We start from the raw sequence: 225,146 nt of genomic DNA, 5'->3' as shown, positions 1-225,146 counted from the left end.
CAAGAGCACAAAGAGCAAGAGTCTATGCCCTCTGAGAAACCTCTAGGAAGGAGCACGCAGGCAAAGGTTGTGAATTATTTCCAGCGTAAATCAAACAGAAGATTCATGGAAACAAACAGGCTACACAGCAGAGCTGAGTGAACTTACTAAGCACTTATTATAAGTTGTTGTCTCGAGGGAATTTCCTATGTTACTTACAGAAACCCTCTCACCAACAGATGATTTTTTTAAGGCCTTGTAGAACAACAAACCACAGGCTAAATGTGGCCAAAGATTTGTGTTGTATGCTTACAGAGCAACATTTCTGCTGGTAATGATCTCATGGCAACTTGGGGATAGGCAGACAATGTATTGTTTTTTTTGTTGTTGTTTTGACTGAGGATGATGTTATTTAAAGTGTGCATGGGCCTGCTTCAAACATACTCTGAACGGATCAGCAACAATGGTGGAAAATGCAAGGCCACATGTGTTAACACTTTGGGTCACATGTTTGAGGGGCACCATCTAAAATACTTGTGAGTTATTTGCGGACATTCTTCACTCGCCTTGCTCTGTCACAATCTGAGAATTCAAATCCTATCAGAGGAAATGTCTTTAAATTCACACAGACAGAATGAATGAATCATACACCTGATTCTTGAAGGAGCCCATTTTTCAGTTGGTGACTTTGTTTTGTTGCAGAGCAATGTTTTAACCCACACAACCACTGAGAGGCTTTTCCAAGGATTCAAAGAACATTTGTCGGTCTTAATGTTCCCCAGACACAAAGTGACATCTGCCTCCCTCCCTGCATGCCTGCTGCTCTTTGTTCAGATGAGCACTGAGGGGAGAGCACATTGAAGGCAGAGATGATGTCACCATTGTGATCATTACTGTGCTGTGTGGTGCCCTATTTTTGACCAGGCGTCACTGAGGGTAGGCCAGAATGTCTGCCTGCACACTGCCAGGAGCAACAGTGGCCTGCCAGTATTAATTAACACAGGGCCTGTTTTCATCAGGCCTAAAATCGTCTTAAGACCACCCCCCTTCGGCCCACCTAAGTCTATGTTCAGATGCTCTTCAACAAATAGATTATTTGAGCAGTTTAAAGGTTTGTGGGTGTTTTCTTAACCTCACTGTCCTGACTCTTTTGGCTTCTTTAGTGATAAAGCACTACAACAGAAAATGTAATCAATACTTTTTGTATACCCTTATATTCTTTGTCAAACATGCCTTTATCGACTCCAAACATGCATAGATTTCCTGCTTGACTTCAAACCTTCTGTGTCCCATATTGTAAAAAGTACGATTTCAGTTTTGTTTTTAAAATTAAGCAGATAGAGGTTACTAAATCAAAACTATGAAAGTATCAAAACACTCACTCCACAGAGAAATTCACACAGACTAAATTCAGAGACTGTGCCTTTAAACAAGCCGTCAGGACATCTGTGAAACTGTGATGTCACAAATATACTTTAGACTGAATCACCGTGATGTAGCACTAACAGCAACAATCAATTGTTTTAAATTGCGGAGATCTATAAAACCAGCTAACTTGTACATTTCTGTCATTTTCAGCCCTAAGCGTAACGTTTAAAGATATAGTGAACCGACCTATGTGACGTTGCTGCTGTGCATATTTTAGGTAGTTTGCTTTTCTGTCATCTTTGATAAACCAAATCTGCCTGGCACACAAGACAAACAATGCACTGCTGTGGACAGGGCCACAGCTAAATGTATTTTAGCTATCTGAAAAATCAATATCAGTATAAGTGTACACTGTATTTGAATATTTGCTCCGCTTTACCTTATTGAGTAACTGATCAATGCCGCGGTAGACCAGCAACTCAGTGCTCTGTGGAGTAAAATGACTGTGTTTGTCAATGAAGTGGTGATTTTGAGATAACAGCTTCAGTTCCCAGTTTGAAAAGGCTGTCTGACAGCAAGGTAAAGTAGTGAAAATATTCTAAACCTAGCATACAATTAAATTGAGGGATATGAACAGCTTTTTTTTTTTTTTGATGGGTTATGTTCAGCTGGCTAAAAATTGAGGGAACCTCTACCCAGCTCAATTTATGTGCAAGACGCTGGAAGTTGTTGTAGTATTGGTATTTGCTCTAACTTGAAACATAAACATTGAAAATAGGTCCTGTCATAATCTGTTGCAGTGTATGTAAATGACATCAGCTGATAGGAAATAACAATGGACTCTAGCGGTTGTCTCCCAATACAGTTCCAGCAAAAAGATGAATTGGTCCATAAAATTATTAGTGCTGCTGCTGTTACAGTCATTTTCCCCGCTGCAATAACTGTAGAGACACCGACATATGGAAGACCCAGAAACACATACCAATCAAATCTCACTGGGCTTTTTCAAGAGGCGGACTTAAAGAGTCAGGTGCTAAAACAGAGCATTTCAGACAGAGGTGAATACAGGTATTATAAGGCAGACAGTGTGAGAAAAATAATGTGTTTTTTACATCAAAGCATGTAAGCATGTAGTCGTGAAAATAAAAGTATGAACCTGAAAATGAGCACAATCTGGAACCTTTAATGCTTCATTTATTATTATTCAGAAACTAGTCCTGCCCAGCCATATTAACACTCCAGTACAATGTGAACTGTGAACTGTGTCTGTTGAATAATTTATTTTGCCAATCAAAGAAATTAATATAGACACTTCATTATTAAATTAATACAAATACACACAGGCACACTAATAGAAATGCACACATTTAAAGTCATTTTTAAATTAATTTGCTTCCGGGAATAAATGTGGATTTATTTTAAATTCTACTAATAGTAATCCTAAAGGCTCATTTGGCATATAAAGAATTGTATTGCTGTAAATTAGATCATTATTTCACACTGAACCTCCATTTCATTTCCCAGAGATGATGTTCTCACCATACTTAAAGGGTTCATTTATTATTCATAATGAAACTTTCAAACATGCAGGTGTGAGGGGCTGACTGACAGATGTTACCACCTTTTGACTTCAGTACTTCAGATCTTTGTCACTCGAGGCACGTAGAACAACATACTCTATATTTGTCTCATAGTTCTTATACAGTTAGAGCTTATACAGAGCTTAATTGCTGTTCCAGTGCACGTCTCTTATTAAGAATTCACCCCTATGAGGATCTGACAGGTTGCCAGTTAATAGGTCAGTGAAGGTGCTCTCCCTGACATTGTTATTGTGACCAAAAACACTTTTTAAGTTCTCAAATTCCTCCCCGCTCTGCTGATGTTCTCAGTTTCTAAATATCCACAGTGAGCTGAAGGAAAGCTGGGGATTTGAGTGTGCTGTTGGGTGCAGCAATAAGGAAGTTTATCTTTAAACACAAAGTTTTTCTTTTATTTATTTATTTATTTATTTTGGATGAAGCACTCTAAAACACTAAGCAATCAGGCTCAGAGGCAAATGTCAGTGCATGATGCAGATAAACCAAGCTGTTATTACTCTGAGGGATTAAAGATTGCCTTGCAGAGAAATTGCCAAAAATCTTAAAGTATCTTTGAACACTCTAGCCTAATGTGTGTTCAAGATGTGTGAAGAATCCAAAAAGGTCTGTTTCATTTGTTGTATTTGAAAAACAAAAAAACAAATAGACAAATGTACAGGTTTATGTAAATGACTTAAAATGAACCAAAATTGACAACAACATTTCTGATGAGATAGTTATTCGTAAAGTTCTAGTGTGTGAGACTTGGTGATGTCATGGAGTGAGGTTGGAAATTGCAACCAAGTGAAACTTCAAATGTTTAAAGTTAAGGTTAACTATGGTGGCTGATGCAAAGTGCAAAACTATAAAAACAGGAATGGCCCTATCCAGAGTCAGTGTTTGGTTTGTCCACTCTGGGCTACTGTAGAACAACATGGTGGACTCAATGGAAGAAGACTTTGCTCCGTATGTAAATATAAATGGCTCATTGTAAGGTAACGAAAACACAACAATTCTTATTTTCACATGATTAGAAACTAATGAAAAAAGTCGTGAATATTATTTTCCATTTGTGCTACAACGGATCTTTAAAGCAACAACGAGGAACTTTAAATTTGATTTGGCGGCCCCTGTGGACAAAAGCAGTATTGTTTCCGTAAGTGGAACTGGCTATTTTTGCAAAGATCTTGATCTCGCTTGCATCTGTTTTAGAAGTGAGTAAAATTAAGACACAACTTGATTTTAATATTAATTTTTTTAAAAACACAACTGTTTGCAGGATGCATAGCAATGGTATAATGTAAGGCAAGTTAAGATCAATAATTGCAATAGGAAGATGGCGGAACAAAGTAAACACTTGTTTTAGCCACCAACGTAAAATTATGTATTGATGAAAAAATCATCTTTCGCGTTGCATTTCATAAATAAAATAGACATTTTACATACCTACCAAAGAGGAAAAGAACACATTCAGGATTACTTTTGAATCCTTTCTAATACTGTTTTAGTTCTCTCCTTCTGTTGAATGTCCAACCAAGTGTGACTTAGCTTTTTTTCCCCATAAACACAAAATATAACATCAAAACTTAAAGTCTTTTGAAAACAATCACCTCCTTTTTTCTTTTTAACTGGCTTATGTAGGCTACTTCTCACTGCAAAACTTTGCAGGCTCCTCCGGTCTGCATGCTGTGAATCATTTGTCTGATTTGTCAGGGAATCGGACTCGAGATCAGGCATTAAGAATAACTTTATGGAAATAGCTAATCATCTCGCGGATGGTCTTGTTTGCTTATAGGTCATAAAGGTCATAAAGGCATCAGTATTAAATTGCGACTGTTTCACCAGTTAAAAACTCCTTGTGGTCGCTTTAGCTGAATAAAAGGACGTGAATATTTCACTTATATATTTTTTATATTTTCTTATTTTTGTTTGAAATAAATTTGAAATTCTACAAGATTTAATCAGTGCTGGGAAAGGACGGGGAAGGTTGTTCATATGGTTTCTTTAATCTCAGACTTTGCATATCAAACACTATATTTTGGTGGGATAGTCACACCTTTTTCTCACTGTACAGTGAACTTTAATAAAAACATGTGTCCTCACATGTTGAGCTACAGGAATACACACACACACACACACACACACACACACACACACACACAACCTCACTATCACAAACATTTTGTCTCATTTTATGCATTTGCTGATTAAAAAGAATATAGATGCCAGGCGGCTCTTTTATGTATGTGGACTTTTGGGGGGATGTGATTGCGAAGGCTACAAGAGGGGGGGGGGGGGGGGGGGGGTCGTCTTTTCTCATACATTTTAGAACAGCTCTTCAGCTTTATACGCAGTTCAAACACACCTCCAGAATGGATATGAAAGCTTGTTCAATAGATGGATTTTTGATGGCCTTGACGCACTCTCTCTGAAAATAGCTCATATGGTATGCATGGACATTTTCTCCGCATTTAAATGAGACTTTAAGGTCTATAATTAGACCATAGGTAGCATGTTGATACATTGTATTAGCATCAGTTTTACTTTGGATTTTTGTTTTCTGCTTTTATTTCTATGTAGATAAGGTAACAGATGGAATCAACATGGAGGGCAAACCACAGCATTCTTCTCCTTGCATACAGATATATGTTTTCAATTTGTCTTATGGTATCCACATCAAAATCTACACAGGTACTTTGTGTTCAGTAAGATCTGCTTCACTTGTGTTCATGTGTGGGTGTTGAAACCACTCATGTTTCTGGCAGCACTTACAATTATTTAGGCATGAAACACGTGTCAAATCAGACTGGTAATTATTTCAGATTTGCTGAATTGCCACAGTATGGATGTATGTGACAGCAATGGTAATTTATATATAGTAGCAGTACATTATCTTGACATGTGTTCAGAATATAGTTGAACACAGACATTTAAAGGGAGTGAATTTTCTGTGGTTTTCCTACTTTCCCTGTGCAAAGCTGAACCTTTCAGATACACAATTTAATTGAATTATTCTTTTTTGTGTGTTGTCAAAACACTAATCCTTACACACAAACACTTATACTGCAATGTCCTTTGGCTCTTTTCGATTTCACTAAATTCAGTTTCAAAATAAGTTTCTGCCTTCATGAATGCACGTCGATTTCTTCACCAGACAAATGATGACTGATTCATTTCACAATTTTAGAAAAAAAAAAAAACATCTTTGAACGCCTGTTCACAGTCTCAATAACCCTCTTGTAATTCTGTATATCCGGGGTTTTTAAGTAACTAATACCTTTCCAAATTGGTTAGCTATATCAATGATTGTATTTTTTTTTCATATCAAATGATTTACTTTGTATAGTTGCCTGGTATTGCTACATAATTGGAGCTGATGTCCTTCCATTAAAGATGCCAAATTCAGACATGAGTTTGGTGTGTCCTAAAAAAAGTTGATGTTCACACTAAATGCTGGTGATGTAACACAAAGCATGGCTAATTTGAGATTAGTTGTAAGTTCCACTTCCAGCATGCTGCAGTGTAAATGACGGTATTCATTTTCATTGCTTTGATCCAGATTTTCTAGGAATTCTCTGCCAAATCAAACTGGTCAAAGTAACTGCTTAAAAACAACAAGGAAGCTCTCTGCCTGCAGATACTAAACACTGTTTAAATCTCTGATGACTGATTCAACCAACAATGATGTCTGTCAATACGAGTTGAGAGCCCTCTGTATGGATTAGCATTTCGGAGGAATCCCATAAAAGGTAGCTTACCTTTGCATTACAAATCACTTGTGGGTGATTTAATAGAAGTATGTGTGGTCTTGGTGGAATTACAATAATGTTGCTTATTTTCCAGGTAATTTAACAGTTGTAAATAGCACGTAGCTTGTCTTTCAAAATATACTATGTGGACTGCCAAACAATTGAATAATCATGCATGATAACTATCAAACAATTTGTAGATAAGCACCAAGCATAGACTGTATAAAATAATGGACGTTGCTGCCATGATGTCAACCATTTGTTTGTGTACTGCCGTTTTGAAGCCTAGAGAGGGCAGAGCTGTGGAGGAGCATGGTGGATCTGACTTTTATATCCCTTTCCCACCATAACTTGTGAGTGCACGCAGCTTTTTCACACACAGGTAAACCCACTAAATACTGCATTCCCACTGCACACACTGCTGCAGCACACAAATCTGCCTTTCTGTCAGCTTTTGTGTGTGTGTTGTTGGTGTTTTAGCGCTGTTTAGGAGGAGATGGATGGTAATTAGTGACAACGCCATTGGCGCGTCATTGTATCTCGCCATTGAAGGAGCTGAAATTACAGTGTTCACCTGGGTGTGATTGCCGATTGTATGCCTTGTCATTGCAATAAAAAGTCAAATGTCAGCAGGGGTTTTTAGTGCAGTGGAAATGAGGCTATAGACTGTAGTGACGCCTTGCAGACAGCCTGTCACTTAAGTGGCCCTGTCCTTAAATATGCATAACTTTTGGCCTCAATAAAATGTAAACGGTGAGTTATAAGAAAAATTCACACCTGTAAAGTTGTCTTGGATTTTGAAATGAGCTATAGAGGTCAAACCATGTTTTGTACCAGGCTGTAAACGTGTTTTCTCTGCTGTAAAGTTTGGCGTTTAACAAGGTGATTTATGGGGATTGACTCAGCCTCTAGTGGCCATTCAATGAACTGCAGTTTTTTGTAACTTCCGCATTAGCTTCAGTTTTCAGCCTCGTAGGTTGCCATTTGGCACCAAGTAAGAATGACATGGGGGGAACTAATGTGACTGCATAAGCAGATGGTAAACAAGCAAACAAACAGCGGACATTTCCTGCTAGGTAGCAGACATGGCTATAGTGTAAAGCTGACAGTGAGGGCCGCTGCTTTCAGGAGCAGTGGGAATACTTTTTCATTGAAATATGAAACAGTTGTGTTTGTCTCATTTGCATGTGATATTTTTTCCTTTTAATAACCTGTATTATGCATAAAGAAGCAACTGGCCCTTCCACATTATCTAATTTTGCCACCACTCAGATGAGTTTGGACACCCTTGGCATAGGTGTAGATTTCAGGGCAAGGATGCAGGGAGCACGTCTCTTTCAATATTTAGAACATGTGCATTTGTCGCCCCCAATAAAAACATTAAAGCAGTAGACGACTTTTATTTTCACAAAATTAAAGACATTTAGTCATAACGTATGGAGAACAAAACCTAAAGTCTGCAAAATATCATAATGTCCATGTCCACACAATCGAAAATTCTAGTGTCATTAGACATTTAAAATATTGTCAACATGATTTAAATTTTTAAAAAAATTTAACTTCTGTCTAAGTAAGAATCCAGTGTCTGTCTGGCATCATATTGACGTGCGAGCTGAGTTCATGCCCCCCCCCCCACCTCCAATGTTGAAACAAAACCTACGCCCTTGCACTACAGTAATAACTATCATCGTTGTTTTGTGGGTCAGAGTAGAGAGAGGAAAACAGCAGTACCTCAGTGATGAGAAAAGTAAAACAGATGCTTATCTATCAAAGTATATTCCACTGTCAAGGATTTATGCTAGTTCCTGTGGACAAAAACCAAAGATAGTTTTATGTAAACTATGATAAAGTAATGCACTGAAGCGTGAAAGTCATTTCCCTTGAAAAGTCCCCTCTGTTTCATCTGTCTCAAAAAGCAGTATAAGAGAAATCACAGTCACTGAATGTAACTAATGTCAGTTTTTATGTGTGTGTGCACCTGTTTTCCTTCTTCTGTCTTTTTTCCCCATCAGTATTGGCACTATGAGTAAGGGAAATTTCATGCCACTTTATTTTAAGTTGATTAAATTATAAGTAAGTAACAGTAGTTAACTGTGTTTAACAGCAGGGTTCCTCCAGGGTGAGATTCACATGGACTTGGAGGAAAATACTAGGTTGATTACCTTAGCTAAACCCCTGCACTTAGGCGCAGATTTAGCAAATGGAAAATCTGCTGACATTCTGTGTGGCGTGTGTACACACTGATGTGGGTAAAGATGTGTTTTTATTTGATTCAAGGTCATTTGGCTTTGCTCAGGTTGGTGTGACATTTGCTTGTGATCTAATTCTTCATGGAGAGATGCATCACTGTGGGGCCGGGACTTGTTTCTCCACTTTCCTGGCACAAATGACTCCTCATTCCCAGAAAAGGAACATACTAATGCTCTCTCTCTCTCTCTCCATCTCTCTTCGTCTCTCTGTCTCTCTCTCTGTCGGTCACACACTCACAACATGTGCACACAGACTGCATCTCCTCATTGAATGACAGTGTGAATGTACCTCATCAACGAATGAGTCACTCTACTACTCTGCTATTATGATGATTTCTCCCTTCTGTGTATTACATCATGCAACAGAGGGTTCTGCTCAGTTGCATTTACCACAATAAACACTCTCTGAGTGCGCTCATTTCAACTGCGCAGGAGTTTATTAGTCAACCTTGCATGGAAAACATTATGAGGTCGATCTTCCAAATCACTTTTTATCTAGTTAATTTTGCATGCATTTACTGAAAAGCATGTATTTACAAGCCAGAAGTGAATCATATGGCGGATGTTCGGATGGCTAAAAACAACACTTGTGACATCCCTGCTTCCTGTAGATGTCTCTGGGGTTAAAGGTCAATGATTAATGCATATTTCACTGTCACATTGATTCCCTACACCATTAGGTATAGATGGGAGTTCAGAATATCTGTGATTCGAAGCCATTGCATTTATTGCAAACCTTTTTCAGTGAGGGAGATGGTAGGAAACCAATCAATAACGCCGTTCATCTGGCATAATTGCTGAATTTCACGTCAGCGAGAGAATATGAGTGCTACTTGAGGCACACCAATATTCTACATATAGCAGCTGCAAATTGGTCCCTTGTGCTTTAATCACACAGGCAGTTCAAATCATTGACTTTGCAAATCATTACATCTCACAAGGCATTGTGTCCAAGACTACTGATGTAGTAAAAGGATGCTACAAAGAGAAGATACTACATGGATGGGGAGAATAATTATAGTCCGGTTGCGGGGTTCTTACATTAATCCAAAACAAAAGATTAAATTAAACTATTATGGCAGTGTAAGATGTTGCAGGGACAATGGCGCTTGACTTATTCTATACAGCAGAACATTGTCTTAATTTAATTTATTGGGTGTTTATTTAATAGTTATTATGTAGGACACAACAATAAGTGAGCCGTAATTCAATTGCATAAAAAGACATCCTTAGGCCACTTTTCTTGCGTGTGAACACTATTTTAAGCTCCATTTATGGTGTTCAAATTAAACATCTCAGAGTTGCTGGAAGCTTCTTGTGTTAATGGAATCCCACATAGCGGATTGTGTGGGGAGGAGAGCAGATGAATCTGTATTCCCTGAATGTGTCTGGGCAAAAATCAATAAATGCAAGCACAGCTCCTCGCTTCTGACGGCTGTCCCTGTCTTTGCATGGTGGACTAATAGAAAAATAATAATTAAATCCAAATCACCACATTAATTTGTTTTCCATCAGTCTCAGGAGAGATCTTTTTTTTTTCCCTGTTTCTTTAGTGGCTCATTATACTTTCTAATCAAGACAAAAAAAAGTCCCTCTTTTAGACAGACATGCTGTCTCCCTTCCCCCTTCTCTTCCCTGTGGTGTGCTTTCTCGCATTGCAGTCATTGTGCTGGCACTTATTATGTTACAAATGACCGAGGTACGGCAGGCATTCTCAGTGTGCATGCAAAGAGGGCCCACCCTTCTATGCTACTAGTGCCTTCTCCTAATGACGATGCTCAGAGTGCCCCCCGACGCCGCCCCATGCAGCCCTCTCCCCCATTCCCGCCCCCATGTGCTCTCTTTAATGAAGATTCTCCAATGCAATTAAAAATCCTTGCTTCTTGCTGCTACTGTATGACAAACAGAGCCACTGTCATTCCTCATGGCCTGTCATTCCTGCTACAAGAGGCGGAGGAGATGGAGAAATACACCAGGGTGCCAGTGGCTAGAGAGACAGATAGAGAGGATTGTGTGTGTGTGTGTGTGTGTTTGTGTGTTTGAAGAGGAGCAAAACCCCCCCATCTCAACAGGTAATGGAAAGGGGCAGAGAAAAAAAATCAATGACCAAAGAACATGGAGAGCAAGCTTATAAAATAGCTTTAACTGCACGCCACGAGCTGAATAAGGGGTTCTGTGTCCATCCTCCAAACTCGGGTGATCATGAATGTTTTATCAGACCCCCACCACCACCTCCGCCACCACCACCTTTTCCCGTTTTTCTTTCTTTTTATACATAAAAAATGATTTCTGAGTAACATCTTTGCAATTCTTGCAATAACGTCAGGGTGACACTTTTGGAGGTTGTGACATAACAGCAGAGAGAGAAGAGAGAGAGTGGGAAGAAAAAAAAAACAGGATACATTTATGGTCATTTATAATGTTTATGAAGCATTAATATGAATGTGCCTGTAAACCAACACTCCATCACGCCGCTAACAATGAGTTCATTGTTTGCGTATGATTTATGAGGTGTCTATAAACTAACAGTGAACAGTTTGTTAATCCAGTATAATACCTGTTAAAATGGATACAACCAGGGGTGATGTGACATGAAGGGAGACACACACCAGTTGGCTCCGGCTCTGTGACCCATCCTTGTCTCATCAGGGTGGGGCAAATAAGAACAGTTGCCCACTCCATCTGCAAAAAAAAAAAAAAAAAAACCCCCCACCACCCCACCCCCTTGTTGTTTTCCAGTTGAATGAAATAATCTTCCCCCGTCTGGAAACCCAGTCTGGGTCAGAGGGCCTGCGTTCAGCCTGTTGCTTATTGTGTGTTCAGAAGAGGAGGTAAAGCATACAATTAGGCACAGATGGCTGTCTTTGCCAGGCAATGTATTGATCCCATCCCGGGGAAGATCTGTCCCATTTCTGTTTTTGTTTGCCTTCTAATTTAAAGCTTCTGTGAAACTCATTTGTATTTGTTTGATCATGTATCATCATCTTCTGATGGATCATCGTTTGGTCAGTTAACAGCAAGACACATGAGGAATATTAGAAAGTCAGTATTGAGAAATGACTATAGATAGATAGATAAAGTGTCCTGTAACTCACTAAATATATAATTACCATGCCCATTGTAGCTTATGATCCACATTTAAAAACATACATTAAACATTACTTCATTAACTCTATCAATATAGTTTGCAGCAAAACTACAAATGTATGGATAATAATACAGTAGCAGTCAACCTTTTAAATCAATTTGATCACCGATGATTCCATCATACACATCACCTGCGCTTTCTCTAATATAATGCCAATTTCAGCTGAACTGATTGGTCGATTAATCACTATTTTGAAGATGCTTAATCAATCAGGGTGAATTTAGAAAGTTAGTTTGATAATTTATACCTTCTGCGTCATTTTTAATTATAATTCAAATTTCTACGCCCTATTTTAAATCATTCAACAAGCAAAAATGCCAAATATCCATGGTTCTGGGTTATAGTTATGTACATAACTCTATTTATATGCCATCTTTCGTAATAAATCTACAAAGAAAAATAACTAAAAGTTTGTCTCAAGTATAAAGAGGATAGCACAACTTTTCTTTCTTCTGCGACCTGCAAAATGTTGTAATGATGAATTTTTAATTATGATCCAAATGCCTTTAACATGATACCATTTTATATTTTCTTTAAGTCATTTGACAAACAAAATCACCAAATATTATTCAAGTTACTAATAATGCTTTGTCTGAAATATGAAGAGGACTGTGCAACTTTTAGTTCCTCTACATCCTCTTTATGAAAATCTTAACCCACTCAAACCCACCCTTTAAAGCTTGATGTAAATTGATTATGTATTTTTTAATTATGACCCTAATGCCCTCCATATGATGCTATTTATGTCTACTTGAAGTCATTTAACAAGCAAAAATGCCAAATATTATCGGTCTCAAGCTGATATAATGAACATAACTCTATTCATACAGCACCTTTAAAATTAAATCCATAAAGATGATACGCTCGAGCATCTTTGTCTGAAATATGAAGCGGATTACACAACTTTTCTTTCCTCTGCAACCTGAAAAACAATTGGTGTTTTTCAATTATGATCCAATTGGCCTTTCATATGATACCATTTTATCTCTACTTTAAGTAATTTAACCAGTAAAAATGAGTATAACTCATGCCCATAAATATGGCCATGGGTTATACTTATAATGCACATAACTCTTTTCACATCATATATCTTTTAAAATAAATGATTTGCAAAATCCATAAAGATAATAAAGATGATTTCAGAGCTCATACGATTTCAAGTCATTTCAAGTCATTTAACAAGCAAAAATGCTCAGTATTATCCAAGTTGTACTAATAATGCACATGACTCTATCCACATTGCACCTTTCAAAACAATATAAATCCAGGAATGTAAAACTTTTCTTGCATCTGCAACCAACAAAACATTTGCTGTTCTTCTAATTGTGGTCCAAATGTCTTTCATATGATACCATTTTATGTCTGCTTTAAGTAATTTAACCAGTAAGCATGCCCAATGTGATATGGTTACAGGTTGTACTAATAATGCACATAACTCTGTTGATACAGCATATCATACATATTTTAAAATAAATGATTTGCAAAATTCATGCAGGTAAATAAGATGACTGCAGAACTCATGTCTATTTTAAGTCATTTGACAAGCAAAAATGCCAAATATTATCACTAATAATGCACAAAACTCTAATCTTTTAGCATCTTACAAAACAATATAAAGCTAGGATTGTAAAACTTTTCTTTCCTCTGTAATCTGCAACATCTTTCATATATAGTCCACTCTCTGAAAAATCACGTTTTAAGGCGTAAATTTAAACCATAATTAACAACGTAATAATAAATCAAACTGATCAAACTAAAACGAAAGTTGTGCCTTTAACGCCGAAAACATGAATTAATGTTCTATTTATTTTTTTAAACGCAGCCTGTTATTTGTTTACACCAGTGGCCGACGATCGCCATATAGGTCCGTGTTGTTAAAGATCATAAATAAAGTTAGCGCTGCCAACTGCTGCTTGAGGCTTTAATGACAATGTCGCATTTAAAGTAATAACGGTCAATAACTGTATAACCTCCGCTTTACTACGGCCGCTGCACAAATAATAAGTTTTCTTTGTGTGGCAGTAGTGAGCTGACGTCAGGTCGGTTCCTTGAAGTGGAGCTGAATAAACCTTGAGAAGAGTCTCCTTCAATCTGCTGTTAGTAACTAACACACACACTCACACACCGAGACTCAATTACTGCCCAATTCCCTTCTTTATCATTCGTCCCCGACCTCTCTTTCATAACCAAAACCGACCAAGGAAAAAAGAGGCGAGAAGAAGACCGACCAAGTGTTAGTTGAACTAAAAACCCACGTTGGAAATAAGTAAAGTGTCGAAACTAAAAAAAGGTAAGTGTTTTATTTCACTGACGCTGTTTTCCCCCTCATCACAGAACAAGCGATGAGCTGCGTAGAGCTGGCTTCGTTTCTACTTTCTTTGCTTTTTGTGTGTATATGTGTGTGTGTGTAAACTGGTTAAATAGATAGTTTCGTTGTAATTCGTCCAGTTTTGTTTTCGGTTGCGGTACATTTAGCGAAATGTGTAAAGTTTTTTCTTCTTTAGCGTTTAAAAACGAAGTGTTTTTCCTCTCTCTCCTCCTGAGTGGTGACCTGATAGTGGGAATCGTCTTTGTGTCCCTCTCTCCTTTTTCTCTCGTTCACTCCGTCTATTTGATAACTTGTTTAATCGATGAGAAATGAAACTTTTTTAAGGTTTAATGGTGTTTGGCTTTTTATCAACCGTGTGATTGTCGGGTTTTGGTGGCGTATTTCGTGCTGGATAACCGTTAAAGAGAAGAAGAGAGGGGGGGTGATAACTACGAGGACTGCCGTTGGTCCTCGCTGGCTGTCCGTTAAAATTCATCCAGTTTAACAGTCCCTCGACGCGAAAATAAAACAATTAGCGACAAATACATAAATATCCCCCTCGCTTCGGATTAACTTGGACGTGTTATATTCATTTCTTTTTCCACAGCTGGTCGGAGTTTTTGAGCTTTTCGTGTTTGCTTGTCGTGTGGCTGCCCGGCCAGTCTGCCGGGGAGCTGCTATCGCGGTCGCTTCCTCAAACCGAGAAGCATGCAAGCAAGCTAGCAGCCGCTTGGCCGAGTTGTTGAAATTTATCCCTTTGTGTATATTACAATATCCTCCATTTTTTCTGCCCCTTCCAAAACAACAAGCCTCTCGCCATCTTGGTTATTTTAAATTCGTCCCCCAAGCACCCCTACCTTTTCTCCCCCCCCCCCCCCTCCCTTAACTATCTCTCTCACACAAACACACTTTAAAAGGAAATGGATCCACGTTTTTTTTTAAAGTCGCAAGTTTTACCAAAGTTTTAGACTTGGTAGAAAAAAATGAGACGGAAGATCGCGTCCCGGTTGTGGTTTTGAGAGAGAAAATGAAGGTTGTTGATAGATTGTCAGCGATGATTTGAAGGCAGTTTTATGTGAAAGAGGAGACGGTTTGTGTTTGTGGTCGAGACGTTTGCTTTAAAAAGCAAATAAAGTGACGTAATGTTATATGTAAGGATCCAGATTTTTTCTTGTAAAGAGAGACAGGTGCTTGTATTTTGTTACAGCATCCATTAAACGAAAGTATTTCTGATACCTTTAAGATAATATGATGTTAAATGGTATTTGAAAGTTTATGTTTATCTTCGCAACTGAACACGAATGAATGAATGAATGGAGGAAGGAGGGAGGGAAGAAAGAAAAGAAGGAAGGAGGGATGTTAATTAACAAGAATCCTATTAAGGGGAGAACAGTGAAATTTAACAGGATGTCATTGCCAAACAACAAGACATCCTTTGATTCAGTTGTTTGAAATAATTATGTGATTAAAGGGGTATTTATTGCTCTTTAAAGGGACGTTTACAGCTGTTTGCACAAAGTTTGATGTATGATAATAGATTTGCCTGATTGACAAGTCTGAGATGTGCACACTCACACGTGCACCCACACACCCCCAGACACACAGACGCACACACATACAGACACACGCACTGAGTTTGAATATCCCCTGACTGCTGGTTTTGCAACACTTTAGGCAGGAGACTCTTGGAAAATGGTGACCTTATTTAATTTCTGTCATCCATCTAACTAAAGGTGTTATTTCAGCCCATGCGTTTGCCCTGTCCTTCACAGTAAAAACTTGAATCCCACTTTCTTCCACCCCATGTCCTGTGAGCAGTTCAAGAAAGAGGAGGGGGAAAGAAAACAAACCGAACAAAATGCTTTGAAATGGAAAATCTGATCATTTCACCTCCCACCTCTTTTGTTTGCCCGTTTATTGCTGCAAAGCTGGAGTGCAGAGGAGCAGATGTTTAGCCAAACATGAAGGCGCGGTGCCTCTGTCCTTATGGGGATGGCTCTCCCTCCTCTCACTGCTGATGCATCGACATGACAGCTGCTTGATTTCATGGAGCTGCTAAGAAGCCATTAGTGGTATCAGTGAATTGAAACGGAACAGTGTCTCGCAGTTTTCTAGCACTATTAGAACTATCTGTTGTTGGCGTCATTTTGTGCGGATTTGTTTTGAAAATGCCTTCGTGTGTGTGCGTGTGTGTGTGTGTGCAAGTGATGCAGCTGAACATACAAACCAACAAGAAGTGCTCATATATTTGTGCAGCGTGTTTTCCCATAATTTGAGAGAGAGAGAGTGAGCAAGAGCAAAAGTGAAAAAAGGGGAACAAATCTGTCAGAGTTTGTTTGCCATGTTGGTTTGAAATGAAAGCACACTGTGCTACCTCAAGCACACTCAAATCAGAGATGTCTCTCCTTGCCAGGCCAAGAAAAAAAAACTCGGCTGGAGTTTTATTCTCTCTCTCTCTCTCTCTTCCTCTCTCTCAAATTGGAACTGTTGTTTTTGAAGAGATAAAGGAGGACTTCCGCTTGACTTGAACATTCAGGAATTAAGGATAGACATAGTTAAGCCCTATTTGCATGTCTACCAAAGTCACAGCAAACGGTTGCTATTGACTAAGCTGATTAGGTGAAATTAGGTTCACGAGCTCTGTGTCTGGGGGTGCTGAATCTGACAGAACTTGGACAGCTTTTGAGAAGGCAATCCCATGTGCACACATGGCTGTATTCTCTATAATCCTTTACTATTGAATATTGGGCTATCTTTTTTCTGTGAAGGAAACCCATAGTTTGTGTTCTTTTGAAAATGGAGTGAAGAGGGATTTATTAGGTGTGCATGATATATCGATTAAGTCACTGGTATGAGGCAGTACTTGCTTAAAAATATGTTACAGTATCACTTCGTACTGGGAGTGATGTTAAAATGAACATATCTGGCATGTGAACAATTCATCTGCCAAGTGCGTAAGTGTTCACTTGAATTTATTTCTGCCACAACACACCATCTCTGTGAAATGTGACAACCTGTTCTGACAATCATCAACTTTTGTGATGCTTAAGTGGAGCTCAGTTTCACATTTTGATATTATCTAATACTTGTTTTTACTTGTGGCATCAGTGTGACTAAAGGGTTCACCTGCCGCATTAAAGAAAACAAGAGTCACCAAAAAATGTGCTCATCTCCTTGACTGATTTCAGAAAAATGCAGTCATTCAAGTCACACTTATAGTACAGGTAAATACAAATATTTAATACAAGGTGTCAGTTGTGGCAAAAATGATCATAGAAATGACCAGTTACTAAACATTTTAGTAGATATAAGGCTCAACAATAAGGTTTGCTCAGCTGCCTGAGGTGAGTAAAATGCGACATGGAGCTAGTAAATCTAGTAACTCACTTGTCTGATTACGCAGAGGTGAAAAATAATTAAAAACATCTTTTTTTTTTGCGGAGCTGAAGATGGTAGAAGCTAAAAAGTGAGCCATCTGGCTGTCACCTCTGTTGAGAGTTGCACAGATTAGTCTTTTTTGTTATACAATAACCACAAATATATAAAAGCATTTAGTGGCAATTAAAATGACTTTGGGCTATTAGATTTCTGATCAACTGGCCTGACTGGGCAAGTGGAAAAAAACCTAAATGTTGAAAATATTTCAATTGCACATCTCAAAAAGTGAGTTTGTTGCTGATTAAATATATCACTGACTCTACCCTTGGCTACCAACAATACTGATCTGGATCAATATATCAAGTAAATGATCAACAATCTAATGTTACCAATGCACAGTAAAAAATACATCTATGTGTATCGTCAACTTTAAGATAGGACTTTATTTTGAAATTTCCACGGCATGTCTTTGTCACCTTTGCTGTCCAAGCACACATCCGTCTTAAACATTCAAACAATGCTAGCAGCCTAGTGCCAGGCAGATAATGGTTAGCAGCAAAGAAAAATGGTATTGTCTCATATCGATTGAACTTAATCATATCAAAATCGTATTGTGGCATACTTTGTAATATCAGCAAATATTGTATTGTTGTCCAAAGAATTGATATTTATTGATATATAGTATCTTGAGGACATGTGTGATTAATATCCACATTGGCTACTGTGTTTTCTATGAAACAAGATATATCATAATGTAAACAATGTATACTTCAGGCATGACAGTGAAAAAAAATTGACAGTTAGAGAACTTCATCACTTTTGCATTACAGTGCTAGTGCAAACCTATCTAACTAGGATGCTTTCTAATGGTCTATATAAAGTGTAATAGAAAGTCTGTGTTTAACACTTCCATGCCATTGTTATCAGGACTTTATATTTAGACAGAGATTAAACAGACCTACAAGCTTTGTTGTCCTTGCTGTTTGTCTGTTTATGTACATTGAGAGCAACAAGAAAAAACAGAATCAAATTCCTCATATGTGCACACATACTTGAAATACATATGAGCTGATTCAGAAACAATCTATTGATAACAATGGCCATCTGGGAGCCCTGTCAAATCTCTGCATGTTAGTGCTGACACAGAGCTGTGAAATTTTGGGAGGAATGAGAGGTCTGCTCTGTGTTAACCAAATGATTCAAGAACTTATGTTAGACAGACTCCTGATCATGTTTCCTCATCCCGACCATCCGTCAGCCATTTACATGTAAATGTGCGTGCAGACACACACACAGAAAACAAAAACGACAAATGAAATAATGTTCCAAGAAACTGAGGACTTTTAAACAGATGTTTTTGAAGTAGACATTAATCCTATAAGGGCTAATGGTCCTCTGAGAAGAAGCTGCATTTTAGCGAAAGCCCTAAAAGCTTCTAGGCATTAGATTGATAATGCCTCTTATTGTTACAGATCAGATTGGTGCTGCTGCTGCTGCTGCTGCTGCTGTGTCTGTCTTGGCCTACTGTTTTGTGGCTGTGTGCTACAGGCCCATGCAGGCAGCTCACGTATTGATATGTGTTTACATGGCCTCGCAGGTTAATGTCCTCTCAGCTGGAAAGTTGGTTAGCGTTCAGATGATCTACCTAACCTTATGTTACCTTGCTATTTTGGTAACACTGCATGTTCACTGGATGTCCCGATAATCATCAGGGTACACAAGTAATTGTCTAAAGTGCACGCTCAGTGACGGCCACTTTTAACGCGAGCCTTTTCAAATATTCTGGCTTTTATTTGAGCAGATATCGCTGCCCGCGTCTGTATAATGAGAAATGCATCTGTGTTTTGAAAGCCAAGCTAATGAGATAGGGCACATGTGCCTCCTGTTGTTGAAACAAATGAACAATCCCAACTGTTAATTAAGACTAAACAAATCAACACCCGTTTTGGTTTTCTCTACATTTCTGTGTGGATTACATACGGTGGATTAATTATCAAACAATAAGCAGTGTAAAGTGCAAGTGGGTCACCCCGCGTTGACTTTCAGGAGACAGAAGACAGAGCGGCCAAATTTGGGAGGGAAAGGCGATAAGCTGCTTCTTTGCTGTTCGTCCCCTGGGCCTCTATTTATCATTCAATGTGAGAATTTCCTTGATGAAAGTCAAGGTTGTTTGTGCTTGCTCTGTCTCGTTGGGATGCCTGTTTTTCCACCAGCAAGGTGAAAAGGTTGATTTTCCCCTCCAAAGAGATGCCTTGTTTGGAAAGTCCAGGCTAGTTTCTTTTAATGAAGTCTCAAAAGGTCCTGATGATTTTTCCACTTCAGGGCTGTTTTTGTTTTCTACATTAGCAAGGAGGCGAAAATACAGATGCACTTTCTTGTTTTGCGGAGCCACAGAACAGCATGCATACAAGTCCTCATAATTCACTGTTTGTCTCCATCACATATTCATGTGGTAAAGACACAGCAAAGAAGGTTATCACTTTATGGGAGCTGAAAGCATCCATTTAATGTGGTCTTTAGTGAGAAGAAACAAAAAAATATGGCAACATTATGAATGCTTTTCTTCTCTTAAAAAGAAATCATGTAAGTGTTATTTGGCTTCATGAAACAGAAACATTCAGGGTCTCTTAACATTAGCGAAGCCAGGCTCAGATCGGAACAGCATAAAAATGATGTTGTTTTCCTGAGAGAAACAAACAGTATGTTTTGTGTTGTTTTTCTCCCCTCCCTGTCCGTCTCGTCGAGGTGCCCATCATTTTGTTTCAGCAGGAACTTGATTATGGAAATGTCGACGAGGTCTGGAAAACCTGCTATTTAGTTTGATGTTTTCCACACCTCGACATTCTCAATCTGTAGCAGGGGGCCTGTATTTACACTTTTCTCTGTAAAATCAACCATGCTGGCTGCGCTCAGATGGGAAAAGGATACTGGAAATGGAAAAGAAATAGGAAGAAGGTTTCGGATGTGGGAATGGGAATGATATTAGTTTCTCTATTGGTGTGCCTCCTGGGTCAGTGGGGTTCTTGATGATACTATAGAATAGCTTGTAGCAGGCAAGGGAGCTGTGAGCCTTGGTGGGTGTTAAGACGCACGTAGACACACACACAAGCACACACACTTGCTGTCAGAACACAGGCATTTACGCATAGGGACAGGACACACACACAGACACACACACACACACACACACAGACACACACACACACACACACACACAAATGCATGAGATTGCGCCTCGACAGCCCCCATTTATTGATCTTCTTCAGCATTTAAAATCTGGTCACTGCTGCCACAAAGGCTTTTTATTTTAGCTGTGCTGGCAAAGCCTGCTCCCAGCAAAGCCAGAATTTTAAATATTTAACTCCTACGGAACGCCATGAGAAATGACAAGGATAGAGGAAAAACAAATAGGAAAGCAGTTTTGAGCTGTGCAATTGCTATATGTGTATTTGTTCAGGGCCATGTTTTATGTAAACCGCACTGGTACAATCAGCTCTCGCTGTGTCGGCTGTGTAAGCGCTACAGTTTGGAGTGAAAATCTGCATATACAGCAACCTTTCCATCTTTTGTTTCTCTCCAGAAAAAGTTACCGAAAGAAATAAGCATTCACTCTAAATTTAACTTAACTCAGTACTGACCTACATGGCCTCACCTTGTTAGCAGCGCATGCTGAAATGCTAGCAGTCATTGGATTAGTCATTGTTGGACGTGGGACAAGCTGCTGTTTTTAGCTTTTTAAGGTTAAAAATGGATACTCATGTGCAAAGAGGCGACTCAACGATGTCTAATCCACAGAAATCCTATAGCACGCATTCTCACAGCCATTACCATCTCTTGCTCTGGGTATAGTGTGTTTCTCTGCTCTCACTGGACTCAAAACAAGGTATTTAAACATTTATTCCCCTCTTTTCTTCTAAGGAAGTGTTCAGTTAGTCGCAGGTGGTGTGGAGGAAATGATCTGCTGAGCCCTGTTCACACCACATTTCGAAATAATTTGTCTCGAAAAGGTCAAAGCACATTTCAGTGATTTCAAAACGCTTCCACATTGTCGTGAAAATTTATGTTGCATTAACTTTACATATTAAGAAAAGCCACCAGGCAGCCAAACCTGCCAGTTGAACCTGCTGCTGTTGTTGTTTTTCTCTTGTCCAGCTATGAAAGCCTGGCCCTGCTCTGTCTTTGGCATTGTCCCGCTTTCCCCCTCTCTCTCTCTGTCCGTCTGTCTCTCTCACACTCTGTCTGTCTCTCTCGCGCTCCCTTTCGCTTGTGCTCTCTCATTCTGAACGATGACACTGAGAGACAGCTGTAACGTGAGACGCCTCTCGATCCTGGCAGGGGCTTCGAAAGCCGAGGCAGAAGGGAGGGAGAGGGCCTTTATCTGAGACTGGGGGCGCTGACCTCCCTCGTTCCCCTTCTCTTTTTCCTCCTCCTTTCTCTCCCCGTCTCCACGTCTGCTAGCATATTCTATCCTCCCCCCACAAACAGAAGCCAAGACTGCACTCTTAAAAAAAGTGGAAACATTGTCCCCCTCATCGCAAAAACCTGCTGAATGAATTGTTGCTGCGTGTTGCCTTTAAAAATCAAGCATTCCCCATCTTTTGTCTGAGTAAGATGCATGCAGCTCTTGTTATGTTGTCAAGGGTTCACAGAATATAGCGAGCGATAATTGAGTGACATATGCATGTGATCCGTATAAGGACACTTATTGTGTGCGTGCATGTGCGTGTGTGTTTGGATGTAGATGGAAACATCCACACCATCCCCCGGACTCCAGGCTATGGCTGCTAAATCCTCTGTGAGAGCTCCCGTGTGTAATCCAAACATTTAGAGCTAATTTAAGCATGCAGACAGGAGCAGCATCCTTTAGGAAACAACAGCTCTCTCTTGCTCTCTCTCTCTCTCTCTCTCTCTCTCTCTCTCTCTCTCTCTCGCTCTCTCCCTCCCTCTCTGTTGCTCTCTCCATCCTCAACTGTGTGTACATGCAGTGTACTACTCTGTGTGTGTTTGTGTGCACATGTCTTGTTGTCGCTGGAGGGAAATGAAAGCACTCAATCACTCACCTGTCAGAGTACTTCAAATTCTGACCATAACACACACACACACACACACACACACACACACACACACACAGAGAGAGAGAGACACATATGTGCATACACTCTTACCCCTGAGGGTTTGACAGGACTGGCCCTTTATTGACTCCCTTGATCAAGGAGACAGCAGATCCATTTAATAGAAGCTCCACACTCACACACACACACACACACACACACACACACACAGGCATTGAAATCAAAGTGGATTCACATCTGCTCTCCACTCAGCTCCACTGTGGCATTTTACCCTCTTACAGCAGAACTGGTAGTCATTTAAAATTGAGGCTGTATTGGTTGTTAAATCTCAAAAGCCAATGCTAATACATCGGGATGTCATCAGTTATGTGGTTTGTGTCACCATTAGTAACGCCACCCTGAATCAGCAGTATTGCTTTGACTGGAGGGTGGCCACCATGTTCCCGTTGCAAAGCTGTACCACCACAGGGGTTATATTACCAGCAGTAATCACAGAATGAGCAACGCTCTTACGTGACTCAGGTGGTGTGCAGTAGGGGTCGATCGATATTGGTTTTTCAGGGCCAATACCAATACTGATTGTTTGTAGTTAATGAGACTGATGACTGATATTTGGAACTGATATCCATTTACAATAAAAATCAGCTGTCAAAATTTTGAACATGGAATATAAGAAACTCCAACATAAACCTTTATTTAAATGCTTTATTAAAACTTTTAAAGTACAAGTTCCTCCCATGCTGACAGTTTCTTTACACGTTTTGATAAACTAATTTTTTGGGTGATCATTGAAATAAATACTGATACAGATAATCATCAAAATGCCAAGTAACAGCCCCAATTATCATCCAGGTCGATAATCTTGTCGACCGCTACTGCACAGTGCAGAGGGGCCCAGGCTGACATTAGCTAACCAGTTAAAACTGGAGGAACGGCAGCATTAATTTGATTCTTATTTCATATGTTCATATTTGATTCGTATATAAACTTACCTGGATGATCTGGGGATGATTGGCACTACTTCCACACTGTGTGGCCCAAAGAGTAAGTTTAGTTTAGTTTCACTTTCGACTTGCGTGGCTGAACTTCAGGTTTAGTGCTCTGCTTACCTCAGTAGGGATACAGTTTTTTAATTGTGCAGCTCTTCTAGACTTCAGAAATGTTTTTGGACCGAAAAGATCAAATCCTGTGTACGAAAGGTGATACTCAAAATAGTTATCCATGTATTTACAGGCATCTCTTTGTCTTTTAAGTCAATAGAACAAAGTCATTTTGGGCCGCAAGGCATCACATGACGGTGTAAATACACTGTTCAACCACTACTGAGATTGGCCTCAAAACCCGGCGCACTTCCTGGGGACGTCGTGGACAGTGGGCACTATGTTTCCATCATAGATGTATTATAGGACCCAGTTCATTTCTATGAGAGCTGCTCATTGGTGTATGAGGCCAAAAAAGCTCTTTTTTTGGGTACATAATACAATCTAATACCCAATCTAATATGGCCCATAAGGCATGTGCTCTAGAGACTTGCGGCGGCCGAGCACGGCCAAGTGTGCCTGTGCGGGTAACTTCCGCCCGTAAAGCGACTAACTTCCGGTTTTGTGCTTCGCTAGCATGCATGGCGATCTACAAAATTAGTCTTGCGGCTCTTTTAGACTTTCCAAATGTTATCAAACTGAATTTCTTAAATCGAGATAGTAAAATGATATGTTTCGTAGGGATTTTTGATGCACACAAAAATTTATTTACTGATTTACAGACGTCTCTTTCCCGATGTAAGTCAATGGGAAAAAGTCTTTCTGGGCCGCAGGGCATCACTTGGCTGACTCGGACTGTGTAATTCCACAGCAAAGTCACCAGAAGAAAAAGACATTTACCTCACAAAACATTTAAATTTAAATGGATAACACCGAAATGAAAGGAAAGGACTTCAGTGCTTATGTCATTTTATGTGTTTATTTCCTCCTGTATCTGTTAGTCACTGGTTAATGGTTGTCGGGTTATCGTGAGCAAAATTAACTGTAACTGACATCCCTACTAAAACATGTTTATCATTGCAGGGAAGGTCAACACCTTCCTTGTCACAGTTGCAGCGTCATCACATCAAAACAACCCTGATTTGCCTCTTCACCACATGTTGAATTGTTGTATGGAGGGGGCAATCATGTCATGATACAAGCCCAGCCCAGGCATGCTCACTTGGCCTTGGCCCCTGCGCTGCCCACTTGGCCGTGTTTAGTGCTGAGTGTTTTGGAAGGCCAGTTAGCCAAGAGGGTGCTGGGAGGAGATGTGACAGCTGTGTTGGTCACGGCTACTCTGACCTTCACACGTCATCTTGATGGATCATCAGGCCTGTAACGATACACCGAACCTGTTGTGTGGGCCTGATTATCCACTGGTGATGATCTGGTCACATACTGTACTGATATCATTGTTCCAGAGTGCAACTGTGTGAACAGTCACCAGCGAGGCCTGGTTGTGACTGCATGTGAATGAGATTTATCTTTGCAGAGAAAAGCAAGAGAAGGAAGTGGATTGGCTAATGCAGCAACAGGCTCTCTGCCATTAGGAGAAGAATTATCATGGCAACACAAAAACATGCGTGCATACACAGACAAAAAAGACTGACGTTCACATTCAAGCCTACTATTTCATATATATATATATACATGTACAATCATATAGTTACATATATATTCTACCTCTTACAAATGGATTGCGCTAATGTTCTGAGCTTTTCGCCGGTCTCAAAGCGCTTTACCATGTGTGTGTGTGTGGCGTGACCCGTTCCCTTGAGATGGCACTTGCTCCATCAAGTCAAGGAAGAAACCATTTAGTGGAATGACAAACACACACAGCACCGGGAGGCTGGGAAGATTTGAATTGCACTTAGACAAACGTTTCTCACACAAGTTCTTTATTCCTCCGCCCGCTCCCTACTTTGCCCCGAACATACACTTACTCACATACAAAGGTAGCTGCACAGAGATTCCATTTTGTCAGCTTTCAGCCCCAGATCATGTAACAATAAAAGATGCTGCCCTGCAGTTAAACACTGCCAGTAAATCACAGGGCAAAGAAAGCTGGGAGAAGCACTTATTTTTAAGCAGCATGAGAGACCACACTGGGGGTGTGTGTGGGGAGGGTGGGGGGAGGGGGGGGGGGGACAGATAGGGTAAGACAGAGAGAGAGAGAGAGAGAGAGAGAGAGAGAGAGAGAGAGGAAGGAGAGCTTCTTTGTGCACTGTGTACTGGCATTGTGTGTGATGAAGAGATGAATCACTGCTATTTAGGGATTGGTTTCCTGCAACTGATTGTGTGACGACTCGGTGGCGGACAGACTGTCAAGACTTGCCTGTTTTGTTCTGGGGGCTTCAGGAAAATGTCTGCGGCCAAGTCTCGCTATAGCTCACTCCCACAGGGGCCGGTGTGCCAGAGATCAACAGAGACAACAGAGACAAACACCTCACCAGTGTCGCTCCTCTAACAAGGCATCAAATATTAAAAAGCAAAGGATTTTAGGCCAATCTCAATATGTGTATTTTCAGAGTACACTTGTTTTCCATGCTCAAATAGTTTTTTGGCTTTTTTTTTTGTAAAGGAGGCTCATATAAAACATGGTGACCTTTCTTTTTCTTCTTTTTTTTCTTTTTCTTTGTCTTTCTCTGCTTTCTGTGGCTGCCACAAAAGTCCGACCCTTGTATTTAACCCTGCGCGGATGCTTGAGAGCCGCTGTATGAATCTTAAAGTAAAGTCAACATCTGTGTGGCTGAAGCAAAGGAGGGGGGGGGGGGGAGATTAGGGAAACCAAACAAGACAATTCAGAGAGACGTCATAACAGCTCTGTTATACACTGTCCATGTGCAAGCATGCCTGGAGTGTAAATGCAGGTAATTATAACTTTGCAGTTAGTTCCTGTTTTTTTCTGTTTGTGTTTCGCCTTTCAAGTTAATTAGATGGAAATGACTAAGTAATGATGCCTATAATAAAACTGACATTTTGATTATTTCTCAAAAAGTAAAAAGTTCACTAACATAACTTAGGGCAGTAATTTGTTGTATCATTTTGGCTGTTACAGGTTTGAACAAATAGCTTTGTGCTACTTAAAAAAACATGATTGCATGTGTTTTCTCATTGAATGATTATTTAGGTAAACCTTTTTGCATTTAGATAAAATCATATTATTCTGACTATTTCACCCATAACAGTATGTTTATTCTATTATGTGGTGGTTAACTTCCTTTTGACATTTTTAAAAAGTTTTTTTTATATCACATAAAGCTGAAACAATTAGTTGACAATTCATTATTTGGCTAAAGAAAGCTGTAACTTTTTTTTTTTTTTTTTAGATTATTTTTAGGCTTTTCCTTGCCTTTATTATAGTGCAGTTACAGAGTGACAGGAAAGGGGGAGAGCGATGGGGATGACATGCAGCAAAGGGCCACAAGCTGGAATCGAACCCAGGCTGCTACCAAGGACTCCTGCCCCTTCTACATAGGGAAGACGCTGTACTCACTAAGCTAGAGGCTACCTCAAGCTGCAACTATTTTGCCAAATAAAGTAATTGTTGAAGTAGTTTTTCAAGCAAAAAAGTTCCCTTGTTTCTGCTTTTCAGTTGTGGTGATCTTTTTTTGTCTTACGTGGTAGAAAACAAAATATCTTTACAAATTATGCAATTTGGTGGCTTCATTTTTAGCTTTTTAAAGATTTTAAGACACACATTTTTACTGCTTTTTGGCATTTTTTGCCAAACGATTAATTGAATATAATCTGCACATTAATTGATAATGAAAATAATTGTTACCTCCAGCCCTTACTTTGTATATTGACATGATTTATGAGGAAATAGCAGTTGAAGAAGGGTACAGGCGTTCAGTCTTAGGAAGAAAAGTGTGTGTTTTGTGATATTTTATCCATCTGGCATTGATGTAAAACTGGTAAGATCTTACAGTAAAATGAGGTTAATAGACTAACAGCCTGATTCTCAGTCAGGCAAATGATGGCAGACAGCACTGGCTTTCTTATCCAGTGTAATTCACCTGCCTCGTGGCTGGCAAATCATTTTCTGTGCTGAAGCCCTATGAGCAGAGATCCTTTAATCATCCACTAATAGGCTTTTATGAAAAAGCTGAAGATGAATTCAGCCTACCTGGCTCTCTGTTATCATTATCACTGCGATGAGTTATCAAAGTATTTGTGTGTGTGTGTGTCTGTGCATGCGTGCGTGTGTTTGTCAGTCTGTCTGTGTGTGGATAATGAAGGGAAACGTTGCAGTTCGATCAGCGTGGTTATTATCAACACAGCCACTGTAGGTGATTTCTTTTCAATGATAAATTGAGCTGTAATGACAGATGTGTGTCGCATGATGTGCCATAGACTTTGACATGACTGTAGGGCATCTAGAAAGACAAAACCACTTAGGCTCATTATTTGCAAAACACTTATTTTGTTATTTTACCGTGGCAGCCATTCAAACATGTGACTTTTACAGGAATTACTGAAAAAAGTCACCTCTTTTAAACTGTGTGCAAGATTTGGTCACTGAATTAAAAAAGTAGAAATTATATTTGTAATAGTTAACCACATTTGAGCTCCACCAGACTTGATTCTGTTGCTGGTGACCAGATGGATGTGTTTACTGTCAACACAACCTTGTTAGATAGCTACCCACACATGCTATAACACTGTTGGTGTGTCTGGAAATGTCTATCAGAGCCTGGCTCCTTGTGTCTGTGTGCATGTGTTATGAAGACAAGTTTGTACGTACTGTTTTTGACATGATCTAACCATACTGACAAACTGCTGAGAACTCCTCGGCAGAGCATCAGTCAGATGTTATTCACATCCAAGAATAAGTGTATTAGTCAAAATAAATGTAAAATCTGCCTGTGTTTGCTCTCTGTGGTATGATATGCATAGCAGGGTGGCGTCTGTTATGGTGAGCTGCTCAGATTAGGCTGTAAGAGCACAGGAGGGCCTTCGAGACAATGCATGAGAGATGGGCGTGAGAACACGGGTAAGGCTTGGTTCTCTGCAAGAACTGTCTTGTGTTTGGGGAAAATATCCTCACACTCAAAGCTCCAGTGTCTGGATCCATTTCTAACAAACAGGTTTTGCAAGAAAGGGCTCGGGGAGAAAGAGACTTTTTGTGTATGTGTGAATATCTTTCCGTGCGTGTTTGTAAGTGCGCCGCCACAGCTGTGTTTCAGACGTCACTGTAGTTTTTGTTTGATGTGTCTAAAAAGCAAAAAGCTGTGTGACTGTAACTTTGATATCCAGGGGTAGTTTTAGGGGCTTCATCCCCTTCAGGCTTTCAAACAGAAAAACTTATCATAATACAGCATATAATCTAGCATAATATAAATTAAAGCATGCTGGAAAAACATTTTGCTTCCATAAGTCAGGCTTTATTTTTAACCTGAACCACATTGATCTTTTGTTTCTGCTTTTTCTCCAGGTGTTACAGCAGTTATGTCAAAGAGCTGAAGACATCTCTAACAGTGAGTACACAGTATACTAAACCCATCTCCTCTTCTTCCCCCTGTGCCGCTGGTATATGTATTTTTTGTGTGTTACAAAGTAGTCGATGCGTGACTTTTTAAAATATATATTGTCACACACTTCTGCTTTTACAGTTTTGTTTTTTTTTTTTTCACGGCACGCCAGAACAAACTTGCAGACTCCTCCAGTTTCAGGCCTAATTTGATTTTCATTCATTCAGTGAAAGAGGATGTTTTTTTTCTCCCCCAATTAAATTTAACAAGAGCCCCTTGAAAAGCAGTTGTTATGATTACATTACAAATTCGGGGTTCATTCAGTGAATCAAGCAATTAATTAGATTTCTCCCATTCTAATCAGAATATTTGTCTGAAACGTACGCGCCTAATAAACATCCTTTGACTTTGCTATCTGTTCAGAGCCAACGCTGAATGTAAATGGTTGTTAACTGTGCCCTACAGTGCTTCTAGGTTAGGATCTTGAATTGTGTTTAGCTGTTTATGTGTGTTACTATGTGCGGCGTTAATCCCCTCCTCTCTCCGTCCTTTTCTTTCTCTTTCTCTCTCTTTCTCTCTGTTGTCTCACTGTGTGAGAGTGAGCAGTGCTCAGGGGCGCGGCTGCGTCCTCAAGGCTTCACTTCACGCACACCAAGGTGGCAGTTTGTTGTTCCATGCACAGACAATGACTTGCACTTTTCTCTCCTGCCTGACTTGATGGCCTTGTGCCTGCTAGTGTGTGTCACCAGATCAAATGGGATCTTTTTATGAGAGGGTTTTTACTGAATGCAGAGCTCAGGGAAATACTTGTTTTCGCCGTGACTGGCTCTTTAGCCTTGTATGTTACCAGACCTGATTCTATCTGCTGCTTCTTCGCCGGCTGTGAATGATACATTATATCCCCCGCAGCTTGGTGCGAGTCGGTTGTATCATTTGTGATAAGTATTGATGAGTCCTCTCTTGGGGAATCAATTTCTAAGGGGTGGGGGGTGGGGGGGTGTTGTAGATCAACCCCCACCACTGGCTGTTTCTAACTGGTGTCTTGGCTGCCTGACTTTTCCTGCAGCCCCACAGAGAACAAGCACAGCAGAGCGCAGGGAAAGATGGAGCTCATCCAAACAGCTATGGTGTAATTAGCTGACATTTGTTGCTTGGAAGACAAGAGAAGGAAAAAGGAAAGAGCTGCTCAACTCAAACACCCAAAGGAATATGCAAATGTTGAGAGAAAATGAAAGAAAGACAGGGAAATGTGTCTAATAGCATGGAGATATAATTATATTACATTCACGTAAGTGAGTGTGCATGTGTGTGTTTGTGTGTGTGTGAGTGTGAGTGTGTGAACCCATTGAACTCTATGTGAGTGTATTTGTCTGTGTTTTGCCACTAGAAGGCACGAACCGCTGGTCTCCAGAAAGGACTAATAAATATATTAGCGCTCTCTCTGCTTGTGAGATGAACCTTTGTCTGCTGTTTAGCGTTCTTGTTTTGTGGAGCATGTCTTCAGGTATTCAGCCACATCAGCGAGGCATTACACAACCCGAGCTACACACAGTACCCATGTGAAGCAGCCATCCACAACTGGGATGATTCTTTCGTTCCAGGAAGGTTGTGCGTGTGCATGTTGGCGTGTGTGTCTGTGTTGCGTGCATGCATTTAGGGGAGCGAAGTGCTGTAATGCATGTGGACTGTCTGTGCTTAAGCCAAGGTGCTGCGTGAAGGAGCAGCAATGCTTACGCAGCCCCATCTGCTTGATCCAAGCTTGAAATGCAATGCCTTTTAATGACAAAATACTGAGGAGAGGCTGGGAGGTGTGCAGAAAAAAGGAGGAGTGTGTGTACAAGTGTGTGTGAATGAGTGAGTGAGGGTGCGTGTGTGTTGTGTGAGTGTGAAATAGAGAGGAATAAAGGGAGAGGGAGAAGGAGAGAGAAAAACATCTCGAAGGTCAGGAGCAGCGGGCGGCCGTAGGGGAGAGACACGTGAGACAGAGATAGTCTTGCGTCAGCCCCACAGCAGTCCGCTCTTTATGTGTGTGTGTGTGTGTGTGTGTGTGTGTGTGTGTGCGTGTGTGTCCTGTGGGGCCAGCATTTCCATCCGCATCCCACCGTGTGTTACAACGGAGCAGCATGCCAGTGTTTCTATTCTGAGAGTCCTGATATGCAAGGATAGATAGATAGATAGATAGATAGATAGATAGATAGATAGATAGATAGATAGATAGATAGATAGATAGATAGATAAGGCCTTTTACACAGAGATCATGCTATAGAGCATCTACAAAGTCCCTTCTTAATGCCTCCATTGCATTTTTACACAGAATCAATCAAACAACGGCGGCATCATTTCGCTCCAGTGTGTGATTATACATCGCATTGCGGCTTTGCGGAATCAAAAAAGGTGTGACGGCCATGACTTGCAGCACAACAGCGCCAGCCTCTTGTGTGACATATGACATACGCGCTGGAAGCACTTTTTAAGCAATAACAATAGAAAAACATATCAATCACAATCATGTACCCTCTCAGTTACATGGCAGCTGATCTCGTCCTCTGCTCGGAGGGTAAGGAATAGGGGTCGACAGATTATCGGGGCCGATATTTGGCATTTTGTTAATTATCTGTATCAGCATTAATTAAAAAGTGCAAATAAAGTGTCAGCATGGGGTGAGCTTGCACTTTGTAAAACCTCAAGGAGCTATTTTTAGTTTTAGTTTTGATTAAACATTTGCCAAAGGCATTGAAGCAAAGTTTTGTGTTGGAGTTTGTTATATTGCAAATTCTAAATATTGACTTTTTTTTTTTTTTTTTACTGTAAATGCATATGGATTCCAAATATCAGTTATCTGTCTCATTAGGTAATAATAAACAGTATCGGTATCGGCCCTGAAAAACCAATATCAGTCGCCCCTAGTAAGAAATCTCATCCTTTTCACATTTAAGGCCCCTGTTCTTCTTCTTCTTTGGATTAGCTGCTAATTGTTTAGAGATCCTTTTTAAATCTCATGCAATGTGGTCATCATCAAAACATCAGACTCGCCCTAACCACAGCCACATTTTTCTGGCTTTTACACAGACCTCATTTTGGCGCTGTTACTACCTCTGTTCCCGGCTCAGAGGCAAGACAACTCTGTCCCTCCTTTCCGCGATTGTACGCTATATATAGAACGGCGAGGTGGCATAATGCCGTGATATTCCCGCTTTGAACAGGCAATGTAAAAGCACCTATAGATGGATAGATGGATAGATAGATAGATAGATAGATAGATAGACAGATAGATAGATAGATAGATAGATAGATAGATAGATAGATAGATAGATAAAAGATAGAAAGATAGAAAGATAGATAGATATTTGTGCAGACATGTTGTACATTACAAATTACTTGGAGGCAGTCAGTCACTGAACTACAGATAATTTTTTACATGGCTCTTGTGACAGTGGAAGGGGAAATTACACCTTCTAGCCTGAGGGGAAAGAATTTGTGTGTCTCGCTGCCTGTCACAAGACCTGAATAGGGTTTCATCAATCCTAGCAACTACTATCATTTTTCAGCTCTTATTCATGAGCCCTCTTTGTTTCTCACAGTGCCTTTTTTCCCCTTCCCAGTGCCCTTTAAACTGGTGCTCTGTTAGATTGGGCAAGTGTTAGAGATAACGCCTAAACATTTAGTACTTTGCACTTGCCTCGGAGCTAAGATTGTTAAAAAGCTGCTGCGAGATTGTCCTCGGGATAGGGAGCAGCATGGATTCAACGAGACACACTCGCAGCATTAGTTTGGGCTTACCCATTCATGCCTCTCTGTCTCTTTCACTCTCTCCGCATAAGACAACACCGACCATTTCCCCCTCTACCTCCCTCGGTCCAGGGGTCTCAACAGGGTTCAGTCCTCTAGCCAGACTTTTCATTCACCCCCTTTGCCAAACAGCCTCTGCTCTCCTTGTCCCCATGAAGGGCTGCAGCGTGGGGCGAGGCTGCTCTTTTACAGACCCTTGTGCCATGAATCACTGCTCGCACCCGGGGAGCCTCAGTCCACTCGGGGGCTGCCTGCCCGCACGATAATGTGCGTGGTCATGAGGGGGCCATTTTGAATGGAGGGCCAGACAAAACAGGAGCTAAAGAACCCAAGCTGTGAGCTTTCCCAGAGAGGGCAACAATGGGAGTGGGTCTCTGTGTGCATGTGTGTGCTAATGTGTTTGTTGTTGTAGAGGGGAGATGTTGGACACACAATGCAGAGTTTTGGGTGTCATAATGTAACATAATTGCATGCCGGTAATTCATGAAACATTAGCAGTAGACCTTTAAACCCCCATACATCACAAACCTTTTAGCCCCACGCAAACGGGATTGCAATATGAGCTCCTTGGACTCGGCACTTATGCCTGTTTTGCAGTTAGGTTTGAAAACAAGAGATGGTCAAGCCTTTGCCACCACCCACACTCATCTACCAACCTTCCAATCACATCATGTTCACTTTATATCAACTTTAATTGCTGGATCATTAATTGAAAAATTGGTGATGTCTAGATGGGTGTCATTTTAGAATATTTACATACTGTAGCGTGACAATTTTTGCTGTTTAATGGAGCAGTGTGTAAGATTTAGGGGGATTTCAGTGTTTCCCACAGAATTGGGATCTATGGGTGACGGTTGCTGATGACAGCAGGGCAGGTGTCAGCAAACTTTCTGTTATTTTAAATCTTGTGTTGTGTGCCTTTTTTTTTTATCATTCTGTGATCCCTCTCTCAGTTCAGACATTTTTATAAGTCAGTGAACGCAGTGCAGGCAGGACTCATGAGTTCTTTTTTTTCCTCACCATCACTTTGTGAAGTTTGAGTTGTGGGGTCAAAGTCGATCCGGTTAAAGCTGATCAGATCAGATCGATGTACGAGAGGAGGAGGCGAGGTAATCTAAGTTTTTAGATTCAGTGTAATCCAGAGTAAACTCTGCACTCAGGTCAGTCAGGCAGGAGTGTGGTGCAATGAATAACCGAACGGTATACCACCAAAAATGTAAAATCAATACACGGCGGTAGATTTTTTCATTATAAATGAATGTGAGGGAAACCCTGGTTTAAGTGACACCCAGCAGTGAGGATTGCAGATTGCAACCAGTTGAAACTCCTGATTAGACCTTTTTCAGTATCTATTGTCAAGGAGGTTCTGAGTGGGAGCCATATTATCTGCAGAGATCTCTTCCTTTCCATAACAAAAAAGACCCGATGATATAAACCAGTAAAAACAATAAATAAAGCAATTTCACTTTCCTTCACTCACTTTAATTTCACATTAAAGAATCTATGTTTTACCAATGCTGCTCGTCATGAAGGGGCTGCTAAGCACAGGGGCTAATGCGAAAACACAAAAGGCCCTATCTCATTTTTTGCATTCTCTGTTCTGGCTAATGTCTGTACAACATCACGATCCCCGAAGACCAATGTCAATGTAGATATATAAATGACTCTTTTTAAGGTAATGAAAACACAACAGTTCTTTTTTTCAGGTGATTATACACTAAGTAAAACATACTTATTATATTAAATTCCATCTGTCAATATATCTTCTAAGTCCTACACATTGGACCTTTAAAAATGCATTGTTTTAAAGGTCCTTAGCCACACAATGGAAGTTTGCTATAATGAATTTGTCATATGGTTTATTGGGTTTAAAGGTTAAAATCTGCTTGTATTCAATAACATTTTACATTTAATGTTTGTTATCCTCGCTGGTTTTACTGTTGTGTGTACTGAAAATACACATTTTGCTTAAATGTTTAAAAGCATAATCAAATTTGTTAATATGACTATTAGTAGCAGACCACACACACTCTCACAAGCTCTCTCTGTCTCTCTTAAACACACACGCGCACACACACACACACACACACGCACACGCACACACACACACACACACACAAACCACTCTCGCTCTCACCCGACGCCAGCTGTTGCCCTATGAGAGCCTCCAGCTTTATTGGGTCTATCTGCTGCGTTTATGGCCAAACCACATCTCTTCAACTGTCTCTATTCCTTGGCCCCTGCCTCTACCATGGCCCCTTGTCTCTTGACATCCTCCACAGCTTCCTGCCCCCCTCTAACCCCCTCCCCAGATCTTCTTTCCTCTTTCCCTACTTCAAACACCCACACACCAAACACATAGTCCACTATGGACCTGGTTTTCTGACTTCAGTGTGTGCCTGTGGCTGAGAATCGTTTGTCTCTACCGGGCCTGTGTGTCCCAGGGCCTGTCGGCCAGGCCAGGTTGTAACCTGGATACAGCTGCAGTCCAGAGGAGCCATTAGCAGTGCCAGGAGGCCCCCAGCTCCCAGTGAGGGCTCATTACTGTATTTGTGCAGTCACACTTCTCCTATGAAACACAGCAGTGTGCCTGGTGAAACTAGCCAGGACATAGAGCCTCGGGGAAACCATTACTGCTCCATTTGGAGTTCTGAGAGAGACAGAGAGAGAGGAAGAGACAGAGAGAGAGAGCGAGAGCAAGGTTTCATCGAAAGAGAAGAACAAATACTAAGAACGATATTAATCATTAAACACATCCAGCTTTTCCTGTACTTAACTGTGAGAGTGTGAGCACTGTGTTTATTGGATTTTATTTGCTCTTTGTTCAGTGTGTGTGTATGTGTGTGCATGTGTGTGTTTGTGTGCTCTCAGAGGCCCAGTTCAGCTGTCTGGTCTGGTGTGCAGATGGCCGAATTGGGGCCTGCTGAATGAGATACCCCCTTTTTCTCTGTCCCTTTATCTCTCCTCTCCTCTCCTCTCCTCTCCTGTCCTCTCCACTCCGTCTTCCTCTCCTTTCCTCTCCGTCCTCCTCTTCTCCTCTCCTCTACTTTAGAGGTTTCCACCATCATGGAAAACTCATTGAAATGTCACAAACATTTTTTTCCAGGCCTAAAAAGTCATGGAATTAGTAAAAATCATTGAAGTTTGAGTTTGGGAAAAATCATGGAAATTTGTAGGGTTTAATAAATTAAACTACATTAACGTAACATAACTGTGAATTTATTTTCTGTAGCTGACGACATAACGTAGCTTTAATAAGCGTCAGTGACATGTTTTTGTTTATTTGTTTATCACAAAAGTTTCTTCATTTGTTCTCTGCTTTCCATCTCTCCCTTCATGTATGCCCACTACGCATGTCAAATATGTTTTGAAACACATTTGGCTTTATGGGAGGGGCATACAACTTAAAATGGCTGTATTTTGTATTTATATAAATCAGATATTTTAAAGGATTCTTTTTTCTTTTTAAAGAAACTTATTTCTTTTTTTTAATGTTGGTGATTTTTTTCCCTTAAAATTTTTAGCATTTGTCTTATAATTTTTGGTGATTTTTATAGGAAACTTGGAAGTCATGGAAAAGTTAAGAAATTTTGTCCATAAAATGTGTAGGAACCCTGCTCCTCTCCTCTCCTCTCCTCTCCTCGCCTCTCCTCTCCGTCTCCTCTCCGTCTTCGTCTCCAGTGTTTTCTGCTGGGTTTCATTTACCAGTTACATCCCTGGCTGCCTCCTCTCTTTCATCACTGCATCTGCTGAGGGCCATCTTGGGCAGAGGAGAGTTTTCCACCGCTCTATTTTCTCTCTCCCTCCTTCTTTATGCGCCTCTCAGGGCTCAGTGCGGCAGCTATACGCAGTGGCTTTGGAATGAAATGTCTCTTAACCGAGCCATGTGCCCCGGAGCTACGGTAATTGCAGGTGAAATTCAGCTTCCTCTTTAAAATGCCATCTCTCATTTCCAGTTACCGGCCCCCTCCGTATCTCTCTCTCCTTCCCCTGCCTCCCTCCCCTCCTGCCTCTCTCCCTGTCTCTCCCTCTGGCTGTCTTTGAGAGGCGTGTGAATCCCTCAGCCCCTGTCGCGTCTCTCTGCCCCAACAGACACTCCCACAATGCACAGCGCTGATGGTTGCACAGTGATATCAGCCATGCAGAGGAGAGGGAGGGCCACTGCTTAGGCACATACACACAATATATGTGTGTGTCAGTGTGCAAAGACAGTGTGTATGACAGAAACTGAAAGCGTGTGTTTGTTTGTGAGTGGGAGACAATGAGCATATACGTTATAAGAGAGGAAAAGAAATGTGTTATTTTGTGTGTGTGTGTGTGTGTGTGTGAGAGTGTGAGAGAGTGTGAGTGTACAGCGTCAGCAAGGCGTGAGCTGTGTAGAGGTGACATCAAGGTGAACACGGCGTGCGGAATGCTCTGCCGACTCGAGAGGCAGCAAATGGCTCTGTGGCAGATGGAGTCTTTGTCAGGGAAGAAAAATGGCAGCTCAAGAGCGTCAGAGAGATACCCCCCCACACACACACACACACACACACACACACACACACACACACACACCTACACACACACACACACACTCTCACACACACACACACTCTCACACACATACACACACCACTTTTTATCTGTCTCTACCTCTGTGTCTTTTTTTTGCACAGTTGGTCACATGCACAGAACGCAACACATGCACACACACACTAAGACAAATGCACATACACATATTGACACACATACATCTCCCCCCTCCCCTCCTCCTCCTCCTCCTCCTCCTCCTCCTCGTCCCCTCCTTAGTGAGCTGGGCTGGCGGGCGGTGACCTTCCCCTGCTCGGAGGGTTCCCTGGCTGTTTGATCAATTATCCCTCTCCCATTGTTTACCAGGAAGCTGGAGTAGAGAGGAGAGGAGAGAAGGCTCAAAATGGCCACTGTCAGGTGGAGGGATCCATTTCCCTGCCAGCGTGGGGGTGGGGGTTAGGGAGAGAGGGAGAGACAGAGAGACCAGAGCTGTGAAGCATGCTTAGAGGGAAGGGAGGAGCGTCTCTCCCTGGCAGCTGGGATGATATGACATTATACTGAAGGTACAGCTCTGACAGCGGTTACCATTTGTGATGCTGATCTGTTTAAAGGTGGCAATTAGACTTCCAAACTTTGAGAAATCAAACATTAGTTGTATTTAAATCTGTGCACAAATCAATCCCGCACAAAGTGTATTGTCATGTCCGCGCAGTGCTGCAAACACACATGTTATGCATAATGCCACAGTACTGCAGGTACACGCTCCTATTTTTAGAGTGGAGAAGTGAGCGGGGGGGTTGGGGGGGTACATACTCTAAAGGTCAGGTGGCAGAGAGAAAAAACCGAGTGGGAACAAATGATGCACTAAGCGAATGACACTCTGAGGTCCTGCTTTAATATGTATGTATCGCAGGTTGATGGCTGATTTCATTAGCGCCTCTCATTGTTATGCATAGATTGTCCTCCTGCAGCAAAATGAATATTGTATTCACACACGCCCGCGCGCACACACACACATACACACACACACACACACATTTACACTCATATACAACAAAACCGCGTTTTCCAGGGAATACTGTATGTTTGGATCTTGCGGAGGGTTTGAAGAAAAGGTTGATGTTTCCACAGGCTATTATCTGTGTCGGCTATAATTAAAACAATTTACAGCGCTGTCATTTTAACACAGGTTTTTGGCGCTGCTGTGAACAATTCCTGTCAGGAAGTTGGTGTGATTATTTAGGGGGGTCCTTGTTGATATTAGAGTGAATTATTTTCAATGCGGCAAAGGAAGGCTATCTTTGTTTAAATGACTTGAGCAGACTAAGGCATGTCGTGTCTGAGGGTTCAGATTACGTCACTTCAATTTACCTAAATCTGTGTGTGTGTGTGTGTGTGTGTGTGTGTGTGTGTGTGTGAGAAAGAGAGAGAGAGAAAGAGAGAGCAGAATATGTTGAGTGCGTACCCTTTTGGTCTATGTGTTTATGCTCATCCTTGCACACGTAGAATACATATGGCGAGTGCGTGAAAATGCCTGACCGCCTCTTTCTAATCCTCCAAGATGACTGTGTTTCAGCAGGAATTCCAGTCCTTAGTGGGACATGAGCAAATGTTCTGTGCAAGATATTAATAGCTATTGTGGGCGGAAAAGGAAAGGAAAAAAAAAAAACCTTCTGCATTTTTCCATATGTTTTGTAAGGAAACAGTCCAGATGGATTATCTCTTGGTCTGGAGCTTTCTCTTACGCTCACCCAGCTCAAGTCCAAGTGCTGTTGAACTTGCCAGAGACACACACACACGCAACTATGCTCACACTCCTCCCGTCTGAAGTACAACAGGCTATTACTGATTAACATGTCTAAACTCAGCCGGTTCAGAAAGCCACTCTAATTCCTTTTCCATCTCGCTCTCATATGAATCATGGCTGATGTGACGGTCTTTCTTCCCTAACATACCTCACGTTCCTCACAGTCACAGAGATATGTTTGTCGCCTTTCTATTTGTTGCCTGAGAAACCATGTTGGCTTGTCTTCTCACATTTCACACTTGGTTTCATCCCCTTAACCCCTAATGCTCGGCCTGGATGGGCTGCCTGACCTCTTGAGTCGTGGATGTTAGACTCATCGGCATCACAAGGGCCAGTTGGGCTTTATTTTGCAGACAGGAGCAAACTTTCTTGGAACGCATTGTCATGTTTCTGCTCCAAATTTAATTTCAAAACAGTTTATTTGCTGTTTTTTTTATTCATACTTTGGATTTCTCTAACAACATTATTTCATAGGCCATGTGAGCCACGTGGTCAGATGTTTGAACAGAATTAAGACCTAGACATTCACACTTGGCCTTGTGCCTTTAATGCGGAAACACAAAGCGAAACACCCACACGCACTCCTTTCCTGAGTTGGCACACATGTACACACATAGAAACATTATGTGGTGTGACAGGACGTCACATATTCGGAGTTTCACAGCAGGCTGGCATTCCAGGACAGCAAAGAAGAGATAATGTCAGTGCGCTGCTGGTTAACTCACTGTTTTATCCTGTTTCTGGGCTGCAAAGCGTGAAGGGTGTCTGTTTATGACAGACATGCCACACATGCATACCATGCACACACAGACCACTTTGCCTCTCCCAGCCTGTTTGACGACAAAGGCTAAAAAAAAACCCACAAGCGACAAAAGATGTCCACAGACTTCGCTGCCAGCATAGACAAAAGCTCTTCTTTGGATGCATCTGAGTTTTCTTCTTTTTTTTTTTTTTTTTTTTTTTTTTTTGACACATGACTTCTGGAACCAGGAAGTGTGCCACACTGACTGACAGGATGTAGGATATGTTGTGTTGGTGTTTGATTTATGATTTAAGAGGTCACAGTCCCCTAAAATAGCTGTTTTCAGTATATTCTTGTGCAACACTTGAAAGGGCAGGCTTCGTGAGCGTGTTGATTCTTTATAACCCAGTGGTGCTATATTTAAATGAAGAAATCATGAAATTCACCTAGTCAGCAGCGGAAAAAAAGAGAGCTTCCTCTCCAAACCGCCCACACTGCTTTCAGCCTTGTTGTGACTTGTTTGTCTGTCGTTGGAGGATTTCGGCTTCTTCCAGAACAATTGCTCTTAAAAACCCTCAGCTCCAGAGGATGGGGAGCTGGTTACACAGCAACAGAACAAAAAAAAAAAAACTAAAAAAAACAAAAACACAAGTGGAGCCTGTGAGACGGAAACTGGAAAACACTCTTTCTCCCACCACGGGTGCAGCCTCTCTCTGTATGCGTGTCAGGTGCACGCATGCTATTGTTACTTTCATCACTGGTGTGTGTTATCATGTGCAGCTGTTTGCTCTCCAGTTAGTGTACTGTGTAGTGAGTTAGTGGAGTTAACGGCAGTGTGGAGCTTCTCTTCACTCTGAGCTTCTCTCTGATTTATTCTTAACATCTGTCTTTGGCAGGTGTGTGGAACCACAAGGTCCTCTCTCTGAGCCTGTGATGTAGCTATGATTGCGGGCAGTGTGTGTATGTGTGTGTGTGTGTGTGTGTGTGCGTGTGTGTGCATTTGTGCAAAACAACAGACAGGGCCTTCCTCCACCCCCTCCTTGGGATGAGTCATATTTGAGCCCTGTGTAATCCAAGCCTGTGTTTCATGTGTGTGAACAGACAGACCCTGAGCAGTGGTCTTGGTCCTGACTCCCTCTGGGGCAGTGAGTGGGTGAGACACGGCTATCAACAACAGGCCCAGGCAGCTTCAGTTTCAGCCTTGCCAAACTAGGAATCTGCTCGTTGTGACAGAGGTGCAGAAACACACACCAAACACAAGCATACATTCATGTAAAGCCACAGCTATTATTCCTTTCCCTCTTTAGCCCCACCTTAAATAATATCAGGTAACAAAAAGGAGGCTTTGTGATTGGTTCAAGTATGAGAGGACGGGCCTGTGGATATAGTTTCGCATGAAAAAATAGAAATGTTGAGGCTCAGTAACACAGGTAACTCTGTGTGTCGGTGTGTGTATTTATAGTCACGTGTGTATCCACCTGTGGGAGTGTGATTGCAGCGCAGTAATGTCAAGGCTAGGTTTGACACAGTCAACAATGGAGGCTCAAATATTTTGACTTTTTGTATGAAATCACACAGAGGAAGTGTGGTGACACAGGAAATAGGGCCATGTCACAGGGAAAAAAGGAGCTGTATTTTGTGGATATTCTGCAAAGCATTTCAAAGCACCCCATGGCTGGTGTGACAAAACTCTTTTAAAGGCACAGCTGGACTTTTTAAAAGGGTCTTCTACATTTGCCCCCAGGGGGGAGAAAAATTGTCCTGGAAAGAGCAGCAGAAAGGTGATACTTGAAAAATGGTAGAGTGAAGCCGTTTTCTATTATGACGCTCATTTATTATCTTTTTATTCTGCGTGTAAGGGCAAAAGTATCATATTTTATCACACATTGAACTGCAGAGAATAAAAAAAGTGTTCCTTATTTGTGTAAAATATTCAGTTGAAATTTAAGTTTCTTTTGACTGTGAAGACAAAAAAAAGTTCTGTATGTGTTGCCAGATATATCTTGCCCTGATTTTGTCTTTTGACAGTGATGAAAAGGTAGGCAGGGCCACAAAAACAAGGACACAAGGATCGGACAATGACATCTTTACTTTGCGTTCACGGAATCTTTTGGGAGTAGAACTAGTTTGAATCAGATGTCACAATAACAGAGCAGCAAGAGAGAAAGAAAGAACAAACCGCGTGAAAGTAACATTATGCATGCCTCGAGGCAACTGCGGTGACCACCATGTTGTACAGCTCTGGTCTTAATCTCAGCTCACTGAATTTCCTTGACTTGATGTCATTTTAAGCCTTGTCAGAGACTTCTTACAGACACACAGTGGTACTTTATTTGTGCCACACAGTTAAGTTTCTTGGTAATTTTGTAGCACTTTAAATTTTACAGTTAGTTTTGTGTGAATGGCAAAAAAGGTCCCAAGTCAACACTTCACTACCTTCTTTATCAGCACTATAAAAGTTCAAAAAGCATTTTAATATAATCATAGATCAGTGGAGCTCATAGTTAAACTGATTAATTAGTGGCCAGTTTATTGTTCCTGATGCTGAATTGATTGGCGTCCTTTAATTTATCACCTAAACATTTGGAAACAAGTGAAAGTGGCTTTGCTGTAGTTGCACTCTCGCCAGCTGTGAGCATTTTGGCAAGTTACGCAACAATTGCGACAAATTCCCTTCACTGTCATAAAAACAGAAAACACTAATCCATCAGAAACGGATTTTAGTAATGCAACTACATTGGAAAAATATGTTGCATTTGGGGTGTCCTGATGCATGTTTTATAAATAAGGTTCTGCATTATGGGAACAAAAGAATATTCAAATGTTTTTTTTTGTTTTTTTTACCAAATTCCCTGATAAGGTATAGTCACAAAATATTTATTCAATGACACTTTTGGTAAATACTCATCAGTAATATGGATATAATGACTAAGTGGATAAAGGCAAATAGTAGAACAGCTAGAGCAGTCTGGTAAGTTCAGAAAATCACTTTACTGTAATGCAGCCTTTAAAACCAGGAAAAGACAACATTTATGATATCACAATATCCCAAATCAATCTAGTCTCATATCACCTTATCGATACAATGTTTATATATTGCCCCGTCCTACTTGCAAATCCAGGAAAGGCAGCTTTCACTCTGTGATTATAGACCACTTTCATTATTGGGGGCAGCAAACGTCATTACAAGGTTTCGTGTCACTGAAGTCAGTCAGTGTCTCAGTGCTTTGCAAGAAAATTAGTCTAATGGAGAAATCTTTTGGATACAAACCAAACTCAAAGGCATTCAAGCATTTAGTTGTCTGCTATAATATGGTACTGGGACATGCTGGCTCTTCTATAAATGCACCAGTTTTAATAAACTAACAGAACGACTCTTTGCTCCTGGTCCTTGTTTAAAATATGCAAAAAAAAAAAAGACATTCCTGCATGGCAGAAAGATGCAAAGCAGCAGGATTAATGTTACATTTTTGAGTTATTTTTTGACAAATTCAGATGTAAACCCTTTGTAATCACCAAATTTTGCATATTTATTTTACCCAGTCACTGTAACAGATTACAGTTACATTTATCTTGTGATTTATTATGTAGCTCCATTACATAGTTAGTCCCAACACTGCCCATAGTTGTAATGCATAATTTTCTTTTTTGTCAGAACTGCTATTGATTCTCCTATCAGCCCCACCACCACCACTACTCCATGTTTTATTTTTAATGTGTTCAAATATGAAAATGTGTCTTCATGTCTTCTAAGGGAGCAGAAAGGGAAAGATAAGATATTCAAGTGTTCTCATAACCATGTTTGCATTCCCCACATACCAACCCCAAACTATTCACAATTTCTTCAATACTCTCTGTACACGATAATAATTTAGATCAGAACATCAGTGACATTGAAAAAAGATAATTTCTGTCATATTTTATCATGAAATCACACATAAAATTGTTTCACACAAAAAATGACAGAACTGATGTATTTATCAACTTAACACGCTTACCTCCATAGCAACATGGAAGCAGCACATTCTTATTTGGTGTTATCTCACTGTCAACTTTCAGCTTTATCTTAAGGTCAGTAGGTCCTGACGTCACTCGCTCACACAAACAACAGTTCAACTAATCACACAGGGCCATTGGTCAGGCCCTGAAGCTATTTTGGTCAATTTGTAAACGTGCAGCTTAATATAGACTAAATGAAAACCTTACAGTCACTTACACAACAAATCGTCATGTAGATGTTTGCCAGCTCTGCTACTGTGGAGTCTGGAAAGGTACAGAATGAGTTAATGTGGGCAAGTTTTTTGTGGAAGAAGAGACTAGGGGTGTCATCACACACCACGCAAAGCGCCAAGTCGGGGAGTACCGCAGACGTGTACTGGCAAGTTTAAAATAAAAATGATGAGATCATTGAAGATATGCCCTTGACACTGTCTTCCTCCCATACTTTCTGTCTGGAGCGGCAGAGTGGGAGTGAATGCCAGGCTTTATTTGTCTGGAATTATCAGCTCAGTTCATCAGAAAAGGTTGAACAGATTTACTAACTGTCACAGTTAGTTTACAGAGACTAAGCTGTGATATTTCATTATAAAACCTCAGCAAATACATTTCCTCTCTTCTGTGCTTTGGCTGCATCTTCTGATTCTTGTGTAATATGGATGTAAATTAGTGTCTGATATTGCAGCTTATGTGTTTGTGTCTGTTTATGTCTATGTGCGTGGGCATGCATGTGTGTGTGCAGTTTTGGTGACAGAACAAAGATGTCCCAAGGGGTTTTTCCCCCTTTTCTCATTACAAATGCTAATGTCACATTAATGAAATCGGCTTAGTTTAAGGTTTATAGCGTAGCCTACACTCAGAGATTTGGCCTCGACACTTCCCACATATTTCAAGTTGAATCACATTTTGTTTTCCTGTGGGCATACTATTCTGAGTTACTCTAAAATGTTCTGGCCCTGAGTGAAACTTTGGGGAAAGTTAAGAGCACGGTTGCCAAGCTTTGTCATCGTTGTAAATTGTCGGGGCCACAGGCTGCCGGCTGTCCAGCTTCCGAAGACGACTGTTAGCTTAGCCACGGCGGTAATGGCTTCAATGAGGGACTGGCTAATCTAAACATTGTGATAATGTGCTAGCAGCGGTTTGTAGAGTCACTCACTGTTAATCATTGCTCAACAGGGAGCTTGTCAGGCACAACAACATGCCAGAGAGTTAATCATGGTTATAGATCCCTGTTTTTATGCAGAGGACATATTTAACAGCTGGGTTTTCTAATCACAAGGCCTTTCCAGTAAGCACGTATGGTAATATCCATGATTCCAAGAGTGGAGAAAACAACAAATGTATACACGTCTAAACCATCTCATAGAAAAGCATAGGGGCATTTACTAGACTGATAATTCATAATGTCAAAACGGCTAGAAAATATTTTCTCAGGAAAAACCTGCAATTCAAAGATGGACCCAATGATCTGTGTTTTTTTTTTCCTGACTTTATATCCACTAATTTCTCCTGCTGCTGCTGTTTTACTTCTTGCCTTAGTTTGCCTTTAAAAAAATACTAAAGACATTTAAAGCTTTTTTAAAACAGAGAGTAAGAAGAAGAGATTGTTCTTTGTAATTAAAAGCCAATTTTGTAAAATTGATTAGATTATGCTAATCACAGGAGATAATATCTTAAAAGCAGTGTGTGAGGAAGGGAGAGAGAGGGAGTGTGAAGAGTGGAAAGGAGTGACAGTCCAGCCGCCATTACAAGCTGCTGATTTCTGCAGAGTGCTTCATAAAATGTCAGAGCGCTTCTCCCTGAGCAAGACACTGAAAAATGGCAGCGCTGTGATGTGCTGGCACCTCACCTGCTGCACTGTGTGTGTGTGTGTGTGTGTGTGTGTGTGTGAGAGTGTGTGAGAGAGCGCGAGAGGAAGAGAGAGTATCAGTGTGTGTGCATTTGTGCAAGTGTGCATGCCTGTATGTGTGAGTGTGTGTTTTTACATCTGCGTGTCTGTGTGTGTGTGTGTGTGTGTGTGTGTGCGCGTGTGTGTGTGTGTGTGTGTGTGTGTGTGTGTGTGTCCATGCTGGCCTCCCTCCCATGTTGCAGTGAAGCAGAACAGAGTGGCTGACTGCCCGCTGCTTTGCCTCCCTCTCTGTCAATACAACACTATTCTCTTCCAGCCAGTCATTTTCACATGTTTAGCATTAAGTAAAGCACCCGTTTGAACAGAGGAATACAAGTGATTGACATATTGAGTTTAATGCTGGTGGATTTTTCTCTCATCGCAGCTTATGTTGCCAGCTTGTTGTTGTGAAACTGCTCAATAGCTTTTAAGACCTTCATCTGATTTCGGCGCCGGAACAGTGTGGATTGTATGCCACTGTAAACACCTAACATGTTTACTTCCTCATGTTAAGTGCGTGTTTACCTTGGTCTTACCATTTAGCATTTGTCTGTTTATGTCGAACGGAAAAGTCAGGTCCCTTTAATGAAGTTGTTACGTGCAGGTGTTGTTAATGTTAATTTAGACAAAAGCGGGAAAGGATGAAAAGCAGAGTGAGAGAGAAGAGACTGGGCCGGAGAAAGGTGTGAAGGTGGGGGATGTCAGGAGAGATAATAAAGACAGCATCAAGCTGGAGAAGTGAGCATCCTTTTCATAATGTAAAATGAAAATAGTAAGTTGAAGGAACCAGGGAACTCAAACTCCCCAACTGATAGTAACACACATAATTATGCATTTTGTTTATCTTTAACACCACTTGAAAGAGCAGAACCATTTGAGTACAAGTGTTGTTGAAATGATCAAAATATTTGTTGATTTAAAGATAGGTTGTTTACCAATTAATTTACCAAAGCTAGGCTTTTCAAGAAAAAAAAGGATAAAAAAAATAGGGGCCCTTATTAAAAAAGAAATGTCATCCATCACCTGCAACCATGTTCAGTAGTGGTTGACCAATATTGTTTTTTCAGGGCTGATACTGATACTGATTATTAGTAGTTAATGAGACTGATAACTGATATTTGGAATCGATATATACATTTGTAGAATTTCGAATAAAACAAACTCTTTCACAAAAACTTAAACGTTGAACATCATAGACAAGTTCCCAGCAACTTTTTTTTTTTCCTGAAGAATGACATAAAAATAGTTCCTCCAAAGCGGACACTTTCCTTGCACTTTTTAATTAATTAATTTTATTGTCAATCATTAAAATAAAATGCCAATACAGATTATCAGCAAAATGCCAAATATGGGCCCCAATAATCGGCCAGGCCCATAATCTGTCGACCCCTAATGTGCAGATGTTTTGGCATTGTACATTGCTGCATAACTACTAGACGATTATTTTCAGTGCTTTGTTACTGTGACACTTATGCATCTATCCCATTGCACCAACCACCATCTGGCTTTTTTATTTAATGGGACAGGTTACAATCCCCATTCAATTCCAGGTCAAATGACTGCATTAGTCACGGGTATTTATCAGCTCTAGCTCCGAATGGCTTCCGTCAGCATTTGTTGAAATACAACAAGGTGCTATTTTTAACCCTTTAACCAGCACAATGCAATGATGGCTGCTAGAAAATACCGTCCATCTCCATCCAAGCAGCACTTGAACATCATTTAAATTAGTCAGCACAGAAAGGCATAATGTCTGCAGCAGAGCTGTGTACACCTTTCTGGTCTACTGACAATTTGAAAGGAGTCTGTCGCCCTTGTTAGCGGGGTTTCCAGTGTTTTAAAAACCCATGTACACACACTGATTTCGGTGGGAAAATGGTAATATGGAGCCCAATGCCATTGTGGCTCTATTTGGCAACCCTAGCAGATCTATAGCTAATATAACATCACTGGCTTGGTGTTTAAACCTAATGAGATGGAAGTCAACAACACCACCTTCCGATACTTAATGGTTAAAAGAGATTCTCAGTAATGGAACAATCTTGTGTACAATAAATGGCTGTTTCAGGAAATTTAAAAATATGTGGGGCTGTTCTTTGACTATGTAGAAAAATATAATAATTTTACTGTCTCTGTCTTTGACAGTTGATGTCAAACTGAGGTTCATTATGGGTCTAATCAACATTTTTGAAGTATTTTGCATTTTTGTTTGGTTTTAATAACTGTGGATGCTGAAGTAATATTGCAAGAAAAGTGATTTCACAGATACCTTTGGACAGTTCGGTCAGTGAATAAGGAATGTGGCTACTGGAGCTTTATGTGGCTGAAGGGAGCTGTTAAGATCTGTGTCTGTGACTGTGCATGTACTACTCGCCCTGTTCTGTTGAACGCCACATTATGTGCGTTGGGCTCAGAATAAAACTGGGCTTTTCTAACTGGCAGTCATGAATAAGCTATTTCTGCCATCACACCACTTATCTGAATTCTGTCACATTTGCACAGTGATATCAGTTATCTCCTGCAAAGTAAAGTTTCAGTTGAACAGAACAGGCTCTGAATGGTTTCTTCCCATAGAAATGGACAGACGGCGCTCCAACGACTGCTCAGACTCGCTGCTCTCTGGCTATTCCATTGTTCTGTCACTGTCAGTTTGTTTTGCCATTTGACATGCATGTCATTTGCATTATGCATATCTGGAGTACTGCGTTCCCCCCCCCCCCCCCCTTTCTCTCCCTCTCTCTCTCTCTGCCTCGCTCTATCTCTCTACTTCTTTACTTGATACTCCCTCATAAGTGATGCTATTTCCTGTTATTCCATTTTATGTATTTTTGTTTTTCCTGCATTTATTTATATATGTGGAGTTTGTGGAATGTGGGATATCTTATTTGGATTAAGACAGGAAGTCACACTCAGCAATTGTAATCCACAGTTTCAGGGTGGGGTGGGGGTGTCGATACAGCATATATCGCAATATTTTGCTTGGCAATATTGTATTGATATATGGATGCCAAGTTCTTTTTTATTATAATGTAAATTGGTAATATTTCAAATAGAAATTATATTTCTGGTACCCTTGGTCTCTTGTGATTTCCAACCCTAGTTTATGTTAAAACATTTCTGTATTTTGATACCTGATATGGGCTCAAAATCACACTCCATAAACAAATACAGCTGCATCATTTAAAGTATTTAGTTATATAGCGAAGAACTATCTTTTGCTGTTCATGTGTGGTCATTTCGGCAATTGTACAATTGATTTCTTTAAAATAACATCAACATTTCCGTTATTACCTTTGGATATGTTTTATTTCTGGTCACTGTAACTTAATCTGAGGAATATTGCACAAGGAAAAAAATGATATACATATAGTACGTGTGCATCTTAAGAGAAGCAAGAAAGACTTGTGATGTCAAAAGCAAAATGTTTACAGCTGAAACACATCAAGTGATTGTTGCTTCAAAGCATCAGTTCACTGCAGCTTGCCTGTTCTGCATCAGTCGTACTGCAAATGGTTTTTTTTCTAGACTTAATACAAAAAATACTAGATACTGCAGTTAGTATGACAGCAGTTGCAGTATTAGTGCTACTAACCTGGGCAATGTCACTGGAAGTAATATGGCATGTTTTAAATGTATTTTCAGTATGCTGATGAATTTTGCAAACGTCTGCAAATGTCTTGTTAAATACTGGAAAGTTTAAAGGACTGTATTTAATATGTGGGATGTATTTTGTGAAGCGAGCTGTGTGCCTAGTATCTAAGCTTAATGTTTAAGGCCTCAGGGTACATTTTTTTGCAAATCATCAGTTTGGCTCTTTGCATTGAGTTTCATACAGTGAAGCTCTGTTGTGAGCAAATGTGAAATACTACAGTTTGTAATCTAAATGATAATTAACCTTAACAGGCATTGGCTTACGACTCACTGTGCCTCCAATGCATCTGGTGTGTGCACGTGTTCATGAATGTATGTGCTATTCTTCGAAACATCAAGACGCCTATATTCTGTGCTTCCAAACTGCTCCAAAGTCATTATGGACTCTTGTAGACACATGCAGCCAGTGGCGAGCAGATCTGGTTCAGTCTGCAGAAAAACCGTAATGAGCAGTGAGACTGGCAGATGAGTGTGAGTGGCTAGCAGAGGGAGAAGGGCAGATTCATCAGGGATGATTGCCTGATGCACACTTCTGGTTTTTTGATGTGAAGACCCTGCTAGGTTACCATGGGGAGAATAATTAGCTCTGGCTGGATGCAGATGCGAATGAGCATCAGAGATGGGAATTTTCTTATTGAGCTTACTTTATGATACTTAGAGTCATACATATGGGTGCACACAACGGCACATGCACACAGATACTCTTTTTCACAACCGCATAGACACACACTCACTACCGGCTCATACTCTTCTATTTATGGCCAGGAAATGGGAGTAGTGCTATGTCTGGTTGAGCTGAGTAACACTATTCTGTCACACATAGGTTTGACATCAAACACAAGTGACAAGCCTATCCTATTCCTCTCCACCGAGTCATCACCATGTCCCAAAATCACATTATTGTCACTGGGAACCCAGCAGAGACGGATGGTGAGTAGGGGTGTTGATTCCAGCCTTTGGCATCTACAGTATGCTTGAAAAGGCAAATAAAGCCATTTGGCAAGAGCTGATTTCTTGTCATTTTCGAAAATATACAGAAAGCGTGCAGCATGCCATTTGGTTTTATATTTTATCTAAAGCCTCTTACAGCGACATGGATACGCATGTGTTTGTGTTTTACGACTGGAATACTGAAGCTGGAAACTCTTCCGTGCTAACTCCACGCTCTGCCATTTGCGACACACAGGACCATATCATTACCTTTTTGCCCTGGCAGGCAGTAAGCAGCTCTAGCATGGTAAGCTCCAGTGTTACATGGAGACAGGCAGGCAGGCAGGCAGTGGTGTGGTGTGGCTGTAATAAGACCTGTGGCCAGCACCACTGCCAAGGCTAGCTGAGGCGGGGTGAGAGATGGTGCCCATCCCCTACATGCCCTGCTCTGCCATCTGTCACTGGGCAGGAGCAGAGCCGAGGGAGGGGTCTGAGTCACTCTAGTTGTTGTCACCTAGACAGGCCACACTGGGGCATGCTGTCTCTTTGTACTCCTTTCAGGCCTTGGCTCAATCCACCGTCAGTTCATGAGGCACTCACGCAGTATTGCAAATGTCCAATCCGCTATCACGATTCAGTGATTTTTTTTATTAGGTAAGGTAAAATTTATTGCACTAAGGCTGTCTTTCCAAAGTGTCAAAGCACCCTGAGTTAAACACCACTCTTATCATTAGCCATTTAATGAAGTCATTTTTAATTAAAAATACAAAACTCTTAGGGGGACCTCTAGCATACCAGGTAGAGCTTGCGCCCCATTTAGGCTTAGGACTTAGCAGAGATCGGGGTTCGATTACAGCCTGTAGCCCCTTGCTTTGAATTATCCCCATTCTCTGATCCCTTTTCCTATCACCTCTAGCTGTTCTGTAAAAAAGGCAGAAGCTGAAATTTCTCATGTGATACAGAGCTGCAACAATTAATCAGTTAATTGATTAGTTTTCAACTATTAAATTAATTGCCAAGTTATTTGATAATCAATCAATCATTTAAATATTTTTTTTAGAAAAAGAAAAAGTTTGAATCCAGGTTTTTACATGTGAATATATCCCTTTTCTTTTTACGCTATCATTAGGTTGTGGGCAACATTTAAGGCATTTAAAGACATGATCTCTAGCTTTTGGAAACACTTATCAACATTTTCCCCCATTTTCTGACATTTTGTAAACCAAAGAAATAATCACTGAATCAAGAAAATAATCAGCAGATGAATTGCCCATAAAAGTAATTGTCAATTGCAGTCCAAATGTGAGTTAACTGAATACCATTGGGCTCTGGACTGTTAATTGGTAAAAAAAAAAAACCATCAACTTGAGCTTTAACAAATTGTGATGGAATATTTCATTAATTTTGGACATTTTATAGATCAAACAACTAATCAATTGATCAACAATGGAGATAAAAGTTAGTTGCAGTCTTATTGGCAGATTCTGCAACCAGTGGTGTGGCGTGATATCACACAGTACTGTCTCTTTAAATGTTCTCTGAGTTGATGTTTGACTCTGGACAAAGGTTGTCACTTAATTTTTGCCAAGATGCCTGGTTATGTCATTTCCTGGCTGACGGTGTGAGTGTGTGAGTGAGTGTGTGCGTGTGTGTGCAGGGAAGGGAGGGATGAGGGTGAGGCGAAAAGGGGTCAAGCAAGCTTGTGCGTGCACGCCGCTGTAAGCAAGATGATCTTGCTCAGTTAGTGTTCATTGCCAACAAGCATGCAAAGTACAAACATCCACATCCATATGCACATGTCGTGTCTACAAAAGCACACCCACCCACACGAACATATACAAACAGAGAGAAAGAGAGATGGGAAGTTCAAACAGTGTGCCTCAGCAGCAGCAATACAAGGTCAGAAATAAAAGATGTTCTTGCTGATTCAGAGTCAGTTTCACAAACACAACAAAAGGTACCCTTCTGTGTATATGTGCATGTGCCTTTTGGTAATATTATTTGCATGCCAACTGAGTAAAAATTTGTCACCTGGTAACCAGAGGAGCTCCATGATACCAGACAAGTATTGTCAGTTCTCAGAAAGATGCTTATTACTTACTGGAAGTGTTAATATAAAAACAAGTCAATATTTTTTTGTTTGGAGCAAAAAAAGAAAGAAAAGTAATAATAAAAAAAGCAACGACTCCCTGATTAAACAAGAAGTGCTAATGGTGGATTACTCATTCCAATCCTCTTCTTCACCAGCAACCTTCAACATGACACACTTGCCATGTTGACATTTCTCTTGTTTGCTGCTCGGAGCAGGACACAGATAAATAGAGGTCTGTGTTTGACACACTTGCAGATCACAATAAAAGGCAGGGAGTAAGAGATCCAGAGGAGAGAGCAGACGTTTGCGGAAGCAGCGACGATATAGTCTTTGTCGGCTGCGGTAAGGAGAGAAAAAAGAGAGAGAGCTGGGAGCCACCGTGTGTCTTTGAATGGGGTCAGGGCATCATGGGGAATAATGCATTTCCCTTCTCTTGCGCCAGGCGCTCCTTCCATTACGGCTGGAGAAGAGACATTGTGTCCACACTCTGATTACCACTGATCCATGCTGATGACTCTGTTGGCGGATTATCTCAGTTAGTATCAGCCATCTGTTACTGTGTGTACGTGTGTGTGTGTGTGTGTGTGTGTGTGTGTGTGTGTGTGTGTGTTAAAGGGGCGAGGAGGAAAGGGGCAGGAGTGAGACACACACAGGGGGCTGAATTGTTTGAGGCTGTGACACACACACACACACACACACACATCTATAGGCGCATGTATTGGCAGTCTTTTGTAAAAAAAAAAAAAAAAAATCGCTTCACGCATTACACACATGCAACACAACTGCATGATGTAAGGCCACAGCAGCACAGGCCATTACACCACCACCAAACGCACGCACTCTATCTCTCCTTTATACAATTCTGCCCTCCTTTCAGATGATACTGACATGTGAAGGCTCCTATATGAAGGCCACACATGCAATCATAAAACCGCAGAGCTGTTTATAGCTACACTATCTCCTGAAGGGCCGTTGCATCCAGCCACTATTAGCTGCATGCGTTGACAGCTGGGTGCTGTGGTGTATTTGTGGACGTGACTCTGACTCTGGCGCTGGAACACATCTTATAAATCATAGTTCATCCATTAGCATAAATTCTCCCTCTCCTTGCATCTGCGAGACCTGCTGTTTCTGGTAGCACCGCTCCGTGTTGATTGGTCGGTGTTGTTCAAGTCAAATTGATTTAGCCGTTCACGGAGATTATAACGCTCGCCTTATACCACCACTGTGGTGTGCTGTTAATTACCTATAAAATCAAGCTAATTCTGATGCTAAATCCATTTTAATTTCTCATAATTAAGTCAGGATTGGATCCTTAAATACCTTGGCGCTCCATTATTGTTGCGATGATTGTTGTGGCTGTGCATTTGGTGGTACATTGCTGAGCTCAATCTTATTATTGTTATTAGATTTAATTGCACTAAGTGATCAGTTTGTAGTTGTCGGAGGAAGATGGACTTGCCACGCAGTGTTTTTTTCCCCCCGCTGTCCTTTCTCTCTCCATCTCTCATCCCAGAAAGAGGCCTTTTGAGAGATTGTGAGAGATGAGAGAAGATGAGGGGGAGGGTAGCTCTGCTTTACACCTCTGCAAAGGAGGGATTGCTTTTTTGTTGTTTGTTAGGGGGGAAATCAATTCTGTTCACATCATCACGTTTTGACAAGGCGAGACATTAAGTGCAGATATTGAGAAACGACAGGAACGGTTTACAGCCTGTCCTTCATCTTCTCCACTCTTTTCCTTTCTTTTGTCATTTTTTTCCACAACAAAATCAGAGAGTATTGTCTTGCTTATCCTTTCCCCCCCTTCAATCTTTCTGTTTCTTTCTCTGTTTTTCGCCTCCCCGTGAAAAGGTAGGGAATGATCCGCTTCACTTACCAGCTGACACCACATAAGCTTGCTCGTCCTCTGAGACACAAGCCTTTTGTTTTCATGTGCATTATGATAATTATAAAGGGCCACAGCTCCTCTACATTTTTCTTCACACTTCTAATGATACTTACGTTTTTTTGTCAGGATCAACCATGGAAAAAAAGCAACACTTTTTTTGTTTGTATAAGACTTTTTTTTTCACCCTAACCTGACATTTAAAGGGTGACAGCCGAAGTGAAGGAGCACAGAAGTGTGACAGCCATTCATGCAACAAAATATGGCAGAGAGGTAGCAGTTTTTGGTTACAATAAAACACTTCATCTTCACTCGGCCAGAAATTTATTATGGCAACTAATATGTAACGTTCATTTATTTGCCGTTTGGGCTGATAATTTGGCTCTTTAACCCACATCCTGTCACGTCGCATGAGAGGCCACTCCGAAGACCTTTGACCTTGCTCATAATTACACAACCACCATCTTTTCACTGCAGCAATGGCAGTCATGGCTGCCCAAGTCCGATGGCACACCAGCCTCCTCCCCGTGGACTGCAGCAGGTTTTCTTGTCATCCGCGCCTCTCGCTCTCCCTCTCTCCCTCTCCCACTCTCCCTCTCTCTTGTCAGTGTTGCTCCTGGCGAAAGGCTGATACTTGATATTCAGAGGATAGCAGCTTTTGTCTCAGAGATTTAATCAGTGGCTCTGCTCCCACTGCAGAGGAGAGAGGGAGGGAGGGTGGCGGAGGGGTGGCAGGAGAGAGGGAAGGAAAGAGAGATGGAGGCAGAGACTGTTTATGTGTAATGACACAATAACAAAGCCTGCCTGTAAAACACAATCTGCAAACTGTGCTTTTGAAGGGGATTTTCAGTCCTGGATTAGTGTCAGGCAGAGGGATATGGAAAAGGAGAAGAGAGAAAAGGAGTCAGGTTGATGTGATAGACAGGGGAGGTTATTTGGTGTGTGTCTGTCTGCAGCGGGGGTTGAAATGTGTGAGTCCGCGTTCACGTGTGTGTGTGTGTGTGTGTGTGTGTGTGTGTGTGTGTGTGTGTGCGCCTGTGCAAAGTCGTGTGTTTTTGAAAACGTTTTGTATTTATTTGGCTGCACAAGTTAGCGGCTGTGTGGGCACAGCCACATTGTGTTCTCAGTTGTAAGCGAAAGGGGATTAAAGTTGAATAATGTTAAGTAAAATATTTGGATGCAGAATGGCCAAATGTTTCTTGTGAGGGTTTATGTTGTTGGTTGGTTGATAATGGCTGGCACGGTGACTCTGTGAGACTGATAATGGAAAGCTACCGTGTTGGTTAATGCATCCGTCATCTAAAAGCCTCTCCATTTAGTTCTAGTTGAAACTGAAAGGACTCAGGGAGCAATGTTGTCTTTAAAGGCCTCCAAGAGCTCTTAAATTTAAATGTCATTCTTTTTCATCAAGGCGATGTAAAGGGATCCTGTTTGAAAAACACAAATGTTAGTGTGAGTTTGTTTGCACATTTGTCTCTGTGTGTCTGAGAGAGAATGACTAAAAATTGAACAATTTGTTTATTTTCTGTTTGAGTCTCTCCAAACACCTTCAACCTCAGCTGAGAAGGTAAAAGTGGCCGTCTTATTGCAGAACACATTCTCATCACTTTCATTTTCTCGCATCAAAATATAAAAGTTGCTTTGTTGTCCAGCATTAGAGTCCTTAAAGGCGTCATCATCCTTCCTACCCCATATACAATCAATGGAGGCTGGGAGCCAGTGAGCATGGCTAAATAGAAATATTGTTCAGGGGAAGTGAGATGTGAAAGGAAAAGTGTCAGGAGATGTGTGTGTGTGTGCGTGCGCTGGCCAGAACATGTTGTGTAGGTGTGACAATATGCATTTGTGTGTATGTGTTTAAGTGCGCGTGTTTGCGAGTGTGCTTTGCTATTGTAACCCTGCTGATTGGATTGTGTTTGACAGATATGGAGTCTGGAGAGCGGCTGGCCTCCCCTGCGCCCACCCTGTCTGCTGCTCGCACCTCCTCCCCTGCGGCCTCTTCCTCCTCCTCCTCTTCTTCCTCTTCATCATCCCCTGCTCCCCACTCTAAGAGCAGCCTGGCCCCGAGCCCCTCAGCACTGGGATCCACCCTCAGCACCTCTGGTAAGAAGCACTTTTTCTCTCTACTTTGTCGAAAAACCATGTGTGCACAGAAGAAGAAAAAACACCAGCACACGTTGCAAAACAGTTTCCATGTAACAATAAAAACACGCCAAATATGGTCACCTTCATGTCTTCGATAGCATTCAGAATCCTCTTCATTTCTTTACCATGAAAAATGAGTTTCCCCCAGTATTAATTATACAGTTATTTTGCTGCCTGTGTGAATACACCTCTCTCCCAGCTACAAGGATTTTTTTTTCCTGACAGCTTGGGTTGCAATTGAAAAGCTGCTGCATTAATGAATCCCAAACAATTAGGGGGCTCTTTTGTGTGAGAAACACACACATGCTTCGCCATGTCTCCTGACAACCTTCAGCTCTCTGGCTCCAGCTGCCTCAGAGTCAGGCTCAGCACGACACTGTGCATGCGTGTGTGTGTGTGTGTGTGTGTGTGTGTGTGTGTGTGTGTGTGTGTGTGTGTGTGAGAGAGAGAGAGAGAGAGAGAGAGAAAGAGAGAGAGAAAGAGAGACAGAGACCCTCTGCCTGCATGATTTAACATTTGTCAGCCACTCAGTGTCTAGTCAGCCCTGTCCGGCATCCAGCCTCTTTTCTATGTATTGGTCAAAGCCATTAGGCAAAGAGGAGTGTGTATCTATGTGTGTGTGTGTGTGTGTGTGTGTGTGTGTGTGTGTGTGTGTGTGTGTGTGTGTGTGTGTGTGTGTGTGTTTGTATCTCTGCGCGCTTTTCAAATATCCCTTGTGAGAGCGAGTGAATCATTTGCTCATACTCTCTTTCTCCTCATTTCTTTATGTCTTGCTGCTTTTTTTCATAAGCGCACTATACGCACACACACAGAGACATACACTCGCATAAACCAAGATTGCACTGAGCAGGGGATAGCATGCTTTCTCTGATTGTTGTGTTTTCTGTCTGTTAAGAGAAGAGGAAGAAGGAGAGAGCAAAATAAAGCCCCATGTTTTGTCCTCCATCTCCTCAGTGTTGCCCCAAAGAAGAAGCCATTAGGAGCATCTCCTCCTTATGCATTATACATCCCTCTTATCCCTCTGTGCCATTACGTGTGCTCAGATTTTCTAGATAAGCGATTTTGGACTGAGCGTCAAATGAAATGCTGAGAGGCAGGCTGTTAGCTCAGAACTTCTGCTGCGCCTTGTGGGTATTAAGCAAGCCAGTTCTTTTCTGTTTCTTGTTCATTGTAAAGCAAACATACGAATAATCCAAAAGAGTTTAAGTCCTCTCCTTCACTTTCCTAAGTATCATAATTAAAAGGAAAAACATTCTCAATCAGAACAACAAGAATGTGTCAAGTGTATTGTGTAAGCAGGTAACATCAGTAATTACGTATTGCAGAGATAGTTTCATCACAGACTGCATTGATTCAAGGTCCTTTGCCAGTTTGCCAATAACACTTAAGAAAAAAAAATCTGAAGAACATATAAATGAGCACGCACTTGGCATATGTATGTGTTAGTGTGTGCGCGTGTGTGTCATTGATGAGGATATCACTTGGAGAATAAAAGCTGATCGGCGCTTGTAGCGCTCTCTTCTTCTGGGATCAACTCACGGATGCAATTAACTTAAATCTGTCTGTGGAAATTTGATTGACTGCAACAAACAACAAATTAATCCCCCTTCGGCAGCATCCAAACATGAAAAAAGCAGGCGGTGCAGTTTGTCAGAGTGGAGGAAGGATTGAAACAGAATGAGAAAGAGGGCGAGGGAGCGGGAGAGAGACAGGGAGTGAGGAAGAGAGAGTAGGTAATCCTAGGTATGTCTTTCCCCGTGCTTCTTTCTCGCTTCAAATTTTTAGATTTAATTATTCGCCTTCTGGAAGCATTAATATTGAAAAGGCATTTGCAGATGCCTAGAAAGGAAAAGGGGTGTGTGTGCTGAGGGGGAGAGGTGGGCACCCCAGGCATAAGTGAATGCTGTGGCTGGCCTTTCTGGGGGTTGCAATGCAGTCGTTTATCTTTGTATCCGCTAGCTGACGCTGGCAAGGCGGGCTCTACATATTCAGCATATTCTAATGACATTCAAAAGGCAGATTTTGCTGTCTTGTGGCGGAGAGGGGCCTTGAAGCCAACACAAAGAGCTACACTCTCATACGTCACACTGCCGGCACCTCGCCAGAGAGGCTTTGTTTCTCACCACATAACCACAAACAGTTTGATTCTCACTTAAAAATAGTCTGTGAGATGCATCTGTAGAGTCATGTTCATTAACGGTCTTCCTCAGTGTTTTAGTACAGAGCATACATAACTGGCCCTACTGTGTAAAGTCTCCCTCTGGATAATTAGATCCCAGACTGCATCAGTTCAGAAAACACCATGCTCCGGTGTCACTCTGTTTTACATTTCTGTGGTGTGTGTGCAAGTGTATAGTAGTTTGACATTTTCATCTACACTGTGCACAACACTTTCCTTTTCTTCAGTCATCACTTTTTTTTGCATGTGTATTAACTGGCTTACGCAGAGGCATCAAGCAGGCCTGCTCTCCCTTTTCTGGAATAGAAATTGAATTTGCATGAAATATGCTCACACCAAATTGCATCTGACTCTGGGAGGAGGTAATACGTGGCAGTCGCCCCTGCCAGAAATGATTGTGCTCAGGAAAACGCTAGACGATGATGATGTTGATGAAGTATTCTTCTGTGCTGAAATTGAATGCCAGAAAGGATAGAAGGAGGTTAGCTTTTTACACCTTATACATACACTTCTTTTTCTTGCCGACAATATCCAGTCTTTGCCAAGGCGCAGCATATTCTGACACAGTCTAAACTGAAGAAACATTAGGTACTGTACACAAGGAGTTGTGTGCTGACACTGGATTATGATCTATAATTTAAATGTGACTGTTTGCTGTATAGACATAAGCATCACGCTGCAGCGATAGTCAGTCTGTCAGAAACAGCACAGCTGCCCTTTAAAATTAGGTGCAGTGTGCACTCAGTGAAAGCGAAATCTGAAGTTAATTCTTACACAAATAGAAGACGCTCGTTCTGTATTTAATTCTCCTATAGTCAAATGGATAAGAAGCGACACCTTCAAAAGCTGTTTAAATCTACCTTTTACACCCTGTCGGTCCTCACATGAAAAGAGCTCAGCGAGGTAATTTCAGAACAATGTTCTTGGTCTACACAAATAAATATATACAAAACTAACAGTAGGGCAACAAGTTGTGCTAAAGGTGCAGTAAACAACTGTCATAGCAGCTGTACACTAATGTCAAAACTGCTCTTAATGGAAGAGAAGATTTTTTAAGTGTGTGCAAATAGTTAAATTAAGTCAGAGAAGAGTATTTTTAGACGCTAGAGTTCAAAGCAAAATTCACCTCCTGTATGGAATTCATCTTTTTATCCCGTGATATAGGACTGTTTAGTCAGAAACAAAGTGCCATTAAATACTAACAATTATCTACAAGAAAATGTGCGTTTTCAAGAAGAAGCTCTCCGGTTAATAAATCAGCATCCTGTTTACAGTACAAAGAACCAGGTCTTTATTTTGTGTGTTTTTGAAGATTTGATGGAAACTCAAAGGCTGAAATGTCAAAATTACTACAAACAGAATCTCTTTTTACAGGATGTTTTTTTACAGAACAAAAGGTATTGTGTGTTTAATAAAACCTAATCAATCAAAAGTTGAGAACACATCTCCACTTGTTGGCAATGTGTTAATATACTAGAGTTGTCAAACGATTAATTTTTTAAATCGTGTTTTAATGCAGAATGTCTATAGTTCATTGCGATTTGTCAAATTTTTTAATCACGTTTTCATTCCATTATTTTGCATTTCTAAACAGTTTTGAATGGCCATGCCGTTTTTCCATCACCAAAATTCTGCCTAACTTTGAAACGTTGGTTGGTACCCCTGTATTCGTTAGTTCTTCTAGTTTCATATGATACTCACATCATCACTCAAGCTATAAAACTTAGCCCAATACATGAATGCATTTTTTTTTTTAAATTTAAATGCACTATTTAAGGACTAAACCACATTGCAATTAACAATTTAATACTAACGGCCCTATTTTATACACAACTTTTTTGTTATGGACTTCATCTGAAAATATTTGAACACAACCTCCTTGGTTTGGATCCATCTCAGGCCGTCTGTTTGGAGGAGCAGGAGAGCAGCCCTTCATTGGCTCCACATTGTCAAGTGCCTTCCCTCTGGTCAACCACCCAGCCTTCGGAGCCCTCTACACTGCCGGAGCAGGCAGGCCCGAGTTTGGAGGCCTGGGGTCCTTAGGCATGTCAGCTGCTCTGGCTGCACACCCCCAGCTAGGAGCACTCTCTGGTAAGATGGGGACTTTTGAAATTTTGGGCAAGAATTAGCTAAATGGGAGTGCATATTTAATCCCTGTCCTCTCCTCTCCTCTCCTCTCCTCTCCTCACCTCTCCTCTCCTCTCCTCTCCACTCATCTCCTCTCCTTCATTCCATTTTCTTTCCTTTCCTTTCCTTTCCTTTCCTTTCCTTTCCTTTCCTTTCCTTTCCCTCTCCTCCTCAACAGAGTGGTGGCGAGCTGCTGAAGCCCATGGACGGGGAGCTGCCGCCTTTCTCCCCTCCTTCATCGGCTTCCCTCCATTCTTCACCCCTCACATTCAGCCCAACCACAGCCCCAGTCCTGTTCAGATCAGGATGCCCGGCAAGAATAGCCATGCCTCACCTAAAGGTACCAGAGCACCCATTCATTGATCCTCACAGTTACATCATGATCATGAAAAATTGGTTATTATAATAGAATTACAGAATGAGAGCATCAGGAACATTTACATATATTTTAAATGAAACACCAACACATCCATATATTCCTATCATATGTGAGTGATGAAGTATGTGAATTAATTGATTACTTTTCCAAGAGGTAATGGCGTTTTCTATCTCTCCTATCCCACTATCTCCATCTGTGTGTCGTCTTCCTCCGCGACCTAAATCCACTTTGCCCTCTGATGAGATTTCTCCTTTTCAAGACAGATTTAATGACTTCCAGTCCTCACTTAGTGATTCTGTCAACCTCCCTCTCCCTCTCTTTTCCCCGTGTTCCTCCTCGTAATCTCAGTTTCTTGCACTCTTTTAATTTCACAGTATCTTTTAATTTATCTTTTATTATGTAAACCAGTCATGTTGGGCTTGTGCCTTGCGCAGCCAGCATGTTTGATGAGATACATGTATAAGTCAATGTTTTTATTAGCCTTATTCCATTCTGCAGTTAGTTCCTGATATGTTTCATTATTCCAAAGTTCCACGAAAAGCTGATTAGTAACGTGGTAGATCTGGTTTGTGTTTCCAGGGGTGAATGGGGCAGTAAATGGCGGCGGGATCTGTCCTCCCACCACACAATCAGGGAGCTTTTCATCAAGTCCGGCTCTCGTTCAGGCAACGACCAAGCCAACCAAAAATTCGAACCCCTCTAACAGTCACCGTAGCAGCCCTCAGAGCAATCCAGCAGAGCTGGTGGAAAAGCCGATCCACAAACCTAAAGAGAAGGTCAGTGTTAGATTCGATTTACTCCTCAGTTTGAAAAAGAAGTGACACATGAAAGCGTTATACAGTGAAGCTGATTCTTGCTTTTTTCCTTTCAACTCAGAAGCCACGGAAGAAGCCAGCAGACACTTGTGTTGCGAGCAACAGTGAGTCAGGCACATCCTCAGACAGCTCAAGTGACGGGTCCCTCAGCAGTGATCTAGAAGACCTAGCAGAGGATGACGAAGATGACGATGATGACGATGAGGACGACGAAGAAGAGGACAAACAGAGTGAATTATCAGACTCTGAGAAGAGGACAAAGAAGAAAACAAAGGTAAGGAAGAAAAAAACATACAGAGACACGGGGATCTGTTTTCGCAACGCATCTTCATACAACAGTTTTTATGATATAAAACAAATCAGCACCCCACAGATGATGTCACATACTTAACGTAAAGTTACATAGGTTAGGGTTAGACAAGTAACATTATGTAGGTTAGATTTAGGAAAGAAATATGGTGATGACGTGCATAAAATCTCTCAAAGTTTGCTTGGTTCTGAACACCGGTCTCCTGGGGGTAAGTCCTGTGTCTTTTGACCCATCCACCACTCCAACCACCACTCCTTATCATGAATGCAAAAGAGACCTGGATACAGCATTCCCATGAGGGTTGCTCAGTGGAGCATGAAGCCAAAATGGTTCATCTGCAACTATAAAATTAGTCAAATAGTGATCCAGGGATGATCAGCACTGACTTCTACACTGTGTGGCCCATATAGCAAATTCGCTAGAGATTTGCCATGTCAAGTAGCTGAGCGGCTAGCTTTCCTTGGCCAAACGGCTTACTTCTAGTTTAGCGCTCTGCTGACTTGAATCGGGATAAAATGATTCAATTGTGCAGCTTTTAAGACATAAGAAATGTTATTGTACTGAATGGATCAAATCTTGATAATGAAACAAATTATTTTGTTGAGTTGTGCTGCTCAAAAAAATGTATTCAGGGTTTACGAATGTCTCTTTAGCCGTTTAAGTCAATGTGAAAAAGTCTTTTTGGGCCGCAGTAATGGTGTATTTACATTGTTTGCCCACCATGAAAAATGACTTAAAAGTGCAGCGCACTTCCTGGTGGCCTGATCCTATCAGCACATTGATCATGTAATTGCAGCTTTCCTGATTATGATGGGTTCTACACAAACTTCTAGTTCATGGTTACATGATAAAAATAATTTTGGTGCATTACTTTTCAAGAACAGCATGTTTTTTTGTGAGGGTGCAAAACAGGAAACCAGTAAAATAGTGGCTAAAATGTTACCCAAATGATCACATCCTAAGGCTATGTTTTGTTCTGACAGTTTTTTACTTCATTTCCTCCCCAGGTTTTGGTACCAAGCACTGGAACTGCAAAGACTGACAGATCACTCTCTGGGGAGCCTCATGACAAGAAGGACACCCAAACCCAGAAGGTCTCCTCCAACCCCCCAACCCTCGTACCCTTACCCAACTCTTCCTCCCCTCCCGCCCTGTCCCAAACCTCACCGCTGGCCCTGCATAGCTCCAGGTCCCGCACAGAGGGGCCACAGCAACACTTCAGTGTGATTCAATCCACTGGCCTGGCTGCCAACTCAAAGCCCCTGGCACTCCTCTCTCAGCCCCGAAGGGAGTCTTCGCCATCTTCCTCCCCTATAGCCCTCACCACATCTCCAAAAGCGCTTTCCAGCACTGCCTCTCCCAAACCTCCCAAACTGCTGCCCTCCTCCTCCCCCCAGCACCTGCCTCTCTCCCTCTGCTCCTCCCCCAAGCCTCTCTCTGTCCCCTCTCCACCCCGTTCAACTCTCCCACTGTCTACCTCCCCAAAATCTTTTGGTTTGACCTCATCTGTGACAAGCTCCCAGAAGTCCTCGCTGAAGCCACCTCGGCGCTCTGTTCCTGGCTCTGCCAAAACAAGCAAGAGGAAACAGCTGGAAGCTTCACTTGCGCAGATCAATGAGTTCAGGCTGAAGCAGGTAAGTCAACCTGCTAACAGCAGCTGAACAATTACATTTTTTTGTTACCATATCCATTCATAAAATATTGTTACGATTTCAGAATTTTTGAAATTTTTCTCTATTCAATACCATTTTGAGGAAGAAATTGACCTTGAGGACATAAAATATAACAAATGTGAATGATAAATATGTAAAACATTTTGAAGGATAAATATAACAAGGGTAATCATGACAAAAGAGACCAAAAAAGCGCAATTGATGCTTCTTATTGATACAGCTGGAAATTAGCATTGAAAGCATTTATCAATATGTGTCAATAAGTCATATTTTTGACAACGCCATTATACATGATGTGAGACTTTGACGAGATAAACATGGCTGTGCAATCAGCCTTAGTGTACAATCCTAACAAATTAACAATAATGAATATATCAACTGGAGTTAAGTGTGCAGTTACATTTGCAGTTGTTTTTCTCTCTTTTTCTTAATCATTACCACATCATCATCAGCACCTCTTTTAATCTGGTAGCCATTTACCATATTTTTTCAACACAAGAGCCAAGCAGTCTGCAGAACTGCTGCTGGTGAAGCTATACACTTAATTTAAAAATGAAAACATAACATTGAATGTTGCAGTTTTTCATTCACAAGAGGTTTTGTATCAGTGAAACACGCTCCATAGGGCCTCTTTAAAATGATAACATGGCCTCGAGCAAACTCTAACAACTGCAGTTGGACATCAGAGAGAATCTTTGTTTTATATAGCTGATTCATTTTGTTTGAGTAAATTTGGACTGGACATAGAAAAACAAGGAGACATCTAAGCTTTTAGATGTTCCTATTAATACATTTGATGTGGTGATCTGTTGTCATTGTCCACTGTAGTTATAACTATATTTGACTGCACAAGGTAGTGGCATATCTTATAATTAAATTTAGTTCTTACTTAAGATAGTTTATTGCATCGGTCTATTAAATGAATGGTTGTAGCTTGTTAAGTGGCTTAAGTTAACATGTACTCCTGTGGACATTTACATGCACAAAATATTGTGTTTTTTGCCCTTATTCTGAACAAATTATTATTATTATTTTTTTAATGATTTCTAATAATCCATCACAGCTAAAAAAAAAAACATTTTTTGCGGGACATTTCTTGCCAAGCTGCTCATTATGTTTTTGAAAGAAATCAAACCAATTATGATCTTTATATTGCCGTGGCTTTCATGAGTTTTCTTACAGATTTTGGCTTATTTACAGTGGTGACACAGTGATTTCTGTGCTGCTGCAAATTCTAGCCTGTTGATAAAATGATTAATGATTTTTAGTTTCAGTGCCATCCTGAAGCACTCTTTGTGTCTACACATGTGCTACTGTATTATTTATGTTTTTCATCGGCTCAGATGAAATAGTATAAAAATTGACATCTTTCTTTGCTTTTACTACACAAATTCTCTTTCTTCAGATGAAATATGAATGCGAGTAATAATCAATAAGCTAAACCTTTTAAGATTAGCTTATTCTGTGAAAATCATTTCCTCTTTCCTGTTTTACCAGTATAGAGAAGTTTGCAACGAGCTAAATTCCCCCTGTGGTTTCAGCACTCTTACTGTATTTCATGGTCTGTGAAATTGATTTGTTTCACTTCATATCACATCCAGTTGAAAGTGCAACATTAAAGTCTAACCTGCCTTTGCTTAAACACAGATTGAACAAAACTTGTCATCAGTGTAAAATAAAAAAAGGCAAACATGCCCAGCTGCATGATGATAATGATGATGGAGCTTTTCGAATGTGCAGACGAGTAATTACAATTTTAGAGAGATACTCAGACTGTTTTTTTTTTTGCGAACTTGGCCGAGTACAATGCCTTTGGTTATTGCATTTATGTTCTTTTTGTTTCCCAGAAAGGAGCTTAGACACAGTTAACTGTACCAGTGTTCAGCATTGTAGTTTTGTCACCTGCTCAAACAATCAACAGTGATGCGAACTGACAGCTAGAGCAACTCCACTTTGTCCCATTTCTTTTCTACTTTTTTTCCCTAACCTTTCTTTGTTCCTCCCATTCTGCCTTCCCTCCTCCCTCCCTCCCTCTGACTCCCTGCCTCTCCTTGTTCTCTCCCTCTCTCCTCCTCCTCCATTCCCAGACTCTCATGTCCCAAGGGCAGACGTTCCCAGCTGAGCTAAAGAAGCAGCAGCAGGGGCCAAACAAGTCTCCCAAGAGGACGTCTCTGTCTTCATCACCATTGCCACCCGCTCCGCCTCCTCCACCCCAGAACAATCACTCCAACCTTTTCCTCTCCAGTGCCCTGCTGGGGCTCCCTGAACCCCACCATCCCAATGGAGTCATCCAAAGCATCACTCAGGACGCACCTTTGGCCCTCATCACCAAACCTCGCAAAGACTCTGCCCCTCAAGGCAAGTCCCCTCAGTGCGACTCTGATGCTGGGGCGATGCCTGTCAATCTGAGCACAGGGGCGAGCAGGACCCAAGCAACCGCCCAGGCTGCGCCTCCGTCACAGCCCTCCACTACCTCACCCCATGCCGCAGGCCATGGATCCAGAAAGAACAAGACCCCCAAGGGGAAGGGACAGACACCTGGGCTGGGACAGGGACAGGGACAGGGACAAGGACAGGGACAGGGACAGGGACAAGCCGACCCTTTAGCTGCCTGGAAGGGCTTCTCTCAGAACCATCTGGTACAGTCTCTGGTAGATTTGTTTCGTGGAGGAGAGCCCGGGATCGGGATTCCTGGAGTTAGTATCCCTGGAGTTGGAATTCCTGGAGTCGGGATCCCTGGGACGTGTAACCCCACAGCCGGACTCCCGGCTAACAAGGAATCTGACGACTCGGGAGATGATGACGATGATGAGGATGATGACCTTGAGGAGGAGGAGGAGGATGAAGAGGACTCAGATGATAGTCTGTCAGGTTTGTACCTTCATTGTAAAGTTGTGCAAGTAACAATTTACAGAAGATCTTACTACGGTGATTTTCAGGTACATGCTTGAATTTTGGATATCTACTAGAGCCTGTTTACATGCTTTAATGTTCATAAAACACCATAGTTTTCAGCATACTGTCTGTGCTGGAGAAGCTGTTCTCATCTTTGACTGATAAGGCTTTATTTTGTGCCCGCGTCTTTAAGGGCCCTGACACACCAAGCCGACATTCGGCCAATGGTCAATGTCAAACATCTGTCACCCAAATTTTTGTCTTGTGTCCCACACCATTGGTGCTAGGTGGCCCATTGGCACCATTGGCACAAGGTGGCCCTTGTCGCTTGTTTTTTGGCTCACTCAGCATATTGAATCAGCACTGGACTTGTGGAGCCCATCAGTGAGAGAAATCATTCTGATTGGCAGCACAGCTGCATGTTAGAGAAACAGAAGTGAGGAAAGCAAAGAAACGACTAAAGCCAAGAGAGTGTAAGATTTAAAAAAAAAAAAAGTTAAATTGGTTACATTTTATTTTTAACCATTGAGCTTTTCAGCAGAAATGATTTGTATTTGTTTGTTTTATTGTTCACCAGTGCACAGTGAATATCATTTTTTGTTTCAATATTGGGTTGTGTTGTCAATGTGCTAAATGTCTAACTAGCTTCTTGAATCTGTCCTGTTGATATTCCCTTTTAAAAATGACAAATTTAGTCTACTGAAGTAATTTCCTTTCATGCAAGTGCAGAACATCTGTGCTGGTTTGCAGTTGGCTGTCGTCTTTGATTCAAATACAACTATTTGGCTGAGACACAGGCATCATGAGGTCATACATTAGTTGGCCTACGTGGCCAATAGATCTTTGATGTCGGCTTGGTGTGTCTTGGCCTTAAACCCTTCCCGCAAAAACCTAGGCAGTCTGTTACAGAACGACTGTAAAAGAGAATAGCAGCACTTTCTACCATGAAATATCACCAATAATAATATTGGGGGAGAAATTAACACCAGCAACCAAGTTAACATGTTTCCCTGACATTTGCATGTTGTTGTATGAGGCAGTGTAAGGTACATAATGTAAGCACTTGCAGTAGCATGCCTGGAGCAGGAAACAATATAAAAATGATATGTAATGAAATTACTTCAGCTTGTCTTCATAGTAGGGAAAAAAAAAAACGTTGGAAAATGAGTAGTCGCCTAAAAATATTCAGTTGATAATCACATAAGACCAAGAAAAGTGGCAAGTCTTCACAACAGAGAGGCAGTGTCGTGTTTTTTTCCCTTAAAATTAACGTAATTGATCCTCATCCACTTTTTGTCCTGGACGGCCATTTCAGAGTCTGACAGCAACTCAGACAGCGACATCTCTGGGAAGAAAGTGAAGGAGTTAAAGCTGCTGCCGTCTGGATCATCTAAGAAGGAGATGACTCCCCGCAGGCTAACCAAAGGCCCAGAACTACTGAACACCTCAACCAATCACACCGCCACCAGCTGCTCCCCCCTCAACCTGCAGGTCATCAAGACTCCCACCATTGTCACCAGCTCCAGTGCCTTGGCCTATCACAGCTCTCCAGGCTCTTCCTCCTACAGCCTAGCCTCTCCATTAGGTAATGTGTTTGAAAATCAGAAAGTGTAAAAATGAGAGCTATGGGATGGTTTTAATAGGGTCTAATATGAAAAAAAGTGATGTGCAGCAGATGGATTAACTGGTTAAATATGACCTTTGCAGGGTCTCCCATCATTTTATTTTCTTATTGTGAACACCATTTTTAATATCATTACTCAGGCATTTACAGTGCTGAAAATAAGCTCTAGTATATGGCAGAGCTTGCTTTGACGCTTAGATTACCAAAGCAAAGTCGCTTCTTTTGAAAAACAGAACAGCCCATCAACCTCACATGACTGTGAGGAAGAATTGCTACTTTTAGGGCGGCAGGAAGAAGGCAGTTGGTTGTCATGGACTAACCGGCACTCTCAGGTCCTGTAGGGGCATGCCTAAGAGCCCTGACAACTTGTTTGGCAGAGCAACAAGGTTAATTTCCTCCTTCTTTCAATATGGAGAGGTTACCTAGATCGGAGGTAAAAAGAGGTGTGAAGCCAGGAATAATACAAGCAGATGTCCTAGTTTTCCCATTACTATAAGCAGTGTTGTGTGTTACTCATAGAAAGTTAATAGTTACTCTGCTACATTAGTTTTGCATTACTCTGCAACATTGCCTGAGACACATTGCCACATGATTGCAGTTTAACAATAGTATGTTAAACCTTGCATATACCCGTAAATCAGCCAAAAACAAGGCTCAGGAGAATCAAGACGGCGCTGCAAAAGGCTTTAACTGCTTCATAATGAAACTATCAATATTTTTTAAAAAGAGGTTGGCCCTCCTACTACTAATTTATATCTCTTATATTACTTACGTCATAATTTATTTAGCATATTTTATCCTTTGGTTTACTTGCAGAACTCTGTATCCTTTTATAATAGTAATAATTAGTATTAGTATTATTAGTATTAATATTGCAATGTCAGAAGAGTGTGAGGCATTTTTCAAAAACAATGAATAACTTAAAACAAACACTGCATAGTGCAAATATAGGCTCAAGTAATAGGCTCAAAATAATATATCAATAGCCTGAAATAAATTAATAGAAGAGACTAGCCTTCCTAACACCAATAGGTAATGACAGACTTAAAAAAAAACAAAACAAAAAAAGAAATACACTACATGTGGACTGCATTTAACGGGCCAAACACACTCATGCAAGTTGCTAACTCACCAAACCATGGCTTTATAGCAGACTGGTCCAGCCTATTTGATGTGTTTATCACTAAAGCAGCAGTTATATAGATGGATAGGTGTAGATAGATAGACCTTTATTGTCAGTGCACAAGTACAGTGAAATTGGGTGACTATTCTTGCCATTGCAAAGACTGAAGGAGCCACTGCATCACACCCAACTTGACTGAAAGTAATTATTTTCTCTTATGCCTTCCGCAAATGAACACTGTACATCAGACAGTGTCCATTTACACATTTGTTTATATTTTTATTATTTATTGGACTTGAGATTTTTAACATGGCAGCCAAGAGAATTGTGTGTATATTTAATTCACGTGTACCTGCCAGGTATGATCACTGCTGAGTTAGGGGCTTTGCTGTTCGTGTGTGAGGTTTCTAGTCGTTCTGTAGGTTGTGCTGTCAAATTGATGGTTGAACTCTGTCTCTCCACAGGCTTAGGGAAGAGGAAGAGGGTGATGGATGAGAAGGAGTTGATGATACCTCTGGAGTTGGGGTATGTACAAGAGGGCTGAGAGAAACGAAAGCTCTTATAAAACGGTTCACTTCAGAGCGCTCACCTCTCTGCTTGCTCACACAAATGTACGACACACGCACCATTTTTTGCTGAACCACCTTGATATTGTTTCATTCTTAAAAAAAACCCAGGTGGCGAAGAGAAACAAGAATCAAATCAGTGGCTGGGCGGCCACAAGGAGAGGTGGCCTACTACGCCCCGTGTGGCAAGAAACTAAGGCAGTACCCAGATGTGATGAAGGTACCTCGGCCTCACGGCGCTGCAGTTTAGTCTTCATCCGTGATACAGAAGCAAATTTGTTTTGATGCACGCAGATGAGCAGTTGGGGATTAAAGTGGGAATCATTGTGGGCGGCATGGTTTATTATGGAAGGATATTTTTGCTAATACAATACTGCTCATCCACAGTGCTCAAACAAATGCTTGTGTATACGGATTTGTTGTATATGATCTGTGCTGTCGCTCCAGCTGCACTCAACCCCCACCCTGCTTTCTGTGACCCTAATAGTGTGAGATGATATTCTTAGATCATTTCTTGTGCCACTTTTTTCACCTCTCCTTCCCCTAAAAAAGTGATTAATGGTTAGTGTTGGGATGCACAGCTTTGGCCTCATTTGTACTGCATATTATAGTCTATAATCTTCTGCCTTTGCTTCATCAAAAGCTGAACTACACTAATCGTCAGAACTGCCTTTGCAAAGAGAAAAATGTGTACTCAGTAGCATTCACTCGCTGCTAGTCAGTCAGTAGGCAGTAAAAAGCCTAGCATGGCCACAGATAAATAAGAAAGGGCCTGAATTGTGCACCCCAAGGTCAGAACCGTTTTTCTCTCCTGAGAGCTTTTGCTCTTTTTTTGTCCCCCTGGCTTTTATAATGATTAGTAGCACTGCACAGATGCACACTGTAATTGTAGATCCCTCCAATCTAGTGCTTCCCAGTTGCTTTTCAATGTCGCTAATTTCACAATTTTTTTTTTCTGCCTAAACCAACGCCATTATTATTTTCTCTTCTGTAGTATCTATCCAGAAATGGAATAAATGGCATCACGCGTGATAATTTTAGCTTCAGTGCAAAGATAAGGGTTGGTGACTTCTATGAAGCCAGAGAAGGACCCCAGGTGACTTGCCTTTCATCTCTCTCTCTCTATCTCTCTCTCTTCGTGATCCCTGTTCATCTTTTCATCTAGCGGCAGGCAGAGCTTCATGCAGCAGTCACTGTCAGGGCATGAATAGGAATCAACCAAAAGCCTCAGTAGTCCTAGTTCATAGACCTCTCACTGTGCATGGATAAATGTAATAATCAGCTGACATTACTTCCACAGGTGACCAGTGATATATGTCATGTTATGTGTCTGTGATACACAGAGATAAATTAGTGTGTGTATAATTGGAAGCACAATAGAGAAAAAAGACACAGTGCTGAGGGGCCAGAGGAAAACTAGATAGTGAATGACAGATCAGTAAGAGTACATCCAATTGAATTCATTACTGTTCATTATAATAAATATGATATATCTAAAGTGAAAAATCTTCTTTTACACATCCAGATTAGTCCAGCTAGTAAACAGTTATATTATTCCTTAGTCACATGGATGTATGTCAACATTTTGTTCACTGTTTCACCTCTCTGCACCCTTCCCAATCTCTCCATTGCTGCGTTTCTCTCTCTCTAGGGTTTACAGTGGAGCTTGTTGAAGGAAGAGGAGGTCATTCCTCGAATTTTGGCCATGGAAGGTCGTAGGGGTCGCCCCCCTAGTTCAGACCGCCAGTCAGCGGCCGATGGTGGCAAAGGTTCCCGGCGGAGGAAGGGGCGGCCCCCTAATGTGGGCGATCCATTGGTGCCCGAGGGCCCCAGTCCCAGTGAGGTCAAACTGCTGCGCAAACTGGAGGCTCAAGGTGAGCACAGGAAATGAGCCCTGAAATGTGTTTGTCGGAAGTGTTTGTGCCATTAATCAACCAGACATTATACAGGTAGCAGAGGTCCAGGAAGGGGATGCAGTTTTGAATGTTGTTGTTTGTTTTTTTTCATTGCATGGACAAATCTTTTTTGTTTTTTGTTTGTTTGTTTGTTTGTTTGTTTGTCTCTTATTTGTCCTAACAGCTTTGCTGACCCATGTAGAAGACATGCTTCCATTACAAAAAGATGCAAAGCAACAGAATGAATGTTATAATCTATAAATCTTTTACCGAAAAGAGTATGTTCTGATGTATCCCTTTGTATTCACCATTTTGTTCAGCAACTGTAACTTAAATAGATGCTTTTTCAGTAATTGGAACTAATTACAGTTACATTTATTTTGAAATGTAATTACCTAACACCGTCACATGTAACTAGTTAGTCCCATAGACAATTAATTTGTAGTAATGCAGATACTTTTTATGAGGAATTGGCATTATTATCTTGTCTTTTTTTTATTTTACTGGGTGTGGCTTTGATAATTACATAACTTCAGATGCTCAGCTTATAATATTTTTTATGACACCAGAGCTCTGAGTTGCACAAATACTTTAATCATGTATATTTCAGTATTTTTTTAATGTTAACTGCCAAATTTCATAAATATATCTTAATCCTTAGAAGGAACAGATTGTTTTGAGTATCTGTCCCTAATTTTGTCTAATTTCTATTACAAAAGAATTTTTCCAGTCAGATGTGCCAGGTCAGGCTACAGCAGTCTCCTAAAATTTCTCCCTGACAATGCCTCTCTTCCCGCTCTGTGCAGAAATAGCCCGACAGGCTGCCCAGATGAAACTGATGAGAAAACTGGAAAAGCAGGCACTGGCGCGTGCAGCCAAAGAAGCTCGGAAACAGCAAGGTAAACATATGTTTTTTTGTGTGTTATCAGGAGCTCAGTGCATGCTGGTGGTTTTTCTGTTGGTCAGTCTGTCACTTCAAACCACTTTATAAAGTATAAAGACCAGCAGGGCCTCTGGGAAAACTGATGCTGCTTATATAGTCTTTGTTTGTCTGTATTTGTATGTTTATTTCCATCACTGTAAAGCCTCAATCTTCTTTTGGCTCTAATCTTTATTGCTTTATTGCTTGTATGCTGGTGGTTTCAAACATTATACATTCTTTTAATTCCTATACGCAATGTCAAAGACGAAAAATCAAATCAAGATCTGTTTGCTCAGCCCTCATTTAAACTCAGAACAGACATTTCATACATATTCTGAAATATGCAATGCACCAATACATTTAAATAAGTTGCTCTCTGTGTTCTCTGATTCTGACTGTATGCTTATGGCTGGTTAAACTCATCTTTCTGGTTTCTGTTATGCACATCAGTACTTGGAAGGTCTCGTGCCTATGAGGGACTTGAAATTGTACATGCTGTAATTGTTGATTATGTTTGTTATTGTTTTAATGAGTGTGTTTTTGTTATTGTTTTGCATGACTGACTTATCCACGTTGTAATCTAGTTCTCTGAATTTCTCGGCCTCTTGTGCAAAATTCATCTTGATCTCAGTGAGACCTCTTGAATAAGTAAAGCTCAACAACTGTTATTCTGTTACAGCTGGTAGCCCAGCTTTGTAGGTCATTTTGTACACACTAACATAACACTGACTTGACTCTTGTAGCTATCATGGCAGCAGAGGAGAGAAGGAAGCAGAAGGAGCAGATCAAGATCCTCAAGCAGCAGGTGGGTCCTCTTAATGTGTGTGCTGACAAATCTTTTTTCCTCCCTTTCTCCTTATCTAAGTGTCCTGACACACGTAGTCCCCGTGTGCACCGCAGGAAATGCTGAATAGTTATTTTGTGATGCTTTAAAGCTTGCTTTTCAATTACCATCTAGTGCTAAACTTATTGTTGTGTCTCTGCAATAGAGTGGTCGGAAAGTGATTTTATCTGATGATGTTTTCCAAAAATCTTAAGAGATTATGTTTTGGTTTTTTTTTAACAGGAAAAGATCAAGCGTATTCAGCAGATTCGGATGGAGAAGGAACTCAGGGCGCAGCAAATTTTGGAGGTACAGAATCTGATCCAACAGCACCTCTTGATTAAGCAGAACATTCCTGGATAGCTACAGCCCCTCAGTCTATAGTGTTTTAATCTTCCTAAAGCTCATTACTGAACAGCAGCATGCATTGGTGGGAGTTGCGTCTTCTTAGGCATAATTCCACATGGAACTAATGCTAAATTGGTCTTGGTTGACGGCTGTTGAATATTAAAATGGCTGTTGCTGCCTCTTCAGACCTTATTTAAATTGGACAGAAAAGTCTTTTTTTCTTCAGACAACAGTAACAGTTTAGCATAAGTGGGTCGAGAGAAAAAAAGGTGCTGTTTTCCACACACACATGCAAAGATGCATGCACACACACACACACACATATGCAGGCACACACAATTATACTGTAGGAGCTTCAAAGTGTTTTAGCAGGACTAAATCAATTTTGAGTTGACACGGTTGACAAGCCACTCTTAACGGGAGGCTTCAACATTTTCACAATTAGGTGTTAAAGAGATACATTATTCATTCGCTGTGTTTTACAAATTTGACTGGCATTCAGAGGCGTAAAATCTTTGCTCAAACCAGAAAACTGCAAACAATCAGTTAAAGTGCAGCAAAGCCCTCATCCAAGACTGATTGATATATGTCGGTGAAAGTTGACCTTAATCTTTATTCACAGGCCAAACGGAAAAAGAAGGAGGAGGCCGCCAATGCCAAAATATTAGAGGCTGAAAAAAGGATAAAGGTATGTTTATAATTTAAATAAATCCCTTGAAACAGATGTAAATATTCATACATGTGTGGCATGGAACTGTTTTTGATCACACGAATTAGATTACTTCATATGTTCCACCATGTGAGGCAATAAAATTACAGCGGCCCTTTGAAATGGGCTGAAATTCCATCAGTATTGGGACAATGGAAGCATATTGATTTTTCCTTCATCTTCTCTTTCTTGCCTTCAAGGAGAAAGAGTTGAGGAGACAGCAGGCGGAGATTCTCAAACACCAGGTAGGCATCCACTACAACTTGCTCTGCCTCTTGAACGTAATAGCTACAGATGAATAAAACCTTTTACCTCAAAGTTTTTTGATTTGCCAGGCGTGTAAGTGTGTGTGTGTGAGTGTGTGAGTGTGTGCATTTAAATACAAGGCATGTATGAGTATATACAAATGTGCTTAAAGGGATAGTTGTGGTTTTTTGAAGTATGGTTGTCTGAGGTACTTATCCATAGTCTTTGTATTACATACAGTAGATATCAGTCTGCGTGGCCCCTGTTTGGAGAAGCAGTCTGGAGTTCAGCACAGAAGATTAGTAGTGTACTGCTGTGGATGGGGCCAGCAACAATATGTATTTTAGCTACCTAAAAAAATCCAAATCAGTTTAAATGTATGCTATACTGAGAGTATTTTCACCTCTTATCCTTTTGTCAGTTCTTGACAACTTAAAGACTTCAGACTTCAGTTCTCCATCTGTACTATTGAAAAAAGACATCAAACTCCCTTAAGACACTTAGTAATTCTAGTTTGATGAACACAGTTCAGTTAGTTATCAGTTAGTTAGTCTGTGTTATTTTGAGACTTATGAGATCCAAATGAACCCTTTTAAATGCTGAAGTCACGGTATAACACAAACAAGTTAACTTTTTAAGGCAGCAGTAAACCAGCAGCTCCTGTGTTCAGCAATGTTAAATCAGTGTTTTTCTCATGGAGTCTGGCTTTGAAGAGAGCAATATAATGGCTTCATTTTCTCATTGGAAATCACTGTCTGATTGAAAGGTAAAGCTGTTAAAATATTCTAAATATAGCATACACTTCAACTGTTCTTGATTTTTTTTTAGGTCATACTCTTTTTAGGTGGCTAAAATGTACTGCTATGGATGTGGGTAGGCAACAAAATGTGTTTTAGCCACCTAAAAAATGTCTCACCAAATAAAATCAATATTAGTATTTATTATATATAGAGTATTTTCACCACTTAACCTTTCTGTCTGACAGGGAAGCTGTTTTAATGTCTTCAGCTCTCCATCTATGCTCCCAGACTCCACTGACAAAAACAGTAATTTTAGCTCGCTGAAAAGCGGAGCTGGTGGTCCACCGCTGCTTCCATCAGGTCATTAATTTGTGTTATCAGCTCCTGTGTTCAGCAATACTAAATCACTGATTTTTTCAATGAGGTCTGGCTTTGAAGAGGGTGATACAACAGCTTAATTTTTCCATTGACAATTACTGTGTGACATTAAAGTAAAGCTCTCAATATAGACACTTAAAATCCGTTTTGTTGCGGACCCCATCCACAACAGTACATTGCTTGGCTGATGTTGGGCTCTAGCCTGCTTCTCCAAATTGGTTGCATGCTGACTGATATCTACTGTATGTAATATACTGACTATGGATTAATACCTCATACAACCCAACTTAAAAAAAAATCCGAACTATCCCTTTAATAGCCAAACATCTATTAAATGAAAGTCTTCAGTATTTCTCTTTATTAAACGCCATGCTTTTTTGGTATTGGATATTATTTCTGTTCCATAATATTTTGCCAACTCTTTCTGCCAGGAGTTGGAGAGGCATAGACTAGATATGGTATGGGTATGTTTATTTTTGTACATCTAACACCTGCATCGTGTAACTGGTTGTGTTATGGTTGTCATAGCAATGCATTAAGTGTAGCACTGGCTGCTGTCATACTACATTCTTCTGCATGGCTTTCCAGCAAAACCAACAAAAGAGAAAAAAAAAAGAGTCAGTATGCTGCCTCCATCTGCTCGTCCTGAGGGACAACTGACCCTGTCACGGTGGCCAGGCAGCTTCTGTCCCCCCTCCCCCCCCCCCATCCTCCCGTCTTCTACTCAGAATGCATTGCAAAGACTGCTAGCCAATCCACACTCACTGTCTCAAAGTGCACTCGAGGAGTTTCCATCCATCACATACATTGTCTAACTGTTGTATTGGAGTAGCCTGTGTTACCCATGAGTGCTTGACGATTTCGGCCCAGACATTGAGCTTGTGTCTGTTCGTCCGTGCATCTGTTCTGCAGTCCACAGAGTGCTGGACTTTAACCTGCCCCATCCCAGCCTCTCTGTCATTCACTGTTCCTGTTACTCTGCACAAAGAATGAAAACAGCTACTGAGAGTCATTTTGTCTTTATGGTGGAGACACTTCCCCTCAGTTTGGTGAGGCTCATCCTTTGCTTCAAAACAGACCAATAGAAAAACAACACAATCAGTTCCACCACAGGGACAAATATGGTTCTGCGTAGCATTTTATTTTGGCCTGGCTGTCCTGCTTGTAGCCCTTCTCACTCATACACAGTCACAGCTAAATCTAAAGGTCTGCCTATCTCTTTCACAGTGGACTCTGAGCCGATTGTTGCATTAACCCCTTGTACCTTCACTCGGAGCATGATGAAGGGAAGCAAATTGATATACATGAAATAATCCAGGTCCAATTCATTCCTCCATGCAGTTGCAATGCTTTTAAACCTCACTGTAGCCTGTTATCATAATATCCCTCAACTGTTTTTTTTGATGAATTGGAAAGCCAGAAAAAGCTGATGCTGTCCTTTTTTTTTTAACGTGTCCCTTTTGAAATTTTTTCATTTGTAGATAAATCAAACCAATAAGGACATTGAAATATTGGAGCAGAGTGCTTGGCATCTAGCCTGTTTTGTTTATCACACTGACAAAACAATCCTCACAAAGAGCCCATTTTAGTCACTGTGTGCTGGAAATGTCCTTGGCAAGCCCTAATAGTGGCAATTGTGTCTTTCTGGTGGATCACAGAGGGAGTGACAGCCTGATACGGAGGAGCGGGAAACCTAAAGAGATCAAATAAAATGATAGTCAGTCACTGGTGATTCCTGTGCCCTTTCTGCAGCAGACTGTGTATCATGCACCAAAGAACAACATAGATGTCTCATCCTCAGCAGTCGCATACTGTGCTAATACTTGCGCTGCCAAAACCACTGAAGTGGAACTGCTCTGTTTGTAGCTAGTCTTAACCATCCATTCCTATTTGCCATCCCCTCACCAAATGAGAATGACGTGTCAAAAAAGCATTAGCATTGACTCATGTAACAGAATTTATTGTTTTGATCATGCCAATGTGGCATGTCAGAGGACTTCTGGCAACCAGCATTTTGTTGCTTTTGTTGTGTCAGCTTTAGTTTAGAGGCGCCGCCACCGATTCCAGCTGCTTCTCTTTTTTGAGCCTGTCATCACATCTACTTTGTATCGCATCTTTGTGTCGCTTTTTGGTTGTCATCGTATTACTCTTCACTTTATGCTTCCACCAAACATGTGAAAGTGTATACATGTGAAGCATCGTTTTGTGTTTGTTCAAGTATGGTGCCTCTATTGAATCCAGTGCATCACAATTTTTAAATTAATGCATACTAAATTTAGTCGACCTTGAGTGCTGTATGTGCAGTGTGCGCCTGTTAATGTGCCTGTGTTTTTGCCACTCTAGGAGAGGGAGAGGAGGAGGCAACATGTAATGCTGATGAAGGCGGTTGAGGCTCGCAAGAAAGCAGAGGTAGCCCATATGCACACAAATAAATACAGACACACAGTCCACTCCATAAAAAGAGCCTAAGTCATTATTCCCTGGATGGATTCCTGCTTTCTCTCCTCTCTGTGTGCTCTTTCCCCTCCATTCATTTTTTTTTCTACACACTTACCAAGTCAAAAGATTCTGGCCCTCAAGCACTTTTCTTTTGAATGCACAGCAGCATTAGGCTGAATTCTAATACTGCTCAGCAAAGTCAAGTAAACCTTCTTGTCTGTATTCACACACGCACACACACACACACACACACACACACACACACACACACACACACACATGCATACACACTAATGCACACTCACACTTTGCTTCCTTAATGCTCTCTTGAATTTTTCGGACTCTCTAGGAGCGTGAGCGCTTGCGGCAGGAGAAAAGGGATGAGAAGCGCCTGAACAAAGAGCGTAAACTGGAGCAACGGCGGCTGGAGCTGGAGATAGCGAGGGAACTGAAGAAGCCAAATGAAGACATGTGTCTGTCTGATCACAAGGTAGTTAAGACAGTAGTTCATCTTGTCAGTGCTGAGGGTGTAAACTTGATCAACAACATAACAACAACAAGAAAAAAATCAAATACACCTGGATGTACTGTATATTTTCGGTTTTTGTCATTTAAGTACTGTTAAATACATCAACAACTTAGGGCAACATGCTATTATTATTATCATAATTATTATTAATAATTGTTATTATCATTATTACTATTATTATTATTATTATTAGTAGTAGTAGTAGTAGTAGTAGTAGTAGTAGTAGTAGTAGTAGTAGTAAAATTATCATCCTGTTGATGGTTAGTACTTTAGTACTCAGAAGACGACATGGTAGTGAGCATGTTTTTGTGTAGAGTTGTGTGCCCTCAAGTGGTCAAAATAGAATACTGCATAATATAGAAATTAAGCAGTCATTACTACAAATTGGAAAGCACCATCTTAATAACATTCAACAGATGTGAGATACAATGACAGATTTTCTCCCATTTGCTCATAGCTGTGTAAGTCATAATTTTTGTATTCCAAATTGGATTTAATGCACTTATCACTCAATAACATATACAACAATAACAAATGCAGCTAACAATCCAAACTTTACCCACTTCTCTTTGTGTAGCCTCTTCCTGAGTTCTCCCGGATTCCTGGACTCATCCTCCCAGGATGCGCCGTGTCAGATTGCCTGATGCTGATGCAGTTCCTGCGAGGCTTCGGGAAGGTTTTGGGGCTGGATTTGAACACAGATGTGCCCACCCTGGGTATGCTGCAGGAGGGTTTGCTCAATGTGGGGGATAGCATGGGCCAGGTCCAAGACCTTCTGGTCAAACTGCTCGCTCTGGCGGTCTGTGATCCTGGTTTGCCACCTGGACAAAAGGTGAGTGAATTCAAAATTCATTAAGTCATGATTGTACAACTGTACTTGTGTTAAATTTTGAGCCAGTGGAGCCAGCTTAGAAATACTTGATTGATCCCAGAGGGGAAATTGTGATATGTTACCGTTATTCTGATATACAGAGCATAGATATAGCGCATTTATCATTTTAAGAAAGTAGACATAAGATGTTTGCAAATAAGTTGATAACATACATATAAAAAAATACGAAACATCCACATTTTTATACAATGTTAAGATTTGTATATAAAGTATCAAAAATAATTTTAAAAATGTGCATCATGCTTCGGTGCACAACACTAACACAAGAGTAGTGTAAGTAAGAACAAATTAGGTTACTTAAAAGACATCGCACAATTATTGCAGCAGTTAAATAAAAATCAAAGTAAAAATATGGTACTTATTGCTGTACTTAGTAGTTTCAGTTTACAGCATTATAACACATTACATTTAGCAGTATTTTTACATTTAATGCACCTGTCATTAATTTATTCTGAGAGGGACTATTCTCCAAAATGAGTACTTTAAGCTTTGTTGCTTTGATATTATATATCTGATTTATTAAGTTTCTGTAGTATTTCTTTAGCAAATTTTGAATGATAAACTATTGGAGTGTTTATAGGATTGTTTTGTTTTTTTCATTGTGGTTTAGTTATTATTGGTCATAATGTTTGAATTTAGGGTTAAAGTACTTTTTTCTTGCATTGTGAAAAAATGCATATTCACTCTCCAAGGAGGTGTTAAAAAACCTAACTTGTTCATTGTCCTCTCCTTCTCTATCAGACAAAAACCATGCTGGGGGACCATTTGACCAATGTTGGCATCAACAGGGATAACGTGTCCGAGGTGCTACAGATGTACATGGGAGCCCATTGTGCCAACACAGAGCTGGCCCCTGTGGCCCTCAGTCTGAAGACCAAGGCCTTCCAGGCCCACACGCCTGCACAGAAGGCCTCAATCCTGGGGTTCCTGGCTAATGAGCTGGCCTGCAGCAAAGCTGTTATCAGGTAGGAGAAGCAGCTCAAACCCAAAAGTGAGACTCTGTAAGACTGTACTTGTTGTCAGTGTCACTTTGTTGGTGTTTTCAATACTTCCTCTATATCTGGAAACACAGTATTGAAAAGACAAAATTGGAAATTCAACACCAACCACTCTCTGAGAGAATATATCCATGTACCATATCCTGCATGTGCTTTTGTATTGCTTAACAGTCAAGTTATTCATTAGCCAATAATGGCATGCTTTATTGATGCAGTGGAAAGTGCTTAATAAAGCTGCAGTAGGGAGCAGTAATTTGCAGTCCTTTTGATTATAAGGAAATTATGTAGGTATTAATTTGTGCTCCGGGATACCAGCTTATTAACTTTTTACTCTGGCTGTAGATAGTTTCCAGCCTCCTTCAGCTTTTATGTGTTACTCAATATATTTGTTATTACTTTATGAGAATACCAAAAACATGTACGTATGGAGGCACAATTGTAACCAACAGGGTTTCATTTCTTCTTCCAGTGAGATTGATAAGAGCCTGGATCAGATGGCAAACATGAGGAAGGACAAGATCATCATGGAGGGAAAACTGAAGAAGTAAGTTTTCTTTAATACTAAAACAAAAAACAATGATTTAATTAAGTGTACGCCATCATGCTGAACCTGTGTCTGTTTCTGCAGGCTGAGGACCATTCATGCCAAACGTACTGGAAGGAGGGAGGCAAGTATGGGTGTGGAAGAGAACCAGTCTGTTGGCACTCCGTCCTCTGCCACCAAACACAAGAGGAAACTGGGTGGAGACAGTGACGATGATGATGAAGACGATGATGACAGTGACGACCCGGCAGAGGAGGACGACGATGAGGAGGAGGAAGATATGAAGAAGGTTAAAAAAGTGGAGACATATGATGAGGTAGAAAATAATTGATTGATTTGTGAAATCATTATCAAAACTGACCTTGGAGGGTTGCTCACAGATGTTTACTGTATTTTTTTTCTCATGTCAGGATGAAGTTGACCAAGCCACCAGTCTGGAGGAGCTGGAGAAGCAGATAGAGAAGTTAGCAAAGGTGGGTTCTTCTTTGAAATGTGCAAATGATGTAGCAAAGTTAAAGGTACAGTTCACCCCAAGAAATAACAGATATTTCTCCAAAATATAATGGCACATGGCTTGTGGTTCACAAAGCACCAAAATATACTTATAATATAATGTAATTTGAAAAACTAAAAAGCAACTTTGTGCTGTGTCATGTAGGAACTATTCTCTTTCTATCCAATTACACCCACTAACTATATCACTACGCATAAGGTGGCAGTAATCAGTATTCATCATTCAAAAAGGGAAAACGGAGGACTGTCAGGACAGATTCAAGATGCTAGTTAGCCACTTTAGCACATAAACAACTCAACCCAATGTTAAAAGAACAAATTAGATTTACCCTGAGCTAGTGAACAATAACTAGAATAACAAGTTTGTTTTGATCTGAAACCGTCTTGACTTTAACCGTTTGTGTGCTTTCCTCACTGCCATTTCTTTTCTTATGCACTAAGCTGAACTGCCAATCAGAGTGACTTCATTCACCATCAGGCTCCTCAGTCTTGTGCTGAGCTGGCCCAAAAAAGTTGACAATGGCCATAGCGCCAACTGTGCAGGATACAGTGTAACAGCTAGGGCAACAGACACTAAAGACAGCCAGACACTGACCAACAGTGGATCATCGGCTTGGTGTGTCAGGGCCCTTAATGTCCAAGTCAAGTTGCAAGTCTTCTGTGATTTTGTCGAGTCTAAAGTAATTAAATTTGTGATGCTTTAAACACTTTAATAAAGAGTGTGTATTGAAAATAACTATGTATTGTGAACATTTTATGAACATGTACACTGACATGGGGTTATTTGCTAATGAAGGCATTAATTACTGTTATAAATTACCTCATTAGCATAGCATGTAATGCTCAATATATCACGGTGATTGCAAAAGGACATGAAGAAGAACACTTCTTTTGTTTCCCGGATGGTCTGCAGATTAAAATAATGTGGAGAAATGACAGAGTATGTTTTGTATCATTGCAGCAACATCATCAGACCAGAAGAAAGCTGTTTGAAATATCCCATTCTCTGCGCTCCATGATGTACGGCCAGGACCGCTACCGGCGTCGGTACTGGGTGCTTCCCCACTGTGGAGGGGTCTTCATTGAAGCCATGGAGAGCGGAGAAGGTAGTTACAGTTCAACACACACTGAGCTTGACAAATTTTTATATCAGGTTCCTCATTTTGCTCTTTTGATTGCACAGCTCATTTTATGCACACTCAGTCTGGAAAATAAATATCATCAGATTTGATATTGCAGGAAGAGGAAGGAAGACATGTAAATATTTGTGTTTAGCTGCCTGTTCAGCTGTTTTCTGTAGTGTGAAATATGCTGATGATGTTTTACTTTATCTTAATTCTCTACAGCTAATTTTATATTACACCTGTGAACTTTAATTATTCGTAAGATGCAACATATCAATTTTATTTGTAATAAAATTGTGAAGTCATCGAATATCATAAGCAAACTAGAAAGTTTCATGTATGTTTCTTGTTTATTTACTTTATATTTTTCCATGTTCAATGGTAATATTGTTTTGGCAAACACATACCCCTCCAATCTGAAACTGAACATTCATTTAGTGTTTGACTTAAATATTTATCAGATATGTGCGTTTCAGGGGTTGGCAATCAACATTATATCAATACCATGATATAAGACTAGATATCATCTTAGATTTTTGATATCATAATACTAAGTGTTACAGAGTAATTTTAGAGATTATTTGGCTCTCAGAGTTGTAATCTCATTCACAGTAGTTTTCAGCCACATTAATAGAACACTTTCTCGTTTCAGCTCCAGAGGAGCTGGAAGAGGAGCGACAGAGGAGGAGGAGGGCAGCAGAGGAGGTCAAGGTCAAAGAGGAACCTCTTGAGATTGAGTTGCAGAAGGAGAAACCAGCCAACCTCGACGGGCAGAGCATCCGAACACAAGGCTTGGAGCAGGAGAAAGAGGAGGAGAAGGAGCATGAGGAGAAGAAAAACTCCCCCTCCCTTTTCTACCAGCAGCCGGGCTGCGTCTCCAAACTGTGTACATTCCGGGACGTCAGCAAAGACGTTGGCAAGGAAACTGTGATGGCAGAGGACAAGGAGAGTCTCCATGTGAGACAGAACGGCAGCCCTGTGGGCACCCCTATCGCCACAGCCACAGTAACATCCTCCTCCCCCACTCACAATACCTCTGAGCCAGCAGTAGCAACAACCCCCTCCATGGTGACCACTAATGACACTACAAACATCCCTCCCCCGGCCTCCACCTCTTTATCTGTCCCATGCCTGACGGCCCCACGTGAAAGCCCAGGGAACACTCCTCCGACCTCGTCCCCTGCTCCGTACGTCTCATTCCAATCCAACGACCAGCTCCTCAGAGTCCTGACAGAGAGGAGCGGACACTGGTTCAGTCTGCTCCCTCGCAACCCGTGTGACCTCTCTTCCATCACGACAACTCCTCCAGGACCGGCACGTGTGTCTCCCCAGGCGTCCTCTACCCCAGCCAGGCCAAGATCCCCACCTCAGTCCCCTGCGCTGCCTCTCACCCCCTCTGCTGCATCAGCCTCTGCCAGCCCGCACCACCCAGCTGGGCTCCTCAACTACCCGCTATCAGCCCTGCAGGTGAGGCTACTGGACCACACAAGTAGAGATAGCTGTGTTCTGTGCAGTTATTTTTCACCAAGTACCACAGCACCTAACCTGTGGCTCTTTGTTTTATTCTCCTCCACCTCCCTTACCCTTTTGTTTTTTCCTCTTTTCTCCCCAGGTAAAGCCAGGCGCCTCATTGCTAGGAGTTTCTTTCGGAAGCTGGCCCTGTGGCATGATAAGTCCCAGCCTGCCTCTGTGCAGCAGCCCCAGCCCCAGCCCCATGCTGGGTCACTCTCTGGAGGGCAACACGGCAGCAAGCGTCTCCAGCAAGAGTGAATCTCCTTTACCTCGCATTGAGAAAACCTCATCCATGCCCTCTCCTGCTCTGGAGATGCCCAAATCCCTAGACCACGCCACGCCTCGGCCAATTCCAGAGGGTGAGTGACCAAAAAGCACAGCGAGAAATTAAAGTACAAGCCATAATCAGCCCCCAGTTTTTAACTGAAAAGAATTCACCTGCCTGAAAAGATTTCACTTGCCTGAATAATCCCAGATAATTGGATTAGGGAACGTTCTGCTCTGCTGTACGCAATTTCATTTGGGTATAACAGAGCTCAATGAAAGCACCTTTTTACAGTGATGTATGTTTCGTGTCTCGTAGCTCATGTGCCTGTTTGTGCTTCTTGTCTTAGAGATGCTGACAGGGTGGTGGCGGGTGTCTGACATCGAGGAGCTGAGGGCTTTAGTCGGGGCTCTCCACAGCCGAGGCATCAGAGAGAAGGGCCTTCAGAGGCAGATACAGAAATACACAGAAATCATCCCGCAGGTCTGCGCCAAACACAGAGACGGTAAGTGTCTCAACATGTCTTCTTAGGACATCATCACTGTAGCACATATGTAGAAAGTAGATTAGTCTTATAGTGATATAGGAGATTTGGTGTGCTGAAGCATGTCCTCGATGATCCCTGAATACACAGCTAACACTGTATTATTTATGACTGAGCTACATGAATATCTGTGGATGTTTGGCTACATGGCTCACGTGTTTACCTGTGAGTGTGATTGTGTGTGTATTCACGGCTGACTGTTAAATCTCATGTCGTCTACTTAGTGGCCATGATCGAGCTGCATGAGCTGGAGGAGAGCCAGGTCAGTGTGGAGTCTGTGCGGGGCTGGTGTGTTGAGGAGCAGGCGATGGAGATGGACATCGCTGTGCTGCAGCAGGTGGAAGAGCTGGAGAGGAAGGTCACCGCGGCCAGCCTGCAGGTCAAGGTGAAACACAAGAACATATATAAACCCTTTGGCACATTTTGTTAGTAGTGTAACGCCCAGTTCAGACCAAAGATTTGTGAAGCAATGAGTTGAACCTCACAACTTATTGGAATGTCTGCAACTTCCCGAAAACCTGTCTGAGTAGATGAGATAGGGTATTGTCTACATAATAACAACTCTCTGTACTTCCTTCCTAACTTCCAACTTTTTAGGCTTATTTTGTTGATGAATATAATGTGTAGCTTCTTAAAATAAGAATAGCGATAGTGAGATAAAGATACTTGCTACAGTTGTATTTCAAATTGTAATGAAAAGGCAAAAACATAAACAAGATTATCAAAGCTTCAGAGGGACCGTTTTCATGATACAAAGTAAATATGCCACAATAATTGAAATAACTAGTGCCGTTTGCCGTTTGCCGCACACTGTATATGAAATATCACTTGTATAGTGCTTGTACTCAGTACTCAAAGCACTTTTAAACTACATGTCACGTTCACACAGACTAGTGGTTGAGGCAAGCACTGCTACTCAGCGTAAACACACTGTCACACTGTTGGGGAGCAAATTGGGATTCAGAATCCTGCCCAAGGATACTTTGACGATTGGACTAGAGGAGAAAGGGATCAAAATGCTGACTTCCTGATTAGTGGACGGCCCGTTCTACCCCCTGGCCTGTCCTGTGAGGATGGAGACAGACATACATGCCAACAAAATGCCAATATTCTACAATGATTTTGGTGGCTTGGGTTCAGGAGTAAAGAGTGTCGTCCACTAATCAGAAGAATGGTGGTTAAATCTTCGGCTTCTCCAGTCCGCATGTTGATGTATCCTCGGTCAAGATTGCTCTGGATGGTGGTTCCATTAAAGGGATCAATTATGCTTTTTGGGGTTTTTTCCTTTATTGTTTTGTGTAGCATTTTCTCTTCTTGTGAAAGGTCTCCTAAGTAATAAAGCCCCAAAGTCCAAGACACAGGGAGCTCTCTCTCCCTCAGAAGGCATTGCTCCTAAGCTGCCTGAAACAGCTTGTCTGAGTTTCAGTTTTTACTTCTGTAACAATGTGACATCACAATGTAACAAAACAAACAGAATGTGCATAGAGAGAGCCAGCTGACCAATCGGAGCAGACTAGGCTTCTGGGGAGGCGGGACATAAGCTCAGACAGACAGTTTTAGACAGAGGTGCTGCAGCAATGGGCGGTATGAGACACATGATGTGTTTTCTGAACATTAAAGCATTTAAACCTTTTCTAGTAGACCCCCAAATTACAAATATGATCTCGAAAATGAGCATGATAGGGCCCCTTTAATGTGTGAGCGTTAAGTTGAGAAGCAGGTGGCACCTTGGCCACCAGTGTGTGAATGAGTGAATGTGACATGTAGTGTTACAGCACTTCGAGTGGTCGGATGACAAGAACAGTGCGTAAAAGTGCAGGTCTATTTCATCTCATTACGAATGCTTGGTCTGAACTGAGCTTAAGAAATATTTTTTTAACACTTGGATCAGAGGCAAAAAGACTGAACAGCTGATTTCCTCTCCCAGGGCTGGACGTTTCCGGACCCTCAATCTGAGCGAGAGGACCTGGTGTATTACGAGCACAAGCCGCCCACCAAACCAACATCAGCATCTGCAGGAGACAAGGACACCAAGGACTCCAAAGACTCCAAGGAGCATCCAGAGGAGCGGGGGGAGAAGGGCGGGGTGATGCGTCACCCGGACAACCCGCTGGACATAGCAGTGACTCGTCTGGCCGATCTGGAGCGCAACATCGAGAGAAGGTACCTGAGGAGCCCCTTAGGTACCACCATTCAGATCAGGCTGGATAATGTGGGTACGGTCACTGTCCCTGCCCCCGCCCCATCCACTAGTGCTGACAGGGAAGGGTAGGTCATTTCTCCAACCAAAGCTCCCCACTCTCCCACTGAGACCCTTTCCTCTCTCTCTTTGTGTGCTTTATGTTTCCCATACTACTCAAACAGTGAGGGTCTTTGCTGCTTTCACAGCAGGTTTTTGTGGTGGCTTGTTGCATTTTTGTTTGTTTCTTTGGTCTTGTGCAGTTTCTCGGGTGGGGTAGGGGACTCCACTCAGTTTAATTTCCTGTATAGGCATATAGTTTACGGTTTACTGGCTTGTTTTTTCTGCATGGTGTTGTGCATCAGTAACCTTGGTTGTGGGCATACTCACCAGACAGTATACACACTCACAGGTTTTCACTCTTTCTGCATGAACTTCCCCTCAACATAACAAAATTGGTGTGTACCTCTCCTCAGTGCCCTACATCCCCCAAAATCCTCATGCCTGTCTCTGCACAGCTGGAGCTCTTTATGGCCTGCTGTCTTGTTGGCGGCTGGTTCAACTTATGCAGTTTATCGCTTTGCGCGCGTTAAAATATGCCCACATATTCACACGTGTGCATTTCTGTTTCTCACCATTGCTCGTTGTGTTCTCTCAGTGGTGAGGAGGAGGTGGCCCACGGTATGAAGGTATGGAGGAAGGCCCTGACTGAAGTTCGAAGTGCTGCGCAGTTGGCAATGTGTATCCAGCAACTGCAGAAGTCCATCGCCTGGGAAAGGTCCATCATGAAAGTGGTTAGCAGAATATTTCCTTCCCACTTATTAAAACAAACTCCATCCAGGAAATGTATGCTTGTTTTTAAAGGAATACTTTGCTGATTTTCAAACAACTTTGTATCATAACAATGTGTGTAGTTTGTGTAATCAAACTACCTTCAGTTTCACCAACACTCAAATCTCCCCTCTTATCTCTCAGTTCAAATCTGCTAAATGTAATAACCAGGGCTGTTGTTTCAACTACAAATTGTACCTGCACATTTTCATATGCCTTCCACCACAGACACAAAGAGCATGAAAGCCGATCAAGATATAGAGAGGCGATTATATCCCCCTCTCTCTCAAGCTCCGATCAAACTGTCAAACTGGGCAGCACTTAATATACAAAGATTCTGTTACTGCATTGCCTTTTTTCTGGCTCAAAATGTTTGTAGACATTTATTGATACACTGTTGGGTGCTAATGTGACAATTTGTGAACAGGAACTGCACATCATACTGTTAACTGTATCATAAACTTAACAGTGATGATCAAATATGAACCAAGATTCTGTTGCAGCATTGTCTGTTCATTGCCTCAAATGTTTCCAGAAACATTCTTTAGTCCAATGTTAAACTGTAACTTGAGATTGTTTATTTTTTTCTGTGGCGCAATATTTTTTCCTGTGTCAAAACAGACAAGTTTGCGTTAAGCAAGGGGGTTACAAAGACGAGAAGTCACAGCGTCATATTGCATCATATCAATGGGGTACCACCCCTGCAGAAAAATCTGGTGTGCACCTGCCAACAGGCTTGATATCAAGTGCACTATCACAGAACATGGGGGTGTTTGATTGGTTTCACTGAGGCATCCACTTCATAGTCGCCCTTGGGTCAGACTATATTTAAAAAAAAAAAAAAAGTGAAATTAATTTCAATTCTGCAATTATTAAAAAAGTCCTTAATAAAGGACCAGATCTTGGCTGCCATCCATTCCAATGCACCCAAAAACCTCTATCAGCCCGAGTGCACCCAATGAGGCTTAAAGGACATCCACACCCAAAGAGCACTGAGCGAACACCATCCCTTTATTTCTAGCATTGTCTGCTGTAGCCCTCCAACCTAGTAGCTCCAGTCACATTTCACAAGTGTAACACCCCGTAGTTCCCATGGGGTCAAAAAGTGTGTCCAAGCCTTCTTGGCATTATGTTAGCCAACAGCAGGAGCATTTATTGATCTGTTGTGGTGCAATACATTCTAGTAGTTGTTGGTTTTCTTCCTCTTGAGCAAAAGCTAATGCCATAGTCATTGTTCTCTGTTTTCTCTGCACAAATATCAAAAGTATTTGCATCTCTCTACTGCAAAGACAGCCCAGTTTTATGAAAGGACCGTTTTTCCAGCAGTATAATACTTCTTCAATGGATGCACTTGTTTTTTTCTTTCTTTTAGTACTGTCAGATGTGCAGGAAGGGAGATAACGAGGACCTCCTCCTGCTGTGTGACGGCTGTGACAAAGGCTGCCATACTTACTGTCACAAACCCAAGATCACCAGTATCCCAGAGGGAGACTGGTACTGCCCAGCCTGCATATCCAAGGTATCATTTATAATGCATTTTCATCTCTCTATGGTGGATCATAGTGAATCCTAACTATGTTACTAAGCATGTAGTCCTTTTGATTCACAACTTCATTCAAATATAAAAAGCATTTGCCAGTGTTTGTATTTGACATCCAAAACAGATTTTTTGGTATTAAAACTGGTTGGATGTCAATGGATAATATTTTGTGTCGGTACTAACTGAAAATCCAGCCATTCTCATGCTCAAAAACTGTGACAAAGTACAAGAAAGGTCCCCAGTCTTGAAAACAACTGTTAGGATATATATATTTCCTGTTTTGTTATGTTTCCACGCAACTTTTATCGTCTGGAAAATGGATTTTACATTTTTCCCATTAAGTGACAATAAAACTCTTCAATTCATATTCATAAAATTGCAAGCTAAACAGAATGATTTTATGTAGATGTGGCGAAGGAAGAAACAGAATAATAGTGGTGGTGACAAATTGAACTAATACTTTAGAAAAGGCCAATATTAGTGTGATAAATGGGTCTTAGTGGACACAGCACTATTAGTTTTAATTGTACAAGACCTCAGAGAACGCCCTGTTTACTCTGTGCAGGCGAGCGGTCCATCTCCCAAAAACAAAAAACCTCCAAGCAAACCAGTAGCAACCAGCGGAGGAGGCAGTAAGAAAAGTGGAGAGGGGAAGAAGAATGGGAAGCAGGCGGGAAACGGGGAACTGTCAGAGGACGACCCACCCAGCACCAGCAGCACGCCCAAGAAGGGAGCTAAAGACACCAACAGGAAGAGGAAAACAGATGAGGGCTCACCTGCTCCGCCAGCAGCCAATCAGGAGAGCCCTGCGAATGTGAAGCGAGCCAAGACAGCTCGAGACAACAACAGGGACCTGGGATTATGCAGGTATGTGTCCCCAGTTTGTTCATACATGTCTTTCTGTTGAATTCTTTATTTATTTATCAACCTGCTCTTCACAGTTATACAGTAGCTGCCCTCTGCTGTTTGACTGTTTCAGTTTAGATCCTGAGAGAAAAATCTGTGTCTTAATCCTCGAAAGACTAGACATGTTCCAAAAACATTGAATAACTTTGGAACTGTTCACAACAGAAACAGCTCTCCAAGGCTATTTAATTGGTACATTTACAACAACCACAGTGATTTCACGGTTCTGAGGGATAAGAAGTAGTGAAGCAGCCAGTGGCCACTCCACTTTACATCCCTGGCCTGCATTCACTTTAAGTCATGCATCAATGTATTGACTCTCGATTGATCCTATAGCAAGATGGTCTCTAGTTTTTCAGAGGCTTAGTTGATGAAACTAAACCATTTGCACCACGACTCTCCACAACCTTCATTACATGAGTTGGCCCCAAAAGTTCAGGTACAGGTTACTGTACAGTGAGTTTAAGCCTAAATTGTGAACCAAAACAATACATGTGCAGGTCATAAAACCAAAACAGTGAGCTGAAAGACTCTACTAACTGTCTGTAGGGCTTCATAATGTTTTAATAAAGGTAACATGTGTCACAATGTACCATTGTAAATAAACCATCGTGGTGCTACCGAGATGCCCCAGCCTACAATTAATATTTCAGATGTAAGAAAACACATCACAGTCTTCATAGAGTCTTCAACAAAAATCACTTAATTTTTTTCAGAGAAAATTAAATGCAAAAATGACCATTTCCTCTAAAATAGCTGCTCATATTGCAATATCTGTCAAAATTATTGCAATATATTTTGCACATGATGCAGCCCTAATTCTGTGTGGGTTTGTTACTTTGAGTGACTTGTGTTTGATCCAGTGTTAGTATATAAATATTGATTTAAAGGAGGAAGAAAATATAAACTTCTCAGTGAAAGACAGTTTCTCAAAGTGATGCCCACAGCTTTTTCTGTGTCTAACCATTGGTGTGTTTATTTGTGTGTGTGTGTGTGTGTGTGTGTGTGTGTGTGTGTGTGTGTGTGTGTGTGTGTGTGTGTGTGTGTTCTGCAGGGTACTCCTTGCTGAGTTGGAGCGGCATCAGGATGCATGGCCTTTTCTCACACCTGTCAACTTGAAATCGGTCCCCGGCTACAAGAAGGTCATCAAGAAACCGATGGACTTCTCCACCATACGTGAGAAGCTTGTGAGCAGCCAGTAAGTTCCCATCACTTCTGTTTGTTCTTTTTCTACCGAAAGCCTTTGGGGCGTTTACACAGAATTTAAAGTCAGAGGAGAGCTTTTCAGAAAATAAGTTTAAGTTACACCACTGTATGTGAAGTACTTTCTCACCTTGAGACTTTTTTTTTTTCATTGCAGGTATCAAAACCTGGAGACTTTCATAATTGATGTCAACTTGGTTTTTGATAACTGCGAAAAATTCAATGAAGACAACTCAGACATTGGTCGAGCTGGTCATAACATGAGGAAGTTCTTTGAGAAGCGCTGGACTGAGCTTCTGAAACAAACAAACTAAACTGTCTGTTCAGATTCTCCCCATAAACCCCATTTTCATATTGGAGCACCAGGTTTTACTTTTATTTTTGTTTCCTGATGGAGAATATGGCTTTGCAGGACGGAAGAAGAAGTCAAATCCTTAATAAGGAACCCACGTTGTGCTTAAGACAAGACGTCACCTTGACAAAAAAAAAAAAAAAAAAAGTCGTTACATGAGGTGCGCTGGATTTTATTACAACAGGGATAAAAGCCCCAAAGAGTCCCAGAGAAATGGGGTGTCGTAGTGCAATACCATTCCCTGTCTCAGAACACTGCACTGAATTAATCCTCAACTGTCACTGATGTGTCTGCGCTAGAATACTTTCCACTACTTGTAAATACTCTTTTGTTATTTAATCGTATTATAGTGAATGTATTTAATTTTGTAATAATTATTTATGAATCAAGGTCCACTTCATTTTCTATGAAAAGGAAGAATCAGCTGAACTGCTTTGAATTAAAAAAAAGGAATGTGTCTTTGTGTTATAATTTTTCTCCCAAATATCAAACAAAGCCAAGAAAAAAAAACTGTTTACACTGTTCAGTGCTTTGGGGCATCAGAGGACTGTATTCATTTGTTCTAACTGTAAAACTGCATTTATTTACAGGAACAGCAGAGGAACAGTCAGACAATGGTGATTCATGTGTATATACTGTTTATTAATGTCAATATTATGTCTTGTTTGGAACGATGTGTAAAAATTGTTTAAGAATATTAAGATATTGTTTATGCCTTAGAATGATTGTAGCATTCTATTTTAGTGAACGTGATGAAAACATTATCATAAATATTGTTTGTACAGTATATACATATCCTCTGCAAACACTGTGGTATCCTTAATCTTGGTAGTGCCTACCCTTCCAACAGGGGCATGTAGGGGATGTTATTGTTTTTAGTTTTCATTCTTATGACAACATTATTTTTTAATATGATTTCAATCCAACAAGGCCTCCAAAGTTGGACAGTGATACAGAAATCATTCCTCACCATAGCAGGAGAGAGAAAAAAAGGAACAACAAGCATTCAGTTATGCTTCCATGACGCATTTCCTCGTAATCTGCCACAATACAGAGGACCTAAGGCCATTTGTAACCACTGTGTTGAACCTTGCTGTGTGTTGTGGCCTGATGGAGGCAGCTAGATTTTTTTGTACCCAAGTCAAGAGTACTTGAAGTTACTTTATTTAAGATATTGTGGAATAAAAGTATCATTCTTTTGTAGGAGCTTTATTTTTCACTAGTGTGTGGCACGGACCTATTAAAAGGATGTTTTTCAACGTAACTGACTTCAGCTTGTTTTATTTCAATTCAATTGTGCCGGACGCCTTTTTGTAAAAAGTGTGGTGGTGGATGCGTGAATTAACACTTTTTGTTTCTCTCAAATTAGAAATCATGTGCGTATTTATGAACAAAGTCTGATTCAAATTCAAGGCGTAGCATATGGATGCTCAACTCACTTCACCCGGGGGCCATTTTCTCAAATTAACAGAAGGCCAGGGGCCAGTTAATGAACAAACATTAATAATATTTATAGGCTATATATTATAAATGAAGTGCCTGTTTTCAACCTTCAAACGTTTATTGTCTTCACTTATCTTTGCCAAGAAAAAATGCAGGGGTGTGTAAATTAATCTCAGGACATTTGGATGGACCTCTGTCAGGCAATATGCTGGATCTTCTAATGGCATTTTCTTTTTTTTCTTTTTTTTTTTTTTTAGATAAACAAGCTTATTTTGATGCTTTTTATGCAGTGTGCACATTATTTACATTCAAAGTAGAACAAATATCCCTTGTGTGAATCAATATATTTTTATCTGTGAATTATAAAATGATCAGCAGGTGACCCTGCATCCTATCGCTAAGCATCCCAGTTATGTTGGATAAGGGCGTGTTTTTTCAGGCTTAACAGTTGAAAGTTTGTAGAAAGTCTATCCAATATCTCATTATTTAGAAACTAAGACTGATGTCAAATACAAGAACAAAGAGACCATTTCAAGATTCTGAAAACGTGCATTAAAATTAAAAACGAAATTAAAAAAAGCCAAAAAAACCCAGAATAACCCTTTTAAATTTCTGCTTTAGTACAAATGCACCACGCTCTTTTTTCAGTTATTTTTAATTTTGTACACAACTCCAGCAGACTCAGCAATTGCTGTAAGCCAGCACTACAAGGAGACAGACCAACTAAGGTTTCAGCATATCATACGTTTAATGAGGTTCATAATTGATAAGGATGTTTGGAGTTAGTAGGAAATGAATCAGAACCACACTTACCATGTCAGAAAATTACACATTTCTATCAGATTAAATTTAAGTAATTTTTTTTTAGTGAATTAGAGAAGTAACTCACAAAAATGGGGATATTGTAGTGGAATTGTAGTGGAACAGAAGTATTAAGTAGCACAATATAAAAATGTATTCAGTAAAGTACAAGTGCATATAAAATTTGTACTTTAGGACAGCACAGGTAAATGCACTCAGTGACTTTCCTTGTCCTCATTAGTGAGACATGTCCTCAGAGACTCTTTCAGTCTCTTGACGCCAAACTAACAGTGACGTAACACGCTCACGTCGCTGTCAGCCGCTGCACGAGGAAGTAAACAACACTGAACTGAACGGACAACTCTGTGGAAACAGGTACAGTACACTGCTGTACTTAGACGTAGATCACATTACAAATACGCTTTATTTCACTCATCGTCTGAGTGTGCTGGTTAGGTTGTTTGTTGTCTCAGTTGTTCACCCGCTGCTGAATGATATCTGACTTTTTAACATGACGTGGGAAGCTGCTTCCCTGCTGCACCGTTAGCTTTAGCCTCATAGCTGCAGTCTCCACAGACACACAGTCCCTGCGGCTTTACTGGTGTTTGTCTGTTGGTTTTTCTGGTCTGTAAATAGTGTGACAACCCAAAATGTGTGTATTTTACACATTAAAAAGATGGGCGATACGTATGCATTATTCTTGTCGTCTGATCTGCCTTCTTGAATTAGACATTTATAAAATTGGAAGTGCTGTTAGACACAAACTGACAGAAAGAAAAGCAGTAACCACAGTACATTTACCCAAACAACAGTACTGTGTTACTGTATTTGTTTGCGACAATGTTGAAAAAAATCTTTAGGAATTATTAGAGAAAAAAGGTGCTTTATTGTAGCTCTATCCATCATATATCATGATATGATTCTTTTGCTACAGAAACGTCTTTATCAGAAAAGCTTCTTGCTTCAGGTCATGTGCTGCAGCGTCTCCTCTTTTCTTAAAATGTAAGGTGTTTTAGACAGGATTCATGCCTTTTTTTAATGCAACACTGGATGAAACTTAAGACCAACTTTGCAATAACCTAAACTGAAAATAAATAAATAAATAAATAAGCTCCACGTACCAACCTCTTTACACAGTAAAATAAAAATTTTGCCCAAACATTTATTTTAACATAAAACATTATATTTTTGATCAAGTGAAAAAGTCTGATCTGGGTAGAATAGGAAAAACTGATTATTGATTTTGTGTGTCTCACTCTGTATGTGGGATTTTTCTACTGCTTTAATTCATGTCATGAACAGTCCAACAGGAGGAATTCAGTAAATAATATTAAAAATCAATTATTTTGTGACTTTACAACGTCAGAAAAATGCAATTCATAACCCCGTTTCCAAAGTCTTTGTATTTTTAAGACTTTTGAAAGACTGATTTAAGACATTTTAATACCAGTTAAGACCTAATTTTTTTTAGATTCATTAATTCAGTGCCCTTTAACAGTGTTAAGGATCTGCGGGGACCCTGACTGAAGCGATTTCAGATGTCTTGTGTTAAGGAAGAGGTAGCAGCATGAACTTAATATCAGGGAGTGCTCTTTAGTTTAAATTTTCACGCCTTAAACTCTCCAAACATTTTCAATTTCACGGACGACAAGTCTCCAACAGTGAGACCAACTTCACTCACGGGGCAAAAGGTGTCCCATGACAAAAAAGCAATAATAAAACAGAAACATGTGCAAAGAACATTAACACAAAACAATACAAGAAAAGCTATGCCTGAGAACATGAACATAACATGACCATGAAGTTTGTTTGCTTTTTCACTCCCTCTCTGTGAAATTCAGGACCGGCTGTCCAAATGACGTCCCTGATTTGCACTTTACAAGACCATCGAGATGATGTCAACTGGTGCGCCTTTTCTGGCGAACTGCTCGCCACATGCTCTGGAGACAAAACTCTCAGGATATACAACACCCGAGACTTCGCAGAACTGCCCTTCTCCCCGCTGTCAGGACACGGATACAGCGTCCACTGCTGCTGCTTCAGCACCTGCGGACAGTTCCTCGCCTCGTGTTCCACTGATGCAACCACAGTGATCTGGTCCATGGTCACAGGTGAAATCGAGGCCGTCCTGGAGCATCCTGGTCGTAGTCCTGTGAGGATCTGTGCGATCTCTCCTGACTCTGTCCACCTGGTTTCTGGAGCATCGGATGGCACTTTGGCTCTGTGGGATTTTCCCTCCAAACAGCTACGCAGGTACATTTAATAACTTAGACGATCAACAGAAAATTAATTGGCATTTTTTTAAAATAATTAATTACAAGGTTGTAGATTTGGTTTTGGATTTTTCTAGTTCATCAGGTTTTACTAAATGATTGATAGATAAGAAAACTACTCAATAGATTAACCATTGGAAACCTGGATTGACATCACATTTCTTGGACTACCTTCAGATACCTTTCACAAGCATTCAAATCCTTGAACCCTGAGCAAAAATTGGTTTGATTTCTTTCAAACAGGGGAAAAATGCATTGAGCAACGTGGCAAAAAATGTCCCGCAAATTGCAAGAAATTAGTAGATTTGAAAAATTATTTTCTTTTAAACTAGGGAAAAATTTCCAGAGAACAGAATTGAAATTATCATAATTATATATTTTTTCAAATATTTTTAAAGAATTATTATTATTTTTAATCAGCATTTTTAGATAATCTCTTTTCTTTTTTTGTGTGATCATTTTCAGGTAATTTTCATGTACTTTTTACAATTTTTTTGCTCATTTCTTCAAGTTGGTCATTGCCTTCTTCACATATTTTTGAAAGAAACAAGTAAATTTGCCAAGGTTTCAAAGCGTTAACTGGTCATGAAGAGAAATTAGTCATTTGCAGTACAGCACAGCCTCTCATAGCCTGACAAAAGGAGCTGAGACCTCAGTGCAAACAGTTCTCCTCACATCACTGTTTGTAGTTACGGGATATAATATTTGCACTATCCTCACAGCATGGAGTTCGATATGTTATTATACTGATGCAGCTGCTGTTGTTGTGTTTCTAAAGGACTGGAGCAGTGAATGACACAACAATGGTGGCCTGCTCCTTCAGCCCCTGCAGTCAGGTGTTTGTGACCGGCTCCACCTACGGAGACCTGCGTCTGTGGGACCTGGACATGAACCAGCTCCATGCAGAGAAAAATGCCCATGACCTGGGGGTCACCTCCTGCACCTTTGCTCCCAGCATCCTCAGTGGTGAGAACCAGTGCTGTGTGTTTCCCGCATGCTCTGTGGCACACGCTTTAGTTAAGTGTTCTTGACAGAATAAAATCCAAATTATGTATTATTAAAGTAATTATTTTACAGCTGAAAGCGAATTATCAGATGTTAAAGCAACAGCTAATGTGTGTTAAATTAACAGAACAGTTCACCCCAAAATCAAAAATATATATTTTTCCTCTCACCTGTAGTGCTGTTTATCAATCTAGATTGTTTTGGTGAGTGCTGGAGATATCAGCCTTAAAGATGTCTGCCTTCTCTCCAATATAATGCAACCAGATGGCACTCGGCTTGTGTTACTCAAATTGCCAAAAAAATGCATTTGAAAAACTCAAAAGCAGTGTCTCTTTCCAAAAATCATGACCCGGTTACTCAAGATAATCCACAGACCTTGTTGTGAGCAGTTTCATGAAACCATTTTCTTTGTATTGAACTACACCTGCCAACTGCATCACTCTGTGCAGAAGGAAGCATCTACTCATGGACAAGATGCTCGTGCTTGTGACAGGGCAAGCATGAATGATTTCCCCCGGCTGAGCTGTAACATCAGCTAGTTCAGTGGTGCAAGGTGAGCCAGCAGTAGATGCACGCTTCCTTGTGTCATACGTTTGGTGTCTGTAATTTTGTAGAAAGAAAATAGGTCCTATGTGAAACTGCTCACAGCAAGGTCCATGGATTACTGGGTCATGATTTCTGGAAAGTGACGTTGCTGTTGATTTTTTTTCATATGTAATTTTTTGGTGCATTGAGCTAAGTGCCGTTTAGTTCCATGATGATTGGAGAGAAGACAGACATCTCTACAGCTGTCAAAACCAGGCTCTTAGTTTGGACAAAAGAGGGAGACACATGGGTAAAATTAACCAATAAAATGGTTTATTGACTAAAAGTAATCCAAACAAATTGCACAAATAGGCAGGAGAAGTTTGTAGAGTTAGTAGTGTAGGGAGTGGGTGAGTGAAAATGTGCTGTAGGGTTGTTTTATTCTGCAAAAACAAAGAAAGCAAAAGAGTGGTGAGGAGGTCTGCCAACCACAGACTTGCTGCTGCTCATATGTGCACTAAACAATCTAGATTGATAAATGGTAAGGGGAAACATTTTTGATTTGGGGGTAAACTGTCACTTTAACATTTAATTTTGATCAGCAATTTACTGGAAAGTAAATCAATTTCATTCATTCATAATTATTAGGATTAAAATATGATTAAGAAAAAGAAGGGTCACCTGTACATGTAACTTAAGCCTAAAACTTGCGCGCTGCAATTTCTGTCAGTGTGTATGCTGATAGTCACTATAATCCGCTGGTGTATCAGTTTGGTTTTACATAAAACGTGTATGTCTCCTAGTTACAGTTCATTAAACAAATACTGCCCATATCATCCCCTTTAGAGGATGAAGATAGCAGAGGGGACATTACTGTAGTATTGATCATGTCAGTCTCGATCACAGCTGATTTGTTTTGTCTTTGTCTGATTTCACTGCGAGGGGACGATAAAGTCTACCGAGTGATTGTTTTTTGTTAAATATTGAGGAGAGTCTGATATGTTTGGTACCACACAATCTAATTTTCAGGTGGTCAAGTCGTGCAGTTTCGTCTGGCGTCCTGCGGGCAAGACAGTCTCCTGAAGATCTGGGCCATTAACAAGTTCAGCCCTGGAGGTAGAGCAGAGTTATTACAGTTTTGTATTTTTCATTAGTTTTTACATTTGTATTTAATTGGATTTTTTTTCAGTTCAGTTTAATTTCAGTTAGTCTCCAGAGTGGGTTTGCTTGTTCCAGTTTTGTTTTTATTGTTCAAGAATGATACGTTTTAGTTAAGCTTTTTTTTTTTTTGTTCAGTATTAGTTTACATTTTTAAAATGATAATATTGGGGTATTTGTCAGGGGCAAATTTAAGAAATTTTGCAATAGGTATTAAAATACAAACACAACACTTTGTGAAGACACTTGACTCAAGGGCTGCACAATTAATCAAAATGTTATCCAAAGTGCAATATGGTGCTGTAATTTTTTGATTAAGTTAAAATGTGCCACACTTATCATCATAAATATATCATATGTCATATGTCCTGGAGTTTTTTTCAGTGGAAATGAAATGTAGAATTTACCTTTTTTTTTTTTTTTTTTTGGTTTTTTAGTTTAGTTTTTCTTTTTAGTACAGTTTTAGTTAACAACCTTCAGGTAAAGTAACATTTATTTACCTCTCTTTAGCTCACATGATCCTCTCCATCATAATTACAACCTCCTATGGTTATCAGCAAAGATTGTAAACATGGGTTATCCATATACACAGTTCCAGTATTGCAGACGTTTTTCATATGTAATAAGTGTTACAGTGCAGCCATTATGTTGTCGTATGTGAGGTGTCAAAGTCTGAACAGCTGATGATTTTAGGCTCTGTGTTGGAGAAACTCCACAAGAGTCTGAGGCTGAATATTGATGTGTTCAGGTTCTGTATCAACAAATGTCAGTCTGATTACAGCCCTCAGAGGCACAACCTTTCATTTGGTTGTAATATATCGGCATCATTAAATCAAGACAAATCACTGCTGCTGCCAAACAAAGCTACATCTTTTCTTTTAAAAAATTCAGAGTAGCTGCCAGTCCACGTCTGTCTGTGTTTACATGCTAATAAGTGGTTGTATGTGTGTATGTATACAATTTTCTTTAGCAAGGTCACATTAACTTTCATCACTTTCAGCACAATCCAATTTTCATAAAAAAGGTCATCCTGTAATTTGGTTTTCTGGTCAGTTTGGCATTCAGGGAATAACTGATGTGTGCGTGCGTGCGTGCGTGCGTGTGTGCGTGCGTGTGGTGCGTTTACTGTTACTACGTGTAACTACAGTTGTTGCTCTTTCTCTTGTAGGTTATAAGATGCAGCTCCTGCACACATTAACAGGCCAGTCGGCTCCGGTCCTCTCCTGTGCATACTCCTCAGATGGGCAGCTTCTTGTGTCTGGGTAAGAAATTAAACAAGGTTTTGGTGACTTAAAATGTTTTAGCGTCTAAATATAGATTGTATTCATTTGTGACAAAAATTTTCAAAGTTTATGTGAAGGTTTTCGATTGATTTTAGCCAATATTTTCTGCCCATGCCAGTGCAGACATTTTCACACTATAATAAGATAAGTGACAGAAAAAGCAGACCAAATGTTCACTGTGATGTACGGATTGTCTATTTCAGTTGAGTTCAAATGCATTTTTTCAACTAATGGCTGCCTGGAATGTAGGAAAAAATGTGGTACATTTTTGAAAAATTGTCAGCAGTGGTATAAATTATGCACAAGTTGTTTTTGATGTGCTAAAATGTGCAAAACCTGCACCTGTACCCTTCCTTGACAGACATATTTAAAAGATTTCTAAACATAGCAAATCCCAAGAAATTGTTGACTTTGCACACAATATACTAAATCTATATTTTACATCAATCTCTTGATTTCAAATAGGTCAGTATCCATGTTTGACCTATATAGGATCAAGAGATAGATGTAAAATATAGATTTTTTTGCCTGGACTTAGAAGTAGTCCACTATGAGAGTGCATTACTCCAGTTAAACCACTGGAGGGAGACATGGACTGCTTCATTCCTCTGTGAATTAGTGTGGATCTGAACATGCTGTACCAAAGAGATGGTTACTTAGAGTATTGCTCATACAGCTACAATTTTGTCTTCTGTCTCCTTCAGCTCTGTGGACAAAACTGTCACAATCTATGATGCTGTAAGTACCTCTCCTTTTTCATGATTCACTTAGAAATGATAGCTTTTAAACTATTATAATTATTTATTTATTTTGTACTATACTATTATATAGTACTCCATTCATAGCACAACACTCACATTTTGTTTTGTGCTACACTTTGTCTTCTTGCAGAACAATGCAGTTTTGCTTTACACGCTGAACCAGCACGAGAGGTAAATTCTTACTTATATTTATGTGGTTACATTTAATTTGCTGGATTTCCATTTTATGTAAAAGAAAAAAATTGTAAAAGTCCTAAAATAAATGCTTTAATTCCTCATCTTCCCAAACAGATGATCTAATATATAGTTGTCTGATGGTTATTTATTATATACTGTAAAGTTCTTTCACATGCATTTTACCAAAATTTCCAAACTGAGATATTTTCATGTCTAACAGAACAAGAACTTAAATTTGAATAAAATCGGTCACATTGTAAGATTTGAAAAGTTAAGGTATACTGTGCAGGATTGTTCGTTACTATTTGTAAACATGCTCGCTAGTGAAAGTGAAAGTAAAAACCTGCCTATATTGGAGATTCACTCTTGTCAAGGGCCAAAAACTGCAGTTCAACAAAGGGCCACTCGAGGCTGGCTCCAAAACACAAAGAATTCTCATAGACACCCATGTTAAAATGCCCAACTTTACAATATAAATAAATGTGTTTAAAGCCTCGTACAAAAAAACTGTTACGCTAATTTCAACTCCTTAATGGCCACTGTACAGGGGTTGAATTTTTATAGAAGTCACCCATTTACATTTTATTAAAGCCTGAAGTTATGCATATTAAAGGGCATGGATGTTTGAGAGACGTCGCTACAGTCAGATTCATCCTCACAGCCCCACCCTCTGCTCTAAATATGGTCACTTCTGGCTCCCAAAAAGTGAGATGGCGATGGGAAAAATGCCAAATTTGAGGCATTAAAATGACACACCACAAACTAATAGGTGACGTCACTGTAGCTACATCCATTCGTGTTTTTTCAGCATTGTGTCTCTTAGAGGCAGTATAACTTTAAAAACAGATTTTTCAAAATTATGAACATGTTCGGCTTCTTTTTTTTTGTAAAACACTCAAAAAACACTTTAACACACTTGATGTTGTTTGTGCTGAATTCCTTTAAAAGGTCTTTCACACAGTTTCTCTGGCAACTGGTGGCAACTCTTCTGTTTACAAACATACACAAGTCAGTCTGTCTTTAATAAACATATTTCTGGGGCAAACCCACTGCGAGATGCTTTGCGACAGTAACACTGGAAAAAAACACAGCTATTGGTTGTATAATCTGCATTTCTAGACCTCTTATGTGTTTGAGATGAAGAGATAATTCCTGATTAGTTTTGTAAAGTTTGATACCACAAATTGTTCTGTTATAGAAAACAAAAGTAAACGCCTGACTTCAGTATATGACCACTCATTTACAACAAGATCTGACTTGTGGGGAAGGCAGAAACACCACAAATAGTACCATGATGAACAAGTGAAATCACAAAACATGCATTTTGCGTTTTCAGAGAAAGGTTGGACTGCTGTCACGGCGTCTCTCCCCCTACACATGCACTACACATAAGCCACAGCTGAATGATCACACTTACAAGCTATTTAAGTCCATCCAGCCACCTGTGACTGAAAGGCAGAAAGCTCACTTCCTTTCAGCGGGCCAAATGAAAGTCATTTTGCAAAATCACTAACTGAAGTGGAAATGGATGAGGCAAGTTGAGAGAAAGTGGATAAATGACAACACTCGACAAAATGCCTCCAGGAAACTCATTTGACTTTAGACAAACTGATAATGTAACAGTGCGCGAGTTATCTCAAAGTCGGGTTAGTGCGTGCCTTTCTCTGAATTCTCATTGGAGGGTTTTAAAGACGTTGATTGAAGCCAACTAGCTTTTGTGGATCAACATTTCTTAGCAATCCAGCTTAGGTTTTAGAGAGATTGTCCTCATTAACGTTGCTTTGACTTCCTTGAATCTACTGAAAATTTCATTTTTAATCCTTATTTAGATCTTTAGTGCAGCCTTTGACGTGTAAAGCCATCACTGAATTGGCCCTCTGATGGAGAACATTTGCATCACTGCCACATATTTAGGTCTGGTGTTGAGCCTCTTTAACCCTGTAAGTGCCAAACTGCAGCCTCAGATCATCAGTCAGGGCTCTTACAGCTGCTATAAAACTCAGGATGAAGATTTTAGACTTTTGGCTTCAGCCTCTGAACACTTTGGATGGACCTGCTTGAGGATCTGGTGCTCAAATACTCACTATTGTCTTTTAAAAAAAAACAAAAAACATTCTGTTTATTCAACATATAACACATGCAACATGTAGTACGAAGGAGATGTTCACAAGAAATTTACATACCAAAAAGCTCTTTCTAACTCGGCCGATATTGAGTAGCGATCCAATACTGCTGCATTAAAAAACAAACCAAAAAATAAAACAAAACTACCGTGTACTACCAACACTGTATGGATGTGAAGTAATTGCTGTTGTTGTAAGGCATGGCCATACAACAACTTGCTAGTGTAGACCACATGCCAATACCCGATACAGTATTCAAGGCAGTATGAGAGGCATTTCTGATACATCCTTTTGAATGATGAATTTCAGTGTAAAGGTTTCTTTTTTTAAAACTTTTTTTTCTTTTATTGTGCAGAGAAAGAAACCAACATTCATTAGATTACTGTCCTTTGCTGCAGGTACGTGACGGCATGTGCCTTCTCTCCAACTTCACCACTAATTGCTACAGGATCTATGGATAAGACTGTAAACATCTGGAGGCTGGAGGATGGATGCAGTAACCATGGTGGGAAAACACACACACACACACACACACACACACACACACACACACACACACACACACACACACACACTGTTCAATAGAGTAACATCTATATTTCATTAATTAATTACATTTCTTTTGTTTTCTAATCTATTTTTTGTGCTTTTTTTATTGAACCTTGTGTCCAATGGAAAGTTGGAAAGTCGTTGCCTGGTTAGTTTTCTTTTTTCTTTTAAATATTGTTTCTGTTACCCTTGACACTGAAATAAAAGCTGGTTTTACAATGTCATTCATACACACTAGTTTAATCTTTAGCAGTCCTATTAGAAGAGCTGCTGGCAGCTTTTATTTCATCCGTGTTTTAAAGTGTCATGTCTTTAAACTTCATATTGTGGCCAAGGACGCAGGTGTTGCGAATCTCTTTTTCTTTGTTGCTCTTCAGTCTCACGTTTGCTGAAAGGGGAAAGATCGCCTTGCTCTGCTCATGTTTACAGATACTTATTCCTTTTTTTTTTGTGTTCTAGCACTGTCTGCTCTGACATCAAGTGAAGGTAGGAAGGAAGAAAATATGGCTAAGTCTTTAGCAGATTACACTGGGTTGCCTGCAAAAAAGTATCAATAAAAGCTTGTCCACAAAAAATCTAAAATGATTTTGTCATAATTGGGAATGATCATGTGTTTACCAGTGGGTGCACAGTCCGCGTTTGATCTGGCATTTCTGTCTGCGGCGCACAAGCTCTTTTTCACCTTTTAGTTTCATCTTGTGTCGATGAAAACGTCGATGAAACCTCCAGACATTTATTTATATCATTACACAGGCTGCGATGGCTGCAGCCCCCTAATCAATAATTAGTCAGCAGGATTCCAGGATAGTGTTGCATGGGAGAATGTTTGGCCATTTGTCAAACGGCGCTGCAGCCGACAAGGATTGAGCATCTCTCTTTGACTCATTCTCTCAGGAGGAACCTCAGCAGGCCGATCCAGGCTGCTGGTCGGTGATTGGTCGGAGGAGGATGTGTCAGTGTGGCTGGTGGAGGAAGGCCTCGGGGGATTGGTGGACACATTTGCGGCCAACAACATAGATGGGACAGAGCTGCTCAGTCTCACCAAGGAAACACTGGCGTCAGAGCTGCACATAGGTGAGGAAGACGGCGTTCACACACTGCTCAGCGGAAGCACTTCCTCAGTCTCTCATTGGAGTGTTAATGCTCGCTTTTTTCCAAAATGTGAGAATATAAATCCAGTGTTATGGGTAACTATATGCTCAGTCTTCCTTGGAGAATGAACATGGAAGTGTGTGGATTAGGATTTTTGTGCCTATTTACATGGATAAAAGGCGGTACATTAAATTAAAGTCAGGGTGAAGGAATGAGTGAACGTTGATGGGGGTTTTAGTCAGCAAGATTACATAATATTCGGCTGCAACTACAAAAGTACTCAGCTTTGGGGCTTCAGCTGGTCTGACTTTAATCTGGAGCACTTCATTAGTTACATAACCCAATACCCCCCAAAACGGTATTTCCCATAAGGTATAAAGGGGATTTACACACCTAATATAGTTAGGCCGTCTTGGTTGTTTCCAAGTCTGTTTGAAAGTGGGGAAAATTTTTTGTTCATCAGACTTCACCAAGTATATTTTCTTCAACCACAAGACTGAAGTAGGTAGGAGTTGTTGCTGATTTCAGTCTAACAGCTAGGCCAGTCTTCGTCATGTAGTTGTCAGCAAATGTTTGCTGTATTGCCATGCCGTCATTTCCATCCCACAGTGGCTGTCAATCACTCCTCAGTTTACACAGCTCCAGTGCTGTGACAGCTTGTGTTCACATTGTCTCTGTTTTTAGTAACGTCGCATGAATCCCACCTTCTTAGCAGGACTAAACTTGAGAACGGAACTGAATAGCAAAACACGTTTTATCTGCTGCTAATGAAAAAGACAGAAAAAACGGGCATATTTTACAAAGGTGATGGGGAGTGAATCAGTAAGCGTGCTTTGCTTCTAAAGAGGCAGCGTTAACAAAATAAAACAGTGGAATTATCAGGGCATCTACAAAGTACTTTGTGTTAAGCTGTAGTTAACTGTTTATTAATGATGATTTTTAATAAATGTGTTTAAAACATAGAAGTCTTAGGCAGTTAGATTCTGCAGCTCGATGTCAGTGAAACTAACATGCAGTCGAGTGCCTGCTTTGTATTTAACTTTGAATTGGACAGTCAGTCAGCAGACAAGATCAGCTCCCCACCATGTTCTCTCACCCACAGCTCACATTTGCCATCCAAGAGTGAACAGTGATAAACACATGAATAACAAATGCTCAAAACCTCGATATGATATTAGTGTATATGTAAGTGTTTGGGTCAGTTCAGTTTGTTCTCTTGTCGCACAAGTGTTTTTTTTTTTTTAATGAGAGCAAACAAAGTCTTGTTTTCTCCTCGACCAAATTTCCTTAGTCTCTTGCTTGTGTTTGTGTTTGTGTGTGTGTGTGTGTGTGTGTGTGTGTGTGTGTGTGTGTGTGTAGAGTCAGTAGGCCTGCGCAATAACTCCTGAGGAAGGTGGCAGAGCTGAAGAGTGATTCAGTGTGTTCAGGCATTCCTGATGAGTTCCTTTGTCCAATCACCAGAGAGCTTATGAGGGAACCTGTCATGCTGCTGGTAAGCAAAGATCAGATCTTTTCCACTTAAAGGTCCAGTGGTGAAAATTTAAGGGGATATATGGCAGGAATGAAATCTAACTATAAAGCAGGGAATCTGTATATGTATTTATTTATGTATATCTGTGTGTCTTTTACATATCCGAGAACCGTAAATCTAATCTACTATGATATTTGGTAGGTGTGTTGCTGGGGACCCGAGATGTGCATTGTCGAATTTGATGCGATTTGGGTGCAAGACACGTTCAATATTAACACTGATCACAAAAATCCGAAAAAAAGTCTAAAGTAGAACATGCCTTTACAAAATGCTAAAAATGTGTAGTATAGTATGTAATATAAATGTATGTATATTAAAGAAATGAAAAAGAAATGAATAGTATGTCATCAGAATGCAAAAATAGTAATTAAAAAAATCACAGTAAGAATGCAAGAACACTCTGAAAAAACAGTGTCATAAAAATGTAATAATAAAGTTGTAGTGGAAGTTGTAATGATATATCCTAAAAATGCAAAACAATGTATATGCATAGTAGGCATAATAAGTTGTCATAAAATCATGAAAAAAAATCATTGTATTGTATGTCGTCTAAAAAATCATAAAAGGGAGACAGTATAGTTTGTCGTCAAAAACCAAGAAATAATTCATGGTACAGCATGTTATCAAAATCATTAAAAGAAGTCATAGTAAAGTATGTCATCGAGTATGGTATTCAATCAAAAATCATTGAAAAAATTCATAATATAAAATCAAAAAGTACCAAAATGTCATATTATAGGATGTCAAAAAATCATTAAATAAAGTCATAGTACACTATGTAGTCCAAAATCATAAAAACGTTTCATAATATTGTGTGTCATATAAAATCATGAAAAAAGTCATATTGTAGTATGTCCTCCAAAATGATAAGAAAAAAATCGTTAGTTAGTAAGTTGTCCAAAATCATGCAAAAGATCATATTATTACTGTGCCATCCAAAATCATGTAAAAAAGTCATAGTGTAGTATTTTGTCAAAAATAATAAAAAATGTCATAGTATAGTATCTCGTCCTACTTCCTGAAAAAATGGAAAATAGTATATACTATGTCGTTCAAAATCAGGAAAAAAAAGTCATATTGCAGTATGACATAAAAAAATATAAACAACACATCAAGAAACAGCCATAGTATAGTATGTTTTTGAAAATCATGAAAGAGAAAGTCATAGTATTGTATGTTGTTCAAAATCATGGAAAAAAAAAAAATCCATACTTAAGAGCCATCATCCAAAATGATGAAAATATAGTCATGCTATATTACAAATATTCTCGGCATAGTATGTACGTTCAAAATAATATAAAAAAATGTCTTAGTATAGTACTATGTTGTTCATAAATCATGAAAAAACATCGTACTACTAGTATGTTGTTCAAACAATGCTGTAAAAAAGTCTATACAATAGTTATTGTCGTTCGATAGTATTTTTATTTTAATTTTAAAGTATTTTCAGCTCTTTTTGGGGACATATTTTGACATTTTTCTGTACCTTGCATTTTGGGTCAATTTTTAAGATGCCATTTCACAGAGGTTTTGGCAATTTTTGCATCATACTATGCCCATGGTTGTCTTGACACCCTATTTTCTGCTGTTTTGAGGTGTTTTCAGCTGTTTTTGAGACGTGTCATATTTTGACACATTTTGCAATCATTTTATGCCTTGCTTTTTCGGTCATTTTTTCAACGTGCCATATAAAATGGCATGTTTTGGGGCGTTTTTTTGCATAAAGACTATGCTGTGGCGTGTTTTGGCACGCAATGTTTTATTACTGGTTTTGAGGTTTTTTTTGCTGTTTTTTTGAGACGTGTCATATTTTGGCACATTTTTGCCATACTTAGTACACAAAAACATACTATGGTATGTTTTGGGTGGTTTATTTTGCAAAAAGACTCATGCTGTGAGCGTGTTTTGCACGCTATTTTATACTGTTGAGTTTTTTTTAGTGTTTTTTGATACGATGTCATATTTTGACATTTTTGCCAGTACTATAGCACCTTGCCTTTTCAGTCATTTTGTCACACATGCTATACAAATTGGAGTTTCTAGAGGGTTTTTTGCAAAAGAGACTATGCTATGCTGTGTTTTTGCACGCTATTATTTTATGCTGTTTTGAGGTGTTTTTAGCTGTTTTTTGAGACGTGTCATATTTTTTGACATTTTGCCATACTATACGTATGCCTTGCCTTTTCGGTCATTTTTTCTAACATGCTATATTATGGTGTTTTTTTATGCTAAATTGGGCGTTTTTGCAATTTGACATTACTATGCTATGCGCCTTTGTTTTAGGCCACGCTATTTTATGGCTGTTATTTATGAGTGTTTTTGCAGCTGTTATTTGGGGTTGTCATTTTTGACATTTTTTTTGCCATACTATAGCCTTGCCTTTTCTGGGTCATTTTTTCAACATGCTATAAGTTTTAATGGTGTTTTGGCATGTTTTTGCAAATGACTTGTATGTACGGCCTGTCATTTGCACGCTATTTTATGCTGTTTTTTGAGGCGTGTTTTCAGCTGTTTTAGGGACGTGTCATATTTTGACATTTTTGCCATACTATAGCCTTGCCTTTTCCGTCATTTTTGTCAACATACCATAAAATGGTGTTTCTAGACGTTTTTTGCAAAAGACTGTGGCTATGGTGGGTTTTTGCACGCTATTTTATTCTGTTTTGGAGGTGTTTTTCAGCTGTTTTTGGGAATGTGTCATATTTTGACATTTTGCCATACTATAGCCTTGCCTTTTGGTCATTTTTTCAACATGCTTCATTATGGTGTTTTGGGCCTGTTTTTGCAAAAGACTATGCTATGGTTGTGTTTTAGCATGCTATTTTATGCTGTTTTGAAGGTGTTTTCAGCTGTTTTTGGGTCAGTGTCATATTTTGACAATTTTTGCCATACTATAGCCCTTGCCTTTTCTTGGTCATTTTTTCAACATGCCATGAAAATGGTGTTTTTGGGCTGTTTTTGCAAAAGACTATGCTATGTTGTTTTTTGCATGCTATTTTATGCTGTTTTGAGGTGTTTTCAGCTGTTTTTGAGATGTGTCATATTTTGACATTTTTCCATACTATAGCCTTGCCTTTTCGGTCATTTTTTTTCAACATGCTATAAAATGGTTCTCTTCTTGTTTCTAGCCGTTTTTGCAAAAGACTATGCTATGTTGTGTTTTTGCACGCTATTTTATGCTGTTTATAGGTGTTTCAGCTGTTTTTTAGACGTGTCATATTTTTTTGACATTTTTGCCATACTATAGCCTTGCCTTTTCGTTCATTTTTTCAACATGCATAAAATGGTGTTTTTCTAGGCGTTTTTGCAAAAAGACTATAATGCTATGGTGTGTTTTTGCACGCTATTTTATGCCTGGTTTTGAGGTGTTTTCAGCTGTTTTTGGGACGTTTGTGTCATATTTTGACATTTTTGCCATAACTATTGCCTTGCCATTTTCGGTCATTTTTTCAACATGCTATAAAATGGTGTTCTTCTAGCCGTTTTTTGCAAAAAATGACTATGCTAGTTGTGTTTTTGCACGCTATTTTATGCTGTTTTGAGGTGTTTTCAGCTGTCTTTTTGAACGTGTCATATTTTGACATTTTTGCTACTATAGCCTTGCCTTTTCGGTCATTTTGTCAACATGCTATAAAAATGGTGATTCTACAGAGGTTTTTGCAAAAGACTATTATACTATGGAGTGTGTTTTAGGCCGTTGCTATTTTATGCTGTTTTGAGGTTGGGGGTACAGGGTTTTTAAAATGGCTGTTTTTTGAGACGTGTCATATTTTGACAATTTTTGCCATACTATAGCCTTGCCTTTTTGCTGGTCATTTTCAACATGCTTTCATAAAAATGGTGTTTTGGGTTTTTTTGCAAAAGACTATGCTATGGTTGTGTTTTTGCACGCTATTTTATGCTGATATTTTGAGGGTGTTTTTACTGTTTTTTGGACGTGTCATATTTTGACAATTTTGGCCATACTATAGCCTTGCCTTTTCGGTCATTCTTTTTCATAAACGGGCTGTTTATTTTTAATGGTGTTTTGTGGCTGTTTTTGCAAAATTCTATGCTATGGTTGTGTTTTTGCACGCTTTGACATTTTACTGCTGTCATTTGAGGCGTTTTTTCAGCTGGTTTTTTGGAGACATGGTCATATTTTGACACTATTTTTGCCATTTTACTATCAGCCTTGCGCTTTTGGCGGTCATTCTTTTCAACATGCTTCCATTAAAATGGTGTTTGGTTGTCTAGCGTTTTTGCAAAAGACTATGCTATGGTTGTGTTTTTGCACGCTATTTTATGCTGTTATTGTTTGAGGTGTTTTTTCCAGCTGTTTTTGAGACGTGTCATATTTTGACATTTTTGCCATACTATAGCCTTGCCTTTTCGCGGGCATCTTTTTCAACATGCTTCATTATGGTGTTTGGGCTGTAGGTTTTTGCAAAAGACTATGCTATGTTGTGTTGTGCTTTGCACGCTATTTTTTGCTGTGTTTTGAGGTGTTTGTCGGGAGCTTTTTTGGGTGTCATATTTTGACATTTTTGCCATACTATAGCCTTGCCTTTTTGGTCATTTTTTCAACATGCTATAAAATGGTGTTTCTAGACGTTGTTTTTGCAAAAAAGACTATGCTATGGTGTGTTTTTTTGCACGCTATTTTGGTATGCTGTTTTTGAGGTGTTTTCAGCTGTTTTTGAGACGTGTCATATTTTGACATTTTTGCCATACTATAGCCTTGCCTTTTCAGGTCATTTTGTCAACATGCTATAAAATGGTTGGTTTTCTGGGTTAGTGGGTTTTTTGCAAAAGACTATGCTGGTGGTGTGTTTTTGCATACGCTAATTTTATGCTGTTTTGGAGGTGTTTTCAGCTGTTTTTTTGAGGACGTTTCATATTTTGACAATTTGCCATACTATAGCCTTTGCCTTTTCGGTCATTTTTTTCAAACGATGCATAATAATGGTGTTTCTAGGGCGTTTTTGCAAAGACTTAACTATGGTGTCTGTGTTGTTTTGCACGCTATTTTATGCTGTTTTTGAGGTGTTTTCAGCTGTTTTTGAGACGTGTCATATTTTGACATTTTTTGCCATACTATAGCCTTGCCTTTTCGGTCATTTCAGTCAACATGCTATAAAATGGTGTTTCTAAGCCGTTTTTGCAAAAGACTATGCTATGGTGTGTTTTTGCACGCTATTTTTATGCTGCTTTTTGAGGTGTTTTCAGCTGTTTTTGAGATGTGTCATATTTTGACATTTTTGCCATACTATAAGCCTTGCCTTTTTCGGTCATTTGTCAACATGCTTCATTATGGTGTTTCAAGAGCATTTTGCAAAAGACTATGCTATGTTGTGTTTTTGCACGCTATTTTATGCTATTTTGAGGTGTTTTCAGCTGTTTTTGGGTCATGTCATATTTTGACATTTTGCCATACTATAGCCTTGCCTTTTCCGTCATTTTTTCAACATGCTATAAAATGGTGTTTCTAGCTGTTTTTGCAAAAGACTATGCTATGGTGTGTTTTTGCACGCTATTTTATGCTATTTTGATAGGTGTTTTTCAGCTGTTTTTTAGACGTGTCATATTTTGACATTTTTGCCATACTATAGCCATGCCTTTTCGGTCATTTTTTCAACATGCTTCATAGAAATGGTGTTTTTGGGAGTTTTTTGCAAAAGACTATGCTATGGTGTGTTTTTGCACGCTATTTTATGTCTGTTTTGAGGTGTTTTCAGCTGTTTTTGAGACGTGTCCATATTGTGACAATTTTGCCAATACTATAGCCTTGCCTTTTCTGTCATTTTTTCAACATGCTATAAAATGGTGTTCAAGAAAGTTTTTTGCAAAAGACTAGGCCTGTATGTTGTGTTTTTGCACGCTATTTTATGCTGTTTTGAGGTGTTTTCAGCTGTTTTTTGAGACGTGTCATATTTGACATTTTTGCCATACTATAAAGCCTTGCCTTTTCAGTCATTTTGTCAACATTGCTATAAAATGTGTTTCTAGAGGTTTTTGCAAAAGACTATGCTGTGGTGTGTTTTTGCACGCTATTTTATGCTGTTTTGAGGTGTTTTTCAGCTGTTTTTGAGACGTGTCATATTTTGAACATTTTGCCATACTATAGCCTTGCCTTTTCTGTCATATCTTCAACATGCTTCATAATTATGGTGTTTTAAAGGGCTGTTTTTGCAAAAGACTATGCTATGGTGTGTTTTTGCACACTATTTTATGCTGTTTTGGGGTGTTTTTCAGCTGTTTTGAGACGTGTCATATTTTGACATTTTTTGCCATACTATAGCCTTGCCTTTTTCGGGTCATTTTGTCAACATGCTATAAAATGGTGTTTCTAGAGGTTTTTGCAAAAGACTATGCTATGGTGTGTTTTTGCACGCTGTTTTTATGCTGTTTTGAGGTGTTTTCAGCTGTTTTTGAGACGTGTCATATTTTGACATTTTTGCCATACTATAAGCCTTGCCTTTCTGTCATTTTCACATGCTATCATTATGGTGTTTCTGGGCGTCTTTTGCAATAGACTATGCTATGGTGTGTTTTTGCACGCTATTTTATGCTATTTTGAGGTGTTTTCAGCTGATTTTTTGATACGTGTCATATTTTGACATTTTTGCCATACTATTAGCCTTGCCTTTTCAGTCATTTTTTCAACATGCTATAAAATGGTGTTTCTGGCTGTATTTGCAAAAGACTATACTGTGGTGTGTTTTTGCACGCTATTTTATATGCTATTTGGAGGTGTTTTCAGCTGTTTTTGAGATCCTGTCATATTTGACCATTTTTGCCATACTATAGCCTTGCCTTTTCGGTCATTTTTTCAACATGCTTCATTGATGGTTTTTCTAGAGGTTTTTGCAAAAGACTATGGCTATGTTGTGTTTTTGCACAGCTATTTTATGGTGTTTTGAGGTGTTTTCAGCTGTTTTTGAGACGTGTCATATTTTGACATTTTTGCCATACTATAGCCTTGCCTTTTCAGGTCATTTTGTCAACATGCTATAAAATGGTGTTTCTAGAGGTTTTTGCAAAAGACTATACTGTGGTGTGTTTTTGCACGCTATTTTATGCTATTTTGAGGTGTTTTCAGCTGTTTTTGAGACGTGTCATATTTTGACATTTTGCCATACTATAGCCTTGCCTTTTCTGTCATTTCTTCAACATGCTTCATTATGGTGTTTTGGGCTGTTTTTGCAAAAGACTATACTATGGTGTGTTTTTGCACACTATTTTATGCTAATTTTGGGGTGTTTTCAGCTGTTTTTGAGACGTGTCATATTTTGACATTTTTGCCATACTATAGCCTTGCCTTTTCAGTCATTTTGTCAACATGCTATAAAATGGTGTTTCTAGAGGTTTTTGCAAAAGACTATGCTATGGTGTGTTTTTGCACGCTGTTTTATGCTGTTTTGAGGTATTTTCAGCTGTTTTTGAGACGTGTCATATTTTGACATTTTTGCCATACTATAGCCTTGCCTTTTCCGTCATTTTTTCAACATGCTATAAAATGGTGTTTCTAGACGTTTTTGCAAAAGACTATGCTATGGTGTGTTTTTGCACGCTATTTTATGCTATTTTGAGGTGTTTTCAGCTGTTTTTGAGACGTGTCATATTTTGACATTTTTGCCATACTATAGCCTTGCCTTTTCCGTCATTTTTTCAACATGCCATTTCATGGAGGTTTTGGCCATTTTTCCAACATGCTATTTCATTGCATGTCATGGCACGCTATTTTATGCTTATGCTCATGCTCATTTTATGCTGTTGTGAGGTATTTTCAGCTTTTTTGGGGACATGTCATACTTTTTTAGCCATGCTATAGCCTTGTCTTTTCAGTCCGTTTTTCAACATCCTATAATTTGGTATTTTTGGCTTATTTGTCAATATTCTATGCTATGTCTCGGCACACTATTTTATGCAGTTTTCAGCAGTTTTTTTACACACTGCTTGTTTTAACACAGTTTACATACAATGATACAACAAGTATTATATCCCCGGACTGTGCACATTTCCCAACAGATGGATACTCATATGAAAGGGAGGCCATTGAGAGCTGGATCAACACTAAGAACCGCTCTAGCCCGATGACCAACCTCCCCTTACTGACCACTCTGCTCACCCCTAATCACACCCTGAAGATGGCTATTGGCCGCTGGAAGACCAGCCACCAGCAGCTGAAAGACCTCTGACCCACAGTGCCCTAAACAGTTTCTCAAAGGTAGAAAGACAAGACATTTCAGGTATAGGCAAATCTGTACACATGCCACAAATGAAACAAAAGCACTATTTTTCTGTTAGCATTACTTTGTAAAGCTGCAATTTTTTGGCCACTGTGGAGCAAAGGGGCAAAATTGCAGCAACAGCTCTAAAAGTTGTATTCCCTCAACAGTTGGTAGAGACCAAAAAGAGCTAAAGGAAATTCAATGTAGGACTTAAATTCACCACGCAGCCACAAACAAAAGTTCAATTGAATGTTAATGTTGATCAATAACTGTTATTTGTGCAAATTAGCAACTTTTGACTGACAACATCCACATAGCAACTTAAAACATATGTGGAAGCTGTTTGTGCTGCCCGTGAGTGGCCAAAAAATCAGCAGTTGCAGCTTTAAAGGAACAGGGACATTTTGATGCAATACCACAAGTGGCCACTGGGGAAAACTGGCTGCGAGTAAACCCTGAAGGCTGCCATCTTGTCATCTGGTATCTAGTTATTGTTATACATATGATGCATACACAGAGCTATGTGGAAACAAGGCATTACTTCCTTGTGCTACAGCTAACATCCAATTCTTAATGATATTGATGACATTAATGAAGACATTTTCTGTGATATTCAGAAATTGAAATGTCAACAATTTTATACATGTATTTTATTTTGTTTGCGCGATTAAATGTCAGTTTCTATGAGCTCAGTTGTACTGTGAAACCTTTTATCCATCCATACACACTCTGAAGCTTAAAACAATTTATGGATTATACTGTTAAAGAAGAAGATGTAGAAATGTGGTCCTCCATTAATATTTTATTATACCACAGTAATAATGTGGTAACATTCTGTAATCCATAGTATGACTGAAAGGGTGTATATGACAACTATGGACATACTGCAGTGTACGAAGTCTAAAGATTTTCTATCCATGACTGCTGCTCGTGTAAACACTTCCTCTCTCTCTGTCTAAATAAACACTCCATATGAATGTGCTCTGCTATGAAAAAATAAATAACATACTGTAAGTATTGAAGCAGTCAATTCAATATCTGATTATGCCAAGTTTCCAACAATGTCATGTACAGCTCCTTTTTTTTAAACCAAATGTACCAAGAATAAGAATCTCAAGCACACAAAGTAATTTCGTTTGAAGCCTGTAATGCTGACGGATAACCACTTACAGGGAAATATATAATCTGCAAATATAGTGTACACCGTACAAATATAAATGTTTTTTAAAAGACACTTGACGATAGAAATGGTCATATCCTGCAACTAGTAGCATGAGTTGTTTTTTTTTTTAAATATTCGTGCACAAAGCTTTCTCTGACTTCTATATTTGTTATAATAAATTAAAAGTTGAGACAATATACTACTTTTTTTAAAATCCCTACTTAAGGTATGTCTGGTTTTCTTGAATACACTAGTGTAGCTGTAGACATGTAAGCAAAAGCATAGTAGCCTGAGTTGAACACTGGTTCTAGATTGTAAATGCAGTGCAGCAGCATAAATCTACAAAACAGGCTCAGGGAAGGGAGCTGCTCTCCCACCAGCCTCCCTTGCTACCTTACGTGGGTATAGTTTGTTGAAAACAGCCTGTGCTTCGATAATTCAAACGTTGGACTCTATAAACGAGCGCTTGGGTTTGATGGGAGCCATGTGCAGAGCCGGGTTGTCTCTGGTTAGGCTCGCCTGTCTGTGTCTTCCTTCAGGGAAGCGTAGCTGGGAGGACGTGGTGCCTCTGGCCTCTCGCTGTTGGAGCCGCTCTCCAAACTCCCGGCTCTGCTGCTCCTGGAATGAAGCACGTTTGAACTCATTGTTCAACCCTTGAAACTCCATTACGGACATACTGAAACTCTCCGCCCCTCCTCCCTGCCCCTGGCGGCTCAGACCAGAGGTCTGCTGGCCCTGGACTCTCACCGATTTGTCCATTACTCCCATGAAGGGCCGCGGCTTAAGCTCTGGTTTTGTCTTGAAGCTACCGCTGCTCTTGATGGGGCACGGGGCGTCCGGCACCTGCTGCCTGCCGCCGTCTGACAGGTTCCCACTGGAGGCCTGACTGGAGCTGGAGCCTCTTGAGCCTGCTGTTCCTCCTCCACCACCACCACCCTCTCTTCGAACATCCATACCAGACCCCAGAGCGAGAGCCAGGCCGTCCAGAGCCACGGAGTGCGCGGAGAGTCTGTCCGAGCCCCTGGAGAAGCTGGAGGAGCGTGGCTGGTACATCTGGAGAGGCCCAGGCGGGGAAGAGCTGTTGGGCGACATGGGGTGAAAGAGCTCGGTGGGGCTGTGTCCAGAGTGTTCATTTGCTAACCCGTGGCCGATGTCGATACCCATCACGGGAGCAGGCCTCAGTGAAGTGGAGATATGTCTGCCTGGGAGAGGACTGGAGGGGCCGCACAGAGAGAGAGGCCTGCCCCCGACTCTGCTGCCTGACTGGAGGGAGTGGCAGTGGTGGTGAGTCCTGCTCAGTCCCTGGGTCTGCCTGTTGGCTGCATGAACAGGCTCGGGCAAGTCCACAAACAGCGGGTTCTGCACGTATTCCTCTTGAGGAAAACACGGCGACTGATCTCCTAAAGCAAAGGCCGCACCCCCAGGGAGAGTCCTGTTGGGAGCGTATGGATTCAGGGGCCAAAATTCAGGACTTTTCCCACACTGCAGACTCACCTCCTCACCTTCCTCCTTGTCTTCGTCTTTCTCTGCGTCAGTCTGCTCTGCGGGGACTTGCCTCTCCAGACTTCCCTGTGAATAGGCATCTGCCTCCTCCTCTGTGGCTTGATGATGGTGGGTGTGAGGGTCCCTGTTGTAACCCTGCGCTGTGCTGTTGCTCAATGCCTTCTGATGATGTTTGCATTCCTCCTCTACCCGGACCAGCAGGCGCCGGATCTCCCGGTTGGACGGGGAGAGTCGTGCTGCTTCGTGGAGGTCTGCCAGCGCTGCAGCAAACTGCCTGGGGAGGACAGAGAGAAGGAACAAAGGAACTTTAAAAATACTTAATTTACAGAGCCACTGAGACATAGCTCTCGGAGAATTGCTGATTCTCACAAGAATGAATTTCCATTGAGCAAAATGATACTGCTTTTACAATATTATACTACACATATAATGAGTTCTACCTGCTACTCCTTTTTGCGCGTGCTCTGGCATAAAAGGCTTCGTAAGACCTGGGTTTGAGTTCCAGGGCTTTTGTTGCAAACTCCTCCGCTATGCCAAAATCCTGTTTTCAGACAGAAAAATGCATTTAGTATTTAAATTTAAACAGAAATATTTAAATATAAATTTGAATATACCATACTGTGCAAAAGTCTTTGACCACTTTGACCACTGAGGATCTATAATTATTTCCCAGTCTCTTTAAGATATAAAGAATACAGAGAACAAGAACAATGTATTAAAACACCAAAAAGTAAGAACAAAATGACTTTGTCAGACTGAGGTCAATAGTTAATGTGAAACATGGAATTATACAACCATAACAAAAGGTAGCTCAATCACTGTTGAGTTTTGGGCATGTTTTAAATGCACCTGGTGTAAATACACTAGGAAAGTAGTATTATAAATCCCATGTTGTCTGCCCAAGAGAGTTCAAGACATGTTAAGTGGAAACGGAGTCACACTAAATACATGCAACTTCACCCTGTTGAAGTTGTTTTATTCTGAAATATTTGCATTTTTGTTACTGTATACATATTTCCTGTATGTTTTGATTGTATTTTAGTTAACAGACGACTGAGATAAATATTTATGATCATTGTTACCCTGCTAAATAAAGTTTAAGGTGACCTAAGACTTTTGCACAGTACTGTAAATATATTCTTAACTCAAAGTAACTGATGAGTTGTAAACCACAGACAGAATAATATGAACTGATTTAATGTGTTAACTGTTTCTAATGACCCTGGCTTTGTTTATTTTCACTAACTGTCTATCTTCATCACACCAGATACAGAAGACAGCATAATAAAAAGCAAATTTCCACCCTGGTTGACAAAGACATTTTGTGTTCTAACGCAGCACAGAAACAAACCAACCCACTGCGCGATCAGCCCTGACTGCAAAGTGTTTGTTTTCGCAGACATAAAAAGAGTGTTTGTGTTTGCATCTTCATTATATGGATCTGAAGATCGAAGCCCGTTTAATGAAACAGAAGTCACGCTGCAATAATTTTTATTGACCAGGAGCAGAGAGAGAGGGGGAGATACAGACAGAGCTGCCTGTTGTTTTCTGCTCTCATCATCACTCTCTCAGGTGAATATTTAATGACACGAACACATTGTGATTCTGTCCTTGAGAGTGAGATCAAAATGGCAGCCTTGAATGTGGGATTGTGAACATTGCTGCTGAATGTTTAATGATGGTATCATGTAGTCTCTCTACCGACCCTCACTGCCTGCATTCTGATATAATATGTTGATTTAGCCGGCCCACTCGCACATCCACTGTAAATAACCCCCTGTTGAGACACAGAGAAAAGAGAGTGCGCTCGGTCTGCCAGGGAGAGTGACCTTATCACATCACATTATCTGCTCCATTATTCATCGGCCACAGTGACCCTAAGGATGGCATTTTTACACAGTCTGTTAGGACGTCTGTCATCACCAGGGTGGGTTCCAAAGCTGGCTGCCGGCCACGTACATCTATCTCAACACTAACAGCACACAGTTATTCATTATGTCACCACCTGCTTCCAGGTCTTACACGTACATTCTGTTTACTGCAGAGACTTGAAATTAGATCTGAAAAGCAGAGATATTTTTACAGTGAGCTATACTGGTGCTGACATTATCTTTTTATGTTTATTCGGATAAATTATATATCTTGAGGAACCATCGACTTTGCCGTGCCAGCCCTCCTGCCATCCCTCTCAGCGTCTAATAAACCTGCTGGTGCTAAATAGTGCATGAGCAGTTTGTTACAGCTATGGGCCTTACATTGGTTTTCCTGCGGCAGCGGGAGAGGTTTAGATAGAGGGAGACCCGCAGGTCTTTGAGTCCTTTCAGCTCCTCTCCTTGCCCCTCACGAGGTAGCTTCCTCAGGGCGTACTGATAACGCTGGCCTGCCTCCTTCATGCGTCCTTTCTGAAAAACACACAGGAGAAAAGGGAGTAAGAAACAGACAAAGAGGAGAAAAGAAAAGACAATTAATGGAAAGCCTAGAAAAGTCAGGGTATTTCACAATCACATTTTCCAGGCCTTGAAAAGTCATTAACAAGTAAAAGTCAATGAAAGTTTTGGATAATTTACAGAAATGTGTTGTGTGTAAAAAATTAAATTACATTAATGTAACATGTAACAAGTTTATATTTTCTGTAGCTGACGAGGTAATGTAGCTTTTAGATGCGTCGATGTGCAGCAACGTTTTTGTTTTGTTTATTTGTTCACCATGTACGTTTTTTCAATGTCTCTGCATCTGAGTTCCATTTCTCCTGTCATTTATGCCCATTAGGCATGCCAAAATATTTTTAACACATTTGGCTGAGGTGAGGGGGTATAAAACTTTAAATGGCTGTATTTTGTATTTATTTTACCAGCGATTTTTAAAGAAAACTTGTTTTAAATCATTTTTGGGGGCAATTTAAAAAAAACAAAAATTTTTTTGATTAATACTGAGACAGTTTTGGAAGGGATGTTATTTTTTTCTTTAAAAACTTTTGGCAAATCTTTTTTTTGGGGGGCTTTTTTAAAATTTTTATAGAAAACTTAAAAGTTTGGGGGCCTTCATTTAATTTTTGGAAGGAATGTTTTCTCTAAAAATTGCCAAAATGATATCATTTATCACAGCCAGAAACTATAAGAACAGAAATTATTGGATTGTCAAATTTTTGACTGTTCTTGAACACATCATGTGGGATGCTGAAATTATGTTTGAATAGAGTTTGAATCTTATATGTTTGAAAATCGCTGGGCAAGTGGGACGAGAAAAAGTTAAATATTTTTGGTCCTTGAAAAGTCATGAAAAAGTTTTGGAATTTTTGAAAAGACAATGTGTAGGATCCCTGTTAAAAAAGGCTCATAACTCATACTTAACCAAAACAGACCTTGTAAAGCATGTTCCCCTCCTCCATCAGCTTCTGCAGCAGGATGAGGAGAATGTCTGGCTTTGAGGAAGCCATAGCCCACGTAGCATGACCTGATGGAGGGGTACAAATATTTATCTTTCTATTATATGTCTTGCCTTGTCTCTTTTACTTTATGTCTTACATAAATCTTGTACCTGATCGATCATGTGGAGCCGTCCTGTAGCCTTTTGGTTGATGAAGGTGAGCGACCGAGGATGGAGAAAAGAGAGAGGTGAAGAGAGAGTTAGAGAAGTAAAACTGCAGCTGCTGCAGAATTAAGGGCAACAATATACTGGATGGAAATATAAAGTGATAAAAATGCAGAGCATGCAGATGCAGAAATATAACACATAATGCAAATCAATGTGAGACTTCATTGATTGAAATTAGATACAAATATGAATAAACTGACTTTAGCTCAAGAGGTGTTAAACTTTATGCTCATTTGAAAGGCTGCACTGCAATTACAGGAGCTGTTTAACTGTGTCGAATAACATTAATGGTTTCTGGAGCGTTTTCTCTTGACTATGAAATTCCTAGACTCGGGATTTACTGCAGGGCTGTTATGGTAAATGAGGTGTTTATACCTATCTTGGATCCTTTCTTGAGCAGCGAGGCCACCAGGGCCGGGTTCTGGCAGCCAGCCGTCCGGTCTGACCCTCTGCTGCTGCTGTTATCGGCTCTCTCCAGCACCGCTCCATGTTCCACTAGGCAGTGCACCTGGTCATGCATGAAATATAAACATTTTATATTTATATTAAAGATTACAGCAATGATTGGTAGATATTTTAGTAATTTGGTTGATTACACACACTATGCCTCACTACATTAGCAGACAATGCTGCCTGCCCCATTATTTTCTTATGCTTTTTAAAAATCTTGGTTATCTGATAACTTTAATTACACTCCTGCTGGTCAATAAATTACATGACATGGAGTTAAAAATGCTTGGATTAAAGGTTGTTTTTTTTTTTTTTACTGAAAGTGATCTGTGAGAGTAAATGAATGTCCTGTGTTGCAGAGGAAATTATTATCATCATTATTGAAGTAATTATCTAATTTGTCTAAAATAGCTGTGTTGCTATGAGTGTAGACCGGCATTTATTGTAATATACTGCTTATTATCACAATCATAGTGTTTTCCAACTTATTGTCTTCCAAATCAAGGTCAGTTAACTGCATCGCAACTGCAGGGTGAAAAGAAAATGTATCTTTTTAATTAGTAAAATTTACAATTAAATGCAAATAAAAGTATTTATAAGAGTGTTTAAGAGTATTTATAAGAGTTATTCAAGTCTGCAAAAGTTTCTATTATCATTATATTGTCATTTAAACAACAGCATGAAACCCACAATCTCAGCATCCCCGTTAAGTGCAGCGAGGTCCAGAGGAGTCCGTCCCTGTCTGTCTGGGTGGTTCAGGTCTGCACCTGCCTCCGCCAGAAGCTGCACCACACCTTTCTGCCCCTTCATACAGGCCCAGCTAAGTGCAGTCAGCCCCTCCTGATCAGTCGAGGACAGAGAGGCACCTGGGACCACAAAAAAAGCAAATATTGTTCTGCAATTTTTATACATTAAGCACACATGTTAAAGACTGAGTGTGGGGTATTTAGGTGGATATATTGGCAGAAGAGGAATAAAATTAGGGTCCAAGCACTGACTTGTGTCTCCTTATCTCCTGGATATTCATATACTGAATACTGATTTTTTTCCTTCCAAGAACTTGGAAGGTGGATCAAGTCTCATCTGAGACAGTTGATGTTTGACTTTTATGGCATAACTGAAATCAAATATCGGCTTATATATCAGCAGAGCAGACAGATATAAGTCATCGATGACATACCTTGCAACAAACACTTAAAACTGTTAAAACACACACAGTTGTCTCCTTGTCTCTGGAATTTTCATGTACTGAATACTAATTTTCCCTGCCAAAAACTTAGTTGATTATCGGCCTGACTCGTATATCAGTCAAGTTTTCGACAGACGTCACTGCCGATACTGAATTTTGCATTTCAACACCATATGATCCTTATATCAGCAGAGCATACAGATATATCAGCCAATAATAATAATATTTTTGCCATTAAAATATAATTTGGCTGTAGATTCATACAGTTTAGACACTGATTGTGATATTGCAGAAGAAATTAAGACACATAAAGTTGAATGAAATTCTGTTTTGGTCGATAAATCAGGTGAAGTGGTCCCGAAACAGGTAAAACCAGTATCGGTATATGCGTCTGTGGAAATCAAGGAATATCGGCCTGACTCATATATCAGTCCAGTTTTCAACAGACATCACTGCCGATACTGAATTTTGCGTTTTTATCACCATATGACAAATATATCAGCCAATATTTTATTTATACACTCATCCTCTACCTCCACTCAACTTCCTGTCTCCCAACTCAACTTCCTGTCTCTCAACTTAACTTGTTGTAACTTGACAGACTTTCCTGTCTCTTAACCTAACTTCTTATCTTTCCCCCAACTTCCTGTTTCTTGACTGTCCTTCCTGTCTCTCAGCCAAGCTTCATATATTCGACGTTCTGTTTAGCTTTATGGTTGCTTTGGGTTTAGGTCAGTCTTCAAAATTCACTTTCCCCACATCAGACTTGAACCACCAACCTCAGGCACACTAACCACCTGATTTATCCACTGAGCTATACCTGTGGACACTTCAACTGTTTTCAACATTCCCTTTAACTCAGTATTGGTAGTGACGTCTGTCAAAAACTCAACTGATATATGAGTCAGGCCAATAATCATCTGGAAGGGAAAATTCAGTATCTGAAAATCCAAAGGACAATTGTGTGTTTTTGATGTTCCCTTTAGCTCTGTGCTAAATCAGCAACTTTCAAAAGTCACTTGTCCCAGATAAGACTTGAACCACTAACATCAGGCACATTAACCACTTTAGTTACCCATGGAGCCAAACCTCCAGACACACTGCATATTTTCGACATTCCCTTTAGCTCAGCATTGGCAGTGACGTCTGTCAAAAACTTGACTGATATATAAGTCAGGCTGTTAATCAAGTTCTTAGCAGGGAAAAGTAGTAGTCAATATTCAGTATATGATAATTCAAGAGACAAGGATACGATTGTGTGTTTTTTAACCGATAGTGTTCATTGCAAGGTACTACATCGATGACTTGTATCAGCAGAGCAGACAGATATATCAGTCAATATTTTATTTTTTTATGCCAAAAAAGTCAAATGTCACCTGTCACCAGATAAGACTTGAACCAGCAATCTCAGGCACACTAACCACCTGATTTACCCACTGAACCAAACCTCCTGACACTTTACATGTTTTCAACATTCTGTTGAACTTGAACCTGCAATCTCATGGTTTATGAGTAAGCATTTTCACAAGCCAATTTACTGCATCTGACACTTCTCCTGTGTTTTACCTTGAACAAACCTCTTTGCTTTGGACAACTGAATTCACCTGTCCTGGGTGAGGTTTGAACTAATGAACTCATAGTCTCCTGACAAGCCCTCTTACCAACCAAGCTAAACCTTCAGACATTTCATCTGTGTTTACGTTGCGGTTCAGACTCTTCTCTTGGAAGCATCCTGTAAAACTTATCTGCCCTGGATAACGTTCAGACTCAGCATTCCAAATAGGCTTTTTGTTTAAATGTTAATTAATTTACATGAAATTTTCATGGTTTGGTCTAAAAATGACGACCACTAAAATGACAGGGAATTTATGTGCCTTTCAGCGCCATCTAGTGGGCACTGGAAGTACTAAATCATGTGAAATATCTCATTCCAGGGTCCAAACTCTCTGCATGCATTACCCAACTTTCACAGAAATGAATGGCCAGGAGGTGCGAGGTCCCTTTCATCGCTGCTTGCAGCTTTAATTTATGTATGTTTTCTTTAGTGCAACGTTTTCCAAACCTCTCCTTCAGTACTGCTAGCCCTGCATGTTTTAGATCTCTCCCTGCTGCAACACAGCTGATTGAAATCATCAGCTTGTCATCAAACAGCTTCAGGAGCTCATTATGATTTGATCATTTGAATCAGCTACACTGGAGCAGGGAGACGTCTAATGCATGCAGGACGAGTGGTACTCTGGGAGAGGTTTAGGAAACGCTGCTTTAGTGTATAATCACCTGAAAATAAGAGTTGTTGTTTCTTTAGAATGAGACATTTATATCTACATAAGGACTGGGTCCTCATATATAGAGTCTACCGTGTTGCACCACCACCGTTTCTGCAGTAACCCAGAACAGATAAACCACACACTGATTCTAGATAGGGTCTGTTGTGTTATCGCAATTTCCTGTCAGCCAGAATCAGAATCAAACTGAGGTTTTATTGCCAAGTACATTTACATATACAAGAAATTTGACTTGGTGTTTTGGTGCAAAACAATTAACATAAAGAAAGAATAAAAATAATAAATTTAAATAGAATAAGACATTTAAAAAAAATGTAGAAGTAATGAAAAACAAAATGAAAAAATAGAATAGAAAGAACACAAAATGTAAGTACAAAATGATGCACTGTAGTAAGCAGTCCCTCCATGGCAAGTAGTATAAGAAAAGGCTTTTTTCATAATAAACTGCTTTATTCACGGTTTCTACTGGTTTAAATCACTGGTGTGTTTGTCCAGGGAGGAAGAGACCTCTGAGGCGAACCCAGCTCCTGGTAAAAACCCTCTGAACGTCTGGATCTTAAGTCATCAGAGAGAAACGATGAGTACACATTAGCAGGTCATAATGAGGAGTTGGAAGTATGTTTTCAAAAACCGTCAGAAAAAAATCATAGTAAAGTATGTCATCCAAAATTATGAAAAAAGTCAATATAGTATGTCGTCAAAAATCATGAAAAAACGTCAAAGTATAGTTTTTTGTCAAAAATCATTAAAGGAAGTCATAATATAGTATGTTGGTGAAAAGCTTGGAAAAAAATCATAGTATCATCAAAATTCCTGAGTCAAAAAGTCATAGCATAGTATGTCTTTAAATATCATGGAAAAAGGCATGGTACTATATGTTATGTTGTCAAAATTTATTTTTAACCTAAATTGCTTTATTCAGTATTTTTACGGGTTCAAATCACAGAATCTGTTTTTGAGAGGACGAGACCTCGGCGCATAATTCAGTTCTCTGTAAAAACCTAAGCAAACCAAACGGTAAACACACATTTGCAGATGCTAGCCGTCTGCAATGAGCCAAATCACACTGGAGAAACAGATTGTAACTTGAAATTGCTTTATTCATTGTTTTTATCGGGTTTATCATCTAATCTGTATGTTTTGAAAGAAAGAGACATCTGCGGATAATTAAACTCCTGGTTACAAACCACGCTTAGCACATGAAGTTTCAGTTTGTTGATATTTGCAATCCTCACCACTAGATGCCACTAAATCCCACACTCTGCTCCTAAAAGATATTAGTTTGGAAATTGGGGAGTCTCACCCTTTGACAGCAGGAGTTCGACAGTGGTCATGTGGCCCTCAGAGGCAGCCAAAATCAGTGCAGTGCGACCCAGCTTCTCGCTGACATTGATGTCAATGTCTTGCTTTAGCAGCAACTCTGCAACCTGGAGAAAGAAGGAAAAATATTCATTAAAAAAAGATAGAACTGGTTACATGAAGAACGCTTTGTTCCAGACGCCAGATTCTTGCTCACCTGTGTGTGTCCATGTTTGGCGGCACTGAGCAGCGGGACCATGCCCCTGCGGTTGGCTATCTCCAGCCCTGCCCCCCTCTCCAGGAGGAATGCACACACCTCTACTCTCCCTCTTCCTGCTGCCGCGCTCAGCACTGACAGACAGAGGGTCGGCACAGAGATGAGACGACGAGGCGTAGAAGAATATGTAATTGACACATTCAGGAGAGAGGTAGAGGCAGGAGTGAGAGACAGAGAAAAACAAGGTTTGTCATTTCCATAATCTGTTTGATTCGAACACAGGTGTTGTATTCTCTGTTTCTAAACAAATCTAGACATCTGACAAGTACTAGAGATCAAAATTACTCAAAGACAGCTTCACTTTCTCAGTTTCTTTTCTTCAACAACAAATGGAAACAAAATATCCAACCTAAACTCTACACACTAGATAAACTTGCATCCTCCTTAACCAGTCATTTGAGTAACTTTGACAAACGATGAGCGTTATTTATTTTTTTATTTTTTTGTCAGTGCTGCGGTTAATTGAGCAGCCAGGGAAAGAGGCAAGTACCCCCCAAGTAAACTTGATAAATGACATCATGTTTCATGTGACCTCATGCTTCAATGAGCAAATCGATGGTATATTACCGTCTTCAAAGAGAAGTTATCGTCACATACAGGACAAAGAAAAAACAAAAACTGTTTAGTTGTTTGAGGTGACTTTGTGCAGCTGTACAAAATAGTAACAGGGTTAGTGAGGTTTTAAATGTGCAAACTGTATCAGCAAAAATTCGATTCTTATTAAAGGGAATATTCAAAAGCTGTGATACACACACTAATGTCTTAGGTAATTACAAGCCCTAAAGAAGTATAAATCAGACCTGTCTCCTTGACTGATTATTTTATCTGTGCAAATTGACTTTAATCTGATTATCCTAACATTAAACAGACATAAAACAAAGCATGGGCACTGTACATGCAAAGGTGAATGTTTCAGAGGGTGTTTCATGCTCTCACTTTTTCTCTCTCAGCACTGGAGGGGACTGTGTAATAGAATTACACTCTAATGGTGCTGTAGGCAGAGATGCAGGCTTCAGCTGACATGCTTTCAGGAAATGAACCTAACAGAATTCTGCAGGCTGCACTATTACATTTGCGATAGAGGTAAAAGTATTGTAATGCTTTTTAGATGCTACAAATGTGGCTGGACGAGATGTTCTGTGTGATAAATGTGATGCCAAAAACAAAAACATTTTACAATCAAATCAAATATTTGACATCAACAAGACCATCCTAAATTTGTAATGGTGAAATGAGTAAGAGGGGCGCTGGTACTCCTGCACCTCCAATCACAGAGCTCACTGTCAATCTGTATTCAGGTAAATTAGCTGTTTAGTATTGAGTCATTGCCCTGGATGTTAGTGTGCCTAAAATGCACCCTGAAAGCCCCTGAGTGTAGATCCACACTGATGGACAGAAAGAGGTGAGAAATCTAAATTTATCCGACTGATAGGAGAAACGCACCCGTTTCTCCCCAGAGAGAGTCGTGAGCGTCCATCTGCACTGCCAGCTGTTCATCTTTCAAGTCCAGCAAGCTCTTCACCACCTGCAGGAAAAGACAGTTTTACAGTTCTCTGCAGCACTCTCTTGCTGTGCAGAAAGAAAACCAAAAGCACTCACAGACCTTGACCACAGCCAAGCACATCTAATAAATCGTCTACGTCCAGCAAGGACAGGCAACATGCTCTACATAACAAAAATGAATTTCAGCAGAGTGTTTTGTCATGAGGACCTTGAACTGAAACGTACCTGTGTGTGTCCCACGCTGGCTGCAGCTGTGACTGCCTGCTGTGCTGCCTGTGTTTTCCCAGTCATGGTGTCATTGCTGTGGTGCTGCTGCGGGTCAGTGGGGATCTCTGTTCCCCAATCCTGGCCCAGCAAGATGTTGATGATCTCTGCATGGCCCTTCAGCCCAGCATGCACCAGCGCACACTGGCCACTCTTATCAGCGTGGCCCACCTGGCATAAAGGGGGTACACAGAAGGACTTACGACACTGGTCCTGGCTGGCCGGTGCCTGTAGTACGGTGGCCTAGATCAGGCCTGTTTATGTCATCCGTCTCCCAGAATAGATCCTGAAACTGTGGTGAATGTAAAACCAGGGCTGTTCAGGATACCACTGGTGTAAAGGTGCTCTGAATTGCTTACTCTTTCTTGTTACTATCAGTATGTACTGCAGCTGCCCTTAAAAAGTACGTACTATTGCATATGAGTTTATACAATTAGGACATATTACTTTGTAATAATGGTGCGTCTGGAACTTGAACCTCTTCTGTCGCAGTCTGTAGCACAAAATTTGAAGTAAAAAGAAAAAGTATGGAGCAGATCTTAAAGTTGTAACTTAACTTTTATATCTTGGAGAAATGACAAAACGCCATTTGTTGAGTTTGCCAGAGATGGAGATCAACTCGTAGAGCTCTGGTGTTGTAACTTTGCAATGTATGTAGTTTTAACTTTGAAACCTGGACGAATTGGCTTGATTTTGGTTTAAAAACATGAAAAGAAGGCAATGAGAAACTTAAGGAGAAACGACATAGAAATGAGTAAATAGTGCAAGAAAATAACCAGAAAATTTGAAAAAACTAAATGATAGAAATATATAGGTAAACAGAAATATATACATATGATTATCATATATATATATATATAGTTCTGTGGACATTTTTCCCTAGATTTTGAAAAAAAAAATCTAAATCTACTAATTTCTTGCAATTTTTGGGACGTTTCTTGCCAAAATGCTCAGGGTTCAAAGGTTTACTTATATTTACTTTAAATATTTACTTTACTGAATACTTTTGAAAGGTGTTGGAATGCAGCATGAGAAAAGTGACATTTATCCAGGTTTCTCAGGGTTAAGTTACAACTGCATACATTGTAGTTTGTGATTGATTGACTGATTGATTGATTATAGTCCTTGCGATGTTTGTCAGCTGTCAGGAAACTGTCATCTGTCTGCAGCTCAGTCGGGGTGTTGCATCTTCCACAAGGATTGTGGGTCAGAATAGCCAGAAAAGCATGCTGGCTTGCAAACTGCAAAATGCCAATGGATGCAGTTGAACATCCTGGTATTTTTGGCATACTGCATTTGACATACTAAATCTTTTTATGGCATGCTAAATAGTATAGTGGTTCAGGTACTGTCTCAGACTGAAGTTTGCTTTATGTATGAAAATTGCACTGGTCAGTCCCACCGAACCCACATTTGCCTCTCGTCCTATTTACACAGAAGTGACACTGACCTTGGCCCCTTTCTTGCAAAGCAGGCTGACAATGTCCACATGTCCTGCGGCGACAGCCAGGCAGAGAGGCGTCATGCCGTTGTCGGTGCTTCCATCTACAGGAGCGCCCATTTCAAGCAGCAGAGCCACCATCTCCAAGTGCCCCAGGTGGGCGTGGACGGCCAGAATGGGGGCATGTCCTACCACCTCTGTACACCAGGTCACACTGGCGCCACCTAGCATCAACAGACGACTCACCTGCAGGATGAAAAAAAATACTATTTGCATAGCATATAAGCATATTAGCATATTACACATACTAGCAAAATACGATGCTAACAACATGATTGACTTTTGGCAGCACACGAATGGACAGCGGGTTCCCGGGTGTCCGCAGTTTGTTAAACCCATCCACCCTCCCTCCCACTGATGTGAATATTCTAGCCCTTTATTCTATGGTACTCTATGGGTGTCAAAACTTGCTGCTGCCTGGTGCTTATCATACCCCCACTAAGTATGCGTCTGTGCAGCTGTGACTGCTGCTGAGGTCCACTGACAAAGCCAGTATTTGATAAGTTGGAAGTGAGGCCAGGCTGCTAGTACTTGCAACATCAACACACCAAGGTCACCGCTTTCCCAGGCTTAGGGTAAGGGCCCCCAAGGCTTAGTGATAGGGCAAAGAGGTAGTGTTCTGGGCTTGTACTAGCAAATCTCTGATATTCTCTCTCTAAGTGGTAAATTTATGAGAAAAAAATCAAACATACTGCCAGAAAGTGATGTAGTATAAAGAGCAAGACAGTTGATGAAGGGAGTAAGAAGTGGTGACTAAATGATTCAGGCACAGGATTCAGACAAAGGAGACTGGAGTTTGAGCCCCCTTGAGTCAACGTTTATTTGTTATTTGTAGATGCAGTTGACTTATTATGTTCAGTTTTGAAGATGTATTGAGCTGCTGAAAGTACACTATATACATAAACTTAAGCAGAATAGAAATACTGACCCTTTTGTGTTAGGATTACTGCCATATTTCAACATTGCTATGACACCCAGGAATATATACACCTGGGTGCAAACAACATTATTTGCTACGGACACTAATAGGGTCTGCCAAAACAAATATCAGTATATCTTTGTAAATAAGATATATTTGGGTGTATGAGTATTTTTTTAATCAGGAGCACGTGTGTCACCTTGATGTTCGGTGTATAGAGGTTCCTCAGGGAGGCCAGCGCAGCGGACAGACTGTCTGTGCTGCAGTTCACCCACATTGCCTGAAGAACGCTGGAGGACACACCTGTCTTCTTGCTCAGACCCTGTAAGTGTGCAAAAGAGTCACAGATAGATAAGAAGAGATAGCAAGAGAGACGGAGGAAGAGATTAAGCTTGCTCAGATGAGATCTGTGGTGCAGAATTTGAATTGTTTCCCTGGAGTAATGCAGTATGTGCAGAGTGCAAGCTATGCATGCAAACAGTAAAATATCTACTGTACCACAGGCACTTTATGGGTCTTAGCAGTGCTAATGTGTGTGGGTGATGGTAGGGACAGAGGTTCACTGTTATTTGAGAGTGTCTTACTGTGTTTCTATGCAATAATATACTTTAAAGTGCAGGATTTTGTTCACATGAAGCCTTCGGAGATTTGAATGATTCAGGAGACTTGAGCAGTACATTCAGTTTCAGTCAAAAACCCAGCAAGTTTTATACATAGTATCACAGTTCCTGTTACCTTGAATATGTGAGCCTTGAGGATGTGGTGCCCCAGTTCCATAGTTTGCTGCCGGTTCAGCTTGCCCTCCTGTCTGGAGAACATAAAGGCCAGGAGAGCATGTCCACTCCTATAGAAATGTGAATAGAGTTTCTTTAACAGAAATGGCCCAAGTTCTACTCCAGTATAAAAATGTCTTTTCTGACAAGAATGTACATACTACTTTCTTGGAGAATTCACAACTGAGTTAGAGTGAATGCAGGAAAATGTCAGTATTTTCCAACTTGAACAGTTCTTTCACATGTTTTTGTGTCTTAGTGGCTACTGAAGACAACAATTTTCTAAAATTGGTCTAGCACTAAGAGAGATCGCTGTAGCTGGAGCTGTAGCTGCAGCTGCAAAGCAGGCTGCAATGTATTCCCTGAGGGCAATTTTGCACTGTCAATGTACAGCCACTAACTGTGGCTATTTTTCCCATTGACAAGTTCACATTATTATTAGAAGTGTTTGACAACATTATAATTATATATGTCGCTGGTACGTATGTTATTGCGACCAGGTCTCACTCAAGGAGAAGTCTCGTTCTGAAATCTTGCAAGAGTGACTTTTTGCAGGAAAAATAATGGTGGAAACAGTGAGATTTGGAGAGAGGAGTGCCAGTAAGAGTTTGTTGTGTTGTTAATATTTGGATGTGACGGTGGAGCTGTGGAGGAGCGAGGGGTGGATCTGACTCATACACTGTAGGTACGCCTCGCAGACAGCCTGTCTCTCAAAGCGGCCCCACCCTTAAATATGCATAACTTTAAGACTTTTAAAGCCGATGGGTTAAATAAAACTTCAGTACACGTACAGTTGTCATGATTGTTGAAATTAGAGACCAAAAATATATATATATTTTTTGTTCCAGGCTCTAAACATGTTTATTTCTGCTGTAAAGTTAGGCATTTTAACATAGGTGTCTATGTCTAAGGTCTTCTTAAACCAGCCTCAAGTGGCCATTCATGAAACTACAGTTTTTGGCACTACTGCATTGGCAGACCTGATGCGGGAAAGGTAAGGAAAAACATTTAATTTCTCTGTAAGGTATTTTCCTAAATGTTATCAGACACCTGTTATACCTATCTGAGCATGTCAGTGGCAAAGCAACTACTTTTTAAGACATAAATTGACAATGCACAATTGCCCTTAGGGATTACACTGCAGCCTGTTTCGCCACTGTGACTGAAGCGGTCTCTCTCAATACCAGTTTCAAAACCTGCTGTTGCCATTAGTCACTTAGAAATAAAACATGGGAAAATAGGGTTCAGGATAAAAAATACTGATGTTTCTCTTTAATAATCTTGTGCTGTATGATGTTTGACTTTCTGTCTCACCTCGGGTCACACAGAAAGTCACTGCTCTCTCCATCTGCTCTCCAAACCAACCACTCTCTGAAGGAGGGATGACACAGCATCCGTGTGCCATCCCTGCGTCTCACCTAAAGACACAAATTGGAAAGAACATTTCTTAAAATGTAAAGGCACAGTTAATTTACAAGATTGGTTGTCCCTTATTCTCCATTCATTTACTGTGAGTCCTTTAGATAAAGACTGCCTCTAAATTCCAAACTGTAAGTGAAAATTATGAACTTCATAGCAAAACAAACATAAAAGCATGCATCGTTATGTAGCCTTCAATGCAGTCATATCAAGAGTCTTACCATGAATCCAGCCAGGCTGTCTAATCTCAGCTGGAAGTCCTTCCACTCCAGCTCCCCCCTCACGCTGCCTGCATTCAGCGCCCTGAACATTTGTTCATCAGTCAGTGGGTGCAGAGATGCCAGTGCCACATTTAGCACCGGAAGTACCCGTTCAAAGACCTCTTTATCCGGAAAGCTCACACGACACATCAGCAGGTACACCTGACAGATATTCAGAAGGTTAATGATGTTGTCAGACTGAAATTGATTTACAGTTTTCCACAAGGTGGATAGGCAAGAACATCTACTCAAGACATGTTTGTGTGTGGGTGGTCATGGGTGCATGGTGAATATAGGAAATTATCTAGACTAATGAAAATATCCACTGCAAAAGGGAAATAATAGAAGCCAGCCTGCAAATTGGCTTTCAATTTTGAATTTGAATTGAATTGGTAGGTCACATCTCATAGACTCAGGTAACATAAAACCTTGATCGCCGGAGTATTGACAATGGGATGCAGCTTATGTGCAACATCCAGAAGGTAAACAAGCCAATTATGGAAATAACAACAATAAAAAATACATTTCATAAGTCTGTAATCAGATCAATGATCCCTGTTGTACTCCTACACAAACTGTTGTTTTTAACTTTTACTGCCCACTACCTGGGCCTAAACATCTTTATCACTCCTTTATGGATGCTTTTCCACGTCCATTACCCAATCATTAAATCACCACATTTTCAGCTCTTTGTGTTTATAATAACACTTGCTCATCTGTTGTCCTATTTTGCATAGATGATTATGTAACATTAAAATGCGTCTGTCGTTTACTTCAGTCACTGTGGACTATTTTTGGCACTTTGTTTAAAGTCTTTGATCCTGTCATTTTTATCTTTTAGGGATCTGAATAGCATGTGAGTACACATCTTCTTGTTTTTTGTGAACAACATGTCTGAACGATGGCTGTCACCTGTGTACCCTATGTGGGAATTTTATGGACATTGATTGTTTCAGCCTCAGGCGCGATGCCATTTCACGGCAGACAGCTCCCCAGGATGACTGACAAGTGTTAAGTGTTAGACTGTGAACTTGACCAGATGAGGAGGAAGATGGTGGACCCAAAAATACACTCAGGTAAAATGTGCCTTTTTTTCTTAAGAGGGTTAAACACTGCAGTTTACATAGTAAATTAACTGATAATTTAATAAAACATGCAGTGCATTACTCCACATCTATGGTTTGAAACATTTTTGTAAACAATTTATCCATTAGTTTTAGCCAACAATTTAAACTGTTTATTACTGATGTTAAAGCAGGCTATTTTCATGCACTGTTCAGACGATACCTACAAATATTAATGCAGCAGAATTCTAATAAAACCAAAGTAATCTGGGAGGCTGTGTAAATAGAGGCAGGATGGGGTTATGAAAGGGTCAAACAAACACAGGACTTTTCCCCAAGTGTTTGTGTCCCATAGTGACACAGACAGAACTCTGAATTATTTTAAGGTGAGTCATTTCCATGTTTATTTTACTTTTCTTAAACCTAACTTAACGTTAAGTACATAACAAGATGATGCCATTCATGGGGGTGGGTAATTCAGTATATAGCATATGAACTGTTGTATCAAAACACTCTGCTTTAAAGTTTTATCAAAAATCTATTATTCAAGATTTCCTAAAAAAAAAATGTACCAACGTAATCTCTCTAAAATGATCATTTATGACTCACTACAAGTGTATGGTGGTGTATTTATCTGCAGAGACTCTACCCAATTTTTATTATTTTCTTCTTATTTTGCTGCGGTCAGGATGCTCCTGGGCACAGTGCATACTTGGGGTCAGGCCTTAACAAAAAGGTAGCAACAAGGTGCTAGACCGTTATCAGCATGCATCCAAGAGGACGCAAAAAAACTGCAAATATAGCAAAACGAAACGGCAAGCAGATAAATTTCATTCCAAAATAAGAGTGAGTATGGGCTGCCTTTCACTTTCGCTGGCGATCACTGAAGCAGAGGATGAAGAGCAAGGCAGATTTGGTCTGTTTTCTGTTGAACAGGTGGGTGCCAGCAGTTTGTTTAGTTACCTTGCTAAACTATTGGCCTTTCCATAGCAACAGATAGAATGTTCCTACAATATTTGCTTGCAGTGTACGTACCAGCAGTGTACTGAGGAGGGGCCAAGTTTGAAAAAAGTGTAACAATTCTTGCATAGTATACCTTTTTTGTGATATATTTCAACCACATATCTTTTATTTTAAGCTGTTTTAATGGTTTATTAATCATTTTTATCCAACTGTTTAAATTTGTCTGCTTGCTTGCTATGTCATTTTTCTGCACTCTCAATCACAACATCATAATTTATAACTTTTTAAATTAGCTGAGCTTACCAACAATATTTCCACAGACCCCTGGCAACTGCACAACTACCTCCTGGGTACAAATCATCCTTGCTTGTAGGGAATCAATACTAAATATGTCTGACCTCTGACAGGGACACAGGCACCACCAGGTAGTTTCCTCCTTTCAGAGCCAGGTGGGCCTTGTGGAACAGATCCAGGGTCAGCTGAAGGTAGAGGATGGAGCCATGGCTCCGAGTCGACAGGTGGCTGCTAAACTTGCTGAGCAGCAGCTGATCGGGGGCTGAGCCTGTAGGTGTAGTGACGTTGGCCGCGACCTGGGTGCTGCTGCTGACCCGGTGATGGATGTAGTCGCTCAGGTCGGCTCCCAGATCACTGCTGTCTGGCAGGATGTCCAGAGAGATGCCAGAGAAGGGAAGGAGGGTAGTAATTTCCTGCAAGAGAAGGAAACCAATAAATTATGTGTTCTTGTTGGTAAAAACAGAAATCACACGCAGGCACATACACCTCGTTATTTAAAGAATAGTAGGTAGCAAATCTTTGGTGCATTAGCTAAGGACAAATTAAACCAAAATCAGGACCCATTACTCAGATGCTGTTGCCTGTGACTCACGCGGAGCCATGGGATACAGTACAGTAAACAGTGTGACAATGACTCAAGCTCCAACATTGCTCACAGGCATCTCTCAGAGTCACATTTCATCTCCTCTCTTGCCATCCTCAACTGCTCAACACCGGCCAAAACCAGCTATGACTGATTTAAAAAAAGAAAAAAATCATGTTATTGCCGCTCAGTTCCTCATTAACAATGAATGACATTTTGGTTCAACGACAAGTAATTGACTTGTGGTCGTTTGCTCCACTTGACCCTTTCTCAACCATTTGTGAATATCCCATTTGTTATACGAGAGTCTCTGTGAGATGGCTGGTAAAAAAGGGAAAGACTGAATGAATGATGATCAAATCATGGCTTGGGGATACTGGGAGGGTGGGATAATTGCTGTACTCTTCATCGTTAAATTTTGGTATTTAATGCTGGCTGACTTCACATGTATCATGAAGAAAATGACCCCAAATGTGTTTTGTGTTTTCCCAAACACTAATCAAATTATGTAACCGGCTGGCTGGCTGTCAAGCTCCAGACTCCCAGCAGACTCCCAGTAGTATTACCATCCATTCAGGGCATAATCCATGCAGCATTTGGAGGCTTGGCTTTGGCATTGGACAGATGCGCCCGCTGTTTGGTGGGATTATCAACCGGATTGAGAAAGTACATCAGACTAGAGAGAGTGATGGTGCCAAAAGCCACAATGTCTATACTATGGCAGTAAAAGCACAGCTACACAGCGTGTGCAGTGAGCTAAGACAACAGGCACAGCTATTGGGATGTGATTTGGACAAAATGAGGCAAGGTTAAACTTAAAGGGTCAGTTCGCCCAAAATACAAAATCCTATTTTCTCACTTAATTTTCCTCTAGTGGTATCTAGCCATCTTTATAGTTCTACCTGCATACATTCCAATATTCTGATACTCCTAATGATCCACAGACCTTTCAACAGTATTGAGGACATTTGAAATGAAAAACATACATCCACCCATTTATTATCTACTATTATGCACTGATTGCTTGCAGGTTAGCAGGGGACTGGAGGCTATCGCAGCTTACATTGGGTCAGAGGTGGGGTCCACCCATGGATGCATTAAAAAAGAAAAAAATCTGGTGCCACCAGTTAGCCTGGCTGCCAAATTGCCTCAATGGCCAACTACAATACTACAACAAATTAGAATTACTGCCTTTTGGTTGTATGGCTCTGCCAACCAATAAACTTGCAGTTCATATCCATCTCTTTCCAGAAACATATGCAGACATGACACTAGACAATGCTTTACATATATATGTTGCTGCAAATAAGCTATACAATACAATCACCGCAGTTTCAAGGTGGGCACCCAAGATTAGCGTCCCCACTTTAGCATTGAATTATGGCCAGAATCTTTTTTTTTTTTTTTTTTGCAGAACATTATGATGTCACAGTGAAACTCACCTTTGGGATATAAAATGTCACACTTATAATTTGGCCCTTATAGACATTTGTGTGAAATTCTGTCATGTTTTAGTTATGGCCAAAAATATGTGCAGCCATAGTGACCTATGACAACCAAAATCTAATCAGTTCATCCTTGAGTCCAAGTGGACATTTGTGCCAAATTCGAGGAAATTCCCTCAAAACATAACTAAGACATTGTGTTCATGGACAGACAACACAATAACATAATGTCTGTGGTGACAGCTGTGGCTAGAATGGAGGCATAAAAAATCCCTTGCATCACCCGAAATATTTTCTACACAAAATACCATTACAAAAGAGATGTCTGTAAGTGTGCAGCGAGCATGAAATATGAAATCTCCTAATAAATTTGGGTGAACCAACCCTTTGAGGCAGGTGTACTGTGGTTTAGAGATCTCTGTAATAATAAGAAAAATGTCACTCACCACCAGGCCTGTCCTGACGGTGACCACCAACTTCAGCCAGAACGGAAATTTGGAGATTATTTTGGTAATGAAAGTGGCGATGGTGTCTCCATAGTCTGGTTTATGGAACTCTGCCTCATTAAGACTGTCCACCAATATGATGTAGTCTTCATCAGGTAGCCTACGCTCTGAATACACATGAACCAAAAGACAGAGAAAAATTATGTTGAGGCACATTGCAAGAGCAGATATATTAAATTACCCTTGCAAAGAGCACATAAAAAGGAAACAAAGACAGATGGTGTGATAGCTTTATCTGAAGCCTTTCATGGCTAAAAATGGGTGCATCTGTGATTCCCAGTACAAGATATGTTGAGAAACGCACCAACTGCTGATATTGATTATATTCTACTGAAAGGGGCCAGAGGCCATTGTTGTTTATTAGCTTGAAACAGGACATATCCATCATGTTTCACATAATCTAAGCTGTCAATGCATCCCTGCAAGCCTGTAAGAACTCACACACTCAAGCACAAGGGCTCTCCATTTTTTTTTCTAACCTGCTTAATAGTGATGGAGTGGACAAAACACTCCTCTGCTCAGACTGTGGAGGGCCCAGCCATAATAACACATCAATCTAGCTGACTGACTGTATCATGAGAAACTGAGGTGGCTAATACGCCCGTAACATTCACAGCCTCTCCAGAGTGTTTTGTGACCTTGACTTCCGGTGGGATGCTGATGATTCACCAGGGCAAAAATAACACTCATCATTTCCCTATGTAAAACGACCTAACATCTGTTTCACACTCTTCACTGGTTCAAATCATTGACCTTAACTGGGGAAAATAATCTATGGGCCCATCATGAAGTCATTAATAAGCTATTTCACACAGGAGATGGCTCCCTAATTGCATGGTGAGGGAAGCAGACAGTTTTCTACCTTAAAACAGATAATATTTTAAAATTTTAAAAGGTCTTTAAACTTGAATATCACATTTATCTTAAGTGTGTGTGCTCAAGTGTGTGTGTTTGTGTGTGCTCAAGTGTGTGTGTGTGTGTGTGTGTGTGTGTGTGTCTTTGTGTGACTGTGTGTTTGTAGACCTCATTACCCTTGCGCAGGTGGTTCATGGGCTCCAGGATACCCTTTCGGAAGGCAGCAATGGGGTCTTGAACGCAGGATCGCAGGCTGAGTGTGTTTTGTAGGTGTGGCTCTTGTACCAGCAGCTCCCTGTAGGGGGCAAGCTGTGGTGCTCTGGCCAACAGGGCAGCGACACTGTGCACAAACTCTGGTACCAGGCAGGTGTAGGTGTTGTCAGCCTGACAGAAATGATAGGCTACCACCTGAGAGAAGAAGGCAGGTAAAACCCCATGAATCGTTTGAAGGAAGTGTATAAAGCCACCATAAAATCACCATTTTGCTTTTGGACTCTGGTTTTGAAGACTTGAGTTTGGCATTTTGGCCGTCAGACTACTCCAGTGCCTTGTTTCCACCAAGCAGTCCAATTCAGTTGAGTTCAGTTTGTTGTTCATTATTAGTTCAGTGTTATTTTTGTCAAAAGTTGTGGATGGTGCCAATAGAACTGTTCCATGAATCAAGTGAGAAGTAAGGTCTTCTCTACATGTTTTTCAAAGAAATTAAACCAGTTTGCTCAGGTTTCAAAGGGTTAACAGTTATCGGTAAATATAGACATGTTTAGTGGAAACAGATCAGGGGGTTTTAACATGGGAGAATACACGTCAGAACTGCACTGGTCCATAATGCACGACTTTTTTCTTTAAAAACTGGTGAAAAGTGATGTATATAACGGGAGGAAGCCCTCATGGATGTAAAGTTGGTCTCAAGTGTCTTCGAAAAAGATGAGAAAGCAATTGAGAGAATTCTGAAAAGCCATTTTGCAGGCACTTTTCAAGACTTCAGTTAGTTTTCGTCTACTGTCAAGTCTTGCACAGTGCCACTGCTTTTTCCCCTTGAGGCCCATTTGTGATCGGGCTATATAAATAAAATTGACTTGACAGGCTTCAATATCGTCCTAGGAGGTAAACCTTGCAGAATGTATGAATATTGAACTATTTACACCCCTTCAGCCTACAGCCTGTTTGTTTATAATATGGCAAATCTGAGTTGTGAGAAAAGATGCTGCTTATTTGGCTGCAGCAGTCCCTGCATGCAAAAAACACCTGAAACACTCTGATGATTCAAAAATCTGCACAAATTCAGATACTGTTTTGTTCAGAGTGCATTTCCAGTTCATATCTCAGGAAAAAAAAAACAATATCTAGACTGGTATCACAGAATGTATAAACAATAAGGGCTACAATAAAGTAACACCACAATATAAAAAGAAATCACATTTGCAGAAATCTTATAGAGGTAGCTGAGTCATCACATGCCATTATGAAACAACAAGAGCTTCATTCAGCAGATTACTGCAGAGTCTCTTGTAAAATATTCAGTAAAAAGTTGGATTGCTTGGGGAGGCAAGCTGCATGGTAACAAAAGGTCTGATAAGGGTTAATTTAGGAGGACTAAGACTGAACCAAAACATACAATACAAAATCATTGTGATAAATGGCAACAGTTTTACTGGGAGATTATCTGTAAATTGTTCATGTAGTTTTGCAGAAAAATCTACATTTTCAACAGTATTCACTCAAAGGCCTTGACCACGAGTGGTCCACATATGATGTTTTCAGTGATTGTACTTTTGAGTCAACATCCTCATCACAAGTAGTCTGACTAGTTCCCATGGAAACTCTATAGAGGCCACGTTAGTAAATTTAGAAACTTCCATGTCATCCGTGTGATGCAATCAGCAGCATGTTCTACATGTGACCGAAAGGAAAGGAGAAAACTATGACATTAAAAATGCGTGTCCCAAATGTGCAGCCCCATAGCTCTTTAAAGAAAGACCACTGCTCATGTGTGTTTATGTCTTTGAATTGATCTTTCCTCAGTGTTTTGCAAAGGCTTTTTACAGTCAAAGCTCCCTACAGTACTGTACTGTTTATGATGCTCTATTATATTACTGTGCTTACAAATCTGGTGAGACGTGCAGGGAAACAACAACAAGATGCAATCCTATAATGTCAATATAATGCATATAATTGCTTCCTTTTGTATGTTATAACTGCAGGTGAGTCAGTAGTTTGCTCAGCAACAGCATAAACAGCAAGAACCTTATGGGAGTGCATTGTGTGGATATACGTAAATGTGTGTGTGTGTGTGTGTACTCTTGGATCTTTGTTTATTTTCATTTTATTTTATTACATTTCATGAAAGTGAGGACATTTTTGTTTAGTATTTTCCTCTTTAGAGGGCTATTTTGTTGTTAAGCTTTGATTGGGGTTAACATTAAATTTAGATTTAAGTTAAATTAAGATTTGGGATGGGAAATTAAAGGAATAGGCTGACATGTTGAAACTGTCAAGAGTTAAATAAGAAGATCTATGCCGTTCTCATATTTGTATTGTATTTAAGTATGAAGCTACAGCCAGCATCCAGTTACCTTAGCTTAGCAGAAAGACTGAAAGAGGGGGAGTCAGCGAGCCTGGCTGTCCAAAGGTAACAAAAGCTGCCTTCCAGCACCTCTAAAGCTCACTGACTTGTTGTATCTCGTTTGTTAAGAGGAGAAATATGCAAGTTTGCAACATTCAGAGCATATCTATGATCCAAAGTCTGGGGTCAGGTAGTCTGCATTGTAGACTGTTTATAAAAAGGACAACACATCTCCATTTCCTCCCACTGTTAAAAAATGAAGCCAGAATATCCCGGATCCCTGTGATGCCCACTGACTCGAGTAGCTGCACATACAGTCATCAAAACAATCACAAGCAGTGCCGTTTATGATGAGCACACCGTTTGGTATCACGCTGCAGCTGTACTGATATCAACCCTATACGACAGCCAGACCGTCAACCACAGCACACAACTGAGAGGCTCGGGTACAACACACACACAGTGGCAGCATGACTTCATTCTTTGCTCAGGACACCATTACTCCACAGTATTTTTATGGAGCAAATAGTAGATTGCTGCTCTAAATTTTGCCTTCAGTAATCTGTACAAAAACAAAAGTGCAAAAATTATTTTTTTTTGGCTTTTTGGTTTGATATTTCAGATATGTGTCGAAGTTATACCTAAAAGCGGAAACTTCTTCGAGTTTCCTTTCTTGAGAATTGTCATTTTTATACCTTGGATTTTATACCTTTGATCCTTTTTGGATTAATTAGACATATGTAATATGATCATTAGTGAAGTGTAGAGGTGTTGGTGGGTGGATTTTGAGAGAGCCAAACAAGCTGTTTCCCCCTGCTTCCAGCCTTTATGCTAAGATACGCTAACCCTCTCCTGGCTTCAGCTTCATATTTAACATACAGACATGGTGATTGATACTGATCCTCTCATCTAACTCTTAAGAAACTGAAAAGACATTCCCGAAATGTCAAATTACTGCTCTAAGATTAAAGTTGTAATTAAGGGTTCTCATATGTATAGAAATACAAATGTGTGAGTGCATGTGTGTTTCAAGGTACCTTGGCAGCGAGGCATCTGACAGCCTCCTTCCTCTGTGCTGCACTATCGCTTGTTCCTGCAACAACACTCTGGCTGGGCTGGGAGTCAGCTGGCTGTTTGGATGCTGTTTTTCCCTGTTTATCCCCACCTGAACAAAGCGCAATGCAAAAACAACAACAACAAACGCAAAGCTGCCATTTATACTCGTTAGATGAAGTCTCCGGTGTAAGCACAGGAATGCCAGGAGTGAAGCAGAAAGACAATTAGACTGCTAGAATTAATTAGTGCATCTGTAAGCAAGACTGGCAACTATGACATTAAGCCAAATCACACTAGATGGCTGCAAGAGTGTTTGTTTCAGAGAGTGCAGGATGATAAATTTTGATTCCTGCACACCTCATGCTGAACTCTCTGTTATATCTAAAACAAAACACCAAAATAAAATACATGTATCAATAAATAATGCAATGATGCTGAAAAATAAATGGCACTGTATTCTTTTTGAACACGCTTTAACTTTGCTTCCTCTGTAATGCTTTGTAATCTTAATAATACTTCTTATAACACTGCAGAAAAAGGCTGAAAGAAGATAATATAGAAAAATCTGTATTTGTGGACGTTGTTATTTTCCTAACTCCTGGTGTGTCACATTTTATGCAAAAACAGAAATTACCAGCACTTCACAGCATGCATCATGCATATATTGTGCAAAATCCATTTGTACAAGGTTTACTTTTTTCTTTTTTTGCAAATAAAAGAACATTTCCAGTGCCACTCATGATATAAAAACCCCCCAACAATTTCAGTCCCCTTACACAACTGCAATCAGCAGAGAAACCTCAGGGGAGAACTTGAAAGAAGAGTGCGTGACCCAGTTACCAACTCCTTTCCCAAAAAGTGATATTTCCTCCAATATCCTACAAGAATCTGACATTACTGCAGCATACTAGAGAATGTATGAATTACGCACAAAAACAAAGTGCTCTGAATTACGATAGGAGTCTTACATTTAGGGGAGGATCCGGGGCTGTGAGGGATGCTGGGACCTCCCTGTGGCGTGCGCATGCCATGACAGCTGAGGGTCACCAGCCGCCAAATGACAGCAGTCTTGCCTGATCCTGCGTTACCCACAATGACAGCACCGCGTCCCTCGCAGCTGCTGGTTTTTCTCAAGACCTCCTCCAGACGTGTGAAGAGCCAATCCCGGCCAACAAAAGGTGTGTCTGCGGTGATGCCGGGGACTTCGAAAAGCAGCGGTTTTAGCATGATGTCAGCTTGTTTGAATGGCACCAATCTCCCTGGACAGAGGGAGAGGAAAGAGTTAAAGCTATATACTATATGAGTATGTAATCTAAGCACTGACATTGGGAAAGTGCGCACATGCTCCACACAGATGTTTCTGCGCCAAGCTATATTTACACAGTGAATTCACCCAGAAGGTAAGCCACAAAATACCTTTGGAGTCATCATTTGCACGTCCAGCTGTGTTGTGTTTGCGGACGGAGCTCCTGTGTCCAGCAGCCCTATGGTTGTCCATATAGCTCAAATCCTCCAGTCGAGTGGAGCTAGTTGCTGTAAAAAGAGAGCGGGTGGGGAATGGATTCAGAGTGTGAGAGAGATGCAGGAAATGTGCAAAGAAACTCATGCATACCACACAAGTGTCAAATTCATTGCTCGAGTCAATTATTGTATCCATGGAGACGTGAGACATAAACAGTTGCTGCTCTAACTGCTCAATGACCTTGAGGAGAGAAGAGAGAGGAAAAGAGAGAGAAGAAGAGAAAACAACTCATCTCACGTCCTGTAATCTCAAACTAACACGACTCTGAAATGACCAAATGTTTCGTTCTGTCTCACACGTCAGGACACGGAATATGTGATGAACACTGGAAACATGTCGACGGCTGTAATGCAAAAATGTACCAGCTGTCAATCACACGATTACACGCATTCTTCTAATGACCAAGTGAGCCACATATCATAATAAAGAATAAAGAAAGAAAATGTCAAACAGGCAAAAAACAAAAAGAGTTGTTCACTCCCACATCCCCCTATCCATCCTCCCACTCACACTACAGAGTTTACAGGTCAGCCAGGCTTCTTACTTTCTGCAGTTCTAAAGACATTTAGCAGAAGCTTCAGTTCAGGCTGTTGCACAGAATAAAGAAATAGGCTTTGTGTAATCAGCTGGTTCTTAAATTTGGTCACCTGTAAAAATTAAATCAAATTCTGCTATCACAGCATAATATTATACAGCAAAACACAGAGAGTCAAAAAATAGAAGGCAATCCCACTACAATTTAATCTTTGTGAAACATTACAAATGTGTAATGTTGACACTGTGTCAGAGAGGTGCTGATTCCACTCTGTTGTCATTTTTGAGCCTGTGGTTTTTGCTGGCTTTGTGTCTGATTGTACTAAAGTGTTACTAATGTTTTGTCGAAAAAACATTTCTAATATCTTTTGGAGAAAATATGTCATAGACGAAACATTACAACTAACAGTCTAAAAACAGTCCATAGATAATTCATTGTGTAATAAGTGAAGTAATGTCATCTTGAGAAAAATGAACATTTAAAGTAAGGCTGAGTGTGTTTGCTATTTAATTGTATTGCATTGCATTATCCCCAGTATCATTTTGTTGTTGTTGTTTTTAGGTAGATTTTGTCTTTATTAAGTTGTTGCCATGATTTACCTGGGAGACAGAACAGAGATGAATATAAAATGCAACAAAAATGGGTATGATTCAAACCCCAGAGACAAATGCCAACCAAACACTAGAAGACCTTGAAAAGACTTTAAAAGTCTGACACCCTCTCACATCTAAAGACAAAGAGAGTTTTTATTCACACACTCTAAGATTTTGCAAAGACTGGGGATCTTGCAGGGTCACTATCTGCAAGTTTCCTTTTGAGATTATTCCTCATACTGCTCCTGGTGGAGAATATTGCACCAAACTCCCTTTCATAAATATGACATTAAACAATTCCTTGCATATCCACATAACTAACCAGAAGTTTAACGGCAAACATTACATTGCCTGCAAACTTTACATTTTGGATTTTGTTGCCTCAGCTCGCCACCAGCCTCCGCTGGTTAGCTTAGCTATTTTAGTGGGAGGAGACTGTGGGAATGAAAGGCGAACTGTTTCAAAAATTGAGATTTCTCACTAGGTGCTGGTTTGGTGGATCAGATACATGCCAAGTAAAACACCAACTCTTGTTCACGCCACAACTCTACCAGTTTCTCCTCCTTTTCCAAATTACTAGAAAAGACTTGTTTATGTTCTTGCTCCTCCCCTGAGTCCCCTTCATGTTCACTGTGTACCCAGTTTACTGCTTCCTGTTTGGTGCTGGAGAGAGCACATTGGCTGTTGACAATGTTCACATCATTGAACTTCAGTATTTGCATGAGTCAAGACATGACAAATGTCTGACTTAGTTAAATTGTCAAAATGAGAAAAAGACCAATTTAAGACAGTTTTATGACCACCTTACACCAAACAATCAAGATCATGGAAGCATGCACCAACTGAAGTAAAACTCTTATGATTTTATTCTGTCATTAGAAATTTGTCTATAACAATGAAATTGCCCAAGTCGTTTGATGTAAGGCCGGCATTACTAACGTGAGAATCTTTGGGAAAGTTACACATTTTCTGACATAATTGTGGTTTAATTTATAAGCATTGTCAGACTGAGGCACCTCTTAACATCCCAATCTTGGTCAGCAGCTTATCTGTCTTTGGAGTTGGCAAGAAGGTTAAGTTCTCGCCGAGTTTCAGGCTGTTCCTTGTTATGTTTCTCCTTGTAAATGAAGGGGAATCTAATCCAAATTTATGAGTCCAGGCATGGCAGAGAACCAGCTAACTGGATTACAGTCACTGCGACCGGAAGCGTCCATGTTTGTTGGGACCTCTTGGATAGTAATGATATTGGCTTTCTCAATATTTAGGTTTGCTGTTATTCATACTATATTGTGTGAAAGAAGGGATACATCTACAATTAGGTGATTATTGGTAGTATAAAAGTATGTAGTATTACGAGAGAAAAAAGTCTCAAACTACATAGAAAAATGACTGACTGAAAAAAATGTTATTTTCAGAGTTTGTTTTCAATGGAAAGTCACAGCTTGGTCTATCTCATTCATTCATTGCTTTAATATATAAAAAATCCTCTGTGAAATCTGAAAATCTGGCATTACTGCTGCCTCTAATCCCTTCAGAGTGGGATAAAAAAAAAAAAAGGTCTGAGTCACGTTGCACTTGTCTATAATAAAATACAGTAGATAGACAAGTCAAAGGGACACTAGACATGAAAAGTGGAAGCCCTGGACAGATGATGACCCCACATAACTATAATCATGTACTGTACATCTTAAACGTAGCCACTGATAATCTCAGAGCATCTCTGAGCTGTTATGAGCTTAAAGCTTTAAAACAGCAATTACAGCCACAGCCTGAAGATGCTGGCCAGCAATGTCCTTAAGCATCCTTCGTCATGACAAATCACCCCACACTCAGATGTGAGCCACACAACGTGAAATGTGTTTATGCTCTGTTAACTGACATTTCATGTTTACTACATAGTGTAATACTGGACTGTCTTTATTTAGAACTGGTAGAAAGAGACACACTGAACTTGTTTTTTCACAATGCTGCGGTACATACAGTTCCACCACCCCACACTTTGGCAGATCAGATCATAGTCTGATATGTTGCATCCCTGCGTGTGTCCATCATTTCTGCAGCAGCAGAATGAGAGAGCCGTGTTAAACTACTGAGGCCATATTGTAATTCACAGGGCTTTTAAGAGTACATGGAACCTGCTCTGTGGAGTACCCAGTGGACAATGAAAAGGCTCCATGATGCAAGACAAATTAATTAGAGTTAGCGCCGCAATTATGATAAAAGAAAAAAAAAAAGATTGGAGATGAGCAAATAATAAACCCTGCAATGCTGGAAACATGAATTCCCTTTCAACAGGTGGGGGGTGGCATTTAGGATGGGCAACATGGAAGAAATAATTGTAATTGTCAAGCAAGAGCTGAAGCGGAGAATTGAGGATTGAAAGAACATCCACAGTGAGAGGATGAAGAACAGTCGGCAGCAAAACAGTGTGAAGGAGGTGTGGAGTGGGATGAGAAAGACAGCCAGGCCAAATGGCTGAGTGGACCAAGGATACACTGAAAGAGTTAGGACGTGTTTTCAGCCGCTTTGACACAGAGACACTAGGACAGCTCATCCTTCCACCCGTGACAGTTCAGCCTGATGGGAATCTGCTCACCACAATCAGTCCCACATTCACTGGCTGCCTTTATGTTCATTGCTGATGACAGTGTGGTTGATTACCCTCCAACCTCTGTTGATCAGTCAACACTTTAAAGGTCAGCTCTACTCTGGCCCAACCCACAGCATCCCTGATAGCATCGACCCCAGAACATCAGGGACATTCATGAGCAACCCATTAAGAGCTGAACCTTTTCAACCTAAAAGGAATAGTTTGACATTTTGGAAAATGCCCTTATTCACTACAGACAGCACGTGGTTAGCTTCGGGTGTCACAAATTCTGGATACAAGGGAAAAGGGCTAGGCTGGCTCTGTCTAAAGGTAACAAAATCCTCCTATCACAACCTCTAAAGCTCACTAATTAATAAATTATATATCATTTGTTTAATCTGTACAAAAATGGAAGAATAAAATCAACAATTCAACATTGGAGCATATGTGCCCGACTAGTTCGTGGCTTGGATCAGCACGTAATTTACCATCCAAAAGCAAATTGTTGTTTTCACATTTGCACAGATTGAACAAACAAGATATGTGTTAATTGATGTGCTTTGGGGCTGCTGGTAGACTGGACTAGGGCTTGCGCAATATCAGGTTTTCATTGCACGATTATCGTGGCCAAAAGAATTCACGCAAACAATACTATCTGGGAAGTCATCTTTTACTTTGTTTATTACTTGTTTTGTCTTTTTTTGTTAAGTAATTACACTTAAAAGTGTAGGGAGGTGAAGAGGGAGACACATTTAGGAAACCCTGAAATGATTTAAGATGTGCTGAACTGTGTAATGCGGTATTATCATATGTTTATTATTAACATGCTATCAATATAATAAAAAAAACAAAAAACTATTTTTTTGTATTGTGAATACTGGTTCATCATGACACCCCTACTTTGGACAGAGAGAGTCTAATTGTTTCCCCTTGTTTTTAGTCCTTTGGCTAAGCCAGGCATGTGCAAAGTCCAGCCTGGTGGCCAATTATTGCCCGTAGACCAAATTTAAACCACCGTTCACCAAACCACCATTTTTTCCGTTCACCTCACAATGGCAAGACTATCATACGGTTTGCAGGCATGCACAAAGTAGCAACTATGCTTTTGAATTTATGTGACGGTAAACAAGCAAACAAACGGTCATCAAAAACCAGACATTTGGGCCAAGTTAAGCTAAATTTCTGCTGGCTGTAGCCTTATATTTAATGGACAGATACAAGAGTCGTTGAGAAATATGATAGTTACCCTTTAATAGGGAGCTGCTATTCTGCTAGTAAGACACTCGTTGGACTCTAGCTTATTAAAATATCAGGAAAACATACTGAAAGCACCGACAACACTAAACATGATATCTATAGTTGATGCAAGTGCTGCACATCTTCAGCCTCTGACTTGTTAACAAAGGAAAAACACAAGAGCGCTTCAGGCACTCTTTCTGTAACAACCATCATTCTGCACAATGCCTCTAGCCAAAATGGCCCCAGTCTCAGCCTACTTGGGGGCTGATGAAGCAGGTAACTTGTATTCATTCTGCAAACTGCTGTGGACTACCATTTGCATTTCTGTGCTTACAAGATTCAGCATTTACATCAGGAAACTTTGAGAGCATGAGCTACGTCTATCTTTTCCATAGATTCTGATTACAAGGCTGTTCATGAGAGCAGACAGTGAGGACCATAACTTGATGGAGCCTCCATCTATTCTCGATGTTAAATTATGCACAGACTAATTTGAAAATTAAATCTGCAATTCAGTGCACATGTATATATATGGAATATGGTATGATTTAGTTAACTTATTCTGTGATTTGTTTTCTTTTCCTGTTCTGCTGCTATGATTGTTGGTCTAATGTATATGCTACAATGGCATGATACATAATACACTCTATATTTATTTGAGATCATCTTTAAATTTTAAGCCAAGAATCATTAAATTTACATTTTACTACTGTCTCCTCATCATATTTTATACATACATCGTCACTCTATGATCTAATCTTTCATAATTGTGGAGTAAAATTCTTGCGGCTACAGTGCTATGTGGCTCGCTTCATCTTTATTCTGAATTTCATCAAGGGTGCCTAAATGAAAGCACCAGCTGACAGAAGAAACTGGCAGGCGTTACTGTGAATCCACTCCTTGGGGAATCTCTTCTTTTGCTCCCACCACAAATGAACTGACATCTAAGGGAAGAAAAAGAGCCTTGTGCACTTGCAAAGATCGTGACTGTAGAGGGAGGGGGATATTTTTATGACAACTGGAGGCCTCCCAGGACATTTAACTGGTACTGCTCACTATGTGCATCCAGCCTCGCTGGTAAGTAGAGCACCAACACACATGGTGCAGCGAAGTTAAGTTCTGCATCACAGAGATTTCACAAATTAAGCTTTCTCCGTATTTGATGAATATTTTGAAAATCTCAAGTCAAACATCAGTTCAATCAATCTGCCATTCACTCAATACTTATCAGTCTGTTAATTAATCACACGGGTCACGGCTGTCACAATCATTTGCTCATTAACCTACTTCATCCACAAAACAATTGAAGATTTAACGACTCGCTCACTAGCTCACTTATTAACACATTATGTCTCATTTGTTTAATCCGTACAAAAAAAGAAGTGTGAAAACAACATGTTGTAGTTTTCCATGGGGTTATGTGTGGAACTACTTCTTGGCTGGGAGCAGTGACTTCCTGGAGTCTCCCTTGGTTGACTGGCAACCCTCGAGGTGAGAGCAAGACTTCAGAAAATATAATTTGTTAATTAGTGAGCCTTTGAGGATTTTCTTCCCTTTGGACAGAGCCAGGAAAGCTGTTTCTCCCTGTTTCTAGTCTTAATGCTAAGCTAACCTAAAAAGCTGCTGGCTCCAGCTTTACACTGAATAGACAGGTGTGAGAGTTGTTTGGATCTTTTCATCAAACTCTCTGCAAAAAAGGTGAATACACATATTATTAGGGATGCACCGATTTTTTGGCCGAACATCAGTATCAGCCAATATTCGCCTTGTTGACTACCATTAGTCTGTCAGCAAAAAAGATGACATTCACTAGTGGCAGTGGCTGATGTTTTTCTGTTGTGTTACATCATCAACAGGCTAAAAAGCAGGGCTCTGGACTATCGGCGTCCTGCTCTCAGGACAAGAGGACGCAGTAAACTCACTATCGACACATCTGCACCTTATTGTTTACCTGGTAGTGCTAGATTGTGAACAACAAATCCGTGTTGAAATTGGTAGGAGAAGAGCTAGATAACATTTGCTGTGGCCGCAATTAACACCTCATGAAGGTTGTATTGAGTTGCATTGTGATGCATTCAAGCTCTGTTCAGAAAAAGTATTGAGTAATATAAATTTTAACGTTATAATGATGTATTTAAATGTAATCTTGTAAAATGTAGTCTTTGGTGAGAAACTTGAATTAATACCATTGTTTGAAGGAGAAATTTGTTGTTTTCAGAGCAATATAAAATAAATATGAAAGGCAATTATAATGTGTAATATATAGTAACAAGGCTTTTGAAGCTGTTATGTCTTTTTAAATGTTTTTCATGTAAAAGAAGGTTATTTTAAAGTTGCTTTAATAAATATGTATTATTGAATGTGTGCTAGTTACTGTAATGAAGGAGTAAATTTCTTTGGTTTAGGGGAAATAAATAACAACAAAAAACAAATAACAACCACACAAGAAACACAATGGTATGGGTTATCGGCCAAATCGTTATTCTAAACATCCATATCAGCCTAGAATTTCACAATCGGTGCATCCACACATATTACCCAAAAATGCAAAACTATTCATTTAATCACAGAATGACAGGTGAACGCATTTGAAAAGGTAAACGCACCTGCCACAGAATTTGGACGCGGCATCACAAGGGAGGAGGTGCTGTGTATGTGGTGTTGTGGGAGGGGTCTTTTCGGTGCTGGTGGAGTCCTGGGCTCCATAATGTCCGTTCTAGGTAAGGCCTCATCTGGTTGAGTGGTCAGATTGTCCCTGGTTGGCCCGGGATGGCGGTCCTCGCTTGCATGGCCCATTACACCAGCACCACCCCCCGGGCCTTCATCCTTAGTCAGGACCTCACTGCTTGAGGCGCTGCGTTCCTCATTCTCAGAGGAACTAGTGATGGTTGCTGTGCCGCAAGAAAATATGGGTTAAGTAAAGCAGCCAAAAAAAGAAATCATACTTCTACAGAGAAACACATGGCATGTAATTGCTTACTTGCATTTTCTTATCAGTTAAAACCAAACTAAGCATGGCCTTCCACTTCAACGAATCTCATTTACTCATTAAACAATAAAAAACACCTAACTGTTTTCATCAGCCGTAACTCATCAATCGACAGGCTTTACTGTACTCGATGCAGCCTTTGCACTTTTGTATTTAACTATAAATACAAATTCTATTTAGGGACAAAAAGTGTCCTATTTTAAGAGAATCAGACCCATAAGCAACAAAGACAGCAGTGTCCCAGTTTTGACAGGAGGGAGCTGAAGCCTTGAGGCTGAAGTGGCACAGGCGATGTAGATAAACTAGCTGTGGGGTAAGGGTACACATTTGACAAGAACTTACAACTAAGTGATGCTCCTTCATCACCATGAAGGAAGGTGTGGCACTCAGTCAGTCATATTTCTGATAAGACCAGTAGTTCCACATTGAGTTAAATAGGCCGCTGATGTTTTTTTAGCACTTTTCTTTTTTCTTTTTAACCTTCAGTAAAGTGTGGCTTGGCTTTTATATTAGATATGCTTCACCTAGTATAAAACAACCATCTGAACTCACACAATGTGGACAGAGATCATTTTAAAACTTGGCAATGACTTCCAACAGATACACAGCAGCAGCTCTCACCTATGATCCCACTATCTTTGCTCCCCAGCGTGGAGGTGGGGCTTTGAGAAGGAGGCCCAGGGCTGCTCCTGGTGGTGGCTCCAGGACACTGGGCAGGGCTGCGCACAGGGCTGGAGAGGGTTCCACTGGGACTGGAGCTGCAGTGAGGTGACGGTAAGGGTAAAGGCTGGGGCACAGGCTGGCCTCCAGCACTGGTGCTCAGGGTGGAGGAGGGGCTCTCTGAACAGGGGGAGGCAGTGCTGCAGGTGAGAGTGGAGCTGGGACTTCCCCCCTGGGCAGAGGTATCACACTGGAAAAAAGGATATAAAGATATATGATCAAGGAGGTTAAAGTGACAAAGTACAAATGTATAGAGAGACACAGCAAGAGAGTCAACCTGATCAACTCTGCACGAGGAAAGAAAAAAGGAAACACAAGTGATATTCTTCTATTATAAAAGTGTAATAAATGAACAGTGTCAGTTGCCACCCATTTCTGACAGTCCTCCACTCTGCATGACAGTGTTTGCCTTCATGCACACTGTTCTGTGTGACTGAGTATGTTTGTGTGTGCAGGCAGATGGGAAAAGAAAGGATAATTCCAGTTATTTTCATCCTGGCTGTCATTTTCCCATTTTTTCATAATGATGGCTGGCTGCGTTCAAAACTAAATCACTTGCTGTAGACATTTACAATTTACTGTAAAAATCACAGTACACACACAGTCTGCTGTTCCACATGGAGTTGATTATCACAAAGACCAAATGAAATGTGAACATTTTTCACAGGAGACAGGATGTAATATAAGTAAAAAAAAATCCAACAAACAGCCTGAATGAAGGTACTAGTGAAATTATACATTACACCTACTGCAAGGTACATGCACGTTTCAGGAAATAGGAAATCTAACATTAGATGATAATACCATTATAGCCTGTCTTTTTGTGTTAAAAGGCATTGCTTCAGTACCTTTTTTTGACTGACTGTGTGTGTGTGTGTGTGTGTGTGTTGAAGAAACTGCATGTAAATCTCTATGCTAAAGGAAGAAAGAAAGTGACTTTGCACACCACAACTCATTAAAATGAAAAAACAACAGCAATAAAAGCTAGGTTGATAAAAAAATGTCTTTTTTAAGACAGTTATCAAGGCTCCATTCTCAGTAGTATCACATCTAGTGATAGAGCTTTCTAAGTCTGCTTTTCAAGAGTGAACAGAATAAATACATGGCGTATACACAATAACAAGCACATATACACAATATATTGCAGCCTACCCTGCAAAAACAATATTTTTATTGAAGGAGCACTGTGTAGGACTTAGTGGCATCTAGGGGTAAGGATTGCAGACTGCAACGAGCTGAAACTTCTCACATGTGCCAAGCATGAACTCCCTGTTAGAATTCCCTCAGTGTTCATTTGTCAGGAGAATTTTACCAGGAGCTGAATTATCCATGGAGGTTTCTTCCTCGCCAAAACAAATGAACCAGGTGATTAGAACCAGTAAAAACAATGAATAAAGCAGTTTCATGTTCTCTGGTGCTGTTCAGCTTTAAAAAGATGGGCCTCTAGTGCAGCACCTGCTAATGTGTGCTCACTTTTTTTCTCTGATAACTTAAGATCCAGGAGGTTTTTAGCGTTAGCTGAGTTATCCGCAGGACTCTTCCTCCCCTAAACAAATGGCCCAGGTGCTTAAAACTGGTATAAACTGCTGACTAAACTAGTTTCCTGTTTAAAAAACAAAAAATCTGTGTTTTTACAGCACTGCTTGACATGGAGGGGCTGTTAACTTCAGTGGCCAACACAAAACGCAAAAATGAAAAAACATGAATGGCCCTTTTCAGAGCCAGTGTTTGGGTTGTCCTTTCTGGGCTACTGTAGGAACATACTGGTACAACATGGCTAACTCTGTGGACGAGGAACTGCTCCCTTTGCAGATATAAATGGCTCATTTTAAGGTTACAAATAACACAACAATTCTTAATTTCAGGTGACTTTACACGAAGCACACTCATTGTGTGTTGTTTGCCATTATGTTGATCTCAGAGGAAGAAAATGCCTCTTTTTCAAACATATGCTATGTATAATTTAATAAATTTGAATCCTTTGTCTATTAAAGAGGATTTTTTTTTTACTAGTTTTAATGATTTTTTAAAATCACAATTGAGATTTGTACAGCATGTATTATTGTGTGTGACCTTTACCGATAAAGACAGTGGGAAATGAGCCATGTGAACTGTTTAGAGATCAAAAACAGTTTTGTTTAGAAATTGACATGTTGTCTAAGAAAAGAAAAATTATTTTTTTTATATTCCTCATCCTTGCACACTTTGATCAGGTGCATTTCAGGTCTCCTCATTACTGATGCAACGTTTCTGCAACACAGAGACTGTTGGGAGACTAGGCAGCAGAGTTGAAACAGCTCACTGTTATTCCCTTTATACCAGAGCCTCATCTATCTTAGCCAGGACAACCCACATTCCTCATATGAGCCACGCTATCGCTGTGAAACTGACTGAATCTGGAGCTCAGGTGGTGGAATGAGGCTGAGAAAATGGGCCAAGGCTGAGCAATGCAAAGGCATAGAGCTGGAGAGGCATAAGCACATACAATAACTCTCATACAGAGAGGTTAAAGTGATAGGGCACCCAGTAGAGAAATGGAGCCCTGCGGACGCATAGCAACACCATAAATAATGTTCCAAAATACATATATCGATCCATTTTTCCAAGGGGCATTTGAGTGGTCAACTTACACGCAGCATCTAATAAAATGTTTCCTTGCACTCAACTGTACATAACATATGAATGTTTAAAGAAGAAACTAAATCCTGATGCTAATGAGAGGGCTGAAAACAAGAGGGGCGTTTCATAAACCATCCATCACCTTTTTCTATGACATGACAGCAAGGGGGCCAGTGAATCAATAAACTGCCCTACCTTCTTTTCCTTCCTGTCCTCCATAGGAGAGCTAGCAGTGCCAGGCGTTGCTTCTCCCAATAAGAAGCATAATCTGGTCATCAGTTCCTGGGTAGAAAGGGAGGAGCCCGGCTGGGGCTCCACGTGGAGGTCTGGAAAACACACACATTCAGGACACACAGATTAACAAGCAAATGGAAACATGGCGGGCCAGATGAGACCGTCATTTAGTGGACGCTCTCGTTCCAGCTCAGCTCAGCTCAGCTCAGCTCATGAGGTTCCCACCCAGGAGCATCGCTAGTGAACTGCGAGAAATGTATGCATCCACAGGTCAGCGCAGACCCAGCTGCCCTGATTATGGATGCACAGTCAGTGGCTTTCCAGTCCCCCTGGTTGAGGCAGCCGCAAGAGGTTGTGTGAGGTTGTGAGTTTGCCCGTGCACACGCCTGCCAGGTGCTCTTGGTTTAAGAGACGGGTTGTGAATTTCAATGAGCTTGGTGTTGACTCTGGAGCAGAAAGAAGGAGTGCCTTGGCTCTGCCTTCTCTGTTGCTCCAGGAGAGATTGGCTGACACAGGCCATGTGCTGCATTCATTTATCACTGTTTAAGGATCCCCTGATGCATTGACCTCCAACCCCTGCTCCTCTCAGGTCCACGCTCACCTCTGCTGCTCTCTCTGCTTCAACCAGCTGAGTTATACATTCCTCACACCTCACCTATGTAACATTAGCAGCTGAGCAACATGCATATTGAGTAGGCATATAAACAGGATGACAGGACATCACGGATTACAGGAACAGCTCACTCCTCCTCACAAACATCTTTGCGTTTAGACATTCATTTCGCACTCCCTCAACTGATTCTTTCTCATGCTGTCTTGCTGGCTCACACTCTCCTTTGAAAAGACACTGCATCACAACACTCTCACATTCAACCCAAGTGTGTTCAAACAAGAGCCTAGTCTTGAGAGGATCAAGGTCAATTCTGAGAGGCAAGCTCAGTAATTTGTGTTCCATAAAGCACCCTGATTCGAGCCTTTTGTCAATATTAATTTCACTTCACAACTTGAAAAGCTGGTGAAGACTTGGGTAGGAAGGGTGGATGTGTATTTTGGAGAGGGGGAGGAGAGAAAACTTTGCATTTAGTCAGCAGTGCGCTGATATCCAATCTGGAGTAACATGAGGACACACTGAATGTCCAGTACTATTCATCAAACCACCCAGCAGTTGCCATTGGAAACGGGAAGCTGAGAGGTGCCTGGCAACCGGGATGGAAGATGCCTCATAAAAATCTGTTAAGCCCTAAAGGTAGCCCTCTGGTCAAAGACACAAAGGAAGCCGGCTCAGATGAGGTATTTACACCATTATTGCTTTAATCTAACTATAACTGTGCAAGCAGCATGCAGGGCAAACACTCAGGACAAACTGTGATAAAACAAATCCACTCTCAATAACACACAGAGGATTACACTGACATCACGGTCCCCTTCATTCATCAGAAAAAAACTTAATGCAAAGCCTTTTAGATGTAATTAAAACACACTCACTTTCTCTGTCACCTCTACCCCATTCATTCAGCTCTCCTAATCAATGCCTGGAGAAACTGACACGATGCTAAACACACTCCCACACGCTCCCGTTCTCACCTCTGTGGTCTGTATTGCCACGGCGCGAGGCAAAGACAAGAGGTTCTCTCGCACTGGAAGAGCCATCCACATACTCCAGTTTCCTTACCCGTCCTTCGGCCACAGCAAAGAGGGAGACGGGAGAGGGAGGGAGAGCAGGCAGGGTGGAAGGGAGGGAGGGATTGAGGGTGGAGATAAGGAGGGATATGAAAGAAAGTGAGAGAGAGAGAGAGAGAGAGTGTGAGAGCGAGAGCGAGAGCGAGAGAGAAAGAGAGAAATAGAGAGAGAGAGAGAGAGAGAGAGAGAGAGAGAGAGAGAGAGAGAGATTAAGCCTCCCCAGATGAGATCTGTGGTGCAGAATTTGAATTGTGTCCCAGGAGTATAAAGCAGTATGTACAGAGTGCGAGGCAAGCATGCAAACAGTACAATATTCACTGTACCGTGGGCGTTTATCTATAATATATTAACACTGGTAATGTGTGTATGTGTGTGTAGGTGTGTGTGTGTGTGTGAGAGAGAGAGAGATGGCAGGGACAGCGGTGCACTCATATTGATGTGTGTGTGGGTGTGTCTCAATTTATGCAACAACATCTGAGGGTTCTTAGAAGCGCAGATTCTTTAGGAGTGGAGATCATTCAGAGGGATGAGATGTTTGCTTATGTGCTGAATTTTTTACATTCAAGGTTATTCATTGTTAGATTCACGCATGTGGACAGACTCGGAAACACTGTTTAACACACAGTTTAATATTTGATTTTTCATGACCACCACAGACACGAAGACCATGACAGTGCATGTTTTTACTTGATGTAATTTTCCGTGTCATGTTCGTTCAGTGTACTGATGGAAAAAAAGGCAATGCTGCATGCAATGAAAGGAAATAGCACCTTTTTTTCTGAATGGTTGTGCTTGCGGCAGGACACTGCCACCTTGTGCTTCTCTGAAGGTGAGACACACAAGGTAAAAAAAAAAAAAAGAGTTTGTGGTCTTTTCATAAAACAATTATGATAGTTTAAATTATTAAAAATGACACAGGATTTATTTTAGGTAATTCCATTTTAAAATAACATGATACTCTGAATTACATTTTCTTCAACAGAGTGTTTACAGAGTGTTTACAACTTTATATGAAATCTAAGATCAAACTTGTGATGGAAATACACATTGAAAGTGAAAATATAACTCTTTGTATTTAAAAACATTCATGTCTTTTCTAAATGAACAGTAAGGTGAAATGACACTGATGATACTCTGTGCATATTTCCCTGCAAGGCCTTAGTTTGACGATGCAGGCGTGATGTCTCATTTAATTGCATAGAGGGGTTAAAAATAGGGGCATTGTGCTCACACAGGTGTTGTGTCAAAGTCTGTGACCCTGTCAAATAGCGTTTCCCTCCCACCAACAACTGAAATTCTGGTCGTGACATGACTAAAACTTTTTAAACTTTTAACTCTAATCTAAATTTGGACGATTTAATACTTTACAAGGCCTTTTAGTAGCAAATATGTACTTAAGACATTTTAAGACTTTTTATGGACCAATGGCCACCCTGTTCACCATGCACATACTATATTTGTGTATTAGTTACCAAACTTGTTTAAACAGAAGATGCAATCTTTGTGATTTTTACTGTTATGACTTTATGAATAATTAAATAATAATGCCCTATGAATGTATTAAACATGTATTATTTTGATTTAATATACTTGGGAAGAAAAGGAAGAGAAAATGCCCCCTAACAATGGCTGCATGAAGACATCAAATTTCAGACCACAAGCTAACTCACAGCTAGACAAAAGTATCATTGCACACTTGCACGGCTACATCTGCTACCTATCGTACATGTGATGCGTATAACAGTTTTGAAAAACCTGCCACTAAAATTCAAACTTTTAACAACATTTGAAACCATTTTACCTGATTTTACAAAAAGAGAAAAGTATGGGATTTGGATGCAAAAATGCTTTTTCTGGCATATTTTTGGCATATAACAAGAGATAAATGGCCAATTAACAAGGACACAGGGTAACAAATGGGATTTTTTTTTAAATTTATTTCATGGGGACTTGTAGATTTTATTTTGCTCAAAGAGTTGTCTTTGTGACTGCATGAAATACGATATTATGTAAAAATCAAAGCTCATGTAATATCTCTAAATTGACCTACCTAATTGGGGTTCCTTGCCCTAAGTTATCTTGTTCAATCATTAACTCTGACAATCTGTCATATGTTTTTGGGGCCCTGGGGGCACCGTCTGCATGCTCATGCATTGCTGTCACATGTATGGAACAGCTGAACGCACAGAAGCTCTCTGCTAATCAAAGCAAACACATGAAACCCTTCTGCTATTTTTGCAGCTATTCCCTGATGCATAGCTTCTTGTCATGCTCAATTGTTGATATTTAGATTGTGCTTTGTTTGTATTATCATTACTTTTTCAATTTAACCCACCTGTGAACTTGACGCATGACTGGGAGGGAGCTATGTCAGCCTGGCGAGGAAGAAGAGGGGAGGACGGTAGAGAAATGGAAGCACCCTTGGTCAGTTTTCTCGGTTTTGTCGGGCTTTGAGTGCAGCCCCTGTCATGATCCTGGAAGTGTGTGGCACACCCGCCACTGTCTCTCTGCAAGGTACTGCGAGTGTACACCTCCCCACCTGCATGGAAAAGATGGGTGAGTGTAGAGAAAAGATAGAGAAGGACACAAAAAGAATCGCTTAGAAAGTTTCAATTAAAAAGGTGGAGTTGATTTAACAGGAGTGTGTCTGTGCAGCAGATTTAACATCACAGAGAGAGCAGTTTAAATTATGTCTCACATAAGGCTGCGACAGAGTGAACATATCTTGTCTTGGAGGCATATTGCTGAATGAGGTAATGGAAAGTTGGCAATGCCAGAACATCTATTTAAAGGAATGGGATCACACTAAATAAAGAGGCTACACTTATTATATTTTGATTCAATATTTAAATTCATGTCCACTCTTACTGCATCCATTGCATCTTATTTTGTGTTTTCAAATAAACATTATGCATGAGAACTCAAAAAGCCAGGTGATTTCAGAGGCCTTATTGCCACTTATACCAGACTGTTGTCATTTTCCTGGAGGTATAATTCATACATTCATTGTTCTCTTACCTTAAATGAGTCTGTTTTGCTTTTCTGAGCAAAATAAGGACTCAGAGGTCTACTCCATAATATCAAAAATTCACGATATGCTGTTGCATAATTTTTAAAAGTGTGGAGGGATCATTGCCTTGAAACGTTTCATGATCGGCTTTTCAGAAGAAGTGATATCTCTGCAAATGATCAGAGCCATCCAAATGTACTGTAAACATACTATATCATTTTTAATGAGACTGACACAGTTCTCTATCTTCCTCTCTGTTCTTGCTACCCAGAGCAGCACATTATCAAATATTAATGGGGCAACATGGTTGCTCTAATACTGAGCGCTACTTATGTTCATCTATCACCACTGCTCAGTCTGAAATCTCCCCTGAACTGCAGCAAGTTGACAAGTTCCCCCTGTGAAATATACAAACACCGTAGCTTCATTTCAACAGCAAAATGTTCCAGCGACCCTTTTTCATCTCATATTTCACTGACAATACTGCAACATGTTAAGCAGAGAAGACGTGTTTATTACAAGAACACAGAATTTTCTCATTCGGTTTAAAACTGAAGTTGAAATTCAGTATGTTTTAGTAGGTCAGGATGTTTTCCTAACCCACTCTAACTTCTCCTGACACACTTTAAATGCAAGCAGCGGGACACTGTGTGAAGGACAGAACACACTCATGAATTAGGCTAATTGAAATGGCTCTACTTAAATCACCCAAGAGAAGAGAACTTGCATATTGCCATCAAATAATGCAAGACCTTAAGTGTGTACAACACAGGATAAATCTCCTCCTACACATATTAAGCATACAACTGTGATGAAACATCATTGAGATACAAGCCCGAAGGTGCCACATTGACTTATTATTGAGCTGACATGCCACAGTTTTCTAAAAGGATGGTTGAAACGATTTTGCTCTTACCTGGATGTCTCTGGCTCTTTTTTTCTCCTCGTTTTCCTCCTCCCTCTCTCTTGTTCCCAAACACTGCTCTGAACATAGCTGGGCTGTTGCTTCACCGTCTACTGCCTGTGAAAGATTAAGCAAGATGGTAATTTCAATTAGGGAGCACATTATTTCAGGCAACATTACCCCCACAGTTATTTCCTAATTCAACCCCTGAAGAAGCAGCAGTATTAATTGGTGCTTTTTGAGGCCATGAAAACCATTCAGTCTTTATCATAGAGTTATTTCTTTACATTAATCAACAGTGCACATAAAATGATGTAGCTAATAAAAACCAAGCCTCAAGTTACCTGCTCTTATGTCTTCTTTGATGCCTGCATGTCTTCACATAAAACCCACAGGGAGCCGATGGAGGACCATTTAAACTCGCGGAGTCCAATTAAGAAGTGCTGCACCTCCTCAGTCAACTCACAGTATGTTGGAAGAGGAGTCGGGCGCGCGCGCCGAGCACGTGCGTGTTTTCCTTCTGCTCCACATTTGATGTGCCCTTAATAAATTTAATATAACCCGTTTTGCTCTTTTAACTGACAGTGTGGGGTTTTTCTCTTTGAGCTTCTTAATTCTCAGTCTGCTAACACCACGTGTAATAATAATAATAATATTAATAATACACAGAATACTAATAATAATGATAAAACTAACACGTTGTTTAACAAAGGTAAGTCGTGCCCTAAAGACACCACGATCCCTGCACTTTCCATAAATTGGTTAAAATTATTGTGTTACAGGCTATTCAATAATACAGCATCAAGCTGATATTTTAAAAAAATATAGGCTATGCATATAATTCGTCTGTGTCTGCATACCAAAGAAACATACTCAATAAAGGAAAATTCCTGTTAATTTCCCCGTCTCCAAAATATGTTTTCTTTGAAACCTGTTTGTAATTACAACACACAAGAGCCTTTTTAGAACAAATAAACTACAGATTACACCGAGGCCCTATAAAAAATTTAAATCTTAAAAATATTTTAGGCAACACTTTCGGTTAAATTACGTTGCTTGTTTTATGTTCGCTCAATGACAATTGGTTTCCTTGTTTGTTTACTTTTCTTGATTACATGACTTTTGCATTTGCTTATTGTTCTCACTGTGGTGATATTTTATAAACCCACATGAGTTTCTTAAAACTCACCTGCATGACTTGGTTTTCTTTTGTTGTTTTATTTATGTTGTTTTGCGCAGATGTATTAAATCTAAGCCTTTATTCTGTGCAGTTTGTAAATTACTGCAAAAACTGTGACCTGCAGGGGGCGACAATGTAAACTAAACTTCCCTCTTCACCCTGTAGAGGTCGACAACGAGCCATAAACGGTAAACCGGTAACCTATTTAATCTGGAGGCTACAGTATGCTCGGTCCTTTCCTCTCACCGACCACACTGAACCCTAACTACAGGAGGGAGAAATGCCATCTTCATTAATATATATAATACATAACATCAGCAGCTCCATCATATGTAAGTATATTAGCCACATGAACTGTTTATTGTTAAAAAAGTAACAGCGATCGGAGAGTTTTGCGTGACTAACGTTATAGTTTCAGTGTAAAATCTCACTCTGTGGACACGTGTGTCCCAGTCTGTATCCACGCCTGCGTCTGTTACAGTTTATATAATTCACCGTTAGCGTTTTCAGCGTCAGCCCACATTACAGTTAAATTGGTGAAATATGTAATCTTACAGGACGCAGTGTCCAGTAAACTGTACCCAGGAATGTGAGCGTTTTTCGGCAAATGGGGAACACTTTAAAACGGGCCTAGAAAACGTTAGCATAGCACCGGAAATGCCTCGATGCTGTCTTAACCGTAACGCTAACTTAATATATGTGGCTAAAACTAACGTTAAATGTCTCAATCACACGGTTTCAGATGGCTAACTAAGAAATTAATGTTTTGTAGTGTAACGATATCACCTTAACTGACGGTAAATGGTTTGGCTCCTTTCAGTTAGTCGACAACGTGCTAAGTCAGCCTGCACAGCTGGTTATTACCATTAGTTACAACGAATTTAACCCCGCATACGTAATAAGAAAATGTCAAGGATAATCTAATTTACATGTGTTATTTCTCAGTTGTTGTATTTTGTAGACCACTAACTCTAATGTTAAAACGCTTCTGGTCTTAAAAGTATTCACCAACCTGATACTCTTAATAGAGTTACAGCCAGAGCCTACAGGTCCTTAAAGTCTTAATATGTCTTAAATTCAGTTTTAAACAGAATATACATTGAAAACCATTATAAAGTCTTGAATTTAAATGTATGTGTTCTTAAGTGCCATACGTTGTTATATCTAATATTATCAATTTTGAAATTTTTTTTGTTGAAATGAAATAAGGTGTTATGCAGTCCTGATAATTTATGATATAAATCTTTAAACCTACCACTAATCCTAACACTGCCTTTTTACTTAAAACTTGCACGGAACCTGTTTGTAAAATGTTGAAAAACTTACTTTAATAACAATGTTCCTCCATAACCACCCCCATCTGCATGAGACCACTAACACATTTTTATAATCACCTGCAGTGTTTGAATAGGGAAAAGATGATTTTTTCAAAAAACAATCTGCCTTAGATTTGGTTAAATTACATTCAAAAAGGGCTTTAAATGCACTAAATAGGTATCTGATACTTGTATACACCCTGGTTACAGCAGATATTGTATTTTTAATTTATTGCATTCAGAGTTAAAAGATATTTAAGTAATCATCACTACTATGTATCTATTACTAAGTAACCATTACTGTCAATTTGTTCGACAGCCGTGTATAATTCAGATTTGCAACAATGACAGTTTCTTTTCCCAGGATCCCTTGTAATATTTGTATTTGTGTGTGTGTGTGTGTGTGTGTGGGGGGGGGGGGGGTCCTTTCTATAAATAATAGGCCGTGATGTTAGAATTGCAAATATGGCTCTATAAACCTAATATTTAAACTCCACAATGTTGACAGATTGAATTAAGATGCAGGCATTACTAGCAAATAACCCCTCTTCTGCATTTTTTCCAAGCAGATCATATGCCATTTGGTGGACACCTGTATGAGCCAGATGGAGGATGATGGCTGTGTTTGGGCTTCGGCAGACTGTCCCAGCCATGACTGTGCTGTGGCAACAATACAATCTGTCGTAGCGGTTTAATTATTTGAGAAAATGGGTCTGAGAGAGGAGCTTCAACAAGAGGACCACTGCCATCTGCATCAATTCATTTGTGAAAGGGTATGTGAAGATGTGTTCCCTTTGTGGAGAAGCTTGCTTAGGTCTAACTGTTTCACTGATCAAGCATTTTGGCCTTGTCACAAGCTGCATCTTTGACAGCCTGGGCTCTCTGGTGTGAGACATCCTGGGTTTTATTATTTCAGATGCAAGATTAAATGTCCCTGCGCTTTCTGCTCGCCTCGTTTCCATGGCGTCCCAGATTGAATAGGGGAGGATAAAACCTAAATAATGTCTGATATAAACTTGTAGCTTCTATTAATCATCTCAACTACATACTATTCTGTAGGGAGCCAGAATGAAATGTTTTTTTCTCCCTTTTCCAGTGTCGAGGTTTAAGCTTTTGAAGATAAAACCAGAGATGATGTTGCAGCTATAACAGACGCTGTTTAGCAGCTTTGGTCCAAGTTGATACACTTTCAGGTAAGCACAAGTAATGGAGCTGTTAAATTGTGGTAGACCTTAATTTGCATCCACTGATAGACCTGAAGCAGATTTCATTGGCTTCTGGGTTTGCATAGTGATGCTAAACTGATACTTCCTCGCGCTTTCTGATTGCTACATTCAATAGCAGCACAGATTGAATTGAGGAATACATTTGACAGATATTTTTCAATACTTTATTTTACCTGATAAATTCTAAAGTGGGTTATTGCACACTAATTTTGCATTCAAAATAGAAAGACATTTACAGAATTGGGAGATGAAACTAGGGTTCAGTCTCACAATCTGGAAATGTGTGGTCAAACCACTGGAATCGTTCTCTGTGGGCGTTTGCTTTTCATCATCCTCATTAAAAATGATTCAATTTGTTTAATATTAAGCAGGCAGCTTATAAGAGCATTGTGCCATTTACTTGCTGTATCTTAATACCTGTTATGGGAAGACTTTCTGTGATAGAAGGTGTTGCATCTTTTGTAATGTTTTTAATTTTTTTGCAGGTAATAAGCAAGACGTTGCAAACATCTGATGGAGATTGGGCCATAGCCCGTGGGGCACAGCACTAAGAGTCGACATGAAGCCACGACGCTGTGGCCCAGTGTGTGCCGAGCAGCAGGCAAAGTCGGGGAACTAGGTGTACTGATGCCTGGCAATATTCGTGGCCCGGCCACCAAGATGCTGGGGCTTCGACCGAAAGTCGATGGGACTTTGCCGGGCACAGCCCAAATCTACATGGAGCCTGTGGCTCAGCAGGGATGGACGTTGGGGTCGGGTGTATTGTGTGCTGAATGGCACTCAAAAGTGGGGGCCTAGGCGTGCTGACCCCTGGCATTACATAGCAGCATTTGTATTTCACATAATAAATCTGGCAGCATGCTATGTATCAAAACAATGTAAGTTTGTCTAATAAAACATATTCAACTACAACTCCTGAAGCATTTTTGTTCATTTAAACTTGACCCATGATGTTGAATCCTGTAATTAATGTTAGCGGTGTGAAAATCAATGAAGCTGTTTCAGTTAACTATCCATAACTGTCCAGTTATCCAAATGTGAAAGCAAACTATTTCCAGCTCCTCTGTCCTCATATTACACATGAAGCCATTATGATTAGACTGAAATACAGAAGACTATCTTAAAGCAGTGAAATGCTGGTGGTATTGCCATGAGTAGATATGAATTTATATATTCATAATCAAATGTAAAAGGTTTGCCAAGTACTTCTATCAATATTAATGGGCTGAAAAGTGAGCGATAAAGTGCCACAAGACAAAGTACTTGAGTTATAGAGCACTACAGGCTCAAACTGAGTATTAAGCCAGATAAATTAAACCAGGTGAGCTGTAGGGGATGAAAGGTTGTCACGACTGTGTCTTCTGTATTTCACAATTTAAATAAGTGTATTGCGTGTGTTTACTACTGCTGTTCTTAAGCCAAATGAGACTTGATGCTGTTCTATTACAAAGTTGGATTTAAAAAAAAAAAAAAGTTTTCTACTCAAACACATTTATTACATAAGTCAATCAAATGTAAAACAATTTAAAATTACAGTTTAGATGAGCTAATACGAGGTCACCTGAAGCAAGAATTAGAGAAAAAGGGACAGTCTTAAAATTAAGTCAACGCAATTTCAGGTTTAATCGGTCTTCCCAAGTCATGGCACAGAAATCTAAACCTAAAATGCATTTTTTTTTTATTAAAGGACATGTATTTAAAAAAAAGAAAAGTAAAATTAAAAAGCATCTAGTAAAAGAAACTTCAGTGGTGAGCACCATTACCTGTGTCACATCCTTAGTCTACTTACAATTTCCTTGTTACCTCATGATATATAAACATTAAAAAATAACCAGAGCTCATAGATGCATCTTTTGCTTCGGAAAATACAACGTACTGTGACTCTGACGAAATGAACGACTAATTCTGGGTTCTGTTACCTTGCGGGCGGGCTGAAGCTGTTATAGAACCACATCGGGAAGAGGCGGTGCAAACTTGAGCGTAAAACCTCCGTTAATGTCCCTTCTCGTCGTTTCCTACAAAATAACAAGAAGACGCAAAAACTTCTCCCAGTAAAATGCTACCTTTGCTTGACCTCATCATCCATTGTGTTTTGAGACCTGTTGTCAGGAAATCAGGAGAGCACTCCAACATCCAACCAAGGCTAGGTCCGGGAGAGACCCCTCACCAAATGATAAGGTTGTTTGTCGGCCGTGGAGGAGGTCAGAAACTATTCGTCAGTGTTTTCCTCGCCATGGTAATGTCGGTATTCCGGTTTGAGCTCCCAGGTATTCTTGTGTGTTCCCTTTACGTTGTAAATGCCAATGTCGCGCAGGATTTCTTTCAGGTAGATCTGGGAGGGAAAAAAATACAGGATATGAGAAAAGATTAATGTCATGCTCGCTCCGTGTGAATCAAAGCTTTAAAATACTGTGTACAGCGCATGTAATCAACAGTTTTCACTAGAAAAACCTGTACTAAAAAGGAAACATCTTTAAGTTTCACATACCTGAGTTTAAGTACAATGGGCAACTTCTTTGAATTATTCAAAAGAGCAAAACCAGCGTTTTACCACAGTTTTACTGTGCTATGGAGAAATCTTGATCCAGACCAGGGCCAAAACTACCCATGGCCTGATTGAGTCTAAATGACCCACATCTGCCTGGTCTTTCAGGGGTAAAGAGCACTGAAATCAGTCAATATAAACAGTGTGTTATAACCAAAACCCTCGTGTTGCCCTCTGGTCTTACCACAGGCTGTTTGGTGATGTCCACCAGGTCTTTGATGTTGTAGTACTGGTGCTTCTCAAAGGCAGAAAACAACATGTCCAACACTTGCTGTTTGTCTGCTCTTGCTCTCTTGCCCTCCTCCTTCTTTTTGCGCTCATACTCAAGCTGCAGCAAAACAGTGAACAGACAGAGGTCAGGTAACACATACACCTGCCCAGTGACTCTGCACGTCATAATGACTCTTAAATGTTTTCCTCCCTTTGGTTTCCATTCATTGCCATATTCTATGACCATACTGTGAATGTGGAGAGACTAGACATTTGCTTTCAGTGGTGGAATGTAACTAAGTACATTTACTCAAGTACTGTCCTTCAGTACAAATTTGAGGTAATTGTACTTTACTTGAGTATTTTCTTTAAATGTAAATTTATACTTTTACTCCACAACAGTTCAGAGGAAAATATGTTACTTTTTACTTTACATTATCTGAACACTTTAGTTACTTCACAGCTTAAGATTTTTGCATAAAAAACAAGAGTTTATAAAATCTGATGTTTTGTTATAAATTGCATTAAATTTATGCAATTGCAGCTTTAATGATTAGCTGATTAAACAATCAGTCAGTTGACGGAACATAAATTATTTTGACAAACATTTAGGTCTTTTTTATTATTTTTTAATAATTTTGAGTTTTGTGTGTTTATGTATGTTTTTTTAAATAATAAGTTTTGGGGGTGTTTGTTATTTATATAATTTAACATTTTTGGGGTGTCTTTAAAAAAATATGTTTTTGTTTAGGGTATGTTTCTTTTATTTTTAAAATAATTTTGATTTTTTTTTTTTTTTGCAGTACTTTTACCTTTAATACCTTAAGCATTTTTTCCTGAATATACTTACTTTTACTTACGTAAAATTTTCAAGGCAGGACTTTTACTTAAAACAGATTATTTTTACAGTGTGGTATTAGTACTTTAACTTAAGTAAAGGATCTAAATACTTCTTCCACCACTGTTGGCTTTACACGGGCAGTTTATCCCCCGGATCATAAACAAACAATGTACTTAGCAGCAATGTAAAATTTACAAGATTCTTAGCAATTGGTTAAAACAAGCAACAATATTTTAATGTGCTGTTTAATTTATGGTGAATATTTGTCCAGATGCATCAATTAACTTTGTTAGTATTATAGGCAACATGTTGGATGAAGCAAAAAGGTGAGTAAGAGTAATTAAACAAGACAGTCCTGTATATGATGCTTTTCTTACATTGTAAGTATGGTTGGCCACAGGTTTGTAGTTGCTGGTGACGGCTTTATCCAGCTGCTGTGACAGCCGGACTGGCTTCAACAACTCCTCAATTTGTAACCTGTTAACATAATGAGAATTACTTTGCTTGCACAAGTACAATACTAGACATATACAGTGTACACTGAGGCACCTGGGATTAAAAAACGCAACTATGTGATAAAATGCAATGCAATACAATAGCTCTGCAATTAAATCTACAATGTCTACATTTTTGCCACTAGAGGTCTCTCGATCAAAACAGTGGACGAAGCAATGCCAACATTGCAGTCAGTTTCTCCCATTTTGTATTCCTTTAGTGTTCATTGCTCAGGAGGTTTTTTACTGGAAGCTGAACAATCTTCAGAGGTGTCTTCCTCTCCAACAAATGAACCCAGTGATTTAAACCAATAATAAAACTGAATAAAGCAGTTTCACATTACAGATCAGTATTTCTCCAAACTGTTTGGCACGGCGGGGGCTGGAGCCAAGCTGCTAACCTTTGCTCAGCTTGTTTTTCATATAACTCTAGATCCAGACATCTGAGGACGAAAATCCCTCATATAGTTAAAAACAACCAAGATCTAAAAAGTGCACTGTAAAAATGTGGACTAAAACTAGTTAGAAAGCAATGGCATGCAGACAACCATAACCCTGACATCACTGACAGGCGATGGCTACCAGACAACACAAACTGTGTCCTTGATTAAAATAAGAGATTTCTCTCGTTTGAAAATTCGAATGCAGTTTCATGTTTCGTTTCGTGTGTGCACACCGATTGGAAAATACTCACCTCTTCAGCCTCATGTAGCTTTCATTAACAGCAGGTCTGCACTCTGCTCTTTGCACTACCACTCCTTCCAACGCTATTTTATCTGAAAAAAAGAGGACAGTTAATTCAAACCACAATAAAAACTTAAAGTCCACCTGTCCGAATGCATTTTTAGTGCATGTTTACTTCACAGGTGAGGAAGGGGGATTGGTTGCATATGTGTAAAAAAAAAAGTTAATAAGGAAGACACTGAATGAATGGATAATGTGTTCAAAGGAAAACATTCACTCCAGAAACAGATGTTTTTGTTTTTTATATGAACCTAGTTCAGTCCAGGCTCTCTACTGAAGTTGAGGGAAATATGTCAGAGCAAACAAGGGGTCAATTTCTGAAATGCCATAACATTTCATTTGCTTCAGTCATTAAGATTATGTAAACTAAACTCATCATAATGTGACAACAAACCACTTTAGCCATATACACCTGATTGTGCCCTCTCAGTTATTATTAATTCAGCTCACAGTTAATTCGAATTCAGTTGATGCATTTCTCTGTACTCTGCACAAAAATCTCCCAATTCTGTGTCATTTTCTGTAAACATACTTTAAAATTATAAAAACCTTGTTGTTTGCTCTTTTTGGCAATGGTAGTGAAGGACCAAGACAACTTGTCTCACATAACAGAGGTTCCAAATCTTTTTCAGCCGATGTCCCCTTACAAGGTAGAATATTTTCCGGGGACCGCCTTGCATCCCTTGAAATAATTTGATGTACCCAGTTTTTTACACTTCAATAGTCTACTTCCAAAAAAAATATCCTTAGAATTATGAAGCTTTTCTAAACATAAATAAATGAAATCAAAAATATGTTTTATACCATGATAATCTGAAAACTGTTCAAAGACCCTGTGGTGGTCTCGGGACCCCACTTTGAGAATCACATACAGCAGCTTTGTAAGTCTCATCAAACAAAAGCAAAATGTGAATGAGTAATTCTGCGCATGTTGAATTTAAAAACAAAGAAGACAATAAAAATCTTGAATTCATTAACACAGACATCAACACTTCATTGATCACATCACAGAGTCATACTTATTTACTTTAAAGGATGCTTGCTAATATACAAAGAGTGGATCTAAACTAATATTTAGAAAGTGTCAGATATTAATTCTCCTTGCCAGCCTAATGTCACAACTGGACTGGCATTACAACAATCACCAAGAGCAGGTAGATCTGCTCAGGTGCAGTATCGACCAGTCTGACCACAGACTTTCTTATCCATCCTCCAGTCAAGAGCTAAGTGCAGAAGCTTCACGGGAATTGTACAACTATGCTCAAAAAGTAGAGGCCTGCACGATGCTCCAGGGCAAAACTGGGCACTTCCATGAGGACAATGTGTTAACAGTTTTGGTACCAATACATGCATCTTCCAAAGCATGTATATGGGTTGCTACTATGATACTACAAACGCCCTTTATTAATAAAAATATAAGACACTCTGTGTGTCTGATTCCCAGAGGTGCAACTTTGTCACCTGCTGTCAAAACGGAGGACTCACCTGGACCTGCCCCCGCCCCCGAACCTGAGCTGCTGCCATCAGATCTTTCTTCTGACTGGCCTACAGGAAGGGAGGGAGGGATGGTAAACATGAAAATATAAGGGGTGGAAGACGGAGGAAGGAGGGGATCGAACAACAAGAACCACACCCAGGGTTTAGTCGCACACGAAAAATCACACAGAGCGTCTCGGCGTAATCTCTGATGAGTACACACCCGTGCGCATCAGCAAAGCAAGCATGCCCTCACAAAAAAGCGAGCACAGATACCCTGTCCCACCACAAATACACATCCACGGCAGGGCTGCACAATAACTGGAAACACCATACATTTTCACATGAAAACAGTACATTACCAGTGCATTTCTCCAGTTATTAACACTGCAATTTGGAAGTACAACAAGAACTTCACTCTCTCTCCTTTTCTCTTTTTCTTTTAATTTACTGAATTTCATACGTTGTGAATCCTGCGAGGTCTCCACTGAAAAAATAGTCTTACGTCAAGGTGTTTTTTAAAAAACATATGTAACATTTCAACTGGGCAGCCCTAAAACACACTCACACTGAGACATGTGCCCATGACTGTGACCCAAAGTAAGCACCCATAGCAACAAAACAACAACATCACATTCAGAGGGCAGACAGGGCTGGTGAAATTCAAACCAAAGAAACCCATGCACAAAAAAAATCAACGCCAAATTCAGAAATGATTTGTGTTGATCTTGATCTACGCTATGTTAAACAAATTCCAAATGGGGCCATTGTGCCGGATCATTTACCCAATCTGCCGGGGTGATTGGCAGGGAAAAGTCAAACCACAAACAAATGACTTACAGTGGAACAAACACAGAAACTAAAATTCTTTTATACAAAGAGAGAGAAACACAGATAGGACTGGATGAACACACACTTCCAACACACCAACTCTCTTCTGTTTTCCACTGAGTGTTTACTTTATCCAGTATGAACAGTACATTACATATATGTACTCTGTTAAGTCTGTGGACAACCTCACACTCTAGGAAAAGTCTGTTGAGAGTTCATAACACACGAGACAAGCAGGGCAGGCAAAGGAGAGACTGTGCACGACAACAGCAAGCTGTACAGAGAGCAGCAGGACGGGCACCTTCACCACCTGATCACACAGAACTTACCTCCAGGATCGAATACAAACAGATATTTCACATCACAGAAAACTAAACGCGTGGATTGTTACGGGTGCCTCATCTTGCAGCAGACGTGCTCTACGCAAACACTCTGCGTCCTCCAGCTGGACTTAAAAAAGGACATCCAAAACTCACCTGATGAAGTTTCTGTGAAGACCGCCAACATCTGACCTCCCACTAACTGCATGGTGAATGGGTGCTCACGAGGTGCAGACACCGTCTTGTCTTCTATACCCTCAATCACAGTCAGCTCTTCATTCAAAGTGAAAGACACCTGTAAAGAGTGGTGTACACGCTTAATCTTTTCAGAACCTTTCCTTACTTTTGATTTTACAGCCATTATTCTGTGTCTAGTACAGCAGTATGGCAGGGCATGCACACATAGTCAGTTGTTCTATTCCCAATAGTTCCATATATATTTGTTAAGTGCTTAAAATCATGAATTATTATTATATACTTAAGAAAATGTCAGAAGAATTTAGAGAATTTGATATTGGATAACAAACAGTTCACAATAAGATGTAATATGAAGAAACACACTTGGCTAGCTTTGACTGACTGCATAATAATTTAAAAAAATATATTAAAACATAAATGTCACAAACTAAAAGTTACATACTCACTAGATTAAGTTTTGCTATCATAAATTATTTCTTTCAGGGCAAAAACAAACAAAAAATGATAAAAACCTACAAAAGGGTCATGCAGAAAGGTGAAGAATTACACAATGCACAACTACATTTAAACATGCACAATTCAGATTGCAAGTGAAATGTTAAATGTATACAAAAAATTCTGTCTGCACTGAAACAAAGGGGTACATTGTGTTAACCTTTTATAAATGAATTCTCATTTCTCCAATACTAATTATTGTGGATAACATCACATATCTACAACATAGCTATTATCAATTATGTGAACTTCAAAGGGCACAGCAAAATCTAATCCATTACCAAAGTCATAATAATGACTTAATAATTTGGCTCTCACTTAAGTTTGACCATAAATGGAGAATGATAGGGAGCAAAGTTATGACATCCCAACGAAGTAAGTGTGACTTCTTTTGCATATACTGAAATATACTACATGGCATTGTATGTGGCAGATAACCACCCCATTGTACTTCTATCAAACATCATTTACCTCTGGTTTTCCTTGGTTTCCTTTCCTTGGAGATCAAAAATAATGCAAAAAAAAAAAAAAAAAGAATTAGTTGATTCGAAAAAATAACAGGGTATTCAGTGTCATTTCAAATGCATTAGTAATAAGACAAAAAGAACACAGCTTATATAACTATCTTATTCACCATAATATTTTTACCCTTCATCAGCACAAACTAATTTCTCATTTTCTCTCTTCCCCTTCCAAATGTACAGTCACATGATGTACACTGACTACATCACTTGATTTAAACTCAGACACACACAAACACAACAAACTTGGCATTAATATTTTGATATTTATTGATGCTCAGCTGTTTCTCATACTTGCAGATTCGGAGTTTCCCGACCTCTCCTCTGCCAGTCGCTTTTGCCCATTGCTGAGAGAGGTATTTGGGCACCTGCATTAAAAAAACATGGGTATGTATTATCAGGGGCTGCTTACATTGACAATTGGCCCTTTTGGTGTTATAGAATAGATCTTCATTGTCAATGTGCCCTGAACAATGAAAATCAGTTTTGTAACTCTACTCCACTGCACACCATATCATTTCAACATATTAAAGCAAATCATTATATATATATATATATATATATATATATATATATATATATACATCAATATTTTTTCATAGGTAGTAGTCCACGCTTATAGTTTTTTGTACCTGACTGGCTGAGCTACTCCACATTTACGATATTTATACAAGTAGTAGTAAATTTTCAAAAATATTGGAATTATTGCGACCTGACATAGTGACCCACTCCTCATATAACAACACTGACATAGATAGATATATTTGAACCTAACAATATGACCAAGACAACATTAATACAGGTATTAGTCCATTCTGAAACATTTTTGTACCTGATAGGTTATATTGAGCGTTGTCGTCAAAAGACTATAGAAAAACAATGTTACAATCGGTAACGATTAGTCTTAATGGTATTAACATAAGTACACATGTAGGCACTAAAACATGACGTTAAGTTTAGAGGGATTAAACTGTTTGACTATGACCATTGGAAAGAAATGTGAGTGTTACTTTGGAAGCTATCGTTGCATTTTAAGCTACGCAAACCTTTACTGAGTTAGTTACTTTTCACCGATCCTAAAATGCCTTACGTTGATGATTTCTGTTATTACTCAACCGCGTTTTTTACGTTGTCGTCAAAAGACTATAGAAAAACAATGTTACAATCGGTAACGATTAGTCGTGAGCAGTTTAGTTTAGCAAGCTAACAGTTAATCAACTTAGCCAGCGTGTGCTACAACGCACGGTTTCATTAAATCGTTGCGGTGGATGCTAAGCTACACTAGTTAGCTTTAGCTGCGTTTAAGTTAATGAAACACCCTTTAGCCCATGAACTAATATCGTAAATGAGTTGTATATGCGCACCTTTACAAGCCACACTCCCGTGTTTTGCTTGGCACCGGTTAAATCCACTTCTCCTTTCTCTGACATGTTTTCAAAATGATTCTTCTGATAGCTTGTAATGTAGGCGGTTCGCGCATGCGTGGAGGGAATTAAAAATATGGCAACTCTGAAGGTCCAAAACCGTTTGTATACATCCTTCGCTTTTTGACCAACGTAGTATATCCTACACGTTTATAGATATTAACTCTTTGAAACCTGGATAGGTATAACTTCCTCGTGATGCATTCAGATGCCTTTCAAACGTACCAAAACCACTGAAGCCTGAGCAAATTGGTTTGATCTCTTCCAAAACATGCGCAACTTGGTAAATAATGTTTTTACAAATCAAAAGACAGTGGTAGATACATGAAGTTACATTCAAATAGCTAGGGAAAAATGTCTATAGAGATAAGAAAATGGTTCGGGGAAAACCATATTTATAAATATCAGAATTACATATTTAAAAATATATCACAAAATCATTATGATTTTTCCAGGTTTTTTTTTTTTTTTTTTTATCGAAATTTCTTTTTCTTTTCAAAATTTCAGGTAACTTTCTTGTACATTTTCTAATTTCTCGCTGATATGTGGGTCATTTTCTCTCATTTCTAATTGCCTTCTTCCCATGTGTTTGCAAGAAATAGAGCCAATTTGCTCAGGTTTCAAAGGGTTACAGCATGAATTAGAATTGGACATACAAATGTTTAAAAATCAAACTTTCATGATTTTTAAAAGTTTGCAAAGAGAGTTTATTGGACCTATGGAGCATTGCAAAGCTACAGTGAATGCATGCAGCATAGACCTTACAACAATCTGTACAAAATGTTTTTTTAAAAACAAAATCACTGCACATCAGTGTAGGAAAAATATGTCATTTATTTGAGCATGTCATTTATTTTATCAGTACAGTGTCTCCTGGAAAATGCAACAATCAGACAATCACATGAATTTCCATAAATGGACATGCCCGTCATGTCCTTGTAGTCTATTTAGTTGAGTCAAGGGACTGTTTGTTATTTGTGAGAGGGGAGGGGGTGGTGCAAAATGCGGACTTCAAATATTTTTTAAGCCCCTGGGAGGGAGTAATGTTTTTTAATATGGCTTAGGGGTTGGATATCAAATTTGAAATGGTAGTATTTTTTATTCACCTTATATGCCCTCAGATCGCCAAAATCTGCAAGTGGGTTTGAAAGACATGTTTTCTTTAGACACCAAAATCACACCATACATACATACATACATATATATATACAGTTTATATAAATATATATACGTGTGTGTGTATGAATAAAGTCACATCCCCCACTCTGATAAATTAAGTACAGTCCCTAAACTCAATTCTCCATTTGTGTAACATGTGAGTATCCATACAAACATAGTCCATATTGTACAAAACCTGTCTGAAAATTTCACCAGCCAGACAGTTACTGGACATCTGCGTGTTCATACGTGTTTGTTATATTTTGACAATTTGTCACAGGAACATCCGGTCCCTGCTGTGAGAGAATCGTGTGTTCAGTTCCTGAGATTTCTTCAGCAGCCGCTGCTTCTGCGCTTCATCAAAGCGATTCACCTGCAGGTCCTCATCTCGATCAAACGGCCTCCTCTCGACTGGTTTGTCAGCCTTTTCCTTTGCTTTCTCCTTCATCTTCTTTGTGTGCATGCTTACCAGCGACTCAGCACGTTTAGACTCCTGAAAACAGGGAGTGGGTAGAGAAGTTTAATGTGAACAAAATGTAAATAATATCTGGCATTTATTTTATATGGGGACATTTAGATCAAAATGGTGATGAGGTAATATGTCTTACATTATACTGAGACACTTTTGCTGCCATTTCCACGTCCTTCTGGGAGAGTTGTGGGACGTCGTCTTTCTCCACCTCACCCTTCTGCTTTCTTTCATGGCGTTCCTATCAGTCGAGAATAGACCCATAAGAAAAGAATACTTTACATATCTATTTAAAAACAGGAGAGGGACGTGTAGGTACACTGTTCAACTTGCTGTTGGACCTGTTTGCCATTTATTATGTATTTCTTTTGCAAGTTGGACAGTGTGCGGGAGTTTCAAATACAGGGAAGTAATATAAAAGCTAAAAGACATTTATTAGAAATTACCAATAATAGGTGAGAGGACAAGTTATTTTTCGATAAATACCCTGGCCTTGCGCTCCCTGTCTGCAGGTGTATCGGTCCAAATGGAGCGATCCTTGTTCTCTGGACCCGACCTCTTCTTGAAGGTTCGAGCCCCCAAACCAATGTGCTGCAGTTCTGGAGGGAGTTCTGTCATCCACGATTCTCTGGCCAAAACCTCAGGAGTGTCCTGTTTGCACAGCAATACACACAGGAATAAATTCAGACACCCTAGCCTGAGAAATTTGGCTCAAATATTGTCCGTGTTTGTCATGTCAAGTCAAGTCACATTCATTGACATAGCACATTTGAAAACAACAAATGTTGACCAAAGTGCTTTACAAGGACATGAAATAAAACAGATACCCTAACCCTAATGCCTACACATTGACCTCTCAACAAGAAAGGTCAATCTGTAAGCATTGAACTGCACAGGAGGTTTTGATGACTCACATTTCCAGTCAGCTTCTCTTTCATCCTCTGTGCTCTGCGCTCAAAGTCCAGAGCCACAGAGCTTTCAATGGCTCCTTTGGCTGGCATGGGTCCGATCACATCCTCATCCTCTCCCTCGCTGCTGGAGGACTCAGCCTTGTAGCCAGGAGGGAGTGCTGGCCCTGGTAAATCATTCCCATCTTCACCATCATCATCATCGTTGTCATATGCTGCTCTGCGAAACCCGGGAGGCAAAGCTGGTCCCAGCAAGGGCGGCCTGAGGGAACACAATAAAATTACAGCTGCCATAATTAACCATTTATACACATTAAAAGTAATTCACTTGCTCACATTTCTGGTGAATGCTGTTGTTTCTTGAATCCTGGAGGTAAGGCTGGTCCAAAGAAACCATCATCATCATCTTGCACCTTTGTGTTATCCACCCTGTTCAAAAGACACATATTACAATTTTATAATAATAATAATAATAATAACTTCATGAAGGACACCGAAAAAGGTCCATGGCATTCTACATCAAAACAAACAATACTCTATATACAAAAATACAACAGACACAATAAATAAAATGGAAAATAAGGTTAGATGAAGACCTGTATGAGCTCAGCTCAGGGTTGGTCAAGGTCTGAAAAAACAATGATCTGAAAAAGAGCATCTGCTCTGCACAAACATCGATACATAGGATTTTGTATTAAGGTAGAGCAGGTGGGCACAACGACATCAACAAACCTTTATCTGGCACTACATAATCATGGTAGTTGAACCCTTTGAAACCTACACAAATTGGTTTGACTTCTTGCAGGGGAGAAGGCAGTGAGTTACTTGGCCCAAAAATAGCATGAAGGCCACATTAAGCGTCTTTGTTTGTTGAAGCGTATATTTCAGTGACTTGTAGTCTAGTAATGAACCTACCTCTCTGCAGCTGTGTGTTTTGTTTTTGCTCTTTTGACCGTCACCTCCTGCTCGCTGTCATCCGAGGAGCTCGACGGTTCCCTCCGTTTATAATCGGGAGGCAGAGCGGGACCGGAGACTGACACGGGGAGAGGAGAAAAAATGTTAGCTATCGTGGAAAAAAAGCAACCTGATACACACAGGGGGGATTTCAACCACATTTAATCGAAAGTAAATGTTGTATTTTGACTTACATCCTCCATCGTCATCAGCGTCTTCGTCGCTCTCCTCCTTTCTGAACATCGGGGGTAAAGCAGGTCCGATGAGTTTATCAGACGACATATTTGACACTGATGACTTTACGTTATCTGCTCGGCGGCGTAGTTTCTGAAGTTTCTATTAAATAAAAAAATATATATCTTCTCCACAAACCAGGGGAACCTCGATGGACTATTCCGACCTTTCACCCAGGAAGTAAACAGTAAGGCAACAATAGAAACACCGGAAGTAAGTTATTGTGCTGCAGGAATAAAAGCACAAGAAATAAGGTGTTACATTTGGCCTTGGTTTAGTTAGGCTTGACCTGTAAGCCCAGCTCTGCAGAGATTTGCATTTCTATTACAGCAGGGCTACCCATTTGAAGGTGTGCCTTTAAGTGATGAGGGCTTGTCTAGAGTAATTGCCAGTGTTGGAAAGGTTACTTTTGAGGCCTATACCTGGGACTGTTGCTTGTTACTCTATTTGACATGCAGTCATATAGACTTCTGGTGTGTATTAATTACACCAATTAATTTCATTTATTAGTAATCAGTTGCACTTTGCTACATTTACATAATCTCTACGGGGGACCGGGGGTCAAGCCCCAAGGAAAGAGAGAAATTTGAACCCCCCCCCCCCAAAAAAAAAAAAAATTGTCATCCAGCGATGCATGTTCAAGCTTGTGTGTTCAGTTACAATATGTTTGGTGGTGCTTCTCAAATTAATCTTTATCAGATAACAAAGTATAAAAAGCAACAACTGTCCCAGCTTACACTGTGAAGAAGTCCATGGTATGGACTGGTAATCTAAAAATGCATGCAAAGCACTCTTATGGTTAAAATCAGTTATTCTTATCTGGATTCCCACACTATCCATGTGAGTTTAAAGGAACTTTAACCATAGTCAGATTCCCTCAGATGCTATTATAGACTGTTACCATGGACCTATACAAAGTGTATGCTGGGACAGTCATGCTTTTTATTCTTATATGACTATTTGCCATAACATTGATCCTCTGTTTTTTTAGTTTGTTTATTTTTTTAATTTACAATTACCTACACCTTGTGTGTTGACGAAGTGCAATACTCCCAATTTTTTCTTCCATCTTCCGCAAACAATATTTTATTTTGAAGGGTATGACCGGAAGTATGTTTCCATGATATGTTAGCATCCTCGACACTCCGGTAATGTGTCGTAGCAACTTTTGCATCACACCACATAGTCCATCTTTGTGGACTTCCTGGAGGATAGATTATAAAGATATGTCTGTCATGTTTTGAAATTAATCACCGATTGAAAAAAATTGTAAAATGGGTAAAAAGGATAAAGGAGATCGCGGTGAGTTGAGTTGCTAATGCTACGGTTTAACCTAACAGTTAGTTAGCCGTTAGCTAAATTTAGCTCAAATATGAAGGGGAGCAGTTGCATTGAAACGGTGAAACTGATGTATTTATCACGCTGTGAATGGTAAAACATGATTTCAAAACGTAGGAATCGGGCATATACCTTTTGACTTACTGACTGAGATGCGTTTGTAATGAAGCACACAGTGTCTTTAAGCACATTAACACACAGGGGCATGTACATGTGCTTTAATCGTTTATTGCCATACATGCAGTGTTGAAAAAGTATGCAATTCCTTTACTGATGTAAAAGTAGGAAAACCGCACTGTGAAAATACTCCGTTACAAGTTAAAGTCCTGCAGTGAAATGTCACATAAGTCAAAGTAAGTTTAGACAGGAAAATATGGGCTACTAAAGTAAAAGTAGCCAATGCATAAAACTCATGTACTTCATATTTATTCTTGAGTTAATGCCATAGTTACATACCACCACTGCATATATGATGCAAAAAGGCAAACTGGTTAGAGAGCAGAGCAAGCTGTGGTAAAGGAATGATTTTCCTATATCTTGCATATTAAAAATAAATAAATAGATTCATTCATATGTCCGTTAAAAGAGTCATTGTATAGTGATACTGGGAGTGATGCGTTAAAATCACAAGACAAGATAAATTTCATTGATGCATTTCTGCTGTCTGCTATTTGTCCACAGCTATTACTGAAAATGTTTTCTTTCGGGTTACAGACAAGAAGTCCAGAAAGCGTTTCTATGAGGAGGAGGAAGATGAAGAGGAAGTGGTGGGTAACGACACTCAGGAGGCGATACCTGCTGCTGCAGGAAAACAAGTGGATGAGTCCAGTACAAAACTGGATGAATATGGAGCCAAAGACTACCGTCTTCAGATGCTGCTGAAGAATGATCACTCTGCACGCCCCCTCTGGGTGGTAAGACATGTTTTTGATTTTTTTGTTGTTGATTTCCTCACTTCACTCATCACAGTTAAATTAAAAAAACTTCTGGTCCATTTTACACAATATTAAAAAAAACAAAAAAAAACGTCTCTTTATATTTCTTCTGTATTTCTCCAGGCTCCAGATGGACACATCTTTCTGGAAGCCTTCTCACCAGTGTACAAGTATGCTCAGGATTTTCTGGTGGCCATCGCAGAGCCTGTGTGCAGGCCTAACCATATCCATGAGTACAAGTTGACGGCCTATTCCCTGTACGCAGCTGTCAGTGTGGGGCTGCAGACCTCTGATATTGTGGAGTACCTGCAGAAACTCAGCAAGACATCTGTGCCTGATGGAATTGTGCAGTTTATTAAGGTCTGAAAAAAGAGTATCTGGTTGTTTGTTTGTTTTTTGAGATTTTAAGGTCATAGTGTGTGAAATTTTATTTTTTCACTGCATTTTATCTTTCTCCTTCTCACAGCTCTGCACGGTGAGCTACGGCAAAGTCAAGCTGGTGCTCAAGCACAATAGGTAAAGTAATTTCAAACAACCATCCCCTCTGCCGTTGCATCATTAATGATTATGTCAGTGCTGTTCTTAAAGAGTTCTGTGTGTCAAACCTCAGGTATTTTGTTGAGAGTGCCTTCCCTGATGTGATCCAGCGGCTTCTGCAGGACAACGTGATCCGTGAGTGTCGTCTCCGCACTGCAGACGGAGCAGACACTGAGCTTATTACTGAAGTCATCCACAGCAAGTCAGCGGTATGCTGTCTAGCTTCCTTTTGTACTTACAAACATGTACAATCATTTATTATTGTTTTAATTTAAAATTATCTATGAGTTTAAACATGTTTTAAACCCATAGATGTGTTTTTGTGTGAAGTCACAAGACTTAAGGCTTAAACCTGAGGAGGTCGTTAAGATAAAAATGGTGTCATGTTTCTCCTAACACCCTTGTAATACTTCTCTGGATAACAGGTATTGTTGGTGTGACCCCTGAATATTTAAAACAGTTTGTCACACTTTTGGTAATACCCAACATTGCACTCAAAATCACACCTGAGTGTAGTGCAGCGTAGCACTATCATGCATTTTGATGTGCTGTACTTCTCAGGTTGGGGGCAGATCATGCAGCTACTGCTAGATGGCAGCACAACACAGATTTTCAACCAGTGTGGTTACTCTTAAAAATGGGATTGTGCACATGATATTTTAATTTCTGAGGTCTCAACTGCCACAAGCATTATATCTAATTTTATTTATCCATCTTGTAATTTCTTTTTGTCAAAATGAGTCAAGCTCTCCTGCTTTACAGTCCAGTTTCTGATGCTGCAAACCTTTAAACCTACCACGAACCCTAATACTGTCTGTTTACTTCACATTTGCACTTACCTGTGTGCAAATGAAGAAAATTAATCTTAAATTTTGTTATGAATGTTATGTATAGAAAAAGTCTTAAAACATTGAATTTAAGCTTCTGTTATCTGTAGACACTTTGCTTTTGGATTTTTTTCTAATTTACGTATTATACTACCATCTAATCGAAAAGCATTAACGAGTCAAGTTTTGGAAATAAACCTGAGAGTTGGGCCCCCCTTACATAGAAATGGAACTGTTTCCCTCATCAGAAACTAACAAATGTCCCTCTGTGTCTCTTTCTGACAGATTTCCAAGACTATTGAGGAAAGGGGGGGCACTTCCACCTCACAGCAGCCTGGCGATGGACAAGCTTCAACCCAGCAGGTCCCAGAGGACATCTTCAGCTACTATGAGCAGATGGATAAAGAAGAAGAAGAAGAGGAAGAGACTCAGACAGTGTCCTTTGAGATACGCCAGGTACACAACTGATTTCTTTTTTTGTTTTAGCTTTTTTACTGCTACATGTTTAACATTACTGTAGAGCTTTATGATCATGTGTTGTGGCTTTATTTCAAATTGAGTACCATGTTTAAAATCATAATTTTATGCCCTGATCTGAGCTGTTCTCCTCTGATCTGGTTTAGGAGATGATTGAAGAGCTGCAGAAGCGTTGTATTCAGCTCGAGTACCCCCTCCTAGCAGAGTACGACTTTCGCAATGATACAGTCAACCCAGACATCAACATTGACCTGAAGCCCACTGCTGTGTTGCGCCCCTACCAGGAAAAGAGTCTGCGCAAGATGTTTGGGAACGGACGTGCTCGCTCTGGGGTCATTGTGCTGCCCTGCGGTGAGACAGCTGGTTCACTGCAGCTGAAATAAAGTCTTTCTTCACAATACAAATACAGTCTTGAGATGGCAAAATTATATCAATTTAACAAGAAATAATAATGTATGATATAAAATTTTACAAAACAATTGCTAAGCCTAAGTAAAACAAAGGACTCTTATATTTAGTAATCTTTATGTAGCATCATTCCTGTGTGTGAAAAGCACATATGTCTCAATATTGTATCTCCTCTTTGCATTGCAGGAGCGGGCAAATCTCTGGTGGGCGTGACAGCAGCGTGCACTGTTCGTAAACGCTGCCTCGTGTTGGGGAACTCCTCAGTGTCAGTCGAACAGTGGAAGGCTCAGTTCAAGATGTGGTCCACAATAGATGACTCTCAGATCTGCCGCTTCACCTCTGACGCCAAGGACAAGCCCATCGGCTGCTCGGTGGCCATCAGCACCTACTCTATGCTGGGTCACACCACCAAGCGCTCCTGGGAGGCTGAGAGAGTCATGGAGTGGATGCGGAGCCAGGAGTGGGGGCTCATTATCCTGGATGAGGTGCACACAATCCCTGGTGAGCTGTTACAGCGCATATTTTTTTCAAGATCAAGTCATTATTGCCTTCCAGTGTAACTATGTTATGCAAAGATTATTTTAAGTAACACTTAAGGATACAGTGGGATTATAGACACATGATGTAGACGAGGCTTGGGCGGTATTATGGTATATCAGGGTATTTAGAAATCCTGAAGGTATGTTTTTCAATTATGTCATAAATATAGGTGCTCTTCTTTTTATTAGACTCATTTGATGTAGATCCAGCACGCACCACCAGACCTCAGTCTCTAGTCTCTACTGGTGCAACAAGCAGCTGAGCTGAAACGCAACACCTAGTGGTGGAAGGATAAGTTACAGGACAGTAAACAGCCGACAGCCAGCAACAGCAGAGAGAGATCATGGAAATATCAGCATGTTTTTACATCAAACTTGGTGAATTAAGGATTTATTTCAATCAAACCAGACCTGGTAATTGTTGGAACAGCCGCACACTTTCACCGTCATATACTGTATAACCTGGTGACATTTTAGGAAGGTATGAAATGTTACATACCGCCCAAGCCTAATGTAGATGCATATTTTGGTGAGATAAATCTACGTGTTCACATATTAATTCTGTGCTTTCCCCGTAGCCAAGATGTTCCGTCGTGTTCTGACCATTGTCCAGGCACACTGCAAAATGGGTCTCACGGCCACACTGGTCAGAGAAGATGACAAGATTGTGGATCTGAACTTCCTAATTGGGCCTAAACTATTTGAGGCGAACTGGATGGAACTGCAGAATAATGGCTACATTGCTAAAGTCCAGTGTGCTGAGGTGAGTCTTCCAGTATTATACAATAAATTGAGATAAAGAAACATACATATTTTATTTAGAATTAGTAGACTATGAACTGCAAGTGCAGACTGATATTTTGGTTCTTTTTCTTGTAGTTTATGTTTCTTTACCATGTTTTGCTTCTTTTTTTCAATATTTTGACTCATAACTTTTTTGCTTCAGTGCTCCAAAAACATAATGAATCTGCTTCCTGATTTATCATTTAACCCTGTTTTTTTGTGCAGACTTTGTGACAAGATAGATGCTGAACTGTCTTATGTCATTAAAGTCAGACAGCTTGCAGCGTTGTGTGGAGCCACGTGCAAAAAAGTTGATCATTGAATTGTTTGGGCTGGAGTTTCACATGTTCTAGTGCAGTACCCAGAGATGAAGCCAAGAAATAAGTTATTTATTTGTGAACAAAGATATCTGAAAGAGCATAACATTGTGGTTATTTAAACCTAATATTACATGACTAGGTGATCAGACAAGTCAAGTTTAAATGTAGCACATACAAGTGAGCATGTTTTACATTTACAAAGCTTTCTGAACAGTGGTCTCTTGTCTGTGCTTCAGGTGTGGTGCCCCATGTCTCCAGAGTTTTACAGAGAATATGTAGCCATTAAGACGAAGAAGCGCATCCTGCTTTATACAATGAACCCCAATAAGTTCCGCGCCTGTCAGTTTCTCATTCGCTTCCACGAGCGGCGCAACGACAAGATCATCGTCTTTGCTGACAATGTGTTTGCCTTGAAGGAATACGCCATTCGCCTAAACAAGTAAATTATTTTCACAAAATGAGCAGCTTTTCAAATGTTTTAAATCATATTTCTTCATTTTTTAAAATATAAATCTGCTCTCCCATATTCCTCCCAAGGCCGTACATCTATGGCCCAACCTCTCAAGGGGAAAGAATGCAGATTTTACAGAACTTCAAACACAACCCCAAAATCAACACCATTTTCATATCCAAGGTAAACCAATTGATCGATTTTTGATTTACTGTATGTAATATGGACTGCACTCATTCAGGCAACATGTGCCCTCTTGCGGCCAGTAGGAGCCACACCAGTGTTTATAGACAGCTAAAAATTTGGACTACATCCCTCCTACCGAACAGGTTGGAGACACCTCATTTGACTTGCCAGAAGCCAATGTCCTGATCCAGATTTCCTCCCATGGTGGATCTCGCAGACAAGAGGCCCAGAGGCTGGGCAGAGTGTTACGAGCCAAGAAAGGTTAGTCTACAAAAAGAAAAAAAAAGCTTGACACATGCCAGGGTCCCCATGGTCATGGAAGACCTGGAAATGTCAAGTAATTTCACAATCACATTTTCAAGTGTGGAAAAGTCATGGAATTAATAAAAATGATTGAAAGTTTTGGAAAAATATTGGAAATGTGTTGTGTGATGAAAATGGTGATTTTCTTTTTTTTTAGAAAATGGAATTGGAATGCATGTTTTCTTTTAAAATTCCCAAAATAACACCATTTATCTCAGCCAGAAATTGTAAAAGCTGTTGTTGGATTTTTCAGTATTCAACAAATCATTAACACATCATTTGGGGAGACTGAAACTATTTTTCAGTCTTACATGTTTGTAAAACGCAGGGCAAGTGGAGCAAGGAAAAAAATATTTGGGGTCTTAGAAAAGTCATGGAAAAGTTTTGAAATTCTGTCCATGAAATATGTGGGAACCCTGACATGCTGACATTGCTGCTTTGTCTTATCTCCATCCATGAACTAAAACAGTTATTATCTCTCACGTCTAGGAATGGTAGCAGAAGAGTACAATGCATACTTTTACTCGCTGGTATCTCAGGACACCCAGGAGATGGCTTACTCCACCAAGAGGCAGAGGTTCCTGGTGGACCAGGGATACAGCTTTAAGGTATGTTTGCCCTGCAGCATCTTATCACCTCCACACAGTTTCACCATGTTTGTACACCAGATTCTGCATTTCTGTCAAGGAACTCTTGGCTCACATTCATATGAATAAGCTCTCACACTGAAGGCTTGATCACGCTATACGCAGAATCTAAAGGTGCTGAAGGTCCATTTTGTTTTCTACAATATGATTTAAGTAAAGTGTTAAGTTTGTTTCTTTATTTAATAAATAATAATTAATTGTTAATTGATAATTAATACATTTTCTTTGTTCATTATTTAACTGCCCCAGACTAGATAGATACAATATGATGTTTTTCGCAAGTGTCTGGTTTCATAAGATCCAGTCTAGCTGGACTGTGTATCGTAAATCTGTCCAGAACTCACCAACACAGAAATATGAGAGTGATTCTCTCATGACAAAGGATGAACCAAATAAATGAACTGGTTTCAGAAGAAGCATTTTCCACTCACAAAGGTACATCAGGAGACAACCTGGTCTGTTGTAGATATACATCTATACAATTTTAGTTGGGGAAGGAGAGTTCATTTACAAGACAAAATGCAACTGTTTCTTTAATGCATTTCTGGCAGTTTTTCAGGAAAAAGGGGAAAATGTTTATAAGAATCTGGTCAAGACATTTTGCGGAGTTGCGCTTTACCACAGGTGGCACACACAAAGAGATTGTCCATGTCAGATGTGGTCTCACATAGGAAATGCTCCGTTTTGTTTAGGCAAAGGGTGGCGCGTGGGTAGAGCATGCAGGAGACAGGACATGATGTAAGAAGTATGTTGCAGAAATTGCAGCGTTTACGAAGCCAATCATAATTTGGTCTTACACAACCAAATCTCTTGCAGTTCCTGTTAGACCTTGTTGGCATATTCATATAAATGAATCTTTTTTTTCACCCTTGGAAGTTTGTATTCTTCTGGTTTCACACCAGTCGCATGATAGGAACTGCATCAACATGCTCACTTGCTCACTTAAGAGTCCCTGTACAATGACTATTATCTATTAACCCTTTGACCACTTGTGACCATTTATAAATACCATTTTGATGTCATCATGCTCCTTTTGTTTCACAGGTGATCACAAAGTTGGCAGGCATGGAGGAGGGGGACTTAATGTTCTCCACAAGAGAAGAGCAACAGCAGCTGCTCCAGAAGGTCCTCGCTGCCTCAGACCTGGATGCTGAGGAGGAAGTGGTGGTGGAGGTGGGCGGACAACCAAAGGTGAGCTCTTTCTCTAAACCTGGACTCAGAAAGCACAAATAATTCCCTGTATTTGCTTACAGTTTTGCTATTGTGTATTCTAATATTCTTACTTGTTTTCTCTCTCCCTGCTTCCTCATCAGTTCTCAAGGCGAACAGGCACCATGAGCTCCATGTCAGGTGCAGATGACACCGTCTACATGGAATATCAGAATCGAGGCAGCAAAGCGTCCGCAATGAGCAAGAGCGTGCATCCACTATTCAAGCGCTTCAGAAAGTAGATGCACTGACTCAAACCATGACACCTGAAGACTCGGGACAGCAGCAACAGGGAGACGATAAATTTAACAGGAGGCTACCAGTAGCAGGTTCAGATGGTCCAGCTGGTCTGGAGAGCAGAGCAATGACCAGAGATAATTTGAACCAGAATATTATCCGAAACTAATGATGACTGACTGTAGATAGCTTCCTCCTGGTGTCTGATAGCAACAGTGACGGCTAATGTTACTTATGCATCTGGTTAAGAGTGCAGGGAATTATGCCAGTGGGGCTCGATTGCTCATTGTGATACATGTGAAAGTCTCAGCTCCAGCTTCCTAGAGCACTTACATGCATGACATTTTCAGGTGAAATCTTTGTCCAAGTGGTGTCTCTCTCTTGAAATTGGAAAAAAAAAACTTTGCCTTTAAAAGTGTTATTTTTTTATCTCTGTCTGTGCTAAAAAGCAAAATCAGGCCTTCACAAAATTAAATGCGAAATTCCACCATACATGTCTGTGCGTGGGATGACAGTGGACCAGAGTATGATGGATAGATGGAATTACCTGTGTCTTATCTGCTGTTAGTGTGTAATTCACTGATCTGAGGAGCAAAACTAAGGATGTGTTTGTAAAAAATTTTGTAAGTGGCTTCATTTTCCACATTAAAATATTGTAAATTAAGCCAACGTAATGAGTGGACAATAATCTGTTTGCTGACAGCACAGGTGATGTTCATTTTCACTGCTATGTTTTGTTGTGTAATTTCTTCATTAAAATTTGGCCAAACATTAGGGATGCATGATATTATATAACTCATTTGGCCAATAACCAATACGGCTATCAATAACTTTACATTTCGTCACCACCTAATTGTAAAAATCATCAAGTCTCCTCTGTAGTGGAATAAACATCGTATTATGTATACTCTTATTGGGATGGCCCACCAGATAGAGACAGGAAACACAATGTTTTTCAATGTATGTTATATTCATTGATTGGGCAAAATAAGAAAAATACTCCAACTTAGAGTTGATGTTTTGTCCTTTTTCACTTTGTCAATTTAAAAAGAATCCATTTGTGATAATGGTAGAAATACTAAGCATGCTGGCCGATTTCGATATTTCATTTTAGAGCCAATATCTGCTGATAGACATGACTTGCTGATATTATTGTGTATCCCTTCTAAAAATGTTTCTTACAAGAAATTGCTGAAAGAAAAATTATTAAGAAATTAATAATAAGTAATAAAATGAGTCTGTTATATGCAGTGCAGCAAAATGGAACATGACACCTTCAAAATCAATAAGTAAAAGTATTGAAGAACTTAAGTGTAGACATTAGTAATTCCTGGCAGCAGTTAATAGTGACAATACATCACAATACACCAATTTATTTTGTTTTGCCAGAGTAAAGAAAGTGTAGCTGCAAGCTTTTTTCTCCCTTGAGGACTGAAAAGAGGGAAAACTGAGCTTTATTTGCACTTGGCACGAGTAAAAGCCGGGGATGAGAGGGGTGGGGGATTGGGGGGCTACTTCCTCTGCTTGGTGATGACTTGAAGACGTTCCAGAAACAACATCCAGCCTGGTGCCTTGTGTAAGCTGCCAAAGTGGTGAGTGTGGGAAAATACCCACCTCTGCCCGGCCACCTTCACTGGAGCACAGGGCACAGTGACCCTCTAAATGGCCCCGTCTATGACCCAATCTGTTTAATCCCCATTTTGTGTCCCCCTGAGACTTAAGGTCTGTTGGCTTTGAAGGAGAAGCAAAATGACGTGGTGTAAATTTAAATTCATGTGTCGGTTTAGATTAGGAGTAAAAGAGAGAGGATGGACCATCCAACTGAAGCACATTCATCACAATGGAAAATGAGCAAAATGGTTTTAGTTCGTTTATATACATGGGGAGAATACAACGAGCAACTTAACAACACATGGCCCCAAAATAGCAAGAAATGACTAAAAGGTTACAGAAAATTACCTGAAAATAAGCAGAACACACACACACACACACACACACACACACACACACACACATACACATATATATACATAGAGAGAGAGAGAGAGAGATCAAGACAGAGAAATATAGATAAGTATAGGTAAATAGATATAGATTATGATTATAGTTTTCTGGACATTCTTCTTAGTTTTTGATAATTTTCTAATAATTCTCCCCCATTATTTAAACTAATTTTCAGGTCATTTTCTTAGACACATTTTACTTATTTCTTGCAATATTGTGGGACATTTCTTCCCAAATTAGTCTTCGCCTTTTTTACCCATATTTTACCCATAAAGTCAAACCAATTTGCTCAGGTGAGAGGCATCTGAATGCAGCAAAGGAAAAAATATGTTTAACTAGGTTCTAAAGGGTTAAATCAACTAACAATAAGGCTATTAATTGACAGCAAGACAGCAATTAATTCTCTAGATCCACTTTTTATTAACCAAAACAGCAGCCAATCAAGTTGCAGGAGAGAACCATGAAGAACTAACATTGGGTTACTGAATGCCAGTTTGCTGAATGTATACAAAAGATATTTTTGTTAGTAAGCAAAAACAATGTAGTGTTTAAGAAAAAAGTAATTGCAGTATTATAGACGGAGAAGCAACTGATATTTTGCAGTGGTGTATGAAGGCTATAAAGCTATACTTAAAGTCTTAAAGTATCTCATATTTACTGTACTTATGTATCAAAAGTTTTTTTTTTTAATTTAATATAATTAAGTATATAAAGTAAAAGTTATTAAACGCTGTTAAGAGAAAAGCAAGTGGTCAGTTGTTTTTTTGGGGTTTTTTTTTTCAGTTTATTTCTCTGAGGTCTATTAGGTTTGTAAGATGATCCCCCAAAGTTTAGCCTGGCATGAGAACTTTCTTAAGGTGTGTACAAGGATAATGTGCAAATATTTCACATAAGCTGCCACCTATATTTATCTTTTGGAAACTTCAAGAGGGCTGTTACATACATCTCCTTTCTGAGCTGCAGACTTAGGTAACTTTTCTCTGCAATCCATCTCCACTGATTGTACACAGCCTATCAGTACTTATGAAAATACAACTGCTAAACATTAACAAAGCAGTGAGCACTTATTGCATGTGTAAACCGCTAATGATTTGTGAAATCGCCTGTCTTAATATAGATGTGCACGATCTTACGTTAGCCAGACTGGGATGGATTTTCCTTTGTTCTGTGACTAATGTCAACATGCAGTTTGCCTTCATGTAACGTTAATCACATTAACGCGGATTCAATGTGTGTGTGTGTGTGTGTGTGTGTGTGTGTGTGTTGGAGGTGGGGAGTACGCGTGCATGCGGGCTGATTGATTGGTGTGATGTTAACTGTGTTTTGGCACGTTGTAACGCACTCCTCTTCCAATGGGAGAATGAACCCAGCAGCTTTTTTTTTGGAGGGAGAAACGCCCACATCCGAATACAGAGTTATCCCTCCCTTCTTTTGAAGCGAACATCCAATCCTCTTCCACTGCTGAGGTTGTACAAGCGACTCTTTAAAAGTCTTCCATAATACAATCCCATCTAATATTACATTACCACACAGGGAGGACTGCGTTTACACGTGCCGTGAACATGCATTTGCAGATGTGAACTCTGCCACTTTTAGACTTTGCAAGACGACTCAGTCAGATTTCAGGTTGTCGCGCACGGAAACACCGAAAAGTCTTCAAATCATGGCAATCCTAAAACATTTTACAACAGCATGCTGGAGGAGTTTAGAAGGCGACCGGCTAAACACGCAGCTGTTCTTCATTTTACGCGCCTTGCACAAATCAGCCGCCAGCGAAGCTTTTCGGATCTCCGCGGCTGGAGAAGAGGCCATTCCTGAAAGATTGATCACACCGGCGGATGTTGGCGAGAAACCCAGAATCATGACCCTGAAGGAGATGCCTGGACCGAGCACCCTGGCAAATTTGATTGAGTTCTTCTGGAGAGACGGGTTTAGCAGAATTCATGAAATTCAGGTAATGTTGTTCACATATGTAATTCTTTGAGCTTTATTTCGTGTTATTTGACAGATGAAGCGATTAATTCATGTTGCCCACCAGTTGCAAAGAGCGGATGTGCTGTCAGCATCAGCCAAATTCGCTACCTATGCGTAAAATGGCACAGACCGTTGCGTAAAAGCGCACTCGCAGTTCGATCGCTGAGCTTTCCACTCCAGGGTTTTGCAATAGTCTTCAAGTGAGTCACAAAGCTCAGTGTTCTCACAATTATAAGGTGCATCTGATAATCTTGGTGTGGTCTAGAGAGAAAAAAAAATTTAAAAGAGAGAGAGAGAGAGAGATCAGACACTTAACATAGGAAATCAACAGGAGAATCACTCATGACACAAAGTCCTCAGTCTTGCGTGGTAAAACTGATAGTGACACACTCTCAGTATTATGCCACATCTTGCAAGATTGAGTCAAATGACACATCCCTCTTTGTTTTAAATTCATCATTACATGTGCAGCTGTATGAGAAACACCCTTTGACATTTAAATATAGTCATTCGTTGTTAGTGACTCAACATTCAGACCAAAAAGACATCTTCATTTTGAATGTTGTGTAAGTAAATGTTTTAGTAAGGCCTGTAGATTTAGAGACTCCACTGATGTACAATACAAATCTGCTGAAATGCATTCCATTACTTTAGTACTATTATTTGATCTCCTTTAATCCTATAAAACAAAAATGCATTTTTTAAAATGTATAATAGATTTACATTTCTGAGGTCAATCATAGATTTAATATCCAGTATGCACTACACTTCATTACATTCTGATTATGTAAGTGAATGTAATAAAGTAAAATTTTCTCGTAATTTTCTCCATAATTAATATAAATTGTGTCACTGCCTTTTATAGATGGAGCACAAGAAGAGATATGGCAAAATTTTCAAATCCCGTTTTGGGCCCCAGCTAGTAGTGTCTGTGGCAGACCGTGACCTGGTGGCTGAGGTGCTGAGGGCCGAGGGCGTGGCCCCTCAGAGAGCTAACATGGAGTCCTGGAAGGAGTACAGAGACATGAGAGGACGTTCCACTGGTCTCATCTCAGCGTGAGTCCCCTCCAGCCTTTGATCTTTGAGTCTGGATAAGGAGCTCCTGAAAAAAATGAGTTTGGGGGTTGACAGGATAATCAGTTTAGTTTTCCATATGTGGATGCACATAGCACAAAACCTGATGTCTGGGCTACCTTTCCAAACATGTGCATGTCCTTTTTAGTACTCAACAGTCGTGTCGTGCTTTTGTATTTATAAAGTCATTGGCATCAATATTTTCAGTTTTTCAATTCAACAGTTTCACCACTATCATTCTTCACAAAAACAAGGCTGTTTCCTCTGTATGTCTGTGACTGGCTCGCATTATTTCATTTTTTATTTCACCTTGTCTCTCTTGTGTCCTGTTCTCCAGTGAGGGAGAAGATTGGTTGAAGATGCGGAGCGTGCTCAGGCAGCTCATCATGCGTCCCCGTGACGTAGCCGTTTTCTCTGATGATGTGAACCAAGTGGTTGATGACTTGATCAAGAGAGTTTGTATTCTGAGCAGCCAAGGGCCTGATGGAGCAACTGTCCTTAATGTGAATGACCTCTTCTTCAAATACGCAATGGAAGGTAGGTGAAGATCATACAAAGTTTGGTCGTGAAGGAATTTAAATTTGGGCAGGATGGATTTGAAAAGAACAGTGCAGGTGTAGCGTGGATGAGGGGCTGAAGAGATTATCACAGCTTTACAAATGTACAGAGAAGATTACTGAAACTCTGTCTCTCCTGCCTTTGTCTTCACAGGTGTGGCAGCCATTTTATATGAGTCCCGACTAGGATGTCTGGAAAATGAGATTCCCCAGGAAACCCAAGACTACATCAGTGCGCTGCACCTCATGTTCAGCTCCTTCAAGACAACCATGTATGCTGGTGCCATTCCCAAGTGGCTCCGACCTGTTTTCCCCAAACCGTGGGAGGAGTTCTGTCTCTCCTGGGACGGCCTCTTCAAATTCAGTAAGTGCTGTATTTTTTTTTTTTAGCCATGGGGGCACATAAATACCTTATAGTGTACAAACACTGATGCAGAGTTATTCTGATTCGTAATCCCTAGTGTCAAGCTCTAAAAATGCTGGATGTTATGGAACAGGGCTGCAACTAAAGATTATTTTCATTGTCAATTAAGCTGTTATTGAGGTTTAAAAAGACTGAAGCTGGAATCAGACCATTTTTTCTTAAAAAAAATCTCAGACTGATAAACTGATTAATTGATTAATTGGTTGATGCATAAAATGATAGAAAATTGTGGGAAAAAAAATGTCGACCAGTGTTTCCTAAAGCCCAAGATGATATCCTCAGATATCCTCCTGTTTTCTCCACATCTCAAAGTTATTCAGTTAACTGTCATAGAGGAGTAAATAAACCATACTATTTTAACATTTAAGAAGCTGGAATCAGAGAGTTTTAAGTTTTTTTCTTTAAAAATTTAGTCAATCCTATTATTCAATTATAACATTAGTTTAAAATTAATTTAGAAAATAAACATTTTATCATTGCAGTTCTGCTTTGGTGGCTTTGCTATGAATTTATAGTCTCTAAGCCCAAGCCAAGATAACCCTAAAGCCATTACCAGGAGTTGCATCAGACTTGACTGAGCTTCTCCACAGTAAAAGACATTATACAACTGTTTTCTCAGACTGAAGAGAACACCGAATGGTACAATTGCTGTAGTGCCTCTTGAAGAGTTTCCGGACCTTTTTCCTTGAATGACTTGGAGGGCTTAAATTATATGTCAGTCTTTGAAAAGCCCCATAAACAATATTATTTGCTTTTTTTTCTTAGGAGTCAATGCAACGATACAATGTATTTTCTATAGATAATTTCAGCAACACATAAAGCATCAAAAGCACTTAGGCAAAGTGCAAAAGAAAGAGATCATAAAAGGATATTTAAAACAATTAAAAAATGTCACAGCATAGAGATAAGTAGTAAGTAGTATCCCTTTTCTTTGCAGACTGGCTTTCTTCAATACAAATCTTTTAAAAATAGATGATAATAAATAGTTTTTGATGTGTAAACATGTTAGATAATGCTTTTGTCAGTTTTAGAGCACTACACCTCAGGTCAGGCTGAGCAACTGCAAACTTTTTTTGGATACATTGTCCGGCATCAATGGAAAGGAATGTGGATTTGCATATAAATCTCTGCTGCTGTACCATGGGATTGTGGGAGTAAGGGGTCCCTCTGTTACATAACCTGTCCTTTTTTTCTTTTTTTTTTTTGGTTAAATTTCCTTCACCGCCCCATCCTCCCCCCGTTCCATTCATCCCACCTTCTCTGTCTCTGTCTGATCCCAGGCCGCATTCATGTTGATAAGAGGCTGACAGAGATAAAGGCCCGGCTGGAGCGGGGAGAGGAGGTGAAGGGGGGACTGCTCACACACATGCTTATCACCAAGGAGATGAACATGGAGGAGATCTACGCCAACTTGACGGAGATGCTACTGGCTGGAGTCGACACGGTGTGTGTGTGTGTGTGTGTGTGTGTGTGTGTGTGTGTGTGTGTGTGTGTGTGTGTGTGTGTGTGTTATATGTGCAGAGTGGGCTTTTAAGAGTGAGTGTAACTTCAGCAGGAGGTGAAGGAGTTGGGAGTTGCACATGTGTGTCTGCCTCTGTGTGTGTGTGTGTGTGTGTGTGTGTGTGTGTGTGTGTGTGTGTGTGTGTGTGTGTGTGTGTGTGTGTGTGTGTGTGTGTTGAGTCAGTCTTGAGTTTCAAGGGTTGGGTTTCTGGCGCCATATCAGTGCCTGTGTAGCTGTGCCAGCGTCAGGTCAGAGCAGTGAATCGGGAGGTTACACAGTATCCCACTGACAAACTTGTTCTCACTCAGATTTAGTTTCTTGTCATTTGTCATTGTCTGTTAGATCTACACGGGGGGCTTTTGTCTTTTTTTTCTCCTCCACCAGACAGCTGTGTTGTGTGTTCATGTGTTTTCACATTAGAACTTAATTAGATGGCACTTGCAAATAATTAGACAGTTGGGTTAATGTCATTGAAGCATTGTTGGGAGGAATTTTTTACCTTTTAATCAGACTTTGAAACCTGAGCAAATGGGATTTATTTCTTTCAGAAACAATGAAAGAAGGCAACTTAACAAGAAATGACCCAAAAACTAGCAAAAAATAAGTAAAAACTTACAAAAAATGACCCAAAAGTTAACAACAAAAACAAACTTCAATAAACAAAGACAGGAAATGACCTGGCATCTTATTTTAAATATATAATGACATTTTTCCCTTTTTTTTGATAATTTTCTAATGATTCTTTCTCTTGTTTTTTGGGGGGTTTTTTTTGCCAATTCCGAGGTCTTTTTTTGTCACCTTTAACTATTTTTGCTGAAAGACTTTTCCCCCATGTTTTAAAAGAAATCAAATCAATTTCAAACATTTCAGTGGTTTAAATGCTTGTAAAAGGTGTCTGAAGGCAACACAATAAAGCTGATGTTGATTCAGGTTTCAAAGGGTTAAATAATACAGAAATGGGAAACACTGTAAGGGAGCAGGGACATTGGACAAAGATCCTGGGTCACATATTGGCCCGTCATGATACCAGACACCCACCACACAATTTAACAGATAAAAAATTATAGATCTTCACAAAAATATTTGAAATAAAACTCATAATATTTAACCCTAAAAGTGGGTATTGTACCCACTTAAAATGATTTTCCAAATGTTTCACACTTGTCTGGTATGAGTGTGTGTAAGCGCATCTGCATCTGTGTGCATACTGTAAGTACATGTGCGCAGTTACTGCCTAATTTGTTTTGGGTTCTGTCAGATTAATGATAATTATGGGTGTAGAGTGTTTTGTTCTGAGCTGGGGGCCATGGGATAAAAGGGTGTGTGTGTTTTTGTTGAACTTGTTGCAACGGCCACGTCCTGGCAGGGGGTGAACTAAGCTGAGCCATTACCTGACCCTGTGGTGCATTTCCTTTTACTCAGCACACACAAGAGCTGTCAAGACACGTTAGCCACAGCCAGAGTTATAGCACAGACTGTGCAGAGGTGAGACAAGGGGGAGAATAAGGGGGTGGGCCTGCTGAAAAATAAGGACGCTGTCATGAAACTGCAATGGTTTGGGGAGCTGGCGTCATAAGAGGGGGAGGAAAGAGGAGCTGGTTATAATACGATGGATTTTAGAGAATACAGAGAAGATGTGGTGGATAGAGGGGAGAGGCCTGAGCCTTTTAGAGCTGTTTTTGGATGAGCTTTTGTCATGTGATTCCTCTTCTGCTTTGTCTGAGGTGTTGCCAGCATCTGTCCCAGCCGGGGATGATTAGTTCCAAGTTGATTAGATGGGGAAAGGAGGATGACAGAGTGGGAGTAAGAATCAGAGGAAGAGTGGGGGAAGAGGAAGGTGGGTGACTGTACAGTGAGAAGGATGGCGAGGCTTATACAAGGATAGAGACTCTTTTGATCATTAGTTAGAGATCTGACCTGAGACTGACTGAGTTGATTCATTGAAATGTTGGCAAAAACAAGGCTGCCACTCTGATACCGATATATGCCATGAGATGCATGAGTGGAAAAGTGAAGAGGCCGGATGGGAAGATAGGCAGGATGCCATGAAAGGTAGTAAGATATGGGTTGAGGTTATTAAGTACATGGTACAGGTAGGATGTGAATACGAGAGGGATGACACCCATTGTCAAGTAATTTGCTTATCTGCCCACGTTGTTGAAATTAAAATGTCAGTGATGTGTGAGTCACAAAAAGGACAAGTTAGAACAGTTAGTAAGGCGGTTGCAGAAAGGAAAGAGGAAATTGAAAGGATCTGGGTGTGTCAGGATGACAAAATGATATCGCAAGATTTGTGGGAAATGTGTGTGTAGAGCATGGATTGATTACTGAATGGGCCCACCAGGCAGATGTGCCTTCACCTGCAAAATGTCACTCAAATTAACACGTACTGACCAGGAAGAATCTCAAATAGCCAAAAAATATACAAAATTACCCCAAAGAGACACAAAATGACAAAAAAAAGAAAAAAACTGACTGGAAAGAGACACATAAGACCACAAGTAGATACAAAAAGAGCGCAAGGAGACACCAAATGACTATAAAGAGACATAAGACCACAAAGCAAGATGACAACAAAGAGACATAAAAAATGCAAAAGACTAATAAAAGGCACAAGAGACCACAAGAAGGCACAAGACCATGAAAAAGAGACATGAAAAGTCTATAAAAAAGTTTCAAAATTACTACAGAGACACAAAAAGATCACAAAATGACTACATAGACACATAAGACAAAAAAACAAAATGACTAAAAAAGAGACACATAGGGCCACAAAGAGACATCCAAAGACAGCAAAAAGACCGCAAAGAGACACCATATGACCACAGAGAGACACAAAACAACCCAAAAAATACACGAAGTGACGTTAAAATGCCTTCAAGGAAACAAAAAACAACCAGTAGCCACAAAGAGATACAAAATTACCAAAATATGCATATTGACTGTAAGGAGACACAAAACAAAACCAGCAACAAAAAGTCTTTCTCCTATGTGGGAGACTTGTTGGGGCCTTTTGCATATCTGTGTTCAGGGGCCCATTGTCTCATAATCCACCCATAGCGTGGAGTAAAGCAGCAGTGAGATCAGGCAGTAATATATCAGAAAAGATAGAAATAGAGTGAGGTGGAAGTGGTTTAAAATTCCCATTTATTTACTGTGATTAGCTAATTAATTAGGATTATTTTCTATTATTTGTATCCTCATTGCATTTGACACACTGGAGTGCTGTTAAGTGCAGCCCACTGAGTGCATCAAGGTACATTTGGATGAGAATGGATGAGTGACTTAAGATGAGGGATAAAGGGCTGAGAGTGCAGCTGGTCGAGTGGACTCGAGTGTCTGCTCTGCACGTGGAATCAGCCCTCTCTCCCTCAAAGCCCCTTGCTGTTTCCCAACACTTACGCAACCTCACAGAATCTCTTCTATCAGCTTGCATAGCAGTCAAACCTGTTGCAAAACATCAAGAAAAATGACAACATCTCCACAGAGATTTCATTCAAGAAGAGAAAATTAACAACAGACTGCACATTCCAAGAGGAATGCAAACATTTTTTCTTTTCTGTTCTCCTAGACATCCTTCACCCTTTCATGGGCCAGCTACCTGTTAGCGCGGCATCCTCATGTACAGCAGCAAATCTTTACGGAAGTGACACAGACTCTTGGACCTGGAACAGTTGCCTCAGCCGCTGATGTCCCTCGTCTGCCTCTCATCAGAGGGCTAGTCAAAGAGACTCTCAGGTGCACACTACATGGATATTTACACTCTGAGCTTTTCTTCTCTCCTCTTCTCCAGCTGTTGATGTCTTTGTGTGTGTGTGTGTTTGCTCTCCCTTGCACTGTAAGTAAAACCTCAGAAATATTTTAGAAGACTATTTAATATGTTCTCATATCTTAAATTCATTTATTATCTCACTCTGTGTGGCTTTTCACTTATTAACTTTGTGAGAAGATGAATGTATAGTGCTGTTGAATAACAGTCTTTGTGCACCCCTCCCTGGGAGCAGGCTTTTTCCAGTTCTCCCTGGCAACGGACGGATTACCCAGGATGACTTGGTGGTGGGCGGATACTTCATCCCCAAAGGGGTACGACTGATAGAGACATAATAGATGCAAGTCCTCTAGAGTGTGCATGTGCTGCAGAAAAAGCGTGACCGTAAGAGTCAGCCAAAAACATTACAGTGGAACCAAATGTAACATGATCCTGCATTACTCATACATCTCTCTCTCCCTCTCTCGCCTGTACACATGCATGTACAATAGCCCAGCTGTTTTCATTACACAACTGACACTTTCTTTTTTTTTTGATTCTCTGCTGTGTTAGACTCAGTTGGCTCTTTGTCACTACTCAACGTCGTTCGATGAAGAGAATTTCCCTGACGCTTCAGACTTCCGACCGGATCGCTGGATAAGGAAAGATTCCACAGATCGTGTCGACAACTTTGGCTCGATTCCTTTTGGCTACGGCATCAGGAGCTGCATCGGCAGGAGAATAGCAGAGTTAGAGATGCATCTAGTTCTCACAAGGGTAGGGGATTAATCACTTGGCTTCAAACACATTTATAAATAACTTATAAGAATGAAAGTTCTTATCATAGTGTCATGCATACAACAATGCCCAGCCCAGATGGGCTTACAAAACAATTCAAATAAGCCAGATCCAGAATGCAGTATATGCATTTTCAAACAATTAAGAGTAGAAAAATAGGAAGAATCAACTCTAACATCTTTCACATTTAGATCTTCAGATCTTCACATTCTACAACACAAATAACTGACAAAAACACTAACTATATAATACTGATGAAATCAGTATTATACATTTGCAAAAACAAAGAATAACTAATTAATAAACCTCTCACATGACACAAATATATAAACATATTTAAAATTTCCACAGTCCAACATCTGCATTTTCAACTACACACTACACATTTAAAGACTTATCAGATAAGACGAAATAACAAACACATGTGTAAGACAACAATTAATAACTTAGTTTTGCTATGCTAGAATGTGATGGAACATTTCTAGCAGCTGACAACACAACACAGCAACTTTAAAAAACAATCTGTGTAAACATTTTATTATTTTAGAGGTATAACTTGAACACAGAGCAAAATGATTCACACCTTGCTCAGCTCACCATGGGTGCAAAACTTAAGACTTGGGTGTTTTTCCAAATTGTGCTCCTGGCTGGTTGGACTCTTCTTTTAATGTACAATATGGAAGTTCCTGGTGTCTGCAATGACAAATTATCCTCCTGTGCTCCTTTAACCTGTGGGGTGCCTTAGGGGTCAACTCTTGAACCCATGCTATTTTCATTATATACGATATGTTCTAAATCTATGTACTTAATCTGTTACTTTGGTTGTGTGTTTTATCATTTACACTGATGATACATAACTCCATCCATTAAGCCTACTGACTTCTTAAAGTAAAATATGCTGCTTGAGTGTTTCATTTTTTAAGGGTTTTTATGCTTGAGTCACGTTCTCCATATTGAGCTGTGATGCTGCTAATTGTTTATTATTGATATGCTTTTTTCTCCTTTTTTAATGTTGTGTTGTACTCATAGTGTTTTTTTAACCTCTTCCCGTTTGTACAGCACTTTGTAACCTACCACTTTGTTTTGAAAAGTGGTACTCTAATATTTTTTCACATACTACAACAACACACAAATGCAGCACACCTAAGATAAAGAACTTCACCAAAAACAGTATGTAAGTGGTGATGCATAACTACTAAAGACTAAACAACACCCATATTCCACAACATGCTTACTTACATGTGCAAGTGAGCTAGCAGAACCACCTACTACAAATACTTCTCCCAAACAGCTCAAACAATACCTGAATATTCTTGAAATTGCCAACATCAGTGGCCAGAGGAAGCATACCAGCTCAAAGCTGTGCCACTTAAGAGCTGTGGCTTCAAGATAAACACACTTATGAATGCACATGTGAGTCATATAATCTAATAGACATCTCTGTGTTTTTGCTCTTTGTGCAGCTCATTCAAAGATTCCACATTAGCATGTCTCCTCTCACTGCTGATGTCACGGCCAAAACTCATGGCCTACTGTGCCCTGCTGCCCCTATCCACCTGCAGTTCATCGACAGGGAAAAGTAAACGCGGACTCCTCTCCACAAGGTCTACTGTACTGTATGTTTTTAAAGCTCTGATTCATTATTAGTTTTTTTTTTTTTAATACACTGCCTTTAGTACATCTTCCACTGTTATGTTGTGAATACTGAGCTGAGACTGAGGTTTTACTCAGGCAAGAAATGTGTCTTATCTCCTGTTTGTTGGTGAGGAGGACACAGAATTGGACCACTAATGTAAAGATAAAAAGTTGTTCTAGGAAGTGTATTAATTGTACGTGGTGAAAACCACTGCAGTTTAGACTGTTACATCTTCCATTCAGTCTATTCAAAATAGTGAGTGAAAACATGAACTATACTCTATGTACTCAAACTGTATTTTATGTTAATGTGCATATCTGTGTGTAATAATTTGTGCTACCGCATTAATACATAATCACACTGTTTCCTCCCTTAGTTTAAGAGAGCAATTCACTGAGAATGTCGATGGGCAACGATGAATGTACTGAAAATGAGCTGTTTTAAGAAGTACAGTTTGTATATAATAAGCTTTATTTTAAGATTGTGTGTTGTCCTTGTTGCAAGCCAAAACATTGTTGCAGGTAGTTTTTTTGTCCAGTCTATGTAAGAAAATTTAATTACTCAAGTGGCATTACGTGATTTTAATCTATGCACTGTATATTCAGGACACGTTAAATACACAGTAAACAGAAAAAAAACAGTTTTTAGTATTTTTTAAATATAAATATAGAGTTCTAGGGAAAAAAGCTTTTCGCTTTTTAAACTAAAAAGAAATTTAATCATCCTTTGAGTTAGACCTAATGAATGAACCGTTATAAACTTAATTAATTAAAAAGTAGACTATTTGCTCAACTAATGAAATGTTTCTATTTTTTCACACTTTATATTTGGATCACAATGTTTTCTGTGTTTCTGGTTTATATGTTGTTTGTGTGAAAACAAGTATTTCACAAGAAAGTTGGATACATTATGATTTCACTAAGAGGGATAGTGTAGGTTACAGAAGTGTTTTGCAAGGTGGAAGAGACAAGTTGTTGAGGTGCGCTATTATGAAGGATTCCACTGGTTTGCATGGAGGAAAATGGAAACTTTTTTTATCTTTGTATTTATCTTCTCTTTTGTCTTTCTGTACCTTTTTACTTTAGTCCCAGTGAAACTGGGAAACAATAAAAATGATCTAATTATTATTTTAAACATTGTGTGTGTTGACCTTTGTCAAGGTATTTACGCCAATAAGTGAATGTCAAAATATATTTAAAATGTCAGTGTTAATGTTTACAAAGCAATAGCTTAATACATTTTTAGAAAATGTAAATGCAGAACAATGTAACAAAATATGACGTAACTACATAAAATAAGTCTCTTCTAGAGAGAGTTCGATTTTGAGAGTTACTATTGATTCCTGAGTGCATCATCCTTGTTAATAGCAATTCACACCAATGCGCCAATGTAACCAATAAACTCATAATTGCATTGACTGAAAATAGTGTGCACCCAAGCATTGTTCAAATCCACAGAAAACCACTGATGTCATGCAAATAGCATCAACATTTGAATAACATGGCTATAGCTAATATACCTATATCATGTAATGATATTTGTGTGAAAAGTATATCTGATTGACATTTAGCTCAATGATGTGATAGAAACAGAAATAATGTATGTCATCAATGACATTATTGTGACATGAAGCTATTTCCCATGTTAACTTTGAGCTACTAAAGAGGGAAGTTAAGAGATTTGGGTCCCAACAAAGTCCTTGCCCCCCCCCCAAAAAAAGTATCTTAAGACTAAAATGATCTTGGACAATAGATTTACAATGGGTCAGAGATCATGATAATGGTTGTCCGATTGGATCTATAATGAGTGCCTGTAATTTTGATGATCCTAGGTATTCATTATGCCAGTTATTTATCTTATTTTGAAAAATGACAGAATCACAGAAAAAAAATGCCCTTAACTTTGATTAAAGCTCTGTGCATTTCCAATTATTATTGATGCATGCTCATCTTTGCATTTTAATATGACCCTGAAGATCTGTTGCTTTGGCTTCAGTGACCATAAGGCCTTTTAAATGTATTATTATTATTATTATTATTATTATTATTATTATTATTATATTTATTTTATTGTTATTTTGTGTTTTAATTATCAATCAATTATTTTGCAAGGGTTGGGCAATATTGTAGGCTACAGTCTATGGTAGTGGGTAATACACAAACATGCATACAGGCAGAGAGAGGGGAAAAAATAAATGAATAAATTTTATGTGTGTGTGTGTTTGTGTGTGTGTTTGTGTGTGTGTGTGTGTGTGTGTGTGTGTGTGTGTGTGTGTGTGTGCGTGTGTGTGGTGTAGTACAAGTCCTAATGGTCATTATGCTGTACATCTCCCTCTCGCGATATTTAGCCAACGAGAGCAGGAGCGGAAGTAAATAGTCGCCATGGCAAGTTAGCTAGAGTGCGAGGGGATAACGTAGCAAGTCAAGCGTGGGTGCTTCCTTAAATTTAAAGGATAAAAACATCTTTAACTTTCGGAGTTAGTTGGTTGACTGTTTGATAACAAATAGACGTCCCAAATCTGCATTTTCGTTATACATACTGTACGAAAATCGAGGAATCGTACAGCGCGTTTGTGGCCTGGGAAAGACGCATGCTAGCGTAGCTAAGCTAGCTAACGTTAACGCGGCTGTTCAGCTAACGTCGCGCTTAGCACCACAGCCAAAGACCACTGCTGTGGTTCGTTTACCAGCTAATGTCGGCTATCCTCCTGAACAGATAAGCACAGTCACCCAAGCTAGCGTTAACTCTGGCCGCGGTGGAGGGAAAGTTTGGCTGGATCTAAGATGATCATTGAAAACATCGATGCCTTGAAAACATGGCTGTCTGAAACCCTCGAGCCCATGTAAGTAACGTTAGCTGTTAGCTACTCAGCTTTAGCCGTCCTAGAGCAGTCTGAGCACCTACATAAGCTAATGTTGAAACAAATGAAAAACACAATACACATAAATTTAAGAGTATCATCAATGTTGTGTTTTCTAGGCTATCTTGTAAATTTTATATTATTTATTACAGTGCTTATGTGTCTAATGCCTTTTTCTCTGCACGTCCAGCTGTGATGCAGATCCCTCTGCCCTCGCCAAGTATGTTGTTGCCTTGGTGAAGAAAGACAAAAGTGAAAAAGAACTTAAAGCCCTGTGCATAGACCAGTTGGATGTATTTCTCCAGAAAGGTAATTAATCTCCGTGCTTCATAAAAGTCGTACTTTGCAAGCATTGTTTTATTTTTGAGTGAGTGATCCAACGTGTATAATTGTTTATCTGTCTGCTTATTAGCATATTATCTTTATTTAACACTTTTACCTTTATTTTTTCAGAGACCCAGCCATTTGTGGATAAGCTGTTTGAAGCCATTAACAACAAAAACTACCTCCCGCAGCAGCAAGAGGTACCATCCTCTCAGATCAAAGCTGAAAAAGAGGAGCCAAAAAAAGATGAGGTAAACTTATAATGTCAAGAATATATGATTTTTTTCAGTTTATTTTTTGTTTAACCTTTATTTAACCAGGAGTTGTCCCACTGAGATTCAAAATCAATTCTCAATTTCAAGAGAGTCCAAGAGAGTGGCATGAAGAATTTCACATAAAAGAACAAACAGAATATAAACACAACAGTAAAACATAAAACAAACAGCATAAAAATTCATACATAAGTAGCAATCTTAAAACAGCCAATTTACAGTGTTTAGAGATGTATTCAGTGTTCAAAAGGTCGTTCACCGTTTTTAAAATCTCCCAGGCTTATAATAGATTTTAGTTTAAGGTGACTCTGCACCTCACACCAAGATGATGGAGCAAAATTTTTAAAAGCACATTCTCTAAAGACGGTGCGGTTCGAGGAATGGCTTACATAAGTTTTCCACATTACTGAAGGTTGCAACTACTGACACTTTTAGGAGTCAGTAGAGAGCATAAATATGGATGCAGCTCCTGTGCGCTTAACAGTATCAAACAACATGGAGGACCTCCCATGTCAGTGCTTATCTCAGATTAAAAAAAAGGAAATTAAAGTTGCTCTTTTCTTTGCTCAGACAAATCGGGAAGAAGAGCGGGAGAAGAAGTTCCCTCGGCGAATGAATCACAGCCCACCACAATCAAGCTCTCGTTACAGCAGAGATGTCAGGTGTGTAACTGCCTGTTTCAACTTTCTCTTTCAACCTGCGTACGTACTTTTCACTAAATACCATTGTGTTTTTAATTACTCAAACTTTTAGGAGAGGAGATGATCGCAAGCGAGACGACCGCTCCAGGAAGAGGGAATATGACCGCATACCACCAAGGAGGGACTCATACCGTGATCGCTACAATCGCAGGAGAGGCCGAAGTCGCAGTTACAGTCGTAGCCGAAGTCGGAGTTGGAGCAAAGACCGCGTCCGAGACCGCGACAGAGAGAGGGATAGGGATAGAGACCGGGACAGAGACAGGGATCGGGATCGCAGTAGGAGCCGGTCGCACAGCAGGACTCGCTCTAGAAGCAGGAGCAGAGGTAAAAACACGACTGATGTACTGAAAATAATATAAGACTTTTATGGTCATCAGCATGATCACCATGTGCCAGTTTGAACTAATGTTTATCTGTGGAGAGATCAATAACACCAAGACCTCTTGTGTAAGTGTCCTCTGTTTACATCTTACAGTCCGCTCAAAGTTCACTGCATTTGTTGCTGACCTTTCAGACTGTGTCCAGTCAGATTTAAGTTGACCAAGAAGCTTCTTAAACACAAAGATCTCAGTTTTTTTAAACACAAAGATCATCTCGAAGATGATCTCATATCCAGAGATTCATTTTTCTAATTTAAAATAGAAGGATTTTTGGGCTTTCTTCAGCATTAATTGAATATCAGCATTGACCTTTGCATTTGCAACTGATTCATCCCAATAGTGACAGCATCTCAGACAGATGATCATAAGTAGACATAATATACAATGACTTGATATTGACAAAAAGTGCAACTCTAAAGCCAAGTATATACTGTATGATTTTTGAGCTGCACAGCTCATTTTAGAGTTGGGACAAGTCCACATGTCCACATGCACTGGCGCCTTTTTCTTGGAGGTTTTGGCACACAGGATTGCACAGATTATCAAGGCAGCACACTTCTGCCTTGTTATCATTGTTGCTAATGCCTGCCTTGGAGCTTTCAAACTAATCTTTATTAGCCAGGGCGGTCTGCAGGGGCAGACAGGCCATTTTTACCCGTATAGTATAAGTTCTTAGGTTGTGACTTGAGGATCAGACTGTACAGTGTGAGCACATTCATCATGAGCTTTGGCTTCACATCTCAGATGATTTACCTGTACAGTATGAGCTGGAATTAATAATAACATTTCTAAAATCGTACAGTGTATGCCCATCCTAAGGGCTCATTTATACTCTCAATAAAAATGTAAACAGTTTCGTTAGTTTCAATAGCAGAAATCACTGCCCTAATACTTCCACGTGCCCTTCATGTTTGCATAAATACATCCCAGTAGTTGACAGTATAGGGCAGGGTCAAAAGTTTGAAACAACAACAAAGGAGGCGACAGTGGAGGAGGTTGTAACAATGTACCTTTTAATGGAGGCGGCATTGTAGACAGCAGCAGTCTGAAACATGTGCACAGAGAATATTTTTTTCCACTAAATTACCTATTCAGTCCTTTGTGCTGTTTTCTAAATGTATTCATATCTTGCTTGAATTACGCTACACTGCCTCCACAATCTCAGGTGGCACTGCTCTGTTTCGTCCATATTCATAAGCTTTAGAAAATATCCACAAATACGGATGAAATGAATGCAGAGTATGGACATCCATGTATGTCTACGTATCTTAAGGTTGAGTTTAAATGAGCCCTAAGGATAAAAACCATGAAAACAATATTTAAAATCCTGAAATGTTTATGACCAGTTTTTTTGCATGCCATAATGACAGTCTTTCTATAACTTTTATACATGTCAATTTGTGTCTTTTTGTAGAACGAGATTCTGGAAAGCTGAAGTTTGATCATGATAGAGTGGACAGGCCAGAGGGTAGTGATGGCTACACCCCAGCAGCCCTGGTTTCCGCAGCAACCACTACACACTTCCCTGTGCCAACACTGAGCAGCACCATAACAGTCATCGCACCCACGCATCATCACAGCAACAACACCACTGAGAGCTGGTCAGACTTCCGCCCCGGACACCCTGTGGATCGTGGCCTTTTTAACAGGGGACCACCCCCTCAACAGAGGAAGCGATGCCGTGACTATGATGGTAAGGAAAGCTGATTGAGCTTTTTCCATCACAGGTGTTTTTTATTGCTGTTGTTCTGTATGCTTGACCTTCTGCACGTCTGGCTTCTTTTCCAGAGAAGGGTTTCTGCATGAGCGGCGACATGTGTCCTTTTGACCATGGAAGTGACCCAGTTGTAGTGGAGGATGTCAATTTGCCCAATATGCTGCCCTTCCAACCTCCGCCAATCCCAGGGGTGGACCCCGCACCACCCCCAGGCCTCCCACCACCACCACCTCTTATGAACCCCCCACCCGTGAACCTGCTGCCGCCTGTGCCCCCACCAGGCGCCCGCCCACCCAGCCTTCCACCTGTGGCAGGTAGGGATGAGGACACTTCTCTGAAATTTGAGAGTGGGCTTCACTGTGTAGTGCATGGAATGTCACACTTTATCATATTTTTTTTTAATTTCTTATTCGGTTAAATATAACAGCACGTTGGAGTTGGTGTAAATAATAATAGTTAAATATAAAGACTGAATTACTGTGATGTTGCGTTAACAGTCACTTTCAGGAAGACAACTGGCAATTAATTTTAACAAGTTTTCGACAAGTTGAAGTTTTGCTTAAACGTCTTATTCTTTAACATGTCATTAAATTCTGTCTGACACAGGTCCCCCTCCTCCGCTTCCTCCACTGCAACCGTCGGGCATGGATGCTCCTCCCAATTCCATGACCAGCTCTGTTCCCACCATCGTTACTTCTGGGATGCGCTCCTCACTTCCCCAGGCCTCAGTGCCACATTTCCCCAACGGTAATGGTCTTTTGATTTTGTATTCATAAAAATCTGCAACTTACCCTGTTTTTTTATGAGTTTAAGTATTCTCTCTCTGCTGAACAGACAACTATGAGTCAGATGTGTACAACCCTGAAGCTCCCAGCATCACTAATACCTCCAGGCCGATCTATCGTCATCGGGTCAATGCCCAGAGACCCAATCTGATTGGCCTCACAATGGGGGAGGTAGACCAGCCACCAAGAGGTATTGTTCACGTGAACTGAACCATTTGAGCTTTGAATCTGTTGTCTTAAAACATGCATGTACTTTACATCCTACCATTTGAATGCTTAGTATTATGGCCATTTTGATAGAACAGTGCATTCAGTACATGTTCTGTGTTTGTGTTTTAGCTGCCTGTTCAAAAGTCATTTGCGAGAGTTGTGATCTTCTTTTTCAGTGGTGTGTGCTGTCGTCTGAAAACTGACCTGTCAGTGTTTGTTTCTCACCAGACAAGGTCCCAAATAACAGCATGAGGATTGTGATGGAATCTGATTCGAGGAAGAGACCACCTTCTTCCCACGATGGAGGCCTCCCCCCCAAGAAACCTTGGTTTGAAAAGTAAGACACCTTTTCTTTGCAATAAAAAAAGTCAAATGTTGCCTTTAAACTCAGTTGTTAAGCACCTTTGAAAGAGTTATGTTTAACATCATTCTCATTGAATTTTTAACAATTTTTTTTGTCTCTTCTCAGACCCAACTTTAACAAACCAAACCATCAGGGCTTCCACAAAAGACCCCCATTCTCTCTCAACACCAAGCTGCTGGTTCGACAAATTCCTCACGGGCTCAACAACATCAGCAAGCTTAATGAACATTTCAGCAAGTTCGGCACCATAGTCAACCTACAGGTCAGTCCCCTATCAGGTGCTATAAACAAGAAAGTCACCACTTTGATGGGTATTAATCAATAAATGATCTGTAAATAATAAAAGGTAAACAAATTTAATTCAAAATCATGTAAATAAAAATGTTTAGTCACTGTGTGCAATTGGTGATGCAATACAACAGGAAACTAATTTGTTAACTGAATTAACTTAAGGGTTATTTTTAAATGTATCTTATATAGTTTAGGTCATTTAGAACAAGGTGCTTGAAGTGCTTGAAAAAATTTGAGGAGGAAAAATAAAGTGCTTACTTATGAAAATCAACTGAATCAAATTACAAAATTGTCATATATTTGATGAAAAGTTAGTTCAAGTAATTAATATTTCATTGTTCAGAATCAGAAGAGATTTCCTTCATTTTAGTTCAGACCGTCAGTGGGTGTGAGGCAGGCATTTAGCACTCAGGCCATTCAAAGGTTTTGATGGGGATATTATACAGTTATGCCATGAAGAGTGATATAAGTTAACTTTCACGGCAAAGAAAGACCATATAATTTATTTATGATTAATAGTTATTAATATAAATTAAAGTGAATTATTTGCTTTGAGTTAAATCTCTGAAAAATGAAAAAAAAAATAGTGCTTGAAAATGTACTTGGAAGTCCTTGGATTTCATTTTGTAATGTCTTTATGAAATGTTTTAAACCGTCTGATAAACCAGTAACTACTAACATGATTTGAAACAGTTGTGGTGTAACCAAATTAGTGTGACGCCCTCAAAGATTACAGGAGGAACTAAAGGTCAGAAAAGTTACAGGAAGTTTATAATCTGAAATTGAAATAATCCTTTAAAATCCTAGCCTCTTTTTAATACTTCCATGCACTTGTTCATGATTGGTTTATGGTTTCTTTTGACAGGTGGCCTTCCAGAATGACCCAGAAGGGGCACTGATCCAGTTTGCTTCTCCAGAGGAAGCCAAGCGAGCTATGCAAAGCACAGAGGCTGTTCTCAACAACCGCTTCATCAGGGTGCACTGGTTTCGAGATGATGGGAGTGATGGGCAGGGCCAGTCTCACTCACAGCAGCAGCCTCAGCCACAGCCAGCCACGGTGAAATTTCATTTTAAATCTGTCGTTATAAAATGTTTTGCCTCAACACCAACACAAAATATTATTTACCTGGGTTGAATTTCCCACGAGAGTAAATATTGTGATATAAGATGCACTTGTGAAAGAACATACTGTCTCTCGTGGGATTCTTTAAACAAGTTAAACTGCATCTGAGATCGTTTTTGAGAAATCAGTATTTCAAGCAAAAGTTGTGCAGTTGTAATGGTTTGAACAATAAACTTGGCAGTTCTAGGAGCTTGTTATATTTTGCTGGGGTGTTGTATAAAAATAAATAACATCATGCAATGTCTTATATTTGTAGTGCAGCACCAGTAAAGATTCAAAGGGCTCTGTTTTAATCACACAAGCACAACAAGCAATGAACAATAGAATACCAAACAATGATGTTGTTCCAGGCACGTGTGATTATGATGAGACGTCCATAATTGCAGCATTTAACACCCGGTTCTTTCTACCTAAATGCCAACAACTCTCTGCCTGCTTAATAGTCGGAGCGCTGCTTGGGCTGGTAGTTTTGCCCCACAAATATACGTCTGTTTTAGAAATATAATAATGAGGTTATGATGTCAGGTCCTGGGAATCAAGAGGAATCACACCATTGTGTGGCAACACATTTTCTCTTGAATAGAGAAATCTACTCAAGAAGAGGAAGAGATACCAGGTTATCGGCTATAATCGGCTTAAATAGATCAACAGCAAAACAAGCTGTGGATGCATTCATGCCCTGTCACTGTGTGAAATGTAACACCCTCTGCAAGAGTGATTATTTGTAAAACTGGGCAGGAGACACCACAGCATCGTATTTAGGCACTTGGAATAACCTGCTGCATTAATGTCAGAGCTGCCTCCATTTACAGCACAGAGAACGTCTTTGACTGAGTGTTGTGAGTCATTCTAGGAGACAGAGGTCAGTTAAAGTATATGATACAGATGAAGATTTACCAAGAAATCTGGAAGATTAAAATTAAAATGAAATTAAACATTAGAATAGTTGTCTGGCAGTAGTTATGTTAAAATGCACTCATGCGTTAATCCAGACATAAAGGGATATACATCTCCTTTGTCATTCAGCAGCCCTCAGCCACGGCTCTGAAGCAGTCTGTCAAAGATCGCCTCGGTCCGCTGCTCACTGCGAACTCTGAGCCCTCACAAGATTCCAGCATAGCCTCTCAGGTATGTGTGGATGATAGTGTTGAGGGTGTGCTTTTTCGCATATGCTTGTCAAAATCTGCAGACGGTGTGTTTAAAAGTAATGTGTTATTTTCTCCGCTGGAGCAGAATCCCTCGAAGGTGTCAGTGAAAGACCGTCTGGGTTTCTCTGCCAAACCAGCAGCTCCTGTTGAAAAAGTAAGTGTTCTCACTTTCCAGAATTACTGATTATAGGTAGGAATTTAACCCCTTTAAATAGCATAAATGCTATGTGCTGAGGTTTAACTCCCCTTTTTCAGGTTTTTTCAACATCAATGGGCCTCACAAAGACTGTATACAATCCTGCTGCCCTGAAAGCCGCCCAGAAAACTTCAGAAGAAGCCCTGAAGAAGAAACAGGTGAGAGGAGAAATGGAGGGCATGGTGGGCAAAAGGGAGAATGGAGAGGTTCAGAAATAAAGCCACAACAGGAGAGTGAAATAGGAAGCAAGCAAATAGGATTCTTATACTAAAAACAGAAGGCACTACTTAATTATTTCTCATAATTCTTTTGACAGGAAGCTCTAAGACTACAGCAGGATGTAAGGAAGAAGAAGCAGGAAATATTGGAGAAGCACATTGAGACACAGAAGGTAAGATAATCTGTAGTAGAAGTCTACGTCTTGTTCGTTCAAATGTCCCTATCACCTCTCTGTGTTTACATTCTGTAAGCCTCCTATATACAACTCGGTGTCAGTGTGTGAGCTCTGAAAAGGGTCTGACTCGCCACTTAAAGGGAATCTTTGTGATTTTCAAACATCTCTGTGTCATCGCAGTTTCTGCAGATGAACAGTGTTTGGCAGGAAACTCTGGGTGCTGGTGGTTTAGGGGAAATCCAATCTCTGGGAAATGTCGGCTGGGTGGACCATTTTGAGTCATTGATGATCCAGGATGCGAGTTCTGGGTGCTGGTGGCATGGGTGGAAGCCAAACAACGTTGATTTGCACACACTGTGATGAGACAGAGATGTGTTAAAAAAAAAAAAAAAGGGCAGTTTCCCTTTAAGCAACATGAGTCTCCAAGCCTGTCACTGCACACTGCTTTGGCTTGTTAATGTGAATTTAACAGTGTTTGAGAGCTTTGTGTGGATCTGTGACTCATTTACTGTGTGATCTTTGTCAAAGGAGTTGAAGATCATGTGCCAGTATGCTTTATTGTCTTTGCTTGGTAAAATGATCTGTATTTTCATACGATTATTAAATATTGTCTCCTGTCCTGTGGGACTTATGGCTTGCTGTCTTGTTGTGTAATCATATATTACTCAAGTACAAGAACTTTGTAGAATTACAGGCGATAGTTAAACTTGTGATTCTTTCTTCTTTTTGCTCCCTTCCTCTAAAGCTCCTGATATCCAAACTTGAGAAAAACAAAGCAATGAAGGCGGAGGATAAAGCCAAGATCATGGAAACTTTGGGGACGTTAACAAAGAGCATCACCAAACTGCAAGAGGAGATAAAGGGAATCTCAAGCAGCAGCAACCCGCTACGTTCAGCCAAGAGCAAGGCCCAGGTAGTGCTCTCTCCCTGCTGGTGCCATTACTGATTGGTTTTACTTTCCTATTGGCTTTTGATTGGAAATTGGTTTTACTTAACTCTTGCTGCATGAATATCTCCTCACCTTGTAAACAGTTAAAGACAGCACGTGCACTTCTTTGCTCTGCTTTGTAGTTTTAATCAGCATGTGGTTTAAAGCTGCAGGTCTGTGTATAATCGTTTTTTGTATTTATTCCTTTGAGATCTCAGAAGATGCATCATGGTCAAAGGCAACTGGATTTTCAGTTATTTACTTTTTCCATTTGCCTTTGTCATATTGCTTCCAACTTATAGTTTCGTCATTATCATGTGAATTGACAATTTGTTCAGGCTCAGAAGGAGCTGCTGGACGCGGAGCTGGACCTGTACAAGAAGACCCAGGCCGGAGAGGACACTGCTCTTTTGAAGATCAAGTACACTCAGCTGCAAATTGAGGTATTGACTTTATCTTGAAAGAGAAAACTGTCCCTCAAGCTTTTGAGTTTCATCTCCACAAGTCACATTAAAGATATCCGCTAGATATGTCTTCTCTTTTTGACTTCTACCCCCGTTTTGTTTTTACCCAGGCGGCTAAAAGGGGAATCCTGACACCAGGACGGGGCCGGGGGGTCCACGCTCGTGGCCGTGGCGCTCTCAGGGCCCGGGGAAGAGGCTCCAGAGGAAGGGGAAGAGGTGTGCCACTGCATGCGGTTGTGGACCATCGACCACGAGCGCTGGAAATTTCTGGTTTCATGGAGGCAGACCATGTAGACCTGCTGCCACACTTTGCTGTAAGTCAGCCTATAACTGTGCTACCGTGAAAGGAGATTTGATCTCCACAATTAACCAATATGACCTTTTGATGGAGGCTGTGAGTGAGAGATCAAAGGACTGTGTTAAAGGGCACTGCTATCGTAACTGCCGAGGGGGGCGGACATTCAGAGCTCGCCAGTCAGTCAGGACACGACAAATAAAACTTTCAGCTGTTCTCACTGCCTTACTTTGGATTAAGGCTGTGTGTGGTGTGGTCAAAGAGAAAAGAAAAATACAAAATCTAAACATCAACATAGCCTAAAAATGACATGCATCACATTTTCTATTATTTATGTAATTGGATTGTTAGTAAAGTGATAACATACATGAAATTTCCCATAAACAATATAGAAAAAATCTAACTTGGGCTACATTTTTTACTCCTTTCTATATGTATTATTATTATTATCAGTAGTAGTAGTAGTAGTCGTAGTAGTAGTAGTAGTAGTATCATATACAATAATACCATGTGCGTTTTATTACTATTTTGTCAGTGTCATAGAAAGAATCAACAGTGTCCTCTGGTGGTTACATCCACACAGTGCAACTGACTACAAATGGTGCAACGTAACACGTGCTGACAGTCCAGTCTGTCTAAATACAAATTAAATGGTTTTTTGTATATCTATTAAGTCCTATCTCACTTCAACAAGGTCAAGGTTATTCAGCTCTCAACCACCAGAAAAAAAATACTGGATGCAGAAACGGTTAAAAGAGCAAAAAAAACATTATGTCTACACTCAGGAGACAGACAGTTAGACTTCCAGTCGTACAGAAATGCAGCTAGTAAGCTGTTTGCACTAATTACAGTCCGTCCAGTATGTTTTGAGAATAAACTTTCATCACCATTTTCAACCAATCTCAAAATAAATGCAACAGTGAGAATTAGATAGAGCATCTGTGATACTGAAAAGCAACTTCTACATAAACAAACTCAACATTTAAGAGGTTTGGTAACTGAAAAAGAAAAAGCATGAGTTCATTTTTAATAATTACACAGGAATTAGTTTATTTGTTAAGTGACCAAATGTTGTGTGTTCACAATTTTGAAGCAATTTGGAGAAATTGAAGATTGCCAAATGGATGAAAACAATCTGTCTGCAGTCATCACGTACAAGACAAGAGCAGAGGCAGAACAGGTGAGTCAACACAATAAAATGTTCTGATTCTTTTTTTCCGTAAGCCCCATTTCCCGTTGGACATAAATCCACTAACACCCGCCAACATCTGCCTTTTGTGTTTAAAGATAAAGGTTACAATAGGCGTTTATTTCCAAGACTAAATGACTGCAGTAGTTACTGGTATTTATTGGCTTCAGCTTCGATTGGCTAAAGTTGGCAGTGATGGAAATTTGACGGGGATTCTTAAACTCTCCCCGTTTTTCTGGTGGGATACATTGACCGGTCGCTACAAAACACTGTTCATGTCTACCAAGCAGTGCTTAAACATTGTTCCAAATTATTTTTTTCCTGAATTTGAAAGAAAGATTAAGTAACAGGTACAGAAGAGTAACCACCTTAACATTTTCGGTAGCCTCCATGCTGCGTACTAATGTTTGCTAACCCTGTCTGTTTGGGCTGATGATGACATCATCATACTAATCCACTTACAGTTGGAGAATAGTCTGCTGCTGTTTTTTTTAGCAGGTTTTCCTGTGCTCAAAAATCTGCGCGTTTGTGCTAAGTTTGGTGAAAAAAAGGTTATCACAATCTACAGCATTTGCTTCTGTCAGAAAGCCAAAATCTACTTATTGTCATCAATTCCTTTTTTTCCCCCCACAACTCCTGCCTTACCTCTTCACACTGCATGATCTCTTTCTCCTCTCATCACATGTCCTGCTGCTGTGTGTTCTGTCCACCTGTAGGCTGCTATTCACGGAGTGAGGTTCAACAACCAGACTTTACGTCTGGCCTGGCATAAGGCCGTCACGGCTCTCAGTACAGCGGATGCTGATGAGGCAGAACCGGAGGAGGATGAGGTTTGTGCACATTTCTCGTGTGTTTTTGTATAGCTATACCTGTGGCAGCTAATCAGGACTGATTAGTCTGCGTATGCATTACTGTAAAGATGATAAGGAGAGGGATCAGGCAGGACCAGTCTTGTTTGTGCCAGTGCTGCAATTGATTCTGGAATTAAAAACCACTTTGAAATGTTAGCGAAAATTACGACGGAGGATTAGGGCCACATTAAGGGAAATTTTTTAAAATTATTTACGAGATTAAAGTCATTAGTTACGAGAAAAAACTCATTATTAACGAGAAAAAACTCATTATTAATGAGAAAAAAGTCATTATTAATGAGAAAAAAGTCATTATTTACGAGATTAAACTCATTATTAACGAGAAAAAAAGTCATTATTAATGAGAAAAAAGTCATTATTTACGAGATGAAACTCATTATTAACGAGAAAAAAGTCATTATTAACGAGAAAAAAGTCATTATTAACGAGATCAAACTCATTAACGAGAAAAAAGTCATTATTTATGAGAATAAAGTCATAATATTCAAACCCGCTGCTTTTGGAGACACTTGTTAACATGAGGGCTACGGAGGATTTGGTTGAGTTGTATTTTAGGATAGGTTTCACAAACAAGGAGATACTTAATCTTTTGGCACATCAGCATCACATTATCATAAGTATCAGGACTTTAAAAAGAAAATGCAAGAAATTGCATCTTTTCCGGCGAAAGAACCAGTCGGACTTGGAGGATGTTGCTGCTTTTCTGGAGGGGGAAATGGCTGAACTGGTCAACTGCAGGGTTATGGTTGGATGCATCTACGGGCTATTCAGAGGGGTTTCGTTGTGTCTCAAGAAACAAATCCTCCGTAGCCCTCATTTTGACAATGGTCTCCAAAAGCAGCAGGTTTGAATATTAAGACTTTTTTCTCGTTAATAATGAGTTTTTTCTCGTAACTAATGACTTTAATCTCGTAAATAATTAATTTTTTTTTCCTTAATGTGGCCCTAATCCTCCGTCGTAGAAAATACCTAGATGTTTAGATTTAATATGAGGAAAGCTTATTAAATGCCTATTTCTTGATGTGTTACATTTTGAGATCACAAGAGGGAGCCATTACCCATTACAGCAAGGATGTGTTCTTTTTCATGGCCACTTTCATTAAGCAGCTGGTCCCTGTGATAGTATCAAGCTGAGAGTTTAGCCCCTCTGGAGACCTTTTTAAATACATGCTGCGAGTTTAGTGCTGATGATTCTCAAAAAACAAGGTCTTTCGACTTTAAATTGCCTTTTCTCCACTTTTTAATCATCTACAGAGATAATTCATTTTAGCGTTTTTTTTTTATGTTTTTACCCCATCAGTACCCGGAAGAGTCGCTGAGTGACGATGCGTTGCTGCAGGATGATGATGAGGAAGAAGATGACAACGAGCCTCGCTCCTGGCGCAGATGAAGATCAGTCTGTAGCTCTTCACTGGTTGCACTGGAAGAGCATCATCCAGCAACTTTATAAGATTTCAACAGCTGGTCATAAACCAGCAAGTCACAATTTCACTTTGGCTAGACTTTTTTTTTTCCTCCTCACAAGTGTGTAACCGGCAGAAGAACCATGTGCAAGTTTGATAAATTTTAATGTGTATACCAGATGCAACGATGGTGAATTTTTTTAATGCTCTTAATGTAGAAATAGTTCTGTTTTTTTTTTTTTGTTTTGTTTTTTGTTATTTTGGTTCTTCACAAAACAAATTTTGTCCGGACATGTGACAGTTGATCACTTTGAAGACATATTTGCTGAACTCTCAGTTAAAGGAAACAAAACCTGTGTTGTAATTTAACTGAATGACAGACTGTAGCTTTTGCAGAATAGTATTAGGTTAACTGGTTTAAATTCTCATGTGTAAATATTTTATGTCTGGGTTTAAATGATTTGTATCAAAGCTTGGCTTCTCAGTTCCTTGGATTTACTTTGGATTGTACAAAAAATAAAGAATTGAAATGGTCTGAAAACATCCTGCCAAAAACAAAAAAAAAAGAGAAAAAAGAAAAAAAGATCAAAAAAGAAAATGTTGTGGCAGTGAAAAAAACTCCTAAAAGAGCTGAAAATAAGACCATTTCATAAAAACAAAAAAAAAATCTTCCTCTTCCCCTAAAGAGCAAAGTTCCTACAAATTACCTTCCTCTAACAGTTCTATAACTGTTTTTTTATTTTTTGGATCGGTATGGTAATATATTGTTCTGTTTTCCACGCTAAGGTAAGTATATGAAATAATTGTACAGTAAATTTTAAAAAATGTACACATTTTGCAGAGAATGACTAAAATATTTATGATCCAAATGCAAATACAACAATAACTAAAATCAGTTTTTGTTCTTTTTGTTGCAGATGTCTGTCCACAGTATCCAGCCACAACTCCTCTTTCTCCAAATGGCTTCAACATTATATATGTAATTTTGTATATTTAATGTAACATTATTAAACTAAGTTCTGCTGTATTTAAATATGTATTTGTAGATAAATGTTTAGTGCATTTTTAAGTGTTTGTTTGACAATTGCCTTCTTTAGCAATCTTGTATCTGTGGCTAAATTAAATTCAAAAGATTTTAATTTATGCTTCAACATTTTTCTTGATCAATCAATTTCTCTTAATTGTTAGAAAAAAATGTAAAATTTCTCTTGCACACCGGTATGTCTTGTTCACGTGTAAATATATATATATGTATATATATATAGATGCAAAAACTTTCCTTATGTACTATTTAATTTCTCATAAGTGGACATATTGTGCACTGTGAAGAACTCTCAGTTTAAAGGAGATCAATACCTGTGTTCTTGTTGTATATATAGGTTGGATTGGTGACTGCTGTAGCTTTTTGACAGATATTATGTCTTGGAATAGACAGATGTAAGTCTATACTTAGGAGGATACATAGGATATAATCAGTTGGTTTGGTTTTATTTTTTTTTTTTGTCCGTTTAGGGATTCTCTTTTGTGGGGGATCACTAGGGGCGAATAGGGTGGGGGGGGATCGGGTTCTGGGGGTTTTATCGGGAGGTTTTGATATCGAGGTGCTTGGTGCGAGAGGGATCTGGTCTGTGTTGGTGTCGGAGGTGGGATAGAAGAGGTGGGATTGGTCTATAATTTAGAGGGGGTGAGAAGAATGTACAAGAGATACAGGTGGTTCTCTTGATATGGCTGAAAATCCTGCCAAAAAAAAAAAAACAAAAAAAAAAAAAAAAGTATTGGAAAGGTTAAAAAAGAAAAATGAAAAAAAGAAAAAAAAAGCTTCCAAAAAAAAAAGAAAATGTTGTTGGCTAGTGACTTGATTGGGTATTGTCTAGTACGTGGAAAAAATATTAAAAACATACCTAAAAGAGCCTTGAAAATAAGGTACACCGTTTCAGTTAAAAAAACAAAAAAAAAATATCTTCCTCTTCCCCTAGTTTGTTTGCATTTCTGGGAGTTCCTATACAAAAAATTACTTCGCGTCTAACGTTCTATGTACTGAATTTATATGTGTTAATGATTGATTTTATAATTCTTGGATTCGAGTGTGTTGATGGTTTTATTATAAGGTCTGAGTGTAAATTCCTCGCTTGGGTTGGTTTGTAGTTGGTTTTTTTTGAGTAATCTTGAAAATTTAGTGATTGGTTTGAATTTAGGAAAGAAATAATAGGGGGGTGGGATAACTGGGGTGGGGGTGGGATATTGGACCCTGGGATCTTTGGGGGTGATCCTTTGGGTTAATACGGGAATTAGTTTTAAAATCAGTGGGTATGTATAGGGGTTTTTGGTTGGGAGTAGGTGTCATGTAGGGATTTATTAGCCTCCTATTCGCCTAGGGCAATATTAAACATGAAAGCGTCATCTATGTTGTTAGGGGTTGGTGGTTGCTTAGAGGTCCTGTACATAAGGTTCAGGAGTCAAAGACTTTGAGTCAAAGGGCTTTGTATTTGTATTTAAAAATATGTATTTGTAGATAAATGTTTTTTAGTTGCAATTATTGTCTAAGTTCTTATGGTTTTTTAGAGGTATGTTGTAATTAATGTTTTAGGGTTTGTAAGTGTCTGTGTGACAATTGCCCTTCTTTAGCAAGCCTTGTACCTCGGTGGCCTAAATTAAATTCGAAAAAAAAAAAGATTTTAATTTATGCTTCTACATTTTTTTTCTTGATCAATCCAAAAATTTCTCTTAAATGTTAGAAAAAAATGTTAATAATAAAAAATTTTCTTGCTACACCTGGGTATGTCTTGTTCACGGTTGTAAATATATATATATATAATGTTATAATATAGATGCAAAATGTGTATTTATATATATAAAGAAGCAAAAACTTTCCTTATGTACTATTTATCATCAATATTATCGGCTACTTAACTACATTTTAAGTTACATCAGAGTAAGAGCAGACGTATGAACTGAAAGTGTAACTTATGCTCTCTTCAAAGCCAGACTCCGTTGACAAAAATAGTGATTTTTACCTCACTGAACACAGGAGGTGTTGGCCACTACCTTGATTAATTAGTTTGCTGTGTAATTGTGTGCATTTTGGTGTTTTAGATGGGTTAGTTTGGTTTCACATAAGACTGATCGAGGAAGGCGTAGACCAGCAGCTGTCGTGCTCAGATAAAATAACTGGTTTTGTGAAAGGAGTCTGGCTTTGAAGGGAGCAATTTAATGTCTTAAGTTCCCAGAAACTGTTGTCTGACAGCAACGTGAAGTGGTGAAACATTATAAATATAGTGTGCACTGAAACTAATACAGATTTTTCTTGGTGGTCTCTTTTTTTAGGTGGCTAAATTAGGTTTTGCTGCTCCTCCATCCTCAGCAGTGCGTCGCTCAGTTAACGTGGCGGTACTCCAGTCTGCTCCTCCAAACGCACCAAGTGCTGACCTCAAATCTAGTGTAGGTAATACACTAACAATGGATAAGTGCCTCATACTGCCCCACTTCAAAAAATCTGAACTATCCACTTAACAGCTCTGTTCCATTCAAAAGTCCCAGTAGATGAGCTAGCATGCACAATACCAGCACTTTAAAACTGAAGCAGCAACATGGAATTCAGCCAATATTTATTTCATTATTTGCACCCGTACTTTTCCTACTTTAAAATGTTAAAGTGTTTCAAGTGTGTTTAAAGAGTTGTCACTGCCTGCCTGCTAAACATGGGTTAAAACTGACTTTAAAACGGGTCCCCTTTTGTTTTCTTCAAACCAAAGCTGGATCTGAGTCGTGGTGTGTGGGTAAAAAGGGATTTTGCTTCCTGTAAGGGGTTGGTATACACCTGCAGAGAGCCTCTCCACAGAACAGCTCCCACAATCCCTCAGTCTCGAATAAGAGAGGACAAATAACCCAATCAGTGTCCTCCAGTTCAGTGTTCCTGGGCCACCCCTGGTGCCTGTCAGGCTCGTGGAGATAATTGTGAGAAATCAGATTTGCTCTTGTAGAATATCTGCTGTTTATCATTTAAGCCCTTTTCCCCCCACGCCAACACCAAAAATACCCTCCCTCATGCCTGCGTCTCTCAGTGTGGGAGTGTTAAATGCCCCCTCCTGTTGCTCATTTACCTACTGTAGAGCCACCAAACTCACACAAGCATCATTTTTGATCAAACAAGCACTTGTGACACGAACTTGTAGCTTTCATTTGTCACGTGTTTGATTGACACAAATACCCACAACTCCTGACAATTGCTCAGTGGCACTTTGTGGACGAGCTGCGCAGATAAGTGTTACAGAAAAGGACTGTCCCATGTCGTCCTCAGTCACTTAAGTCATGTGACCAGCGTGCAGGAATGCCTGAGAGCTCTGCCTCCTTTTGTGTCTCAGTGGGCAGACGATGTTTATACGCTCTGTGTGAGCTCTGAAAATATGGGCTAACAAGTTTACAACATCCATGTCATCCATTATACAAATCTATACTTTCTGATTTGTGTCAAGGAGACAAATGGTGTGAAATTTTGGAATGAGCTGTAATAATGTTGTTTTTTTCCCCTCTGTTTTGTTTATGCAGCAGGCAGATGAAATTGAAAGTATGTTACACTAGGAAAAAAAAAAGAATCTGCTTGTTTAAAGTCTCACTTTTGTTTGCTTGGAGATTTGCTGTCTGTCAGCGAAAATAATTGTAGTTTCTTTTAGAAGCCCCTGGGGGCTCAATAAGTCGGTCATATGGATATGCAACAACTAGGAAAATGCATAACATTACACACTTCTAATGTATTTATTCAGAATCATTTGAATATCATTCCTGCATTTTCACAACATGAAAACACTGCTGCAAGCCGATTAATACCAATTACCACTTAACCAATTTTGTAGAATAATATGTACAAAATTCATCCTAATGGACGGATAATTAACATTATGTTTTGGTCACTTGTCACTAATTTAAAGTGAAGATATTAAGGTGTTTCTGATCTCAAATCAACAGTGACCCCTCCCAACACATTGCTTTATGCTTTCACACGCCTTGCCCCCATCGCTACAATGCCAGTTCTCTGTAAAGCCATTAATATTTTATGTGATCATGGGCCTCCATAAGCAAATTTCAGTCCCTAGCAAGTTGAGCCAAAGCATGATTAATTTAGTATTTATACCCCGACAACCCTTTAAACAACACAGGGCCCCCAGCCACAAAGCAAGGCACAGTTTGAAACAAAACTAGCAGCCTCTAAATCATAATCAGCATAGTCATTCAGGATCATTTGAGTTTGGGGACACATTTTTTCTCAGTAACTGCAGCTGCAGATTTGGTGTAAAATCAGTGCCTGCGAGAGGATGGCTGAGTTGTTAAGCTTCACCAGTAAAATATAGTGTTGCATAAAGGAAATCTTTTGTTATCACTCAGCTGCAAGACAAAAACACACTTGTTTCTCCTAAAACCCTTCTCCATCATGCTCAGTTTGTCGGGAAATACTGCTCTGCTAGACATTGCAAAGCCCTTTAACCTCGTCTGCTGACCGGTGATCCCAGGTAACCCTGCTAGTAGGGAAACGCCATCAATAAATCAAACCACAGCTGCCCCGAACCTGCAGATCAACATTAAGCTCCTGTAGTCTTGATGCTGCAGCTAATCTGCTTACAACTGAAAACATGGCAACACATGGACCCAATTTATCCATAATTTTACTTTTTGGTTTCAGTCTCTGGAATATACTCTTCACTGTACTTAAAACAGTTTCATTTTACCCCCTCTACTTTGGGACACATTTGGAGGAGTTACTCTTCTCAGTATACATAAGGAGTCCAGTAGAGGCCCTTGGGAAAATAAGAAATAGTTTGATATCAGTTTAACTAATTTATATCTCAATTTCTGATCCAGAATAAACAATAATGAAAATTGTATGCATATACATATTTTTTAACAAGTTAATTCCCCTAGACAGAAGTGGTATTTGGATCCTTTAAGTAAGTAAAGCGCCATTACAACAAGGTAAAATGACAACAAAGTTCTGTCTTTATTTACTTTTATTATTACTTTTATTAGGGTTATTATTATTATTATTAGCAAAATAAAAGCTTGTTTAAGTAGCATATCAAAAATAGACATGCAAATTTTGCATATTCGCCACTTTTAAGAGTGTTTATTTCTATAAATTATATATTATTATATAATATGAATATTTATTCTCTTTGTCTATTCTCTCTTTCTACTCTTTAAAGGTGCAGTGTACGACATTCAGAGTCTAATCTGGGAATATCTACTCACGGGTCTCACCTCTGACATCACAAGCAAACACGGAGTTGGGACAGAGTTATCAGCGGTACATGAAAAGTAAGGACTCTCATGCACTCTCATGCACCGACAGCCTGACTGGCTACCAAAACACAGAACAGAGAAGCTGAGATTACAGCACACACAGAGGGACTTCCAAGTGCCAGCACTACACTTTATATTTATATAGTAAATAGTTATTTGCTGTTATATTAATGTTCTGAATGTTGTATACAGTGTTACGGAGTAACTTGTTATGTAATTATGACTATTATGAAAACACAGAGAAAGGTCCACAGCATACTGCATAAAAATAAATGAATAAATAAGTAAATAAGAACCCAAAG

The 225,146-nt window shown here is 39.9% G+C and overlaps 8 protein-coding genes, 1 long non-coding RNA gene and 2 other non-coding genes across 24 annotated transcripts; 8 read left to right on the top strand and 3 right to left on the bottom strand.

Moving 5' to 3' along the window:
- Window positions 1-14,152: 14,152 nt before the first annotated feature.
- baz2ba (bromodomain adjacent to zinc finger domain, 2Ba) lies at window positions 14,153-94,148 on the top strand. 11 transcript variants are annotated; one of them, XM_042492893.1, is made up of 38 exons: window positions 14,153-14,360; window positions 29,288-29,330; window positions 56,540-56,719; window positions 60,840-61,031; window positions 61,246-61,407; window positions 62,026-62,222; window positions 62,323-62,535; window positions 63,579-64,205; window positions 66,332-67,115; window positions 68,455-68,724; window positions 70,351-70,411; window positions 70,564-70,672; window positions 71,447-71,548; window positions 72,104-72,326; window positions 73,154-73,246; window positions 74,013-74,074; window positions 74,336-74,401; window positions 75,063-75,128; window positions 75,350-75,394; window positions 76,945-76,977; window positions 78,857-78,922; window positions 79,302-79,442; window positions 80,059-80,313; window positions 81,115-81,338; window positions 81,841-81,915; window positions 82,000-82,231; window positions 82,326-82,388; window positions 83,390-83,534; window positions 84,205-85,019; window positions 85,165-85,423; window positions 85,679-85,834; window positions 86,098-86,258; window positions 87,801-88,036; window positions 88,711-88,846; window positions 90,256-90,402; window positions 90,989-91,290; window positions 92,384-92,527; window positions 92,690-94,148. In XM_042492893.1, exons 3-38 carry the CDS (start codon window positions 56,542-56,544, stop codon window positions 92,844-92,846), a joined length of 7,197 nt encoding a protein of 2,398 aa, XP_042348827.1. In that variant the 5' UTR covers window positions 14,153-14,360; window positions 29,288-29,330; window positions 56,540-56,541; the 3' UTR covers window positions 92,847-94,148. The 11 variants fall into 11 exon arrangements, with proteins under 11 accessions (XP_042348827.1, XP_042348798.1, XP_042348869.1 ...); XM_042492864.1 differs by having other exon boundaries at window positions 87,801-88,141; XM_042492935.1 differs by having other exon boundaries at window positions 14,154-14,360; window positions 76,945-76,971.
- A 1,290-nt stretch (window positions 94,149-95,438) lies between these two features.
- Window positions 95,439-116,835, top strand: wdsub1 (WD repeat, sterile alpha motif and U-box domain containing 1). The gene is given in 14 exon segments (XM_042492851.1): window positions 95,439-95,503; window positions 96,970-97,381; window positions 98,180-98,367; window positions 99,961-100,047; window positions 101,258-101,351; window positions 102,077-102,110; window positions 102,264-102,304; window positions 104,832-104,938; window positions 105,113-105,130; window positions 105,442-105,468; window positions 105,877-106,056; window positions 107,434-107,451; window positions 107,454-107,558; window positions 115,607-116,835. Coding segments are annotated over 13 exon segments (1,476 nt in total). The 5' UTR covers window positions 95,439-95,503; window positions 96,970-96,983; the 3' UTR covers window positions 115,786-116,835.
- LOC121943951 (protein TANC1-like) lies at window positions 115,957-162,268 on the bottom strand. Its single transcript, XM_042487568.1, has 28 exons — window positions 162,193-162,268; window positions 160,602-160,805; window positions 158,171-158,320; window positions 156,548-156,678; window positions 153,635-153,923; window positions 152,631-152,915; window positions 144,962-145,078; window positions 144,514-144,804; window positions 143,527-143,654; window positions 140,103-140,334; window positions 139,012-139,178; window positions 136,642-136,950; window positions 134,178-134,378; window positions 133,852-133,955; window positions 132,500-132,608; window positions 131,964-132,086; window positions 130,795-131,031; window positions 129,306-129,515; window positions 129,021-129,102; window positions 127,518-127,651; window positions 127,305-127,428; window positions 123,218-123,393; window positions 122,453-122,585; window positions 122,021-122,050; window positions 121,845-121,936; window positions 120,739-120,885; window positions 118,924-119,024; window positions 115,957-118,757 (listed from the first exon to the last, which is right to left on the bottom strand). Exons 1-28 carry the CDS (start codon window positions 162,266-162,268, stop codon window positions 117,419-117,421), a joined length of 5,721 nt encoding a protein of 1,906 aa, XP_042343502.1. The 3' UTR covers window positions 115,957-117,418.
- Window positions 162,269-163,561: 1,293 nt separating this feature from the next.
- On the top strand, window positions 163,562-166,814 carry LOC121947737. 2 transcript variants are annotated; one of them, XR_006106108.1, is made up of 4 exons: window positions 163,562-163,692; window positions 165,243-165,449; window positions 165,773-165,869; window positions 166,388-166,814. It is a non-coding gene; the product is annotated as an uncharacterized LOC121947737 (long non-coding RNA). The 2 variants fall into 2 exon arrangements; XR_006106107.1 differs by having other exon boundaries at window positions 163,563-163,692; window positions 165,246-165,449.
- LOC121948365 lies at window positions 165,534-165,669 on the top strand. The gene has a single exon (XR_006106141.1). It is a non-coding gene; the product is annotated as a small nucleolar RNA SNORA31 (small nucleolar RNA).
- LOC121948349 lies at window positions 165,914-166,046 on the top strand. The gene has a single exon (XR_006106138.1). It is a non-coding gene; the product is annotated as a small nucleolar RNA SNORA31 (small nucleolar RNA).
- Window positions 166,815-167,381: 567 nt separating the features above from the next.
- gtf2f2a (general transcription factor IIF, polypeptide 2a) lies at window positions 167,382-176,041 on the bottom strand. 2 transcript variants are annotated; one of them, XM_042492817.1, is made up of 9 exons: window positions 175,942-176,041; window positions 174,872-174,945; window positions 174,528-174,552; window positions 173,520-173,658; window positions 172,222-172,281; window positions 170,687-170,768; window positions 169,876-169,975; window positions 168,632-168,775; window positions 167,382-168,234 (listed from the first exon to the last, which is right to left on the bottom strand). In XM_042492817.1, exons 1-9 carry the CDS (start codon window positions 176,005-176,007, stop codon window positions 168,112-168,114), a joined length of 813 nt encoding a protein of 270 aa, XP_042348751.1. In that variant the 5' UTR covers window positions 176,008-176,041; the 3' UTR covers window positions 167,382-168,111. The 2 variants fall into 2 exon arrangements, with proteins under 2 accessions (XP_042348751.1, XP_042348760.1); XM_042492826.1 differs by lacking the exon at window positions 172,222-172,281.
- Window positions 176,042-176,684: 643 nt separating this feature from the next.
- On the bottom strand, window positions 176,685-179,905 carry gpalpp1 (GPALPP motifs containing 1). Its single transcript, XM_042488098.1, has 7 exons — window positions 179,685-179,905; window positions 179,452-179,569; window positions 178,873-178,965; window positions 178,543-178,798; window positions 178,115-178,279; window positions 177,768-177,869; window positions 176,685-177,652 (listed from the first exon to the last, which is right to left on the bottom strand). Exons 1-7 carry the CDS (start codon window positions 179,770-179,772, stop codon window positions 177,434-177,436), a joined length of 1,041 nt encoding a protein of 346 aa, XP_042344032.1. The 5' UTR covers window positions 179,773-179,905; the 3' UTR covers window positions 176,685-177,433.
- A 963-nt stretch (window positions 179,906-180,868) lies between these two features.
- ercc3 (excision repair cross-complementation group 3) lies at window positions 180,869-189,930 on the top strand. The gene is made up of 15 exons (XM_042492808.1): window positions 180,869-181,026; window positions 181,777-181,976; window positions 182,121-182,357; window positions 182,464-182,513; window positions 182,608-182,743; window positions 183,647-183,817; window positions 183,985-184,189; window positions 184,433-184,747; window positions 185,364-185,548; window positions 186,125-186,327; window positions 186,426-186,522; window positions 186,669-186,786; window positions 187,318-187,436; window positions 188,520-188,666; window positions 188,789-189,930. Exons 1-15 carry the CDS (start codon window positions 180,999-181,001, stop codon window positions 188,924-188,926), a joined length of 2,349 nt encoding a protein of 782 aa, XP_042348742.1. The 5' UTR covers window positions 180,869-180,998; the 3' UTR covers window positions 188,927-189,930.
- Window positions 189,931-192,402: 2,472 nt separating this feature from the next.
- LOC121947707 (cytochrome P450 27C1) lies at window positions 192,403-203,771 on the top strand. The gene is made up of 9 exons (XM_042492796.1): window positions 192,403-192,879; window positions 193,765-193,955; window positions 194,311-194,510; window positions 194,685-194,894; window positions 196,235-196,398; window positions 200,027-200,193; window positions 200,460-200,538; window positions 200,777-200,980; window positions 202,465-203,771. Exons 1-9 carry the CDS (start codon window positions 192,589-192,591, stop codon window positions 202,582-202,584), a joined length of 1,626 nt encoding a protein of 541 aa, XP_042348730.1. The 5' UTR covers window positions 192,403-192,588; the 3' UTR covers window positions 202,585-203,771.
- A 1,251-nt stretch (window positions 203,772-205,022) lies between these two features.
- Window positions 205,023-219,127, top strand: rbm26 (RNA binding motif protein 26). 2 transcript variants are annotated; one of them, XM_042492787.1, is made up of 22 exons: window positions 205,023-205,479; window positions 205,688-205,806; window positions 205,951-206,072; window positions 206,664-206,755; window positions 206,847-207,118; window positions 208,589-208,867; window positions 208,963-209,205; window positions 209,498-209,638; window positions 209,726-209,866; window positions 210,115-210,223; window positions 210,356-210,512; window positions 211,407-211,598; window positions 212,694-212,792; window positions 212,898-212,966; window positions 213,068-213,166; window positions 213,325-213,399; window positions 214,148-214,315; window positions 214,669-214,773; window positions 214,905-215,108; window positions 216,183-216,269; window positions 216,995-217,108; window positions 218,451-219,127. In XM_042492787.1, the coding sequence occupies exons 1-22, from the start codon at window positions 205,421-205,423 to the stop codon at window positions 218,538-218,540; spliced, it is 3,036 nt and encodes a 1,011-aa protein (XP_042348721.1). In that variant the 5' UTR covers window positions 205,023-205,420; the 3' UTR covers window positions 218,541-219,127. The 2 variants fall into 2 exon arrangements, with proteins under 2 accessions (XP_042348721.1, XP_042348715.1); XM_042492781.1 differs by having other exon boundaries at window positions 212,691-212,792.
- Window positions 219,128-225,146: the final 6,019 nt, after the last annotated feature.

This window comes from Plectropomus leopardus, chromosome 1 (genome assembly GCF_008729295.1).
Source record: "Plectropomus leopardus isolate mb chromosome 1, YSFRI_Pleo_2.0, whole genome shotgun sequence".
NCBI classification, from domain to species: domain Eukaryota; kingdom Metazoa; phylum Chordata; class Actinopteri; order Perciformes; family Serranidae; genus Plectropomus; species Plectropomus leopardus.
This window is presented reverse-complemented; position numbering and strand designations above follow the sequence as displayed.

Bases quoted from the DNA above. Each gene is read 5' to 3' on its own strand.
- baz2ba (XM_042492864.1), top strand. From the start codon at position 56,542: ATGGAGTCTGGAGAGCGGCTGGCCTCCCCTGCGCCCACCCTGTCTGCT. The intron at 71,549-72,103 runs GTGACTTGCCTT...CTCTCTCTCTAG, and splicing joins AAGCCAGAGAAGGACCCCAG to GGTTTACAGTGGAGCTTGTT. The intron at 81,916-81,999 runs GTAAGTTTTCTT...CTGTTTCTGCAG, and splicing joins ATGGAGGGAAAACTGAAGAA to GCTGAGGACCATTCATGCCA.
- LOC121943951 (XM_042487568.1), bottom strand. From the start codon at position 162,268: ATGTTCAGAGCAGTGTTTGGGAACAAGAGAGAGGGAGGAGGAAAACGA. The intron at 153,924-156,547 runs GTAGGGCAGTTT...CCTTTTTTCCAG, and splicing joins AGGACAGGAAGGAAAAGAAG to TGTGATACCTCTGCCCAGGG. The intron at 145,079-152,630 runs GTGCGTTTACCT...CTCTTTTTACAG, and splicing joins GCGTCCAAATTCTGTGGCAG to CAACTAGCTCCACTCGACTG.
- gtf2f2a (XM_042492817.1), bottom strand. From the start codon at position 176,007: ATGTCAGAGAAAGGAGAAGTGGATTTAACCGGTGCCAAGCAAAACACG. The intron at 174,946-175,941 runs GTGCGCATATAC...TTTTTAATGCAG, and splicing joins CGGGAGTGTGGCTTGTAAAG to GTGCCCAAATACCTCTCTCA. The intron at 169,976-170,686 runs GTGAGTATTTTC...TTATGTTAACAG, and splicing joins AGCTACATGAGGCTGAAGAG to GTTACAAATTGAGGAGTTGT.
- gpalpp1 (XM_042488098.1), bottom strand. From the start codon at position 179,772: ATGTCGTCTGATAAACTCATCGGACCTGCTTTACCCCCGATGTTCAGA. The intron at 178,799-178,872 runs GTGAGCAAGTGA...GTGTTCCCTCAG, and splicing joins CAACAGCATTCACCAGAAAT to GCCGCCCTTGCTGGGACCAG. The intron at 177,653-177,767 runs GTAAGACATATT...CCCTGTTTTCAG, and splicing joins CAAAAGTGTCTCAGTATAAT to GAGTCTAAACGTGCTGAGTC.
- ercc3 (XM_042492808.1), top strand. From the start codon at position 180,999: ATGGGTAAAAAGGATAAAGGAGATCGCG. The intron at 183,818-183,984 runs GTACACAACTGA...GATCTGGTTTAG, and splicing joins TGTCCTTTGAGATACGCCAG to GAGATGATTGAAGAGCTGCA. The intron at 186,523-186,668 runs GTAAACCAATTG...CCTACCGAACAG, and splicing joins ACACCATTTTCATATCCAAG to GTTGGAGACACCTCATTTGA.
- LOC121947707 (XM_042492796.1), top strand. From the start codon at position 192,589: ATGGCAATCCTAAAACATTTTACAACAGCATGCTGGAGGAGTTTAGAA. The intron at 193,956-194,310 runs GTGAGTCCCCTC...CCTGTTCTCCAG, and splicing joins TCCACTGGTCTCATCTCAGC to TGAGGGAGAAGATTGGTTGA. The intron at 194,895-196,234 runs GTAAGTGCTGTA...GTCTGATCCCAG, and splicing joins GGACGGCCTCTTCAAATTCA to GCCGCATTCATGTTGATAAG.
- rbm26 (XM_042492781.1), top strand. From the start codon at position 205,421: ATGATCATTGAAAACATCGATGCCTTGAAAACATGGCTGTCTGAAACC. The intron at 212,967-213,067 runs GTAAGTGTTCTC...CCCCTTTTTCAG, and splicing joins CAGCAGCTCCTGTTGAAAAA to GTTTTTTCAACATCAATGGG. The intron at 214,316-214,668 runs GTAGTGCTCTCT...CAATTTGTTCAG, and splicing joins CAGCCAAGAGCAAGGCCCAG to GCTCAGAAGGAGCTGCTGGA.